General features: G+C 42.8%; 2 protein-coding genes and 1 long non-coding RNA gene across 7 annotated transcripts in view; all 3 read left to right on the forward strand.

Moving 5' to 3' along the window:
• The window catches only part of tmprss2 (transmembrane serine protease 2), a 12,796-nt gene extending 6,996 nt beyond the window's left edge, over positions 1-5,800 (forward strand). For all 3 annotated transcript variants that reach the window (XM_035780366.2, XM_035780364.2, XM_035780363.2), the window contains 6 exons: positions 1,203-1,371; positions 1,761-1,933; positions 2,361-2,456; positions 2,623-2,765; positions 5,354-5,506; positions 5,712-5,800. In XM_035780366.2, the coding sequence (XP_035636259.1) occupies positions 1,203-1,371; positions 1,761-1,933; positions 2,361-2,456; positions 2,623-2,765; positions 5,354-5,506; positions 5,712-5,720 (743 nt within the window). In that variant the 3' untranslated portion in view covers positions 5,721-5,800. The remainder of the gene's footprint in view (positions 1-1,202; positions 1,372-1,760; positions 1,934-2,360; positions 2,457-2,622; positions 2,766-5,353; positions 5,507-5,711) is intronic.
• A 22,287-nt stretch (positions 5,801-28,087) lies between these two features.
• LOC118390717 (uncharacterized) lies at positions 28,088-30,475 on the forward strand. Its single transcript, XR_004826983.2, has 3 exons — positions 28,088-28,182; positions 28,873-28,894; positions 29,666-30,475. It is a non-coding gene; the product is annotated as an uncharacterized LOC118390717 (long non-coding RNA).
• Positions 30,476-51,761: 21,286 nt separating this feature from the next.
• dscama (Down syndrome cell adhesion molecule a) lies at positions 51,762-228,394 on the forward strand. Of its 3 annotated transcripts, none has more exons than XM_035780367.2 (33): positions 51,762-52,790; positions 87,654-87,971; positions 88,737-88,886; positions 159,513-159,659; positions 159,900-160,178; positions 160,347-160,622; positions 165,372-165,668; positions 170,394-170,669; positions 172,420-172,698; positions 176,201-176,320; positions 183,188-183,367; positions 201,676-201,875; positions 202,136-202,232; positions 202,370-202,498; positions 202,770-202,937; positions 203,694-203,764; positions 203,954-204,203; positions 204,644-204,790; positions 214,483-214,638; positions 215,140-215,273; positions 215,383-215,536; positions 219,289-219,406; positions 219,740-219,903; positions 220,062-220,160; positions 220,294-220,482; positions 220,622-220,912; positions 222,357-222,533; positions 222,665-222,695; positions 222,879-222,994; positions 223,263-223,421; positions 224,048-224,245; positions 224,480-224,782; positions 226,176-228,394. In XM_035780367.2, exons 1-33 carry the CDS (start codon positions 52,748-52,750, stop codon positions 226,568-226,570), a joined length of 6,111 nt encoding a protein of 2,036 aa, XP_035636260.1. In that variant the 5' UTR covers positions 51,762-52,747; the 3' UTR covers positions 226,571-228,394. The 3 variants fall into 3 exon arrangements, with proteins under 3 accessions (XP_035636260.1, XP_035636263.1, XP_035636262.1); XM_035780369.2 differs by having other exon boundaries at positions 51,764-52,790; positions 223,263-223,412; XM_035780370.2 differs by lacking the exon at positions 224,480-224,782.
• Positions 228,395-288,358: the final 59,964 nt, after the last annotated feature.

A 288,358-nucleotide genomic window follows, 5' to 3' on the forward strand; every position in this document is an offset into this window, starting at 1 on the left:
TTTGCTTCCGTTTAAGAAACGTTTTACAACAGATTTGGCGGATTGAACACATCGCTGATCACGTGTAAACACAGTTCACTTTCATGGCAGCCATGTCCTATGCACTCTCCTTCTCTCACCACTTCCCTTTGCTTGTGGAGCGAAACACATCAGCTGTATGTGACCAGGCGAAATAACATTTCCAAGCCAAACCGCTACACACAGCCTACATCGTTGTCACCATATTAGCTAAAGTAACATCATAGTCAGCATAGCTAATAGAACTAACAAGTTAGTAAACCCGCTACAATCATGCAGTAACGTTACAGTGTAGTCAGTAAGTAGTTACTACGGCTGACCCCGGTGGCAATAAATGAGTAATACCAAAAGCTTACCTTGACTTGGAAGAGTTCCAGTTTTGTGTTGGAAAGTCATAGCCAGCTAGCTAACATAGCATACCTCTGTTTGAGCAGGGTGTTTCAGTAGGCTAAACTAGTTAGCTGCATTTGCTAGCTAAGTAAGTGAAACTGAACATCTCACTCGCTCTATTTCTCTCTTGCTTCTCCTTCATTTTGGAAGAAAATAATTTGTTCAAAACTATTAAACCATTGTCTTATCTCTCTTTGAGTCAACTACTCACTACTCACCACATGCAGTGCTAGTTATAGCTATTTATTTCAGTACTAGATTAATTCTCTGATCCTTTGATTGGTGGACAACATATCAGTTTATGCTGCAAGAGCTCTGATTGGCTGGCGGACATCCTCCAGAAGTTGTCATAATTGCTGTATAAATCTATGGAAGGGGGGTGAGAACCATGAGCCTCCTAGGTTTTGTACTGAATTCAATGTACCCAGAGGAGATGGTGCTACCCTACAGAGTGCTGTTGAGGCTACTGTAGACCTTCTTTGAGAAATAGTGTGTTTAAATCAGTTATTTGGTGACATGATTATATTTAGTGTAGTTTTATACAAAAAGGATACATTTTTAAATGTTTTACAATTAAACAATTTATGAAATTCACTGAAGAGGATGTTCCTCCTCTGAGGAGCCTCCACCAGACTTTGGGGTTGGCTATGGAAACATAGGGATGCTATATCATTTCTACATAATACATAGCCAGATGTAAACCCTGTTGTGTTCATCTTGAGCCAGACTGGTCATGCAGCTCTCTTTGCCCTATAAAGTTAGTCTTTGAAATGTGTGTGTTGGATTGCTTCCAGACTGTGGTGTCAGTATAGCAGCTCCTTGGAGCCGAATCGTAGGGGGGGATATAGCAGTGAGCGGTGCCTGGCCATGGCAGGTCAGTCTGCACGCCAGGGGCCAGCACCTGTGTGGAGGCTCCATCATCAGCCCTGAGTGGATCCTCACTGCCGCCCACTGCGTAGAAACGTGAGTTTAACTGTAACTTATTTAAAGGGAATAAAAACATGTTTAATTAGCCATTTCAATTTTAAAAGCATACGTTTCTCACCAAACATCTGTTCCTCTCAAAGAAGTCTTCGGCAATGAAGCAGAGGAGGATGGATCTCCTAAAAATTTTACAATATAATAAAAACAAACAAAAGAAAAAACATAAAACTATTCAAAGCATCCTTGTGAATAAAACAACACTACACGATAGCATGATTGTGTGGTGGCAGCATGACAACCAAGAAAAAGCCAATTTGTAAGTCGCTCTGGATAAGAGCGTCTGCTAAATGACTTAAATGTAAATGTAAAAAGCAAAGATCACCTGAGGACATACTGTTGTCTGTTTTCTCTCTCATTGTGTATGGTAGGCTATCAGGGCCCAGTCAGTGGACGGTGTATGCTGGCTATCTGGCCTTGACCCAGATGGATTTCGCCACTGGGAATTCAGTGGGACACATAATCCCTCATGAAAAGTACGACAAGCAGACTAGTGATAATGACATCGCTCTCATGAAACTCAGCACACCCCTCACTATGTCAAGTAAGTCCATGTTCCATTTCAGACATTTGAAAAAGCATGAACCAATAGAAAATCCCTTTTAGGGTTTGGAAAAAGAAGAGTATCATAAAGTGACTAGGCATAAAGTGACTAGGCAACGGGATAGATTATCAATAGTAACAGCAGTGTATGTGATGAGTCAAAAGAGTTAGTGCAAAAAGGGTCAATGCAGATAGTCTGGGTAGCTATTAGTTAAATCTTTAAATAAATATGTAGCAGTCTTATGGTTTGGGGGTAGAAGCTGTACAGGGTCCCTGGTGGTTCCAGACTTTGTGCATCGGTGCCATGAGGTAGAAGAGAGTACAGTCTATGACTTGGGTGGCTGGAGTCTTTGACAATTTTTGGGCCTTCCTATGACACCACCTGGTGTCGCAACCTTCTGATTGCCAACTATGGTGTTATGGTGTAGACACGGTGAGACCAGTCTGTCTGCCCAATGTCGGTGTGAATCTGACTCCCCAGCGAGAAGCCTGGATCTCTGGATGGGGGTCCATTAGGAGTGGTGGTAAGACAACTCTTATTACAGGACCAATGACTGTCATTATTAAACACAAGTCAAAGGTTTTATGACTAAAAGTGATTGATCTTCTAAGATTTAAAGAATAAAATGTATTTGTTGTAATGAAGCCGTATGATTGACTTATGATTGCTGATCATTTTTATGGCTCCAGGGTCGTCGTCGGGAAACCTGCGTCAGGCCCAGATCACCATGTACAGCAGAGAGACATGTAATGCATCGTTGGTGTATAATGGACTTTTAACCGCCTCTATGATCTGTGCTGGGACACTGGCAGGAGGAGTGGACTCATGCCAGGTCAGATTCACACATAGAACCAACATACATGTGCAGCACATACTGTAGGATATCTAATCCTTATTTAGGGTAAGGTTTTTGTGGGTTTTTACTTACTGCATGTATTCTTTATTATTTGATTGAATATGACAATGTTTTGTTGGATTAGTTGTTTTCTGATTGTGTTATTGTAACCGGTGTGAAATGGCTTGCTAGTTAGTGGTGTGCGTGCTAATAGCGTTTCAATCGGTGACGTCACTTGCTCTGAGACCTTGAAGTAGTATATATGAAGTATACTCATGTTTTTGAAGGTACAATGCAATCGGAAAGTATTCAGACCCCTTCACTTTTTACACATTTTGTTACGTTACAGCCTTATTCTAAAATGAATTCAATTGTTTTTTCTCTTCATCAATCTACACACAATACCCCAAAATGAGAAAGCAAAAATGAGTTTTTAGATATTTTAGCAAATTTATATAAAGAAATGATCATAATCAAATTTACATACGTTTTCAGACCGTTTACTTTGCTGAAGCACCTTTGGCAGCGATTACAGCCTCGAATCTTCTTGGGTATGACACTACAAGCTTGGCACACCTCTATTTGAGCAGTTCCTCTCAAACGCTGTCAGGTTAGATGGGGAGCGTTGCTGCACAGCTATTTTCAGGTCTCTCCAGAGTCTGGTCTCTGGCTGGGCCACTCAAGGACATCCAGATACTTGTACTGAAGCCACTCCTGCGTTGTCTTGGCTGTGTGGTTAGGGTCATTGTCCTGTTGGAAGGTGAACTGTCGCCCCAGGCTGAGGTCCTGAGCATTCTGGATCAGGTTTTCATCAAGGATCTCTCTGTACTTTGCTCCATTCATCTTTCCCTCGATCCTGACTAGTCTCCCAGTCCCTACTGCTGAAAAATATCCCCACAGCATGATGCTGCCACCACCATGCTTCACAGTACATATGATGTCAGGTTTCCTCCAGGCGTGACACTTGGCATTCAGGCCTTTAGGTCCTTTAGGTGCTTTTTTGGCAAACTCCAAGCAGGCTGTCATGTGCCTTTTCCTGAGGAGTGACTTCCGTCTGGCCACTCTACCATGAAAGCCTGATTTGGTGGAGTGCTGCAGAGATGATTGTCCTTCTGGAAGGTTTTCCAATCTCCACAGAGGTACTCTGTAGCTCTGTCAGAGTGACCATCGGGTTCTTGGTCACCGCCCTGACCAAGGCCCTTTTCCCTCGATTGCTCAGTTTGGCAGGGCGGCCAGCTCTCGGAAGAGTCTTCTTCCATTTAAGAATGATGGAGGCCACTGTGTTCTTGGGGACCTTGAATGCTGCTGAAATGTTTTGGTACCTTTCACCAGATCTGAGCCTCGACACAATCCTGTCACGGAGCTCTACGGACAATTCCTTCGACCTCATGGCTTGGTTTTTGCTCTGACATGCGCTGTCAACTGTGGGACCTTATAAAGACAGGTGTTTGCCTTTCGAAATCATGTCCAATCAATTGAATTTACCACAGACTCCAATCAAGTTGTAGAAACATCTCAAGGATGATCAATGGAAACAGGAAACAGGAGTCTCATATTAAAGGGTCATATGTAAATAATACTTATGTAAATAAGGCTTCTGTTTCTAAAAACCTGTTTTCTCTTTGCCATTATGGGGTATTGTGTGTAGATTGATGAGGATGTTTTGCATTTTTTATACATTTTAGAATAAGGTTGTAATGTAACAAAATGTGGAAAAAGTGAAGTGGTCTGAATACTTTTGTTTTATTTTGTATTTATTTATTTATTTAACCTTTTATTCAAAAAGGCAGGTCAGTTAAGAACACATTTTTATATACAATGATGGCCTACCAAAAGGCCTCCTGCGGGGACGGGGGCTAGAATTTAAAAAAAATATATAGGACATAATACACATCACGACAAGAGAGACACGACAACACTACATAAAGGGAGACCTAAGAATGGCAGCAACACATGACAACATAGTATGGTAGCAACACCACATGATAACAACATGGTAGCAACACAATATGGTAGCAGCACAAAACATGGTACAAACACTATTGGGCACAGACAACAGCACAAAGGCAGGAAGGTGGAGACAACATCACGCAAAGCAGCCACAACTGTAAGCAAGAGTGTCCATGATTGAGTCTTTGAATGAAGAGATGGAGATAAAACTGTCCAGTTTGAGTGTTTTTTTGCAGCTCGTTCCAGTCGCTAGCTGCAGTGAACTGAAAACAAGAGCGACCCAGTGATGTGTGTGCTTTGGGGACCTTTAACAGAATGTGACTGGCAGAACGGTTGTTGTATGTGGTGGATGAGGGCTGCAGTAGGATTATCAGTTAGTGAGCGCTAAGAGGGTTTTATAAATAAGCATCAACCAGTGGGTCTTGCGGGTCTATACAGAGATACCAGTGGGTCTATACAGAGATGACCAGTTTAGAGAGTAGTATGGAGTGCAGTGATGTGTCCTATAAGGTGTATTGGTGGCAAATCTGATGAAGTTGACTATACTTTCCAAATGCACAGTATTAAAGTTATGGTCCCATTTTGTAATGCTAACATAGGAGGGGGGGGGGCGGGTAACTTCTTGTGTCTTGCAGGGGGACAGTGGAGGACCAATGGTCACCAAGGAGGGTTCAGTATGGTGGCTGGTAGGGGACACTAGCTGGGGTATAGGTTGTGCCCTGAGGAACAAACCAGGAGTCTACGGCAATGTCACCCACTTCCTCCCCTGGATATATGAACAAATGCAGGTAGGTACTAACAGTAGGACAATGATAACAGAAAGTGAATTATTGTAAGAAAAGATAGGCAAAGAGGATATATACATTTCTTTATTTTTTTTACATAAAAAAAATAGAAATCATTGAGTCACCAATCAGTGCAGCATATATAGGACCAATAAAATTAAGATTATTACTTTAAAACATGTTTTATACATTTTGAATTTCCTTGCAGAAGAATTGATGGAGATGCCAAGGAAGACGCACCCTGTTGCTTATCAAATTCACCTGTCTGAAATAAAGCTTTTGAATACATTACATGTACACTGCTTTCAGATATTTTTTGTGCCTGTTGACTTCTAATATTTAAGTTTTCAGGGAATATCTAATTGACATTTTTTTATGAAGATATTTTTATCATGTTGAGGAAAGGTATGCAGGAATTGTCATTTTGAAAGGGAGTACTGTACTCTGCATACTTGCACACACATAAATCCATGTTTTGGTCATACCTTTTTTGTTTTACATGATCAGAGCCTTTTCTAATTTTTATGAACCTGTGTATGATAATATCAAGTATTAATTGACACAAAATAAAGTGTTATGTTTTTATGTACATAAAATTATTTTGCAGTGTTTATTAATTAAAACAAATGTGTTAGAGTGAGTCAGACACTGATACATGTACACTTGCACATTGAATACAGCCAGCCCAGGTGAAAACAATGAATACATACAGTACCAGTCAAAAGTTTGGACACAACTACTCATTCAAGGGTTTTTCTTTATTTTGACTATTTTCTACATTATAGAATAATAGTGAAGACATCCAAACTATAATATAACACACATGGAATCACGTAGTAACCAAACAAATGTCCACCCTTTGCCTTGATGACAGCTTTGCACACTCTTGGCATTCTCTCAACCAGCTTCATGTCACCTGGAATGCATTTAAATTAACAGGTGTGGCTTGTTAATTTGTGGAATTTATTTCCTTCTCAATGCTTTTGAGCCAGTGTTGTGACAAGGTAGGGATGGTATACAGAAGACAGCCCTATTTGGTAAAAGGCTATAATATGGCAAGAACAGCTCAAATAAGCAAAGAGATATGACAGTCCATCATTACTTTCAGACATGAAGGTCAGTCAATCTGGAACATTTCAAGAACTTTTCTTCAAGTGTAGTCACAAAAAACATAAAGCGCTATGATGAAACTGGCTCTCATGAGGCCCGCCACAGGAAAGGAAGACCCAGAGTTACCTCTGGTGCAGAGGATAAGTTCAATAGAGTTAACTGCACCTCAGATTGCAGCCCAAATAAATGCTTCATGGTTGAAGTAACAGACACATCTCAATATCAACTGTTCAGAGGAGACTGCGTGAATCAGGCCTTCGTGATCGAATTGCTGCAAAGAAACCACTACTAAAGGACACCAATAATAAGAAGAGACTTGTTTGCCAGGAAACACGAGCAATGGACATTAGACCAGTGGAAATCTGTCCTTTGGTCTGATGAGTCCAAATTTGAGATTTTTGGTTCCAACCGCCGTGTCTTTGTGAGTCGCAGAGTAGGTGAACGGATGATCTCTGCATGTGTGGTTCCCAACATGGAGCATGGAGGAGGAGGTGTGATGGTGTTGCTGGTGACACTGTCAGGGATTTATTTAGAATTCAAGTTACACTTAACCAGCATGGCTACCACAGCATTCTGCAGCGATACGCCATCCCATCTGGTTCGCGCTTAGAGGGACTATCATTTGTTTTTTCAACACGACAATGACCCAAAACACACCTGCAGCCTGTGTAAATGCAATTTGGCCAATAAGGAGATTGATTGAGTGCTGCATCAGATGAGCTGGCCTCCACAATCACCTGACCTCAACCCAGTTGAGATGGTTTAGGATGAGTTGGACCGCAGAGTGAAGGAAAAGCAGTCAACAAGGGCTAAGCATATGTGGGAACTCCTTTAAGACTGTTGAAAAAGCATTCCTCATGAAGCTGGTTGAGAGAATGCCAAGAGTGTGCAAAGCAGTCATCAAGGTAAAGGGTGGCTACTTTGAATAATCTAAAATAAACAATATATTTTGATTTGTTTAACACTTCTTTGGTTACTACATGATTTCACATGTGTTATTTCATAGTTTTGATGTCTTCACTACTATTTTACAATGTAGAAAATAGTAAAAAATAAAAACCCTTGAATGAGAAAGTTTGTCCAAACTTTTGACTGGTGCTCTGTATCATGGACATTAATTTCAAATAATCATGAAAATGCTTTCCAACACTTCTGTCTACAGTATCTGCCCCTCTTCTGGCAAGGCTCCGAATTTGTCATTATGAAATATTCTTGGGTCATCCTGCATAATCTGGAACAACCCAACAGCAAAACATCATCTTAATCTGATCACCCTGTTGTTGCAGGACCAACAATGAGTTAAATCATGGCTTTACCTTCTCCCTATTGATGTTGTCAGGAAAAGTGACACCTTTGTCACCCAAGAAATGTAGTAGGCGCTACCTCTATTTCCTTCTTTGCCTCTGGACTAAACCTATTTCAAATAGGAAAAATAAAAACCTTGTGTGAACGTCTTGGAGTTAGATACTGTAAGTATATAAGTAAATGATCTGCTGTAAACATGGTGTATATGTGGTGTCACTGTAAAGCATCAGACATAATATAAGGCACCATGTGATTTTCAAATACCTTAGATGACATACAATACCTACCTGGAGGTTGACATACTTAGTTCCATGCAACTTAAGTTCATACAGTTGTGGTCTTCATGTTCACAAAATGTTCTGTCAACATATTGTAATGCTCACGCACTTCTCATTTGTAAAATACGTCAATGAATGTTGCCATCAGCACAAAGGAGACGTTTGGAATATTGTGGATGAAGTTGACCAATGCCGCTGAGTTATCCCGGCCTATGTGTTCCAGGCAGAGGCAGGACAAGCAGTGAATACCCATGTTGACAAGTATGTTGGTTATTAATGATCAACACCCAAACACTGACCCTGCCCCCCTCATGTGTGCTACACAAGGTGTCCTCATCATAATGTGTTCCACATCCCACAAGGGGGCCGTCGTAAGCCAACAGGGCTCCGTAGTTAATGTGTGGTGAACCATAATGGAGGACGGTTCATGCTTGGTAACATACATGCTTCAGATCAGGAAGTCTGGCCTGCCCCTTTCCATTCTTAGATCTGTTGTTTTTTACATCCTTTATCCCATCTTAAGTTACAATGCAGTAGGGGCTGTATGTTTATTGTGTCACACACACTTTTTATGGCGGTTTTGGAGCAGTGGCTTCTTCCTTGCTGAGCGGCCTTTCAGGTTATGTCGATATAGGACCCATTTTACTGTGGAAATAGATACTTTTGTACCTGTTTCCTCCAGCATCTTCACAAGGTCCTTTGCTGTTGTTGTTCTGGGATTGATTTGCACTTTTCGCACCAAAGTATGTTCATCTCTAGGAGACAGAACGCGTCTCCTTCCTGAGCAGTAGGAAGGCTGCGTGGTCCCATGGTGTTTATACTTGCGTACTATTGTTTGTACAGATGAACGTGGTGCCTTGAGGCATTTGGAAATTGCTCCCAAGGATGAACCAGACTTGTGGAGGTCTGCAATTTTTTTCTGAGGTCCTGAGAGGCCCTGAGTTTGAAGGTATGCATTGAAATACATCCACAGGTGCACCTCAAATTGACTCAAATTATGTAAATGAGCCTATCAGAAGCTTCTAAAGCCAAGACATCATTTTCTGGAATTTTCCAAGCTGTTTAAATGCACAGTCAACTTAGTGTATGTAAACTTCTGACCCACTGGAATTGTGATACAGTGAATTATAAATGAAATAATCTGTCTGTAAACAATTGTTGGAAAAATTACTTAAAAGTCCTAACCAACTTGCCAAAACATTAGTTTGTTTACATCAAATTTGTGGAGTGGTTGAAAAACGAGTTTTAATCACTTCAACGTAAGTGTATGTAAACTTCCGTCTTCAGCTGTATAACTACATACACTACATTCATTTGATGTCTTCCAGGGCCGGCACTGCTTTGACCTGGCTTGTTCTGTTCTCTTTCTATTCTAGGGAAAAGGTGGCACCAAAGTACCAGGCAGGACCACAGAAGATTTGCGGACTGTACACTGACACAAACCAGGCAATTGCCATAAATGACAATCATGGTTATGCTAGAGTAGGAAAGTTCATTAAAAAACATACATTTGATGTTCAGATGGTCTTAAAAAATGTGGTCTCGTTACACTCTTCAAAAATGCAGATAAACATCAGATGAACATTCAGAAAATACAATGTCTCATAGTAATGTTGTGTGCAGATCTATGATCAGGTCCCCCCTGTCCATATAATCATTTTCATTATGATCAGCACCTACCCTGAGACGCTTTATGAGGGCCCTGGAGGATAGGATAAAATGTCAATAGATACTGTATAGACCTATTAGCCCATCTTACCTCAGGGCGGTGCTCCAACATCTATACTAAGAAACATTTGATTTTGCTGTGCATACCACCTAGTCAACCCTCAAGCCCTATATTGTGTTCTGCTGACCTAAATATTTCTAGCTCTCCCTTCTCTCTTTTCCACTCCGCTCTCTTCGTCTTCTCCTTTCTCTCCCCTTTTCCTCTCCTCTCCTCTCCCTCCTCCTCCCTCTCCTCTCTCCCCTCTCTCTGCTGATTCACAGCTCATTGAGCCTGGCTTGCTAATTGGCAGATGCTCAGTCACAGAGGCTGCATCTGCTACCTGTTTGTACCAATTAACAGGCCCATGACACAGCACTGACACCTCTTCAATGGCTTAACAGATGCTGCAATTAGGCACTAATTTGAATGGCCGCCTGTTTAGCATAAGGGCCCTCGTTGGCGCTGCATCATCCAAGCCAGGGGACCACCCGCTTGCCTTTCATCTATGTGCTGTTTTTGATGCCTCTCTCTCTCTTAAACGAGGCATGGGAAGGCATGGAAGGGAAACCCTGGTGTATTGACAAACAAACGCTAAGCGATGGGCTAGATTAGCCCTCTACATATTTCATAATCGTCAGTGGTCAGTGGTTAAGATAGATGGGTATACAGTACATTCGGATGGGTAGAGAAATGGAAAAGGTCAAAGTAGTTATGTGCCATCTGTTTTCTTTGGTCCCCATTGGCTTCGATACAGTGCATTACTGTAACATGGCCATCTATGGGAAGGTCACAGGACCAGTCTTCCATGGCCTGCATTCTCACCAGTCTTCCATGGCCATGCATTCTCACCAGTCTTCCATGGCCATGTATTCTCACCAGTCTTCCATGGCCATGTATTCTCACCAGTCTTCCATGGCCATGTATTCTCACCAGTCTTCCATGGCCATGAATTCTCACCAGTCTTCCATGGCCATGCATTCTCACCAGTCTTCCATGGCCATGCATTCTCACCAGTCTTCCATGGCCATGTATTCTCACCAGTCTTCCATGGCCATGTATTCTCACCAGTCTTCCATGGCCTGCATTCTCACCAGTCTTCCATGGCCTGCATTCTCACCAGTCTTCCATGGCCATGCATTCTCACCAGTCTTCCATGGCCATGCATTCTCACCAGTCTTCCATGGCCATGCATTCTCACCAGTCTTCCATGGCCATGCATTCTCACCAGTCTTCCATGGCCATGTATTCTCACCAGTCTTCCATGGCCATGTATTCTCACCAGTCTTCCATGGCCATGTATTCTCACCAGTCTTCCATGGCCTGCATTCTCACCAGTCTTCCATGGCCATGTATTCTCACCAGTCTTCCATGGCCATGCATTCTCACCAGTCTTCCATGGCCATGTATTCTCACCAGTCTTCCATGGCCATGTATTCTCACCAGTCTTCCATGGCCATGTATTCTCACCAGTCTTCCATGGCCATGTATTCTCACCAGTCTTCCATGGCCATGCATTCTCACCAGTCTTCCATGGCCATGCATTCTCACCAGTCTTCCATGGCCATGCATTCTCACCAGTCTTCCATGGCCATGCATTCTCACCAGTCTTCCATGGCCATGCATTCTCACCAGTCTTCCATGGCCATGTATTCTCACCAGTCTTCCATGGCCATGTATTCTCACCAGTCTTCCATGGCCATGTATTCTCACCAGTCTTCCATGGCCATGCATTCTCACCAGTCTTCCATGGCCTGCATTCTCACCAGTCTTCCATGGCCATGCATTCTCACCAGTCTGCCATGGCCTGCATTTTCACCAGTCTTCCATGGCCTGCATTCTCACCAGTCTTCCATGGCCTGTATTCTCACCAGTCTTCCATGGCCATGCATTCTCACCAGTCTTCCATGGCCTGCATTCTCACCAGTCTTCAATGGCCATGTATTCTCACCAGTCTTCCATGGCCATGTATTCTCACCAGTCTTCCATGGCCATGCATTCTCACTAGTCTTCCATGGCCATGCATTCTCACCAGTCTTCCATGGCCATGCATTCTCACCAGTCTTCCATGGCCTGCATTCTCACCAGACTTCCATGGCCATGCATTCTCACCAGTCTGCCATGGCCTGCATTCTCACCAGTCTTCCATGGCCATGTATTCTCACCAGTCTTCCATGGCCATGTATTCTCACCAGTCTTCCATGGCCATGCATTCTCACCAGTCTTCCATGGCCATGCATTCTCACCAGTCTTCCATGGCCATGCATTCTCACCAGTCTTCCATGGCCTGCATTCTCACCAGTCTTCCATGGCCATGCATTCTCACCAGTCTGCCATGGCCTGCATTCTCACCAGTCTTCCATGGCCATGTATTCTCACCAGTCTTCCATGGCCTGCATTCTCACCAGTCTTCCATGGCCATGCATTCTCACCAGTCTGCCATGGCCTGCATTCTCACCAGTCTTCCATGGCCATGTATTCTCACCAGTCTTCCATGGCCATGCATTCTCACCAGTCTTCCATGGCCATGCATTCTCACCAGTCTTCCATGGCCTGCATTCTCACCAGTCTTCCATGGCCATGTATTCTCACCAGTCTTCCATGGCCATGCATTCTCACCAGTCTTCCATGGCCATGCATTCTCACCAGTCTTCCATGGTCTGCATTCTCACCAGTCTTCCATGGCCATGCATTCTCAAAGTCTTCCATGGCCTGCATTCTCACCAGTCTTCCATGGCCATGCATTCTCACCAGTCTTCCATGGCCATGTATTCTCACCAGTCTTCCATGGCCATGTATTCTCACCAGTCTTCCATGGCCATGCATTCTCACCAGTCTTCCATGGCCATGCATTCTCACCAGTCTTCCATGGCCTGCATTCTCACCAGTCTTCCATGGCCATGCATTCTCACCAGTCTTCCATGGCCATGTATTCTCACCAGTCTTCCATGGCCATGTATTCTCACCAGTCTTCCATGGCCATGCATTCTCACCAGTCTTCCATGGCCATGTATTCTCACCAGTCTTCCATGGGCATGTATTCTCACCAGTCTTCCATGGCCATGTATTCTCACCAGTCTTCCATGGCCATGTATTCTCACCAGTCTTCCATGGCCATGCATTCTCACCAGTCTTCCATGGCCATGCATTCTCACCAGTCTTCCATGGCCATGCATTCTCACCAGTCTTCCATGGCCATGCATTCTCACCAGTCTTCCATGGCCTGCATTCTCACCAGTCTTCCATGGCCTGCATTCTCACCAGTCTTCCATGGCCTGCATTCTCACCAGTCTTCCATGGCCTGCATTCTCACCAGTCTTCCATGGCCATGCATTCTCACCAGTCTTCCATGGCCTGCATTCTCACCAGTCTTCCATGGCCTGCATTCTCACCAGTCTTCCATGGCCTGCATTCTCACCAGTCTTCCATGGCCATGCATTCTCACCAGTCTTCCATGGCCTGCATTCTCACCAGTCTTCCATGGCCTGCATTCTCACCAGTCTTCCATGGCCTGCATTCTCACCAGTCTTCCATGGCCATGCATTCTCACCAGTCTTCCATGGCCTGCATTCTCACCAGTCTTCCATGGCCTGCATTCTCACCAGTCTTCCATGGCCTGCATTCTCACCAGTCTTCCATGGCCTGCATTCTCACCAGTCTTCCATAGCTGTCAATGCAGAAAAGGGCCCTCCCCTCCTCAGTCTTCCATGGCCTGCATTCTCACCAATGCATGTATTTCAATTGACTGATTTCCTTATATGAACTTTAACTCAGTAACATCTTTGAAATTGTTGCATTTTGCATTTATATTTCTGTTCAGTATAGATGTATGCAGACTTGCAGTTCAATGAAGGTTTAAGAAAGTAATACAAATGCAAGGGAAATGTAAATAAAAGTTTGAGAAATTGTCTCATCAGTCAAACATATTATTTAAACATTATTATTCATTAAATTAACCATGTTTATTTATCCATTAAATTCAAGTTCTCAAACAATCATCTAAAACAGATTATAATTTGTGATGACAGCACATTTTCACTTTCTATCATTTATAACAAAAAGTTATATAGGATAATGGTTGCCTGTTCTGAAAATACCTCAGTAGAAAGAGAATAATGTTGACATTGAGTATGAAACACCCTGGCTGAGATGAGTACGAACAAAATTACAACACTGTACACAGGGCTATATGCTAATCTTGAGTAAATAATTCAGAGGAGATTTAAGTAGAGTGGCTCATGGGTGTGATTCTGCCCCAGTTCTCAACAGCACTTTGTGTGTGTGTGTCATTTAGTCTAGAGGGTATGGTCAAACCAACGTACATTCCTCCGCAGCCAATGAGGAGACAGCGCTTGTTACTGGGCAGTTATGGGTTTATTTTTTTCTCCTGTTCTTTTATGAGGTCGATGTCACGCGTCAAGCCTCATAGAGTCCCAGAGCAGCGTGAGTCTTTACCACACACAAGATTCCTGCAGTTGTGATGAGCATCAGCACTCACTGGTTTTGCAGGTCAACCAGTATTGAGCTATGGGTGCAGCTCAGCTACCACCACACAGCCTTGTATGCAGTAGTTTAAGACAACGTACACATCTCTAAGGTCACACTATACCTGTGTATTGGTAAGGTGGGCATCACTGGAGTTTTTATTAAAAAGGAATTATTGTTTTATTTTACACAATTGTATGGGCTATTGATATATGCTTTAGTGACTTTGTCCAATGAAAAGTGGCTGAATTTGAAAAAGAAGACAAAAAAGCAAAAAGACCATGTCTGTCTTTGCTGTCTTCACTGCAGTATATTTGGAGAAAAGAAAAGGCATCCCTGCTTCCCTCATTTGATTTAGTCTCTTCGTTTCCTTTTCTTTTGCAGTCCCACTCGTGACCAGGGGAGGGCCCTTTTCTGCATTGACATACAGTAGAAGGGCTCTACTTTACATTAGAGAGCACACGCACTGTCATGATTGGGACTTTGCTTACCGAATATTCTATGGTTCCCTTTACTGGGCCAGTGAATCTTAATCTTCAGGAGCTCCATACAGTGTTAGATGATGTGGTTACTCCGTCTAAGAACAATATCAACAATAATAACAATAAAAACAACTGTCATCGCATAAGAAAATGTAAACAACAATGGAATTAGACGTTAATGGCCCCCCACTTCCCAAGCAAATCAACACATGAAGCTTTCCCCTTTCTGAAGAAACTTCAGATTTTTTATTGAGATGAAAGAATAGTGAATTCTAAAAATAAGAATTCTAAAAACCTTGGTTAATATTTGACTAGTGGTATTTATTTCCCCAGTGCACTCTTTTAGCTGGTCAATGTGATGCTATCCACAGTTTTAATATTTAGGTCAGTGTGCCCCCCTCAGGCCCTGACAAACCACTTCCTCCTAGAGTCACAGTGATTGACACATTCTCTGATGGCAAGTGAAGTCCTTGGCTTCTCAGGCTTTGAATTCTTGATGAGTAACATGGTATAAAATGCTACACAGGAGACCGTTGTTGCTACTTTTCAATCATATTGTGTTTTACGTAAAGGGCAATTCCACCACTTTTCAACCTCATATTCATCATCTCCAGCATCAAACCAGCCTCTACATATGTGAAAACAGCGCATTTCTATGATCTATGTGTTAATAAGATAAGGTAAAGGTAAAAAAAAATAATAGAATTCTCTGTGACATCACAGGGTAGGTCTAAAAGGGAAAAAACGGTGACCTTCAAAACCTGGAACAAGTTTCTAGCCCAAGGGAGGGTCTTTTCTTGCTCCCCATGTCATGTCACCGTGAATCTCATAGCATTTGAAAATCACAATTTAAAAAAAATGTTTTAACTTTTGATGAAGTCATTGGGTAGAACTTTATATTTGTTTCTACAAAATATATAAATGCACCGTTTTCACATATGTTGCCACTGGTATTGTGCTGGAGATAATGACAATGAGGTTGAAAAGAGTTGCCCTATAAGATTTTTTAAAGATTCCATCAGTTGAAGTGTTTCAGCCCTCAACCACAAAATGGATACGCGGAACTTGACCGTGAACAGAAATTATTTTCCCTCTAATATCCTTTGAATCTTTCCTCCACAAACAGTAATCCGTCAGTTCCTCCAATCCCTCAAACACACAGATGTCCCAGTCAGGCAGTTTTGACCGTCTGCAGCATTGAGCCGTGATGTTGTCCACCTGTTGTCCCCTGCCTGCCTCGCGCCACTGCACAGCGTTTCACCATCACCACACCATGCAATGTAGTCATAATCAACAGCCTGGCAAAAACCAGCATTACCAGGACATCCACGAAGCATATAACCACCAGCTGGCTACACGAATACTTCCTGTTTCAGTTTTTTTCTGTCAAAATACCAGACTGAGTCAATATGGTTAACCACTAGATGGATCAGGGAGTATCTTCCACTTATGCAGGAGTGGAACAAGTGGAACAAAACTAAGAGAAACTTCAGTCCTGGTGACCTCGTGGTCATCGTCGATGACACCGCCCCAAGGAACTCTTGGCTAATGGGGCGTGTGGTGGAGGCTTTGCCAGGGGCCAAAGGTCTTGTCCGGAGCGTCATGGTTAAGACGAAGACCAATATCTTACAGAGACCTATCAATAAACTCTGTCTGCTCCTTGAGGCGACGGAGTGACACACACACACACACAGTGCTCCATCTTAGAATCACGTGCACCTCTGATTCGTTGATGTCGTACTCTTACATTCTTTGATGTCATACATTTTTGGACGTAAAACTCTTGACATTTTTCGAAGTTGAACACCTTTACACTTCAACTCAGACTGAGATCTATGGACTATTTTCCTATATGGTACCTTGTATATTTGTATATAGCTATGAACTGTAATAGTGCTCTGGTATAGAATGTTTTGTGTATTGGCTCTACGTTTGAATTTAAAGTAATTGTTTTGCATTCAGTGCAGTCAACAATTAGGGGCCGGTATGTTAGAGCCGATTTGGACATATTTGTATAAAAGACCGAACATATGGAGCTCCATGTATATTTGTGTAAATATATTAATGTAAATGATGAAATATTAGGTACGTACCTTTATGATTTATATTTACCTGATTGAGATATATTAATTTGTTGTTAGTGTAACTCAGCCATTTGGCCCCCCCTCTTGCCTGTTCATTGTATTGTGGTAAGTGTGTTAGGATAAAGGCAGGAAGTTGGGCCTTCGGGAGAGGGAGTCCTTGCTAGATGCGGGAGCGGTATAGTTTTTTGACCATACAGACATACAGACATGCAGACATACAGACATACAGGTCATAATATGTATTTTCCATATCAAGTATTTTGTGCTTTAAGTTGATTGGAGACTCATTTATTTGTTAGATATAAGAAGAATAAACATTTTTGTTGCACCGTATCCCTGGATGTCATTTAATGTTTGGCCGTTTGGAAACCTTGAGTGTGGACTGTATGCGTACCAAACAACCCCGCTTCAGGCTTGGGCAGTGGCTATGGTAAAGGCGAAAGGAAGCCACTACAACCTGTCTTAGACGCTGGGCATCTGTTGGCATTTCCACACGATATTGGATGCAGAGTAATTACAGGCTAGGGGAAGAGGAGGAGGAGAGGGACAGGCTGGGATTAAGGAGGAGAGGAGAGGGAGGAGGAGAGGTATGGACTGACCACACGCTCCTCCTGTCGTAAAGCTTGTGTCCTCTGGCCCTTTGCTCTGTTGGACTCTAGATGGCCATTCCAGGTCAGACCTCCCTCGGTGGTGATCCTCCGACCTCTTTGGTGCGGTCTACATGCAGTCATCATCACCATGGTCTCTCTCTCTCTCTCTCTCTCTCTCTCTCTCTCTCTCTCTCTCTCTCTCTCTCTCTCTCTCTCTCTCGCTCTCTCTCTCTCTCTCTGCGTATGAGTGGTAAGGCAAAAGCAACTGACTGCAGACGAAAGTCAAGGAGTGAAGTCGGGGAGGTGCATCTGTGACAGCCGAAAGTCGGCCATGAATGTGGTTTTGCAACAGCAAGGGTCAGATCAACATAGCAGTGTTGCCATTATAACCCATATCACACACACTCAAAAACTGAAATCAAATGTGTGTACATTGTATAGTGAGAGAGACTTAAATATCACATTCATTTGTATCCACTGTATGGTTCCTGTTTCAGTCATCTTCTTTGAATATGTGAATATGTGGACAACTATAAATACCTAGCTGTCTGGCTAGACTGTAAACTCTCCTTCCAGACTCACATTTAACATCTCCAATCCAAAATGTAAAATAGCGTCCAATCAAATCAAATCAAATGTATTTATATAGCCCTTCTTACATCAGCTGATATCTCAAAGTGCTGTACAGAAACCCAGCCTTAAACCCCGAACAGCAAGCAATGCAGGTGTAGACGCACGGTGCCTAGGAAAAACTCCCTAGAAAGTTCCTCTCTAGGAATTAAACCTCTAGGAACCAGGCTATGAGGGGTGGCCAGTCCTGTTCTGGCTGTGCCGGGTGGAGATTATAACAGAACATGGCCAGGATGTTCAAATGTTCATAAATGACCAGCATGGTCAAATAATAATAACCATAGTAGTTGTCAAGGGTGCAGCAAGTCAGCACCTCAGGAGTAAATGTCAGTTGGCTTTTCATAGCCGATCACTAAGAGTATCTCTACCGCTCCTGCTGTCTATAGAGAGTTGAAAACAGCAGGTCTGGGACAGGTAGCATGTCCGGTGAACAGGTCAGGGTTCCATAGCCGCAGGCAGAACAGTTGAAACTGGAGCAGCAGCACGGCCAGGTGGACTGGGGACAGCAAGGAGTCATCATGCCAGGTAGTCCTGAGGCATGGTCCTAGGGCTCAGGTCCTCTGAGAGAGAGAAAGAAAGAGAATATTAGAGAGAGCATACTTAAATTCAAACAGGACTCCGGATAAGACAGTAGAAGTACTCCAGATATAACAAACTGATCCTAGCCCCCCGACACATAAACTACTGCAGCATAAATACTGGAGGTTGAGACAGGAGGGGTCAGGAGACACTGTGGCCCCATCCGATGACACCCCCGTACAAGGCCAAACAGGAAGGATATAACGCCACGCACTTTGCCAAAGCACAGCCCCCACACCACTAGAGGGATATCTTCAACCACCAACTTACCATCCTGAGACAAGGTGTCTACTCAGCAAACTTGATGCAGTCTATTACAGTGCCATCCGTTTTGTCACCAAAGCCCCTTATACCACCCACCACTGCGACCTGTATGCTCTAGTCGGCTGTCCCTCGCTACATATTCGTCACCAGACCCACTGGCTCCAGGTCATCTATAAGTCTATGCTAGGTAAAGCTCCGCCTTATCTCAGCTCACTGGTCATGATAACAACACCCACTCGTAGCACTCGCTCCAGCAGGTATATCTCACTGGTCATCCCCAAAGCCAACACCTCCTTTGGCTGCCTTTCCTAACAGTTCTCTGCTGCCGATGACGTAAAAATGAATTGCAAAGATTGCTGAAGCTGGAGACGTATATTTCCCTCACTAACTTTAAACATCAGCTATCTGAGCAGCTAACCGATCGCTGTAGCTGTACATAGTCCATCTGTAAATAGCCCACCCAATCTACCTACCTCATCCCCATACTGTTTTTATTTACTTTCTGCTCTTTTGCACACAAGTATTTCTACTTGCACATCACCATCTGCTCATCTATCACTCCAGTGTTAATTGTCTAAATTGTAATTACTTCGCTACTATAGACATTTGCACACACTGTATATAGACTTTCTTTTTTATCTATTGTGTTATTGACTATAACTTTGTTTATTCCATGTGTAACTCTGTGTTGTTGTTTGTGTCACACTGCTTTGCTTTATCTTGGCCAGGTCACAGTTGTAAATGAGAACTTGTTCTTAACTAGCCTACCTGGTTAAATAAAGGTGAAATACAATTAAAATAAAAACATCTTTGGTCACGCTCGTGTTGGTCAAACAAAAACACCCTAATGATCGATTGACAATAAAGCCTCCCACAATGCAGGCAATGGCTGTAGGATGAAGTTGGTGAAGAGCAACTACAGAAAAAACTTGTAGTCGATTGCAGTCAAGTTCATGACCTTTGATCACCAGATTTTTGTCAAGTTCATGCAGTCGACATGTAGGCGCAAGTTGGACATTTTTATCCCCACAATGCAACACACCTTGAAAAGGTGGTGACCAACGATGGTCACCGACTTCAAAAAATAGATCTGCTTGAACGCTCTCCCTCTTTCGCTCTCTCTGCAGGCCTTAAAGTTATTTATAAGAGATCATACAAAATGTTTTTTTCAGGACTCTTGTTGAATTATTTTGTTCTGATGTACAGTATATACGGAGGAGAATCCAGTTGCAGTACTTGGAGTATTTGTAAAATTAGTCTAGCCAATTGTTGACAAACATTCACCTGTTAAGAAACTAACTGTGACAACTGTTAGAGCCCCCTGGATCAATGACGAATTGAACATTTGTATGGTTCAAAGAAATTATGCAAAAAAGGTGGAAACAAGTCAGGCTGCTCAGCTTATTGGTGACATACTGTCAATTGAGACATTTGGTGACTAAACTTAACAAAAAAAGTACAATTTATATTACCAATATATATTACGAAAGCAATGGAAAAAGACTTTGGAGCACCTTAAATGATATTATGGGCAGAAAACCAATTTAAATCCCATCGGAGTCATTTATAACAACACTTTGATATAGCCAATCATTTCAGTGACTATTTCACTGGTGAAGGTGACAAACTGAGAAGTGAAATGACAACATTGAACAGTGAACCATCATAATTGTTTATTGAAAATCTAAAAATGAAAGAGAAGAATTGCTGTTTTGAATTTGGTCAAGTTGGTTTTGAAGAGGTGGAAAAATTATTGTTTTCCATCAATAATGATAAGCCACCAGGTATAAACCTAGATATTAAACTTCTGAGAATGGTAGCAGACTGTATTGCCACCCCTATTTGACATGTCTTTAACCAAACCCTAAGGGAGTGTGTGTGTCCACAGGCGTGGAAGGAAGTAATTCCACTACCTAAAAATAGCAAAGTATGCTTTGCTGGCTTTAAACAGCTGACCAATCAGTTTGCTGCCAGTTGTATTGGTCGCATACTCACATTTTGCAGATGTTATCGCAGGTGCAGCGAAATGCTTATTTTTCTAGCTCCAACAGTGCCATAATACCGAACAATACACACAAATTCCCCAAAGTAAAATGAAAGAAATCAAGACATTTCAGAATGAGAAATGTCAGAGTCTGGAATATAAATATACACTGAGTGTACAAAACATAAGGAACACCTTCCTAATATTGAGTTGCACCCACTTTTCCCACAGAACAGCCTCAATTCATCTGGGCATGGACTCTACAGGGATGCTGGCCCATGTTGACTCCAATGCTTCCCACAGTTGTGTCAAGTTGGCTGGATATTCTTTGGGTGGTGGACCATTCTTGATACACAAAGGAAACTGTTGGGCATAAAAAAAATCCAGCAGCATTGCAGTTCTTAACACATTCAAATACCCCGTTCAAAGGCACTTAAACATTTTGTCTTGCCACATACCCTCTGAATGGCATACATACACAATCCACGTCTCAGTTGTCTTAAGGCTTAAAAATCTTTCTTTAACCTGTCTTCTATAATAATAATAATAATATATAATAATAATATAATATAATAATAATATAATATAATAATAATATATAATATATGCCATTTAGCTGACGCTTTTATCCAAAGCGACTTACAGTCATGTGTGCATACATTCTACGTATGGGTGGTCCCGGGAATCGAACCCACTACCCTGGCGTTACAAGCGCCATGCTCTACCAACCTTCATCTACACCAGTGGTACTCATTACGAGGCCCACAGGCCAAATTTGCTGCTCACTGTGATTTTCCTATTTTCCTTTCATAATACATAGCAATGATCCAATTTCAATTAAATGTGTTTAATGCAGGCCTGAATCACTTCATTGAATATAAATATTGTGCCCTGGACGACAGATAGATGGCAGTATACTTATTTTCCACCATTATTTGCAAATAAATTCATTAAAAACCCTACAATGTGATTTTCTGGATTTCTTTTCTCATTTTGTCTGTCATAGTTGAAGTGTACCTATGATGAAAATTACAGGCCTCTCTCATCTTTTTAAGTGGGAGAACTTGCACAATTGGTGGCTGACTAAATACTTTTTATCCCCACTGTATCTGTAGCGGTGTGTTTTAGCATCGTGCTTGACGAAAGCACTGATGTAAGTGACATTGTCTAATGATGTGTTTGGGTCCACTTCCCTCAAAACGAGTTGTTCAGAGAGGAACTTTTATGTTTACTGCCCCTTCAGAGACAAACATGAGGAGAGGATATTCTGAAAGCCATTGTTACATTTTTTGCTGATAATAATATTGACTAGTTAAATGGCATCTCTGTGAACTGACGCGACCCCGAACACGCGAGGGAAGGAGAAAGGACTTATAGGCCTGATGAGAAAGAGAGCATATTCCCGAATTTGTTACGTTTCAATTTATCATTCATCAGGAAGCACTTGTGGCTAGACTTACAGAATGTGATGCAGCAAGTCGTGTGCGTGGTGAGCATTATTATTGCGAGGGCACTGAATCACCGGCAATTCCGCAAGTTGCTGAAGGAATACCAGACAGAATACGGTGACTTGATATTTCACAATGAGGTGAGATGGCTGTCTCGTGGCAGAGATTTGTAAAAATGTCTCTCTCTCCTCCCTCAAATCTGTGAATGTGTTGCAAACAAAGGGAGAGAGGAGCCAGAGGTGGATGATCCACAGTGGATATTAAAGCTGGCATTTTTTAACTGACATCACCTGCCACCTGAACACGGTGAATCTCCAGCTCATAGGGAGAGCTACAACTCCAGGAAAAATGCTGCGTGTGGTCACAGCATTTCAAAACTAAATCACCACACTGTTCATACCTGACAGACCATTTCCCCAAACTCAGAGCAGTCACCACATCCAACCCAGACATACTGCAACATTTTAGCTATGATGCATTTGTGTGTGTGTTGGGAGAGTTGGAGTTTGAGTCAAGATTCAAGGATATCATGGAGTACAAGGAGTTTTTCAACTTCATTGAGAATCCCTTTCATGTGCCAGTGTCATCTCTGACCCCAGTCATCACAGCCCTCTGTCCTGACCGTGCTGGAACAGAGAGTGAGATAGTGTCATCTCTGACCCCAGTCATCACAGCCCTCTGTCCTGACCGTGCTGGAACAGAGAGTGAGATAGTGTCATCTCTGACCCCAGTCATCACAGCCCTCTGTCCTGACCGTGCTGGAACAGAGAGTGAGATAGTGTCATCTCTGACCCCAGTCATCACAGCCCTCTGTCCTGACCGTGCTGGAACAGAGAGTGAGATAGTGTCATCTCTGACCCCAGTCATCACAGCCCTCTGTCCTGACCGTGCTGGAACAGAGAGTGAGATAGTGTCATCTCTGACCCCAGTCATCACAGCCCTCTGTCCTGACCGTGCTGGAACAGAGAGTGAGATAGTGTCATCACAGCCCGGTGTCCTGACCGTGCTGGAACAGAGAGTGAGATAGTGTCATCTCTGACCCCAGTCATCACAGCCCTCTGTTTAAAAAAATTCAGAGTGTTTTCTATCCAATAGTAATAATAATATGCATATATTAGCAATCTAGGACAGAGTAGGATGCAGTTCACTATGGGCACGCAATTCATCCAAAGTGAAAATACTGCCCCCTATCCCCAACAAGTTAGTACTTGAAAGTATTTTTACTCAAGTACTTTACATCACTGTGTGCAAGCCAAGGAACTTGAAGCTTTTCACCCTCTACTGCGGCCCGTTGATGTAGATGGGGGCGTGCTATCTCTGCTGTCTCCTGAAGTCCATGATCAGCTCTCGTCTTTGTTGGTAATCAGGCCTACCATTGTTGTGTCGTCTGCAAACTTATTGATTGAGTTGGAGACGTGTGTGGCCGCGCAGTCATGTTGAACAGGGAGTACAGGATGGGGCTGAGCACACACACTTGTGGGGCCTTTGTTTTGAGGATCAGCATAACAGAGATGTTGTTGATACCCTCACCACCTAGCACTGACTGTAACTCATTGCTGAGAGTCTCAGTGAGCTCACAGTGTCTGATAGATAAATGTTTTAAACAAATATACAATACTATTTGTCAAAGAACTTAATGAACAACTTTACTGATTTTTAGCATGCATATTGTACTGCACAGACTGATGATTGGCTAAAATAAATTGATAATAAGTTGATAGTTTGAGCTGTTTTGTTAGATTACAGTGCAGCAATTGATGTTATTGATCATCATTTGTTATTGAAAAAACGAACTTGTGATGGCTTTACATCACCTGCCTTCAGGATAGTTGAGGATAGTGTTCTTCAATGGAAGCCTCTAACATCAGATATGTACAGTGCGGTATCCCTCAGGGCAGTTGCCTTGGACTGTTACTCTTCTCTATTTTTACAAATGATTTGCCACTTGTCCGCTGTAGGCAGATGATTGCACACGATACACATCCGCACCTACAGCCAGTGTGCTCACTGAGACTCTTAGCAAGGAGTTGCAGTCAGTGTCAGAATGGGGAACTAACAATACATTGGTCTTAAATACATCTAAAAAAAGGCATTTTATTTGGTTCAAAGCATTTTCTTAGACCTAAACCTCAACTGGAGTTGTGCATATATGTTGTGACTATTGCACAAGTTGAAGAAGCTGAACTCATAGGAGTAATATTGGATGGTCAGTTACAGTCCCTTCAGAAAGTATTCACACCCTTTGACATTTTCCTAGTTTTGATTTGTCACAGCCTGAATTAAAAATGTATTAAATTAAGATTGTGACACTGCCCTACACACAATACCCCATAATGTCATAGTGGAATTATGTTTTAGACATTTTTACAAATTAATAAAAAATGTAAAGTCAGTAAGTATTCAACCCCTTTGTAATTGCAAGCCTAAATAAGAAGTTAAGGAGTAAAAATGTGCTTAGCAAGTCATAATACGTTACATGGACTCACTCTGTGTGTAATAACAGTGTTTAACATGATTTTTGAATGACTACCTCATCTCTGTACCCGACATATACAACTATCTGTAAGGTCCCTCAGCTGAGCAGTGAGCAGGGAGATTTTCCAATGCCTCACAAAGAAACGTTTAATGTAAAAATCTTTCCAGCGTGAAATAGTGCTCAATCATTCTGATCGTGTTCTGATTGTGACGTCATGCTGTAAAATGTCTCCAAGCATGAAAATGTTCCCAGTTCAATAATTGCACTCACTCACAGTGTCTCCTGACCCCTCCTGTCTCAGCCTCCAGTATTTATGCTGCAGTAGTTTATGTGTCGGGGGCTAGGGTCAGTTTGTTATATCTGGAGTACTTCTCCTGTCCTATTCGGTGTCCTGTGTGAATCTAAGTGTGCGTTCTCTAATTCTCTCCTTCTCTCTTTCTTTCTCTCTCTCGGAGGACCTGAGCCCTAGGACCATGCCCCAGGACTACCTGACATGATGACTCCTTGCTGTCCCCAGTCCACCTGGCCATGCTGCTGCTCCAGTTTCAACTGGCCTGGGCCCTAGGACCATGTCCCAGGACTACCTGACATGAGGACTCCTTGCTGTCCCCAGTCCACCTGGCCATGCTCCTGCTCCAGTTTCAACTGTTCTGCCTTACTATTATTCAACCATGCTGGGTCATTTATGAACATTTGAACATCTTGGCCACGTTCTGTTATAATCTCCACCCGGCACAGCCAAAAGAGGACTGGCCACCCCACATATGCTCTCTAATTCTCTCTTTCTTTCTCTCTCTCTCGGAGGACCTGAGCCCTAGGACAGTGCCCCAGGACTACCTGACATGATGGCTCCTGACTGCTGCTGCTCCAGTTTCAACTGTTCTGCCTTATTATTATTCGACCATGCTGGTCATTTATGAACATTTGAACATCTTGGTCATGTTCTGTTATAATCTCTACCCGGCACAGCCAGAAGAGGACTGGCCACCCCACATAGCCCGGTTCCTCTCTAGGTTTCTTCCTAGGTTTTGGCCTTTCTAGGGAGTTTTTCCTAGCCACCGTGCTTTTACACCTGCATTGTTTGCTGTTTGGGGTTTTAGGCTGGGTTTCTGTACAGCACTTTGAGATATCAGCTGATGTACGAAGGGCTATATAAATAAATTTGATTTGATTTGATTTGATTTGATTTATGTGGATGGCTGAGCTCATGCGGATGCCTCCCTCTCACACCAGCTTAGGCAAGGCTTCCATGCCTTACCTGGCTCCCATCCCACGTCATGCCTCAGCCGGCTCGTCGGGCTCCCACGCCTCAGCCGGCTCATCAGGATCCCATCCCACGTCATGCCTCAGCCAGCTCGTCAGGCTCCCACACCTCAGCCAGCTCGTCAGGCTTCCACTCTTCAGCTGGCTCGTCGGGCTTCAGTTGGAGGTAGGAAACCGCTGAGGGATTTCACCATGAGGCCAATGGTGTCTTTAAAACAGTTACAGAGTTTAATGGCTGTGATAGGAGAAAACTGAGAATAGTTACTCCACAATACTAACCTAAATAACAGAGTGAAAAGGAAATATTCCAAAACACGTATCCTGTTTGCAATAAGGCGCTAAATTAAAACTAAAAAAGAAAAATGCTAAGAAATGTACTTTATGTCTTGCAATACAAACCATTATGTTTGGGGCAAATCCAACACAACACCTCACTGAGTACCACTCTTCATATTTTCAAGCATGGTGGTGGCTGCATCATGTGATGGGTATGCTTGGCAAGGACTAGGGAGTTTTTTGAGGATAAAAATAAACAGAAAAGAGCTAAGCACAGGCATAATCCTAGATGAAAACGTGGTTCAGTCTGCTTTCCAACAGACACTGAGAGTCAAATTCACCTTGCAGCAGGGCAATAACCTAAAACACAAGTACCAAGATGACATTGAATGTTCCTGAGTGGCCTAGTGAGAGTTCTGACCAAAATCGGCTTCAAAATCTATGGCAAGACATGAAAATGGCTGTCTAGCAATGATCAACAACCAACTTGACAGAGCTTGAAGAATGTTTAAAAGAATAATTTGCAAATATTGTATAATACAGGTGTAATAATACAGCTCTTAGAGGCGTACTCAGAAAGACTCACAGCTGTAAATGCTGCCAAAGATTCTAACATGTTTCCACTTTGTAATTATGGGGTATTGTGTGTTGATGGTGTTTTTTACATGTTTTAATCCATTTTGAATGCAGGCTGTAACACAAAAGAATGTGCAATAAGTCAAGGGTATTAATACTTTCGGAAAGCACCGTATAATGGTCAAGTCATATTGACAAAGGTTTTGTGAAGATGGGGAGAGGTACAGAATATCTGTGTATTTGACAGAAAAATCAACTGTACTAGTTGTACAGGTTCTGATTTTGTCCCGTCTGGATTACTGTCCGGTAACATAGTCCGTTGCAGCAAAGAAAGACCTAGCAAAGCTGCAGCTGCCTCAGAACAAAGTAGCACACCTTGCGCTTAAGTACACACACATAACTAACATCAACAACATGCATGATAGTCTTTCATGGTTGAGGTTTGAAGGGAACTTGACTACTTCTCTTGTATTCTTTTTAAGAAACATTTTTGTGTTGAAAATGCCTAACCACTTGTAAAATATATTTGCATACACTTCAAACACTTCAAACAGACATACATACCCCACCAGTCATGTATAGGTTTTTTCACTCTACCCAAACCAAAAACAGATTTAATGCGTCGCTCAGTTATGTATAGAGCCATGTCATCATGGAATGAGTTGCCACCAGATGCTACTTGTAATCACAGCACCTCTCCTCTTTCTAAAGATCTAATTGAAATGTACTGTTTAAGATTATTCATATGTATTGTTATAGATAAAGGGGCGGCAGGGTAGCCTAGTGGTTAGAGCATTGGACTAGTAACCCAAAGGTTGCAAGTTCGAATCCCTGAGCTGACAAGGTACAAATCTGTCGTTCTACCCCTGACCCGGCAGTTAACCCACTGTTCCTAGGCCGTCATTGAAAATAAGAATTTGTTCTTAACTGACTTGCCTAGTAAAATAAAGCTATTGTGTGTGTGTGTCAGAAGACACACCTCCTCATTTTCCCTTACCCTATCACATTTCCTTTCCCTTGGTTTAAAAACCCAATCAGTTGTTTTCTCTGTAGCTTGATCTCTTTGTGTCTCGATATCGCTCTCTGGTCCTCTGGATTGAGCTCTTGTTTGTTTGAGCACCTCCATATCACTTTGTCCCCAACTGTGAGTATTGTTTTTGTTATGGTGTTTGATGGTGGGAAAAGGGGGAACCAAGACAAGTTGCTCATGGGCATACACTACCCGTAGGACTACATTGTCTACGAACACTAGTTAGAACTGGGCGGACTACCCACTGTATTTTTAGTTAGTTAGCTGTATGGAAGTAGGCTAGTCTAGCTTAGGGGTATTTTGGGATATTTGTTTCTTTCCTTGGGTAGAGCAGAGCTCAGCCCCCCGAGTGTTTGATGGTAGATATTAGTTGTCTGTGGTTATTTCGTTCTCACCGTTACATTGTCACTATCACACTTTGCATGAGTTATGCTACTTCTTGCTAAGAGTCTCAGTCTCGATACTATCCCCCCTAGACTGCCGAGCCAAAGGGATTCGTAACATGTATACAGTATATGAAAAATGTATAAATAGTATTTTTGTTGTCTCGGTGTCTTTCCAACATATAACTCTAATTGAATTTTTCTTATGAAGTTGATGTAATATCTTATGTCCTTGTCTATAACTGTTCTCTACTTGCATTTTTTATTTTTATGTGGACCCCAGGAAGACTATCTGTGGCATGTGCAGTGGCTAATGGGGTCCTGAAACTAAATTCTCTCTCCCTCCCTCTCCCTTTCCCCCTGCTCTGACTGTCCTAAATAACCTTACCAATCTTTGTGTTTACGGACTGGTCTTGGGAAGCCTCCACCTCCTGCAGAGATGGGTAAGGGTATCTCAGCTGATTGGGTCAAAAACACACACACACACACACATACAGTTGAAGTCTGAAGTTTACATACACCTTAGGCAAATACATTTAAACTCCGTTTTTCACAATTCCTGACATTTAATCCTAGTAAAATAATCCCTGTTTTAGGTCAGTTAGGATCACCACTTTATTTGAAGAATGTGAAATGTCAGAATAATAGTAGAGAATTATTTATTTCAGCTTTTCTTTCATCACACATTGTTCCAAATCAGTTATTCATGGGCTTTTTAGTTAAGGAATTTGATTATGGTTGATTTAAAATTAAGTTTGTCAGCCAATCTGGGGAAAGTTAATCTAGTCTGTTTTGTTAACATTACAGTTAATGCAGCGATAATAAACTCAGGCTTATCTTCATCTAAGTAATTTGATTCTCGTTATTGATTTGTTTATTGACACAATTACTATTGGTACTTTTGGGGAGAACAATCTACTGGAAAGCCTCTCTGGGAGTCATTCTCATGGAGAGTGTCACCTTGCCATTGTTTCTGCCAGAATTATGAGCAGATGCTTAGTTCTTAAACTAGGGGACTAAATACTTATGTCATGCAATAAAATGCAAAGTAATTACTTAAAAATCATACAATGTAATTTTCTGGATTTTTGTTTTAGATTCTGTCTCACAGTTGAAGTGTACCTATGATAAAAATGACAGACCTCTGCATGCTTTGTAAGTAGGAAACACTGCTGATTTTGCAGGTTATCAAGTATTTTTTCTCCCCACTGTAGATAGATAGACACTATGCTTTCCCCTACTGTACCTGCCTGCTTTCACCGCCTGTCCCCAGACGCGCCTCGCACACGTCCTGAGCAATCTGCGCCCACCGACCTGGCTGACTGTCAGCCCTGAGGAGATGGAGTGCCCGGCTTCATGTGGCGGGGGGGAGGGATGAGGGATGCACGGCCATCCTAACATCTGTGTGCCCTGTGGGAACTACGAAGCAGCACTTTGCAGGGAAGTCAGACTAGTGGTGTGATACCCTGAGCCCCAGTAAGGATACACTGTATAAGACACTGACAGAAAGGGTGGAATAGCACTTAGCACAACAAATTGTTCAGGGTGCTGCTCTCTGCTCTGCAGACCTATTGTTGGATAAAATCCTATTTGTTTTCTTTCAAATGTTTAGCTGTGCTTGATTGGGTTTGTTTGGCACTGTCACACCCTGATCTGTTTCACCTGTCCTTGTGATTGTCTCCACCCCCTCCAGGCGTTGCTGATTTTCCCCAGTGTATTTATCCCTGTGTTTCCTGTCTCTCTGTGCCAGCTCGTCTTGTATGTTTCCAAGTCAACCAGCGTTTTCCCATTTCTCCTGCTTTTTGCGTTTCTCTAGACCTCCCGGTTTTGACCCTTGCCTGTTTCTGGACTATGTACCTGCCTGACTGACCATTCTGCCTGCCTCTACCACAAGCCTGTCTGCCACTCTGTACTTCCTGGACTCTGATCTGGTTTTGACCTTTTGCCTGTCCACAACCATTCTCTTGCCTACTTCTTTTGGATTAATAAAAATTGTCAGACTCCATCTGACTCCTGTGTCTGCATATGGGTCTGGCATTGTGTCATGATAGGCACAATGGAATAGTCCGAAGCGCAAAACCCTGCCTACAGTATCTGGCAAGCTCTATTATTTGAAAGGGAACAAATAGTATTTGAACCCATGTCTGGTTCTCTGAGGCTACTGTAAGACACCAGTGTAGGTCTCAGGCATAATAGTCAGATCCACAGGTAAGATATACCAGCAACAAATATGACATTTAGGCAGGTGGAAAGAGAACTAAAATATCCTAATCTAGTAGAAGTGCTGTTACTATAATTACATTTTACTCAAATAGAAGTACAACAGAATAGAAGTAAAAAAAAAAATGTTGGTACTTTCAAAATAAAAACATTGACCTTGATAATTAACTCATTTCCCTAAGGTTACCTAAACTTTGTCACAATCTTTATCATGCAATAAATAGAAAAAGGAAGAGAAGAAATATTCACTCACTCACTCAATGCCAAATGAAGAGTGCCAGGGCACACTGGACATGCCTAAAGGATTTGATGTCAAATTAGCTCTAGAGGCAACGACTTAATCTCATGTACTGTAAATGCAAAATTAATGAGCAAAGCTTTGAGACCCCCTGAAATAGAAAGGGGGATAGATTGATAAACTATAGGCTACGTGTACAGAGTACACTAGGATATGTTGTGTTCCTTCAGAAAAAAACTAAGTAATTCTGTTTTAACTCCTCTCAACTTGCCGTTTAGTTTCAGCAGGAGCAGATTTTCAAGGTGAAACAAGTCTCTCCTGGCTGGCTTTGCAGTAAAGACCAGTCCAGCACAGCTAAAAAAAAATGCGTAAAGGGCAGCAGAGTCAGGCAGGCCTGTGTTCAGTTTGAGACGGCTTCTTTATGTATGGAAAGGATTGAAGCATGTCAATCTTGTCTGATACACAGGCAAGGTACCCATCCAGCTCCCCTGTACCTTGTGACCTTTTGGGCATCAGTGATGACAAGAAATCAAATGTAATAAAAGCTGAAGAACATATGCACATCCAGGTATTTTTTGCAGGTGCTGGAGTTATAAGTGAATTCCTGAAAAATAAAAATAAACTCCCAGGTGATTTTATTATAATAACGTTTCTACCATTAGGTCTTCATCAAGCATCCATTATCCCAGATAGGGGTGGAAGGTCCTATATATAAGGGCACTTCTCAGTGACATCACTTCTTGAAACAGGGTAAGCATGAGAGTAAGCCACCTCAATATTTCTAGCCTTAGGTGATGTCTCTCTAGGTGCTGATCCGTCGTCAGTATTGTGGAATAATTCTAAATGTTAAGGTAGTATTTGAATCGGAGAACGCTGATCCGAGAGCAGCTCTCCCTTCCTTTCAATCCTGTCAGTATCAACACATGCCTCAACGACGCACTTAGCGAACATTCTCTCTGCGTGGTGTTTTGGGAAACGCAAGTTACATCTTCGGCAACTGTAGGTAAGATGCATCGCTGACCCCTGTAGGTCTTAGCTTAATAGATATTGCAATATAAGGGCTAACAATTGTTTTGGAAGATGGATATAAAATCTTATTTAGTCCTTTTGATATAGAATTGTATGACTCTTGTATGTATAAAAGCAATACTTTAAAAAATTGTATGATAAAATATTGAATTTGGCCTTTACTGCTATAGTAACGATGGAAATCAACAACTGACTTGTCTTCACCTGATTCTTTCTTGTAAGCATTTTCCCATTCTGGACTATGAGATCAAATCCAATTTTATTGGTCCCATACATATATTTAGCAGATGTTATTGGAGGTGTAGCAAAATGCTTGTTTTCCTAGCTCCAACAGTGCATTAGTATCTAACAATTCACAACAATACACACAAATCTAAAACAAAAATAATGGATAATTAATTATAATAATGAATAAATATATAAATATTAGGACGAGCAATGTTGGAGTGGCATTGACTAGAATAAAGTAGAATACTGTATATACATATGAAATGAGTAAAACAGTATGTAAACATTAAAGTGACCAGTGATTCCAGGTCTATGTACATACGGCAGCAGCCTCTAGGGTACAGTGTTGAGTAATCGGGTGGTAGCCGGTTAGTGACATTGACTAAAGTTCAGGGCAGGGTAGTGGGTGGAGGACGGCTAGTGATGGCTATTTAACAGTCTCATGGCCTTGAGATATAAGCTGTTTTTCAGTCTCTCTGTCCCAGTGTTGACCTCATCATCCTCTGGAGAGCCCTGCATTTGCAGTTGGTGCAGTTGCCGTACCAGGTGATGATACACCCTGAGAGGATGCTCTCAATGGTGCATCTGTAAAGGTTTGTGAAGGTCTTAGGGGCCAAGCTGAATTTTTCCAGGCTCCTAAGATTGAAGAGGAGCTGTTGTGCCTTTTTCATTTCAGAGTGTCAGTGATGTGTACACAGAGGAACTTGAAGCGTTTCACCTTCTCCTCTGCGGTCCAGTCGATGTGGATGGGGGCGTGCTCCCTTTGCTTTCTACTGAAGTCCACAATCAGTTCCTTCGTTTTGTTGACATTAAGGGAGAGGTTGTTTTCCTGCCACCACTCTGCCAGGCCCCTCACCTATTCCCTGTAGGCTGTCTCGACATTGTTGGTAATCAGGCCTCCTACTGTTGTGTTGTTTGCAAACTTGATGATTGAGTTGGAGGCGTGCAGGACCATGCAGTCATGGGTGAACAGGGAGTACAGGAGGTGACTGAACACATGCCCTTGTGTTGAGGATCAGCATAGTGGAGGTGTTATTTCATACATTCACCACCTGGGGGCGGCCCGTCAGGATGTCCAGGACCCAGTTGCACAGGGCGGTGTTCAGACCCAGGGCCCCGAGCTTAATGATGAGCGTGGAGGGTACTATGGTGTTGAAGGCTGAGCTATAGTCAATTAACATCATTCTTACATAGGTATTCCTCTTTTCCTGATTGGATAGGGCAGTGTGCAGTGCGTTGTTGATTGCATTGTCTGTGGATCCATTGGGGCTGTATGCAAATTGAAGGGGATCTAGGGTGTCAGGTAGGGTGGAGGTGATTTGATCCTTAACTAGCCTCTCAAAGCACTTCATGATGACAGATGTGAGTGCTACAGGGAAATAGTAATTTAGTTCAGTTACCATTTCTTTCTTGGGTCAGGAACAATGGTGGATATATTGAAGCAAGTGGGAACAGCAGACTGGGATAGGGAGAGATTGAATATGTCCGTAAACACTCCAGCCAGCTAGTCTGCGAATGCTCTGAGGACGTGGCAAGGGATGTCATCTGGGCCGGGTTAACACACTTAAATGTCTTGGTCACGTCGGCCACAGAGAACGATGTTATTTAGACTAGTGTTGGCTAACTAGCTAACTGTAGCTAGCTAGCAAACATTAGCTGACATTTTTGTTGGGCCTACCAACTAAGCTAGCTAGCTAGTTATCATCTACAGAATAGACTTTCCATGCAATCTGTTTTTTTTTTGTGGAGGGGATTAGCTAGCACTATAGCTAGCTAGTTGTATATCCTTGACTAGCTAGCTAGGTAGCTAACTAAAGCTGGTAAATATGCTATGGTCCCTACTCGCTATCTAACTAGCTAGCTATTGTTAGCTGGGCTCCATGGTCTTATCTTCCCTGAACCTTGTTTTCAGGGTATCCATGCCAAGGGTATTACGTGAGACACACCCAGTATGTTAACGTAAGCTAGCTACCTAGCTACTTCTGTACTTATTTCAACACAAGCACTATTATGGAAACACAACAACTAGCTAGGTAGCTAGCTAGGCTTAAATGATAGAAATCCCCATGAAGTAATAACACAAAAAATGTTCAGTAGAATTTATGTATCCAAAAAAGCTAATTGCATTTAAAACTTACTTTCTCTCTCACTTCGTTTCTTTTGCAGCAATCTTTCATGTCTGGATTTTGCACACTGTTTAAACTATTTATTTGACGTGAACCGTTTGTGAACCCACTCCAGATCTTTATTGCAGAGTTATGTCAATGAGGTGGTCTGGTTTCAATTGGCTAACACTTATCAACTGGTTTGTACAGGCTGAAATATGGTGCGTTGGGATGCTTTCGGAAACTTTAACAGTTGTTACAAGCATTCGTTGTTACTCCCGTGTAATAAAAAAAATGCAATTACCAACATTCCATGTTGTTATTCAAGTGTAACTATGAGTTATTACAATTAATTCCAATACTTGTTACAGTGTAATTACAGTGTATTTGGAAAGTATTCAGACCACTTCCTTTTTCCACATTTTGTTACATTACAGCCTTATTCTAAAATGGATTAAATAAAACTGCGGGGCCTGGATTAACCTCTACATCACCAGAGCAACAGAGGAGGAGTGGGATAAGGGTACGGCTAAAGGCTATCAGTACGTTCGGGAACAGGGAGTAAAAGGGACGCGATAGAACAGTTTGGCTGTGTGGCCAGCTCTAGGAAGAGACTTGGTGGTTGATGAGGGAAATAATCTATTTAATCTATTTTAGAATAAGGCTGTAACGTAACAAAATGTGGAAAAAGTCAACAGGTCTGAATTATTTCCAAATGCACTGTACATATGTAATAACATTGTAATAAGGACACTTTCAAATGAAATGTTACCAAACCTTTTCTCTATTTCATGACACGTCTCTCTAACTAAGTTATTTTTGCCTTTTTGAAAATCTTCTGATCATCATCATCTGGTTTGTGTGCTCAGCTTGATTTTATTGGCCTGTTTTGAACTTGATGCAAGATTTTCTTTTTTTGATTGGTCACTGACTAAACAACAATAACAAAAAATCTGGGTCCAAGGGGCTCCCGCCCTCAAACTTTCTGTGCCACCATGATTTAGTATCATGGATAGCCTACAAAGTTGTACTCTGTAACAGATGGTTTTAGAAAGGTAGCAAAGTAAAGCACTTAATTCAAAGTAACATTTCTGACTTAGAAAAACACTAAGTACTCGGAAAAGCTACTCAATTACAGTAATGAGACTATTTGTAATTCGTTTGTTCCACCCCTGCATTTAGGGCCACCGATAGTGTGGATTTGCAATACAATGAATTAAACCATGTCACCCCATATGAAGGGACTTTAAAAAAAATAATTTGATAGATTAATACAGTATGTCTTTAATATGACAAGCACATGACATCACACTCCACATCAGGGAATAAGTAACCAATCTAAATGTCATACTCTCTCTCAATCCCACAGCAAGGGCTTTTTTGACACGCATAATTATTTTCAGCGTATCAGATCCTTCCAAAGCTTGATGTCCAAATAGGCTGAAAATCCTACAGTGTATTCAAAGTCAGTATGGTCCTACCTCCCTTTTCTCTCACTCTGTCTCTGTCTGTCTGTCTGTCTGTCTGTCTGTCTGTCTGTGTGTGTGTGTGTGTGTGTGTGTGTGTGTGTGTGTGTGTGTGTGTGTGTGTGTGTGTGTGTGTGTGTGTGTGTGTGTGTGTGTGTGTGTGTGTGTGTGTGTGTGTGTGTGTGTGGCCTCTCATGGCTGATGTGTCCATCCCTGAATGTTGTTCCCCAACAGCCACCCTGCCGACTGCTTGTTACAGTCTGTGACTTGTGTCAGATAGCCCATCATTACCATCACTGCCCCTCACATACACTCATGCACAGACAGACACACACACACAAAATCATGTGCACACCATAGAAATAGAATGAATAGAAGTTAATGATGGCTGAATGGGTGTACTGGCATTTTGAGAGTACCCATTGGAGCAGAACAGGAAGTAAAAAACAGGAAGTGAAAGCAGGAAGTGTTCACATCAATCTCTGCTGTGTCAACTGACATAGCAAAAAAATACATTCCATTGAATGAGCCACATCAGTTATCATAATTTGAATGATCTTTGTACACAAACATGGAAATTATTGCATTACAGTACCAGGTAGCCATTTTGTGTACCCATTAGTTTACCAGTCAAATTGCCAAGGTTAGAGGTTCCAAGCCCATTCTATTCATTATATTTCTATGGTGCACACACACATGGTTGAATGTAGCCTCTGTTTGCTCTATTTGGCCAGGATCCGTGTGTGTATGTGTGTGTGAGTGAGCGTGAGTATGAGTGAGAGGGTGAGGGAGAGGGAGAGGGACAGGTGGAGAGGGGAGATGGGGAGAGAGACTACAAGGCAGAGAAGGAATTTTGTAAAATAAATAATAGGCCTTCATACATTTTTATGACCACATCGATAAGGTCAGCCATGTGCTGTAGTTACTAAGCAACGCTGCTGCCACCCAGTGTTGGACAGTTGCAAATTGGAGAAGTCAAACTCAAACATATGTGTATATACACCACGTCATTTCAACGTGGAGAATTGGGTAATATTTAGTAGATACATTGATCAATGAGATTCCAACATCTTTTCACCCACTCAAAAACACAGCAAAAACTTTGTTGAATTCCCAATATGTTATTACTATGCTTTCAACCATCTAAAAGCACAACCAAATTCCAATGGAAAATCAAAGTCAGATTTTTGGTTTAATTGTCACCTGAATGTGTTATCACTGCACTTTCAACCATTAAAACAGGGACTGGCAACTTTGACGAGGATGGGGCGATAAAAAAGATGAGCTCATCATGAGGGGCCGCAATGGTTTGCAGGTCTACATATCCACATCCATACCAACACATGCAATCAGAGCCGGCCCTAGCCTTTTGGGGGCCCTACGTAAAATTTGGTTGTGAGCAAAACATTTTAGCGGCCCTCCTCTTGACAGCGTAGAGAACATTCTTCAGTTTTAAAGCAAGTCTGCTGCAATTCTGCACATTTGCCATGGAGCAGAGAGAATATAATGCAAATGTTTAACTAATTTCATGCAGTTCTATGCATTAATTTGGCAGGTAGCCTAGCGGTTAAGATCATTGGGCCAACACCAAAAGGTCACTGGTTCAAACCCCAAGGTGGAAAAATCTGCCCTTGAACAAGGCAGTGAACCCACAGCAACTGCTCCACAGGTGCCAATGATGTGGATGTCAATGAAGGCAGCCCCCTGCACCTCTTCTGCATTAGGTTAAATGCAGAAGACACATTTCAGTTGAATGCATTCTCGGTCTCTCCTTCACTGCAGCCGAGGTGAGTAAGACATTTAAACGTGTTAACCCTCGCAAGGCTGCAGGCCCAGACGGCATCCCCAGCCGCGCCTCAGAGCATGCGCAGACCAGCTGGCCGGTGTGTTTACGGACATATTCAATCAATCCCTATACCAGTCTGCTGTTCCCACATGCTTCAAGAGGGCCACCATTGTTCCTGTTCCCAAGAAAGCTAAGGTAACTGAGCTAAACGACTACCGCCCCGTAGCACTCACTTCCGTCATCATGAAGTGCTTTGAGAGACTAGTCAAGGACCATATCACCTCCACCCTACCTGACACCCTAGACCCACTCCAATTTGCTTACCGCCCAAATAGGTCCACAGACGATGCAATCTCAACCACACTGCACACTGCCCTAACCCACCTGGACAAGAGGAATACCTATGTGAGAATGCTGTTCATCGACTACAGCTCGGCATTCAACACCATAGTACCCTCCAAGCTCGTCATCAAGCTCGAGACCCTGGGTCTCGACCCCGCCCTGTGCAACTGGGTACTGGACTTCCTGACGGGCCGCCCCCAGGTGGTGAGGGTAGGCAACAACATCTCCTCCCCGCTGATCCTCAACACGGGGCCCCACAAGGGTGCGTTCTGAGCCCTCTCCTGTACTCCCTGTTCACCCACGACTGCGTGGCCACGCACGCCTCCAACTCAATCATCAAGTTTGCGGACGACACAACAGTGGTAGGCTTGATTACCAACAACGACGAGACGGCCTACAGGGAGGAGGTGAGGGCCCTCGGAGTGTGGTGTCAGGAAAATAACCTCACACTCAACGTCAACAAAACTAAGGAGATGATTGTGGACTTCAGGAAACAGCAGAGGGAACACCCCCTATCCACATCGATGGAACAGTAGTGGAGAGGGTAGCTAGTTTTAAGTTCCTCGGCATACACATCACAGACAAACTGAATTGGTCCACTCACACTGACAGCGTCGTGAAGAAGGCGCAGCAGCGCCTATTCAACCTCAGGAGGCTGAAGAAATTCGGCTTGTCACCAAAAGCACTCACAAACTTCTACAGATGCACAATCGAGAGCATCCTGGCGGGCTGTATCACCGCCTGGTACGGCAACTGCTCCGCCCTCAACCGTAAGGCTCTCCAGAGGGTAGTGAGGACTGCACAACGCATCACCGGGGGCAAACTACCTGCCCTCCAGGACACCTACACCACCCGTTGTTACAGGAAGGCCATAAAGATCATCAAGGACATCAACCACCCGAACCACTGCCTGTTCACCCCGCTATCATCCAGAAGGCGAGGTCAGTACAGGTGCATCAAAGCTGGGACCGAGAGACTGAAAAACAGCTTCTATCTCAAGGCCATCAGACTGTTAAACAGCCACCACTAACAGTGTGAGTGGCTGCTGCCAACACACTGTCATTGACACTGACCCAACTCCAGCCATTTTAATAATGGGAATTGATGGGAATTATGTAAATATATCACTAGCCACTTTAAACAATGCTACCTTATATAATGTTACTTACCCTACATTATTCATCTCATATGCATATGTATATACTGTACTCTACATCATCGACTGCATCCTTATGTAACACATGTATCACTAGCCACTTTAACTATGCCACTTTGTTTACTTTGTCTACACACTCATCTCATATGTATATACTGTACTCGATACCATCTACTGTATGCTGCTCTGTACCATCACTCATTCATATATCCTTATGTACATATTCCTTATCCCCTTACACTGTGTATAAGACAGTAGTTTTGGAATTGTTAGCTAGATTACTTGTTGGTTATCACTGCATTGTCGGAACTAGAAGCACAAGCATTTCGCTACACTCGCATTTAACATCTGCTAACCATGTGTATGTGACAAATAAAATTTGATTTGATTTGAAATGTGCATCTGGCTATGTATCCTCCACTCCCTTACAAAAATGTACCATGGTACTTCCACTTATATAGTCCTGGGTAGCTCAGTTGGTAGAGCATAGATCAAATCAAATGTCATATATACATATTTAGCCGATGTTATTGTGGGTGTAGCGAAATGCTTGTGTTCCTAGCTCCAACAGTGCAGTAGTATCTAACAATACACAAATCTAAAAGTAAAAGAATGGAATTAAGAAATATGTAAATATTAGCACTTGCAATGTCGGAGTGGCATTGACTAAATACAGTAGAATTGAATACAGTATATACATATGAGATGAGTAAAGCAATATGTAAACATTATTAAAGTGACTAGTGTTCGATTATTAAAGTTGCCAGTGATTCCACTACTGGTCAAAAGTTTTAGAACACCTACTCATTCAAGGGTTTTTCTTTACTTTTACTATTTTCTACATTCTACAATAATTAGTGAAGACATCCAAACAATTAAATAACACATTTGGAATAATGTAGTAACCAAAAAAGAATCAAAATATATTTTAAATTTGAGATTCTTCAAATAGCCAACCTTTGCCTTGATGACAGCTTTGCACACTCTTGGCATTCTCTCAACCAGCTTCATGAGGTAGTCACCTGGAATGCATTTCAATTAACAGGTGTACCTTCCTAATATGTTTATTTCCTTCTTAATACATTTAAGCAATGGACATTAGACAGTTGAAAATCTGTCCTTAGATCTGATGAGTCCAAATTTGAGATTTTTGGTTCCAACAGCCGTGTCTTTCTGAGACGCCGAGTAGGTGAATGGATGATCTCCCCATATGTGGCTCCCCCCGTGAAGCATGGAGGAGGAGATTTGATGGTGTGGGGGTGGTTTTCTGGTGACACTGTCTGTGATTTTTGTTTTTGAATTCAAGGCACTCTTAACCAGCATTGGACCACAGAGTGAAGGAAAAGCAAAAGCAAGTGCTCAGCCTATGTGGACACTCCTTCAAGACTGTTGGAAAAACATTCCTCATGAAGCTGGTTGAGAGAATGGCAAGAGTGTGCAAAGCTGTCTTCAAGGTAAAGGGGGGCTTCTTTCAATATTAAATATATTTTGATTTGTTTAACACTTTTTTGGTTACTACATGATTCCATTTGTGTTATCCATAGTTTTGATGTATTCACTATTATTCTACAATGTAGAAAATAGTCAAACATAAAGAAAAATGTTGAATGAGTAGGTGTGTCCAAACATTTGACTGGTATTGTACATGTCGGTTATTTTGCTCTAGGAAGCCCACAGGTCTCACAAGACTCATCTGAAGGTCCCCTGGTACCAGTTGAAAAAAATGTATGTAAATATACAGTGCATTCAGAAAGTCATTCAGACCCCTTGACTTTTTCCACATCCAGAGGAAAGGGTGCCTCCTACTGGCCCTTCAACACCACTTCCAGCAGCATCTGGTCTCCCATCCAGGACCAACCCTGCTGAGCTTCAGAAGCAAGCCAGCAGTGGGATGCAGGGTGATATGCTGCTGGATGTACTATCAGATAAGAATGATCAGTCACACAACACAATCAATCACAATATAGAAATAAAAATAGAATTCCCCGGGTATAGAGTGCACTTTCAAAACTCAGTCACTGCTCTGTTCAACTTAGCAAGCTTGCAAGCAAACATTGACACGTTGGAGCTCATTGAATGTTGATAAAAGATGAATGATTCAGGAAATGAATGGAAACCAATGTTAATCACGGTACTATAGCGAAACCCTTTAAACAATAATTCCAAGGCCAATGCCTATCTGAAATCCATTGCAAAAAATGCCCTGCATGCAATAGAAAATATGTCCAGCGTCATAAAATAAGTCCTCTGCTCGTCTCGGAACAAAGCCATCCTCTACATCTCCTGATCTGACGAAGCCAGGATAGCTCCGGTTGCAACGTTGGTTAATCCTCCACACAGCAGTCAAATTCAGGTAATTTCCATAGATCGATATTTAACAAGACTTTCTCTAGACTTGTAAGAGGTAAGTATGATTTAGCAAGTCGCTTTGTTAAATGCTATTTGTATCTTCACCGATGTAAAAGTTAAATCTCAACAACAGTGTTGTCTCCCTTCTCCTGATGTCACAAGCAGCATCACCAGTTCGAGTGACAAAAAGGCACAAAATAATTAGGTGAACAATACAATTATGAACTTCTTAAAGCTGCAATATGTGACTTTTCGTGCGACCCGACCAAATTCACCATCTGTGGATCTGTTGGGGCGGTATGCAAATTGGGGTGGGTCTAGAGTTCCTGGGATAATGGTGTTGATGTGAGCCATGACCAGCCTTTTAAAGCACTTCATGGCTACAGACATGAGTGCTACAGGTTGTTAGTCATTTAGGCAGGTTACCTTAGTGCTCTTGGGCAAAGGGACTATGTTGGTCTGCTTAAAACATATTGGTATTACAGACTCGGACAGGGAGAGGTTGAAAATGTCATTGAAGACACTTGCTAGTTGGTCAGCGCATGCTCGCAGTACACGTCCTGGTAATCTGTCTGACCCTGCGGCCTTGTGAATGTTGACCTGTTTAAAGGTCTTACTCACATTGGCTGCGGAGAGTGTGATCACACAGTCTTCCAGAACAGCTGATTTTCCTAAGTTCCTCTTTGTGCACCTGCCTTGTTGATAGTGTTGTTATGAAGGCAGAGCAAAGCTTTATTATGGGCAGACTTCTCCCCATCTTAGATACTGTTGCATCAACATGTTTTGATGCAACAGTTTAGTCTCCTCAACTTGCTCAATTTCCACATTATTCAATACAAAATTGAGTTTAGGTGTAGGGTTTAGTGAATGATTTGTCCGAATTACAATGCTTAAAGTTTTAGAAATATTTAGGACAAGCTTATTTCTTTCCACCCATTCTGAAACTGACTGCAGTTCTTTGTTAAATGTTGCAGTGATTTCACTCACTGTAGTAGCTGACGTGTATAGTGTTAAGTCATCTGCATACATAGACACACAAGCTTTACTCAGAGCCAATGGCAGGTCATTAGTAATGATTTTTAAAAGTAAGGGGCCTAGACAGCTACCCTGGGGAATTCCTGATTCTGCCTGGAATATGTTGGAGAGGCTTCCATTAAAGAACACCCTCCATGTTCTGTTAGACAGGTAACTATTTATCCACAATATAGCAGGGGGTGTTTCAATGGCACGTTATCATTTTAAAAGGCTAATTGATCTTTAGAAAACCCTTTTGCAATTATGTTAGCAGAGCTGAAAACTATTTTTCTGATTAAAGAAGCAATAAAATAGGTTTTTAGACTAGTTGAGTATCTGGAGCATCAGCATTTGTGGGTTTGATTACAGGCTCAAAATGGCCAGAAACAAAGCACTTTTTTCAGAAAAAAAGTATATTCAGTCTATTCTTGTTCTGAGAAATGAAGGCTATTCTATGCGAGAAATTGTCAAGAAACTAAACATCTCGTACAACACTGTGTACTACTCCCTTCACAGAACAACGCAATCTGTCTCTAACCAGAATAGAAAGAGGAGTGGAAGGCCCCGGTGCAAAACTGAGAAAGAGGACAAGTACATTAGAGTGTCTAGTTTGAGAAACAGATGCCTTACAAGTCCTCAACTGGTGGCTTCATTAAATAGTACCTGCAAAACACCAGTCTCAACATCAACAGTGAAGAGGCGACTCTGGGATGCTGACTTTCTAGGCAGAGTTCCAAAGAAAAAGCCATATCTCAGACTGGCCAATAAAAAGAAAAGATAAAGATGGGCAAAAGACACTGGACAGAGGAATTCTACCTGGAAGGCCAGCATCCTGGAGTCGTCTCTTCACTGTTGACGTTGAGACTGGTGTTTTGCGGGTACTATTTAATGAAGCTGCCAATGATAAACTTAGATTAGCTAACACAACGTGCCATTGGAACACAGGAGTGATGGTTGCTGATATTGGGCCTCTGTAGATATTCCATAGAAAAATCATCCGTTTCCAGCTACAATAGTCATTTACAACATTAACAATGTCTTCACTGTATTTCTGATCATTTTGATGTTATTTTAATGGATAAAAAATGAGCTTTTCTAAGTGGTCCCAAACTTTAGAATGGTAGTGTATGTTTTTTTCCAACAGCAGACTATGATCAATAATGACAAAAGCAGCACTGAAGTCTAACAAAACAGCTCCCACAATCATTTTTACATCAATTTCTCTCAGCCAATCATCAGTCATTTGTGTAATTGCCGTGCATGTTGAATGTCCTTCCCTATACGCATTCTGAAAGTCTGTTGTCAATTTGTTCACTGTAAAATAGCATTGTATCTGGTCAAGCACAATTTTTTTCCAAAAGTTTACTATTCTTGGGTAGCAGAATTACTTTTGCTTCCCTCCGGGTCTGAGGGTACAAACTTTATTGTAGGCTTAGATTGAAGATATAGCAAATAAGAGTGGCAATATCGTCTACTAATTATCCTCAGTCAATTTCCGTCCAAGTTGTTGCCTTAAGTTTGCTAATCTTGCCAATTAAAAAATGATTAGTAGTTGGCAATATCAGTGGGTTTTGTGATGAGTGAGACTTCTGATTCAATGAATGATGAAGCTTTAGTTTGCCATTTGCCCAAAATTTCATTTAAGGTGCTCCAAAGCTTTTTACTATAATTCTTTACATCATTAATCTTTGTTTCATAGTACAGTTTCTTCTTCTTTTTATTCAGCTTAGTGTACGTTTGCCAATCGGTCATGCAGCCAGACTTATTTGTCATTCCTTTTGACTCCACCCTCTCAAACATACACTTTTTCAATTCCTCATCAATCCACAGGGATTTAATCATTTTTACAGTCATTTTCTTAATGGGTGCATGCTTATTCGTTACTGGAATAAGCAATTTCATAAATGTGCCAAGTGCAGCGTCTGGTTGCTCCTCATTACACACCACAGACCAGCAAATATTCTTTACATCATCAACATAGGAATCACCACAAAACATTTTGTATGACCTCTTATACACTAGATTAGGCCCAGCTTTTGGAACTTAGGTTTTCCTAGATATGGCTACTATATTGTGATCACTACATTCATTGGATTTGGACAGAGCTTTAAAGCAGATTTCTGCAGCATTAGTAAAGATGTGATCAATACATGTTGATGATTTAATTGCTGTGCTGTTTGTAAATACCCTGGTAGGTTGACTGATAACCTGAACCAGGTTGCAGGCATTGCCTTTGTTTCAGTATGGTCAGGGTGTGAGTTGGGTGGGTTGTCTATGTTCTTTTTTCTATAATTTGGGATTTCCTGTGTTCGGCCTGGTATGGTTCTCAATCAGATGCAACTGTCAATCGTTGTCCCTGATTGAGAATCATACTTAGGTAGCCTGGTTTCACTTTTGAGTTGTGGGTGTTTATTTCCTGTTTAGTGTTTTTTCATTCACCTTACAGGACTGTTCTTTTGTCGTTTGTTGTTTTGTTCAGTGTTCAGTTATTTTATTAAAAACATGAACACTTACCACGCTGCGCTTTGGTCCTCACCTTCTTCCACCACAGACGATCGTTACAGACTGCTTGTTTTGTCACAAACTGAAATTAGGTGAACTGTTCGAAATTTTGCAAGCTATTTCTGCATATTGCACCTTTAAAAGATTGACTTGTCATTTTTTTCAAAGTTAGCATATGAAAGCAAGACATTATTTGAAGCAATGCATAACAAAATAGTCTCAACAGCAAAGGTGGTAGTAAAACATAGTGTTTCTAATAGATGGTTTTAACAGGGTATTACACACATTTCAAATTGAGCTCATTCAAATGAATTCTCCATTACTGGAGAATGCCCTCCGACGAACCATCAAACAGGCAAAGCATCAATACAGGACTAAGATCGAATCGTACTACACCGGCTCCAACGCTCGTCAACTGTGTGATCATGCTCTCCGCAGCCAATGTAAGACCTTTAAAACCTCTTAAGGATCGGACCCTTATTTTGAGTAAGACCTTTAAACAGGTTAACATTCACAAGGCCGGAGGGCCAGGCGGATTACCAGGAAGTGTACTGACCATAATGTTGTCCTCCTGATTCCTGCTTACAAGCAAAAATTAAAGCAGGAAGCACCAGTGACTCGGTCTATAAAAACGTGGGCAGATGAAGTAGCTGCTAAACTACAGGACTGTTTTGCTAGCCCAGACTGCAATATGTTCCGGGATTCTTCTGATGGCATTGAGGAGTACACCACATCAGTCACTGGCTTTATCAATAAGCGCATCAAGGACGTCGTCCCCACAGTAACTGTACGTACATACCCCAACCAGAAGCCATGGATTAAAGGTAACATTCGCACTGAGCTAAAGGGTAGAGCTGCAGGCAAAGTGTCAATACAAGATTGAATATCGAATCAGACTACACCGGCTCTGACACTCGTCGGATGTGGCAGGGCTTGCAAACTATTACAGACTAGAAAAGGGAAGCACAGTCGAGAGCTGCCCAGTGACACAAGCCTACCAGACGAGCTAAATAACTTCTATGCTCGTTTCGAGGCAAATTGCACTGAAACATGCATGAGAGCATCAGCTGTTCTGGAAGACTGTGTGATCACGCTCTCTGCAGCCGATGTGAGTAAGACCTTTAAACAGGTCAACATTCAGCATGCGCTGACCAACTGCCAAGTGCCTTCACTGACATTTTCAACCTCTCCCTGTCTGAGTCTGTAATACCAACATTTTTTCAAGCAGACCACCACAGTCCCTGTGCCCAAGAACACTAAGGTAACCTACAGCTCAGCATTCAACACCATAGTGCCCTCAAAGCTCATCAATAAGCTAAGGACCCTGGGACTAAACACCTCCCTCTGCAACTGGATCCTGGACTTCCTGACGGGCCGCCCCCAGGTGGTAAGGGTAGGTGACAACATATCCACCAGGCTGATCCTCAACACGGGGGCCCCTCAGGAGTGCGTGCTCAGTCCCCTCCTGTACTCCCTGTTCACTCGTGACTGCACGGCCAGGCACGACTCCAACACCATCATTAAGTTTGCTGAAGACACAACAGTGGTAGGCCTGATCACCGACAATGACGAGCTAGCCTATAGGGAGGAAGTCAGAGACCTGACCGAGTGGTGCAAGAACAACAACCTCTCCCTCAAAGTGATCAAGACAAAGAAGATGATTGTAGACTACAGGAAAAGGAGGACTTAGTACCCCCCCATTCTCATCGATGAGGTTGGAGTGGATTAGGTTGAGAGCTTCAAGTTCCTTGGCATCCACATCACCAACAAACTAACATGTTCCAAGCACACGAAGACGGTACGACAAAACCAATTTCCAATCAGGAGACTGAAAAGATTTGGCATGGGTCCTCAGATCCTCAAAAGGTTCTACAGCTGCACAATCGAGAGCATCCTGACGGGTTACATCAATGCCTGGTATAACAACTGCTCGGCCTCCGACTGCAAGGCACTACAGAGGGTAGTGCGTACGGCCCAGTACATCACTGGGGCCAAGCTTCCTGCCATTCAGGACCTCTATACCAGGCGGTGTCTGAGGAAGGCCCTAAAAATGTTCAAAGACTCCAGCCACTCTAGTCATAGGCTGTTCTCTCTGCTACCGCACGGCAAGCGGTACTGGAGCGCCAAGTCTAGATCCAAGAGGCTTCTAAACAGCTTGTACCCCCAAGTCATAAGAATCCTGAACATCTAATCAAAAGGCTACCCAGACTATTTTCATTGCCCCTCCCCCTTTACACCACTGCTACTCTCTGTTGTTATCATCTATGCATAGTCACTTATAACCTGCCCAGGGACTGAGGTTGAAAATTAGCCGGCTGGCTAAAACCGGCACTTTTACTGAAACGTTGATTAATGTGCACTGTCCCTGTAAAAATAAAATAAACTAAACTAAACTTTAATACCTCTACCTACATGTACATATTACCTCAATTACCTCGACTAACCGGTGCCCCTGCACATTGACTTGGTACCGGTACCCCCAGTGTATGGTCCTTCTGTAGCTCAGTTGGTAGAGCATGGCGCTTGTAACGCCAGGGTAGTGGGTTCAATTCCCGGGACCACCCATACGTAGAATGTATGCACACATGACTGTAAGTCGCTTTGGATAAAAGCGTCTGCTAAATGGCATATATTAGTGTATAGCCTCGCTGTTGTTATTTTACTGCTGCTCTTGAATTATTTGTTACTTTTATTTCTTACTTTTTTTTGTTGGTATTTTTCTTAAAAGTGCATTGTTGGTTAATGGCTTATAAGTAAGCATTTCACTGTAAGGTCTACTACACCTGTTGTATTCGGCGCATGTAACAAATAACATTTTATTTGATTTGGTTGTCTTCTATCAATGACTGTAAGATGGGTTGGGGTTTAATTGTGGTTTTAATATTATCAAAATACTCAACCTTTGAGTTTTCACGCAAGGGGCAAACTCTCCATTACCATGAGGGAGGAGTATGAATTCCAAATTATTATTTTTTCAAATGGTCATTTGTTACTGTATGTTTTGATGGTGAGTTCACTGAGGCCTACACTGACTGGTCCATCAACATCACACTTCTCACATGCTTTTGGTCTATCCTAATCGCCCAGACATGAGCGAACATCTACTGCAGTGTTTTGGTAAAGCCTGTGTACTTGCGTCTTGACGAGTGCATGTCACAATGTAGGCTCTTTCGGATATCGTGTCTCCGTATTGAGTGCCTTGAACAGGCTCGCTGTTGCACTCACATTTTATTTACCATAATAGATGGATAGTGCAACTAGACTCAAATCAGCCTTCTCCCTCCCTAGCTGTCTTTCTCGCTCGCTCTCTATCTCTCTCTCTCTCGCTTTCTCTCTTCCTTTCACCATCCCCCTTTTATCTGTCTGTATCTCTTAGAGCCATTGTTTTGGACAACAAAGGGATGGTGAAACAGAGATTCTGCCATTTTCTTTCTTTCTGTGGCGCTGTGGAAGCTCAGGGAGAACAAGCCGCTCCTGCAGGGAAGTATGGTATACAGTCACCTGACACACAGTAACACCAACAACAACAACAAGACAGCTTTTGTTATTGAAATGTTATAAGAGAACATCATGGAATATTGAGAACACAATACAAATGCACATACCATAACAGTTGTGATTTGGGAGAAGCTTGGAGATTTGGTATCACAGGAAATTAAACAAACTCTGTCAAAAGCCATGTGCAATTGAATGACATGATACAGTCTGTAGTGAAAACCGCGTCCTTGTTTCAAATCATTTGTAAAAAAGCTACTTTAATCTGTTCATGTATTTTCAAATGTATACATTTTCAGCTTCTGTACTGAGACTGGCTGGATGCTGATTGTCTGTATGGATTTTGTGTTGACTAGATAGATCATTGCCACGATATAAGATAGCAAATCATGTGGCAAAACTAAGGATTAGAGACCATGGGATTATGAAAATTCAGACATTGATTTTAAAGCTGATCTCCTTATACCCAAACAAACCACTGGGATTAAAGTCACTGACTAAAATAACCTTTGCTGTTTCATTTGACTTCAGATGAATATATGATTCATGAAACATATGCACAAGATTGATGAGAAAGGTGGGTAATCAGGTCAAATCTTTAGCTAATTCACATTATCATTACAACAGAACAAGAAAGAAATTGTTATACCATTCACAACTATTTGAGAAATAATACATATTTTAAGGATGATAGGCCTATTAATGAAAAAGACAAAAATCATTATACATTTAACAATAGACTGATAAACAAAGATAAATGCTAATAATAAGTGGTCAAACATTAATCAAATTCTCTGAGAAAATTATTCATATTGTTAACAGCTTCTGCTAAATGACTAAAATGTAAATGTAAGAAAGCTGCCATATTTGGAGAGCTAAGCTGTTGAGCGATTGGTGAGAGCTTCAGAGCTACAGTATTCAATAAACTGTTTTAATAATCCAGTTGAAAAGGCTAGTGGGCGTTGAAAATGGCAGGCATGCAGACTGCAGAGAGACCAGTGTCTGTAGAGAGACAGGCAGCCCAGCCTGGTGTCATAGACTAGGCGTAACATAGAAAACATAAAATTTGGAAACTTAAATTAGTATGATATGTTACGTTTGGTATGGTTACTTAACTACTTACTATTGTTTAGTTACTTTGCAACTACATAGCATGTTAGCTAACCCTTCCCCTAGCCCTAACGTTAATGCTTTTAGCTAACCCTTCCCCTAACCCTAACCCTTTAATGTAACTCCTTAACCCTAACCCCTAACACTAATTTCTAATCTTAATCCCTAACCTAGCTAACGTTAGCCACAACAAATTAGAATTCATAACATTTCATATGTTTTGCAAATTTGTAACATATTGTACATTTAAAACATTCGTAACATATTGCATGTTTTGAATATTCGTTACATTATAATTCATAACATATCGACGAAATGAATGATGGACATTGACAAATTAATACATGTTATACCAACATAACATACTAAATGGGTGTCTCGGATTTACGTACAGAATATTAGGAAATGCTCTGAGACCAGGTTGCAGAGGCAGCCAGGAGCAGGCAGAGAGGACTGGAGCTGTGCAGATCACCAAGAACAGCGCCATAACTGGATGAACAACACACACACCCCTCACTGGAGAGAGCGAGAGAGAAAATGACAATAACCAAAATCAACACTGCTCAATCACAAATAGTTTTAAAAAGTACAATCATGTAGACTACACAGCGTATTAGTGTCCATTTGAAGACCTCCTTGCATTCCATCTTGGTTGGGAGGATTGAAGACAGGCTTAATGTTAATCATATGTCTTATTTTGGTCAAGGTGGCCACAGGCACAGCACACACTGCATGGCTAGTGACAGACAGGCCTTGTATTCCTCGTGCAGTGCATGTACAGGTCTGATGTGGATGCTAAGTATATGAGACAGAGGCTGCATTAGGCGGAGAGTGCTGCAGTTTGACTGGCCCACTAAACAGAACAAAGACACTGGCAGGCCAGTATGAGAATACATATACAGTCTCCCTGCTCTAGGGTAGACTATTGATAACGATTACATAATTAAATAGAACAGTGTATTATATATCTCTATTATGTTACTGAAATCATCATTATCATACTATATATTTTTATTTATTTAACTAGGCAAGTCAGAACAAATTCTTATTTACAATGACTGCCTACTCTGGCCAAACCAGGACAACGCTGGGCCAATTGTGTGCCGCCCTATCACGGCATTATGTGATACAACCTAGAATCTAAACAGGTACTGTAGTGACACCTCTTGCACTGAGCTGCAGTGTCTTAGACCGCTGCGCCACTCGGGAGCACAAATATATCATAACACTTGATTATAGAAAAGAATAGAATATAAAAATATCCATGTGATAAACAATGCACTACTGGCATAACTACATTGTTTCATTTTGTATAGTGTAAAATAACCCTTATTCACATCAAAGGAATATTCATGTAATGGAAAGTAATGTAATCCTGAGTGTCAGAATGATGTCTACTCTCTTAGTACTGGTCTTTCATATAATAACCTTTTGAAGCAATCCCAGAGGTTCAATTAAAAAGCATTGCTCATGGTGCTAATCTGTTGTGAGGATTGAGTGCTTGTCTCTGTGTCAGAAATACACAGAAAACATGCTCAAACTTAAAACCCTTGTAAGCCATGTATTTCAAATATGTTTTATATTACAAACAATGCAGGCCTATTTTTCCAGATCACAGTTCGTAATTGCTGTATAGGCCTAACCATGTTGTTGGCCTAAATGTATGTCTATATGTATATCTATATTAGGCTATACATCTATTTTAATTTCTGTTTGATTATCTTGACAAATCAAAATATGCCATTTCGTTTTAGTAAATTACATTCACATGGCTATTCCTATTTTAACATTACTGCATTTGCATTGTGTTCAATATGTTGGCTTGCAGCTTTGAAATGGATTTTTCACGAACCTCAAAACTTGACAGGAGGGAAACCACGGGAAGATGTGCAGCACGTGACAAAAGAAAACAGTATTTTTTTTGCTGGTGATAGTGAGGCTGAGGTGAGTCGACTGAGGCTATGGCACTTCGACAACATTAACATGCCGGAGTAGAGGCTATTCTTATCCAACCATTCACCGACCATTTTGAGCGTGTAGTTGGCTAGGCTATCGGCTGATGGATTGGATACATCTCCTGTGTGGTCTCCCTAGTCACACGAGCAGGGGTTCCTGACATGGCTGCTGTTGACGCCCCTGGTGCGAGGAAGGCCGCTGCTCATATTTGTCAAGGTCAATTAATAAATGCAGTCAAAGGCTGGCTGAATCCCAACACGCCCGCGGGGCTCATAAATTATACAGAAAACACATTAAAGGACATGACTTGATGTCTTCACATTGAGATCATTTAGATTTTTTTCGGGGCTGGAGTGGATTAGAATAATCATTGGACTAATAATCACTTGATTATTTTAACGTAGGCAATATTAATTTATTTTACCCTGAATGGACACCTTGGTATCCTGTCTCTCATAAGGAGTGGAGACAAGCCCCTGCATGAAATCTAGCGCTCAGCTGAAGGGATGGAGTGGCGAGCTGCTGCACCTTTAAGGCAATGAAGAAGAAAAGCGGCTGCGGAGGAGGCGAGGGTTATTCCATAATGCTCTGAGCCAGGGAAGGTTAGCGCAGGGACCAGTGTGATTTGTACGGCTGCGGGAAGATGCGTGTGCTTGTTGCTTGTTGGATGGAGAGAGGCGGTGAAAATGAAATGAGTTTTCATTAGAGGCTTCAGCCAACAACTATTGCCTCCTGCTTAAAAATTCATACGTTCTTTTTTTCCAAATCCAACTTTATGATTTTGGTCACTGGAAACTTTTTTTGTTTCATTATTTATTCATAGGTGTTTTCATTCTTTTGAAATTCGAATTTGTAACTTCATTCTTTATTTTCTTTGGGAATTCCACCTGTGCACATTGCGTTTAACCCTCCTCGTGTCGCGTCTTCAACCTCCAGTCTCAGCAGCACTCACCTGGACCGGAGCTCAAGAAGGCGAACCCCCCGCCCAAACGCCGGGAAGGCTGCACTAAGGCACGGCGTTGCCACTTCAAGGGAGACGTAGGCCTACAATTCGATCTCAGCTCTTACAAAAACACAATCACCAGAAGCTCATACCTCCTCTTCCCAACCTAGAGAGAGAGAGAGAGCGAGAGCGCGAGAGAGATAGAGAGAGAGAGAGAGAGAGGGAGAGAGACTGATTTGTACAGACCATCGTCCATTGCTATTGACATATTGAATAAATATAAAGAACATCTAAGGAAGAAAGTGTGTGGAGTGAAAATAAGAAAAAGCATAGCTTGGATATTGAACGGAGCGGGGCATGTGGATATTGGCTATCATCTTTTTCCAGTGCATCTTGAATGGTGAGTTGTGCTCTCTAAAATGAACTTAATTCATTTATGTTCATTTAACTCTGAACAAAACTTACCAGATATATCCTACAAGCTCTGTGTTGATTATTTTCGGAATAATATAATTGCTTTTGTGAGAAAATGAAATAGTTAAGGGCTGATGCTATGTCCTGAGAGGCCAAGGGGAGATCGATGTTGGATTGGGCAGCCGCAGAAGTACCCTACAAGCTGTGCTATGCCTGCCAGTCACATCCAGGTTAATTACCTAATGCCTATAGTTGGATACAACTATGTGAAAACACTGATTTAAAAACACGGAATAAAACATTCGAGACTCTACTTTTTTCATTGGGGAAATCAACATAATATTTTATAAGACATTTCTAGAATAGTGTAACAGTACATAGGCAGTGTATGTGGAGTGATGCCTATATTTTCTTTCCCTGGTGGCTTTATATGAAAATATTAGCTAAATGCTTGTATCATTTTGATTCTTTTCTCAGGTTAGACTTCAATAATAAGTAACCTTATTTCAGTTTGGTCTAATTGTACTTTTTTTGCATTTTGAATCTAATGAAATTTAGTGATATTGTGTATTTTGATTTATTTTAAAAACTGTTTAGAAGATTAACTTCATGTTTCATTTTTTTTTAAGTTAATTTTTCTTCATAATTACCAATTAGGGATTATTGCAGCAAATTTACATACTTACATCAATACAATTAGTAATTCCATATATTAATTCATAACAGCATAATCACATGTGAATTACACTTAAATAGTGTACCACTTAATAAAATGCAATGATTTCTCCTAGCCACATACTGTATATTGATTCATTGAAAAAAATGTATGCAATAGGCAAATGAATGTTTTATATAAAAAATCAAATGCAGTAGCATCTAGGGATGAAGTAAATTAATTTTTGCACGAGATAATTTATTTATTTATGTACAATCAGTCCGGTATCTTTTGAGATAATACTTAAAAAGGAAACAACGAGGTTGGTGCTGTCTTTTAAACATGTTTTTATGGCGTTACACCCGCCATATTACAAGTACAAACATGGAGGCATCAGGATAATAAATAAAAGACTTGAGGCAAGCCCCTCATGGCCCATTTCCCTGTGTTCCCACTCAAACAGTTTAACCCACTCCTTTTGTTTTACACAATGCAAAGGTGATTGGCCTGTAATTCCTACAAGATATGGATGGATATATAGGAGGCTAATTATATTTTGGGTTGGGGCTGCCTGAACCCTTAGCAAATACAAGAAGGGTGTGTGTGTGTGTGTGTGTGTGAGGGGGGGTAGAATGGAGCAAGAGAGAAAATTGGGGCATTTAGAGGGTCTTTTTAAAGATGGACGGATGGACGGCTGGAGGGAGGGGGCCGGGAGGGAATGAAAAGTGGACACATGCATGTAAACTGAGGGGAGAGAGGGCAATGCATCAACCAAAGATGACAGGAAAACCATTTTGTGGCAGTGCTGAAGGACTGAATGAGGCTGCCATTGTTTGCCACAGAGAATACATTAAGGCAGTGAGGGACGTGTACAAATGCATTTTAACACAACTGAGGCGTGACTGGTTCTAGAGAGAGCACCTGTTCAATAGTATGATGTCCATTACACATATAAATCCATGAGGTTCAACAATACACCCTTGTGTGAGCTGAGAGCACTATCTCTATCTAGGCTTTTGAACAGCTTCACATAGTGTGTTTTGACCAAGCAGACTACAGCGTTGTAAAATGGCTGCTCCTCAAGTGTTCAGCATAGAAACTTAGAATGAAAATACCATTGTGGATTATGATGCATGCAGCGTCTATGGTTGTTTTGATGCGCTGTGTTTTATTGACAGATGCACTTTATGCAGGGGTCACTTTGTCAGTCTTTGAAGTTATTCAAATTATTGTTTTGTGGTCAGGAATTGCATACAATAATATTATGCAGTATTCTTTCCTTTTTTATGCTTGTTTCTTTCAAAAACATGTGAAAAAATAGGTTTATACAGCAGTTTTGCTTATGATATCTGTCTACTTTGCATATTGCGCTGATTTGTATTTTTTTTTTATGTCCAAGCAACGTCCACATCACCAGCACTATCCTCTGTTTGAATAGTACAATGTGTAGCCTAGCTCTTCTGGGCAGCAAGAGAGAGAGGGGGAGGGAGAGAGATATATTGGATCGCAGAAATAAAGGCTTTTAGGGTTCTGATCTAGCAGCACATGCTCCTGAGGTGGTCTTTTGGTATTTGGTATTTTATTAGGATCCCTAGTAGCCGTTGCGAAAGCAGCAGCTACCCTTCTACTGTCTCTATGGAAACATGGCTAATGAGTGTTGGCATAGTGTGGACTGGGTCTGAGCAAGGCCGCGCTCTGTGCAGGTGACCCCGGAAGTTCTTTGCCATGGATTAGACCGATCACTCCTGCAGCCCAGTGATATTGTTGTAGATAGAGAGAGGAGATGTGAAGGTTATTATTGCATGTTTTAAAGATGTTACTCTGGTGGTGAGTTATCCATCATTCTGATGACAGAGATACATTTTTCCCAGGTTTGTGTTGTTTTTTTCAGGACTGACAACCCCAATCAGTAATAGTTAGCTCATGTCTTTTTGTTTGCTTTAGATCTTGTTTTAGAAGGTGTATTTATAGTTTGTGATTTATGTAAAGGTATGGAGCATTTTATTTAAAAGTTGTTAGATCATGTTTTCTGTTTTTAGCAACAGCCTGACATTTAAACATTTAAATCTACCGGACACTTTGTGCTGCGTATACTTAAATGCTGCTTTCCATTTTCATTTTCACGACTGAGGTGCAAACTCATCTTGTCTGTGGATACAATTCGCAATCATAAATAATTTGCAGTTGCAACAAATAAAAAGCATTGTAGAGTGGATTTCAATGACACTTTTCCAGTGCTCTTGCATCAGTATCTCTATTAAAACCCAAATGTGATGGGAACATCAATGGAGAGACAGATTGGGGAAATGGCATAATGTTGTTTTTGCTCAGCAATGCCAGGGGGCAAATTGGACACACGCTCAATTGGACACTAATAATCAGTGCGAATATACAACAATGCTCCTCAATTGGCTCACTCTGTCTGTCTGTCTGTCTGTCTGTCTGTCTGTCTGTCTGTCTGTCTGTCTGTCTGTCTGTCTGTCTGTCTGTCTGTGTGCTTCCTCTTATTTAAACACATACCTTCATCTGTGCTTGCCAGTAGGAAGACTCCTTCTTTTGAAGATTAAAGCCATCCTAGGCTTGGCATCTGAATAGCTGTCAGTATCAGTTAGACTGCTCGTTTCGAACAGGAATAGCCCAGGGAACCAGGCTACAGGATTAACCTTGATAAAGCTGTCATGACCACAGAGATTTTAATCAACCCATCTGGGAGATCTACAGAAAGAGAGACCCAGGTTTGGGATGGTCATAGCAGACATGTTGACTTAGTAATTGGACACAGTGTTTTTGTCATTGCAATCAGGGATGAGAGAGTGGAAGAAAAGGACAATTGTACATTGAGTGTAAATGTATGTGCGAATGATGGATGTCGTTTATCACAAACAGCAGGAATATCTACACACTGAAGATCAGTGTGTACACTGTATATACAAAAGTATGTGGACACCCCTTCAAATGAGTGGATTTGGCTATTTCAGCCACACCCTTTGCTGACAGGTGTATAAAATTGAGCACAAGGCCATTCAATCTCCATACACAAATATTGGCAGTAGAATGGCCTTACTGAATAGCTCAGTGACTTTCAACGTGGCACCGTTGTAGGATGCCACCTTTGCAACAAGTCAGTTCGTCAAATTTCTGCCCTGCTTGAGCTTCCCCAATCAACTGTAAGTGCTGTTATTGTGAAGTGGAAACGTCTAGGAGCAACAACGGCACAGCCGAAAAGTGCTAGGCCACAGAAGCTCACAGCACGGGACCGGCGAGTGCTGAAGAGCGTTGCGCGTAAAAATCGACTGTCCTCAGTTGCAACACTGCCTCTGGAAGCAACATCAGAACAGTAATTGTTCGTCAAGAGCTCCATGAAATGGGTTTCCATGGCCGAGCAGCCGCACACAAGTATAAGATCACCATGCGCAATGCCAAGTGTCGGCTGGAGTGGTGTAAAGCTCCGACCCCAATGGACTCTGGAGTAGTGGAAACACGTTCTCTGATGTGATGAATCAATCTTCACCATCTGGCAGTCCAACGGACAAATCTGGGTTTGGCGGATGCCAGGAGAACGCTACCTGCCCCAATGCACAGTGTCAACTGTAAAGTTTGGTGGAGGAGGAATAATGCTCTGGAGCTGTTTTTCATGATTCGGGCTAGGCCGCTTACTTCCAGTGAAGAGAAATCTTAACAATACAATGACATTCTAGATGTGCTTCCAACTTTGTGGCAACAGCTTGGGGAAGGACCTTTCCATTTTCAGCATGACAATGCCCCCATGCACAAAGCGAGGTCCATACAGAAATGGTTTGTCGAAATTGGTGTGGAAGATCTTGACTGGCCTGCACAGAGCCCTGACCTCAACCCCATCGAGCACCTTTGGGATGAATTGGAACGCTGACTGCCAGCCAGGCCTAATCGCCCAACATCAGTGCCTGACCTCACTAATGCTCTTGTGGCTGAATGAAAGCAAGCCCCCGCAACAATGTTCCATCATCTAGTGAAATGCCTTCACAGAAGAGTGGAGGCTGTTATTTTTTTGTTAAAAAAAGAAAGAGAAAGTTACCTTTATGTAACTAGGCAAGTCAGTTAAGAACAAATTCTTATTTACATTGGCGGCCTACCTGGACGACGCTGGGCTAATTGTGCGCCACCCTATGGAACTCCCAGTCACGATCCAGGGACTGCAGTGACACCTCTTGCACTGAGAGGCAGTGTCTTAGACCGCTGCGCCACTCGGTAGCAAAGAGGTGTCCATATTAAAGCCTGTGAGATGTTTGACGAGAAGGTGTCCACATACTTTTGGTCATGTAGTGTAGGTAACTTTGTCATTGTGAAGGAAAAGTCTATCTTCACTTTATATCTGAAAGTGTGAGGACAAGAAAACCGACAATGAATATTCAGAGAGATCCCCATTGTGTTGAATCACTTTGTACTAGATACGGAATCCTTAAAGAAAATCAAGATACTGTATTTCTTTCCTTTCATTGTTTAAAATATCAAAGATCAACAAACCTGCACTCCAAACCTGATATCTGCAACTCATAGATTTGGTTTGGGATCTTTTCTCTTTACCTAATGTGAATAATTTAAACTTATGAAAGACAGTGAACACTGTAAATAAAACACCCATATCCCATTATCGTTGTTATTACCAGTAAAAACACAAGACAACATTGCTTGGAGGTCATGTTTAGGCCAGTGGGAAACTGGATCTGTGTTGGCTGGTGGTATCCTTTGGTAGATAGATAAATATAAATACCAGCACTGTATAATAAAGCCTTCCAAAATACATCCTTCCCATAAAAATCTGCATGTGGCAGATATTTGCAATATCTAAAACATTGTGCAAGATGAATGTAATGTCATCTCCTAACATATCCCTGAGCTTGGAGTTAGTTGGCTGTTACATGCAGAACATACTGAACGATATGGTAATGGATGCACATTGAAATGTTAACTGTTTCATTTAACCCAGGCCAGAATGCTTAAAGGGATGATGGTGTGCAACTAAGCAGAGAGAGAGAGAGAGAGAGAGAGAGAGAGAGAGAGAGAGAGAGAGAGAGAGAGAGAGAGAGAGAGAGAGAGAGAGAGAGTAAGAGCTAGAGAGAGAGCGAGGGAGAGAGCGAGGGAGAGAGAGTAAGAGCAAGAGAGAGAGAGTGAGAGAGAGCAAGAGAGGGAGAGAGAGAGTAAGAGCTAGAGAGCAAGAGAGAGAGAGCAGGAGAGAGAGGGTAAGAGCTAGAGAGCGAGAGAGAGAGAGTAAGGGCTAGAGAGCAAGAGAGAGAGAGAGAGAGAGAGAGAGTAAGGGCTAGAGCAAGAGAGAGAGAGAGAAAGAGCAAGAGAGAGAGAGAGTAAGGGCGAGATAGCAAGAGAGAGAGAGAAAGAGCGAGAGAGAGAGAGTAAGAGCTAGAGCAAGAGATAGAGAGAGTAAGAGCTAGAGAGATAGTAAGGGCTAGAGAGCAAGAGAGAGAGAGAAAGAGCTAGAGAGCAAGAGAGAGAGAGAGAGAGTAAGGGTGAGAGAGAAAGAGAGAGAAAGAGAGAGAGAGAAAGAGCTAGAGCAACAGAGAGAGAGAGAGAGTAAGAGCTAGAGAGCAATAGAGAGAGAGAGAGTAAAAGCTAGAGCGCAAGAGAGAGAGAGAGAGAGTAAGAGCTAGAGCGCGAGAGAGAGAGAGAGCAATAGAGCGAGAGAGCGGGAGAGTCAGCATGTGTTACACACTGTAAAGAACTAAACTACTAGTCAAGGGAAAGTTCCTTCATGAACACAGGTTCGTGCTGGTAGGTGGAGTTTTATATCAGTGAATTAATAAAACAAGATCAGTAGTTAGTAGATAGCCTATATAATTTGTTTTTGCTAATTTGCTAATATTTTCACGTTAATGTGGGACAGTAGGCTAATGCCCTAACCCTTCAGAATGGCAGGAGCTGATCTAAATGTGGCACAACTATCCTACATCGGGATGCTGTGGACCAAAGGCCCTACAGTATGCACAAGACAAGTGTCCTGCTTGAACTTTTTTTCTGAAATTTGACTGTTGTACTGTGCCGTGTCTCAGAACTTCCAGTTTGTTAATTTTGTATGAGATTTTACGTAGCGAAAGGAAATGCTATCCTCGTTCAGCATAATAGACCCTCTTTTACCTTTGAGATACAGATAACCCTTCAGATACAATCACCATGGATTGAGGCCTGAAAGGTACATATTTTAGGATGAGTTGAGTATACAGGATGAGTAGTTTAAGATATGTCATGTACTATGTCAGGTCAAAGAGGAACAGGCGCTTAAGCCATTACACACACATAGCCGACAGTATACTATAGACTTGGCGTTGGACATTTAATACATACATCCAACCTGTGCAGCTCCAGGATCAGCTGAAATATAAGGTTTCCTGCTAAATTCATGGTTTGTGCTCACATCCTCACTCTTGCCCTCTTTGAAATCACCATGGCACTGTACTATTCACTTCAAATCAAATCAAATGTTATTTATCACATGCGCCGAATACAACAACAACCTTACCGTGAAATGCTTACTTACAAGCCCTTAACCAACAATGCAGTTCAAGAAAGAGTTATGCATAGATGATAATAAACAGCGAGTAGCAGCAGTGTAAAAACAAAGGGGGTGGAGAGGGAGGGTTGTCAATGTAAATAGTAAATTGATTGATTGTTCAGCAGTCTTATGGCTTGGGGGTAGAAGCTGTTAAGGAGCCTTTTGGTCCTAGACTTGGCGCTCCTGTACTGCTTGCTGTGCGATAGCAGAGAGAACAGTCAATGACTTGGGTGACTGGAGACTTGAACCATTTTTAGGGCCTTCCTCTGACACCACCTGGTATATAGGTCCTGGATGTCAGGAAACTTGGCCCCAGTGATGTACTGGGCAGTACGCACTACCCTCTGTAGTGCCTGACGGTCAGGTGCCGAGCAGTTGCCATACCAGGCGGTCAGGATGCTCTCGATTGTGCAGCTGTAAAACTTTGAGGATATGGGGACCCATGCCAAATCTTTTCAGTCTCCTGGGGGGGAAAAGGTGTTGTCATGCTCTCTTCACAACTGTCTTGGTGTGTTTGGATCATGATAGTTCGTTGGTGATGTGGACACCACTTAACTCTCGACCCGCTCCACTTCAGCCCAGTCGATGTAAATGGGGGTGTGTTTGTCTTGCTCACATTAAGGGAGAGGTTGTCGTCCTGGCACCACACAGCCAGGTCTCTGACCTCCTCCCTATAGGCTGTCTCATCGTTGTTGGTGATCAGGCCTACCACTGTTGCGTAAACGTAAATATGGTGTTGGAGTCATGCTTGGCCACGCAGTCGTGGGTGAATCTGTTGGGGCGGAATGCGAATTGGAGTGGGTCTAGGGTTTCTGGCATGATAGTGTTGATTGTGAGCCATGACCAACCTTTCAAAGCACTTCATGGCTAACAACGTGAGTGCTACGGGGCGGTCATCATTTAGGTAGGTTACCTTCGCTTTCTTGAGCACAGGGACTATGGTGGTCTGTTTGAAACATGTAAGTATTACAGACGGTAAGGGAGAGGTTGAAAATGTCAGTGAAGACACTTGCCAGTTGCTTTGAGTACATGTCCTGGTAATCTGTCTGGCCCTGCGGCTTTGTGAATGTTGACCTCTTTAATGGTCGTGCTCACATCGGCTAAGGAGTGCGTGAGTACACAGTTGTCCGGAACAGTAGGTGCTGTCATGCATGCTTCAGTGTTGCTTGCCTCGAAGCGAGCATAAAGTAGCTCATCTGGCAGGCTCGCGTCACTGGGCAGCTCGCAACTGGGTTTCCCTTTGTAGTCCGTAATAGTTTTCAAGCCCTGCCACATCCGACGAGCGTCAGAGCCAGTGTAGTAGGATTCAATCTTAGTCCGGTATTGAAGCTTTCCTCTGGTTGCCCATGTAGCATGTGATACTAGGAGCGCCGCTTCTGGATGAGCATTTTCTTGTTTGCTTATAGCCTTATACAGCTTGTTGAGTGCGGTCTTAGTGCCATCATCAATTTTTGGTGGTAAATAGACGGCTACGAATAATATAGATGAGAACTCTCTTGGTTGATAGTGTTGTCTACAGCTTTTTATGACGTATTCTACCTCGAGAGAGCGATACCTCAAGATTTCTTTAATATTAAACATTGCACACCAGCAGTTATTGACAAATAGACACACACCCCCGCCCCTCCTCTTACAAGACGTAGCTGCTCTATCCTGCCGATGCACAGAGAAGTCAGCTCTATGTTATCCGTGTCATCGTTTAGCCATGTCTCTGTGAAATGGCTCGTTGGTAGGATAGTCTTAATCATAGATTGTCCAGTTTGTTTTCCAATGATTGCATGTTGGCCAATAATACTGAGAGTAGTGATGGTTTACCTACTCGTCTGCGAATTTCTCCGTCTTTTTTTCACGCAGATGACAGGGATTTGGGCCTTGTCTCGACAAAGCAGAAAATCCTTTGTGTCAGAATCATTAGAGAAAATAATATTTGTCTAGTTTGAGGTGAGTAATTGCTGTTCTGATGTCCAGAAGCTCTTTTCGGTCATAAGAGACGGCAGCAGCAACATTATGTACAAAATTAGTTGCAAACAATGCGAAAAAGCTAACTAAATAGCACAGTTGGTTAGGAGCCCCTAAAACGGCAGCCTTCTCCCCCGGAACCATTATCTGCTATTTTGAACAAGCATTAGAACACCAGTGCCAACAGTTCTTCCTGAGATAAGGGTTGTGCCCAGGTTCCAGATCTGGAGACAGGAAATGCCAGTGGCAGAGATTGCTGGGGTCACCATATCAGGAAACAGTATTTGCCAGGCGAAGAGTTTCCTGCCTGGTGGGTTTCTGTATGTAATGTGCACATACACAGACACACTGCAGGGCTATTTTTAGGAGGCCATTTCTAAAGGCTGTCACATGGGTAATGGAAGAAGTGGCAAATGACCTCTACAGAAAGACTCTGCCTTCAGGGTTAACTCACACACACGCACACACGAACGCACGCGCACACACATACACACACACACACACCAGGTCAGGCTCATTTATAACACATGGGACAGGTACCCTGCCACGGAAAAAAGTCCAAATTGATTTATCTCCTGAGTTGACATAGGAGGCAGGTGAGGTGTCTTATGCATCAACACAGAACACACTCTCTTCTTTTTCTGTAGGGAATGACATTATAGTTGATCAAATTAATGCTATATATTACAATGCAATGCTGCCCATTATAGAGCAACTGCCCCTAAAAACCAACTTCTCCTTTAGAAAACATCGATATGAGTCCCCCAAAAATATTATTCTGTCATAATTGACTACAAAGTGTAAATAGGATCATTTAGGCCATAAAGTCAGTCTCGTTGAAAACCCAGTTTCATCAGACTTGTGTTTGTGACTGCATCACAACTTAAATGAAGGATGGGTTTGTTTTCATTCTGCCCACATGCCCACAGCTGGCAACACACAAGTAATCATCAATTCGGAGTGCAGCTGCACCCGACCCGATCGTGATGCCTGTGGTAAATTTGGGTTGACTTTGAATATCCCTATGGGGCTAGTTAGGGACCATTGGCAAATTACACAATGTACAGTGCCTTCAGAAAGCATTCACACTCCTTGTTACAGCCTGAATATGAAATGGATTAAATTGAGATGTTTTTGTCACTGGCCTACACACAATACCCCATAATGTCAAAGTGGAATTATTTTTATCTACATTTCCACTAATTAATAAAAAATAAAAAGCTGATATGTCTTGAATCAATAAGTATTCAACCCCTTTGTTATGGCAAGTCTAAATCAATTCAGGAGTAAACATTTGCTTAACAAGTCATGGACTCTATGTGCAATAATAGCGTTTAACATCATTTTTTAATGACTACCTCATCTCTGTACCCCACACATACAATTATCTGTAAGGTCCCTCAGTCGAGCATTGAATTTCAAACACAAATTCAACCACAAAGATCAGGGAGATTTTCCATTGCTCTACAAGCAGATATTCAACATCCCTTTGATCATGGGGAAATTATGAATTACACTTTGGATGGTGTGTCAATACACCCAGTCACTACAAAGATACAGGCGTCCTTCCCAACTCAGTTACCGGAGAAGAAGGAAACCGCTCAGGGATTTCACCATGAGGCCAATAGTTACAGAGTTCAATGGCTGTGATAGGAGAAAACTGAGGCTGGGTCAACAACATTGCACTTTTTCCACAATACTAACCTAATTGACAAAGTGAGAATGATTAAAATATTCCAAAAATATTGCAACAAATACAGAATAGAAATATTCCAAAACATACATCTTGTTTGCAACAAGGCACTAAAGTAATACTGCAAAATATGTTGCAAAGCAATTCACTTTTTGTCCTGAATACAAAGTGTTATGTTTAGGACAAATCCAGTTCAACACATTACTGAGTGCCACTCTCCATATTTTCAAGCATAGGGGTGGCCGCATCATGTTATGGGTATGCTTGTAATCATTAAGGACTGGGGACACATGTCACCTTTCAGCAGGACAATAACCTAAAGCACAAGGCCAAATCATCTGGCTATCCAGACTATTTGCATTGCCCCCCCCTTTTACTCCTCTGCCTAGGAGGATAACACTACCTACATGTACATATTACCTCAATTACCTCGACTACCCGGTGCCCCCACACATTGACTCTGTACCGGTACCCCCTGTATATAGCCTCGCTATTGTTATTTTACTGCTGCTCTTTAACTACTTGTTACTTTTATTTCTTATTTGTAATTTGTAATTAAGCATTTCACTGTAAGGTCTACATGGCGCATGTGACTAATAACATTTGATTTGATTTGAAATCTACACTGGAGTTGCTTAGCGAGAAGATAATGAATGTTCCTGAGTGGCCGAGTTACAGTTTTGACTTAAGTCGTCTTGAAATCTATGGCAAGACCTAAAAATGGTTGTCTAGCAATGATCAACAACCAATTTGACAGGGCAATTGTTGCATAGTCCAGGTGTGGAAAGATCTTAGAGACTTACCCAGAAAGACTCACAGCTGTAATCACTGCCAAAGGTGATACTAACATACAATAACTCAGGGGGTTGAATACTTAGTGTTTGTCATTTTTAATTTTTTTATTTTTTTTTTACAAATGTTCACATTTTTTGTCCACTTTTGACATTACAGAGTATTTTGTGACAAAAAAATGACAATTAAATCCATTGAATTACTACTTTGTAAGACAAAAAGACAAAATGTGGAAAAATTTCAAGGGATATGAAGTAACTGTACATGGGAAAATATGTTCAAATTACAATAGCTGCAAATTTCAATGAGTTAAAAACCTAAAACCAGCTATAAATTGTATAAATTCAAATACACACATTGAAAGCATTTAATGTGAAAACTAAAAGGTGTGCAACATGAAAATATTGTCTAATTTACATTGTGTACATTTATTGACGGTCCTTATAGTCCCGCAGATAGGCTACCCAAAGTCAAACCAATTTTGCCATGGTCGCACACCAGCTCGCTTGAAACTAATTGGTAAAATAATTTGACTAACTCTTCCAACCTGCTAACAGACACGTGAGACACATCAAACCATACCTAACCAACTCACATTTCAATTCAGTTACTAGCATATGTTAAAAATATCTAAAACAAGGCCAAATCAGGAAGTTCAGCCGCCCTTTAAATACAATGTTATACATTGTATCCTATTGCACCAATATTGTGTATAAAAGGTGTGTAGCCAATTTGGATGATTTTTGAGCCCTCTAAAATGGTTGTAAATGAGGGACAATTACATGACTCATATTGCTTTTAAAATGTTTCCCTTATGAGTTTAACATATTAAATTAGCATATTAAAAAATACCCCAATTATAACAAAGCTACATATAAGGTCAGTGTGTTTTATTGCGTGTCAGTGTGTGTATTGATGCGTGTTTGTATTATTAAGCCAGTGTCTTTAATTGTTAGCTGCTCGGCTGACTATTGGATGAGTTTGAGGCATATCCGACAAGCCCTGATTTGTATTCAAATAGCGGCACAATTTCTATAGCCATTTTCAAAGATTCTCTACAAATGTCTCATTAAAGTTTTGCTAGCCCCAGGTCCATTCTGTTTCAGTCTCTTCGTTATCAGGCCTTCCCCAGAAGTGATTATGCTAATTACTGTTTGATCAGATGATTAAATTATAATTTGATTAATCCTGAGCACTAAATGTTGCGAATACATTTACGTCCGCTTGGCTGCCTGGCTTTGCAGAGCTAACGTTCTCAGTCACTAGGCAAGCAGACGTGACGGAGGAAGGGAGGGATGACCAGAGAATGACTGAGACACACCATCCAGATAAAAAGAAAAGATAAACAAATGCTATTTTTAGGAAATAAAATATGATGTGGCACTTCAGATTGTGTTTCTTTATAAAAGTTAACCCACATTTCTTTGGTCTTAATGTGTATCATAATTGTAGTGTTACATTTTTTTTAGCGTAGCCTATTTGTGCAGTGAGTAGAGTACAGTATAGCCTGAATGCAGGATGGTATGATCATTGTCCTAGGGGTTTTCCTGCCTGTCTTGTGTACCCTCAGTTGGCCATGTGTCCGTCACAATGATTTATAGCAGGGATGGGCCCTTTTGTAGGCTCTCGGACCAATTATATATATTTGGGGGGGGTGGACTCAGTCGGGGTCTTAACTTACTGTTGAGAGTTAGAATAATCGAAAACACAAGGTGCAAGGTGTTTGTGCATCAGCAGTCACTAAATTAGCCCATGTCAGCTAATTGTTTTTAGATTGGTAAATTAGTCTAGCGGCCAGCTATCTAAACTTGTAGTAAGCATAGACGAATTACCCACCGTGGTGGGACCCGTTGATCATCAGTTATCATATTAAAAACTTCAAACATTTGCCTCCACCCTTAGTTATGAAATTGCAAAATCTTCTCTACACCCCATGTCCTCTACAACCCTCCTGTTGGGCAACATTTTGGGTGTTCTCTGGCTTACCTGACTCTGTCTCCCACTGCCCCACTGTGGTATTATAGGTCTCCACTGCAGTAGGCTTACCCAAGATGGAAAAGCCCTGCCTGTGAGGCAAATGGACAGGGTGGTGGGAGAGGGGGTGAAAGAGAGAATGAGGGAGGGAGGTATAGCTAGAGAGAGGGGGAGAGTGAAGGGCATGTTTTATGAAACATCAGGGAATGGCTGTGAGCGGGATGGAAGGCTGTGATGTCTAGTCATCTGACCCACAATCCCTTTTAACCCCAGCAAATATTTACATTAGTATTCAGACCCTTTACTCAGTACTTTGTTGAAGCACCTTTGGAAGAGATTACAGCCTTAAGTCTTCTTTGTTATGACGCTAGCTTGGCACACCTGTATTTGGGGAGTTTCTCCCATTTATCCCTTAAGATCCTTTCAAGCTCTGTCAGGGTATATGGGGAAAGTTGCTGCACAGCTATTTTCAGGTCTCTTTAGAGATGTTGTCCTTTTGGAAGGTGAACCTTTGTCCTAGTCTGAGGTCCAGAGCGCACTGGAGCAGGTTTTCATCAAGCATCTCTCTGTACTCCGTTCATCTTTCACTCTATCCGGATTCGTCTCCCAGTCCCTGCTCCTGAAAAACATCCCCACGGCATGATGCTAGCACCACCATGCTTCACCGTAGGGATGGTTCCAGGTTTCCTCCAGACGTGACGCTTCGCATTCAGGCCAAAGAGTTCATCAGACCAGAGAATCTTGTTTCTCATGGTAATAATAATAATAATAAATAATATATGCCATTTAGCTGACGCTTTTATCCAAAGCGACTTACAGTCATGTGTGCATACATTCTACGTATGGGTGGTCCCGGGAATCGAACCCACTACCCTGGCGTTACAAGCGCCATGCTCTACCAACTGAGCCACAGAAGGACCCCATGGTCTGAGAGTCTTTTGTTGCCTTTTGCAAACTCCAAGCGGGCTGTCATGTGCCTTTTACTGACAGGTGTGTGCCTTTCCAAATCATGTCCAATCAATTGCATTTACCACAGGTGTACTCCAATCAAGTTGTAGAAACATCTCAAGGATGATCAATGGAAACAGGATGCACCTGAGCTAATAGCAAAGGGTCGGAATAAGTATTTCTGTTTTTCATCCTTAATACATTTGCAAAAATGTCTAAAAACCTGTTTTTGCTTTGCCATTATGGGGTATTGTGTGTAGATTGCTGAGGATTTTTTTTTATTATATACATTTTAGAATAAGGCTCTTATGGAACAAAATGTGGAAAAAGTCAAGGGGTCTGAATACTTTCAGAAGGCACTGTATACAGTAACACCAAGCATTTTCTTCATGCAACCCTACAGATATGGAAAGGGCATGTGTCCTCCCGATACGAATCAACCATTAATAGTCAATGTTCAGATGTTTACTGTGATTCTCTGTCAACTGCTTGCCCTTTATCAAGCACGAGTCACACAGCAGCAGAAGTCTTGATGCCATGTGGATGTTCTTAAAGCAGTACAGAGACGCAATATTCGGAGCGTAGGACAGTGTTGCAATATCATTTTCTGTCACAAATGGGTTGGCTGCTTGTACTATGCGCCGACATTCAAAGTTCTTGGAGATGTATCATTCCTTGTGCATCCGTGGGGGCAGTGTTGTGTACAGATGTCGGATCTTCATTTTGACCCCTTTCGTCACAGGAGGAAATACCTGAAGAAATATTTAGAATTGCCGCCAGGGGGCTGCTGGAAGAGGTGTTTGTATACAATGCAGTATAAAAACATGAGCTGGCACACCCAGAAATATTAGTTTGTGTGGAGGTGCTGACTAACGGCAAATCAATTATAAACTTCAATGCAGTACCATACCTACATTGCTGTTAGTGTCTTAATTAATGACCATTCCGCGGGTGCATGCTCATTAAAAACCTCTTTGGGCTGCAATCCTGTTAACGGAATAATGCAGGGCGCCAAATTCAAAACAACAGAAATCTCATAATTAAAATTCCTTAAATATACATGTATCTTATACCGTTTCAAAGGTAGTCTTGTTGTTAATCCCACCAGAGTGCCCGATTTCAAATATGCTTTTCAGCGAAAGCACCACAAACGATTATGTTAGGTCACCACCAAACCACAATAAACACAGCCATTTTTCCAGCCAAAGAGAGGAGTCACAAAAAGCACAAATAGAGATAAAATTAATTACTAACCCTTGATGATCTTCATCAGATGACACTCATAGGACTTCATGTTACACAATACATGTATGTTTTGTTTGATACAGTTCATATTTATCTTTAAAAAATCTGAGTTTACATTGGCGCATTACATTCACTAGTTCCAAAAACATCCAATGATTTTGCATAGCCACATCGATTCAACAGAAATACTCATTAAATGTAGATGATAATACAAGTTATACACATGGAATTATAGATATACCTCTCCTTAATGCAACCACTCTGTCAGATTTTTTTTTTAATTTACGAAAAAAGCAAACCATGCAATAATCTGAGACGGTACTCAGAACAATAGTCAAATTATCTGCCATGTTGTAGTCAACATAAACCATAAATTACATGCTAAATATTCCTTACCTTTGATGATCTTCATCAGAATGCACTCCCAGGAATCCCAGGTCCACAATAAATGCTTGATTTGTTCGATAATGTCCGTTATTTATGTCCAATTAGCTACTTTTGTTTTCGTGTTTGGTACACCTATCCAAACACTGGTGCTGGTCGACCATTTTTTCAGACAAAAACTTCAAAAGGTTATATTACAGGTCGAAGAAACATTTCAAACTAAGTACAGAATCAATCATTAGGATGTTTTTATCATACATCTTCAAAGGAGAATTCCTTTGTGTCTTGAGGAGGAATGGAGCGCAGGAAGATATCATGCAGTATGCTCTCTGCCAGTAGTCTGACTCATTCCCCTCTTATTCAGTCCCACTACACAGTAGAAGCCTCATTCAAATTTCTATAGACAGTTGACATCTAGTGGAAGCCCTGGGATGTGAATCTTCATTCATATCGCAAAGGGATATCAATAGGGAATGGTTTGAAAATATACCAACCTCAGATTTCTCACTTCCTGTTTGGTTTTCTTCTCAGGTTCTTGCCTGCCATATGAGTTCTGTTATACTCACAGACATCATTCAAACAGTTTCAGAAACTTCAGAGTGTTTTCTATCCAATACTAATAATAATATGCATATATTAGCAACTGAGACTGAGGAGCAGGCCGTTTACTCTGGGCACTTCTGGACACCTTTCATCCAAGCTACTCAATAGTGCCCCTGTAACCATAAGAAGTTATTAATTGTTTATGGTTCATTGAACAAGCATGGGAAACAGTGTTTAAACCCTTTACAATGAAGATCTGTGAAGTAGATTTTTACGAGTGATCTTTGAAAGACAGGGTCCTGAAAAAGGTATCCTTATTACCGCACCCTAAAATACTAACTGTATTTCTGTATTTTGAAAGTTATATACACTATGTATACAAAAGTATGTGGACACCCCTTCAAATTTGTGGGTTTGGCTATTTCAGCCGAAGCGTTTGAGTCCAGATCAGAGGCAATAGGGATGACCAACCATTCCTGTCCTGCTTAGCTTTTGAAATGTAACGACTACCTTTAGGTTTCAGGAAAATGTACGGAGTAAAACGTACATTATTTTCTTTAGAGATGTAGTGAAGTAAAAGTAAAAGTTGTCAAAAATATAAATATTAAAGTAAAGTACAAATACCCCCCCAAAACGACTTAAGTAGTACTGTAAAGTATTTTTATTTCAGAACTTTACACCACTTGTCATTCCAAATGTTGTCAGTCAAAGCATTATAAAGGGATTATAAAGGAAATGTTATAAAGGTTTCGTCATATGAGTTTGTGTGTGTTTATGTGCTTTATAACGGCAGTAGAGGGAGCTCGTTTAGCCATTAGTAAACAGAGTTTCTCTGTTTCCTCATCATGCCAGCTCTCCCCCACTCTCTCTCTCTTCTCTCCTCCCGCTTCCTCTCTTTCCCCTCGCTCTCGCTCAATCTCTACCCCATTTCTCTCCTCTCTCTTTCCCTCTCTCTCCTCTCTGTGATTCAGACATCAGTGTCTCAGTGCTGTAAATGATTAAGATTTCCCAGGCATACTCTCAGGATCTCCTCCCTCGTCACTCCTTTTCCCTGCCCATGTAAATGAGCATTCAGATGCACCAACTAACCCAGAGAAAGTGTGAGAACGACCCTGATCTCATTGCGCATCCTCAGGAGGATCCACATCAGAGGAGGATATCATTGGTTTTACATAGCGCTTGAGCACAGTGCCACTAAGCATGCTTCTTAGTATTATTCATGAGAGCAAATTGTGAGCTGGGGAGTCAGTCTGCAGCAGCGGCAGGCAGGCGTGGGCCTTTTCGTTCCTGGGCTGTAGCAATGCGCCTCTTGTCATGTAAGCCCTGGGGGCAGGAGAGGGAAGGGGGTGTGGGAGTGTGCTTTCTCACTGTCACATGCCCCCATCCTATCCTACCCCTCCCACACACCCCTATTCCACACCCTCCCGTCCCCTCCGTTCCCACCCCACCCCCTCCTACCTCTCTTCTCCCGAGGTGCTCTGCCTTAATTACCTGCAGCTACAATCCTGAGCCCTGACATGGCCTGTCAGTGTACCACAGTCACTGTCTGCCACTGGGGAAGGCAGCCCAGCACTGGACCACACCACACCACAGACACACAGACAGAGCTTTGCCTTGCTCTGTCCTCAACAAGCATGGCCATGCTGTAATGGCTAACAGCAAACCAACAATGCTACACCCACTATCACTCCGACAGCCTAGTCATAGGAATGGAGTGGAGGACATAATATGGCCAGTTGTTAGATAACTGTATGAAGGTCAAGGGATGGTGAGATACTGTACCATTGTTGCACACACTTGTGAATATGAAGGACGCTATTAAGAATTCGGGAGGCTGAAATTAGGAACATTTAGGAGCTTGGCTGTCATCTGTTCGATGGGTGTTGTTTAGTGGAGGTAAACACATGCACAGAGCTGTAAGCTCGGTCAGTTATGTTCCTACATTTACTTAAATAAATCGCCTAGGTGGTTTTGAAAGCAGCAGTCGGTGATGGGCAGTTACACACTGTTCCTGGACACGTTTCACTGGGGCTGATTGAGCAGCCGTTGATCTTCACATGAGAGACAGAGAGAGTTTTAAGTGTTCCGTACAAAGAAAATCTCCTCTCCTAGTCAGCATGAGGAGATGGTAGATTCAACATGATTGTTTCACATTATTATCTCTATTGTTGATTAGAGCAAGAAAATGTTGATTGTAGATTTACACCACCATGTTCATTCAGCTCCACAAGCTGGATAGCCCTACAGCACACACACATTCACCTTGACTGGAGGAGTGTGTGATGGTGCGTGCCCTTGAACTGTTAGGCAGGTAGGCCTCTAGCAGTGTAACAGACAGGAAGCACTCAAAGCCAGACCTGAGTGGACAGGACAGGGAGGGAGCATTAGAGTCCTCGGCAATCCAGAATCAGAGCCTTCGCTATGGGCCTTCTCCAACAGGGAGTGTGACACAACTACAGTGTCATACATTATTTCACACCAAGAGAAATCCCTCTTCCAAACTCAACAGCCAAACCAGCCACACCCTTAGACCCCTCATCTTTGCTGATAGAGGGAAATACAAAAGCCCCATTCATTATATATGTGTTGGATTCATTATTGAACGGTATCACCTTTTTTGTTCTTTGTGGTTTGGCTCATGGAAAAATTATGTTGATTGACGGTACAGGTCACTGAGTGTGTTGGGGCTTTTAGAGAGGTGTCTGTGGGGATGACTGAGGTCAGTGGATGGTGTACAGTATGTGTGACTTTTGGTTGTGTATGTGTGTGTGTGTGTGCGTGAGTGTGTGCGTGAGTGTGTGCGTGTGTGCATGCGAGAGAGAGGGAGAGAGGGAGAGAGAGAGATAGAGCAAAGTAGAGGCCTTAAACGTTGATACAGGAGGCTCATGAAGAGAAGGTTAGTAGAGATTTGAGTTTTTCTGAATGTGTCAGGACATAAAATTGAACCATTGGTTGTGCGTGCATGCGTACATAGGTGCATGCTTGTGTGCATGTGTGTGACCTGATGCATCTCTAGTAGACATAGTAAGGTTTGGGGGATTGTGTGTGTTCAGTGGTTGTGTTGACCTAGAAGCTTTACAGTAATAAAGTGTTTTTCCTCCTCATGTCAAACCTGGCTCTTCCCTGGCTATTGCATTTATTCATTTACATCTAGAACCGGAACCAATGAAAATGTATGTAAAGATCAGATTTTTCACATGGGGATGTTTTTCAGCGGCAGGCACTGAGAGACTGGTCAGGATCAAGGCAAAGATGAACGGAGCAAAGTACAGAGAGATCCTTGATGAAAACCTGCCCAGAGCACTCAGGACCTCAAACTGGGGCAAAGGTTCACCTTCCAACAGGACAACAACCCTAAGCTAACAGCCAAGACAACACAGGAGTGACTTCGGGACAAGTCTCTGAATGTCCTTGAGTGACCCAGCCAGAGGCCAGACCTGAACCCAACCATCTCTCTGGAGAGAGACCTGAAAATAGCTGTGTAGCCATGCTACCCATACAACCTGACAGAGCTTGGGATGATCTGCTGAGAAGAATGGGAGAAACTCCCCAAATACAGGTGTGCCAAGCTTGTAGCATCATACACATGAAGACTCGATGCTGTAATCGTTGCCAAAGGTGCTTCAACAAAGTACTGGGTAAAGGGTGTTTGATTCCACATGAGTGTTTGAAGGCCTTGTTTGTTTAATTCTAACATTAGATTATTCGAATATGTATTACAAATCTCCAAACGTATTTTTATTTTATAGCGCTATATAATGCTCAAGGGCAAACGTTTGTTAGCATTTTTGCATGTTTTTCTACATTCAGAACATTAAACAACAATTATAAAGCCAAAATTATTGCTTAGATCTAGCACAGTAAATACATCAATAGTTTAAGCATGTGGGGCAGCAGGTAGCCTAGTGGTTAGAGTGGTAGACTTATAACGGAAAGGTTGCAAGATCGAATCCCTGTCACGCTCTGACCTTAGTGAGCCTGTTTGTTTCTCTATCTGGTTAGGTCAGGGTGTGGTTTGGGTGGGCATACTAGTTTTCTATTTCTTTGTTGGCCGGGTTTGGTTCCCAATCAGCTGTCTTTCATTGTCTCTGACTGGGAGTCACACTTAGGCAGCCTGTTTTCCACTGTTTGTGGGATCTTGTTTTTGCACAGTCGCTGTGGAGCAGAACTTTACGTTTGTTTGTATTTTGTTGTTTTGTCTGTGTTTCATTATTAAATTATCATGAACACTTCCCACGCTGCGCTTTGGTCTCACTCATTCAATGACGGACGTAACAATCCCTGAGATGACAAGGTAAAAATCTGTTGTTCTGCTCCTGAACAAGGCAATTAACCCACTGTTCCTAGGCCGTCATTAAAAATAAGTATTTGTTCTTAACTGACTTGCGTAGTAAAATAAAAAAATATGTTGCAGAACAGTGACTAAAATCTTATTTCAAAATATTGACAACAAAAAAAGCGATCTTGACGATCCTGTTAGCCAACAGTGCACGGTGTTGACAAGCCCCTGACCGAGTTGACAACAAATACTCTAAAAATACATGTTGAATCGAAACAATGTAAAACATTTAAATTATTCATGCAAAAAATAATGCAAAAAAACAACCATTCTATCAGATATTTCAGCATTTTACAAAAATTACATTTCTTCTTCATTCAAGTGGTATACAAAGTGGCAATTTTTTGCTTTATGACTCTCAAACCTAATGAAATCCTTATGGTGTAGCTGACTCTGCTCATTCATGATGAACTTTTAGACAAATCTGACAGAGTTGACAGAATCTTAGGAATCACAGTTTTGAGATAGATGTTCTTAAGAGTCAGGGGGCTATTGCAAGAAACTACATAATATACTTTTTCAGTTCATATTCATTATTTCCAGTGCTTAAACTTTTAAGCACTTTTTTAGGGAGTTGAAATTCATTTTGGATCCTTTGCTCTGGACATTTCTGGGATTAGCGCCGATAATATTCAGAAAATTTCAAAAGCAAATCTTAAAATTCTCAATGTGATTTTGAAGTGCAAATAATGCGCTTAACAACACATACAAATGCCATGAAAAAATATATTTTTGTCAACCATTTTATTTGGTCGAAAAACAGTAAACTTATGGCCAGTAGAAAAAACACCTGGCAAAACACCCATAAACTCACACATCTGAGTAGGCCTATTATCAGGAATCGAGACCCAAGTGCAGACCCAAGAGACTGTGTGAAGTAGCTATGTTTATTGTAACAACAAGGGCAGACAAGCGACAGGTCAAGGCAGGCAGGGGTTGATAATCCAGAGTAGAGGCCAAGGTACAGGATGGCAGGCAGGCTCAGAGTCAGGTCAGGCAGAGGTTGGTAATCCAGAGGTGGAGCAAAGGTACAGGATGGCAGGCAGGCTCAGAGTCAGGTCAGGCAGAGGTCGGTAATCCAGAGGTGGAGCAAAGGTACAGGATGGCAGGAAGGATCAGTGTCAGGGACAGGCACAGTGGCCAGGAGGACGAGAAAAAGAGAGACTCAGGAAAAACAGGAGCTGAGACAAAATGCTGGTTGGCTTGAACAAACAAGACGAACTGGCCAAGACAGACAGAAAACACAGGTATAAATACCCAGGGGATAAGTGGGGAAGATGCGTGACACCTGGAGGGGGTGGACACAAGTACAAGGACAGGTGAAACAGATCAGGGCATGACAGTACCCTCCACCTCTAGGGGCGCCACCTGGCATCCACCTACGCGGATACCTGGTTGACTAGGATGCCAGCGGCGAAAGTCGGCGATGAGGGCCAGGTCCGGATTTCTTTAGCGGGAACCCAGCACCTCTCCTCCGGGCCATAACCCTCCCAGTCAACCTGTACTGGAAACCCCTGCCCTGTGGTCAAATCCTCAGGCGGCGTCTCACTGTGTATGCTGTCTGACCATCGATGACACGGGTGAGAGAAATGGGCCTAGAAACAGAAGACAAGGGCCAGTCAGACATGGTTTTGACTCTAGACACACAAAAAGTAGGACAAATATAGAGGGTATGGGGCAAAAGAGCAGAGGGGCTAATGATCTTGGAGCTGCTTCCGGGGGTGATATGTCTCGGCTTCCGGGGGTGTAGCCGCGGCAGTATAGCGGCGTGCTAGTGCCTCAGACTTGACCTTCTTGGATACCAGTCGGTGCTGCGGAATCGAAGTGGCCCGGGCCTTACTGAACCCCTCCCGGAGGTCCTGGTTCTCTGCAGAGTTGGCAGAGAGGTACGGGGCAATTTCCAGGCAGAGTTGACTTCAGGCAATGAATGTGTCTGGACGTGCTCCAGCCCACGATGGCACCAGTAGCCCAGTCAATGGAGGGATTGTGTCTCTGGAGCCAAGAGAATCCCAATACCACGGGAACCTGCGGAGACTCCACCAGCAGGAATTGGATTGTCTCGCTGTGGTTCCCCGACCCTTGTAGGTTGACGGGGGTCATCTGGTGGGTGACCTGGTCTATAAAGCGCTCGTCCAGTGCTCTAACACCCATGGGAATGGAGAGGGGTTGAGTGGGTATGCCCAGCTCGGACGCCAGGGTAACGTCCATGATGGGGAGCATTGCTGCACAGCTATTTTCAGGTCTCTCCAGAGAGACGGTCGGTTTCAAGTCCAGGCTCGGGCTGGGCCACTCACGGACATTCAGAGATTTGTCCCGAAGCCACTCCTGAATTATCGTGGCTGTGTGCTTAGGGTTGTTGTCCCGTTGGAAGGTGAACCTTTGCCCCAGTTTGAGGTCCTAACCTGCTCCAGAGCGCTTTTCATCAAGGATCTCTCTGTGCTTTGGTGCGTTCATCTTTGCCTCGATTCTGACTAGTCTCACAATCAGATTTGTGAACATGGTCCCTAGCTTTGTGTTGCCGCTTTCCATGTCTGGTGTCTGTAGCTTGTGAGGTGTGGAAACACTTTGTTGCTTTTATGAATTTTGTCTTGCTGCTTTTTGTTCTATGTTGCTATGTCTGTATGCTACATCTTGCTTGTCCTATGTTGCTCTGTCTGTATGCTATGTCTTGCTTGTCCTATGTTGCTATTGTCTATATTGTAATTGTTTTGAATAACCTGCCCAGGGACTGCGGTTGAAAATGAGCTGTCTGGCTAAAACCGGCACTTTTACTGAAACGTTGATTAATGTGCACTGTCCCTGTAAAAATAAAATTAACTCAACTCTCAGTCCCTGCAATTGAAAAACATCCCCACAGCATGATGCTGCCACCACCATGCTTCACCGTAGAGATGGTGCCAGGTGTCTTTTTACTGAGGACTCGCTTCCGTCTGGCCAGTCTACCATAAAGGCCTGATTGGTGGAGTGCTGGTTTTCCTTCTGGAATATTTTCCAATCTCCGCAGAGGAACTCTAGAGCTCTGTCAGAGTGACCATTGGGTTCTTAGTCAACTACCTGATAAAAGCCCTTCTCCTCCGATTGCTCAGTTTGGTCGGACGGCCAGCTCTAGGAAGAGCTTTGGTGGTTCCAAACGTCTTCCATTTAAGAATGATGGAGGCCAATGTGTTCTTGGGGACCTTCAATGCAGCAGACATTGTTTTGGTACCCTTCCCCAGACCTGTGCATCAACACAATCCTGTCTCGGAGCTCTACGGATGATTCCTTCGACCTCACGGCTTGGTTTTTGCTCTGACATGCACTGTCAACTACAGTGGGCTCCAAAATTACTGGCAATGCACAAACAATCCTTAAACAAATATAAGCAATATAATTATACAGATCAACTCAAAATAACAACATGTGAGAAGTACTGTACTTGATTAATGTTTCAATGGAACCAACCAAAATAAGTTATTGATTTAATTAAAAATCAATGTCCTCCAAATCAAGGTTTCACAATTAATGGCACCCTTAAAGATTATTGTAAATAACATCTACCAAAATTAAACCACAAATTAAATTCCACTAATTTAAGTTTATCTAAGTCTTAAGGATCTATATTGAGCCATTACATCACTTCCTGTTTCACTAGGGTATTAAAATGAGGTAACACACATGCAAAATCCTGCTGTCATCAAACACCATGAAGAAAACAAAAGAACTAGCAGTTCAAAAGAGACAGATGGTCATAGACCTTCATAAATCTGGTAATGGCTACAAAAAGATACACAAACGATAGAATATACCACTGACCACTGTCAGGACAATTATTAGAAAATATGGAACAGTTGTAAACCTCACGGGTAGAGGACACAAATGCATTTTGCCCCCCAGGACAGGGAGGAGGATGGTGAGAGAAGCAACAAAATCCCCAAGAAACACTGTGAAATAATTGCAGGCCTTGGTGGTATCTTGGGGTCACCAGGTTTCAAAAAGCACCATCAGACACCACCTCCACATCCACAGGCTCTTTGGAAGGGTTGCCAGAAGAAAGCCCTTTCTGACCCAAGACACAGACGCAAGCACTTGGAGTTTGCCAAACGTCATTTAAATTATGACTGGAAGAAGGTGGTCTGGTCAGATGAGACCAAAATTGAACGTTTTGATCAGATACAGCATCGGAACATTTGGCGTTGAAACAGAGATGCATACAAGGAGAGGCACCTCATACCCACGGTGAAATATGGAGGGGGGTCAGTGATGATTTGGGGCTGTTTTAATTCCAGAGGTCCAGGGGCACCTCATACCCACGGTGAAATATGGAGGGGGGTCAGTGGTGATTTGGGGCTGTTTTAATTCCAGAGGTCCAGGGGCACCTCATACCCACGGTGAAATATGGAGGGGGGTCAGTGGTGATTTGGGGCTGTTTTAATTCCAGAGGTCCAGGGGCACCTCATACCCACGGTGAAATATGGAGGGGGGTCAGTGATGATTTGGGGCTGTTTTAATTCCAGAGGTCCAGGGGCACCTCATACCCACGGTGAAATATGGAGGGGGGTCAGTGATGATTTGGGGCTGTTTTAATTCCAGAGGTCCAGGGGCACCTCATACCCACGGTGAAATATGGAGGGGGTCAGTGATGTTTTGGGGCTGTTTTAATTCCAGAGGTCCAGGGGCACCTCATACCCACGGTGAAATATGGAGGGGGTCAGTGATGTTTTGGGGCTGTTTTAATTCCAGAGGTCCAGGGGCACTGGTTAAGATTGATGGCATAATGAATTCCACCAAGTATCAGGCAATTTTGGCTGACAATCTGGTTGCCTCTGCCAGAATGCTGGGACTTGGCCGTGGGTGGACTTTCCAACAAGACAATGACCCGAAACATACCTCAAGATCCACACAGAAATGGTCCTGTGACAACAAAATCAATGTTCTCCCATGGCCATCTCAGTCACTGGACCTCAATCCAATGGAAAACCTGTGGGCTGAATGGAAGAGGGCTGCTGATAAGTGAAAACCTGTGGGCTGAGTTGAAGAGGGCTGCTGATAAGTGAAAACCTGTGGGCTGAATGGAAGAGGGCTGCTGATAAGTGAAAACCTGTGGGCTGAGTTGAAGAGGGCTGCTGATAAGTGAAAACCTGTGGGCTGAGTGGAAGAGGGCTGCTGATAAGTGAAAACCTGTGGGCTGAGTGGAAGAGGGCTGCTGATAAGTGAAAACCTGTGGGCTGAGTTGAAGAGGGCTGCTGATAAGTGAAAACCTGTGGGCTGAGTTGAAGAGGGCTGCTGATAAGCGCAAACCCAAGAATGTGAAGGACCTTGAAAGGATCTACATAGAGGAATGGTCCAAAATCCCTCCAAATGTGTTCCTTAACCTTGCCTAACATTACAGGAAAAGACCATGCTGTTATCCTTGCCAGAGGTGGTTGCACTAAGTACTAAATGAGGAGTGCCAATAATTATGAAACATTAATTTTGTATTAAATAATCAAATGATTTTGGTTGGTTCCATTGAAACATTAATAAAGTACAGTATTTCTCACATGTTGGTATTTTGAGTATCTCTATAATTATATTGTTTATATTTTTTTAAAGTATTGTTTGCCCACCCGTGCCTTGGTTTGTGCTCTTATACAGGCCTAATACAGTAAGGCATAATGTTTGGGATTAGCTATAGCACAGGGTTAACAAGAAATGTTTGTACCTAACATTCAGTCCATTTGTTTGGGGAGAAATGGAGGAAAATGGCTGGATGTGGCAATAGGCCTAGCTCACAGGCACATCATCAAACACACCTTCATTCCCATATAATCCCATAGCCTAATTGTGGTGGATGTACAAGATCCAAAACGCCTGTATAAGATCCAAAACAGATATCAGCAGAGATTGAGTAAGTCTATAGTAGCCTTTCAGACCAAACAGACACACAGACAGAAAGACAGACAGACAGACAGACAGACATCTGTAGTCTGGCCCAGGCTGATGGATGTGTATTGATAGGATACACATGAATCTTTCATCTGTCTTTTTAAGATTCCCTTGGCCTGGTTTTGAGCTTTCCCTTGCTTTTCCCCTCTCAGTATTATCAATAGATTCTCAGAAGTATAGCTGATACTCTGTTAAGCAACTGTCTATACTTCAGTCAGGCAGCAATGTTTATTTCATGTGATCTGACTGTTTTATCATGGCTGTTAATGAGATGATTCTTCACACAGCCACCCTCCAGAAGTTCACGGCCAGCACCACCCACACACACATGGTCGTTTTTGCTCCTAACAGTCTTGTCGATTCACCTCAGTTTGACTAGGTCATTCAGTTAATAAGACAGCTGAAGACAGCTTGGTCATAAGAGACGGCTCTGCATTTTATGTTGTGTGTGGTTGTGGTAATGTTGTACACGACAGCAGAGCGTGAAGTGGTGATTAACGGAGCGCAACAGGCTCAGCTCTCGGTGACATTCCGAAAGCAAGTGGTGAGGAGAGAGAACAGTATCCTAGACTGTCCTGATCAACCCCTGCTTGACCATTTTTGCGCTTCTCTCCTCAGGTTATCGTTTGAGACTTCCCAAGCCCAATAGCAACAGATACAGGAACGCTTTTATCCCACAGACCATAAACTTTCTGAATCTGCATATGAAGTGAAATGTATTTAATGTATTGCACAATGATTGCACCTTTTATCCATCTCCTTGATTCATGTTATGTGTATATATAGGTTGTATGGTTGTCACCGTTTTTTATTGTTCAATCCTGACTGCACAACACATTTCCCAATTGGGACAATAAAGATAACTTGAACATGAGTGCATATAAGTCCCCAGACTGTATCTATCACATAGAATGTATTTAAATCAAAATCAAATCAAATTTTATTAGTCACATACACATGTTGAGCAGAGATTATGCTTGTGCTTCTTGTTCCGACAGTGCAGTAATATCTAACAAGTAATCTAACAATTCCACAACTACCTTATATAAACAAATCTAAAGGGGTGAATGAGAATATGTAGACATAAATATATGGATGAGCGATGGCCGAGCGGCATAGGCAAGGTGCAATAGATGGTATAAGATACAGTACATATGATATGAGTAATGTAAGATATTGTAACGGCGTTCGTCTGTTGAAGGAGAGTCGGACCAAAATGCAGTGTGGTGGTTACTCATGTTCTTTAATGAAGAATAGCGATACATGAAATAACTATAAATATACAAAACAACAAACGGAACGAGAAAACCTATCACAGCCTATCTGGTGAACACTACACAGAGACAGGAACAATCACCCACGAAAACACTCACAGAATATGGCTGCCTAAATATGGTTCCCAATCAGAGACAACGAGAATCACCTGACTCTGATTGAGAACCGCCTCAGGCAGCCATAGACTACGTCGACGCCCCACAACACCCCAAGACAAAAAACACACCACAATAACCCATGTCACACCCTGGCCTGACCAAATATATAAAGAAAACACAAAATACTAAGACCAAGGCGTGACAGATATGTAAACATTATTAAAGTGCCATTATTTAAAGTGACTAGTGATCCATTTGTTAAAGTAGCCAGTGATTGGGTCTCCATGTAGGCAGCAGCCTCTCTGAGTTAGTGATTGCTGTTTAGCAGTCTGATGGCCTTGAAATAGCAGCCATTCTTCAGTCTCTCAGTCCCAGCTTTGATGCACCTGTACTGACCTCGCCTCCTGGATGGTAGCGGTGTGAACAGGCAGTGGCTCGGTTGTTGTCTTTAATTATCTTTTTTGCCTTCCTGGGACATTGGGTGCTATAGGTGTCATGGAGGGCAGGTAGTTTGCCCCAAGTGATGCGTTGTGCAGACCGCACCACCCTCTGGAGAGCCTTGCGGTTGAAGGCAGAGCAGTTGCCGGACAGGATGCTCTTGATTTGTTGATCTGTGCAAGTTAGTCAGGGTTTGGGATGACAAGCCACATTTCTTCAGCCTCCTGAGGTAGAAGAGGCACTGTTGCGCCTTCTTCACCACACTGTCTGTGTGGGTTGACCTTTTCAGTCTGTCGTTGATGTGTACGCCGAGGAACTTCAAACTTTCCACTTTTTCCACTGCTGTCCCTTCGATGGGGTTAGGGGGGTGTTCCCTCTGCTGTTTCCTGAAGTCCACGTTCCTCTCCTTTGTTTTGTTGACGTTGAATGAGAGGTTGTTTTCCTGACACCACACTCCAAGTGCCCTCACCACCTCTCTGCAGTCTGTCTCGTCGTTGTTGGTAATCAAGCCCAATACTGTTGTCGTCCACAAACTTGATGATTGAGTTGTATGCTTGCATGGCCACGCAGTTGTGGGAGCAGGAGGGGGCTGAGCACGCTCCCTTGTGGGGCCCCAGTGTTGAGGGTCAGCGAGTTGGAGATGTTGTTTCCTACCTTCACCACCTGGGGGCGGTCCGTCAAAGTCCAGGACCCAATTGCACAGGGCGGGGTTGAGGCCCAGGGCCTCCAGCTTGATGATGAGCTTGGAGGGTACTATGGTGTTGAATGCTGAGCTGTATTCAATGAACAGCATTCTTACATAGTTATTCTCCTTGTCCAGATGTGATAGGGCAGTGTGCAGTGTGATTGCAATTGCAGTTTGCTAATCTTCTGTGTATTTCCATGTTATCCACTGTCTAACTCCAGTCATTTGGGCTGTGAGTCAGTGTGGGCATTCATGGAGGTCCAGGAGGAGATAATAAATGGCCATTTTGGCCAGGCCGTAATGTGTACTCTACTCTCTGTGTGAGAGAGATGCGCTGTCTTGTTATTTGTTGTTTGTTTTCCTGCACCTGCGTCCCCCTGCTCTGTACGGGCTGAGAAAGTCTGGACGTGTGAGACAGGGTCAGGTGACCATGAAGAAGCTGAATGTTAACTGAGAAACGGAGGGGAGGGGAGAAGAGGAGAGGAGAGAGTGGGATGGAGAGGAAAGAGAGAGAGTGAGAGAGAGAGAAAGGAGAGGAGAAGAGGAGAGAGTGGGATGTAGAGGAAAGGGAGCGCGAGGAGGAGAGAAGAGGAGAGGGGTGGGATGGAGAGGAAAGGAGGGGAGGAGAGAGTAGGATGGAGAGGAAAGGGAGAGAGAAAGGAGGGGAGAAGATGAGAGAGAGTGGGATGGAGAGGAAAGGGAGAGGGAAAGGAGTGGAGAGGAGAGAGCGTGGGATGGAGAGGAAAGGGAGAGGGAAAGGAGGGGAGAGGAGAGAGAGTGGGATGGAGACGAAAGCGAGAGAGAAAGGAGGGGAGGAGAGAGACAGGAGGGGAGAAGAGGAGAGTGTGGGATGGTGAGGAAAGGGAGCGAGAAAGGAGGGGAGAAGAGGAGAGGAGAGTGGGATGGTGAGGAAAGGGAGAGAAAGGAGGGGAGAGAGAAACGAGGGGAGAAGAGAGGAGAGTGGGATGGAGAGGAAAGGGAGAGAGAAAGGAGGAGAGGGGAGTGGGATGGAGAGGAAAGGGAGAGAGAAAGGAGGAGAGGGGAGTGGGATGGAGAGGAAAGGGAGAGAGAAAGGAGGGGAGGAGAGGATAGTGTGATGGAGAGGAAAGGGAGAGAGAAAGGAGGAGAGGGGAGTGGGATGGAGAGAGAAAGGAGGGGAGGAGAGGATAGTGGGATGGAGAGGAAAGGGAGAGAGAAAGGAGGGGAGAGAGTGGGATGGTGAGGAAAGGGAGAGCGAAAGGAGGGGAGAAGAGGATAGGAAAGTGGGATGGAGAGGAAAGGGAGAGAGAAAGGAGGGGAGAAGAGGAGAGAGGGATGAGAGGAAAGGGAGAGAGAAAGGGGGAGAAGAGGAGAAAGGGATGGAGAGGAAAGGGAGAGAGAAAGGAGGGGAGAAGAGGAGAGAGGGATGGAGAGGAAAGGGAGAGATAAAGGAGGGGAGAAGAGGAGAGTGGGATGGAAAGGAAAAGGAGAGCGAAATGAGGGGAGAAGAGGATAGGAAAGTGGGATGGAGAGGAAAGGGAGAGAGAAATGAGGAGAGAAGAGGAGAGAGAGATGGAGAGGAAACGGAGAGAGAAAGGGGGGGAGAAGAGGAGAGAGGGATGGAGAGGAAAGGGAGAGAGAAGGGGGGGAGAAGAGGAGAGAGGGATGGAGAGGAAAGGGAGAGAGAAAGGGGGGAGAAGAGGAGAGAGGGATGGTGAGGAAAGGGAGAGAGAAAGGGGGAAGAAGAGGAGAGAGGGATGGAGAGGAAAGGGAGAGAGAAAGGAGGAGAGAGAGTAGGATGGTGAGGAAAGGGAGAGAGAATGGAGGTGAGGAGAGAAAGTGGGATGGAGAGGAAAGGGAGAGGGAAAGGATGGGAGAAGAGGATAGTGGGATGGAGAGGAAAGGGAGAGAGAAAGGAGGGGAGAGAGAAAGGAGGGGAGGAGAGGGGAGTGGGATGGAGAGGAAAGGGAGAGGGAAAGGAGGGGAGGAGAGGATAGTGGGATGGAGAGGAAAGGGAGAGAGAAAGGAGGGGAGAGAGAGTGGGATGGAGTGGAAATGGAGAGAGAAAGAAGGGGAGGAGAGAGAGTGGGATGGAGAGGGAAGGGAGAGAGAGAGAGAAAGGAGGGGAGAAGAGAGGAGAGAGTGGGATGGAGAGGGAAGGGAAAGAGAGAGAGTGAAGAAGAAAAAGGAGGAGTGGTCATTTTCTGGAGAGAGCAGTGGAGAGCTGCAGAGACAGAGCAAGTGGAAGAATGCCGCTGACACTCCTAGTGGCTTTTCTCTCTGTCTCTCTCTTTCTCTTTGCTAGTAACTGCCTGTATTTTATTGACTGAGTGCTTTCAATCTCTCTCTCTCTCTCTCTCTCTCTCTCTCTCTCTCTCTCTCTCTCTCTCTCTCTCTCTCTCTCTCTCTCTCTCTCTCTCTCTCTCCTCCACTATACCTCACTGTTTTCCTTGACAATGCTCTCTAAAGTATATCTCTGCTCTCCTATTTCTGTTCTGGGCTCTGGCAGCGCCTGCATTCGTCCGTCACGGTTTCACTGTTTTAAGGATTCAGCCGTCCAGAAACGGGGGCTACATTTTAATGAGTATGTGAAAAGGTAGATTGAGACAAAATTAGTCATGAGGCAGCCTTTCTTCATTTTTCACCTTTCAAACAGACTCAGAGCTCAGCTTTGATGGCTCTTTGTTCGCATTTAGAACCTGCAAAGTACAACAGAGGAGGCTGGCCCTCTTCTCCAAACATGAGCTATACACCTTATGGAACCTGTATTCTGACTGTCTCTCAACCCTGTCTTTGCCTTGCTAAGCGGAATCCACTCATTGTTCATCCATTCCCTCTGTAATGGCTGACGATGGAGCTGGTTGTATTTATATTTATGAGAGCTTCAGGTTAACTCTTAGCATGTATTAATACTATGATGAGCCACCTGCAGCTGCCTAGCTGGTCTGAGAGCTATTGATCTGTGTGTTAACCACAGGGGTAAATACAGTAGGACACACACACTCACACTCACACATGCACGCAACCACACACACACATGCACATGCACAAGCACACACACACACACACACACACACACACACGTACACACACACAGTTGGAGTTACTACACCATGCTTTTCAGACCACTCATCAATCAAACATGTGAATCTTGGTTGTGTGTGTGTGCTCCCAAACAGCCAATCTATTGAACTGTTAATGTTGGGGTCTGACGATTTCCTGTTAGCCGATCCATAAGAATGGAGCAGTCATGCACTTCCCTTCGCCATTCCATGCTTATGGATGTCTCCATTTTAGAAACTAAAACAACCCTGACTGGTGACAACACATGCCATGAAATGTAGATGTCTGTAAGTTTGAGGTACAAATAGTTGTGACTCTATGTATATAAAGGAAATCCTGTGAATTTTGGTATGTGTGAAGTAAGTGTTTAAATGCAATATACATGTATATTATGGAAGTATTTGTATATGCTATACCAGACAAGGTGGAAGCAGGTTGTGGTAGATGTAGCCCTTGTTTCGTAGGTATTGATGAAGCACTAAAATGTTTGTTCCCAGAGGAGGGGGATTGGCAGCACATGCTGGCATGTAGGCAGGCTGGGTAGAGACAGAGCAGTGAATGAGGCAGGCTGGGTAGTGACAGGGCAGTGAATGAGGCAGGCTGGGTAGAGACAGGGCAGTGAATGAGGCAAGCTGGGTAAAGACAGGGCAGTGAATGAGGCAGGCTGGGTAGTGACAGGGCAGTGAATGAGGCAGGCTGGGTAGAGACAGGGCAGTGAATGAGGCAAGCTGGGTAAAGACAGGGCAGTGAATGAGGCAGGCTAGGTAGAGACAGGGCAGTGAATGAGGCAAGCTGGGTAAAGACAGGGCAGTGAATGAGGCAGGCTGGGTAGTGACAGGGCAGGGAATGAGGCAGGCTGGGTAAAAAGAGGGCAGGGAATGAGGCATGCTGGGTAGAGACAGGGCAGGGAATGAGGCAGGCAGGGTTGTGACAGGGTAGGGAATGAGGCAGGCTGGGTAAAAACAGGGCAGGGAATGAGGCATGCTGGGTAGAGACAGGGCAGGGAATGAGGCAGGCAGGGTTGTGACAGGGCAGGGAATGAGGCAGGTTGGGTAAAAACAGGGCAGGGAATGAGGCATGCTGGGTAGAGACAGGGCAGGGAATGAGGCAGGCAGGGTTGTGACAGGGCAGGGAATGAGGCAGGTTGGGTACTCTATAATAGAGAACCTTTGAGTACATCACAAAGTACATGCTTTAGTGTTAGGTTGTGACAGGACAGGGAGTGTAGGATCACACACCAACAGGTAGGCTGTTTACAGTGACAAGACAGGTTGTGGGAATAGTCTGGAAAAATACTTTTTACATAATTAAGTTGCTACAAACTGTGATGAGATGACAAACACACAACAGCAATTCCAATCTATTTGCTATTAAGAAAAAAGGACAGGGTTGGTATGATTCTCAACTGTTTTTTTTTCATATCCAATAATAATCTATATAACTAAATTACAGCCATTTTAAGAAGCAGGATTTAGGAGAACTCACCCAAAAGCCCATGTTAACAATAAGGCAGACACACTAGGTTACATGGAGTGCTTGCCTGGTATCTTTGATTTCCCAGAAGCCTTGGTGCCTGCCTACACAGTACACCTTACCAGCTCATAAAGAATTGGTTCAGTATTGGGTTGGGTGGGAGGGAGTAGCAACATCCACCTGCACACACGCCACATTTCTTAGCGGGGTCGTGGCTCAGCCCTCCACAAGCAGCCCTCCAGCCCCAGTTTCCCATTATGCACTGTGTTTGTAATCAGGTCTGGTGCTATGCTGGCCCTCCCAAGTTCCTCTCCTCTCCCTCGGCTCCTCTGAAATGCCTCTTAATACTGAACAACTCTCCTTTCTCCATTCCTCCTCACTGCAGTTGAAAATAGCACTTTGGCCATGCAGTCAGAGCACAACACCATTACAGCACCACAGACTCAAAGTGAAATACAACATAAGAAGTCTTAGAGATAAATGCATAGTGGAGCTCTGCTGACGAGGCATTCAGATGTTTTAGTTTAGAAATATTGCAAAATGGCCTCCATTGTTAAGATGGAGACTGGTTCTTCTGGCCATTCATCGGTTGATTATTTCACTCAAAATGTTACATTGTGAAACAACTCCCATAAAAATACCCCTCCAAGTAAGGGGATAGAGAATATATTTCTGAAAAAAATTCTCCAAAAACGTAAAAAGGCTCAGTGTTTTTTCTTCACATTGATCAAGATAAGGGATATACAGTATATAACAATCAAAGGTGGCAAAAGGCTGGATGTTAGATGAGAAGATGGGCAGCAAAAAACCTAAACACTACCAATGACTAACATTCCCTGCTCTGCTCTGTTTTCTTTTCAGTTTTCAGTGAAGATCTACGTTCCAGCTTATATTTTGTCAATGCATCTGTGCAAGAGGTAGTGTTTGCCAGCACCACAGGGACCTCGGTGCCCTGTCCCGCCGTGGGCGTGCCCCCCGCCTCGCTGCGCTGGTACTTGGCCACCGGAGAGGAGATCTACGATGTCCCCGGGATCCGCCACGTGCACCCCAATGGCACCCTCCAGATCTTCCACTTCAATCCCTCCAGCTTCAGCAACCTCATCCATGACAACACCTACTATTGCACAGCAGAGAACCCCTCAGGGAAAATCAGGAGCCAAGATGTCCATATTAAGGCTGGTGAGTGGTCTATCTGCTTGGTTTATGCATACTGTATAATGTACAGTAGGGTTGTTTATCTAAAGTAGTAGTGATGTGAGAATTATTATTATTATTATTTTTATTATTCCAAAAATCATTGCTAGGTAGTTAACATTATCTAGCGCTAGTCTGCTGTACCTGTTCCAAAACTCTAGTATCTCTCCTTCTATAGCTTGTTCTCCATCTTCTTTTTACATGGTGAGCCAACATGTATTCAGCGGTTTTATTTCCATTACTGATCAAAACTTGTTTTGTCAAGGCTCTCTCTTGTCTCTGTCAGGAACATCATATCACAATAAAGTCACAGTATCGAATCACAATACATATAGCATTGTGATACACCTAAGGGCACCTAAGTATCGGGATTATATTGTATCGTGAGGTCCCTGGCAAATCCCAGCCCTACAGTATAGTGGTCAGTGGCCAGTGTGGTTATGGAAATGGACAGTTGATTACAGAGGTGGGAATTAGGGCTGCAGACAGTGTGGAGATGTTGAACAGAAGCTTGTTGGTCACTAAATGGGGTATAGTATACCACTTGGGTGACTAGTGACCACCTGCTAAACATTTCAGTTGGTAATGTTCAGAGTCTAACCAGGGATGTCACATTTGTTATGCTTGTGATTAAAGCAGTGAAGAAAGCAAAGAAACAAAATATATAGACAGCAAATCATTTGCCAGAACAGAAAAATGAAAGTGAATTCATTGAGGACTCTCATTTCTTGTTTCCCCCATCTCTTCCAGTTCTACGAGAGCCCTACACGGTCCGTGTGGAGGACCAGAAAGCCATGAGAGGGAATGTGGCGGTGTTCAAGTGCATTATCCCAGCCTCGGTGGAGGCCTACATCACTGTTGTGTCCTGGGAGAAAGACACAGTGTCTATCAATGTCCAGAGTAAGTCTCTGCTCTCTAATCACTCTCTAATCACGATATAATGTACAGTTGAAGACGGAAGTTTACATACACTTAGGTTGGGGTCATTAAAACTCATTTTTCAAACACTCCACAAATTTCTTGTTAAGAAACTATAGTTTTGGCAAGTCGGTTAGGACATCTACTTTGTGTATGACACAAGTAATTTTTCCAACAATTGCTTACAGACAGATTATTTCACTTTTAATTCACTGTATCACAATTCCATTGGGTCAGAATTTTACATACACTAAGTTGACTGTGCCTTTAAACAGCTTGAAATATTCCAGAAAATGATGTCATGGTTTTAGAAGCTTCTTTATAGGCTAATTGACATCACTTGAGTCAATTGGAGGTCTACCTGTGGATGTATTTCAAGGGCTACCTTCAAACGCAGTGCCTCTTTGCTTGACATCATGGGGAAATCAAAAGAAATCAGCCAATACCTCAGAAAAATAATTATAGACCTCCACAAGTCTGGTTCATCCTTGGGAGCAATTTCCAAATGCTTGAAGGTACCACGTTCATCTGTACAAACAATAGTATGCAAGTATAAACACCATGGGACCACGCAGCTGTCATACCGCTCAGGAAGGAGACGCGTTCTGTCTCCTAGAGATTAACGTACTTTGGTGCGAAAAGTGCAAATCAATCCCAGAACAACAGCAGCAAAGGACCTTGTGAAGATGCTGGAGGAAACAGGCACAAAATGTTCTATTTTCACAGTAAAACAAGTCCTATATCGACATAACCTGAAAGGCCGGTCAGCAAGGAATCAAATCAAATCACATTTATTTGTATAGCCCTTCGTACATCAGCTGATATCTCAAAGTGCTGTACAGAAACCCAGCCTAAAACCCCAAACAGCAAGCAATGCAGGTATAGAAGCACGGCGGCTAGGAAAAACTCCCAAGAAAGGCCAAAACCTAGGAAGAAACCTAAAGAGGAACCAGGCTATGTGGGGTGGCCAGTCCTCTTCTGGCTGTGCCGGGTGGAGATTATAACAGAACATGGCCAAGATGTTCAAATGTTCATAAATGACCAGCATGGTCAAATAATAATAATCACAGGCAGAACAGTTGAAACTGGAGCAGCAGCACAGCCAGGTGGACTGGGGACAGCAAGGAATCATCATGCCCGGTCGTCCTGAGGCATGGTCCTAGGGCTCAGGTCCTCCGAGAGAGAGAAAGAAAGAGAGAATTAGAGAGAGCATACTTAAATTCACTCAGGACACTGGATAGGACAGGAGAATTACTCCAGATATAACAAACTGACCCTAGCCCCCGGACACATAAACTACTGCAGCATAAATACTGGAGGTTGAGACAGGAGGGGTCAGGAGACACTGTGGCCCCATCCGATGACACCCCCGGACAGGGCCAAACAGGAAGGATATAACCCCACCCACTTTGCCAAAGCACAGCCCCCACACCACTAGAGGGATATCTTCAACCACCAATTTACCATCCTGAGACAAGGCTGAGTATAGCCCACAAAGATCTCCACCACGGCACAACCCAAGGGGGGGCGCCAACCCAGACAGGAAGATCACATCAGTGACTCAACCCACCCAAGTGACGCACCCCTCCTAGGGATGGTACGAAAGAGCCCTAGTAAGGGTTAGAGGCAGAGAATCCCAGTGGAAAGTGGGGAACCAGTCAGGCAGAGACAGCAAGGGCGGTTTGTTGCTCCAGAGCCTTTCCGTTCACCTTCACACTCCTGGGCCAGACTACACTCAATCATATGACCCACTGAAGAGATGAGTCTTCAGTAAAGACTTAAAGTTTGAGACCGAGTTTGCGTCTCTCACATGGGTAGGCAGACCATTCCATAAAAATGGAGTTCTATAGGAGAAAGCCCTGCATCCAGCAGTTTGCTTAGAAATTCTAGGGACAATTAGGAGGCCTGCGTCTTGTGACCGTAACGTACGTGTAGGTATGTAAGGCAGGACCAAATCAGAGAGATAGGTAGGAGCAAGCCCATGTAATGCTTTGTAGGTTAGCAGTAAAACCTTGAAATCAGCACCTGCCTTGACAGGAAGCCAGTGTAGGGAAGCTAGCACTGGAGTAATATGATCACATTTTTTGGTTCTAGTCAGGATTCTAGCAGCCTTATTTAGCACTAACTGAAGTTTATTTGGTGCTTTATCCGGGTAGCCGGAAAATAGAGCATTGCAGTAGTCTAACCTAGAAGTGACAAAAGCATGGATGAATTTTTCTGCATTATTTTTGGACTGAAAGTTTCTGATTTTTGCAATGTTACGTAGATGGAAAAAAGCTGTCATTGAAACAGTCTTGATATGTTATTCAAAAGAGAGATCAGGGTCCAGAGTAACGGTGAGGTCCTTCAGTTTTATTTGAGATGACTGTACAACCATTAAGATTAATTGTCAGATTCAACAGAAGATCTCTTTGTTTCCTGGGACCTAGAACAAGCATCACTGTTTTGTCCGAGTTTAAAAGTAGAAAGTTTGCAGCCATCCACTTCTTTATGTCTGAAACACATGCTTCTAGCGAGGGCAATTTTGGGGCTTCACCATGTTTCATTGAAATGTACAGCTGTGTGTCATCCGCATAGCAGTGAAAGTTAACATTATGTTTTCGAATGACATCCCCAAGAGTTAAAATATATAGTGAAAACAATAGTGGTCCTAAAACAGAACCTTGAGAAACACCGGAATCTACAGTTGATTTGTCAGAGGACAAACCATTCACAGAGACAAACTGATATCTTTCCGACAGATAAGATCTAAACCAGGCCAGAACTTATCCGTGTAGACCAATTTGGGATTCCAATCTCTCCAAAAGAATGTGGTGATCGATGGTATCAAAAGCAACACTAAGGTCTAGGAGCACAAGGACAGATGCAGAGCCTCAGTCTGATGCCATTAAAAGGTCATTTACCACCTTCACAAGTACAGTCTTGGTGCTATGATGGGGTCTAAAACCATACTGAAGCATTTTGTATACATTATTTGTCTTCAGGAAGGCAGTGAGTTGCTGCGCAACAGCCTTTTCTAAACATTTTGAGAGGAATGGAAGATTCGATATGGGCTGATAGTTTTTATATTTTCTGGGTCAAGGTTTGGCTTTTTCAAGAGAGGCTTTATTACTGCATTTTTAGTGAGTTTGGTACACATCCGGTGGATAGAGAGATGTTTATTATGTTCAACATAGGAGGGCCAAGCACAGGAAGCAGCTCTTTCAGTAGTTTAGTTGTAATAGGGTTCAGTATGCAGCTTGAAGTTTTAGAGGCCATGATTATTTTCATCATTGTGTCAAGAGATTTAGTACTAAAACACTTGAGTGTCTCTCTTGATCCTAGGTCCTGGCAGAGTTGTGCAGCCTCAGGACAACTGATCTTTGAAGGAATACGCAGATTTAAAGAGGAGTCCGTAATTTGCTTTCTAATAATCAGAATCTTTTCCTCAAATAAGTTCATGAATTTATTACTGCTGAAGTGAAAGCCATCCTCTCTTGGGGAATGCTGCTTTTTAGTTAGCTTTGTGACCGTATCAAAAGGGAATTTCGGATTGTTCTTATTTTCCTCAATTAAGTTGGAAAAATTGGATGATCGAGCAGCAGGCAGGGCTCTTCGATATTGCACGGTACTGTCTTTCCAAGCTAGTTGGAAGACTTCCAGTTTGGTGTGGCGCCATTTCCGTTCCAATTTTCTGGAAGCTTGCTTCAGAGCTCGGGTATTTTCTGTATACAGGGAGGCTAGTTTCTTATGAGAAATGTTTTTAGTTTTTAGGGGTGCAACTGCATCTAGGGTATTGCGCAAGGTTAAATTGAGTTCCTCAATTAGGTGGATAACTGATTTTTGTCCTCTGGCGTGCTTGGGTAGACAGAGGGAGTCTGGAAGGACATCAAGGAATCTTTGTGTTGTCTGTGAATTTATTGCATGACTTTTGATGTTCCTTGGTTGGGGTCTGAGCAGATTATTTGTTGCAATTGCAAACATAATAAAATGGTGGTCCGATAGTCCAGGATTATGTGGAAAAGCATTAAGATCCACAACATTTATTCCATGGGACAAAACTAGGTCCAGAGTATGACTGTGACAGTGAGTAGGTTCAGAGACATGTTGAACAAAACCCACTGAGTCGATGATGGCTCCGAAAGCCTTTTGGAGTGGGTCTGTGGACTTTTCCATGTGAATCTTAAAGTCACCAAAAATTATAATATTATCGGCTATGACTACAAGGTCCGATAGGAATTCAGGGAACTCAATGAGGATCACTGTATGTAGCCCAGGAGGCCTGTAAACAGTAGCTATAAAAAGTGATTGAGTAGGCTGCATAGATTTCATGACTAGAAGCTCAAAAGATGAAAACGTCATTTTTTTTTGGTAAATTGAAATTTGCTATCGTAAATGTTAGCAACACCTCCGCCTTTGTGGGATGCACGGGGGATATGGTCACTAGTGTAGCCAGGAGGTGAGGCCTCATTTAACACAGTAAATTCATCAGGCTTAAGCCATGTTTCAGTCAGGCCAATTACATCAAGATTATGATCAGTGATTAGTTCATTGACTATAATTGCCTTTGAAGTAAGGGATATAACATTAAGTAGCCCTATTTTGAGATGTGAGGTATCATGATCTCTTTCAATAATGACAGGAATGGAGGAGGTCTTTATCCTAGTGAGATGGCTAAGGCGAACACCGCCATGTTTAGTTTTGCCCAACCTAGGTCGAGGCACAGACACGGTCTCAATGGGAATAGCTGAGCTGACTGCTGAGCTGACTTTGGAAGAAGCCACTGCTCCAAAGCCGGCATAAAAAAGCCAGACTATGGTTGCAACTGCACATGGGGACAAAGATCGTAGTTTTTGGAGAAATGGGTCTTCCAAATGGACAATGACCCCAAGCATACTTCCAAAGTTGTGGCAAAATGGCTTTTAAGAACAACAAAGTCAAGGTATTGGAGTGGCCATCACAAAGCCCTAACCTCAACCCTTTCGAAAATTTGTGAGCAGAACTGAAAAGGCATGTGCGAGAAAGGAGGCCTACAAACCTGATTCAGTTACACCAGCTGTCAGGAGGAATGGGCCAAAATTCACCCACCATATTGTGGGAAGCTTGTGGAAGGCTACCTGAAATGTTTGACCCAAGTTAAACAATTTTAAGGCAATGCTACCAAATACTAATTGAGTGTATGTAATCTTCTGACCCACTGGGAATGTGATGAATGAAATAAAAGCTGAAATAAATCCTTCTCTCTACTATTATTCTGACATTTAACATTCTTAAAGTAAAGTGGTGATCCTAACTGACCTAAGACAGGGAATTGTAACTAGAATTAAATGTAAAAAATGTATTTGGCTAAAGGTGTATGTAAACTTCCAACTTGAACTGTATATAGAGAACATGTTATGTAAAAATCTTCACAAAACCAGTCTGGTAAGGGATTATCTCACTGCAAGAAAAGAAGGCCATAGTTCTGAGATAGCTAAGAGTTTTGACCCAAGGGATGTGTGGATGTGCTTTGCCCTGTCTGTCTGCAAGGCCTTTTGAGGTCAGACTAGACTAGTAGATTAGCGCCCATGCCCCTATTCCAGCCATGCAACCAGCACATTACGTTTTGTTGTGTGTTCACGTCCGTCGGACCCCATGACAGAGTGTCCCTATTTCCCTGTTGACCCAGGCTGGGCGAGAGTCTTCCACGAGAGCAGGGAGGAAGGCATGGCAACCCTGTGGTGTCACTTAGCCTCAGTGCTATTGACCCAGTTCTCTGGTGATGGGAGCCATTGCCTTGTTCGTCTACTCGGTCTGCGTTGGTTGTCTACTCGATTGTTTCCTAGCCCCCGGGGGCAAATTCACTTTATGTCGGGCATTTAACAAACTCAATAGACAAAGCTAATGTTGTTTTGGCTTTTGAACGGAGGGCAAATGCAGTGATTTCTTTTTTGTTGACGTTTTTCAATTTGTCCACTGAGGTGAAAGCAACAATCTCTTAATTGTCCATAAATGGATTTGCCGCAAGGATCTTTTGGAGCTGTGTGGATACAGGGTTATGGTTTATGGAATACATATTTTTCATAATGTTGAGTTACATTTTTTCCCTAGAATTAAAACTTGACTGTTTGAATGATTGATTGATTGTTCAAATGAATGAATTACAAGTATGCACTGTATGGATGCAATGCCATCATTTTCTAATGCAAGACTAAATGCGCCTTTTTCCTAGCTGTCCTTCTAGGATGAACTTCACTGACAACAGTGTTTATTTTCCACTGTTAAAATCCATATGTGACCACGGTCAGAAAAATGTTGCCGCCACCAATCCAGCGCTCTTCTCCATGCTTAATAATAAATGACGGAAGTCTACGAATCCATGAGCAAATCATCTTTATCCACGTCTCAACGCACAAACCCACCATCCGTTCTCCCCATTCTTCATGGCTCATGCATATGAAGTGCAATTTAAAGAGTCTGTGTGTGTGAAATAATATGTGTGTGTGTGTTTGTGTGTATGTGGTATCCATGTTGACTGGTGGCTCTAGACAGATCACCAAGCCCTACTCTTATTTTCCATGGGCTGCCAAAGCCCACCTTTTAAATGTTTAATGAGTTAAAAATGAGAATATCAACACTTAGACATGAAAAACTTCAAATGTAGCTTTTCTGTATCTGGTAGTATGAATTATAGATGGTAGTATTTCTGTTTGGAGAGGTGTACCATGAAGCGCAGGCAGCAGGCCCCCTTTAACCATTCCCCTGTAAGTCTCACTGGGGTTAGGCCCACTTTAGGCTAGGTTGCTGTGCAGAACCTAACGATACACCACTCAAAGAGCTTCAGTGTCTGCACGCGTGGAAAGATGTGCTAATGACCATGGAAAATACAAACATTTTAAGAAGACAGTGGGTAGGAGTTGCATTGCATTAAAGTGCATTGTTTATGTCAGTAGTTGTAGGTCAACCCTGGCTGCTCTGTTCTTTATTTTACTCATATTATTATCTATCCTGATGCCTAGTCACTTTACCCTGCCTTCATGTACATATATATCTCAAATACCTTATTATTATCTATCCTGATGCCTAGTCACTTTACCCTGCCTTCATGTACATATATATCTCAAATACCTTATTATTATCTATCCTGATGCCTAGTCACTTTACCCTGCCTTCATGTACATATATATCTCAGATACCTTATTATTATCTATCCTAATGCCTAGTCACTTTACCCTGCCTTCATGTACATATATATCTCAGATACCTTATTATTATCTATCCTGATGCCTAGTCACTTTACCCTGCCTTCATGTACATATATATCTCAGATACCTTGTTATTATCTATCCTGATGCCTAGTCACTTTACCCTGCCTTCATGTACATATATATCTCAGATACCTTGTTATTATCTATCCTGATGCCTAGTCACTTTACCCTGCCTTCATGTACATATATATCTCAGATACCTTATTATTATCTATCCTGATGCCTAGTCACTTTACCCTGCCTTCATGTACATATATATCTCAGATACCTTATTATTATCTATCCTGATGCCTAGTCACTTTACCCTGCCTTCATGTACATATATATCTCAGATACCTTGTTATTATCTATCCTGATGCCTAGTCACTTTACCCTGCCTTCATGTACATATATATCTCAGATACCTTGTTATTATCTATCCTGATGCCTAGTCACTTTACCCTGCCTTCATGTACATATATATCTCAGATACCTTATTATTATCTATCCTGATGCCTAGTCACTTTACCCTGCCTTCATGTACATATATATCTCAGATACCTTATTATTATCTATCCTGATGCCTAGTCACTTTACCCTGCCTTCATGTACATATCTACCCCAAATACCTCTGTACATTGATCTGGTACTGGTACTCCCTGTATATATCTCCACATTGATCTGGTATTGGTACTCCCTGTATATACCTCCACATTGATCTGGTACTGGTACTCCCTGTATATATCTCCACATTGATCTGGTACTGGTACTCCCTGTATATACAGTGGGGCAAAAAAGTATTTAGTCAGCCACCAATTGTGCAAGTTCTCCCACTTAAAAAGATGAGAGAGGCCTGTAATTTTCATCATAGGTATACTTCAACTATGACAGACAAAATGAGGGACAAAAATCCAGAAAATCACATTGTAGGATTTTTAATGAATTTATTTGCAAATTATGGTGGAAAATAAGTATTTGGTCACCTACAAACAAGCAAGATTTCTGGCTCTCACAGACCTGTAACTTCTTCTTTAAGAGGCTCCTCTGTCCTCCACTCGTTACCTGTATTAATGGCACCTGTTTGAACTTGTTATCAGTATAAAAGACACATGTCCACAACCTCAAACAGTCACACTCCAAACTCCACTATGGCCAAGAACAAAGAGCTGTCAAAGGACACCAGAAACAAAATTGTAGACCTGCACCAGGCTGGGAAGACTGAATCTGCAATAGGTAAGAAGCTTAACCACACGGGGGGACCTAGTGAATGACCTGCAGAGAGCTGGGACCAAAGTAACAAAGCCTACCATCAGTAACACACTACGCCGCCAGGGACTCAAATCCTGCAGTGCCAGACGTGTCCCCCTGCTTAAGCCAGTACATGTCCAGGCCCGTCTGAAGTTTGCTAGATAGCATTTGGATGATGCAGAAGAAGATTGGGAGAATGTCATATGGTGAGATGAAACCAAAATAGACCTTTTTGGTCAAAACTCAACTCGTCCTGTTTGTAGGACAAAGAATGCTGAGTTGCATCCAAAGAACACCATACCTACTGTGAAGCATGGGGGTGGAAACATCATGCTTTGGGGCTGTTTTTCTGCAAAGGGACCAGGACGACTGATCCGTGTAAAGGAAAGAATGAATGGGGCCATGTATCGTGAGATTTTGAGTGAAAACCTCCTTCCATCAGCAAGGGCATTGAAGATGAAACGTGGCTGGGTCTTTCAGCATGACAATGATCCCAAACACACCGCCCGGGCAACGAAGGAGTGGCTTCGTAAGAAGCATTTCAAGGTCCTGGTGTGGCCTAGCCAGTCTCCAGATCTCAACCCTATAGAAAATCTTTGGAGGGAGTTGAAAGTCCGTGTTTCCCAGCAACAGCCCCAAAACATCACTGCTCTAGAGGAGATCTGCATGGAGGAATGGGCCAAAATACCAGCAACAGTGTGTGAAAACCTCGTGAAGACTTACAGAAAACGTTTGACCTCTGTCATTGCCAACAAAGGGTATATAACAAAGTATTGAGATACACTTTTGTTATTGACCAAATACTTATTTTCCACCAAAATTTGCAAATAAATTCGTTAGAAATCCCACAATGTGATTTTCTGAATTTTTTTTCTTCTCATTTTGTCTGTCATAGTTGAAGTGTACCTATGATGAAAATGACAGGCCTCATCTTTTTAAGTGGGAGAACTTGCACAATTGGTGGCTGACTAAATACTTTTTTGCCCCACTCTATCTCCACATTGATCTGGTACTGGTACTCCCTGTATATAGCTCCACATTGATCTGGTACTGGTACTCCCTGTATATAGCTCCACATTGATCTGGTACTGGTACTCCCTGTATATATCTCCACATTGATCTGGTACTGGTACTCCCTGTATATATCTCCACATTGATCTGGTACTGGTACTCCCTGTATATAGCTCCATTCTTGTGTATTTTATTTTATTCCTCTTGTGTTACTATTTTTATTTTTAAACTCTGCATTGTTGGGAATTGCTCAAGCATTTCACGGTAAAGTTCTCTTCAGCGCATGTGACAAATACAATTTGATTTGATTTGATTTTTGGTACTGGTAAACTACCTGGCGTGCAGGCTTTTGTTGCAGCCCAGCACTGTCTTACAGTACACAACTGATTGAAACAATTTACTGCTTATCAGGACCTTGACTAGTTAAACCAGATGGTTAATGCAGGGCTGGAACAAAAAGCTGCACACCATATACTGTAGCTCTCCATGCTCAGAGTTGAGGACCGCTGGTGAATCTAATTGATGATGGATTATTACACTTAACCTTTTTTCATGACATGGTTCAAAACACAAACAATATGGTAACATTATTTTAGATGGAAAGAAGTGATGATCGTGTGGCAGGAATTATGGCAATGATTTGAAGAGAGAAAAGTAAGGCCCATATCCCATTAAATTGTGTCTATAGCTACATGCTCCCCTCTGATAATCAGCTGATTCTCACTAAGATATGGATGAAGATATAGGTGCGGATAAAGCAATGACACCCACACATTTATATTTTCTCTGCTCTGCAGTGTGGCTGGCTGCAATAGCAGAATGCAGGATCAATCCTGTTATGTATTGTTCTTGGTTCTAAGCTCTGGAATGTTTTCATTCCAATAGTGAAGGGTACCTTGCATCCGCAACTGTCTTATAGATTTGGTCCTTCTGAGATGCATTTTATGAATCTCATCATGGATTCAGTCTTCTTACCTTTACTGTTGGTGAGTCAGACTTAGACAAGGGATGTTATGAGATATGTCTAATAGTACCAAATCGAACCAGAGTTTATTTGTCACAGGCACTGCAGGTATAATCAGTACAGTGAAATGCTCAACAATGCAGTCATATAAAAGAAATCCACACAATAATGAATTAAATACACCTTCTGTAGAGTACACACAATAATAAAATAAATACACCCTCTGTAGAGTACACATGAGAATTAAAGAAATACACTCGATAATATACACTATATACAAGGTCAGTATCAGCACCAATTAATGAAATGGATATTGGTTGGGAGTCCTTCCTGTATCTACTATGCTGATACTGAGGGTCGAATTCAACTGAAACCTCAAAAGAGCTTCTCATATTGCAAGAATGCATATTTGTTGCATAGATAGGTTCTGACAAAACTGTTTTTGTTTCATGCAAAAGTAAACTCTAAATTATATTGATATTTTATTGATTGACATTCTATTTGTAAAACCAACCCCAACACTTATTCTCCATCAATACCAAAATGAGTGTTCTTATTGGATGTGTTTTTGTCGGGTTGGGTTTCTGATTCTGCTGCTGTTGCCTCAGAGGGAGAGACACAGCCCTAGCAGTGTTGCCCCATTCCCCAGGTGCAGGCTGAGGGCTGTGCTGTGCTGCAGTCACTGAGGAAGGCCTTGTATGGATTTGCCATGGCCTGATCTGGCCTCCTCTGCATTCAGCACGAGTGGGGCCGGACCCCAGCACTGCAGAGAGGCACACGCACACACACGCTCTATACACTCTTTCTCATTCCACACACGAGCCACACACCAGGGCCATCGGCCATCATAGTACATAGCCCTTTTCTGCTCCCCCCTCCCATCTCTCTCTCTCTCTCTTTACCTCTCACTCCACAGTCACTCTCTGTCCTTGTACTTAGGAGCAAAGTGATAAGATACATAATGAGATGGGAAGTCATCCAACCAATATTGAAAATCTACCATCAGTTGTCTTAGTAGCGTCCTGATACTATCAGTATATATAGGGTGTCTGACTGTATGTATTAACCCTGAACGTGTTGTATTTCTTGTTGAGTCATCTACCCAAAATATATGTGATATAATGGTGTTCAGAAACAACACAATAGTCATGTTGTTCTTATTCCTGTTTTATTGGTATTCATACAAGCTGATTTATTCTTCTGGTTGGGAGTTGCCTATCTATCTGTTGTATTTCAGTTGATCGCTCATGCTTCGTTGACATTTCCAAGTCGTTTAGTGGCCAGCTTGTCAGTCGTGTGTCACCTGTCTGGTGTTTGCTGTGAGGGAGACAAGCCAACCACACCATGGTGCTTAATTGGCTGTGTGTAATGTGGCTTTGAAGTAAATATCAAGAGTTTTGTCAAAGCCAGGCCGTTATCATCATGTGTTCAAGGGCTGGTGTTCACTCACTCACTCACTCACTCACTCACTCACTCACTCACTCACTCACTCACTCACTCACTCAGTGGAGTCATGTTGTAGCATTAGTTTGAGGCCCAGCCAGAGCCAGTTTCCCTCTGGTGTATTGTTACTGGTCTGTCTGTCACCATGGACACAGTGAAGACACCACAGGGAACATGGCAGCCAGTGTGTAAACAGTCCGCTCTGTCACTGGGGCCATGAAGTCACCACACAATATATACAATATAAATATATTTAATATCATTATTACATTTTGTAATGCGTTGGAGCAACACCATTTAATATTATATGTCATACATAGTACCAGTCTAAAGTTTGGACTCACTCAAAAGTGAAAAAAATAATTTATATATCAAAGTAGACACCCTTTGCCTTGATGACAGTTTTGCACACTCTTGGCATTTTCTTAACCAGCTTCATGAGGTAGTCACATGGAATGCATTTCAATTAACAGGTGTGCCTTGTTAGAAGTTAATTTGTGGAATGCTTACTTACAAGCCCTTAACCAACAATGCAGTTAAAAGAAATATGAGTAAGAATAAGAGTAAAAGTAACAAGTAATTAAAGAGCAGCAGTAAAATAACAATAGCGAGACTATGCACAGGGGGGTATCGGTACAGAGTCAATGTGTGGGGGCACAGGTTAGTTGAGGTAATATGTACATACGTGTAGGTAGAGTTATTAAAGTGACTATGCATAGATGATAACAACAGAGAGTAGCAGCGGTGGAAAAGAGAGAGGGGGGCAATGCAAATAGTCTGGGTAGCCTTTTGATTAGATGCTCAGGAGTCTTATGGCTTGGGGGTAGAAGCTGTTTAGAAGACTCTTGGACCTAGACTTGGTGCTCCGGTACTAGCCGTGCGGTAGCTGAGGGAACGGTCTATGACTAGGGTGGCTGGAGTATTTGACCATTTTTAGAGCCTTCCTCTGACACCGCCTGGTATAGAGGCCCTGGATGGCAGGAAGCTTGGCCCCAGTGATGTACTAGGCCGTTCGCACTACCCTCTAGTGCTTTGCGGTCGGAGGCCGAGTGCCATAGCAGGCAGTGATGCATCCAGTCAGGATGCTCTCGATGGTGCAGCTGTAGAACCTTTTGAGGATCTGAGGATCCATGCCAAATCTTTTCAGTCTCCTGAGGGGGAATAGGTTTTGTCGTGACTTCTTCAGGAATGTCTTGGTGTGCTTGGACCAGTTAGTTTGTTGGTGATGTGGACATTAAGGAACTTGAAGCTCTCAACCTGCTCCACTACAGCTCCGTCGATGAGAATGGGGGTGTGCTCGGTCCTCTTTTTCCTGTAGTCCACAATCATCTCCTTTGTCTTGATCACGTTGAGGTAGAGGTTGTTGTCCTGGCACCACACGGCCAGGTCTCTGTCCTCCTCCCTATAGGCTGTCTCGTCATTGGCGGTGATCAGGCCTACCACTGTTCTGTCATCGGCAAAATGAATGATGGTGTTGGAGTCGTGCCTGGCCGTGCAGTCATGAGTGAACAGGGAGTACAGGAGATGTGTTGTTACCTACCCTTACCACCTGGGGTCGGCCCGTCAGGAAGTCCAGGATCCAGTTGCAGAGGGAGGTGTTTAGTCCCAGGATCCTTAGCTCAGCTGTGTTCAACACCATATTCCTTTCCTTTTTAATGTGTTTGAGCTAATCAGTTGTTGTGACAAGGTAGTGGTGGTATAAAGAAGATAGCCCTATTTGGTAAAAAGACTGTGTCCATATTATAGCAAGAACAACTCAAAAAAGCAAAGAGAAACGACAGTCCATCGTTACTTTAAGAATTTCAAGAACTTCAAGTTTCTTCAAGTGTAGTCGCAAAAACCATCAAGCGCCTTGAAGAAACTGGCTCTCATGAGGACCGCCACAGGAGAGGAAGACCCAGAGTTACCTCTCCTGCAGAAGATAAGTTCATTAGAGTTAACTGCACCTCAGATTGCAGCACAAATAAATGCTAACAGACACATCTCAAAATCAACTGTTCAGAGGAGACTACGTGAATCAGGCTTTCATGGTTGAATTACTGCAAAAAAACACTACTAAAGGACACCAATAAGAAGAGACTTGCTTGGGCCAAGGAACACGAGCAATGGACATTAGACTGGTGAAAATCTGTCCTTTGGCATGGTGAGTCCACATTTGAGATTTTTGGTTCCACCCACCGTGACTTTGTGAGACGCAGAATAGGTGAACTGATGAACTCTGCATGTGTGGTTCCCACTGTGAAGCATGGAGGGGAGGTGTGACAGTGTGGGGGTGCTTTGCTTGTGACACTGTCTGTGATTTATTTAGAATTCAAGGAACACTTAACCAGCATGGCTACCACAGCATTCTGCAGCGATAAGCCATCTCATCTGGTTTGTGCTTAGTGGGACTATCATTTGTTTTTCAACAGGACAATGACCCAACACACCTCCAGGATGTGTATGGGCTATTTGACCAAGAAGGAGCATGATGGAGTGTTGCGTCAGATGACCTGGCCTCCACAATCACCCGACCTCAACCCATTTGAGATGGTTTGGGAAGATTTGGACCGCAGAGTGAAGGAAAAGCAGCCAACAGGTGCTCAGCATATGTGGGACTCCTTCAAGACTGTTTGAAAAGCATTCCTCATGAAGCTGGTTGAGAGAATTCCAAGAGTGTGCAAAGCTGTCATCAAGGCAAAGGGTGGCTACTTTGAAGAATCTAAAATCTAAAATATATTTTAATTTGTTTAACACTTTTTTTGGTTACTACATTATTCTATGTGTTATTTCATAGTTTTGATGCCTTCACTGTTATTTGACAATGTAGAAAATAATAAAACTAAACAAAAACCCTTGAATGAGTAGGTGTGTCCAAACTCTTGACTGGTACTGTATGTAAATTAGTATAAAACTCAGGTTTGTAGCCTTTGTAGCTATTCATCAGTTAAGTATAAGATCAGCATTTTTTGAAGGCAAAAAGTCCATAGTAATTCAGTTGTATTGATGTAGACCCTGGTTGAGTAGAAGATAAAATGGGAGTGAGTCATTTCTCATAATTGAACTGTAGCCCAGAGGTATCAGGTGTCATGGTGTGTTGAATGTATAGGGTAGCGTTCATACAGTATAGCACGCTCGCTGTCGGTTTTGCCCTTTGGTAAGACAGTATGGAAGCAGTGTAGGCTTTTGTGAATGCAGCACAGCCTTGAGAAGGAGGCTGGGGCGGAGGAGGGATAATGGTTTTACTGGTCCCTGTGTGCTGAAGACAGAGAGAAAGAAGGGAGGGAAGGAAGGAAGGGGAAAGAAGAGAGGGAGAATGACTAACATGGCTGTGTTTCTGGGAGCCGTAGCCATGTTGGAGGAGGAAGGTGGTGTGAGGTTTCTCTCTCTCTTCCTCTCTCTACCTCTGCCTCCCTATTTTTCTTTCTCTCTCTCTCTGTCGACAGGCAGGGTTTGGACTCTGACGTGTGACAGGCTGGATGAAGAGTATTTTTCGAGTGCTCGTCATTCCTTCTCTCAATGATTGGCTGGAGTATTGTTATACACACAGAAAATGGGTCAGGCGGCCTGTGGAGGATCGAGTGATTGTACAGATGTACAGACCGCAGACACAGACACACACAGCTCGAACTAAGGTTGAATGTACTCTGCAGCCGATCGTTCCTTTCAAGAATAAAGGAGATAAATCAAAATAAATGGTGTGCTGTATAGCGAGTGAGGGAGCCAGTGTTTCTAGTGTAGCCAGTGTTCTCATCCTCCTCTCACAGGCTCACGGCTGGTTCTCCCCCCACGCCCAGTGGCAGGGGGCTTAGCACGAGAAATAAATGGAGAAATAAAGGGATACACAGAAGAAAAGAGAAGGAGGAAAATCAATACCTGTGCACATGAATCAGACTGCGGCTGCCACAAAGCATTATGAGAACATGACGGGAGAGATGCATTTGTGTGCAAGGCAGTGTGCACACAGCATGATAAGCATGGGGGTAAGGGGTAAGGGAGGAGAGAGGAGGGGAAGCCAAAATGTCCCTCATATTTTATCATCCATGCACTTCTATTAGATTGTGACATTTTTTAAAGATCCTATGAAGATCCTGATACTGTCGTAGACACTCAGTGAGCATTTGTGAGTGTTGATAAATAATGTAATTAGATTCTAACAGTCTAGATTCTATCATCCTTCCCCTGCTCCACTCCCAGACCCAGGAAGTCAGAGATATTAATTCCCTTCTCTCCCCCACCAACACCACCACCACCTTCCCTGCACTGATCAAACTCCCACCTCCGTACTGTGGCTGTTTGCTCACGAATAACCACAATTTGTTCTTTATTAAACTCTAGGGGCCGGGAACGATTAGAGCTGCGAGCCGTTGTGTGGGAGGGGGACTAAGCACAGCTTAATATTTACACTGAGCAAGGGCTCCTAGGTGCTGCTGCAGTTTGGCACATGTATCTTGGTGTTAGTAGTTATGGAAGAGCCAGACCCTGCCTGACCCACCCAATCAGATTGAGCAAAAACAAAAATACTGTGGAGTATTAAAAAAATACTCCTCAGCAACCCCCCTGCCAGGTCCCACGTGGCCCCGGTCCAAGATATAGATTAGCGATAAACGCAACATGAGCTAATCATGGAAGGAACCACACATGAATTAGCATTTCTTTCTGTGGACTGGATGTTTCGGAGGCACTGATTTATCATTTGGTCAAAGGGAAGAGAGTGGAGAATGTGTGTTTTTGTGACATTATGATGGTGGCGTTTCCGATGGCTTGAACTACACTAGTGTTTCTCTGGGTACCTCTTGTTTTGCGGCGAGCCACACACGTGACAAGACAAGGTACATATGAACCCTGTTCATCCCACAAGGCCTTTTCCTTGCCTATACATCAGAGTGAGGCTGCAGAGACAGAGACAGACAGTAATGTTGCTCAGTGTATCTGTCATGATAAGCCTCATTAGCTCAGGAACGAGATGGAGACTTATGACTCTTTCGTCTGTACAGGTGTTGCTAACCAGCATCAGGGTGCCAGAGAACAAATGTCAAGACAAACAACATTTTCTCAAAACAAAGCACCTTTTTTAATAAGTGTGTATCTAGAACCAAAAAGGGTTCTTCGGCTGTCCCCATAGGAGAACCCTTTGAAGAACCCCCTTTGATTCTAGGTAGAACCTGTTTGTTTCCAGGTTGAACCCTTTAAGGTTCCATGTAAAACCCTTTCCACAGAGGGTTCTACATGGAACACAAAAGAGTTCTACCTAGAACCAAAAAAGGTTCTACCTGGAACCAAAAGGGTTCTCCTATGGGGACAGCCTGAGAACCCTTTTGGAACCCTTTTTTTAAGTGTAGATGTATTTAGGCCTTTCTATAAATAGTCATTTTCTAGTCATGATTTCTGTCTGGTTGGTCTTTTGAGGCTTTACTGTTTTTTTTGTGTTGTACTCCCAGCATATAAGCAGTCTTGAACCATAATATAAGAGCAGCAGCAGCAAGACTAGACAAGGAGAAGTAAGGCAGAAAAAATGGCATTGTACTGGAGCTAGAGATGATGGTGACAAACACACAACTAGGCGAGCGTCAGTCTCAGCCAGAGAGAAACAAATGTCTGTGCTTCTGTCTCCGCAATATTACTCTCTGTCAGCGAGAAAAGAGGGGAAGGCTATTCCTCCATCCTCTTCATCTCCACCTCTATCCCTCCATTTTGCCCATGTTTAACCTTACAGTTGATGATGCTGACGTCACCATTAGGTGATCCATAAGACAGACCTTTGACTGGCGATAATGGCGTACCGCAATCTCGACATCTGCATGGAAACTGCAGCAGGCTGATGGCGGAGAGAGGTGTGTGTGTGTTTGCGGGGAGGTGGGGGGGGGCGTAGGCTGTGAATGGCTGCTCTTATCTTATGTGTGCAGCTGCTGCAGCGTCTTTGAGAGACAGAGGGGCTGTCCGTGCATGCCACTCACTTTCCCTATTCACAGCAAAGACCCAAACACTCTCTCTTCCTCTCTCTCTCTCTCTCTCTCTCTCTCTCTCTCTCTCTCTCTCTCTCTCTCTCTCTCTCTCTTCCTCTCTCTCTCTCTCTCTCTCTCTCTCTCTCTCTCTCTCTCTCTCTCTCTCTCTCTCTCTCTCTCTCTCTCTCTCTCTCTCTCTCTCTCTCTCTCTCTCTCTCTCTCTCTCTCTCTCTCTCTCTCTCTCTGTGTCTCTCTCTCTCTCTCTCTCTCTGTGTCTCTCTCTCTGTCTGCGCTGCATTTACTGTCAAGTGAGTGAGAAGAAAATAAGAAAAACATGACTTGAGCTTTGATGGAGACACGACAAATGGGTCCATGTTTTCACATTTTCAGGGGTAGGCGAGAAGTGAAACGTCATTTGACATCAAAGCATTGCTCTTCTGATGTTTGTGTGTGCGTGTGTGCGCATGGTAGGATGTGTGTGTTTCTTTACACAAGGATTTAACTTTTCAATAGACCTTTACATTTTTAACTATATATGAAGAGTTTCATTCCAAAATACTGCATATCCATTTTCAGAAATGTTGGTAAATTAGTTATTCCTCTTAGATGTTAAGTCTACTGTATGAGGTGCTTTGAGTGGTTCTGGACCGGTTCCGACTGACATTTTGGTGTACACAGCACTCTGTGAACGTCATAGGGTCCCGTGCCTTATAGTGCCAGAAATACCCATTTGTCTGCTCTCTGCTTCCACTCCCTCAACGGAGCTGACTTGAAGTGTCAGGTTTCAGACCCCACATTTACATTAGGGTGACGCGTCATGTTTTCTGTCCTATCCGGACAAATAATAGATTTTCTCTTCCTCTGAACGACTAGCCTGGCATTTGAAAGGTGACAGTCTAGCAAATCCAACAGTTGTGGTTTCATGATATTCTCAGCAGGATTTAGAATTCTCAGCATGAAACAATAGTAAATCATTTCATAGAATTGAAACAAAACTCATTTTTCTTAGTCACAAATGGACAAAATGACTTTGTGCTTAAAGCTGTCTGCACACATTTGAATGGTGTGTCTGTGCCACTCAGTGGGTGTTTAGGAGAAAATTCAGTTATATGAAATAGTGCCAATATTTTTATTTAACTAAGCATGATCATATTTATTTTACCGTTATAATAAAGGTGAATTCTTATAGTAAGTAATTTATAATTCTATTGTTACTATATTTAGAAAGCATTTGTCATTTCAAGCCCTATTGCCCCACTTTTCATAATGTTGTATTATGTACTTGAACTTGTGTCATCAAAGGTAAGTACATCTCAGCAATGTATAATTATTCTTAGCAGAAAGGTGAGTTCCAGACCTTTCTAAAACTATACAACCAGTCATCTCATGTTAAATATACAGGATACGAACAATCCATTCCATAATATATAGTGTTTTGTGACAAAAAACATTTGAATAGGCATTTAAAATCTATTAATTAAAAATCTGAGAACAGTCATATTTTACACACACGTAATTCAGAAAAATTGGTGGATATAGTGTTTTGGAAATAAACTCTTCATATATATTCCATACATTTATTGAGATATAAAAATGTATATAATATATTACAAAAACTCATTATTTTTCACCACTTCTGCAGATATATAATTTGTACCGTTTTGATACAGAAATCAACCCATCTGTATGAATTGTTGGAATCATGTTTAATGCACAGTCGAGTGAACCAATGTTTACAGTGCTCTTAGAAAACAAAATCACCTTGGTTACAAGCCCCATGGCCCTGAGATCCCCCTCAGCTGCACAACAAATCCTCTTTCAAAAACATGCCTGATTTGCTCGTCCAAACTGTCTGTAGACTAAGTATTATTTATTGACAACATACTTTCAATTATTGAATATAAAAATCTAGGAATCTTGATCAACTTAATCAGAGGAAGAGTTCAGTCATCCCCCTTCCGTCTCTCCCTTCCAAGTTAGTCAAAAGCAGATAGTGTATAGTGATGATGAAACCCCCCGAAGGTCATGATGCTAATCAGAACAGAGAATAATACAGTTAATTAATTCAGCAGGGAGGGAAGTGCTCTGTCAGGATAAGGATGACCTGCGTCAGGTGACCTGCCCAAAGGTGTTTCCAAGGTTACAGTACCTCCCCACCAGGGGAAATCACCTTGATAGATAGGTAGACATGTTGGGCAGCTGGGATAGTGACATCCCTGGGCACATCACTGTGCCGAATACCAGAGTGGGTTCTGGGAATTCTACTTCCCACCCCAGCCCCCATCTCACCCAACCCCCATCTCGCCCCATGCAGTCCCAGTCTCCCCTATCCAGATGCACTGTCACGTCATGTCTTACTCTTAGAAGTGTATTTATGAAGTGGTGTAATAAAGGACCTTGAGTTTGATGTGGTATTGAAGAACAGATGGGGAACGATGACTGGAAGATGTATGCTAAGTAGTGTGTCCACACTGTAAGGCCCTTAATGGTTTGTTTGTGGGTGTTTGTATTAGGCGATTTTCTTATCATGAGTAGTAATTAATCTATTTTCGAATAACAGAAATAGGTGGATTTTAGTAGATAGATGGATGAAAGATGTATTTATGATCACAATGTTGTTAAGTTGTGTAATACAAACAAATGATGGTGGTTGTAGTGTTTTTAATTATATTCTACATATTTGAAGTAATAAAATTAAACTAAATATGACACATTTATATTTTGATGTTGCATTTTCTAAGCTAAATTTGTAATGCAATTTTGTATAGATAATATAATTGGTCTTTAATGTTATTTTCATTAAAAGACTGCATTTATATTTTTTCATGCTCATATATTTCTTATTGATATGTTAAAGATATTTATCAAATCTGTTTGTTTTTGTTTTTCAATTCAGTCAACAAATGATGTTTCCGCTGTAGATATTTATTACAAAATATATTTACAATAATGTAAATATATGTATATATTGTAATTTAGGTAAATATAGGAGTGTCATTCTTGAAAAACAAAACTGTGGCCCATCACAGGTGAGCTCTTATTTGAAAAAGATATACAGTGTTCCCATGTCAAGGTCATTTTCACCCTGGACCCCAACCCCCTAACATGCACCCTGAAAGACTAGTCATACAACTCAAGTGCACATTGTGTATGTATGGTGGACAGTGGTACAGTGCACATTGTGTATGTATGGTGGGCAGTGGTACAGTGCACATTGTGTATGTATGGTGGACAGTGGTACAGTGCACATTGTGTATGTATGGTGGACAGTGGTACAGTGCACATTGTGTATGTATGGTGGACAGTGGTACAGTGCACATTGTGTATGTATGGTGGACAGTGGTACAGTGCACATTGTGTATGTATGGTGGACAGTGGTACAGTGCACAATGTGTATGTATGGTGGACAGTGGTACAGTGCACATTGTGTATGTATGGTGGACAGTGGTACAGTGCACATTGTGTATGTATGGTGGACAGTGGTACAGTGCACATTGTGTATGTATGGTGGACAGTGGTACAGTGCACATTGTGTATGTATGGTGGACAGTGGTACAGTGCACATTGTGTATGTATGGTGGGCAGTGGTACAGTGCACATTGTGTATGTATGGTGGACAGTGGTACAGTGCACATTGTGTATGTATGGTGGACAGTGGTACAGTGCACATTGTGTATGTATGGTGGACAGTGGTACAGTGCACATTGTGTATGTATGGTGGACAGTGGTACAGTGCACAATGTGTATGTATGGTGGACAGTGGTACAGTGCACATTGTGTATGTATGGTGGACAGTGGTACAGTGCACATTGTGTATGTATGGTGGACAGTGGTACAGTGCACATTGTGTATGTATGGTGGACAGTGGTACAGTGCACATTGTGTATGTATGGTGGACAGTGGTACAGTGCACATTGTGTATGTATGGTGGACAGTGGTACAGTGCACATTGTGTATGTATGGTGGACAGTGGTACAGTGCACATTGTGTATGTATGGTGGACAGTGGTACAGTGCACATCCAGCATTTTCTCTCTCTGAGGTGTAGAAATCTATTTGCTTTCTGAAGCTGCTTGCATAATCCTTTAGTTACACTCTCAGCTGCAGAGAGAGATACAATACTAGGAGAGTCAGTTGTTAAAATTATTCTGGGCACAAAGGAATTGAATTGATAAATCTGTGTGTAGGGTCCTTTGCATAATCCAGGCTAATCTATAACACAGAATACAGAATGAAGTGTGTTAAATAAAATACCAGTGACAGCGTTCAAATGCGGAGGAACCCTTTTAAATGGCATGATGAAACATGATCTGGTGCGTCACCGCTCTTGTCCATGCCTTTGATTAGAATTTTTCGATCACGCAATAGAATATGCAAAATAATTTCAGGAGTCTACCAGTGTGTACATTTAGGCTATATGTATGAAATATTTGAAAATTATAGAACAAGTATATAACAACATTTCTGTCAATTAATATTGAATAATGAAATTCTATTTAATGTGATGTCTTTTATGTTTGAAGTATTACTATTTGTCTGTCAGGATTTCCATAAGATCCCTGAACCTACAGTAAATAGCCATGTTGTTGCTGAGGTTCTCAGTTGATGTTACCTTAGGCACCGGATTGGTGCATTGGGTAGATGACTTGTCGAATGCTTAGCCAATAGCGTTTGCAGCGCGTACACTGTTTTTTTTCTCTCCAAATAAATTGCCTGGAGAAATTGAACTAAAAATGTAAGAAAGGGAGCGAGGCTTTCATCTCATTGAGAAGCTCATATTAGCTGTGGTGGGAAGATAAGCTCCTCTCTCTCAACAGCTATTAAGTTCACTGTATGTTAGACAGACAGTTTCTTCTTTTTAATTCTGTTTTTTAAAAGCTTTCGCCTGTGTGCACTCACGGCACTGTGGTGTGTGTGTGTGTGTGGTGTTTTTCACATGACAAGCAGCAGTTGAACCTGCAGAAACATTATTCAAACTTCAAAATGGAGGCCAGACCATGTGACCTTGTGCAGCCATTTTCTCTCTGTCTCACTGAGATAGAGAGACACACACACACACACACACACACACACACACACACACACACACACACACCACACACACACACACACACACACACACACACACACACACACAGAACAATCACTGTGGGGTCTCTCACATCCCTAGGATTGTAGTGGGAGAACCCCCCTCTGTGGAAGGCACCATGCACTCCTCTTCACCACATAATTTCCTGCCATTTTAATGCCATTTAATAATATGTTTTTCTGCCATTTATGAACTGATATTGAATATTATATTATTTTAATATTTTATTTGAATAAATGCGTATTTTGCGTATTTTAAATATTTACAAATGCCGAAATTAGTGTTCATGCAGGTGTATAATAGATTATGGACAGGCTACAGATTCTCTCTATTATTTATATCTCTTATGAACTCTCAGAAATATCTGAATGGAACTGTAGAATTTGGTAGCACTGTAAATTTATTTTGTTTGTTTTGCAACGATGTGGTCTGACACAGGCTCCTCGAATCCTTGAATGGCACATTTAATACTCTCCAATTAATACGCTATAACATGTGTTTTAGTTGACATTGTAGGTAAACATCTGTGTGGATTTATCCTAGTGTCTGATTCATTGGGTGTGATGTGTCACTGATTACATTGTGTGTTTCTGGTTCCTTGATCCTAGTTTAGCCCCAAACCAGGATTACTTTTCCACAAAGCCTTGTTCAATGAGTGCAACGCAACCCAAGATTTCTTGGCATCCATGGCAATACTCTTGAAGAAAAAGCAATCTGCTATCTCATACAACAGATAGTTCTGAATCTGCTTCCAATCAGGGTGAATAGACAGACAGAGAAGGAAGGCCGCTGGTAATGAGTTTATTATTTCCAGGGAGCACTGCTGGGAGCCATGGGGCTGTTGTGAACCAACGGCAGCCATTTTGTGAGCAGGCCTCTGATACTGCATCGAAAACAGTGCTGCCTGGGACTCACTGAGTATTCAAAAGATGAATTGATCAATATAGAAAAAATATAATCGGCACAGTCTTTCTTTTCTATCTCCCCTAGGCTGTTAATGAAATTCTTTGAAGAGCTGAAATGAGTTCTAAATCAAATATCTAGTCAATAACCAGGTTTCAATCCAACCATTTCAAGCGGATGAATTACCTCACTAAAGGTCATGACAGGCCTGATGGAAACAGCAAATTTGTCTATAAAATTTCCCAATGTCAACAAAACATAATACGTTAGACAAGGGTGGATAATTTTTCTGTTGGTGAAACTAAACAATTGCAGTGGAAATGCATTTATGTGCAAATACTGATATAATAGCCATCATGTCGAAGTTAACTTGGAGTCACGCGATGATATGCTATGTTGTAGGATACCACTATGATGTTGATTGGCATGAAGAGTTTGTTTGCAGATTAAATCAGTTATTGTGAACTTGTGTGCATATCGGTGGTATTATTTGAATGCTGGTGACATGATGATCGGTGCTTGGCTGCCAATCATCAAATAAAAATAATCTTGCTCTTATATGTATCTCATATAACCTACCCTGTCCACTTCATCAGTGAACTGCTGTCTAAAGAGCATGCGCCAAAACCAGATTGGGCAAGTTTGCTATTTATCACAACAGTGTTTGTGACAATACCATCGGTAGAGTTGAATATGCGATGGAAACACATTGAACTTCTGGTACATGGAACCTTAAGTGTTTTTATGTCCCCTACGTTATCACACACAGCTTTTTATCCGCAGCAAGTCAGTTTGATGGAAACACATTCTTTTATGCGTATTTTAGAATATTCACATGAAAATCTGTTGCCAATTAGATGGAAACCTAGATATAGTCTTGTGGGTGAAGAGATATGAAGTGATAATACCATAGTTGGTTGATTATCTATTCTCATTGTCTGTGTGACGAAACGTAGAGTTCAGTAACATAAGGAAAAATATTACATTTTACCCTTGTTCTACCAAACATTCTGACTTGGGTTTTTTTCATTTATCTCTTATAAAAGTTCAAACGACTCCAGCATGGTTGCATTGGTGTCAGATACTGCATCAGAGATATGATTCTGTATTCTACTGATAGAAACAGAGACAGAGACGGAGGGACGGGAGACTCATACCATAACAGAAACCCAGCAACAGGTGTGCTTGTTCATCCGCCACAATCATTTTCCTGCAACTCAAACAGTTCCTTATCTTGTGTGAAAGAGAGACACTATAATGGCACTATTGTCTGCATCTGTACAGGCAGAGCAGACAGTCAGGTGAGGTAAGTGATCAGCTAGCCAATTCAAATAGCCCACAATGGCTGTTCTAATTGTCGTTTCTCTAAGGCTTGTTTGCTTGCTGCTCTGTGGCCGTGTGTCTGGCAGATGGGTCTACAGGGATTATACCTGCTAATGAGTGGAGGAGGAGGTGGAGGAGGGGTGAGGGGGTTGTGGGAACGCGTGGGACAGGGGGGTGGGCAGCAGGGTGGGTAGGTTGTTACAGTTATGAAGTCACCTTGCCAAAGAACTTGTCTGACCCTGTGTCCCCTGTGAGCTTATCTGTGGCAAGCTGACCCCTGTCCTCTCCTCTCTACTCCTGACAACACAACAGTAGCCTGTTGAGCCAGGTTCTAAGCCCTTTATGGAGGGATGGAGAGGGGGGAGGAGGGACATCTAGGGGGAGGGCAGGTTGTTGTCATGACAATATTTTTTACCTACACCCTCCACATTGTGTTTATTTTGGAGGAAATGCATTGTTGCATAATATACAACAAAGTGGAACACAGAAAAATAGCTGCATTCTGAAGTTGTGTGACTGTATAATGATCACAATAGTTTTCCAGGCTAATGTCCCCTCCCACCCTTATGTCACAAGAATGCTCTGAGGACTTGCCCAAGGTTGGTGTAACTATTATCTCCTTGTTAAGTGCCCACAGAGACTGATACCTCTACTTCTACGTAGATATCTCTATGGGAGAGACCTCTTCCTGGGATTCCAACATCCTTCCTTCCCTTAGTCTTTGAGATCTAGCGGTCAAGTTGTTTTTCTAACCTCTAACCCCAGCAGCAACAGCTGTGGTGGCCAATGGCAGGCCTGAGGTCAGAGAGTAGGGTCAGTATACCAGCCCAGACTAGCTCTAGCTTGGCCGTTACCCAGGGGGGCCTCACTCTGCCTGCATCCACCTGGTCGGTCAGTCGGGCGTTCTTCTCACAGAATTAAAGCCAGCCTCCCCAGCCTCCCCCTGCCTCTCCCGTTCCCAGTGATTACGGAGGGAGGAAGGGCCTGGTCTGGTCCAGACAGTATGGTTCTAATATGTCTCTAATCCCCCCAACATATGGAGATGGCTGGAATTAACGCAGCGGAAGAAAATAAATGAGTTAAAGCGGCCAGCAGCTCAGGGCCCCAATATTTTGTCTTGGCTAACCCGTCTGCCTTGCCGCCGAGTTTCTTGGAACAGATTGGGACACTTCTGGAAAGCCTTGATTGATGGCATGGCTTGGCTCTTTGTGTGTTATCTCAGATGCATTTCAGTAACATACTGTATGACTAAAGGACACCTTATTCTTCTCTTGAATGTTATCTAATGCATGCTCCAAATGGTGCCTATTCAGATGATTTGGAGGTAGAGGGTGCAGGTAGGAGGTTGGTGGGTGGTGTGAAGGTTTGAATGAGGTGCTTCAAGGTGAGTTAAGGGCTAATGACATAAGTCTATGCCTAGTTTGGGCAAACACATCATAGGCTAATACATCACCATCCCTGACTCCACTTGCACTCCTGGTATTGCCCCAGCCCAGCCACCCTCGTGCATCACAGCCAGATCCTGTTAAATAGGATTAGACTGGCTACCTGCCTAGCTGTCGCTAGGTGCTTAGAATAGTACTCTTACGCATCTCTTGGTTTGCAAATGGCTGCCAACAACAACATGGGACTATTTATATTGAATAATAATACCAATATTATGTTACCTGTCCTGCCCCTCTCCAGTGGTTAGCTTTTATACTACTCGTGGTATCCCTTCAGTACTGATTTCCATAGCTAAGCATTGTTAGCTAAGCACCGTTTGCGTGGCATTTCATGCCTAATTGGGATCTAATGGGTGGCCTCACACTGAAGGGCACTCAGGCTCAAGGCAATTAGCTGCTTTGATGCCTACTGACTGCTCTAGGTGTTTTTCTACCTCGTCACATTTCTACGTCCATGCTGCACTAAACTGTAAGTAACAGTGATATAGGCCTTTTGATTTGAAAGTATAGTACACACACTAGACAAAATCACCTCATTTGGACATGGAGACAAAAAGGGGGTGTTTGTAGGACAGACAGAGCAGTCTGATTAGTGACATCTGTTTTCTTAAATCACATGATGTGATGAGTCCAAAGCAACCTCCCTTTCTCTTTAGGACCAGTGGACACCAATTCCACAGGATAAGAGGCTTTGTGGCCAAATCTCCTGTTGATCTTTGTAAAGTTTGTGTCTTACAATTAAGTACAGATGGTTTGCAGCTGTAAGGCTAGTAAATAACTAGGGCCTCTATTTTTGCCAGGGATTTCTACTGGTAATCCCACTATATAAAAGTTTTCCAAGATGTAAATCTGCCAGTGCTTTACCTCACCCACTTCTCACTGTCCCACTGCTCCTTATCCTCATTAGAATATGCTATCGTTTAACAGGAGCACAAACTGAGCACATGGACAGGGATGACCCCAGTATTCTCTCTTATTCATCCTCTCAGTTTAGAGATCCACATCTATAGACACAGAGACATTGTCTAGCTGCAAATCTCACTGTTTTATCGTAGAACTTGGGGTATAGATGTGTGACTAACAGTGCAGCCTGGCACACATACGCACGCACACACACACACACGCACACACACACGCACACGAGCACGCACACACGCACACACCTTTAAAAAACAGCAAGCAGATTAATAGAGGAACAGATAGATACATGAATAAAATACAACTTGATACGTATGAGCTAGTAAATGGTTTTGTGGATTTTAAGTCAAGGAAGAAGTTGCTATATCATGCCTTAAACTGGTTAGCTGGAATGGTTTTAGGAAGTCATTACTGGATCAGTATGTTAGATAAAAGGAAACGGGATTATGTACTGTAACATATCATTCATAGGTCAGGTTACAGGTCTTCAGTCACTTTCAGTAGGCCTGTCAATAGGCCTGTAGAGTAACAGCAGTAGTTATCACAGATACATCCACAGTACCATAAGCATGATGCTATTTGCTTACTGTTGGTCTGAGGCTCTGTAGATAATGTATGATTTGAGATACAGTCCATAGAAGAGCCCCGTTAAGCCTATCTCTCCTGGGACGGTGCTCGGGCACAGAGCAAAGCAGGCCTTAATGAGGAGAGCACCATTGGCAGGAGTTACTGCCAACATCCTGAAATAGTGATAATCAGAAAAATAAGCAACACTTCCAGGCAACAGTTGATCCCTCATCATTTTCATTATTCAAATATATTTATACATGGTCTGTAAGTGAAGAGCTCCGCTCCGGATTCATCTACATAAGACTGCAGGTACTCTAGAGCTGGAGTGCCTTGGGATAGGAACAGATGGGAGCGTTTAGCAACCTTACTGCTACCCCCCCACCCTCTACTTCTCTCCTCCTATTCTCTACCCTTCTCCCTCTGCACCCTACCACGCGCTACCCCCGCCAACTTTTCAGTTAACCTGTCACTTGTCATTGCCCAAAAATTCAAGGTACCATATGCCTGGCTGTGACTCCCCCCCGCCCTCCCCGTTCTCCTTCACAATGACTTGAATGTCCCCTGTCGTCTATGAAACATAAGGATGTGTCTTTTCCTCTCTGGCATCGTGTAGTGCGTGGCGCTGGCTGTTACCTTTTGATACAGAGTGTGTTGCTGAGATCACAGGCCCCATGTGTAGCTCCTCTTGCATAATGAGGGGAGTCTGTTAACCTTACACAGTCACAGGTAGTGCAGCAGGCATGATACACTGGAGCAAAGAGACTTCTGATAACCATTAGCTAACTCTGGAGTGTTTGAAGTAGATAGTGTGTCATGAAGTACACACCTTCATATTAGTGGATACAGCTGTTTCAGCCAAACCAGTTGCTGACAGGTGTAAAAATTGAGCATACAGCCATGCAATCTCCACAGACAAACATTGGCAGTATGTTCAGCCTTGCTGAAGAGCTTAGTGACTTAAAACATGGCACCGTCATAGGATGCCACCTTTACAACAAGTTAGTTCATAAGATTTTTGCCCTGCTAGAGTGCTAGATTGCGAGTGCTGAAGCATGTAGCACGTAAAAAATGTCTGTCCAACACTCACTACCGAGTTCCACACTGCCTCTGGAAGCAACGTCAGAACAATAACTGTTAGTCGGGAGCCTCAAGAAAAGGGTTTCCATGGACGAGCAGCCTCACACAAGCCTAAGTTTACCATGCTCAATGCCAAGGGTCGGCTGGAGAAGTGTAAAGCTCGATGCCATTGGACTCTGGAGCAATGGAAACTTGCTCTCTGGAGTGATGAATCACGCTTCACCAATTGGAAATCCGACAGACAAACCTGTGTTTGGCGGCTGCCAGGAGAACGCTACCTGCCCAAATGCATAGTGCCATCTGTAAAGTTTGGTGGAGGAGGAATAATGTTCTGGGGCTGTTTTTCATTGTTCGCACTAGGCCCCTTAACGCCACAGCATACAATGACATTCTAGACGATTATGTGCTTCCAACTTTGTGGAAACAGTTTGGGGAAGGACCTTTCCTGTTTCAGCATGACAAGATCAGTGTGGAAGAACTTGAATGGCCTGCACAGAGCCCAGACCTCAACCCCATCGAACACCTTTGGGATGATTTGGAACGCAGACAACGAGCCAGTCCTAATTGCCCAAAATCAGTGCCCGACCTCACTAATACTCTTGTGGCTGAATGGAAGCCAATCTCAGCAGCAACGTTCCAACATCTAGTAGAAAGCCTTCCCAGAAGAGTGGAGGCTGTTATAGCAGCAAATGGGGAACCAACTCCATAATGATGGCCATGATTTTAGAATGAGATGTTTGACGAACATACTTTTAGTCATGTAGTGTACCTCTTTATTACCGTGACATCATCAGATCTGATCATGCCCAGTCTGATAGGGACATCCACTTCTCTGCAATGGGACTGGATGTGTGGCCTCACTGATTGGCTGTTGGATAAACAGGACTGCAGTATTCCTGGCTATGATTGGTTGTTTTGTCCAAAGTATGATATAGTGCATGTAGAACAGTGCATGTACATAATTTTTTACATCATTCATAAAGGATCATCATTTATAATGGCTTATTCGTGAGTTATTGTAACTTAATAGTGTGTAACCAGATAGTCATAGTGGATGAGACCTCTTTCCAATTGGTATTTCAGACCGTTATCCTTCCACATAGGCGGCTCCCAGCAGGCATTGCAATGTCCACAGTTTGTTGTTGTTGTTTATGTTGCTTTCATAAGGTCATCCCCACCATATGGGGCAGCATATTTACTACAGCCAACACATAGCTCAGTTTGTCCCAGACAGTCTGTTTCTCTGTGGGCTCCCATCACCTCGTTCTAAAGGTCAAAGAGCTACAGTATCACACTCATCCTCACAGCACTCCAAGACTGTCACAGTAGTTCCATCTCTAGCCGTTAGCTACTGGTCTACTGGTCTACCTCATTCAATCGTGGCAAGGCTAAAGGACGCTTTGTTTGAGTCAGAGTATAGTCAATAGCAACAGAACTGGTCTGACCTGGTTTGGAGGAAATTAAAACCTAATTAAATTAAAACCTAAATGTTCTAATCCAATGCATTTAGTGTATGTAATTGAGAGTAAATTGCTACAGATGATGCATCTATCTGTATGGACTGAGATTATATTGCTTTCACAGAGGGAAATGCAGACCCAATCCTCTGCAATTCCAGTTTGCACTGTGTGTCTCTAGGAACAGGAACAGCTAGGTCAGGTTGTTAACAGCAGAGCTCTGACAGTCCAATCCAGCACTCATTCACCAGACAGCCTCTTTTGTTTTTACTTTCCTTTTTTCTGCCAGAAAAAAAAGAGGGTGCATTGCTTCTCAGAGTAACCCACTGACACCTCCCTCTGATCTGCCTCCTGCTTTCTTCCAAACCCCCCTCTCATATTCCCCCATCCCTCTCTCCCTAACTCCACACCCTCTCTCTCTCTCTCCCCATGCTCATGTCATCGCCTGAGAGTCACTCTCCTGGTTGCCACAGTAACCAGTTCACCTCTCTCTCCAGTCACAGTGCACCTAAAGAGAAGAATATGTCTGCTGGCGAGGAGAGAGAGAAAGAGGGAGGGAGAGAGAGAGAGGGAAGTAGGGAGTGAGGGGGTCTTGAAGTGAGTGAAAGCGTAGACACCCCCCATCCCACCCAAAAAGGGCGAGACATGTTTCAGAAACGGCAAATTGTTGTTTCACATTTCTGTTTTTCTTCTGTTTTTACCCAGTGCCATGCAGACCTCCCCCAGAAAAGATACAGCTGTCAGTAGGAGAAGAAATAATAGGAGAGAGATGGAGGGGAGATGGAGAAGGAGGTGTATGTGTGGAGGGGGGAGCGAGAGATGGAGAAGGAGGTGTATGTGTGGAGGGGAGAGGGAGAGATGGAGAAGGAGGTGTATGTGTGGAGGGGAGAGGGAGGTGTATGTATGGAGGGGAGAGGGAGAGATGGAGAAGGAGGTGTATGTGTGGAGGGGAGAGGGAGGTGTATGTATGGAGGGGAGAGGGAGAGATGGAGAAGGAGGTGTATGTGTGGAGGGGGGAGCGAGAGATGGAGAAGGAGGTGTATGTGTGGAGGGGAGAGGGAGAGATGGAGAAGGAGGTGTATGTGTGGAGGGGAGAGGGAGGTGTATGTATGGAGGGGAGAGGGAGAGATGGAGAAGGAGGTGTATGTGTGGAGGGGAGAGGGAGGTGTATGTATGGAGGGGAGAGGGAGAGATGGAGAAGGAGGTGTATGTGTGGAGGGGGGAGGGAGAGATGGAGAAGGAGGTGTATGTGTGGAGGGGAGAGGGAGAGATGGAGAAGGAGGTGTATGTGTGGAGGGGGGAGGGAGAGATGGAGAGATGGAGAAGGAGGTGTATGTGTGGAGGGGAGAGGGGGAGATGGAGAAGGAGGTGTATGTGTGGAGGGGGAGGGAGAGATGGAGAAGGAGGTGTATGTGTGGAGGGGGAGGGAGAGATGGAGAAGGAGGTGTATGTGTGGAGGGGGAGGGAGAGATGGAGAAGGAGGTGTATGTGTGGATGGGAGAGGGAGAGATGGAGAAGGAGGTGTATGTGTGGAGGGGGGAGGGAGAGATGGAGAAGGAGGTGTATGTGTGGAGGGGAGAGGGAGAGGGAGAGATGGAGAAGGAGGTGTATGTGTGGATGGGAGAGGGAGAGGGAGAGATGGAGAAGGAGGTGTATGTGTGGATGGGAGAGGGACAGATGGAGAAGGAGGTGTATGTGTGGAGGGGGGAGGGAGAGGGAGAGATGGAGAAGGAGGTGTATGTGTGGATGGGAGAGAGAGAGATGGAGAAGGAGGTGTATGTGTGGATGGGAGAGGGAGAGGGAGAGATGGAGAAGGAGGTGTATGTGTGGATGGGAGAGGGAGAGGGAGAGATGGAGAAGGAGGTGTATGTGTGGAGGGGGGAGGGAGAGGGAGAGATGGAGAAGGAGGTGTATGTGTGGAGGGGAGAGGGAGAGATGGAGAAGGAGGTGTATGTGTGGATGGGAGAGGGAGAGATGGAGAAGGAGGTGTATGTGTGGAGGGGGGAGGGAGAGATGGAGAAGGAGGTGTATGTGTGGATGGGAGAGGGAGAGATGGAGAAGGAGGTGTATGTGTGGAGGGGGGAGGGATAGATGGAGAAGGAGGTGTATGTGTTGAGGGGGGAGGGAGAGATGGAGAAGGAGGTGCATGTGTGGAGGGGAGAGGGAGAAGGGGAGATATACCTCCTTCTCCCTCTCTATTTTTCATATGTGTGGAGGGGGAGGGCATGGGGCGTTTCTGACATGACAACCTTGCTTTTGTACATTTGCAGGCTTCACAGGACAGTCATATTTTTTCAAGATTCCCCATCACAAACCACCACCCACCTCCTTCCTGCCTTTCCCTTTCCCCATCCCTCTCCTGGTGGAGGGGGAGCTGTCTCTGTCTGCCCAGCCCCAGTGTGTAGAGTAGCCCTGCAGGCAGTCTTGTTCCAGAGACAAGGCTAGTCCTTGGTTTGCCACCTGAGCACTAGCACACTTTGCTCTGAGCCCTACTGCACACGCTCAGACGCCGCCAATTACACCCTCATTACCACCTAATTATCCTGGACACAACAGCCACTGTTACCGCGGCAATCACAGCTAAAACGCAATATAAATCAATTACATTCATTTTGACATTATTTGCAAGAGGGATTTTTCAATGGATGGGGGGGTGGGGGCTGTCATATGTTAAAGGCTCCCCTGGTGATTGTGGTAATTTAGAACAGTATGGAAATGAGGGTGTTGATGGCTATTTCCCTAAGCAGTTTATATTATTTTATTCATCTTGTGGAATTCACTTTCAGTGTCACGCCTTGGTCATAGTGTTTTGTGTTTCGTTATATATTTGGTCAGGCCAGGGTGTGACATGGGTTTATTTTGTGGTATTTCGTATTGGGGTTTTGTAGTTATTGGGATTGCGGCTGAGTAGGGGTGTAGCATAGGTTGGCTGCCTGAGGCGGTTCTCAATCAGAGTCAGGTGATTCTCGTTGTCTCTGATTGGGAACCGTATTTAGGTAGCCAGGGTTTCACTGTGTATTTCGTGGGTGATTGTTCCTGTCTCTGTGTAGTTTCACCAGATACGCTGTAATTAGGTTTCACGTTCCGTTTGTTGTTTTTGTATTTGTATAGTTATTTCATGTATCGCTTTTTTTCATTAAAGTCATGAGTAACCACTTTCGGTCCGGCATTTCGGTCCGACTTTCTTTACACAAACGAAGAACGCTGTTACATTCAGATCATTTTAGATGATGGCTACTGAGTAGTGGACTAATTATTTACATTTTTCCGATACTGTTATTAAAGTATCACTCTCATCAACATCATCCTCATCCTCATAGTGGGACGTTGATTACATTGAAGGTGCATTGATTTGTAATGGAGGTACCTAAGCCTGTCTATCTGTACAGTATGGTGTATGTATCCTCCCTGCAGGCTCCAGCCCAGTCAACCCATCTAGAGTGTCTCCAGACTAGAGGCGTGTCTCCAGCCACCGTGGAGCATGATGTAAATGGGGTTCCCTCCTGCTGGTTAACGAGGGCAAGGGGACATGCTGCACTAATTGCTCTTTGTGATTTATACTGGCGAGCTAGCCAGCCTGGGTCTTGGACAGAGAGAGCAGGAACACAATAAGACTGAGACAGCAGCTGCTTGCCTTCCTCTTAGCCCAATATTAGCTTGCTCTGGCTCTGGCTCTGGCTCTGGCTCTGGCTCTGGCTCTGGCTCTGGCTCTGGCTCTGGCTCTGGGTCTATGGGGAGACTGATGTTGTATATCAACAGCAGAGGGGCTGTGCTGTGGCATGCATGGTGCCTGGGCTGCTGGTTTTTGACTCATTTAGATTTTTTAATCCAACACTATTTTTAGTCTTATTATCTCCATAAGAGGACTGCAGTGTTTGATTGACGTGTCAGTGACTGTGTTAGTGGTGGCAGACATCTCCATCTCTTTGCCTGTCTATCTGTCTGGTTGTGTTGTTTAGAGTGATAGCTGGAGACATCTCAGAGTTTGCATCCTAAACCTAATTAGTCACACCTCAAAGTAATTAGCTATACAAGACGTAAAAAATAATCCTACTCACATTTATCTGTCTCTGAGTGCTTATGTGAGTCAGCAGCATATCCATCCGCCTTGCCTCTCTGACCCCGAGGAGGGATGCCATCCTAACCAAGGTCTTGAGAAAAACAACAGTGATTTAAAAACTTTTTTTTGTGTGATAGATATATAGAAATGACTGGCCAACTACCCCGCACAGCAGACAAGACTTGTGAGACTGTGTTGTAATAGTTTGAGAATACAGTAGAGTAGATGACATGGACAGAGCCTACTGCAATGGCACCCCATTGAATATATATGGACAATTATTTTCTCAGTGAATGACTCTGGTTAGCACTGAACTGTACAGTATTTTTACAATGTACACAGAGAGAAAGAGAGGGAAGAGAACCCAGAGTGGAGAGAAGCTCTGTTCTTTTCTGTCTTCACAGTAACATTGATTGATATTCTTCAGGTGGAGTGGCAGGGCTGACCAATGCAGGCTAACACTCTCCTCCTCTCATCCGCCAGAGGGATGGAGGTCAGGGAGAGGAATAGGAGTGATGGGGGCTGGGAGACAGGAAGTGAAGTAGAAAGAGAGGGGAGCTGTAGAGGTAAGGGAAAGGTCCAGGGAGCTAGAGAGAGGGGGAAGGGAGGTTGATGACAGAGAGAGGGGGAGGGGAGGTTCATTTAACAGTGCAGCATGTGGTGAAAATGGTGGTGTTGAAGAAAGGAATCATGAGAATACGTGTTGATCAACCCCCAAGTCCTGTATCAACACTGTTGAAATGAGGCACAATATATACAGTACTTTGCGTGTGTGTGTGTGTGTGTGTGTGTGTGCGTGTGTGTGTGTGTGTGTGTGTGTGTGTGTGTGTGTGTGTGTGTGTGTGTGTGTGTGTGTGTGTGTGTGTGTGTGTGTGTGTGTGTGTGTGTGTGTGTGTGTGTGTGTGTGTGTGTGTGTGTAAACCTGTGCGGTTTGGCCATAAAGATGAGGTTGGACTAATGAAGGAGTCTAGGCCTCAGTGAACAAGCAGCCTGACCTTGTGTCCTAACTGTTACCATGGCAACACAGGGCCACCTTTGCATGAGAGTGGCCTGCCTTGCCACTCCCCCTGCCTTCCCCTCCCTAAGAGAGAGCGAGACATAGAGAGTGAGAGAATAAACTATCAAAGACTACCAGAACCCACTGGATTCTCGAATTACATTGAATGAACTACAGGACAAAATACAAACCCTCCAACCCCAAAAGGCCTGTGGTGATGATGGTATCCTCAATGAAATGATAAAATATACAGAAACAAATTCCAATTGGCTATACTTAAACTCTTTAACATCATCCTTGGCTCTGGCATCTTCCCCAATATTTGGAACCAAGGACTATACCCCAATCCACAAAAGTGGAGACAAATTTGACCCCAATAACTACAGTGGGATATGCGTCAACAGCAACCTTGGGAAAATACTCTGCATTATCATTAACAGCAGACTCATACATGTCCTCAATGAAACAATGTACTGAGCAAATGTAAAATTGGCTTTTTACCAAATTACCATACGACAGACCACGTATTCACCCTAATTGACAAACAAACAAACCAAAACAAAGGCCAAGTCTTCTCATGCGTTGTTGATTTAAAAAAAGCCTTTGACTCAATTTGGCATTAGGGTCTGCTACACAAATTGATGGAAAGTGGTGTTTGGGGAAAAACATACAACATTATAAAAGCCATGTACACAAACAACAAAAAACACACATTTCTTTCCACAGGGCTGTGGGATGAGACAGGGTTGCAGCTTAATTTATATTTTATTTATTTAACTAGGCAAATAGTTACCGTCTTACCCCTGTCACGCCTTGGTCTTAGTATTTTGTGTTTTTGTTAATTATTTGGTCAGGCCAGGGTGTGACATGGGTTTATTTTGTTGTATTTCGTATTGGGGTTTTGTAGTTATTGGGATTGCGGCTGAGTAGGGGTGTTGCATAGGCTTGGCTGCCAGAGGCGGTTCTCAACCAGAGTCAGGTGATTCTCGTTGTCTCTGATTGGAAACCGTATTTAGGTAGCCAGGGTTTCACTGTGTATTTCGTGGGTGATTGTTCCTGTCTCTGTGTAGTTTCACCAGATACGCTGTAATTAGGTTTTCACGTTCCGTTTGTTGTTTTGCTTTTGTATTAAGTTATTTCATATATCGCTCTTCATTTATTAAAGACATGAGTAACCACCACGCTGCATTTCGGTCCGACTCTCTTTCTACAAACGAAGAACGCCGTTACACCCCCCTACTTTTTTCAATTTTGTGTAAATGAATGTAGGAAAATATAACACAATAGATCTGGTTTAGATAATACAGTGACAAAAACATATGTTTTTTCATTTTTATTGTTGTATCATCATCTTTCAAATTTACAAGACAAAACAAACATTCAGATAGGATGATGGGGACAATTTCAATTAAAAACACAAGAGGGCAACAGTACCTTCCAAAACGAGTGTGCTATATGACATTTATCATGAAGTCACCCAGGTGTCCCACACAAGTAGCCCAAATGTACCCAAGTGGCCAAATTGGTGAATTTATACATTTTGAATGGAATAACTATATACAAAATACCAAAATGGTATTCTAACACCCCCAAAAAAAAAAAAAAAATGGAGAAAAAACATATATACATTTACAAAATAACACTTTCAATATTTGGAAGACCCTCAGTCCTCTACACAATATTGTGCTGCTGATGCCATGTGCCATAGCATTCTCTTTCTGCTGTAAAGCAGAGGGTCACCAAGCATGTGGTACAGATGATGGGGGACTTCATTTTGCAAAGAACACAGCGACGCCTTTTGGCCTTGAGACACATCCATGCCTGCAGAAATACATTTGGGCAGATGAACACCACTTGTGGCAGGAGCTGGATGAACCATCTTCAGTGGGGGATGGACACCTTGGCACTGGGGGCTCCCATTCGGAGTCAGTGTCACTGTGAAAGAAAATATTCAGTTTGAATAGTTTCACATATGAGCCCTGTATCAACAGGTATAAAACACAGATATATATAGAGTACAGGGAACATAAGGTTGAATATATTATTACAGACCTGCTAGATCTACTGTCTCATGTATATTATGAAAGACCAGCTAGATCTACTGTCTTTATTATATTACAACAGACCAGCTGTATCTACTGTCTCCATTTCACTTTGGCCATTGTTGTGGGCCTGCCCTCCCCTCAACAGCCTCAAATAGGCTATTTCATTTCACAAATAATATTTTATATTATTAATTTCAAACAATGGCATTAGCATGAGAAGAACTTACCTCTCCAAAACGATGTCCTCTCTGTTAAAAAAAATATTCCTCCATTTGGGAATCACTAAATGAATCGTCCTCCAACAATCTCTGTCTCACTTTCCCTATCAATTTCTTCTAAAATTGTGCGTACATCTGTATATCTGGTCTTAGATTTAGCTTTCCCTGACTTACTTGCCATACTGATTGATATATAAACAGCTGAAGATGCGCTTTACCAAAACAATTCAGTGTGTAACATGGCTCCTTCCGGTATGAATCTTTAATGGCGAATGAACCTCTTTACGCTGGAGTTTACTACATGGGTTCGTCTTCCAATACAGAAACTATACTAATAGCTGTTTACCTCCGCTCATTGGCTATCTACCCAGCTAGAGTTTAAGACGATCAGTGGTCATTGGGTTAAAATACAGTCAATCAACGAAACAGTGGTCATATCATTGGTGATGTCATTACTTGTTGTCTTCAAATCGGTTTCTTTCAGTCAATACGTCCCGCGAAATGACCCATCAGGTTTGGTTGTGTTACTAACAAACCAGTTGATTGCAATGAAACCAAACATGACTGGAAAAATCACGTTTAGTGTGTGTATTTACATCGAATGTGTCGTCGGAAATGGAATGAGACGGAATTCACGACACAAAATGTTTCGTGTTAGGCTATAAAAATTGATTTTATCAAACAAAAGACCATTCATTGTGTAACAATGAGCATTGGGATTGCAAACAGAGGAAGATCGTCAAAGGTAAACTATTTACTTTATTGCAGTTTGTGACTTTGTTACACCTGTGCTGGTTGAAATAGTTGTTTTTTTATGGGGCTCTATCCTCAGATAATCGCATTCTTTTGCACTAAATCATTTTTTAATCTGACAACGCAGTTGGATTAGGCTTTTGAAACATGTGAGACACTTGTATTTTCATGAATGTTTGATAGGACTATTTATTTAGCGATCACCGTACGTTGTTCAAATTCATCGTGCTAACAGGTTCAGTGCACAGAGAGGTTAACAACAAATTCTTATTTTCAATGAAGGCCTAGGAACAGTGGGTTAACTGGCGTATTCAGGAGCAGAATGATAACTTTTTACCTTGTCAGCTCGGGGATTTGATCTTGCAACCTTCTGGTTACAAGTCCAACACTCTAACCACTAGGCTACCTGTTGCCCTTAAGCCCCACCCTCTTCAACATATATATCAACAAATTGGCGAGGGCACTAGAACAGTCCGCAGCACCCGGCCTCACCCTACCAGAATCTGAAGTGAAATGTCTACTGTTTGCTGATGATCTGATGCTTCTGTCACCAACCAAGGAGGGCCAATAGCAACACCTAGATCTTCTGCACAGATTCAGCCAGACCTGGGCCCTGACAGTAAATCTCATGCTGAATTCTGCAAAAATATCCTCTGTGTACAACGTAAAACACCAAATAATGCATGCTGAGCAGAATTAGGCCAATACCCGCAAATGATCAAAATCCAGAAAAGAGCCGTTCTACAACCTTCTACAACCCACCTAAAAGGAAGAGATTCCCAAACCTTCCATAACAAAGCCATCACCTACAGAGAGATGAACCTGGAGAAGAGTCCCCTAAGCAAGCTGGTCCTGGGGCTCTGTTCAAAATCACAAACAGACTCCACAGAGCTCCAGGATAGCAACACAATTAGACCCAACCAAATCATTAGAAAACAAAAGGATAATTACTTGACACATTGGAATGAATTAACAAAACAACTGAACAAACTAGAATGCTATTTGGCCTTAAACAGAGAGTACTCAGATGCAGAATACCTGACCACTGTGACTGACCCAAAAGCTTGGACTATGTACAGACTCAGTGAGGCACACCTGGCTCTCAAGAGAAGAGTGGAAACTGAGCTGCACTTCCTGACCTCCTGCCAAATGTATGACCATATTAGAGACACATATCTTCCTCAGATTACACAGGCCCACAAAGAATTAGAAAACAAATCCAAGTTTGATAAACTCCCATATCTATTGGGTGAAATACCAGTGTTCAATCACAGCAGCAAGATTTGTGACCTGTTGCCACAAGATAAGGGCAACCAGTGAAGAACAAACACCATTGTAAATACAACCCATATTTATTTATTTTCCTTTGGAACCTTTGGTTATTATCTATGAGTGAGTGAGTGAGGTGAGGTGAGGTGAGGTGAGGTGAGTGAGTGACTGAGACTGTGTTCACTTCACACGTCCTGCTTTATTGAGAGGTGGTCAGGCTGAACACTATAATTACACACACTTGCTCTTTTTTGGTTTGTTTCACTCCTTTTTATTTGAAACCATTTCAGGGCAGCTGTTTCAGGGCAGCTGTTTCAGGGCAGCTGTTTCAGCAGCTGTTCATATAAAAGATCAGCAGCTGTTCATATAAAAGATCAGCAGCTGTTCATATAAAAGATCATCAGCTGTTCATATAAAAGATCAGCAGCTGTTCATATAAAAGATTCCCAGCTTTAATATGCCTGCTGTTAAGAGCTAGAGCGAGTGAGGTAGAACACGGAGGGATGTCTTCACACAGTGTGTCTTCTCTCTGCCTCTCCTACTCTCTCACTTTCCCTTCCTCCGCTCGCTCGCCCCCCCCCTCTCTCTCTTTCTGTCTGGCTCCTGAATGTTTAATGGTAGCTGAATTACGGAGGCCCTTAACCATAATGAAGGGAGAATCAGACAATTAAAGCAGAATGGCCTGGGCTTTGAGTCTCACCTCTCCCAAAGGAGCCAGAGATTATTTAAAGTGGCACACTGTTTGATTATCTAATCCTTCCCTTGTCCTTCTGTTTTACTTACCGTGCTGCCCACTGCCTGCTCCCTCCGCTTGCCTCCACAAATTACCATGAAATGCCAATGAACACTAGATTTACCTAAGACCAGTCTATACTGGGAGGAGGCCAACGGGAAGTCAAAGGCAACTACATTATAGGAGTATAGACATCTTTTGAAATGTTTTCTGGAACCTTTATTTTGACAGGGAAGACCTTGGTCTCTTTTACAACATAAATATGCATATTATACCCAAACTACACTGAACAAAAATAAACACTGTCACTCTCCGGCCTCTAGGTCATCAGGCTGCTGATTATCCCACACACCTGTTACCATCGTCAAGCACACCAGCGCCTCTTGTTTTATTTTTGGTGGGAATGACGTTGTGTCCGGGTGCGGCTACAGGCTCCCCTGCCTCGGCCGGCGTGACAGGTTCCCACTCTTCAGCAGGTGTGACCGGTCCACTCCTGATCCCCGGGTTCGTCCCCTTTGTCGGCGTCCTGCGGCTGGAGCCGGGGTACTGTCACGTATACTCCCTCTCCGGCCTCTAGGTCATCAGGCTTTTGATTATCCCGCACACCTGTCACCATCGTCAAGCACACCCGCGCCTCATGACACTCACCTGGACTCCATCACCTCCTTGATTATCTTCCCTTGGTTCTTGTTTCTTTCCTCAGGTGTTATTGACTCTGTTTCATGTAGGAGCATTATTTGTTTTGTTTATTTACTAAAACACTGTTGTGTTACGAGAGACGTCATCACAGCGCACGACAGGACACTCACTGTACTGTCTACACTGGGTTTGTTGTTTAAATTGAAACTTTTTCATTAAATCGATTTTAATCCGAACTAAAGTTTTGTTATTAAGGATTCCACAACGCGGTTAGCCTTTACGGCTGGGACTGCAAGTTTGTGTTGCTTTTTTTTTGCGTGGATTCCGCGAGTGCTAGCTGGCTGTTCTACAGACACCTGTCGTTGTGGAAAAGACTCATTGTTATCTTTTCGTAAAACAACTGGTAGCAGTATAGAGCCAATCTGGATACCAAGCAGATCCTGAGGGAAATCGACGAGTACCAACAGCTTTACAAAATAACTTTAACCCGACAAAAAAAAGAAAAACACATTAATTTACAGACACGGATGATTTACTTACCATTGATGTAGAGGCTAGTGGTCTGGCTGGAATCCATGCAACAATGGAAAAGTTGTGTGAGGAGGTAGCAGGGCTGGAATCCATGCAACAATGGAAAAGTTGTGTGAGGAGGAAGCAGGGCTGGAATCCATGCAACAATGGAAAAGTTGTGTGAGGAGGAAGCAGGGCTGGAATCCATGCAACAATGGAAAAGTTGTGTGAGGAGGAAGCAGGGCTGGAATCCATGCAACAATGGAAAAGTTGTGTGAGGAGGAAGCAGGGCTGGAATCCATGCAACAATGGAAAAGTTGTGTGAGGAGGAAGCAGGGCTGGAATCCATGCAACAATGGAAAAGTTGTGTGAGGAGGTAGCAGGGCTGGAATCCATGCAACAATGGAAAAGTTGTGTGAGGAGGTAGCAGGGCTGGAATCCATGCAACAATGGAAAAGTTGTGTGAGGAGGTAGCAGGGCTGGAATCCATGCAACAATGGAAAAGTTGTGTGAGGAGGTAGCAGGGCTGGAATCCATGCAACAATGGAAAAGTTGTGTGAGGAGGTAGCAGGGCTGGAATCCATGCAACAATGGAAAGGTGGTGTGAGGAGGTAGCAGGGCTGGAATCCATGCAACAATGGAAAAGTTGTGTGAGGAGGTAGCAGGGCTGGAATCCATGCAACAATGGAAAGGTTGTGTGAGGAGGTAGCAGGGCTGGAATCCATGCAACAATGGAAAAGTTGTGTGAGGAGGTAGCAGGGCTGGAATCCATGCAACAATGGAAAAGTTGTGTGAGGAGGTAGCAGGGCTGGAATCCATGCAACAATGGAAAAGTTGTGTGAGGAGGAAGCAGGGCTGGAATCCATGCAACAATGGAAAGGTTGTGTGAGGAGGAAGCAGGGCTGGAATCCATGCAACAATGGAAAAGTTGTGTGAGGAGGAAGCAGGGCTGGAATCCATGCAACAATGGAAAGGTTGTGTGAGGAGGTAGCAGGGCTGGAATCCATGCAACAATGGAAAAGTTGTGTGAGGAGGTAGCAGGGCTGGAATCCATGCAACAATGGAAAGGTTGTGTGAGGAGGTAGCAGGGCTGGAATCCATGCAACAATGGAAAAGTTGTGTGAGGAGGAAGCAGGGCTGGAATCCATGCAACAATGGAAAGGTTGTGTGAGGAGGAAGCAGGGCTGGAATCCATGCAACAATGGAAAATTTGTGTGAGGAGGAAGCAGGGCTGGAATCCATGCAACAATGGAAAGGTTGTGTGTGGAGGAAGCACGGCTGGAATCCATGCAACAATGGAAAGGTTGTGTGAGGAGGTAGCAGGGCTGAGGGGGAGTTTGGAGTTCAGCCAGAGTGACATTCTCAAGCTCCAACCAGAAAACAAGACACTCACAGTCAAGGTAAATATACACGATTCCAACATGGATTGTCTACTCAGGGAAAACAGGGTGATGAAGGAGACGCTACTAGACATACAAATGCGTGCGTGAAAATCATGTTTTTTCTTGTATACCTGAGGACGCATCCAATAATCCAGAGGGCGCAATCAGAGAATTCATGAAATCCCCATTTGAAACTTCCTATAGAGACTGTAAACAAGGTGGCTTTCCACCGAGTACACAGACTTGGAGCGACAAGACCCAAGGGTCCCCGACCGATCAAAGTTTGAACACTACCAACAAAAGGAGCTGATCAAAAGCAGAGGAAGGGAGCTTAAAGGGACCAAATTCGGTCTCAATTACCAATTTCCAAAGGAGATAAACAAACGTCGTAAGAGACTGTATCCGGTACAAAGACAACAAAGAGAGAACGGTAAGCGTGCCTTTATCATTGTGGACAAACTCTTTATAGATGGACAGCTATTCCGAGACAGCTCCATAACACAGTGGCTGTACTAAATTCTACAGGGACTTCAGGTTATGAAAAAAAAGAAGGTATGGGAACTGTTTAAAATATCTGAACATTATGAAGTGGATATGAACACACACATACTCAACTACATGCTTGCTTACATATACGTACGCACACACACCTGATCTCGCTCTCTTCTCTCACTCTCTCTTTTCTCTTCTCTTCTCTCTCTCTATTGTCATTAACTGTTTTATCATTTAATGTGTTTATTGTTTGTCTATCTTTTTATGCATTTGTCTACAAGGTTATGCATTGGGACAAAAAAAGTATTTAGTCAGCCACCAATTGTGCAAATTCTCCCACTTAAAAAGATGAGAGGCCTGTCATTTTCATCATAGGTACACTTCAACTATTACAGACAAAATGAGAAGAAAACAATCCAAAAAATCACATTGTAGGATTTTTTATGAATTTATTTGCAAATTATGGTGGAAAATAAGTATTTGGTCACCTACAAACAAGCAAGATTTCTGGCTCTCACAGACCTCTAACTTCTTCTTTAAGAGGCTCCTCTGTCCTCCACTCGTTGCCTGTATTAATGGCACCTGTTTGAACTTGTTATCAGTATAAAAGACACCTGTCCACAACCTCAAACAGTCACACTCCAAACTCCACTATGGCCAAGACCAAAGAGCTGTCAAAGGACACCAGAAACAACATTGTAGATCTGCACCAGGCTGGGAAGACTGAATCTGCAATAGGTAAGCAGCTTGGTTCGAAGAAATCAACTGTGGGAGCAATTATTAGGAAATGGAAGACATACAAGACCACTGATAATCTCCCTCGATCTGGGGCTCCACGCAAGATCTCACCCCGTTGGGTCAAAATGATCACAAGAACGGTGAGCAAAAATCCCAGAACCACACGGGGGGACCTAGGGAATGACCTGCAGAGAGCTGGGACCAAAGTAACAAAGCCTACCATCAGTAACACACTACGCCGCCAGGGACTCTACACCGCCAAATCCTGCAGTGCCAGACGTGTCCCCTTGCTTAAGCCAGTACATGTCCAGGCCCGTCTGAAGTTTGCTAGAGAGCATTTGGATGATCCAGAAGAAGATTGGGAGAATGTCATATGGTCAGATGAAACCAAAATATAACTTTTTGGTAAAAACTCAACTCGTCGTGTTTGGAGGACAAAGAATGCTGAGTTGCATCCAAAGAACACCATACCTACTATGAAGCATGTGGGTGGAAACATCATGCTTTGGGGCTGTATTTCTGCAAAGGGACCGTGTAAAGGAAAGAATGAATGGGGCCATGTATCATGAGATTTTGAGTGAAAACCTCCTTCAATCAGCAAGGGCATTGAAGATGAAACGTGCCTGGGTCTTACAGCATGACAATGATCCCAAACACACCGCCCGGGCAACAAAGGAGTGGCTTCGTAAGAAGCATTTCAAGGTCCTGGAGTGGCCTAGCCAGTCTCCAGATCTCAACCCTATAGAAAATCTTTGGAGGGAGTTGAAAGTCCGTGTTGCCCAGCAACAGCCCCAAAACATCACTGCTCTAGAGGAGATCTGCATGGAGGAATGGGCCAAAATACCAGCTACAGAAAACATTTGACTTCTGTCATTGCCAACAATGGGTATATAACAAAGTATTGATACACTTTTTTTATTGACCAAATACTTATTTTCCACCATAATTTGCAAATAAATTCGTTAAAAATCCTATAATGTGATTTTCTGGAGGAAAAAAAAATCAAATTTTGTCTGTCATAGTTGAAGTGTACCTATGATGAAAATTACAGGCCTCTCTCATCTTTTTAAGTGGGAGAACTTGAACAATTGGTGGTTTAGTAAATACTTTTTTGCTCCACTGTATATGCTTACAACAAGCAAGGGGACGATATCAAAATAGGGGCATTGGGGAATAATAACATATTGTACGGAATACATTTGTACTGTAGTGAAGCTGTCGCTAGTGTAATGCAAGGTCTCTTTCATGATCATGTGGAACGTCAATTGCTATGGAAATGCTGGGATGTGTTTGTCAAATATGTTCAAGGTAATTATGATGCAACTATGATGGTGATACGATACGGATTACAAGGTTATATGCACTACATGTTACACACAGACACTCAAACATGCAAATTGGCAGAGTTATTATTTATTTGGACATCACACATTATAGTCTTACTCTTATACAGACATCACACACACTCTCATTATATCATATCCAATATCATACACATCAAAATACTCAGATTTGTTACACACATAATTTGTCTCAATTTTCTAACATCTGTGGCGTTGGCTCACAGGGAAGCAGGCAAGGAAATAAAAAAAAATATTGCTATAACCTATTTCTTGAATTCTAAATATCAGACATTTGAAAGATCTAGTTTTTACCTTCATAATACTTCTGGTGGCAGTAACTTCACAAGCACTAATTATGGTCAATTTAGCCTGAGAATAGTATCTAGTTATGGTAAGGGGTGAAATACGTATAGCTAGTTATAATTGTAACGGTTTGGCAGATTATAAAAAAAGAAGATCAGTCTTTACATGGCTAAAAGAAAAGGAATATAACATATACGGCTTACAGGAAACTCACATCCTTAGATGAAGTTGCGTGGAAAAAGGAATGGGGTGGTGAAATAATTTTCTGTCATGGACAAAGGAATTCAAAGGGCGTGATGATATTAACAAAAATGTCGATCTGAATGTGCAAATAATCAGGAATGATTCGCAAGGAAGGTGGATCCTTTTGAATATGAAAGTGGACAAAAAGAGATTTGGCTCATTAATCTCTGGTCCAAATCAGGATGATTTACACTTCTTCGAAAACATTTATACCAATTTATTGAACTTACATGCAACAAACTATCTAATCATTATGGTAGGAGACAGTGTTAAGTACCTCAATGGACCGTAAAGGTAATCACTCTACAAACTATCATCACCATGCCCTTAAGGAAATCACAGATATTATGGACACATTAGAAATAGTGGATATTTGGAGACTAAAAAAAACACGACCTAGTGAGATATACATGGAGGAGACTTAATTAAGCTAGTCGTCTTGACTACTTTGTCTTTTTCTCTCTTGCATCAAAGATTAAAACAGTTTTAATATGAGACAGATCATCTAATTGGCATTCACATAACTCATAGATTTTCCACGTGGACGGGGATATTGGAAATTTAATTAAAGTTTACTGGAGGACAACTTATTTTTAACGAAGACAAAGAATTTATAACTGAAGTTTCAGTATAATATAGGTTCAGAAAATCCCCTTATTGTTTGGGATACCTTTAAAATGTACTTTCAATTCAAAATGCATCAATAATAAAAAAGCAGTTTCTGGCTAAAGAAACAAGACTAACAAGGGAAATCCATGAACTAATAATACAGGTAGATAGCAATAAAAACGATACTACAGAGATACAAAATAAGTTAGAGGAAAAAGAAAAAGACCTGGAGGAACTTATTCAAGAACGAATATTTTAGGCAGAGTTTCTCTTTTCCGTCTCATCCTCTCCCACTGAATGAAGATTACGGTAAGGAATAATTTCCAAATAATATAAAAAATGGAAAACTAACAAATGTACAGAAAGATCCGTGCGAAGAACTTATAAGGCTATTAAATCCTTTCAGTCTGGAAAAACCCCAGGTCTTGATGGCATACCGGTAGAGGTGTATCAAGTATTTTTTGATATACTAAAAGCTCCATTGTTAGATTGTTTTAACTACCCCTATAGAAATGGTAGTCTGTCAGGTACTCAGCAAGAAGGTTTGATTTCTCTATTATCAAAACAAGACCCAGATGGCAAATATAAAGACCCGGTCTATCTAAAAAACTGGAGGCCCCTTACACTTCAATGTTGTGATGCAAAAATACTAGCAAAATGCGAGGGTTTTACCAGGTATTGTTCATCCTGATCAGACAGGTTTTTTACATGAACGATACATTGGAGATAATATGACAACTACTAGAAATAATAGAACATCATGAAACATAAGCCAGGAATGGTATTTATAGCGGATTTTGAAAAGGAATTTGATAAAGTAAGACTGGATTTTATGTATAATCAATCAATCAAATTTTATTTATATAGCCCTTCGTACATCAGTTGATATCTCAAAGTGCTGTACAGAAACCCAGCCTAAAACCCCAAACAGCAAGCAATGCAGGTGTAGAAGCACGGTGGCTCGGAAAAACTCCCTAGAAAGGCCAAAACCTAGGAAGAAACCTAGAGAGGAACCAGGCAATATGGGGTGGCCAGTCCTCTTCTGGCTGTGCCGGGTGGAGATTATAACAGAACATGGCCAAGATGTTCAAATGTTCATAAATGACCAGCATGGTCAAATAATAACAAGGCAGAACAGTTGAAACTGGAGCAGCAGCACAGTCAGGTGGACTGGGGACAGCAAGGAGTCATCATGTCAGGTCGTCCTGGGGCACGGTCCTTCGGCTCAGGTCCTCCGAGAGAGAGAAAGAAAGAGAGAATTAGAGAGCATATGTGGGGTGGCCAGTCCTCTTCTGGCTGTGCCGGGTGGAGAATGCCTGGATTTTTTCTATTTCGGTAATTCTCTTAAACAATGGGTAAAAATAATGTATAGCAAACCCAGGTGTAAAATAGTAAATACCGGCTACTTCTCAGAGTTTTGAATTGTCAAGAGGAGTTAAAGGGTGTCCGCTGTTACCATATCTATTCGTTAAGGCCATCAAAATGCTAGCTATTAAAATCAGATCCAATAACATCATTAGAGGATTAGAAATCTAAGGCTTAAAACAAAGGTGTCCATGTATGCCGATGACTCAAGTTTTATGTTAAGTCCGCAAGCTACATCCCTGCAATGTCTCATTAAAGATCTAGATAATTTTTCTGTTCTCTCTGGGCTAAAGTGTACAATATTACGTATTGGATCCTTAAAAAATACAATTTTACATTACTTTGCAGCTTACCTATAAAATGGGCTGATGGTGAAGTAGACATACTTGGTATTCATATCACAAAAGATATAAATAAGCTCTCCACAATGAATTTCAATAGAAAACTTGTAAAAATGGTCAAGATCCTGCAACCACGGAGAGGTAAATACCTGTCTATTTATGGAAATTTTGCCCTGATTAACTCCTTCGTCATATCTCAGTTTACTTACGGCGCTGCCTACTCCTGATGATTTGTTTTTCAAATCATATGAGCAAAAAATATTTCACTTTATCTGGGATGCTAAACCAGACAAGATAAAGCGTGCCTGTCTATATAATGAATAGGGTGGATTGAGATGATTAAATATAAAAGCACTAAACCTCTCTAAAAGCTTCACTTATTCAAAAGTTTTACATGTACCCTAAATGGTTCTCAAGTAGATTGCTAAGAAAAGCTCATCTATTGTTTAAAAATTGCATTTTTGCATTTGTGCAGATTGCCATGTCTCATTTCGATTAATTGATTACATTTGAAGACCAGGATGTTGACAACTGTGCCATACAGATTGCAAAATCGTTGGGAAGAGATGTTTGATGTACCGATTCCATGGTACAGGATGTATGAGTTGATATATAAAACAACGCAAGATTCAAGACTTCGTGCTTTTCAGCTAAAAATATTATATAGAATTCTTGCCACCAACAAAATTTTGAATATTTGGGGCATAAAATCATCAAAGCTCTGCAGATTTTGTTGTGAGGATACAGAATCAATAGACCATTTATTTTGGTATTGCCCTCAGGTAGCCTGTTTCTGGCCTCAGGTTCAGGAATGGCTGAAAATGCATAGCATTGATCTAAAATTGACCCTAAAAAAGTACTGTTAGGAGATCTGGAGAGACCGGGTCAGTCAATTACTAACTCTTAGTAAAATAATTTATCTTCAACGCGCAATCTGTAGATTCTATTCGATTAGATAGAATGAAATTGTACGTTAAACATCATACCATAGTTGAAACATATATGTTGCGTAGAAACTCGAAGTGGGTGGCCAGCAGAGATAGATGGGATGTGGAATTGGAGACAAGTGGGAGTGGAGTTGCTGTGTGAGAGAGAGAATGATGGTCAAAAGATAAAGGAAAATAAGTCTAAATAAAACATAATAAAAGTACATTTGAATGACACTAAGTGGCAGTGTTTACAACTAATGCCGGTTTGCCTGAGGCTGATGCCGTACAGATGTTTGTACACATGCATATACACACTCATTCAAATAAACACATACAAGAACACACAAACTGCCCATTGATGTTAAACCATTCCCTTACCTGAGCAGCTCTGTGGAAACTGACATTGTCCCACACTATCACATAGGTGGGAATGGGATTCTCATTTAGCTCTTGAACCAGCTGCTCAAATAAAATATATCTTAGATTGGCAATAAATCTTAGAAGGTGCTGGGTGTTATATGGCCCGAGTGCAACATGGTGATGTAGAACACCATGGTTACTGATAGCAGCACTGATTGTGACATTGCCACCTCTTTGACCAGGGACTTCAACAATGGCCGCTGTCCAATCGTGTTCCGGCCTCTCCTTCTCCTCTTTGTTAGATTGAAGCCCGCTTCATCGACAAAGATGAACTCATGGGGTCTGTCCAAGGATTCCAAGTCAAATATTGTCTTTGTAGAGATACAATATACTGTATGTAGGATTTTGTAAGTCGTATAGAAACAGTGCTATACTGTAGAGTACAATTAGGCTTCTGATTCACATACATTGTATGTACTGAAGAGTAATGTCGTTCACATAGTATGTGTTAGTACTGTAGACAATCTGGATTACAGTAAATGTTTCTGAATGTACACTTACTTGCACATACTGAGCTCACAGTTCTTTCAACCTTGGTGAGTTGCGCTCAAAAGGTACTCTGTATACTTGTTTCATTCGCATCCTGTTACGATGGAGGACACGGTCAATTGTGGAAATGCTCACACTGTCGATTCCCTGGAAGTGTGTGTTGTCTTGTATCACTCGTTCTTGGATTTCTCTGAGTCGTATTGCATTATCTTGAAGGACCATGCCAACTATAACGGCCTCTTGCTCCCGAGTGAATATAGCCGTCCTTCCACCTGCATGTGGCAGCCTTGCAATTCTACAAAAAGTAGTTGTGCAGTTACAAAACATATTCATGCAGTACAATACATACAGTGATTAACTTTACAAATGTCTATTGAAACAGCTGCATAGTGTAGTACAGTAAATTTGCAATTACAAAATACAGTAGTACACTGTACCTGTTCTCTTCTCTGACTGGCCTTACTATGGTGGACTTGGCTCAAATTGGGTTGCACTCTAAGTCCTGCTTTCCTCATTGTCGGTCCATGGACAAGAACATGGTCTTTAACTGTTGCTTGAATTTCATCAGATATTTCCACTCTTTGTCTTCCTCTTTGTCCTCCTCTTCCTCGTCGCCCACCTCGCATACGCACTCGTCCTCTCACATTGGATAGAAGAAACATTCTCAGACGTTCTCCTTCCCACCTTCAACAACCTGTTTGCTCTCTGAACTGGCTTATATTGGTTGTGTCACGTCATTTGAAACAGGTTAAATCAATTTTGAGTGGTTGTGTTCAATCAATGACATGTGTTCTCTATTTGTATTTGATTGTTGCCATTTGTGTTTACCAGTATGGATGACATGTGCATTAGAGTCACAGAATGTGTTTTGAGAATGAGAATGTGTTTAGAGCTTTGCTGAAAAGTCTAAGTGAGATCTGCAAATTGTGTTTTACTAAGTGAAATGGTTTAAGGTATTGACAACAGACTGAATAATTAGCTAAATGAGTCCAGGCAACTGAGAACTTTGTTCAGCCAATGGGTTTTAGTGTTTTAGCAATTGAGAAAAACTGTAATTAGTTATGCTCAGTTATTACGTTGTGCTGTGTCGTTGTGATCTCTGTTGGAATCGTCCGTCTTTCTGTTGGAAAGTTCATCCAAGCGTCTCTCTGCTTCCCTGAAGTATTTCGTGGTTAGAATGTATACTTCAGAGTACCATTCAGAAATGTTCTTATAGAATAGATGTTTTGGCGGTTGTCGTTCTTCGCATTCCAGGTCGACACAATTTCTAGCTGCAGACTAGTAATTAGTATCAAAGATTTGCTCTTATTCTGTCGGGATCGATAGTCTCAGAGTTGAACCATTTCCACCCTTGTAGCCGATGCTCGACGTGGTATGGTTAGGAATTCAACAACCATTACAACCTCAGCTTATACTGGTCTTTACTCCAACCTTTTCCCCCTTGGTGATTGAGGTACGCATGGTCTCGAGGATTTCTTCAGGTGGGGGTTTTATTCGGAACAGTAGAAAACGGCTATCCCATGACGCCAGATCAATGTCTGTGCTCATGGGGACGGGCCAATGACTTAGTTCAACTTTAAATTGAATACAATTCTCTCACATTAACATCATTACATAATTTCACAGTTTCATCTTTACTCATTCATTTTACACAATAATTAGACGCAAACCTCATAACGGAGGCTCCTGTATAAACAGAGTTATGGTAATGTGGCTGTATTGCATTTCATGAGGTCACAAACATGAAACAAAACGGACCGGGTCGTAGCTGGCTTCTCCACCGACCATTTACACATTCTCCAAAACATGGATATTGTTCAGTTCTCAAGTTCTGTGATGTAGAATAAGTTCCTTTATTCTCTCTATATGTCTCTTGTGCATGGCCAGGAGGAGAGAGTCTCCTCTAGGAATTTACGACCTGAGATAACAGAACTTGGGTGTAGGAGGGCAGGAGGGGGAAGCCACTCACTATACCCAAAGAGGGCCACGTCATGACAACACTCACTCCTTGTACTTGCTTCCCGACTCTCAGCGCACTCGTTACAAACACAACATGTAAAGTGTTTCATGAGCTGCAATAGAAGAGCCCAGAAATGTTCCATATGCACAATAAGCTTATGTCTCTCAAATTTTATGCACATGTTTTTGAACATCCCTGTTAGTGAGCATTTCTCCTTTGCCAAGATAATCCATCCACCTGACAGGTGTGGCATGTCAAGAAGCTGATTAAACAGCATGATCATAACACAGGTGAAACTTAACAATAAAAGGCCACTCTAAAATGTGCAGTTTTGTCACACAACAAAATGCCACAGATGTCTCAAGTTTTGAGGAATTTGAAAGAATTTGGCAGTACGTCCAACCGGCCTCACAACCGTAGACCATGTGGAACCACGCTAGCTCAGGACCTCCACATCCGGCTTCTTCATCTGAGGGATCGTATGAGGCCAGCCACCCGGACAGCTGATGAAACCTTGATTTGCACAACCAAATCATTTCTTCAGAAACTGTCAGAAAATGTCTCAGGGAAGCTCATCTGCGTCGTCCTCACTAGGGTCTTGACCTGACTGCAGTTCGGCGTCGTAACCGATTTCAGTGGGTAAGTGCTCACCTTTGATGGCCACTGGCACGCTGGAGGAGTGTGCTGTTCATGGATGAATCCAGCTTTCAGCTGTACCGGGCAGATGGCAGACAGTGTGTATGGCGTAGTTTGGGCAAGTGGTTTGCTGATGTAAACGTTGTGTTTACAAGTAACCCATGGTGGCAGTGGGGTTATGATTTGGGCAGTCATAATCTACGGACAGTGAACACAGTTGCATTTTATCAATTGCAATTTGAATTTACAGAGATACCATGATGAGATCCTGATGCCCATTGTCATGTCATTAATCTGCTGCCATCACCTCAGGATCCACACAATTCCTGGAAGCTGAAAATGTCCCAGTTCTTCCATGGTCTCAATGCAAAGGAGATGTGTCGTAATGCATGAGGCAAATGGTGGTCACGCCAGATACTGACTAGTTTTCTGATCCATGCCCCTACCCTTTTTCTACTCTGCTACAGCTGCCACAGTCAACTTTAAGTGCTGTTATTGTAAAGCGGAAACGTCTAGGAGAAACAACGGCTCAGCTTTGAAGTCGTAGGCCACACAATCTCACAGAACGGGACTGCGTAGCACGTAAAAATGGTCTGTTCTCGGTTGCAACACTCACTCCCGAGTTCCAAACTGCCTCTGGAAGCAATGTCAGCACAAGAACTGTTAGTCAAATCAAATCAAACTTTATTGGTCACATACACGTACACATGGTTAGCAGATGTTAATGCGAGTGTAGCAAAATGCTTGTGCTTCTAGTTCCGACCATTCAGTAATATCTAACAAATAATCTAACAATTTCACAACTACCTTATACACACAAGTGTGAAGGAATGAATAAGAATATGTACATATAAATATATGGATGAGTAATGGCCGAACGGCATAGGCAAGATGCAGTAGATGGTATAGAGTACAGTATAAACATATGAGTAATGTAGGGTATGTAAACATTATATAAAGTGGCATTGTTTAAAATGACTAGTGATATGTTTATTACATCCAATTTTTAATTATTAAAGTGGCTAGAGATTTGAGTCAGTATGTTAGCAGCAGCCACTCAATGTTAGTGATGGCTGTTTATCAGTCTGATGGGCTTGAGATAGAAGCTGTTTTCAGTCTCTCGGTCCCAGCTTTGATGCACCTGCACTGACCTCGCCTTCTGGATGATAGCGGGGTGAACAGGCAGAGGCTTGGGTGGCTGTTGTCCTTGATGATCTTTTTGGCCTTCCTGTGACATCGGGTGGTGTATGTGTCCTGGAGGGCAGGTAGTTTGCCCCTCTGTGATATATTGTGCAGACCTCACTACCCTCTGGAGAGCCTTACGGTTGTTATACAGCCCCACAGGATGCTCTCAATTGTGCATTTGTAAAAGTTTGTTTTTGCTGGCGCCTTCATCACCACGCTGTCTGTGTGGGTGGACCATTTCAGTTTGTCCATGATGTGTATGCCAAGAAACTTAAAACATTCCATCATCTCCAATAGTCCCCTCGATGTGGATAGGGGGGTGCTCCCTCTGCTGTTTGCTGAAGTCCACGATCATCTCCTTTGTTTTGTTGACGTTGAGTGTGAGGTTATTTCCTGACACCACACTCCGAGGGCCCTCACCTCCTCCCTGTAGTCGGGAGCTTCATGAAATGGGTTTCCATGGCCGAGCAGCTGCACCCAAGCCTGAGATCACCATGCGCAATATCAAGCGTCGGCTGGAGTGGTGTAAAGCTCGCTGCCATTGGACTCTGGAGCAGTGGAAACACTTCACCATCTGGCAGTCATACGGACGAATCTGGGCTTGGCGGATTCCAGGAGAACACTATCTGCCCGAATGCATCGTGCCAGCTATAACATTTGGTGGAGGAGGAATAATGGTAAGGGGCTATTTTTCATGGTTTAGGCTAGGCCTCTTAGTTCCAGTGAAGGGAAATCTTAACGCTACAGCATACAATGACATTCTAGATGATTCTGTGCTTCCAACTTTGTGGCAACAATTTGGGGAAGGCCCTTTCAGCATGATAATTCCCCCGTGCACAAAGCGAGGTCCATACAGAAATGGTTTGTCGAGATTGGTGTGCAAGAACTTGACTGGCCTGCACAGAGCCCTGACCTCAACTCCATTGAACACCTTGGAATGAATTGGAACGCCGACAACGAGCCAGTCTTGATAATGCTCTTGTGGCTGAATGGAAGCAAGTCCTCGCAGCAATGTTCCAACATCTAGTGAAAGCCTTCCCAGAAGAGTGGAGGCTGTTATAGCAGCAAAGGGGGACCAACTCAATATTAAGCCCATGATTTTGGAATGAGATGGTCGTCGAGCAGTTGTCCACGTACTTTTGGCCATGTAGTGTGTATATACACACATTAAAATACAATAACCCGGTCATGGGAAGCACAAATAAAACATCGCAAGGAATAAAAGATTCTCCACTGAATATTTATATCTTATCTCACTTAGCTGAGTTTGATTTTCATAGGTGTGTTAAGAGGTTTAGCTAGAGGCGGCTTCACTGGTTATCAGAGGTTGCATTGACATCACATTTTACAATACAGAATTTGTAAAAACAATGACAAAAAAACAGTTTGGACATGAAAGTGGACAGGTGTTTGTGTGTGTGTGCATGTGGAATCCCCCCTCTCTCTCTCTCTCTCTCTCTCTCTGGAGAGAGGCCCACTTGTTTGTCATGTGCATAGAAAGCTCATTTGTTTCCAAATGTGGCATCATTTTGGGTGTTCAGATCATAGATAGTAATTGAATAGATAATGATAGCTTCCTTAATGCTTGCCAGTGTGGTGCGGTAGCCCTATGCACAAAGGTTTCACATCAGTGCAGCTGAGAGGGGAATACTATACATATTCATGAGGTATACAGCTGAGGCCCAACACTGGGGCCATTTAGCATTGGCCAGGGAGAAGCCAATGATAGCATTGTAAATGCACAGCCATCAGTGGTTTAATGACTTGAGTCTAACACTGGCCAATTAGGACGCACAGTCACTCACCATGGCCCAATGGCCCCTGTTCATTTCTGAAGAAAAGAGGCTGAAACGAGCCTGTAGTCACATCCAGACACGTGGCGCTTTTGTATGTTTGCATGCGTGTGAGTTGGCCATGAAAGAGCAAAAGAACCAAAGAACCTCAGCTCCAAAACATAGAAACCTTAGCTTCAATACAAACTGCTTCAGTACAGTAGGACTGTGTGTAGCAGACAGCACAGAGCTGATTTAAGTGAGTCCTAATGAGCAGTGTGGGCATTGAGACAGTTGTGCTCATCACAACATCATCATGCCCTTAAGCCACTACTGTGTGTGTCTGTGTACGTGTGTATGCCCCTATTTTAGCAATTCTTGTATCTAGGGAACATCGTCTCGGCCTGCTCTTGTCATGGGGTTGTACTGTAGATGATAATTGATTTGTTTTTAAAATCATTTTGAATGCCTTGATCCTCGTTAGATATATCAATATATGAATGTTACATATGAATTTAAAACATGCCGTGCAATGACCAACAACAGACAGTAGTGAGTGATTGATACAGTCTCTTGCTCCAGGACATCGTTAGTTAAACTATTATTGTCTTGTCACTGGGACAATGTTAAACGTCAATCCAAAGTTAATAGCAGTAGTGTGTGTTCAGTCAGGCAGAATATGACATCTTTATCCTCCACGCAGGCGTACATACATACGGAGTCAAAGAGTGAGTCATTAGCCCCAGGCTACTGTGACTAGTTAATGAAGAGAGGGATGTTGCTCCTGATTATCACCATGTAGAGAAACTGTTACTCACTCAACTCTGCATACATAATGTACATCTACACTACATGGCTGGGTTCAATGTTAGATCGTCTAACTTGCCTTCCACTGTTCCCAAAATGTAAGCTCAACCAGGTAAGAGAGAGGAACATATACTGTAGCTAGAGAAAATGTGATGTGCCTGTGTATGCCTGTATGTGTGTGCACTAACTTATCGTCCGTGTATGTGTTTCTACTGTGTGCTTAGTACAGTATGCAGACAATTGTTTGGTGGGAAGGTTCTGGGAGAGGGATAGCGTTGCCCTGACAACCCCAGCAGCTGTCAACAGCTTCCTGTAATGGTGACAAATGGTGGTTATTACAGGAGGGGTAATGTGGCGGGATCCCCCTCTACTGTTCTGTACAGTACATTGCTGCGATATAGATACACAGCTACTTCTGAGGCCTGCTAATCACAGTACAGTCAGTCCCTCTTCTACTCTTCTACTCTTACATATAGTGCATTCGGAAAGCATTCAGACCCCTTCAGTTTTCCAAAATGTTGTTACATTAAAGCCTTATTCTAAAATGTGTTTTTCCCCTCATCAATCTACACACAATACCCCATAATGTTAAAGCATAAACAGTTTCATTTGTATTTTTAGCTAATTCAATAAAAATAAACAACTGAAATATTACATTTACATAAGTATTCAGACCCTTTACTCACTACTTTGTTGAAGCACCTTTGGCAGCAATTACAGCTTAGAATCTTCTTGAGTATGACGCTACAAGCTTGTATTATGCCAACATTCAAGGTAGCCTAGTGGTTAAGAGTGTTGGGCCAGTAACCGAAAGCCGACAAGGTGAAAAATCTGTTGATGTGCAAGGCACTTAACCCTAATTGATCCTGTAAGTCACTCTTGATATGAGTGTCTGCTAAATGACTAAAATGTAAATGTATTTTGGGAATTTATCCCATTCGTCAATGCAGATCCTCTCAAGCTCTGTTAGGTTGGATGGGGAGTGTTGTGCACAGCCAAGGTTGTTGTCCTGTTGGAAGGGGAACCTTCACCCCAGTCTGAAGTCCTGAGTACTCTGAAGCAGGTTTTCATCAAGGATCTCGCTGTACTTTGCTCCATTCATCTTTCCATCAATCCTGACTAGTCTCCCAGTCCCTGCTGCTGAAAAACATCCCCACAGTATGTTGCTTCCACCACCATGCTTCACCGTAGGGATGGTATTGGCCAGGTGATGAGCAGTGCCTGGTTTCCTCCAGATGTGACGCTTTGGCATTCAGGCCAAAGAGATAAATATTGGTTTCATCATTCCAGAGAATCTTGTTTCTCATGGTCAGAGTCCTTTAGGTGCCTTTTGGCAAACTCCAAGCTGGCTGTCATGTGCCTTTTACTGAGGAGTGGCTTCCGTCTGGCCACTCTACCATAAAGGCCTGATTGGTGGCGCGCTGCAGAGATGGTTGTCCTTCTGGAAGATTCTCCCATCTCCACAGAGGAATTCTGGAGCTCTGACAAAGTGACCATCGGGTTCTTGGTCACCTCCCTGACCAAGGCCTTTCTCCCCTGATTGCTCAGTTTGGCTGGGCGGCCAGCTCTAGGAAGAGTCTTGGTGGTTCCAAACCTCTTCCATTTAATAATGATGTAGACCGCTTTGGTCTTGGGGACCTTCAATACCGCAGAAATGTTTTGCTACCCTTCCCCAGATCTGTGCCTCAACACAATCCTGTCTCGGAGCTCTACAATTCCTTTGACCTCATGGCTTGGTTTTTGCTCTGACATGCACTGTCAACTGTGGGACCTTAAATATACAGGTGTGTGCCTTTCCAAATCATGTCCAATCAATTGAATTTACCACAGGTAGACTCCAATCAAGTTGTAGAAGCATCTCAAGGATGATCAATGGGAACAGGATGCACCTGAGCTTAATTTCGAGTCTCATGGTAAAGGGTCTGAATACTTATGTAAATAAGCTATTTCTGTTTTCGCTTTGTCATTATGGGGTATTGTGTGTAGATTGATGAGGGAAGAAATTATGTAATCAATTTTAGAATAAGGCTGTAACGTAACAAAATGTGGAAAAAGTGAAGGGGTCTGAATACTTTCCGAATGCACTGTATACAGGACAGGACTTACTGTACACAGCAGTCCTAGGTTGAAAATAATTATAGTATGTAGAATCTTGCGAATACTTAAAAGAGTCTTTCAGAAGTGGAGAGAACATGATAATTATGCAGTTCATGTCTTTTCAACAGCAGGTTCAAGTCTCAGCGCAGCAGGGAACACGCACGCACGCATGCACGCGCGCATACACACAGAGGGAGTGAAGACAGAGAGAGCTTGTAGAGGATATATTATAGATGCGGATAGCTGCAGGAGGGCCAGCATACTGCTGTTAATGTTAGGTAGTGTGACTGACTGGCCAAGGTTACAGTGACAGTAATAACCCCTGTCTCAGGGCGTGAACCAACCTCCACTCCCCAACACGGCACAGACAGCCTGGCAGAGACAGCCTGGCAGAGAGCACCAGCTACAGTTAACAGGCTGGCTCTAGAGGGAAAGGGCTTCTGCCCTCCTTGGAGGAGAATCAGAATGATGATGAAACATATTTCTATTTTTGTTGTTGAAAGATAGCCGGGCTGTAGTTTTTATTTATGCGAGCGTGCTGATCAGCTGCCATGGTTCAGTTCAAAAGTGATATGAAAAGTCTTTATGCTCCTAAAAGACAGTTTGCATTGTGACATTATACCATTAACTCAGCGAAGGGATGAGAAAAATGTTTGTGAAAGAAGCATTTAAATGCCCAACTATGTCTCTCCTCCCATTTAGACAGAGACAGAGAGCGAGTCTGTGAGGTCAGATTCTTCAGGCGCCTAATGAGATCTGTCAAACAGATATGGCGGACATTTTTTTGATAATTGCTCTGCCTGGCCATGATCTGTATTAGCATATGAAAGTTGTCTTCTCTTTTTTCTTCTCTTTCTTGCACAGGGAGTACATTGGTGCATGCTAATTTGTAAGTAATTTCAGATGACAGAGTGGTTGTATTCCAGAGGCTCTCTCTCTCTCTCTCTCTCTCTCTCTCTCTCTCTCTCTCTCTCTCTCTCTCTCTCTCTCTCTCTCTCTCTCTCTCTCTCTCTCTCTCCTTGTGTCTGTATTAGTTTACAATCAGCAGAAGCCTCAGAGCTGAGCTGCAGGTCCTATGCGGCGGTGTTGTTGACAGGCATGGAGAAAGCCACCTTTTAGGCAGATGGCATTTGTCACCCAGCAAGTATAGGTCAGCCTGCAGAAAGAGCTCAACAATGTCATCACATGATTTGTTATTGTTATTCATTTTTCAAATCAAATCAAATTGTATTTGTTACATACACATGGTTAGCAGATGTTAGTGCGAGTGTAGCGAAATGCTTGTGCATCTAGTTCCGACAATGCAGTAATAACCAACAAGTAATCTAGCTAACAATTCCAAAACTACTACCTTATAGACACAAGTATAAGGTGATAAAGAATATGTACATAAAGATATATGAATGAGTGATGGTACAGAGCGGCATAGGCAAGATACAGTAGATGGTATTGAGTGCAGTATACACATATATATACATATGAGATGAGTATGTAAACAAAGTGGCATAGTTAAAGTGGCTAGTGATACATGTATTACATAAGGATGCAGTAGATGATACAGTATATAAACTTATACATATGAGATAATGTAAGTTATGTAAACATTATATTAAGTAGCATTGTTTAAAGTGGCTAGTGATATATTTTACATCATTTCCCATCAATTCCCATTATTAAAGTGGCTGGAGTTGAGTCAGTGTGTTGGCAGCAGCCACTCAATGTTAGTGGTGGCTGTTTAACAGTCTGATGGCCTTGAGATAGAAGCTGTTTTTCAGTCTCTCGGTCCCAGCTTTGATGCACCTGTACTGACCTCGCCTTCTGGATGATAGCGGGGTGAACAGGCAGTGGCTCGGGTGGTTGTTGTCCTTGATGATCTTTATGGCCTTCCTGTGACATCGGGTGGTGTAGGTGTCCTGGAGGGCAGGTAGTTTGCCCCCGGTGATGCGTTGTGCAGACCTCACTACCCTCTGGAGAGCCTTACGGTTGTGGGCGGAGCAGTTGCCGTACCAGGCGGTGATACAGCCCAACAGGATGCTCTCGATTGTGCATCTGTAGAAGTTTGTGAGTGCTTTTGCTGACAAGCCAAATTTCTTCAGCCTCCTGAGGTTGAAGAGGCGCTGCTGCACCTTCTTCACGATGCTGTCTGTGTGGGTGGACCAATTCAGTTTGTCTGTGATGTGCACGCCGAGGAACTTAAAACTTACTACCCTCTCCACTACTGTTCCATCGATGTGGATAGGGGGGTGTTCCCTCTGCTGTTTCCTGAAGTCCACAATCATCTCCTTAGTTTTGTTGACAGTGAGTGTGAGGTTATTTTCCTGACACCACACTCCGAGGGCCCTCACCTCCTCCCTGTAGGCCGTCTCGTCGTTGTTGGTAATCAAGCCTACCACTGTTGTGTCGTCCGCAAACTTGATGATTGAGTTGGAGGCGTGCGTGGCCACGCAGTCGTGGGTGAACAGGGAGTACAGGAGAGGGCTCAGAACGCACCCTTGTGGGGCCCCAGTGTTGAGGATCAGCGGGGTGGAGATGTTGTTGCCTACCCTCACCACCTGGGGGCGGCCCGTCAGGAAGTCCAGTACCCAGTTGCACAGGGTGGGGTCGAGACCCAGGGTCTCGAGCTTGATGACGAGCTTGGAGGGCACTATGGTGTTAAATGCCGAGCTGTAGTCGATGAACAGCATTCTCAGATAGGTATTCCTCTTGTCCAGATGGGTTAGGGCAGTGTGCAGTGTGGTTGTGTGTAATATTGTTGATTTTGTTGAATTTGTTGAATTTCTATCCATGGATGTGATTTCGTAAAGTTTCAGCAAAATCCTCCACTGTAGAGAATACAGAGTCTATGTGAAAGCTCTGCAGCTTGTATGAGGAACAATTGAATATATTGTGGAAACTCACAGAAGGGGGACTTGTGTCCCTGACTATGGCCATGCCAAGCACCTGGCTCGAGGAAGGAGAGGGGAAGGAAGGGGCTTGGTGCCACCTGGGGTTGGTGATGCCATTTGCCATACTCTGACACACACACAGATACTTTCACACACACACACACACACACACACACACACACACACACACACACACACACACACACACACACACACACACACACACACACACACACACACACACACACACACACACACACACACACACACACACTACTTTGCGTTATCACAGAGCTTTGCGTTATCACAGAGGGCTCTCTCTCTCTTTCTCAGACCTTATTTGTGTTAGTATGCAGCAGGCGGACTGGGGGAGCAGGGGAGGGCACAGTCGAGTGCTGTGGATTGTTATAATTGACCAAGCATCTGTGTAGGCCTGTGTTGCAGAGACACGTTCACACACACACACTAACAGGGCCATTTCTTTCTCAGACACACAATGCTCCTTGATAGTGAACGTGGTGTTAGAGAGGGGGAGTTGGGAGAGAGAGTGGAAAAAGAGAGAGAAAGAGAGAGAGTGGGATGAGGTGAGGGAGGGTCTTCTCCTTTAAAGCGTGGTCCCATCTAGGATCCATCTCTCAGTAGAGCAGAGACACGGTGTGAGAAAGGGAGGGACACAGACAGAGAGGACTGGGGAATGAGGTCAGATGTATGGACACATGTTTTGTCTCTATGGTTACTGTAGTAGGGGACAGTAGAACATTCCAAATGCTAAATTATCACCAAATAATTGTTTAAAAAATGTATTGATTAATTGGGCTTGAAAAAATAAATCTGATCATGGATGGTTGTAGAGAGAAACCCCTAAGTTTGCACCAGGAATCTGATTTCAGCCCTGCACTGAAAGGAGGAGAGGGATTCAATATACAACAATCTAGAGGCTCTGTGTGTGTGTAATTGTGTGTGTCACAGACCCCCAGTGCTGGTGCTGTTTTAACAGGCTTTTGAAGCGCATGCACACACCCCTCACATGAATCAGAAATCTGATTACAGCCCTGCACTGAGAGCAGGAGAGGGATTCAACAATATAGCTGCTCTCTGAGTGAGCACGACAGTGTGTGTGTGTGTGTGTGTGTGTGTGTGTGTGTGTGTGTGTGTGTGTGTGTGTGTGTGTGTGTGTGTGTGTGTGTGTGTGTGTGTGTGTGTGTGTGTGTGTGTGTGTGTGTGTGTGTGTGTGTGTGTGTGTTTGTCACTAACCCATGCATTGGAAGTGTGCATACACACACACACACACACACACACACACACACACACACACACACACACACACACACACACATTACCCATGGATGAAGGGCAGTCTGTTTTAATGAAAGCGCCTCTCATTCATAAACCCATAGAACCAAATCTTGTCAACTTTCGACATCTAGCAGCTTGTCAGGCAAGGTTCAGGAGAAGGTGAGAAGAGAAGAAGGAGGAGAAAGAAAGACAGGAGAGACTGACTGCTTCCCCCTCTGATAACACACACACACAGATGTATGCACACTCTCCTTTCCCCCTTATTTTACCAGTGGTTGCTTGTCACACACAACTGCAGCTAGACCACAAGCTGAAAAGCCCTTCAGGATATCAAATCCATGCTCTAACTAGGTCAACGCTCACTCCTCACAATACACTGCTGCTTCATCCTCCTCGTCTCCCTCTCTCTCCTTCTCTAGCTATCTTTCTCTCTTTCTCCCTCTCTCTCCTTCTATAGCTATCTTTCTCTCTTTCTCTCTCTCTCTCCTTCTCTAGCTATCTTTCTCTCTTTCTCTCTCTCTCCTTCTCTAGCTATCTTTCTCTCTTTCTCTCACTCTCTCCTTCTCTAGCTATCTTTCTCTCTTTCTCTCACTCTCCTTCTCTAGCTATCTTTCTCTTTCTCTCGCTCTCTTCTCTAGCTCTTTCTCTTTCTCTCGCTCTCTCCTCTAGCTATCTTTCTCTCTTTCTCTCGCTCTCTCCTTCTCTAGCTGTCTTTCTCTCACTCTCTCCTTCTCTAGCTGTCTTTCTCTCGCTCTCTCCTTCTCTAGCTGTCTTTCTCTCGCTCTCCCCTTCTCTAGCTGTCTTTCTCTCGCTCTCTCCTTCTCTAGCTGTCTTTCTCTCGCTCTCTCTCTCTCTCCTTCTCTAGCTATCTTTCTCTCTTTCTCTCGCTCTCTCCTTCTCTAGCTGTCTTTCTCTCGCTCTCTCCTTCTCAAGCTGTCTTTCTCTCGCTCTCTCTCTCTCCTTCTCTAGCTATCTTTCTCTCTTTCTCTCTCTCCTTCTCTAGCTATCTTTCTCTCTCTCTCTCTCTCTCTCTCTCTCTCTCTCTCTCTCTCTCTCTCTCTCTCTCTCTCTCTCTCTCTCTCCTTCTCTAGCTATCTTTCTCTCTTTCTCTCGCTCTCTTCTCTAGCTATCTTTCTCTCGCTCTCTCCTCTAGCTATCTTTCTCTCTTTCTCTCTTTCTCTCTCCTTCTCTAGCTGTCTTTCTCTCGCTCTCTCCTTCTCTAGCTGTCTTTCTCTCGCTCTCCCATTCTCTAGCTGTCTTTCTCTCGCTCTCTCCTTCTCTAGCTGTCTTTCTCTCGCTCTCTCCTTCTCTAGCTGTCTTTCTCTCGCTCTCCCCTTCTCTAGCTGTCTTTCTCTCGCTCTCTCCTTCTCTAGCTGTCTTTCTCTCTTTCTCTCTCTCTATTTCAGTTTTTCACCATGTGTATGTTTTTTCTCCTTCTTTTTTTAAACTCTCTTCTTTCTATTAAATGTAAACCACCACAAGGTTGAATCAATATTCTTTAGTTAAACATCAATTACATGAACAGAGGTTAATTTGACTGCTTTCTTTGGATTATTGTAGCATTCTATACAAAGGCCTATTCCACTGGGCACGAACTGGTAGAATAAATGTTGTTTCAACATAATGTGTCAGCGTATTGTGACGTGGAATCTAAAAACACTAGATTTGAAAATAGTAATAAACTGTTGTTTTGAGAATGAAATTTCAACCATCATCATCATGGTAATCATCATGGTTAACAAATTTCACCAAATTTCAACCTTGAATTTGTACCTGGTATTTTGTTACGTTGTGAACCAAACACAATTCAATATTACTTTTGTAATGCAGTAAAGAGTCTAAAGTTAAGGTTATTGCAGGTCTGTGGAGATCTTCACAATTGCTGTAATAATCTGTGCAGAATCTCGAACGGAATTGATCACTTGAACCATGTACAGTTGAAGTCAGAAGTTTACATACACCTTAGCCAAATACATTTAAACTCAGTTTTTCTCAATTCCTGACATTTAATCCTAGTAAAAATTCCCTGTCTTAGGTCAGTTAGGATCACCACTTTATTTTAAAAATGTGAGATGTCAGAATAATAGTATAGAGAATGAAATAAATCAGCTTTTATTTCTTTCATCACATTCCCAGTGGGTCAGAAGTTTACATACACTCAATTAGTATTTGGTAGCACTGCCTTTAAATTGTTTAACATGGGTCAAACGTTTCTGGTAGCCTTCCACAAGCTTCCCACAATAAGTTGGGTGAATTTTGGCCCATTCCTCCTGACAGAGCTGGTGTAACTGAGTCAGGTTTGTAGGCCTCCTTGCTCGCACATGCTTTTTCAGTTCTTTCCACACATTTTCTATGTGAATGAGGTCAGGGCTTTGTGATGGCCACTCCAATACCTTGACATGTTTGTCCTTAAGCCATTTTGCCACAACTTTGGAAGTATGGTTATGGTCATTGTCCATTTGGAAGACCCATTTGTGACCAAGCTTTAACTTCCTGACTGATGTCTTGAGATTTTGCTTCAATATATCCACATAATTTTCCTCACTCATGATGCCATCTAGTTTGTGAAGTGCACCAGTCCCTCTTGCAGCAAAGCACCCCCACAACATGATGCTGCCACCCCTGTGTTTCACGGTTGGGATGGTGTTCTTCTGCTTGCAAGCCAACCCCTTTTCCCTCCAAACATAATGATGGTCATTATGGACAAACAGTTCTATTTTTGGACATGTCTCCAAAAAGTATGATATTTTTCCCCATGTGCAGCTGCAAACAGTTGAACAGTCTGGCAAACAGTCTGGCTACCAGACTTGTGGAGGTCTACAATTATTTTTCTGAGGTCTTGGCTGATTTCCTTTGATTTGCCCATGATGTCAAGCAAAGAGGCACTGCATTTGAAGGTAGGCCTTAAAATACATCCACATTTACACTTCCAATTGACTCAAATTATGTAATTTAGCCTATCAGAAGCTTTTAAAGCCATGACATCATTTTCAGGAATTTTCCAAGCTGTTTAAAGGCACAGTCAACTTAGTGTATGTAAACCTCTGACCGACTGGAATTGTGATACAGTGAAATAATATGTCTGTAAACAATTGTTGGAAAAAATACTTGTGTCATGCACCGACTTGCCAAAACTATAGTTTGTTAACAAGAACTTAGTGGAGTGGTTGAGAATGGAGTTTTAATGACTCCAAGCTAAGTATATGTAAACTTCCGATTTCAACTGTACTTTTAATGTCATCTCAACTGCAATCCATGCCATAAAAAGGAATTCCCCTCGACCACGGCCACAAATTGGGGAAAACAAACATAATTTTCAATTGACCCGCATTGTAAAAGAGACTACTTCATAGTCAATTTTTAGTCTTACAGAAATAACAAAACATGCTGAAAAGCTGTTGTGTTGTTCTATGTACATGTTAACAGGTCAAGAATCCCGACCTACGCTTCACAATGCTTCCGGGTAGGTAAATGAGGTCTGCGAGAAGAGCCCTGTGGCTTCAGGCTATTTGGTGTGGGAGATTTGTGACTAAAATTACTATTTGTAGCCAAAGATTTTTATAGCTAACCCAAGATAGACCAGAGTCTGTCATTTCCAATGGGAGCAAATGAATCATAGTGGGCAGAACAAGCAAGAAGGAGGGCAGAGCCAAGCACGAGCTAGTGAGATCCTATTGGCATGTTCTAGGATGTATTTGCATATTTCCATTAGGGAACGCCTACTCTGTGAAGTGCGAGTGTGCAATAACTCAATTCGACCTTACACTCCTTCTCAACAACAAGATTTTTGGAAAGCTTTAGCAAGGGGTAAAGTCTACAAAATGCAGTACATTATGTTACAGATTCTAGTTTTGGAAACAGAAAGCTGTATGAAGATCAAATATTTAATCATTTACAAAATAAGCATAATGTCGATTGGAAATTCAGTGACGCAGATGGAACTATCCAAACAGATTTAAATCTCCCCGAAATGTTTATATTTGGTTGCTTTGACAACCAAAAACAATTCAATATCACTTTTCAAATACAATAAAAAGCATATAAACTTTTTGACAAGTTAACAAATGATATGATAGATTCATGTCTCCAACTCAACCATCATTTTAAGTTAAAGAATGTGATTAAGCCAGTAGCTCAAATGTAACTGTCCAAGCAGTAGATACATCTTCTTTAAGTGCTGATATTTGGTTGAGTTGTCTTACTTATTGTATTACTTGTTGTATTACTTATATAATAGTACTTTTAATACAGTAAATAGTACTTTTAATACAGTAAATAGCCTTTCTTACAACATTCAACCCTAAAATGAGTAACTTTTAATGTAATGTCAATGGCAACCCACTTGATTTGGTTCCGCTATTAGATGAAGCAAAGTGATAACACATTCATTTGATGTATACATTAATTTTTTAAAATGAAATTGTATTCCTGAACTTTGCTGTGCTTTTAAATAGTTGAAAGCGCAGTTATAGACATTTGGGTGACAACTAAAACAACAATCAGAAATGTTTTTTTCATTGGAATTTTATTGTGCTTTTAGATGGTTGAAATAATTTTGGCTGATTTTTGAGTGGGTGAATATAGATTGTAATAAGGAATGTGCATTTTTGCCCGTTCAAGACGATTCAATGCATATTTATAGTATATACATGTTTTCCAATACGATACAGGAACTAAACGTTTTAGATTTAAACGATTCGGTTTGATTAGAGGAATGAATCGATGCGGTGTGTGTGTGTGTGTGTGTGTGTGTGTGTGTGTGTGTGTGTGTGTGTGTGTGTGTGTGTGTGTGTGTGTGTGTGTGTGTGTGTGTGTGTGTGTGTGTGTGTGTGTGTGTGTGTAAACATTAAGAACACCTGCTTTTTTCATGACATGGACTGACCAGGTGAAAGCTATGATCCCTTATTGGTGTCACCTGTTAAATCTACTTGTATCCATGTAGATAAGGGGAGGAGACAGGTTAAAGTAGGACTTTAAAGCCTTGAGACATGTATTGTGTATGTGTGCCATTCAGAGGGTGAATGGGCAAGACAAAACATTTAAGTGCTTTAGAACGGTATGGTAGTAGGTGCCAGGTTTGAGTGGGTCAAGAACTGCAGTGTTGCTGGGTTTTTCACGCTCAACCATTTCCCGTGTGTATCAAGAATGGTCCACCACCCAATGGACATCCAGCCAATTTGACATCACTGTGGGAAGCATTGGAGTCACCATGGGCCAGCATCCCGTAGAATGCTTTCGACACCTTGTAGAGTCCGTCCATGTCTTGACAAATTGAGACTGTTCTGAGGGCAACTCAATATTAGGAAGATTTTATTTTCTTCTTTCTTTTGAAATCATCATCACCCACTAATTAATTTCACATTTCTGCAGATTAAAAGCGTTAGCTTCTCTTTGTCTCCCTCTTGGACCATGCAGTGCGGGTAGCAGAAGAGATTGCTGTCCTCGTTATGAAATGATCAACTTTACTCTGTATATCTAAAAATATAAATTCTGATTGTTTCAAACCAAATTTCCCAAACTTTTGCTGATGGTGAACCTGAACAATCCATATATTATATTATTATAAAATGTCATGCAAGCGCCGATCAGCATGTAGCCTACTTATAGCCAGATGAGAGTTGTTTCCAGCAGTAGTTTAGGCTACTGTAAAACACATTTATTATTTGATAAAAATAAATGATATTGTTTGTCACTCAACTAATGAAGCCTAATAATATGCAAGCCATGTAATACATATTTGAATGTTGAAGGTGACACAAACATGTGCCACATCAGGAATAGGTCAACCTCTCATTGGTCAACTTGCGAAGCTGCACACAGTGTGCAGTTTGGTTGCTGATATTGCCTGGGGTTGTTCAGCATGCAAAATGACTTGTAGATTAACGACTGTCAACATCATGTGCAGCTTAGTTTGACGCTGAAGGAGAGGATGCATTTGTCACAGAAGATTAAAGGTATTTTTGGAAGCTAGAAAGAAAGTAATATGAGCAAAATATTTTAGTGAACCAGTGATTGGTAATGTTTGAATCGATTTTCTGATCGATGCATGCTACATTTGGATCGGTTTGGAGTTTGTTAGACTGCCACAACATGCACTCGTATCTTAAACATTTGAACCGGGGTCCTATGCTTATCGTGAATCAATTCCTAGTTGTAATCTCATTGGTCACCATCTCAACAAAATATTACCCAATTATCCACATTGAAATGACGTGGCCCAGTGGAAAAACAATACAGCATGTCGCAATACAAATGTTTCCCTTTCTGTGTAAAAATAACATTTGGGAAAAATATGTGTAGATTGAAGCAGTGCTGTAATGGGTTTTGTGTTTTTGAGACAATATTCTATAAGAGGTGTCGGTCACTGAACTGATTCTCATAGCTTCAATACTGACTGGCATAGGCTAGATGGGAAGGAAATGGGAGGTACTCTACACATGCCATCCCCAACACCAACCGAAACATTATCCTCTATCATCTGTGACTGAGGAATATCCTCCCAGCCTGCTTTGACAGCTCCGGCACGCATCAGGCATTAGCCCTCCTTCACGTTGACGACCCCCCACCCCCCATTCCCAGCTTTCCCACAAATTAGCATGATGTTAGCACAACCGACCTGAGCTGCGCCATGCCACGATGCCATAACAAAGCTCTGTGCGATCTCTATCCCTGGGTCCCTCTGCTTTAGTCTGAGAAAGAGAGAGAGAGAGTGCTACATGATAAAGAGCTGTGTTAGACTGACACAACACAACACACAGCCCTGTCATATTTCCTCTCAGATGTGTTCATCTAAATGGGCTGGAACTGGTGTTCAGTGTTTGTGGTCGCATGGCTAGGCAAATATTTACAAAGCCACTTTGATATTCTATATCAACTGTTAGTAGTGCTTTGAGTGTTTTTATAATGTCTACACAGGGTGGTGTTGTCAGACTTCAGCCACCCTAGTCAAAGACTGTTCTCTCTGCTACCGCACGGCAAGCGGTACCGGAGCGCCAAGTCTAGGTCCAAGATGCTTCTAAACAGCTTCTACCCCCAAGCCATAGGACTACTGAACATCTATTCAAATGGCTACCCAGACTACTTGCATTGCCCCCTTCTTTTACGCTGCTGCTACTCTCTGTTATTATCTATGCCTAAGTCACTTTAATAACTCTACCCACATGTATATATTACCTCAATTACCTCGACTAACCGGTGCCCCCGCACATTGACTCTGTACCGGTACCCCCTGTATATAGCCTCGCTATTGTTATTTTACTGCTGCTCTTTAATTATTTGTTACTTTATTTATTTTGTGTGTGTTATATTCTTAACTGCATTGTTGGTTAAGGGCTTGTAAGTAAGCATTTCACTGTAAGGTCTACAATTGTTGTATTCGGCGCATGTGAGAAATACAATTTGAATTGATCCCATTCTGGTGTGAATTTCAATTCAAAAGCAAAGCTATAGATGGTTGTACAGCATGTTTCTGTATGTACAGTATGTCTAACGATGTGATGTATGTTTTGCCTTGCAGCGCCTCGGTTCCTCAGCACCTCCACAGGAGCCCTGTACATCCTGGACGTGCAGAATGAGGATGGATTGTATAACTATAGGTGTATGACCCGCCATCGCTACACGGGAGAGACCAGGCAGAGCAACAGTGCACGTCTCTTTTTGTCAGGTAAGCAGAGGGACATTACAGCTTGGATGCCTTTCTGTTGTGCAAGTCTGGGTGCCAATGTTTGCATGGAATACACTCTGAATATTGCTAGGTTTGACTATTGTTTCCCTTCACTCATTTAATCTGAACCTGCTCCAAGCTAGTTAAAAGAGTATGGCTAACAATGCATACATTTGACCATGCTACAGTATGCATTAAATATTGAATCCATCTCACCTTTGGCCATTGCTCCTCCCTCAGACCCCACTAATTCGGCACCGGCCATCCTGGATGGCTTTGAGCGTCGTGAGGTGATGACATCACACCGGGTGGAGCTCCCATGCAAGGCATCTGGTCACCCGGCCCCCAAATTCCGCTGGCTGAAGGACAACCGACCGCTGGAACCGGACAGCCGCTTCAGGCAGAGTGTGACGGGCCTGCTGATCGAGAGGGCCCAGCCCAGTGACACGGGAAGCTACGTGTGTGAGGTGTGGAACAGCTATGGCAACGCAGAGGTGGTGGGGAGGCTGCAGGTCAAAGGTCAGTAATAGACTGTGTGCAGCATGTTGTGCTAAATGTACAGTATTATTTGTTGTTAATGTGTATCTAAGATAATGTTTGTCTTTGGAGTTTAAAATCCATTTCAGAGTTGATATGTATTTATCTGACATAGAGAATGTCACATTGACATACGTGTATCTCTTCCAGAGCCGCTGAAGGCGGTGGTCAGCCCGAGGAAGGTGAAAGGCAGCGTGGGTAGCCAGGTGTCTCTGTCGTGCAGCGTGAGTGGCTCGGAGGAGTACGAGCTGTCCTGGTACCGGAATGGAGAGATCATCTACCCTGGAAACAGTGTTCGCATGACTGGAAACAACCGGGAGAACCTGGTCATGGCTGGGATGGCTAAGAGTGATGGAGGAGCCTACCAGTGCTTCGCCAGGAACGGCAAGATGTCCGCCCAGGACTTTGTCCAGGTCATCCTGGAAGGTCAGTACAATCAGTGGATGTCTGTGTGGTCAGGGAGTTATTTGATTATATATGAGTGATGTTACTGTGAATAACAGTAGGGAACGTCTCTGAATGTGGGTTTTTGTGTTTGGGTATTTGGGTGTTTTTAGTGTATATGTGCGCGTGAGCGTTATGTGACCATGCATAGTGTGTCCATATGTGAGTGTGTGCTTGCCTGCATGTGTTTGTGTATGTTTGTGTGACTATGCAGAATGGGGGAACACCAACCATTGATCAGGTGGTGTGTGTGTGTGTGTGTGTGTGTGTGTGTGTGTGTGTGTGTGTGTGTGTGTGTGTGTGTGTGTGTGTGTGTGTGTGTGTGTGTGTGTGTGTGTGTGTGTGTGTGTGTGTGTGTGTGTGTGTGTGTGTTAATGAGAGCTGCAGTAAAGCTCTGCCACAGCCCCTGTTATTAGATTATCAGAACAAGCCTCACATTGCTCACATCGCCTGTGCTCCGTTGCTGGGGAAACTGTCTCCCATTGCCATGGACCAGTATAAAGACGGTATTGATCATCTATAATAGGGAGGAGGAGGAACAATTTCAAAACCTCTCTCCACTCAGTTCTCTCGCTGGCCCACGTGTGAAATCCATACAGTATGGAAATATACAGTATTAGCTTGAATGGGCACTATGTGCTCATCATGATCCCCATAAGGACATTTCAATATATTTAACTTCATGTAAAATATATTTCAAATACATGTACATTTGCATTTTTGCTCAAGTGCATGTAATGCCTGACAATTCCAGACATGCCTGGCTCTGACATCGAGGGCTCTATTTTAACAAACCTAATGCAATGGTAAATCTAAGCACAGGTGGAAGCACAATAGGTTCAGGGGAGTGTAAAAAATATTTTTGCTATTTTCACTATCCCAATTATCGGCACACTTGCTGGCGTTGGTGCAGAAGGGCTGGGTTTTGATGAATAAACAAGTTGTGGGTGTGTCTCAGAACATGCTTCATGGCAAAATATGTGCTTGCTTTAAGTTGTGCATTTATGGTATTTTATGTATTTCCTTGGAATCAACTCCAATGTTAAATTATTTTCATTTTTAACTAGGTAAGCCAGTTAAGAACACATTTGTATTTACGATGGCTGCCTACTCCGGCCAAACCTGGACGACACTGGGCCAATTGTTTCGCCACCCTACAGAACTCCTAATCATTGCCAGTTGTGATACAGCCTGGATTTGAACCAGGGTGTCTGTAGTGACGCTAGCACTGAAATGCAGTGCCTTAGACCGTTGTGCCACTCAGGAGCCCAGAGTGAATGGAAACGGCTTACAGACACTAAATAACAAAATGAAGACCTATCTTTGCTAAATACGTTCACTTGAACCCATTTTCAATTCATATTGTTCTAAGTAATTGCATAGCCTCAATAGCATTCACACTGATATAGGGGCTAGGCCTACAGTAAATTACATTATGGCTCAGCATGGGCATGCCAAACATTTTCAATAAGCAAGATTAAATTCATTATTGATAAGGCCTAAAGCGGGAACTGTAAGAACTGACGCTGGAGTTGAGAAGCAGGTACAGAGAGTGAACATTTAATTTTGCACAGACGTGGAACAGGACAGGAACAAGGTCAGAACCAGGTAACACAATGACATATGACAATTAATGCAGAAGCGGGGAACAGAGCTGGGGAACAGACAGATATAGGGGAGGTAATAACACAGGTGATTGAGTCCAGGTGAGTCCAAATAATCGCTGATGCGCATGACGAGGGAAGCAGGTGTGCGTAATGATGGTGGCAGGAGTGCGTAATGCTGGGGAGCCTGGGGCCCTCGAACGCCAGAGGGGTATAGCGGGAGCAGGTGGGCATAATGATGGTGGCAGGAGTGCGTAATGCTGGGGAGCCTGGGGCCGTCGAACGCCAGAGGGGTATAGCGGGAGCAGGCGTGACAGGAACAAATATTAATAACTTATTAACAAAACATCAACTTATTTGAAATAGGCTATGTCACACTTACAGGCACCATCATTTCTCCCTGTGGCCATATAATATTAAAACAATGAAGAGGATGGAGGGTTTTACACCTGCACCGTGCTTCTACACCTGCATTGCTTGCTGTTTGGGGTTTTAGGCTGTGTTTCTGTACAGCACTTTGAGATATCATCTGATGTACGAAGGGCTATATAAATACATTTGATTTGATTTGATTTTACGGCTCATCCAAACTTTTCATTGTTGCTGGACAAAGATCCAATATACAGTGCATATGGAAAATATTCAGACCCCTTGACCTTTTAAATATTTTTTTTATGTTACAGCCTTATTCTAAAATTGATTAAAAAAAACGTATTTATGTAAGTATTCAGACCCTTTGCTACGTGACTCGAAAATGAGCTCAGGTGCATCCTGTTCCCGTTGATCATCCTTGAGATGTTTCTACAACTTGATTGGAGTCCACCTGTGGTAAATTCAATTGGTTGGACATGATTTGGAAAGGCACATACCTGTCTATATAAGGTCCCATAGTTGACAGTGCATGTCTGAGCAAAAACCAAGCCATGAGGTTGAAGGAATTGCCCATAGCAGACAGGATTGTGTCGAGGCACAGATCTGGTGAAGGGTAGCAAAACATTTCTGCAGCATTGAAGGTCCCCAAGAACACAGTTGCCTCCATCATACTTAAATGGAAGAGGTTTGGAACCACCAAGACTCTTCCTAGAGCTGGCTGGCCGGCCAGCCAAACTGACCAATCAGTGGAGAAAGCCCTTGGTCAGGGAGGTGACCAAGAATCTGATGGTCACTCTGACCAAGCTCCAGAGAACTTTCCTGAAGGACAACCATCTCTACAGCACTGCACCAATCAGGCTTTTATGTTGGAGTGGCCAGACGGAAGCCACTCCTCAGTAAAAAAGTACTTGATAGCCCACTTGGAGTTTGTCAAAAAGCACCTAAAGGACTCTCAGACCATGAGATTCTCTGGTCTGATGAAACTGAGATTGAACTATTTGGCCTGAATAACAAGTGTCACGTCTGGAGGAAACCTGGCACCATCCCTACGGTGAAGTATGATGATGGCAGCATCAGGCTGTGGGGATGTTTTTCAGCGGCAGAGACTGGGAGACTAGTCAGGAATGAGGGAAAGATGAACAGAGCAAATTACAGCGATACTTGATGAAAACCTGCTCCAGAACGCTCAGGACCTTGGACTAGTTCACCTTCCAACAGGACAAAGACCCTAAGTACACAGCCAAGACAACTCAGGAGTGGCTTCGGGACTGAATGTCTTTCAGTGACACAGCCAGACCCGGACTTGAATCTGATCTAACATCTCTGGAGAGACCTGCAAATAGTTGTGCAGCAACGCTCCGCTTCCAACCTGACAGCGCTTGAGAGGATCTGCAGAGGATGGGAGAAACTCCCCAAATACAGGTGTGCCAAGCTTCATACCCAAGACTTGAGGCTGTAATCGCTGCCAAAGTTGTTTCAACAAAGTACTGAGTAAAGGGTCTGAATACTTATGTAAATGTTACATTTCAGTTTTTTATGTTTTATAAATGTGCAAAAAAAAATCTAAAAACCTGTTTTTGCTTTGTCATTATGGGATATAGTGTGTAGATTGAGGAAAACAAACAATTTAAGTCATTTTAGAATAAGGCTGTAACGTAACAAAATGTGGGAAAAGTGAAGGGGTCTGAATACTTTCTGAATGCACTGTAAATGCATGTGTTAAGTACAATAAAATCAATTTGGACAAAATGTATTTTAGCTGCGGCCACCTGTGGATCTGGAGGTGTGGCTTGTTGGAGGCGTGGCCTTGAGTGAGTTTTCGTTAGGCCACCCATCTGAGAAAGTGTCATGTCAGTTCATGTCTTATCTTGTACCTTGTTATTAAAGGTTTAGCTTGTACACTACCAGTTCTGTAGTCTTAATGAGACTGACATACACAAAGTGTACAAAATATTGGGGATACCTTCCTAATATTGAGTTGCACCCCCTTTTGCCCTCAGAACAGCCTCAATTACTTGGGGCATGGACTCTACGAGGTGTCGAAAGCGTTCCAAAGGGATGCTGGCCCATGTTGACTCCAATGCACAATCCAACAGTACTGTCAAGTTGGCTGGATGTCCTTTATGTGGTAGACCGTTCTTGATACACACAGTACCAAGTCCAGGTACCCCTGGTTGGGAACCACTGTACTAGAAGAAAAACCTTTAGCTCTAATCCACCTCCCATCTACTAGAACATACACCTTTAGCTCTTACCCAACTCCCATCTACCAGAAGAAAAACCTTTGGCTCTAATCCACCTCCCATCTACTAGAACATACACCTTTAGCTCTAACCCACCTCCCATCTACTAGACCACCTTGAGCTCTATCCCACCTCCATCTACTATAACACATTGAGCTCTAACCCACCTCCCATCTACTAGACCACCTTTAGCTCTATCCCACCTCCATCTACTATAACACCTTGAGCTCTAACCCACCTCCCATCTACTAGAAGAAACACCTTTAGCTCTAACCCACCTCCCATCTACCAGAAGAAACACCTTTAGCTCTAACCCACCTCCCATCTACTAGAAGAAACACCTTTAGCTCTAACCCACCTCTCATCTACTAGAAGAAACACCTTTAGCTCTAACCCACCTCCCATCTACTAGAAGAAACACCTTTAGCTCTAACCCACCTCCCATCTACTAGAAGAAACACCTTTAGCTCTAACCCACCTCCAATCTTGTCTCCCTCTCCCCTTCTCTCCAGATGGCACACCCAAGATCATCTCCTCCTTCAGTGAGAAAGTGTTTGGAACCAACGAGTTTGTTTCACTGTTCTGCATGGTGAAAGGCACACCAGAGCCCAGGGTGATGTGGACGCTGGACGACGAGCCGGTGATCAGGGACTCCCGCCACCGCATCGGCCACTACACCAGCCAGGAGGGCCATGTGGTCAGCCACCTGAACATCAGCCAGACCACGGGGCCGGACGGGGGTGTCTACCGGTGCATCTGCAACAATTCGGCCGGGGCGGTCTCCTACCAGGCGCGAATAAACGTAAGAGGTGCTTGTCAGATCAGCTCCTCCAAAACAATTACATTTTACACATGTTTCTGAATTAATTTGTTGTTGTTTTTCCTGATCCATGTTTTTTTTTGCTAAGCTCCTTTGAGTGTGCCAGAATAACCTATTTTGAGCTCTTTCCAGGGTCTCTATGTTGGTTGTGTGTGTGTTTTCTGTGTGTGCTGTGTTAGTTGTGCACCATTTGCTTATTTCTTTCCTTCTTGTATTGTCATCACAAAGAGGTTTACATGTGCCTGCGTTTGTGTACTTGTGTGTCTTTGTCTGGGTGTGTGTTGATGTGTTCTATGTGGTCTGTTTTCCCCATCTGTCGTCCTGTCTGTGTCGATGTGGGTCTCTTTGTGTCAACTAGTTCCTCTGTCTTTTCCCCTTTTGCTTTCATTTCCTATTCAGAACATGGCAAATTATCCTAGGGGCTCGTATAGTGCTGCGATCATCACTCTCTGCTGTCAGGGCATTAGAGACGTTACCGCTATCTAACACCCGCTGATGGCTTGATATTGGGACACCATTAAGTTGATTTACACTTGCACTAGCATATGACTGAGGAGCAATCTACACTCAGCAGGGAGGTGCCATGCAGCTTTAAAGCCAGCTACTGTAGGACTGACTGTCACCATGGTTTCTGGGGGTCTATCTAGAGACTCCAGGCCCTCCATCCTCTACTTAATGCTAATTCCTAACAGAGAAGGATAGGCCTATGGCCTGTGTTACGGATTGAATAACTCCTTTTGATGGTTTGCCCCATGGAAAGTAGAGTTGTCACGGTACCAGTATCGCGATATTCAGAGGCATTGTGGCAAGGAAACAAAACATGAAGGAAAACAGTCTTAATGTTGGAAACAAGGAACCTTATGTTGTCAACTAGAATCACGTTTCGTTTCCAGGCTATAGCACACACTATTGTACATAGAGTAGGTTTTTTAAAGGACCAAAGAGTTTAGTCTGCTTTGTGTTTTACTTTTTGCCATGGAAAATCCGTTTTTAATTTGTTTAATTGTACCTTTATTTAACTAGGCAAGTCAGTTTAGAACAAATTCTTATAATTATTAGGTATCCTAGGAACTCAATACTGGTATCATGACAACCCTACTGGAAATCACCATGTTGCAGCTTTAGCTTGGGCTTAGTGAAGGGATGTTAAAGTCTCCAGGTCAGTAGGCTAGCTAGCCTAGCGCAGAGCACAGCACTGAATGCAGCCAAGCATAGAAGATACATCTCCACAGGTGCCATTGTGGAGATAGTGTAATGACTGTTTCTCGCATCGTTGGCTCCTTAATCGTGTTAAAGAGAGTAGCAGCGTGGATGCCTGTGCAATGCACTAGAGGTGCACACCACCACATAGTTAAACTGTCTTCTATTCGACAGTGCCTTCAAAGTATTCACACCACTTGACATTTACCACATTTTGTTGTGTTACAGCCTTAATTTAAAATGGATTACATTGTTGTTGTTTTTGCCTACCCACAATACCCCATAATGTCAAAGTGGAATTATGTTTTAAAAATGTATACAAATTGATAAAAAATGAAGAGCTGAAATGTCTTGAGTCAATAAGTATTCAATCCATTTGTTACGGCAAGCCTAAACAAGTTCAGGAGTAATAATTTGCTAAACAAGTCACATAACAAGTTGCATGGACTCACTCTGTGTACAATAATAGTGTTTAACATGATTTTTGAATGACGACCTCATCTCTATACCCCACACATACAATAAAGACCAGGGAGGATTTATAATGCTTCATAAAGAAGGGCGGGCACCTATTGGCAAAAACAAAACAAAACAGACATTGAATATCCATTTGAGCATGTGGAAGTTATGAATTACTCTTTTGATGGTGTACCAATACACCCAATCACTACACAGATGCAGGTGTCCTTCCTAACTCATTTGCTGGCAGTAGCAGTGCATGGGGAAAATAACTGGGAAAACCAAGCCGAAAAACAATGGCCATATTACAACCAGTCTTGTGATAATTGTGTTTTTTGCACTATGAACCTGTTAGTTCAAATGCCTTGCCAGAATAAATTCAATCACACCTTTGTTTCATCACAAAACCGGAGAGCAACATCTGTCCGGTGGAGTCAGCAAAGGATATTGCATGTAACAAACAGTTACATTAACTACAGCATGGTCAATCAATTTAATGTTTCCGAACTTTTCGGATTACTAACCCGCTATTGATTTAGAACACTGGAGAGTTTCCGCAAGTCGCAAGAAAACAGGAGCTGCCTCCACTATTCCAGCACCATTTCAACTTCAACATTTCAACATCATCAAATCACCTCTGCTTAGTCTAATACAGTGACAACTAAAATATTCCAAAAACAATTTAGTCCAATCAATGTAAGCTAAATATCATGCGGCTGTCCATGGTTCTGATTTATGTTTGTTTGTGTGTGTGTCTGCGTGTAGAAGAAACTTGTTGACTCACCCTACTTGTAGAGAAACACCAATGTCATCCTCTTCTCTTTCATGTTGCAGTAAAGGTGGACTCTGTCGTACAGTACACACTTTTAGTTTTTGTTGTCTTAGGCTACCTGGTTAAAATGCTTGCTCGCTAGCAAAACTTCCTGTCATGGGCAACAATTATCCAGTTAGTTAACATTAGCCTACTACATCTAGCTACATATTGAACTTCCATCCTCTCAGGCCAGAGGCACCATGTATGAATTTACAGTTGGAACAGAATCATCGTTATAATACTTGGCCAGTACAGAGAATTAAGTAAAACCACAAGTCCAAATCCCTATCCCCATCCATGGCTAATTTAGGAACAAGGGACAATTTTAGCTAGCTGGCTAACTAGCCACCGGAGGACAACAACACAATGAGATGCAACAATTCAAGTTTATTTCTGTCAAATTACTTTTGGCTTGATGTGATGTGATTGTTGTGAAGCCAAATCCAAGCTGGTTTCTATTGACACTTTCTTTTTTGCTGCGCCAGGACCATTCAGTTGAGCTCAATCAGTTTAGTGCTACGCTGATTGGCTGTTATTGTATTTTTTTTATGATGGGAGGCCAAATGGTTGATGGCTTCCCTTGCATTCAATACTACAGGTGGCAACAATATCATATTATTTTTGACCATACAGCATCAGAAGGATGGGCTATGCCTCCTGAGTAGCACACATCCTGGTGTTTGATCCCAGGCTGTGTCACATCCGGTCTTGACCGGGACTCCCATAGGGCAGTTCACAATTGGCCCAGCCTCATCCAGGTTAGGCGAAGGTTCGGCTGGGGGGGCTTTACTTAGCTCATCGCGCTCTAGCGACTCCTTGTGGCGGGCTGGGCGCCTGCAGGCTGACTACGGTTTTAACTGTGTTTCCTCCGACATGTTGGTGCAGCAGGCGCCCAGGTTAAGCGAGCAGGTGTTAAGAAGCATGGCTTAGCAAGTCATGTTTAAGAAGACACATGACTTGACCTTTGCCTCTCCTGAGCGCATTGGGGAGTTGCAAGGATGAGACAAGATTGTAATTGGATATCACGAAATTGGGGAGAATTTATTTATTTATTTCAAAAGCTTGAAGACTTTTGAAAATAATAATGGGCAAATGTTGCACAATCCAGGTGTGGAAAGCTCTTTGAGACTTAGCCAAAAATACTCACAGCTGTAATCATTTGCGAAGGTGACTCTAACATGTATTGACTCTTGAATACTTATCTAATCAAGATATATAAGTGTTTTACAAATGTTAGAATTTCTAGATCGGTTAGAAACAATTACAATTAAATCCATTTTAATCCCACTTTGTAACAACAACATGTGGAAAAAGTCAAGGGGTGTAAATACTTTCTGAAGGCACTGTATCGAGCTACAGTATCCAACTGTAGATCAGTACAGTGTTTCCCCACCCTGGTCCTCGAGTACCCCCAACAGTACACATTTTTATTGAAATGCTGGACAACTTGTCAACTAATCATCAGGTCCTCATTGAGCTGAATGAAGTGTGTTTGTCCAGGGCTACAACAAAAATGTGTGCTGTTGCGGGTACTGGAAGACCAGGGTTGGGAAACAATGATCTACAGTATGTCAAATATACTTATAGTCAGTCAATATCCCTGATAGGGGCTGTATTATGGAGTCATATTTGTTATATATGCTGTGAGTTTTCCAGCAGTGTGAAAGAGAGAGCAGGGGGAACATGAGTAATAGTTTTGATAATAGGTTCATGAGTGGGAACATTGTCTAATGCTTGTCAAACGCAATCATGGCTGGCGTCTAGCAGGTACTAGAACAGTATAATAATATTCACTTTACCTCAGAGAGATTCAAATTGGAAGGTAGGTAAACCCCCCCTGGAACACTCAGCTATGGATAGGTCCCAGGACGAGGTGATTTTATATTGCTATTATTCCATAAGACTATTATAGGAAATAAATGGTAATAATTTACATAAATGAGCACTGCTTTATAATAAAGAAGTATTTATTTTTGTAAATGTTTTTTTAACGTACATTCTTGCCCTGTATTTACTAATTACAGGGAAAAGAGGTGTTGATATTATACTAATCTATTATCCACAGTAAGATATTGTTTTAATATGTTACAATCCCCAGTAAATGTTTCCTTTGTCTTTCAGAATGAATCACTGTCTGTATCCATGGTTTTTGACACATCAACATCTCACACTTATAAATTTTCACATTTCTTAGCCTCAAAATCATTTTAAGAGAGGTATTTCTCTTCTGTCTCCTTTAAGGGCCTGCCAGCATACGACCAATGAAAAACCTCACTGCCATTGCTGGGCGGGACATGTATATCCACTGCCGCGTCATTGGCTACCCGTACTACTCCATCAAGTGGCACAAGGATGCCAACCTGCTCCCCTATAACCACCGGCAGCGGGCGTTTGAGAACAATGGCACGCTAAAGCTGTATGATGTACAGAAAGATGTGGATGAGGGCGAGTACACGTGTAGCGTGCTGGTCTCACCTTCTCTCTCCACCAGCCAAAGTGTGCACATCAGTGTGAAAGGTACAGTACGCACTCAGACCTGGTCTCACTCTGCCAGACTCAGTTAATAAACATATAACGTAGGGCTCCACGACCTAGAGCTACAGTACCAGTTAAAAGTTTGGACACACCTACTCATTCCATTGTTTTAATAAATGTATACTATTTACTACATCGTAGAAAAATAGTGAAGACATCAAACTATGAAATTACACTGTATATTTTATATTTGAGATTCTTCAAAGTAGCCACTCTTTGCCTTGATGTCAGCTTTGCACACTCATGGCATTCTCTCAACCAACTTCATGAGGTAGTCACCTGGAATGCATTTCAATTAACAGGTGTGACTTGCGTTTCAGTTGTGTTGTGACAAGGTAGGGGTGGTATACAGAAGATAGCCCTATTTGGAAGAAGACGAAGTTCATATTATGGCTAGAACAGCTCAAATAAGCAAAGAGAAATGACAGTCCGTCATTTCTTTAAGACATGAATGTCAGACAATCCGGAAAATTTACAGTGCAGTTGCAAAAACCATCAAGCGCTATGATGAAACTGGCTCTCATGAGGACCGCCACAGGAAAGGAAGACCCAGAGTTACCTCTGCTGCAGAGGATAAGTTCATTAGAGTTAACTGCACCTCAGATTGCAGGCCAAATAAATGCTTCACCGAGTTCAAGTAACAGACACATCTCAACATCTACTGTTCAGAAGAGACTGCGTGAATCAGGCCTTCATGGTCAAATTGCTGCAAGGAAAGCGCTACTAAAGGATACCAATAAGAAGAAGAGACTCGCATGGGCCAAGCTCCCTAGTGGCGCAGCGGTCTAAGGCACTGCTTTTCAGTGCTAGAGGCGTCACTACAGACCCTGGTTTGATCCTGGACTGTGTCACATCTGGCTGTGATCGGGAGTCCCATAGGGTGGTGCACTATTGGCCCAGCGCCGTCTGGGTTAGGGGAGGGTTTGGCCGGGGTAAGCTTTCATTGTAAAATAAGAATCTGTTCTTTAAAAAAAAAAGGAAATCTGTCCTTTGGTCGGATGAGTACAAATTTGAGAGTTGTCGTGTTTTTGTGAGACACAGAGTAAGTGAACGGATGATGGCCATATGTGTGGTTCCCACTGTGAAGCATGGAGGAAAAGGTATGATGGTGTCACAGTGCTGGTGACACTGTTGGTGATTTACACGTTAACGAGTGTGCAAGGCGGGGGGAATCACACTGGCTACGGCCCTAGACAAAGCTGGGAACACTGTCATTCCCACTCTGCCTAATTTGCCTCTTGGCTGCTTAGCATTCCGAGCCTGAGGAGAGGAGAGGGAATCCCCAGGAGCCCATTATGCCTACTTTGTTGTGAATTAAATAAGCGCTGAAGTGCTGCTTATTCCAATGTTATTTTAAATCATTAATTCTCCAAAGCATCTGTTTCTCACGATGTCTACAGTGTCCCCAGAGAGGGAGAGGGAGAGCACATCCATGCTCATGCAGTCAGGCATATTCGTGTTATTTCAGTGAGAATTCTGCCTCCCCACAATGGGAAATAAAATCAGTTTCTCTCTCTCTCACTTGCATCTCCACTGTGTTAAAACATGCTATTAATAAGGTGATGGACTGAATGTGATGATGGTTGATTAGGGACATCTTTTCACAGGGGTTTCACAGGATGGTACCTGCTAAACTTACAGTGGTGCATAAATAGAACTGAGTTGAATCCTTGCTTTTAGAGACATAAATAAATATGCTTGCCTTAACTCAACCCCTCTCTTTCTCCCGTAGTTCCTCCCACCATCCATCCCTTCGAGTTCCCTCGTTTCTCCATCGGCCAGCGTGTGTTCATTCCGTGTGTGGTGATGTCAGGTGACCAGCCTGTCTTCATCACATGGCAGAAGGACGGTCAGCCAATCCCGGCCAGCCTGAGTGTAACCATTGACAACATAGACTTCACCAGCTCCCTGCGTATCTCCAACCTGTCTCTCCTGCACAATGGCAACTACACCTGCATTGCACGCAACCAGGCCGCCATCGTGGAACACCAGAGTCAGCTAATTGTCAGGGGTGAGTGAGGAGGGGAGGGAGAAAGGGGGAGGTGGGATGGGCGGGGTGGAGAAGGGTGAATAGGGGAGAGAGGAAGGGTGGGGATGGGGAAAAGGGGCAAGAGGGCTTGACCCTACTCAAAGATATGAGTCTAGAAGGTATTTGGCAGTTTTGCAAGTATTTAGCTAGATACAGCTCTCTTCATATGTTCCCCTACAGTTGGAGTGAATGCAAATCAACCTACCACTAGACCTATACAGTATGTTGGGTATAGCACAGGAAAACCTGGCAAAACTATATGCTTAAACAAAATATAACCCTAACATGCTGACCAGACCACACAAATGTGTGCGAACAAGTGCGTCCACGTGCGCTATCTCACGCAAGTTGATTTTGTCCACCCACACCAGTAGCGATCAGGACACGCAGGTTGAAATATCAAAACAAGCTCTGAACCAATTATTATTTAATTTGCTGTTGCTAGCTAATTTGTCCTGGGATATAAACATTGGGTTGTTATTTTACCTGAAATTCACAAGGTCCTCTACTCAGACAATTAATCCACAGATAACAGTAAAACCACATTTTTTTCTAGTCATCTCTCCTCCTTCCTTCAAGCTGCTTCTTCTTCTTTGGACTTCATATGGCGGTTGGCAAACTACTTTAAGGTGCGTTACCACAACTGACTGGAGGGTGGACCTCAGTTAATCTTTTAATCACCCATGTGGGTATATGCTCCTAAAAATCTACGAGGAGATGGCATTGGGTGTATGCTCCTAAAAAACAATGAGGATATTGAATAGAATGTAATAGAATAGAATAAAACTTTATTGTCCATCCAGGATGGACATTTTTCTTCGACATCACCTTCATTATTAAAATAATCACATACATTCTCACATCATACACATTTAAACCAGTCAGTCCATGTTGCATACACTAAAAACATAGAAGACAGTAATAAATTCATGCACTAGATACAGTCGAAGTCGGAGGTTTACATCAACTTAGGTTGGAGTCATTAAACTTGTTTTTCAACCACTCCAAACATTTCTTGTTAACAAACTATAGTTTTGGCAAGTCAGTTAGGACATTTACTTTAAGCATGATATATTTTCAACAATTGTTTACAGACAGATTATTTCACTTCACACTTCATTCACGGTATCACAAAATTCCAGTGGGTCAGAAGTTTACATACACTAAGTTGACTGTGCCTTTAAACAGCTTGGAAAATTCCAGAAAATGATGTCATGGCTTTAGAAGCTTCTGATAGGCTAATTGGCATCATTTGAGTCAATTGGAGGTGTACCTGTGGATGTATTTCAAGGCCTACCTTCAAACTCAGTGCCTCTTTGCTTGACATCATGGGAAAATCAAAAGAAATCAGCCATGACCTCAAAAAACTAAAACGGTATACCTCCACAAGTCTGGTTCATCCTTGGGAGCAATTTCCAAACGCCTGAAGGTACCACGTTCATCTGTACAAACAATAGTACACAAGTATAAACACCATGGGACCACGCAGCCATCATATCGCTCAGGAAGGAGACGCGTTCTGTCTCCTTGAGATGAACACACTTTGGTGCGAAAAGTGCAAATCAATCCCAGAACAACCGCAAAGGACCTCATGAAGATGCTGGAGGAAACCGGTACAAAAGTATATATATCCACAGTACAAACAAGTCCTATATCGACATAACCTGAAAGTCCGCTCAGCAATGAAGAAGCCACTGCTCCAAAACCGACATAAAAAAGCCAGACTACGGTTTGCAACTGCACATGGGGACAAAGATCATACTTTCTGGAGAAATGTCCTCTGGTCTGATTAAACATAAATGGAACTGTTTGGCCATAATGACCATTATGTTTGGATGAAAAAGGGGGAGGCTTGCAAGCCGAAGAACACCATCCCAACCGTAAAACACGGGGTGGCAGCATCATGTTGTGGGGGTGCTTTGCTGCAGGAGGGACTGGTGCACTTCACTAACTAAATGGCTTCATGAGGAAAGAAAAGTATGTAGATATATTGAAGCAACATCTCAAGACATCAGTCAGGAAGTTAAAGCTTGGTTGCAAATGGATCTTGCAAATGGACAATGACCCCTAGCATACTTCCAAAGTTGTGGCAAAATGGCTTAAGGACAACAAAGTCAAGATATTGGAGTGGCTGTCCCAAAGCCCTGACCTCAATCCTATAGAAAATGTGTGGGCAGAACTGAAAAAGCATGTGTGAGCAAGGAGGCCTACAAACCTGACTCAGTTACACCAGCTGTCAGGAGGAATAGGCCAAAATTCACCCAACTTATTGTGGGAAGCTTGTGGAAGGCTATCCAAAACGTTTGACCCAAGTTAAACAATATAAAGTCAATGCTACCAAATACTAATTGAGTGTATGTAAACTTCTGACCCACTGGGAATGTGATGAAAGACATAAAAGCTGAAATAAATAATTTTTTCTACTACGATTCTGACATTTCACATTCTTAAAATAAAGTGGGGATCCTAACTGACCTAAAACAGGGAATTTTTACTAGGATTACGTTTGAGGGTCTGAGGGTGCAGAGGGTCGGAGGGGTCGCCAATGACAGCCAGTGCCTTCTTTTTGGTTGCCTTGTGGAACAGAATGTTCAAATGTGCCTGTGGTCGACCAATTACTATGCTGGCTGTGTTTACTATTCTGGTCAGTTTGTTTTTGCTCCTCATGCTCAGATTACCAGACTGTCATATTGAACGTGAGGATGCTCTCCACCAAGCTGCTGTACACCCTCTCCAGAACATCCTGGCTGACCCCAAACACCTTTAAGGCAGGACTTGCAGCGCGTTAGGCATCAGAAATAGAACCAAATTCTATTTTAGCACCAGGCTACGCTGACGAGCATGAGCAGTGTGGGTGCAATGATTGAATAACATGTATGTGATAATTTTGCAACACTCGAGCACGCGCCGCTTTTGCTCTGGTCAGCATGTAATCCCAATAGCAGTGATTACCGTAATTGCATTTTAATGTTGTGATGTGAGATGCCACTTATTCCACTACTGAAGGCTAAAATGCATGGTTGGTGTTAATTCCATTTCAATTCCAGTCAATTCACAAAGGAAACTGAAATTCCAATTATCTTTGATGCTTTTCAATGTGGAACAAATTTGAATTTGAATATTGTTTACTTTATGAATTGACTGGAATTGAAATGGAATGGACCCCAACCCTGCTAATATGCTAATCTATGTTAGCATTGGCTCCTTTTGTTTTTCTTACACTTAGTGGGAAAATATATCATTTCTAATTTCCACTATTTAAGCCACAAGGTATTACAAACTCAAACTAAAACACCATAACAGTATAACCAGTGTTAATCCAGGCTGCATCACATCCGGCCGTGATTGAGAGTCCCATAGGGAGGTAGACAATTGGCCCAGCGTCATCCGGGTTTGCCCGGTGTAGGCCGTCATTGTAAATAAGAATAGTTCAATAAAGGTATACAATAATCAATTACCTTTTTTCTGTTCCTCTCCTAACCAGTCCCTCCCAAATTTGTGGTGCAGCCCAAGGACCAGGATGGCATCTATGGGAAAGCTGTGATCCTCAACTGCTCTGCAGAGGGATACCCCGTCCCTACCATAGTGTGGAAGTATTCCAAAGGTAAATAGCACCACAATATACACTGAGTGTACAAAACTTTAGTAACACCTTCCTAATATTGAGTTGCTCCCCCTTTTGCCCTCAAAACAGCCTCAATTTGTCAGGGCATGGACTCTATAAGGTGTCAATGTGTACCATAGAGGCACATAAGTTAGTTAAAATAAAAAATAAATGGAGGAACTTATTCCAGAAAAATCTAATTTATATATATTATACAAGTAAAGCGAACTGGATGGAATATCGGAAAAAATGCACCAAATAATTTTTTAATCTTCAACAAAGAAATTCTACCAAAAATTATTGACTGGAACTTGTTACAAATGACGGAGTCACCCATGATTCATCAAACCATATTTTGAAAAAGGAGGCAAAGTACTTAAAGCATATGTTTTAGTTTCAATCTCCTCCATCTCCACTAACCGAAGTTAATTGTATGGATTATTTTTCTATTAATAATGTACAATTAACAGCTGTGCAGAAAGACTCATGTGAAGGCCAAATTACAGAGGAGGAACGTCTTGATGCAATTAAAGCCTTTAAGTCTGGAAAATTCCAGGGCTGGATGGCATATCAGTGGAGGTATACAAAACATTTTTTGAAATACTCAGAGGACCGTTATTAGCATGTAGCACACCTATAAAAATGGTAGATTATCAGATACTCGACAAGAAGGCCTGATTTCATTATATATATATATATTTTTTTTTTTTACCTTTATTTAACTAGGCAAGTCAGTTTACAAATTCTTATTTTCAATGACAGCCTAGGAACAGTGGGTTAACTGCCTTGTTCAGAGGCAGAACAACAGATTTTTACCTTATCAGCTCAGGGATTCAATCTCACATCCTTTCAGTTACTAGTCTAACGCTCTAACCACTAGGCTACCTGCCACTATTACTGAAACAGTATCCAAGTGGTAAATATGAAGACCCAGTCCATTGAAAAAAGTGGAGTCCCCTTCCACTTCAGTGTTGTGATGCAAAACTTCAAACAAAATGCATAGAATTAAAAAGGTATTGTCGAATATTATTCATCCTAATCAGACAGGTTTTTTACATGGATGATATATTGGAGATAATAGCTGACTTTGAAAAGGCTTTTGATTAAGTACGACTGGAGTTTATATATATATAAATGCCTGGTATATTTCAATTTTGGAGAATCTCTTATAAAATGGGTTAAAGTTATGTATAGTAACCCTATGTGTAAAATAATAAATAATGGCTACTTCTCATAAAGTTTTAAACTGTTAAGAGGAGTAAAAGAAGGTTGTCCACTATCTGTGTATCTATTTATTATGGCCATGAAATGTTAGCTATTAAATCAGATCCAACAATAATAACAAGGGGCTAGAAATCCAGGGTTTAAAAACAAAGAAGTCATTGTACGCTGATAATTCATGTTTTCTTTTAAATCCACAACTTGGATCCCTCCACAGCCTCATAGAGGATCTAGATACTTTCTCTAACCTCTCTGGATTACAACCAAATTGTGTTCTATATTACATATGGGATCACAAAGAAATACAACTTTTACATTACCGTGTAGTTTACCAATAGAATGGTCTGACGGTGATGTGGACATACTCTGTATTCATATCCCGAAAGAAAGAAATGATCTCACTTCAATACATTTTAATAGAAAGTTAACAAAAGTAGATAAGATCTTGCTACCATGGAAAGGTAAATATATATTTGTGGGAAAATCACTCTGATTAACTCTTTAGTCATATCCCAGTTTACATATTTGCTTATGGTCTTGCCTGTTTTTTTCAATTATATGAGCAAAACATATTCAATTGTATTTAGAACAGCAAGCCAGACATAATTAAACGGGCCTATTTAAATAATGAATATGTATTCCGAGGGCAGAAATCATTAAATATTAAAGCATTAAACCTCTCACTAAAGGCGTCAGTCATACAGAAGGTATACTTAAAACTGGTTCTATAGCAGATTAGTAAAACTGTCTCACCCCAAGTTCAAGAATGGCCCTTTCCCTTTATTCAGATTACAACCTCTCACTTTCGGTTATTTGAAAATGAAATAATTTCCAAAATATTAATATTTTTAAACAAGCCATAGAAAGGTTGCAATTTCAGTTGAATCCACCATAAGAGAAAGAACAAATAATACAACATAAATTGTGGTTAACGTCACTAGGGTAGGGGGAGCAGCATTCAGAATTTTGGATGAAAAGCGTGCCCACATTAAACTGCCTGATACTCAGACCCAGAAGATAGGATATGCATATAATTAGTAGATTTGGATAGAAAACACTCTAAAGTTTCCAAAACTGTTAAAATAATGTCTGTGAGTATAACAGAACTGATATGGCAGGCGAAAACCCGGGGAAAATCCAACCAGGAAGTACTATTATTTTGAAAGGCTGTTCTTCCATTGAAAGCCTATCCATCATACAACGACTTAGGACCCAGTTCACAAGTTCTATGGCTTCTTCTACATGTGGCCAGTCTTTAGGCATTGTTTCAGGCTTTACTCTGAAAAATGAGGGAAATACAGCACTTTCAATCAGTGGCCAGTGGAAATTTCCATTCGTCGGCCATGCGCCTGATCGGGAACGCGCCTTTCTTGATTGTCCTTTCCTATTGACAAAGCTTTTGTCCGGTTTAAATTTTTGACAAAAACAACCGGAGGATTGATTTTAAACATCGCGTGGCATGTTTCTACTAACTTTTATTGTACTTTAAAAAAACTTTTTGCCTGGACGTATTCGTGCACGCGCCTTTAAGCATTCGGATTACTGGACAAAACGCACAAACAAAACGGAGGTATTTGGTCATAAAGAGGGGCATTATCGAACAAAACAAACATTTATTGTCTAACATGGAGACCTGGGAGTGCCACCAGATGAAGATCATCAAAGGTAGGTGATTAATTTGAATGCTATTTCTGACTTTTGTGACACTCTCCTTGGCTGGAAAATGGCTGTATGGGTTTCTGTGGCTAGGTGCAGACCTAACATAATTGCAGTTTTTGGAAATCTGACACAGCGGTTGCATTAAGGAGAAGTTTATCTTTATTCGTATGTTTAACACTTGTATCATTTATCAATGTTTATGATGAGTATTTCTGTAATTTGATGTGGCTCTCTGCACTTTCACTGGATGTTTGTTTGAGGCAATGCATTTCTGACCATAACGCGCCAATGTAAACTGGATATAAATATGAACTTTATCGAACAAAACATACATGTATTGTGTAACATGAAGTCCTATGAGTGCAATCTGATGAAGATCATCAAAGGTTAGTGATACATTTTTATCTCTATTTCTGCTTTTTGTGACTCCTCTCTTTGGCTGGAAAAATGGCTGTATGGTTTTCTGTGACTAGGTGCTGACCTAACATAATCGCATGGTGTGCTTTCGCAGTAAAGCCGTTTTGAAATCGGACACTGTGGTTGGATTTACAAGAAGTCTATCTTTAAAATGGTGGATAATACTTGTATGTTTGAGGAATTTTAATTATGGGATTTCTGTTGTTTTGAATTTGGCGCCCTGCAATTTCACTGGCTGTTGTCGAGGTGGGACGCTAGCGTCTTGTACCAGAGAGGTTAAACTCAAATATAGTAATTGATTAAAAGAACATTATTTTTTAGAAATGTTATAGAATTTTATAGAGTCTTTGCAAATTATATCTTAAGTAAACTCAGCAAAAAAAGAAACATCCTCTCACTGTTAACTGCGTTTATTTTCATAAAAAACTTAACATGTTGTGGTATCCCAGGAGGTCTATCCCAGGCGATGGTAATAGAGGGGAGGTACGTGAGGCGATGTTGGCTCCCTCTGCTGGGAATACGGCAGCTGGGCACCCCAACATGGACAGCTCTAAGTGGAGGTAATTAGAGGAAAGTGCCAACCAGCCGTGGAGGCCAAATAAAAGAAGTACAGTGGCACACCGAGAGAGAGAACTGGGAGAGACCGACACCAAGCCACAGTAGAGAAGAAGGACCAAGCCAAACCTAAGTGAATTTCTTTATGTTTATTTTCTGTCTTAGTAAAGTTGTTTGTACAGAATAAAACCTCCCTGTCTCTGTGTCAATCTCTGCACAGTCAACCCAACACCCCACGGTTTACACAATGTGTAAATATTTGTGTGAACATAACAAGATTCAACAACTGAGACATAAGCTGAACAAGTTCCATAGGCATGTGGCTAACATAAATTGAATAATGTGTCCCTGATCAAAGGGGGGTTCATAATCAAAGTAACAGTCAGTATCTGGTGTGGCCATCAGTTGCATTAAGTACTGCAGTGCATCTCCTCCTCATGGACTGCACCAGATTTGCCAGTTCTTGCTGTGAGATGTGTCCCCACTCTTCCTCCAAGGCACCTGCAAGTTCCCGGACATTTTGGGGCGAATGGCCCTAGCCCTCACCCTCCAATCCAACAGATCCCAGACGTGCTCAATGGGATTGAATTTCGGCTCTTCGCTGGCCATGGCAGAATACTGACATTCCTGTCTTGAAGGAAATCACGCACAGAACGAGCAGTATGGCTGGTGGCATTGTCATGCTGAAGGGTCATGTCAGGATGAACCTGCAGGAAGGGTACCACATGAGGGAGGAGGATGTCTTCCTTGTAACACACAGCGTTGAGAGTGCCTTCAATGACAACAAGCTCAGTCCGTTCATGCTGTGACACACCGTCACAGACGATGACGGACCGTCCACCTCGTCCCGCTTAAGATTACAGGCCGCGGTGAAACACTGATTCCTTCGACGATAAACGCGAATCCGACCATCACCTCCGGTGAGACAAAACTGCGACTCGTCAGTGAAGAGCACTTTTTGCCAGTCCTGTCTGGTCCAGCAGCGGTGGGTTTGTGCCCATAGGCAACGTTGTTGCCGGTGATGTCTGTTGAGAACCTACATGCCCTCAGTCCACACTCTCTCAGTCTATTGCGGACAGTCTGAGCACTGATGGAGGGATTGTGCGTTCCTGGCGTAACTCGGGCAGTTGTTGTTTCCATCCTGTACCTGTCCCGCAGGTGTGATGTTCGGATGTACCAATCCTGTGCAGGTGTTGTTACACGTGGTCTGGCACTGCGAGGACGATCAGCTGTCCGTCCTGTCTCCCTGTAGCGCTGTCTTAGGCGTCTCACAGTACGGACATTGCAATTTATTGCCCTGGCCACATCTGCAGTCCTCATGCCTCCTTGCAGCATGCCTAAGGCATGTTCATGCAGATGAGCAGGGACCCTGGGCATCTTTCTTTTGTTTGTCAGTAGAAAGGCCTCTTTCTGCAATTTTCATAACTGTGACCTTAATTGCCTACTGTAAGTTGTCTGTAAGTTGTTAGTGTCGACCGTTCCACAGGTGCATGTTCATTAATTGTTTATGGATCAATGAACAAGCATGGGAAACAGTGTTTAAACCCTTTACAATGAAGATCTGTGAAGTTATTTGGATTTTTACGAATTATCTTTGAAAGACAGGGTCCTGAAAAAGGGACGTTTCTTTTTTGTTGTTGCTGAGTTTAGCATTAGTGGAGTTATGTCACACATGCAGCTAACAAAAATACAGTTCATTCCAAAAGTTTTCAAACCCCTTGACGTTTTCCACATTTTGTTACGTTACAGCCTTATTATAAAATAGATTAAATTGGGTTTTTTTCTCTCCTTAATCTACACACAATACCCCGTAATGACAAAGCACAAACAGGTTTTTAGAAATTCTTGCAAATGTATCATAAAAAATTGGAAATATCACATTTACATAAGAATACCTAGACCCTTTACTCAGTACTTTGTTGAAGCACCTTTGGCAGTCGAGTCTCCTTGGGTTTGACGCTACAAGCTTGGCGCACCTGTATTTGGGGAGTTTCTCCCATTCTTCTTTGCAGATCCTCTTAATCTCTGTCAGTTTAGATGGGGAGCGTCGCTGTACAGCTATTTTCAGGTCTCTCCAGAGATGTTCGATTGATGAAAGCTACAATCTATCTGCAATATTAAAGCTGATCTACCCCCTAAAAAAGGGTCAATATGTGCCATTCACTCTCTGACCGGCACACAGACACAATCCATGTTTCAATTGTCTCCAGGCTTAAAAGTCCTTCTTTAACCTGTCTCCTCCCCTTCACCTACACTGATTGAAGTGGATTGAACAAGTGACATCAATAAGGGGTCATAGTTTTCACCTGGATTCACCTGGCCAGTCTGCCATGGAAAGAGCAGGTGTTCCTAATGTTTTTGTACTCTCAGTGTACAAGGGTGGTGTTTAGTAGAGAGTAAATGTCTTGACATGGAGTGAAATGGTGTGGTACTGCCTGAACCTGTCCAATTAGAACACACATGTTTCTTTTCAATTGCAAAACATTTTTCTACAGTACAGTGTACCCTGCTGAACACATCCCAGCATTATTTAGAAGCTACTCTTCTTGCTTCTGACCACTATGTTGATCTGTTTACACACTGGGTTCATGATTGAGGAGAACAGTTATTTTGTAACTGTGCATCTCACATTTCTACTCCTCTGACTATCTTGCTGAATTGCGTAAACACAGCATTGCGTGTTCTACGGAAAGCTTTTTTTATTATAGATCATTCGTTTAGCCAACACAGCAAACACAGTGTCCACAGCCTTGAGGTTGAATGGTGAAAGTGCAGCACTGTACTGTAAGTCTAAACCAACAGTAAGAGAAAGGAAAGCAACAGCTTCTCACATTACGATAACAGAGTAAAAGGAAATGTACTCTACTGTTTGTTGATGCAAAACATCCATCCATTATGTAGTAATTTCTCTTAATTTGATCATAAACAATGCAAAGGGTGTTATTAAAACATCTTACACCTCCCCTTCCTCCTCTCCCTCCATCCACCCCTCCCTTTCTCTCTCTCTGTCCCCAGGTGCGGGAGTTCCCCAGTTCCAGCCTATAGCCCTGAACTCAGGCTTCCGTATCCAGGTGCTGGTCAACGGCTCTCTGCTAATCAAACATGTGCTGGAGGAGGACAGCGGCTACTACTTGTGTAAGGTCAGCAATGACGTGGGAGCTGACGTCAGCAAGTCCATGTACCTCAACGTCAAAAGTAAGTCACTGAAGACCCCCATGTTTCATGGCTTTATACATATGGATCTCAATGTCAAATGGAAGACTCCCTCTTTATCCTGGAATGTCTGTCTTCTCCAATGTACATTTTTTTAAAGCTCAGTGTTAAAAGTAAGACCTCTCTTCTTGAAAGGATCATGTACTGGAACTTCAACAGAGAGACCCATGGGGAAGCAGTAGGCTACATGTTGGCCCCCATTAGAGACATTCATAGCAGTCATTTTGTGAAGTCTATTTGTTGTTGAGTAATGTTACTGTTCTGTGCTGGAGTGAGTGTCTCTGTGTTGGAATAAAGTGTTATAGGTGTCATGACGTTGGCCTGGGGGGTAGGTTTATGACAGTCATAAATACCTCTTTCCACCTTTTTCCTCTCTCTACACTACTGAGGTTACATTTGCAAAACCCTTGGTTAACATAGAGATTCTGGGAACATCAGAAGGTGGGGGGAAATTAACTATATTCTGGAAATGCGACCAATTGAACAAATGCGGTGGTACTTAATGAATATGATGTCAGTTCGGTTGTCATCTGAGACATTCTCATCAATGATAAGATGACATAAACTCTACAGTGGAAAGTCTACACATCAGAGTTATCGGATTCACATGGAATTGTTGTTCAATTTAAATGTTTGAATATTGAATTATTTGTGATGGGATGAAATGTGATTTTAGCTTCTAAAATGTGAGATTTGGGTTTTCATAAGACAGGGCTCTGCTCAATCAGTGGCCCGCCCCTGTGAAGGGACATGGGCTATAGAACTTTTCAAACACGCCCTCCTCTCCCTTTCCTATATAAGCCCTTGACGACAATATAGCCTACTGTTCTGAGGATGTAGGACGACGGTCCTATGTCAGAATGGTTCAGATGATAACTACAGAACGAAGCCAACATCAGCGTGAGCTTTGGTTGCGAATGGTATGAACTTTGAACTCTTATTCACTACAGAAGTGATACCTCCTAGCCGTTGAGTTAGCAACAGCAGATGCGACGAGGGTTAGGAAGGAACAGACAGAGTATCCCGTCTATCACCCAATGACGTTACTACAACATATCCAATTGACAACCAGAGACATTCTTCAAAGGACTCGGTTTGGCAACACGGCCTTTCATCTGCCACCAACCTACCGAAGCGCAGCTCAGAGTAAATATTTATTGCATTTTCCTTTTCCAAATTGGCGGTAATTTAGAATGCATTAGATACTGTATTTACGATAGCACAGCTTCTCCCTGTGTCCCTCAGTCTTCCCGCTCTTTCACTCAAACCCAGCCCTTTTCCTTTGTGTAACAAGCTGTCATATCTGTTCCGCCCGCTAGGGACGTTTTCCTTTATGACGTAATTTGTAATCAAGTTATGATTTAATTATGTGTATGTGTGATTAGTTAGGTATTTAGTAAATAAATAGTTAAACCCAATTTTGTATTGCTGATTCAAATTGTTAGCCAGGGTTCGTGCACATAACCAAGAATTTACAACTTTCAGATGAGACTGAATTAAGATGATGATTGATATTGACTGCTATTGATGTAAAATATTACTAGGTCTTTAAGAGTTTATCCGGAAGATAACAACTCTATAAATATTATTTTGTGGTGCCCAACTCTCTAGTTAATTACATTTACATCATTAGCTCAATCAGGTGAAATTAATTACGGAGAAATTAGTTTATAGAATAGCATGTCATATCACTTAATCTGGCATAGCCAAAGACACGACATAGGGATGTCTAAGATCCACATTTCAGCCCTGTATGGATGGACAGTGATTATTAGCGGGTCATCTTTCCCTGTATTTACAGTGAGGTGATCCAGTAAAGTGCTGCGTGGTGGTGGTGGCGTTAACCTCTCTGAACTACCCATCTCGGATCCGATATAATTGTCATCAGCAACGCTGAATAGCATAGCGCCACAGTCAAATAATATTACTAGAAAATATTCATATTCATGAAATCACAAGTGCAATATTGCAAAACACAGCATAGCCTTTTGTTAATCCACCTGTCATCTCAGATTTTGAAATGAGGCTTTACAGCGAAAGCAATACAAGCGTTTGTGTAAGTTTATCGATCGCTAGACAAAACAATAAGTACACTTAGCATCAGGTAACTTGGTCACGAAAATCAGAAAAGCAATCAAATTAATTGTTTACCTTTGATCTTCGGATGTTTTCACTCACGAGACTCCCAGTTGGACAACAAATGTTTTATATCCAAATACCTCCATTAGTTTGGTGCGTTATGCCCAGGAATCCACCGGAAAGAGCGGACACAACAACGCAGACAAAAATTCCAAATTATATCCAAAATGTCAACGTTTTTTATAATCAATCCTCAGGGTGTTTTTCAAATATCTATTTGATAATATATCAACCGGGACAGTTGGCTTTTCACTAGGACCGGGAGTAACAATGACCGCCTTTCTCTTTTGCGCACAACTCACTCTGAGAGCCCCCACCTATCCACTTACACAATGTGGTCGTTCATGCTCATTCTTCAAAATAAAAGCCTGAAACTATGTCTAGAGACACCTTAGGGCCATAGAAAAAGGAATCTGGTTGATATCCCTTTAAATGGGCAATAGGGATGCATAACAACAGAGAGGTTTCAAAAACAGGGGCACTTCCTGATTGGATTTTCCTCGGGTTTTAGCCTGCAATATCAGTTCTGTTTAACTCACAGACAAAATTTTGACTGTTTTGGAAACTTTAGAGTGTTTTCTATCCTAATCTGTCAATAATATGCATATTCTAGCATCTGGTCCTGAGAAATAGGCCGTTTACTTTGGGACTTTATTTCTCCAAACATAAAAATAGTGCCCCCTATCTTCAAGAGGTTAAATGGCTGAAGGTTAAGTTGATTGAAGTCACTGTGCTCTGTGACAGAGAGGCCACCAGTGTGGTGCCACCACCACCACGGCCCTGTGTCATTCTGCCTGAACGCATCCCACAAAAGCATCCATGCAGTGTCGCCGGTCTCCATCGCTCTATTTCTCTCTGAGAAACACAGACGTTTATCCGCTGAGTGGCCATGGACTTAGCTCCCCTCCATTAGGCTCTGAACTCTATAAGCAGGCAGAGGCTGCCATGTGGAAAAGAGGGCTGGGGGAGGGATGGGCTACCAGTCTATCTCTCTCTCTTTTTTTCCCTTCTCTCTCTTCTCCCCCTCCCTAGGCTGCTTTTCTGTATGTCTGGCTTCCTCTCCTCCTTTTCCTCCTCCTCCTCCTCCTCTGCTTCCTATTTTGCTCAGTCTTCCCTTTCTGTATTTCTCTCTCTGTCTTTATGTGTGTGTAATAATTAACTATTTAATTTCTGATGCAATATGATTTCCCCTCCCCTGTCTGTCTGTATCTATCTCTCCTCCCTCCTTCCCTCCATCTCCCATCATTGTATGTCTCCCAGTCTAACCACTGGGATTTGATTGGTAGTGACACGGTGGGGAGTTGTGCCCATCACCCCCCTCTAGAGCCAGTTCCATCCCCCTCATCACACACACACACACACACACACACACACACACACACACACACACACACACACACACACACACACACACACACACACACACACACACACACACACACGTCTATTGATTTGATGTTTTCAGCCTCTTCAGACATGGTTCCCAATCTTACGTTATCTCTACAATTAGATGTGACATTATTTCTTACGATGCAATGTAGTTATCCAACCTATGACATACGCTCTACCATATTCTTGTGCTTCAAGTGAAATGAAAGCAGTTTTATTTGACAACTAATAAAAAGCGGGATCCCTCCAAGCGTTCCTCACTTTCAGTCTGCTGCTTCCACATGCATGCCGCATTATACTGTACTATACGTTCTCACTGTAGATTTTCCCAATAGAAACACTGCCCTCTTCAGGCAAAAAAAAGTAAACTGTAGAAAATTGAGGCGATACTTGTTTTCATCTTGCCGTTGAAGGATTTCCACGTATGATGTTGATGGTGAATAGACTGTGTAAACTGCATAGATTTTCTGTATGAAAGAGGAACTGTTGATTCTCCTTAGCCATGGTATATTGGCCATAAACCACACACCACCTGGCCTTATTGCTTAAATGTATAATGCCACCATACAACAATATTACAATGTGCATGTTTCTAGAGTGCATGTGCTAACTCTAGTGTGTGAATGTGTTTGTCTGTACCATTGTGAGTGTTTGTTCACAGTTCCCGCTGTTCCATAATGTATATTTTGACCTGTTTTTTTCATCTGATTCTACTGTTTGCATCAGTTACCTGATGTGGAATAGAGTTGGCCATGGCTCTATGTAGTACTGTGCGCCTCCCACGGTCTGTTCTGGACTTGGGGACTGTGAAGAGACCTCTGGTGTCATGTCTTGTGGGGTATGCATGGGTGTCTGAGCTGTGTGCTAGTAAGTTAAATAGACAGCTTGGTACATTCAGCTTGTCAACACTTCTTACAAAAACAAGTAGTGATGAAGTCAATCTCTCTTCCACTTTGAGCCATTAGAGATTGACATGCATATCATGGTCATCTCTGTATACCCGTCGCAAGACCCACTGGTTGATGCTTATTTATAAAACCCTCTTAGGCCTCACTCCCCCCTATCTGAGATATCTACTGCAGCCCTGATCCTCCACATACAACACCCATTCTGCCAGTCACATTCTGTTAATGGTCCCCAAAGCACACACATCCCTGGGTCTCTTGTCTTTTCAGTTCGCTGCAGCTAGCGACTGGAACGAGCTGCAACAAACACTCAAACTGGACAGTTATCTCAATCTCTTCATTCAAAGACTCAATCACGGACACTCTTACTGACAGTTGTGGCTGCTTCGTGTGATGTATTGTTGTCTCAACCTTCTTGCCCTTTGTGCTGTTGTCTGAGCCCAATAATGTTTGTACCCTGTGCTGCTGCCATGTTGTGTTGTCATGTGTTGCTCCCATGCTATGTTGTTGTCTTAGGACTCTCTTTATGTAGTGTTGTCGCTCTTGTCGTGATGTGTGTTTTGTCCAATATTTTTATTTTATTTATTTTAAATTTTTAATCCCAGCCCCCGTCCCTGCAGGAGGACTTTTGCCTTTTGGTAGGCCGTCATTGTAAATAAGAATTTGTTCTTAACTGGCTTGCCTAGTTAAATAAAGGTTCTATAAAAATATCATTAATGTTAGCTCCCTGTGTACTTTTAAGGGCCAGCCATGCTGCCATGTTCTGAGCCAATTGTAATTTTCCTAAATCCCTCTTTATGGTACATGACCACACCACTAGGGCAGAAGGCACCGGAACCTCTGGATCCAGGGCAGCAAAGCCGTTTCTGGTCTGTGTCCGGTCCGGACTTAACATCTCCAAGGAGGCCCTCTCTGCCAGAGGACGTTTTTTTCGACTTCCATGGCGAGTGACATACAGTATCTCCATGATACATGATGAGTGACATATTTCCATGGCTGGTTGGTTGGGTCGAGAACAGGAACATCCCCCATCATCCAGGAGCATCCTGCTAGCTCCATTCTTCAGGGAAGGGAGAGGCCCCTCCGGGGAGGGATACATGCACAGTACCGACCAGTTGGCTGTGGAGAGCCGACACTGGGGCGACACTTCCACCAGACCAGAACAGCGTCCTGCTACTGGGGTAGAAGAAAAATAATAAGTAGACAGGCGTGGATTCCCAAATAGCTTGTGTTGGTTCGCTACTTGTTTTCTAAGAGAAGCCACCTCGACCCTGTATTCCTCTGCAAGCAAACAGTTGCTGCGTTGAAAGTCAAGGCGGTCCACATTGTTCCGGAATAAAGCAAAATAAACACAGCTCCTGCAGCGTTGAAAATGTTCCATAGCAACCTCCATTTGAGACTGCCGAACCAGTCTCTCTGACTCAGTCAGTCATACAATACTCTCACACACTTACTCAAACACACACACACAATACATATACCAGGACACGTTCACTTACAAACACACACACACAATACATATACCAGGACACGTTCACTTACAAACACACACACAATACATGTACCAGGACACGTACACTTACCAACACACAGACACACAGACACACACAATACATATACCAGAACACGTACACTTACCAACACACACACACACACACACACACACACACACACACACACACACACACACACACACACACACACACACACACACACACACACACACACACACACACAATACCTATACCAGGACACATACACTTACCAACACACACAATACATATACCAGGACACATACACTTACAAACACAGAACACACACACTCATATGGATGCACACCCCATTAAACACAATTATATGTACTTACAGTAGCTAAAACCTTATGTCTAGACACACACAGCAGAGTACCCACAGCAGTGGCTGATTTTCATCCCCGTGTAAATTGTTTGGACATAGGCTGCTTCGAGTGTTTTGTGTGTACACACACACACACACACACACCCTGTTATTAATGTCCTTCTGTAGTGTTTGTGTGTCTGTTTGTGAGCCTGTGTGTCAGTGTTCTTCCTCAGCTGAGCTCAGCTCCCGGAGTGTCAGGTTCAGGTTGTTGTTTTGATCGTTGTGCGGGTGGTTGTGTGATCAGGGTGTTGGTTGTGTCTGGCCCTCCTGCTCTCTGGAACCTGAGCCTCCCTGGGAGCCTTGTCCACTGGTCTCCTGTGGATCAGTGCATTTGTGCCAGACGAGACCCTCATTAACCTGTCCTCTTCTGAGCAGGTGTAATGTTACATACTGTACACACACCAGACTGTGCCCTCCTCTTCATAGACAGTAAACATGTAGCATGCAGTACACTCTGCACTGTGCTGGTGTGTGTTGTTTATCCAGGCTATACGACACCACTGCTGCTGGAGAAGCTGCTGCCACTTAAGTGGCTTAGGAGACGATTACAGCAACACTGGAACTGACTGGCTGTAAAGTGGTCAGGTGATATACAGTACTGGATGAGCTCTTGGCTGGGTTACCCCGCTCACAAGTTTACCTGGTTGTATTTCTGGAAAAGACACTAATAGGCACACACATGCATGTGCACACACACACACACACACACACACACACACACACACACACACACACACACACACACACACACACACACACACACACACACACACATACACACACACACACACACACACACACACACACACACACACACACACACACACACACACACACACACACACACACACACACACGCACACACACACACACACAGACACACACAATACCTATACCAGGACACATACACTTACCAACACACACAATACATATACCAGGACACATACACTTACAAACACAGAACACACACACTCATATGGATGCACACCCCATTAAACACAATTATATGTACTTACAGTAGCTAAAACCTTATGTCTAGACACACACAGCAGAGTACCCACAGCAGTGGCTGATTTTCATCCCCGTGTAAATTGTTTGGACATAGGCTGCTTCGAGTGTTTTGTGTGTACACACACACACACACACCCTGTTATTAATGTCCTTCTGTAGTGTTTGTGTGTCTGTTTGTGAGCCTGTGTGTCAGTGTTCTTCCTCAGCTGAGCTCAGCTCCCGGAGTGTCAGGTTCAGGTTGTTGTTTTGATCGTTGTGCGGGTGGTTGTGTGATCAGGGTGTTGGTTGTGTCTGGCCCTCCTGCTCTCTGGAACCTGAGCCTCCCTGGGAGCCTTGTCCACTGGTCTCCTGTGGATCAGTGCATTTGTGCCAGACGAGACCCTCATTAACCTGTCCTCTTCTGAGCAGGTGTAATGTTACATACTGTACACACACCGGACTGTGCCCTCTTCTTCATAGACAGTAAACATGTAGCATGCAGTACACTCTGCACTGTGCTGGTGTGTGTTGTTTATCCAGGCTATACGACACCACTGCTGCTGGAGAAGCTGCTGCCACTTAAGTGGCTTAGGAGACGATTACAGCAACACTGGAACTGACTGGCTGTAAAGTGGTCAGGTGATATACAGTACTGGATGAGCTCTTGGCTGGGTTACCCCGCTCACAAGTTTACCTGGTTGTATTTCTGGAAAAGACACTAATAGGCACACACATGCATGTGCACACACACACACACACACACACACACACACACACACACACACACACACACACACACACACACACACACACACACACACACACACACACACACACACACACACACACACACACACACACACAACACACACACAATACCTATACCAGGACACATACACTTACCAACACACACAATACATATACCAGGACACATACACTTACAAACACAGAACACACACACTCATATGGATGCACACCCCATTAAACACAATTATATGTACTTACAGTAGCTAAAACCTTATGTCTAGACACACACAGCAGAGTACCCACAGCAGTGGCTGATTTTCATCCCCGTGTAAATTGTTTGGACATAGGCTGCTTCGAATGTTTTGTGTGTACACACACACACACACACCCTGTTATTAATGTCCTTCTGTAGTGTTTGTGTGTCTGTTTGTGAGCCTGTGTGTCAGTGTTCTTCCTCAGCTGAGCTCAGCTCCCGGAGTGTCAGGTTCAGGTTGTTGTTTTGATCGTTGTGCGGGTGGTTGTGTGATCAGGGTGTTGGTTGTGTCTGGCCCTCCTGCTCTCTGGAACCTGAGCCTCCCTGGGAGCCTTGTCCACTGGTCTCCTGTGGATCAGTGCATTTGTGCCAGACGAGACCCTCATTAACCTGTCCTCTTCTGAGCAGGTGTAATGTTACATACTGTACACACACCGGACTGTGCCCTCTTCTTCATAGACAGTAAACATGTAGCATGCAGTACACTCTGCACTGTGCTGGTGTGTGTTGTTTATCCAGGCTATACGACACCACTGCTGCTGGAGAAGCTGCTGCCACTTAAGTGGCTTAGGAGACGATTACAGCAACACTGGAACTGACTGGCTGTAAAGTGGTCAGGTGATATACAGTACTGGATGAGCTCTTGGCTGGGTTACCCCGCTCACAAGTTTACCTGGTTGTATTTCTGGAAAAGACACTAATAGGCACACACATGCATGTGCACACACACACACACACACACACACACACACACACACACACACACACACACACACACACACACACACACACACACACACACACACACACACACACACACACACACAGGCCATTACTGAAAAATCATGGTCATTACTGAAGAATCATGACCCTCGCAGGCTGCTACTGTAATTCAGTGGTTTCGACAGATTCCATTCAGCCAGGCTATTGTGGCGGACCCACAGGGAAATGAATTGCCGCTATTGTGATGTCGTAGTGAAACACTTTTATTGTGATTAGTGTCTGTGCATAGGCTAATGCCTAACCATAATACACCATGCATCCTCGTATGTGAACGATGTCACAGACACCCACAGTCAGCAGAAATTGCTTGTGTCGCAATAGCAGTATTTTCACAGCTCTGTGTGTGTGCGGGCGTGTGTGTGTGTGTGAGAGTGCGAGAGTGTGCGAGTGTGTGTGTGAGAGTGCGAGAGTGTGAGTGTGTGAGTGTGTGTGAGTGTGTGTGTGTGTGTGTGTGTGTGTGTGTGTGTGTGTGTGTGTGTGTGAGTGTGAGTGTGTGTGTGTGTGTGTGTGTGTGTGTGTGTGTGTGTGTGTGTGTGTGTGTGTGTGTGTGTGTGAGTGCGAGAGTGTGTGTGAGAGTGCGAGAGTGTGTGTGTGTGTGTGTGAGAGTGCGAGAGTGCATGCTCACATTATTCACTCTTTATTCATGATAGATTCACAATATTTGGCATATTGCCTAGACACCTTAATACTTAAGTCTACCTTATTTAAAACTATCCATGTCTTTATATATATTTTGTGCAGCTGAGGGCAACAACAGGATTTGAACCCATTCCCATGTCTAAATGACTAGTCTCCTCTACCGTATACCTACCTCCACTGATGCAATTGACTGGATGCATCACTAATCCAGAGTAGGTTTATTCTATTAGTGGGTCAACAACCACTCAATGTTTATCAGTGCCAATTAGGATCAATTAAGAGCATCACACTCGTAACGCACCGAGACACAATGATGAGAGCACGCTCATAATGAGACTTAACTTTAGAAAAACAGTGTTGTCGCCTGGTCGCCAACCTCCCAATCACCCAATCAGACCGCTTCCCTCAGACTGGAGTAAGAATTATTTTCTCTTTCACTCTCGCTTTCTCTCTCTCATTCCTTCCCTTGTTTCAGCCCTCCAACTACCCACACAAAGCAGCCTGTCTGCAGACATATACTCAGCATCATGCTCAATGTCCAACCCAATTGTGCAGCTAAGGGAATTATTTTGGTGCAGTGAGTGGAGCTAGCACCCAGTGAACCAGTCAAATCTGTGCCATCACCGCCCTTCCCCCTACCTGTCCACTCTACACACACACACACACACACACACACACACACACACACACACACACACACACACACACACACACACACACACACACACACACACACACACACACACAACACACAATGCCCCAGGGGCAGTGGGCTCCTGTTGGGAGTGATCTTGTCTTGTTCTCGTCTCACACCCATGGCCCAGTCATCCAACCAGGGCACCCTGTGGCCTACATTCCACAGCCAGACACTCACTCTGGTGGGGTAAACGGAGCCGGATGCCTGCGGCTATCTATTCGACCTGGAATCTACAATCATAAGTTAATGTTACTGTTAGATGTCCATGCTGGGTAGATATGGATATGATTAAATGTACTGCATGTGGATGATGGTACAACGGTGTCATAAAAAACTAAAAGGACAGTAGGAGACGGGAAGTTTTGTCTGTTTCAACTGACTGAATAAGATGGTGGACATGTAGGCCTACTGACAGTTGTGGCTGCTTCGCGTGATGTATTGTTGTCTCTACCTTCTTGCCCTTTGTGCTGTTGTCTGTGCCCAATAATGTTTGTACCATGTTTTGTTCTGCTACCATGTTGTGCTGCTACCATGTTGTTGGCATGCTGTGTTTAAATGTGTTGCTGCCATGTTATGTTGTTGTCTTAGGTCTCTCTTTATGTAGTGTTGTGGTGTCTTACTTGTCGTGATGTGTGTTTTGTCCTATATTTGCATTTGATTTTTCATTTTTAATCCCAGACCCGGTCCCCACAAGAGGCCTTTTGGCTTTTGGAAGCCGCCATCGTAAATAAGAATTTGTTCTTTAACTGACTTGCCTAGTTAAATAAAGGTTAAATAATTAAAAATAAATAAAAAGGTTGGTAGGAGACAGGAAGTTTTGTTGTCTGTTTCAACTGACTGCATAAGATGGTGGACATGTAGGCCTGCTGTATATTTCACATCTGGCATATGTATGGTAGATTTAGAGTCAGGTCCATAATTATTGTCACCCTTGATAATGATAAGAAAAAAAGACAATCAAATAAATAATAATACAAATACTGTGCTTATATTATTTCATACTAATACAATTTCTCAGAGAAAGAGATTTTGCTTAACAAGTGACAAAAAAGATAGAGGTCAAAATTATTAGCCAAAAACAAGGTTACCTCTACCAAGAGGTTGACACTTGGCCACAAGTAGATATTCCAGCAAGACAATAACCCCAAGCACTAATCAAATTCCACAAAGAAATTGTAAATTAACCACAAAATCAAAAAAATGTAATGGCCATCTCAGTCTCCAGACTTGAACCCCAATGAAAACATGTGGTGTGAATCGAAGAGGGCAGTCCATAAGAGCAGACAAAGGATATCAAGGATGTGGAAAGATTCTGTATGGAGGAATAGTCTAAGATACTGTAGCTCTCAACGTTTTTTCCAATCTCATAAAACATTTTAGAAAAATAAGTCTCAGTGTCGTTATCCTTGCAAAGGGAGAGTGCTGGAGTATTGAAAACAAGTGTGCTAATACTTTTGACTCCTATCTTTATTTAGATGTTTTTTATGAAATTGATAATAACAAATAAAAAAATCGACTTTCTTTATCTGAGCAATTGTTTTCGTAAAAAATAGTATATTTTCCCTTTTTTAGCATACAATATAGCTCAATATTTGTATTATTTTGTTTATACAGTCTTTTTTTTGCTCATCTTTATCAAGGGTGCCAATATTTATGGACCTGAATGTATATAAGCCTGGCTGGTAAGACAACCTGAAGCAATATTATTCATGTCTTTGTCTGGAATCATGTAGTAACCAAAAAAGTGTTAAACAAATCAAAATATATTTTATATTTTAGGCTCTTCAAAGTAGCCAATCTAAGCCTTTGTAATGAACATGATGGGAGACATAGAGCTGGTTTCAAGCGCAGGGCGCAGCAGGTGTTTATTTGTAAAGGACCACCCAGGTAGCTGGGTCCAAGGGCAGGCAGAAGGTCATACACAGGAGGAGGCAGGTAGCTGGGTCCAAGGGCAGGCAGAAGGTCATACACAGGGGGGCCAGAAAGGCAACAGTACAGGCAGAAAAATAATGTCGTCCGGGAGATCAGGCAATAGGTTGACAACAGGAAATCCGAGGGGAATAGGGAATAGGCAAAAGGCATCGCTAGCGAGGCAGGCAAAAACTATGATACACGGGAGGATTAAATTACGGGAAAAACAGAGCTTCGAATATACAGTCATTAAAACTCGTTTTTCAACAACTCCACAAATGTCTTTGTAACAGACTATAGTTTTGGCAAGTCGGTTAGGACATCTAATTTTTGCATGACATTAGTAATTTTTCCAACAATTGTTTACAGACAGATTATTTCACTTATAATTCACTGTATATTTACATACACTAAGTTTTTTACATTTATTTTTAAATTGTTGGTAGTTACTGTGTTGTCTCATCGCTGCAACTCCCGTACGGACTCGGGAGATGCGGAGGTCTAGAGCCATGCGTCTTCCGAAACATAACCCAACCAAGCCGCACTGCTTCTTAGCACAGCGCGCATCCAACCTGGAAGCCAGCCGCACCAATTTGTCGGAGGAAACACTGTACACCTAGCGACCTGGTCAGCGTACATTGCGCCCGGCCCGCCACAGGAGTCGCTAGTGCGCGATGAGACAAGACCTGCTGGCCGAACCCTCCCTAACCCGGACGCTGGGCCAATTGTGCACCGCCCCATGGGCCTCCCGGTCGCGGCCGGCTGCGACAGAGCCTGGGCTCGAACCGAGAGTCTCTGGTGGCACAGCTAGCACTGCAGACCACGGCGTCACCCGGGAGGCCCCTACATACACAAAGTTGACTGTGCCTTTAACCTCTTTGGGCTAGGGGGCAGTATTCGGAAGTTCGGATGACTGATATGCCCAAAGTAAACTGGATATGGATATGCATATAATTGGTAGCATTGAATAGAAACCCTCTGAAGTTTCTTAAACTGTTCAAATAATGTCTGTGAGTATAACAGAACTGACTGATATGGCAGGCGAAAACCTGAGGAGAATCCATCCAGTATGTCTTTTATTTAGGTCAGAGGCCATTTCAATGCCAGCCTATGGGATATTCCAAATAATTCCTCCCAGATTGCAGTTCCTATGGCTTCCACTAGATATCAACAGTCTTTAGAAAGGGTTTCAGGCTTGTTTTTTGAAAAATGATCAAGTAGTTGTAGTTTTTCAAGGTGTCCCTCAGGAGGACTCTAGTCTTGTGAATGAGGGCACGCACTTCGTCATCTATCTCCGGTATTGAACATACTACTTACTACATTCCGTCTTAAATTCTATTGTTTATTTACATATCAGGGTACCTGAGGATTGATTAGAAATGTTGTTTGACTTGTTTGGACGAAGTTTACCGGTAGCTTTTGGGATTCCTTTGTCTGCATGTTGAATGAGTGGATTACTGAATCAAACGCGCCAATTAAATAATTTTTTGTGATATAAAGAAGGACTTTAGCGAACAAAACAACCATTTGTTGTGTAGCTGGGACCCTTGGGATTGCAAACAGAGGAAGATCTTCAAAGGTAAGTCATTTATTTTATCGATATTTCTGATTTTTGTGATGCCTCTGCTGGTTTGGAAAATGTTTTTAATGCTGGTGTATGCGCGCGCTGTTCTCAGATAATCACATGGTATGCTTTCGCCGTAAAGCCTTTTTGAAATCTGACAACATGTTTGGTTAAGCTTTTAAATGATGTAAGACACTTGTATTTTCATGTTTAATATTACAATTTTTGTAGTTTGAATTTCGAGCTCTGCAATTTCATCGGATGTTGTCGTGGTGGGACGCTAGTCCAAACAGCTTGGAAAATTCCAGAAAATTAAGTCATCGCTTTAGAAACTTCTGATAGGCTAATTGACATCATTTGAGTCAATTGGAGGTGTACTTGTGGATGTCTTTCAAGGCCTACCTTCAAACTCAATGCCTCTTTGCTTGACATCATGGGAAAATCATTAGAAATCAGCCAAGACCTCAGAAAAATCATTGTAGACCTCCACAAGTCTGATTCATCCTTGGGAGCAATTTCCCAATGCCTGAAGGTACCACGTTCATCTGTACAAACAATAGTACAAGTATAAACACCATGGGACCACGCAGCCATCATACGGCTCAGGAAAGAGACACACGCTTTCTGTCTCCTAGAGATGAACGTACTTTGGTGCGAAAAGTGCAAATCAATCCCAGAACAACAGCAAAGGACCTTGTGAAGATGCTGGAGGAAACAGGTACAAAAGTATCTATATCCACAGTAAAAACGAGTCCTATATCGACATAACTTGAAAGGCCGCTCAGCAAGGAAGAAGCCACTGCTCCAAAACTGGCATAAAAAAGCCAGACTAGTTTGCAACTGCACATGGGGACAAAGATGGAACTTTTTGGAGAAATGTCCTCTGGTTTGATGAAACAAAAATAGAACTGTTTGGCCATAATGACCATCGTTATGTTTGGAGGAAAAAGGGGGAGGCTTGCAAGCTGAAGAACACCATCCCAACCTTGAAGCATGGGGGTGGCAGCATCATGTTGTGGGGGTGTTTTTCTGCAGGAGGGACTGGTACACTTCACAAACTAGATGGCATCATGAGGAAAGAAAATTACGTGGATATATTTAAGCAACATCTCAATACATCAGTCAGGAAGTTAAAGCTTGGTTGAAAATGGGTCTTCCAAATGGACAATGACCCCTAGCATAATTCCAAAGTTGGGGAAAAATGGCTTAAGGACAACAAAGTCAAGGTATTGGTGTGGCCATCACAAAGCCCTGACCTCAATCCTATAGAACATTTGTGGGCATAACTGAAAAAGCGTGTGCGAGCAAGGAGGCCTAGAAACCTGACTCAGTTACATCAGCTCTGTCAGGAGGAATGGGCCAACATTCACCCAATTTATTGTGGGAAGCTTGTGGAAGGCTACTTGAAACATTTGACCCAAATTAAACAATTGAAAGGCAATGCTACCAAATACTAATTGAGCGTATGTTGAAGGCCTAGGAAGCTGAGCAAGGGTCCTCCCCCAGGGACGTGGAGCTAGACGCTCAGGACGGTTACGGTGGAAAGCCAGGATCATGGCTGGTTCGAGGATGTCCTGGGCAGGGACCCAGGACCTTTCTTCGGGTCCGTACCCCTCCCAATCCACCAGGTAGTGGATGCGACCTCCCAGGCGCTTGGAGTCAAGGAGGGCCTGGACGGAATAAGCCGGTGCACCGCCGACATCAAGCAGAGGGGGTGTGCCAAGGTGCACTAATGGAGGATGGAGAGGGCTGTACATCACAGGCTTGAGAAGGGACACATGGAAGGGTGAGGAGATCAGGTAATGGCAGGGCAACTGGAGATGGTAGGTGACAGGATTGATGCTGTGTGTTATTTTGAAGGGACAAATGAACCGGGGACTGAACTTTTTGCAGGGGTCACGAAGCCAGATATCCCGGGTTCAGAGCCACAAATGTTGCCCAGGGTGGAAGAGTGGAGTAGGTTGGCGACACCGGTTAGCGAACCGTTTCTGGGAGAGGGAGGCTTGATCTATGTGCCGATGTGCGGTCTCCCAAACCTGCTCACTCCGTCGAAACCACTCATCGACGGCAGGCACAGTTCCGGGCTCTGTCTCCCATGGGAACACGGGGGGTTGGTATCTGAGGACACACTGAAAAGGAGTGAGATGGAGTGAGGAATGCACCAGGGAGTTCTGTGCGTATTCGGCCCAGGCTAGATAGCAACCTCACTCATGTGGTTGGTGGGTGCAGTGTTGGCACTTCCATATTACTTCCAAGGTACTTCCATATTTCTTGATTCAGGCATTCCGTCTGCCCGTTGGTTTGAGGATGGTATCCGGAGGATAGGCTGATGGAGACCCCCTTACTACATGATTCCATATGTGTTATTTAATAGTTTTGCTGTCTTCACTATTATTCTACAATGTAGAAAATAATAAAAGAAGAAAAGAAGAAAAACCCTTGAATGAGTAGGTTTGTCCAAACTTTTGACTGGTACTGTATATTCCTGTTTTTATTCTGGGTCTGCATTGCGACATTCTGGGCTGGGATAATGTAATCACGGTCCTGTAGAAAATCAATGGCTGCTCCATGTTCTATTCCTGGATACTATAAATGGCCTCCTTTGAGGACAGGGATGGAGGGAAAGAGGGAGAGGGAGATATAGATTGTCCGATGCTAGTTGGCATGGTAACCTGGTCAGGTGAAAGGGAGCCTGGGAGGGGGAGCTGCAGCTTTTGTCTAGCGGGAGCAGAACATCCCAGAATTCCCTGCAGGCAGTTAGTGAGGCAGGCTGACATGCATCATGTTTGTTGCCCTTTGGGCTTCAGGCTTAGAAACGGGGCTCTCCTAACCTCTACTCTGTCAGCTAGAGACACACATATCAGTCAGTAATGCTAATTAAACCGTGTGCATGTGTGTTTATGTAGTGCACTGTGTGAAATAAAAAAATGAGTGGCTGTCCAATGTTTGAGTCTCCCAGTGGAGGAGTCACCTCGCCCCCCTGCCCCCAGAGCCATGTTCCTCTACCCATAATTCTGCCGGATATTTAAAAAATACATTGACACAGCAATTACAGGCCCATGAAACAGCCTGGCACCATGGCATGTGCCTCGGGGCAGACAGACACAGCTGTGCTACTCTCTCACTCACACAATGATTACATTGGTCCTGTCTGTGTGATCTCCCGCTGAGTGATGGCCACCTCACCTCATGTAGTCCTTCTGTACAATAGGCGTTTCATTGACTACGCATCAACACTGTCGTGTCCCATTGGAGGGCTCTCACCTGATCTCATCATGATGTTAGTCTTAGCTAGGCTAGTTTGAGCTTACCTTTGTCATAATCATGGTAATACTACACTCTTAGAAAAACCCTTTTGGGTTCTCTACATGGAATCCAAAAGGGTTCTACCTGCAACCAAAATATGTTCTTCAAAGGGTTCTCCTATGGGGACAGCTGAAGAACACGTTAAGGTTCTAGATAGCACCTTTTTTTCTAAGAGTTTAGTGGTTGAGGTCTTGACCATTCATTATAGTTTATGATTAACCCATTAGTGTAGTGTCAGTCTCTGTCTGGGGTAAGCTTTGCACCTCGGAGCCACTTTAAATGGCACAATGAGACTACCGTTGCTCAAAACGCTAACATTTACCGAAAGGGTGTGGAGTTATTTTTTCCCTCACTACTTCAAGTGCATCTCACTAAAAATTCATAGTTTTCATGCAAAATAAATCAACCTTATTTTTCTGCAGCATGGCTCAAAATGGCTAGGGAATGAATAAGAGATGAAGCTTAAACATCTGCGACCCCTCGCCTGACACTTTCCATCATATCACAGGAGCCGTGTGTGTATGTGTCATTACACACACAGTTGTGGGGGTAATGAGCTGTGTGTGTGAGTCGTTAGTGTGTGTAGTGTGCTGTCAGGGACCAGCCAATAGGGATTGTCTCAGATCCAAGCCTTGGCTGCTTGTTGTCATAAGATGTTTGTTGTCACAGTTCAACAAGAAGCATGGCGTTCACTGTCTCTTATGTTAGAAATTGGAGCAATGTCTGCAGAATGTAAACCAAAATACTTAGCAACCACTGAAGTCAGCCATACTATGACTCAATTAAGTGTCAATTGAACAGAGAGATTTGATTCGTTGCACTGTTCCTGTCTTTTAACGACCCTCCATGTGACAGGTATCACTATGATGTCCAACTGGAATTGGATTATGGCTAAACTTGTTTATGTTCAGCCTGTCTTACTTCATAACTAATGTAACATCGCTCTCTCTCTCTCTCTCTCTCTCTCTCTCTCTCTCTCTCTCTCTGTCTCTCTCTCTGTCTCTCTCTCTGTCTGTGTCTCGCTCGCTCTCTCTCTCTTTTCCTCCCCTTTTTCTCTCTCCCTTCCAGTCCCAGCCATGATCACGTCATACCCCAACACCACGCTGGCCACGCAGGGCAGTGAGAAGAGGATGAGCTGCACGGCCCACGGGGAGAAACCCATCATGGTGCGCTGGGAGAAGGAAGAGCGCATCATCAACCCGGAGAGCAGCCACCGCTACGTCGTCACCGTCAAAGAGGTGGCAGACGAGGTCATCTCCACCCTGCAGGTATACAGACACGCCAGTGGAATGGTGCTGCCCTATTCCCAGTTACCTCTGCTGAGGCCAGGTGGAGAACTACTGGGTATGCAGGGCATTTGCTTGGAGCAAAGCGTTGTAGCAAAAGCCTGCACTAAGTTTGTCAGTTTGTAGACAGGTTTGATGATGGCTCATCATGAGCCCTGTCTGTGAATGATATAGCCCAGAATGTGTATTTTCCATGTATTTCCTCATCTATGTAGCTGACTCTCTTTTTCCCCTTCCCATAGATCCGGCCTACAGTGAGGGAAGACTCTGGCTTCTTCTCCTGCCATGCCATCAACTCCTATGGTGAAGACAGAGGGATCATTCAGCTAACAGTGCAAGGTACAGCTGCCTACCACTGACAATTGTCATGAAAACATAATGAAATACAAAAATATAACCCCACAATTAGGGTAATGATGCATAAACAACACCCTAGCGTTGTATAACCTTGTTTGTGACTTTGTGGTGTCCCTCAGAGCCCCCGGACCCTCCTGAGGTGGAGATCAGAGAGGTGAAGGACAGGACCATCGCCCTCCGCTGGACCATGGGCTTCGATGGAAACAGCCCAATCACAGGCTTCGACATTGAGTGCAAGAACAAATCAGGTACAAGACAAACAATAGTTATCTTTTCTGTATGGCACAGAATACAAATATTTTCACTATTTTTAAGGTCTCTCCTGATTAAATTCTTCTCTGGATCCTCATGTTAAGCTGAATGTGCACCTCTTGTCTTCCAGATAAAGAATTGAATGATATTTTATATTTTTCTCAGTATAATTCAATACAGCAGACTAATGCACTTAGCAGGCTTTGACCTACAGCCCCACTTAGTGGTCCTCACTAACCCCTATAAACCTTGACCCCGGCCCCACAGGCTCCTGGGAAATGGCCCAAAGGACCAAAGACGTGTCTCCCCAGCTCAACCAGGCCACCATCATAGACCTGCACCCCTCCTCCACATATAGCATCCGCATGTTCGCCAAGAACCACATCGGCAAGAGTGAGGCCAGCAACGAACTCACGATCACCACAGACGAAGCAGGTATTAAACCAGCACTGGTCATATGTATACACACACAGCATGCAGACACAGACATACAACAACAACAAGGCAAGCACACACAGACATGTGTAGCTATACTGTACATACACATTTAGACTGCTGCACTACATAAATATATAAGGCAAAGCAGGCAAACAGGCAGGATGATGAACTGCAAAAGGAAAGACCTACATAAGTGACGAGGATGAAAGAGGTAGAAAAGAGGGTAATGGGGATGAGGAAGTCAATTCATTAACATCAGAGTGACATCAGCTCCATTGTCTCCGTTGCATTATTGAACACACGCTGACCCTGCACTAAAAGCGGGACTTTTCAATTAGCAGACCATGTTGTAAATGTCACACTGCGGTCAATAGATCACTGGCCAGCCCCTCTGTAAATTGCTCCCATTCCCTTTGGTGGTTCCTCCCAATCCCCATACAGCACTTCTCTCTCTCACTTCTCTTCTGACTCTGTCCCCCATGACCTCTCATAAACATGACCTCCCATAAACATGACCTCCATCTTTATTACTGTTCAAGTGAGCTGGGCCATCTGAGACCAAATACTCTGGTCTACCCAAAGATACTGTCAAACCTTAGCCTTCCATGTCTCAGGATCTTTGACCCTGGAATAATCTTCATAATACACTCAGACTGGATAGTTTGCTGACTAATTTCTGCCTTCCTGCACCTCCTCTACTCAACTGACAGTAGCTCACATCTGAATGACCTTGATGTATGTTCTTCCTTCTAGCTCCTGATGGTCCCCCACAAGATGTGCAGCTTGAAGCCTTCTCCTCTCAGAGCATCAGAGTCTCCTGGAGGGTAAAATATGTTCAATCAATTCCATCAGGACCGAGAAGAACTTACTGTATCTCAGTGGTCTACTAGCTACATGGTCTGTTACATATCAGGTCATCGAGGGCCACAACCATTATTCTGTCCTCAAGAAGATGTCCCCCAATATCTAAATGTACTTTCCCCTCTTCCCTCCCTCTCTCCGTCCTTCACCAGGCCCCTAAGAAGCACCTCCAGAACGGGGCGATCCGTGGCTACCAGGTGGGCTACAGGGAGTTCAGCACCGGGGGGAACTACCAGTTCAACGTCATCAGCATGGAGACGACGGGGGACAACGACCACAGTGAGAGCGTCACCCTGGACAACCTGAAGAAGTTCACCCAGTATGGGGTGGTGGTGCAGGCCAGCAACAGCGCTGGGACAGGACCCTCCTCCCAGGAGGTCATCTCTACCACGTTGGAGGACGGTGAGGAGGACAAACACACAGTCTGCCTTTAGCTATCAGTAATAATATCGTGGACAGTGAAAATCTTACTGATTTCAAACATTAGGGTATTCTAAAGTATTGTGGTGCATCAAGGGTCAAACAGCTAATGTTTTGTCTCTGAAGAAAGTGAACTCCCAAGATGGAATTTTATGGACATCTTGTGGATGATGTTGGTACTGCTGGTGTAGTGAGACTGTCTATCACATGTTCAGTATTGTCATGCATGGCTGGTTATTTTTGTCATGGCTAAAAACATACCCGATGAAGGCTTGGTCCCAAAACACTAATTTTAAGCATTATGAGGTTCACTTCCAAGAGTATCTCAATATTCTCATCTCTTCAGTAAACTCTTCTGTTCATTCTACTTGTTTGGAGACTGAGGAAATAATGTTGTTTTTCCTCCTCCCTGGTTGTGACAGTTCCCAGCCGGCCTCCAGAGAACGTCCAGGCGACAGCAGCGTCTCCAGAGATTATCTCTCTATCCTGGCTGACCCCTCCTAAAGACGCTCTCAACGGCATCCTGCTCGGCTTCAGAGTCATCTACTGGGCTAACCTGCCCGACGGAGGTACAGTACACACACACACACACAGATGCATGTGTAACAGTATAACTTTAAACCATCCCCTCGCCCATACCCGGGTGCGAACCAGGGACCCTCTGCACACATCAACAACAGGCACCCACGAAGCATCATTACCCATCGCTCCACAAAAGCTGCGGCCCTTGCAGAGCAAGGGGAACCACTACTTCAAGGTCTCAGAGCAAGTGACGTCACCAATTGAAACGCTATTTAGCGCTCACCACCGCTAACTAGCTAGCCGTTTCACATCCGTTACACTCACCCCCCTTTTGACCTCCTCCTTTTCCACAGCAACCAGTGATCCGGGTCAACAGCATTTTATTTTATTTTATTTCACCACTATTTAACCAGGTAGGCTAGTTGAGAACAAGTTCTCATTTACAACTGCGACCTGGCCAAGATAAAGCATAGCAGTGTGAACAGACAGCAACACAGAGTTACACATGGAGTAAACAATAAACAAGTCAATAACACAGTAGAATAAAAAATAAAAAAATAAAGTCAATTAACATTGTGTGAAAAAAGGCATGAGGAGGTAGGAGAATAATTACCATTTAGCAGATTAACACTGGAGTGATAAATGATCAGATGGTCATGTGCAGGTAGAGATACTGGTGTGGAAAAGAGCAGAAAAGTAAATCAATAAAAACAGTATGGGGATGAGGTAGGTATATTGGGTGGGCTATTTACCGATGGACTATGGACAGCTGCAGCGTTCGGTTAGCTGCTCAGATAGCAGATTTTTAAAGTTGGTGAGGGAGATAAGTCTCCAACTTCAACGATTTTTGCAATTCGTTCCAGTCACAGGCAGCAGAGAACTGGAAGAAAGGGCGGCCAAATGAGGTGTTGGCTTTAGGGATGATCAGTGAGATACACCTGCTGGAGTGCGTGCTACGGGTGGGTGTTGCCATCATGACCAGTGCTAGCTGGTGCTAGCTTTACCTAGCATGGACTTGTAGATGACTTGGAGCCAGTGGGTCTGGCGACGAATTTGTAGCGAGGGCCAGCCGACTAGGGCATACAGGTTGCAGTGGTGGGTGGTATAAGGTGCTTTAGTAACAAAGCGGATGGCACTGTGATAAACTGCATCCAGTTTGCTGAGTAGAGTATTGGAAGCCATTTTGTAGATGACATCGCCGAAGTTGAGGATCGGTAGGATAGTCAGTTTTACTAGGGTAAGTTTGGCGGCGTGAGTGAAGGAGGCTTTGTTGCGAAATAGAAAGCCGATTCTAGATTTGATTTTGGATTGGAGATGTTTACAGTCTAGCCAGACACCTAGGTACTTATAGATGTCCACATATTCTAGGTCGGAACCAACCAGGGTGGTGATGCTAGTCGGGCGTGCGGGTGCAGGCAGCGAACGGTTGAAAAGCATGCATTTGGTTTTACTAGCGTTTAAGAGCAGTTGGAGGCGACGGAAGGAGTGTTGTATGGCATTAAAGCTCGTTTGGAGGTTAGATAGCAAAGTGTCCAAGGAAGGGCCGGAAGTATACAGAATGGTGTCATCTGCGTAGAGGTGGATCACGGAATCGCCCGCAGCAAGAGCAACATCATTGATATACAGTGTGGCAAGAAAGTATTTAGTCAACCACCAATTGTGCAAGTTCTCCCACTTAAACAGATGAGAGAGGCCTGTAATTTTCATCATAGGTACACTTCAACTATGACAGACAAAATCAGAAAAAAAATCCTGAAAATCACATTGTAGGATTTTTTATGAATTTATTTGCAAATTATGGTGGAAAATAAGTATTTGGTCACCTATAAACAAGCAAGATTTCTGGCTCTCACAGACCTGGAACTTCTTCTTTAAGAGGGGCTCCTCTGTCCTCCACTTGTTACCTGTATCAATGGCACCTGTTTGAACTTGTTATCAGTATAAAAGACACCTGTCCACAACCTCAAACAGTCACACTCCAAACTCCACTATGGCAAAAACCAAAGAGCTGTCAAAGGACACCAGAAACAAAAGTGTAGACCTGCACCAGGCTGGGAAGACTGAATCTGCAATAGGTAAGCAGCTTGGTTTGAAGAAATCAACTGTGGGAGCAATCATTAGGAAATGGAAGACATACAAGACCACTAATAATCTCAATCGATCTGGGGCTCCATGCAAGATCTCACCCCGTGGGGTCAAAATGATCACAAAAATCGGTGAGCAAAAATCCCAGAACCACACGGGGGGACCTAGTGAATGACCTGCAGAGAGCTGGGACCAAAGTAACAAAGCCTACAATCAGTAACACACTACGCCGCCAGGGACTCAAATCCTGCAGTGCCAGACGTGTCCCCTGCTTAAGCCAGTCCATGCCCAGGCCAGTCTGAAGTTTGCTAGAGAGCATTTGGATGATCCAGAAGAAGATTGGGAGAATGTCATATGGTCAGATGAAACCAAAATATAACTTTTTGGTAAAAACTCAACTCATCGTGTTTGGAGGACAAAGAATGCTGAGTTCCATCCAAAGAACACCATACCTAATGTGAAGCATGGGGTTGGAAACATCATGCTTTGGGGCTGTTTTTCTGCAAAGGGACCAGGACGACTGATCCGTGTAAAGGAAAGAGTGAATGGGGCCATGTGTCGTGAGAGTGAAAAGTGAGTGAAAACCTCCTTCCATCAGCAAGGGCATTGAAGATGAAACGTGGCTGGGTCTTTCAGCATGACAATGATCCCAAACACACCGCCTGGGCAACAAAGGAGTGGCTTCGTAAGAAGCATTTCAAGGTCATGGAGTGGCCTAGCCAGTCTCCAGATCTCAACCCCATAGAAAATCTTTGGAGGGAGTTGAAAGTCCGTGTTGCCCAGCAACAGCCCCAAAACACCACTGCTCTAGAGGAGATCTGCATGGAGGAATGGGCCAAAATATCAGCAACAGTGTGTGAAAACCTTGTGAAGACTTACAGAAAACGTTTGACCTCTGTCATTGTCAAGAAAGGGTATATGACAAAGTATTGAGAAACTTTTGTTATTGACCAAATACTTATTTTCCACCATAATTTGCCAATAAATTCATAAAAAATCCTATAATGTGATTTTCTGGATTTTTTTCTCATTTTGTCTGTCATAGTTTAAGTGTACCTATGATGAAAATTACAGGCCTCTGTCATATTTTTAAGTGGGAGAACTTGCACAATTGGTGGCTGACTAAATACTTTTTTTGCCCCACTGTATACAGAGAAAAGAGTCAGCCCGAGAATTGAACACTGTGGCACCCCCATAGAGACTGCCAGAGGACCGGACAACATGCCCTCCGATTTGACACACTGAACTCTGTCTGCCAAAGTAGTTGGAGAACCAGGCAAGGCAGTCATTAGAAAAACCGAGGCTACTGAGTCTGCCGATAAGAATATGGTGATTGACAGAGTCGAAAGCCTTGGCCAGGTCGATGAAGACGGCTGCACAGTACTGTCTTTTATCGATGGCGGTTATGATATCGTTTAGTACCTTGAGCGTGGCTGAGGTGCACCCGTGACCGGCTCGGAAACCAGATTGCACAGCGGAGAAGGTACGGCGATGGTCAGTGATCTGTTTGTTGACTTGGCTTTCGAGACCTTAGATAGGCAGGGCAGGATGGTAACAGTTTGGGTCCAGAGTGTCTCCCCCTTTGAAGAGGGGGATGACTGCGGCAGCTTTCCAATCCTTGGGGATCTCAGACGATATGAAAGAGAGGTTGAACAGGCTGGTAATAGGGGTTGCGACAATGGCGGCGATAGTTTCAGAAATAGAGGGTCCAGATTGTCAAGCCCAGCCTATTTGTACGGGTCCGGGTTTTGCAGCTCTTCCAGAAAATCTGCTATCTGGATTTGGGGAAAGGAGAAGCTGGGGAGGCTTGGGTGAGTAGCTGCAGGGAGGGGTTGGAGCTGTTGGACGAGGTTGGAGTAGCCAGGAGGAAGGCATGGCCAGCCGTTGAGAAATGCTTGTTGAAGTTTTCGATTATCATGGATTTATCGGTGGTGACGTGTTACCTAGCCTCAGTGCAGTGGGCAGCTGGGAGGAGGTGCTCTTGTTCTCCATGGACTTTACAGTGTCCCAGAACTTTTTGGAGTTAGAGCTACAGGATGCAAATTTCTGCTTGAAAAAGCTGGCCTTTGCTTTCCTGACTGACTGCGTGTATTGGTTCCTGACTTCCCTGAACAGTTGCATATCGCGGGGACTATTCGATGCTATTGCAGTCCGCCTCATCAATGTAAGAGTATAAACTTTACACCCGTCCCCTCGCCCGGACCTGGGCGTGAACCAGGGACGCTCTGCACACGTCAACAGTCACCCTCGAAGCATCGTTACCCATCGCTCCACAAAAGCCGCGGCCCTTGCAGAGCAAGGGGAACCACTACTTCAAGGTCTCAGAGCAAGTGACGTCACCGATTGAAACGCTATTTAGCGCACACCACCGCTAACTAGCTAGCCGTTTCACATCCGTTACACAAAGAGAGAGAAGGATGTAGATGTTAGACTGTATCTGCCCTAGTCCGTAACCTCCAAGACACATAGTATGTATACAGTATCAACATGATTACCTATGCATGATAATTCAAGTGGGTGAATGAGACATATTAGCAGTGACCTAGGCTTTCTAGTCCAAGTCAGACAGCCTGACATGGCATGCAGTCGCCACATGCTGGAGAGACGTCAGAGTGATGGCTTCTGACTCCTCTCATATCACATCCCCTCTGATGGCCCCTGGATGCACCAATTGAAAAGCAACACTCAATCTAGTTTGCATAGTAACAGTGCATGTCATATTGGGACACACTCCCAACAATACTACAGTCATTTTTTTAAAAATGTATTATTATTTAACTAGGCAAGTCAGTTAAGAACAAATTCTTATTTTCAATGACGGCCTAGGAACAGTGAGTTAACTGCCTGTTCAGGGGCAGAACGACAGATTTGTACCTTGTCAGCTCAGGGATTTGAACTTGTAACCTTTCAGTTACTAATCCAACACTAACCACTAGGCTACCCTATTGCCATGTATTACATCTATTATGTATATATTGATATCTTATGTAACATTGACAACAATTCATATGAATACATATCTTATTCCTTTAAATGAAAGATGTCACTCATTATGTCAAATCAAATCAAAGTGTATTGGTCGCGTTGACAGTTTTTAGCAGATGTAATAGTGGGTGCAGCAAAATGCTTGTGTTACTAGCTCCTAATAGTGCAGTAAAATGTATAGCTAGTATACAAATAATCTAACATCTAAAATTAAGAAATTAAGAAATGTCAGAAGGAATGAAATGAACAACCAAAATATCACTGTATCAGTAATCCAAATGCAATCCATATATACACTGAAAATATACTAAGAATGTGTGATATGTGTGATAGAAATCATATTGTTGTATTTATTGTCAAAGACATTTGTCTAAACCCTCAGCCAGGGCCTGTTGTGTTCTTCATATATTTTAAGTGTGAGCAATATAATTGTTTTTGTTGGGAAAGTATCATGGGTTGTTTACCTCATGCACCAGCAGAGGGGGCTATAGGCCCCTTTTCTAAGATGGTGGAGCAACTGTGTCTTATCCATCAACACTGCTCTAAACATTTGGCACCAGCCTGTCACTGCAGTAATCAAACTCAGCACCCATCAATGGTGTATATTCATCAGCCATTTTATGGATTTCATATACTGTGCATTCGGAAAGTATTGAGACCCCTTGACTTTTTTCCAGATTTTGTTACATTACAACCTTATTCTAAAATTGATTAAATAGTTTTTTCACCTCATCAATCTATACACAATACCCCATAATGACAAAGCAAAAACAGGTTTTTACAAATGTTTTCAAATGTAAAAAAAAAAAACGAATAATGGAAATATCACATTTACATAAGTATTCAGACCCTTTACTCAATACTTTGTTGTATTTGGGGAGTTCCTCCCATTCTTCCCTGCAGATCCTCTCAAGCTGTCAGGTTGGATGGGGAGTGTCGCTGCACAGCTATTTTCAGGTCTCTCCAGAGATGTTCGATTGAGTGTCCCAAAGCCTCTCCTGCGTAGTCTTGGCTGTGTGTTTAGGGTCATTGTCCTGTTGGAAGGTGAACCTTACACCAGTCTGAGGTCCTGAGCGCACTAGAGCAGGTTTTCATCAAGGATCTCTCTGTACTTTGTTCTGTTCATCTTTCATCCGGACTAGTCTCCCAGTCCCTGCCACTGAAAAACATCCCCACACAATGATGCTGGCACCACCATGCTTCACCGTAGGGATGGTGACAGGTTTCCTCCAGATGTGACGCTTGTCATTCAGGCAGAGTTCAATCTTGGTTTCATCAGACCAGAGAATTTTATTTCTCATGGTCTGAGAGTCCTTTAGTTGCCTTTTGACAAACTTCAAGTGGTGTTGTCATGTGCCTTTTACTGAGGAGTGGCTTCTGTCTGGCAGGTATGGTTGTTTTTCTGGTTCTCCCATCTCTACAGAGGAACTCTGGAGCTCTGTCAGAGTGAACATCAGGTTCTTGGTCACCTCCCTGACCAAGGCCCTTCTCACCAGATTTCTCAGGGTTGGTGGTTTCAAATGTCTTCCATTTAAGAATGATGGAGGCCACTGTGTCCTTGGCGACATTCAATGCAGCTGAAATATTTGTGCCTCGACGCAATCCTGTCTTAGAGTTCTACGGACAATTCCTTCGACCTCATAGCTTGGTTTTTGACCTTATATAGACAAGTGTGTGCCTTTCCAAATCATGTCTAATCCATTGAATTTACCACAGGTGGACTCCAATCAAGTGGTAGAAACATCTCAAGGATGATCAATGGAAACAGGATGCACCTGAGCTCAATTTCGAATCTCATAGCAAATGTAGCTCAATTTCGAGTCTCATAGCAAATTAATACATTTGTAAATAAGGTATTTCTGATTTTTATTTGTAATACATTTGCAAAAATGTCTAAAAACCTGTTTTTGCTTTGTCATTATGAGGTATTGTGTGTAGATTGGTGAGGAAAGTGTTTTATTTAATCCATTTTAGAATAAGTGTGTAATCTAAAAAATGTGGAAAAGGGGAAATTGTCAGAATACTTACCGAATGCACAGTACCTACAGTACAGTGAGTCAGAATTCATTGATCACAGCTATTGTAGTATACAGCATACATTTTACTGCACGTTTCCAAATCACACTATTATGACTCATAAATCTATGAGTTTTATATCTCAGAGAACTGTTCCGATTAGCCCACAACACAACTATAGATGGAGTTATAGATCCATATATTAGTAGATTCCAGAGCTCTTCATATGCTATGGCTGCTTTGGGACAGTTTGTGTTTGAAAGAAAGGGATAAGAAGGAAGTGTACTAACAGGGAGGATGGAGCATTAACAGACTGTGGCTCTAATCCAGACTGCAGTAGAGGAGGGGAAGATAGAGAAATAGAGAGAGGGAGAGACATCCATTATTCAACACTTAGAGAAGCATCATCAGCGTCAAGGTCAGACACACCAGAACAGGGCTTTTTAATCCTGTGTTTGTGTCCATGTTTTGATTCAAGGTTGTGCTATCACTGCTATGACAACCTTGGACATATTATTTTATGTACAGTACCAGTCAAAAGTTTGGACACACCTACTCATCCCAGGGTTTGTCTTCTTTTACTATTTTCTACATTGTAGAATAATAGTGACATTGCCTTGATGACAGCTTTGCACACTCTTGGCATTCTCTCAACCATCTTCATGTGGTAGTCACCTGGAATGCATTTCAATTAACAATGGCCTTGTTAAAAGTTAATTTGTGAAATTTCTTTCCATCTTAATGCGTTTGAGCCAATCAGTTGTGTTGTGACAAGGTAGGGGTGGTATACAGAAGTTAACCCTATTTGGTAAAAGACCAAGTCCATATTATTGCAAGAACATCTCAAATAAACAAAGAGAATTTACAGTACATCATTACTGTAAGACATGAAGATCAGTCAATCTGGAAAATTTCAAAAACCATCAAGCACTATGATGAAACTGGCTCTCGGGAAGACACACCTCTGCTGCAGAGGATAAGTTTATTAGAGTTACCAGCCTCAGAAATTGCAGCACAAATAAATAAAAGTAACAGACACATCTCAACATCAACTGTTCAGAGGAGACTGCGTGAATCAGGCCTTCATGGTTGAATTGCTGTAAAGAAACCACTACTAAAGGACACCAATATGAAGAAGAAAGCTGCTTGGGCCAAGAAACACGAGCATTGGACATTAGATGAGTCCAAATTTTAGACTTTTGGTTCCAATCGCCGTGTCTTTGTGAGGCGCAGAGTAAGTGAACGGAGGATCTCTGCATGTGTGGTTCCCACCGTGAAGCATGAAGGAGGAGGTGTGAGGGTGTGGGGGTGATTTGTTGGTGACACTGTCTGTGATTTATTTAGAATTCAAGGCACACTTAACCAGCATGGCTACCATAGCATTCTGCAGTGATGCGCCATCCCATCTGGTTTGCGCTTAGTGGGACTATCATTTGTTTTTCAACAGGACAATGACCCAAAACACACCTACAGGCTGTGTAAGGGCTATTTGACGAAGAAGAGAGTGATGGAGTGCTGCATCAGATGACCAAGCATCCACAATCACCCGACCTCAACCCAATTGAGATTGTTTGGAATGAGTTGGACCGCAGAGTGAAAGAAAAGCAGCCAACAAGTGCTCGGCATATGTTGAAACTCCTTCAAGACTGTTGGAAAAGCATTCCAGGTGAAGCTGTTTGAGAGTAATGCCAAGAGTGTGCAAAGCTGTCATCAAGGCAAAGGGTGGCTACTTTGAAGAATCTAAAATATATATTGCTCATTTTAACACTTTTTTGCTTACTACATGATTCCATATGTGTTATTTCATAGTTCTGATGTCTTCACTATTATTCTACAATGTAGAAAATAGTAAAAAAATAAATACAAACCCTGCAATGAGTAGGTGTGTCCAAACATCTGACTGGTACTGTATGTGTTATACTATACAAGCGTTCACTGAGTGTACAAAACATTAGGAACACCTTCCTAATATTTAGTTGTACCCTCTTTTGCCCTCAGAACAGCCTCAATTCCTCAGGGCATGGACTCAACAAGGTGTCGAAAGCATTCCACCTGGATGCTGGCACATGTTGAACCCAATGCTTCCCATATTTGTGTCGAGTTGGCTGTATGTCCTTTAGAAGGTGGACCATTACTGTTACTACACACAGGAAACTGTTGAGTGTGAAAAACCCAGCAGCGTTACAGTTCTTGACACAAACCAGTGTGCCTGACACCCCATTCAAAGGCACTTGGATATTTTGTCTTGCCCATTCACCCTCTGAATGGCACACATACCCAATCAATGTCTCAATTGTCTCAATGCTTAAAAATCATTCTTTAACCGGTCTACTCCCCTTCATCTACACTGATTGAAATGGATTTAACAAGTGACATCAATAAGGGATCATAGCTTTCACCTGGATTCACCTGGTCAGTAGTTTCACCTGGATTCAGCAGTTGTTCTTAATGTTTTGTATTTACCTGTATTTACCAAGCAACTTTTCATCTAAGTTAGTTGACATTTACAGTAATTCTGCATTTGACATCATTGTTTTTCTCCCTCCCTTCTTCCCTGTCTCTTTTCCTTGCTCCCTACATCTCTTTCTGCCTTATTCCGACCCTTATTTCCTCTCATTGCCCTCTATCCCTTCCTCTCCTTCTCCTATCTCAGAGCTGGGGGAGATCCGTAACGTGACCACCTCTAAGCCGTCTCTGGAGCTGGATGGTCTGGAGAAGTACACCAACTACAGCATCCAGGTGCTGACCTTCACCCGGGCCGGGGACGGAGTGCGCAGCGAGCAGATCTTCACCCGCACCAAGGAGGACGGTACGCACACCAGTAGACAAGAAGTCTTCAGGCACTGTTCTAGGATCAGCTTGCGCTCTCTAAATTCTAACCTTAACTATTAGGGGGAAGATGCTAAACTGACCTTAGATCACTGTGTAGGGGGAACTGCATCATACTAATCATACTAGAGGTCAGGGGTCAACTGTGGTAGGTAAACCGTGCCTAGATTTGCATATGCCCTCTTGCATTATGTAAGAGCGTTTTGAAAAGTAGAAATAATTATGACAGAACTTCTGTTTGAATTTGGTGTGAAATTATATCAATGTTTGTTGAGTTGGAGCAGAAGACTCACATAAGTAGCTGAAAAATTGCAGCTCCTGCATATTGCAGATCGCCCTGTAGCATCAGACGTTCAGGCACGGTTACTGGAATGACTGATTTTGACAAAACTAAATACAGATTGGTTTCCTTAGATGATACACAAAACGAGGATAAGGGTAATAATATATATTTCCCTATTTCACTGTTTTCCCTCACCAGTTCCTGGTCCTCCGGCTGGGGTGAAGGCAGCGGCGGCGTCTAACTCGGTGGTGTTTGTGTCGTGGCTCCCTCCTCTCAAACTCAACGGCATCATCAGGAAATACACAGTCTTCTGCTCTAACCCACACCCCACGGTAAGGAGGGCACAGAGTACTGGGTTTCAGAGTACAGGGATAAAGGCATGTCCTTGGAGTAAGTCCTGTATCTCTCTGCTAACTTCATGTCGGTGTAACCCTCCTACAGGTGAGCAGTGAGTTTGAAGCAGCGCCAGACGTCTTCTTCTACCGTATCCCCAACCTGAGCAGGAGCCGCCAGTACAGCATCTGGGTGGTGGCCGTCACCGCAGCAGGCCGTGGCAATGCCAGCGACATCATCACCGTCAAGCCCCAGGCCGAGGGTAGGTGGAGCTTATGGTTTCCCTTCTCATTATCCTGAAACAGATGGTAAGATGAGGTGTCTCAGTCTCTGAATGTTTTTAGAAGACACAGAAGACATCAGCTCATTTTCACTGTGTCAAAGCCTTGATCAGAACATTTAAAGGGGCACAACCCTGAGAAACTCTGCCTATGAGTTGCCTAACTTAGAGCTTATTCAGATTGACGAAAGTTGGAAGAGTTTCATCAGGACGAATTTAGATAATATAAGTAAAAAGAGGAGACCACACTATCCCCACCCCCATCTCAGGATGTGAATGTAGTTGAAACGAGCTCATCAAACTGAATTAAATAAGTCTGATATTTCACCCGGTCAGCACTGTGCTGCGTAATGAGAACTGATAAGCTGGCAGCACTGTGCTGCTTAATGAGAACTGATAAGCTGTCAGCACTGTGCTGCTTAATGAGAACTGATAAACTGTCAGCACTGTGCTGCTTAATGAGAACTGATAAACTGTCAGCACTGTGCTGCTTGGTGAGAACTGATAAACTGACAGCACTGTGCTGCTTAATGAGAACGGATAAACTGACAGCACTGTACTGCTTAATGAAAACTGATAAGCTGTCAGCACTGTGCTGCTTAATGAGAACTGATAAACTGACAGCACTGTACTGCCTAACGAGAACTGATAAGCTGTCAGCACTGTGCTGCTTGGTGAGAACTGTTAAGCTGTCAGCACTGTGCTGCTTGGTGAGAACTGTTAAGCTGTCAGCACTGTGCTGCTTGGTGAGAACTGTTTAGTTGTCAGCACTGTGCTGCTTGGTGAGAACTGATAAGCTGTCAGCACTGTGCTGCTTAATGAGAACTGATAAACTGTCAGCACTGTGCTGCTTAATGAGAACTGATAAACTGTCAGCACTGTGCTGCTTAATGAGAACTGATAAACTGTCAGCACTGTGCTGCTTAATGAGAACTGATAAACTGTCAGCACTGTGCTGCTTAATGAGAACTGATAAGCTGTCAGCACTGTGCTGCTTAATGAGAACTGATAAGCTGTCAGCACTGTGCTGCTTGAGTGAGAACTGTTTCCTAGTGATGCTCAGCATGTGCTGCTTGGTGAGAACTGATAAGCTGTCAGCACTGTGCTGCTTAATGAGAACTGATAAACTGTCAGCACTGTGCTGCTTAATGAGAACTGATAAACTGTCAGCACTGTGCTGCTTGGTGAGAACTGATAAACTGACAGCACTGTGCTGCTTAATGAGAACTGATAAGCTGTCAGCACTGTACTGCTTAATGAGAACTGATAAGCTGTCAGCACTGTGCTGCTTAATGAGAACTGATAAACTGACAGCACTGTACTTCCTAACGAGAACTGATAAGCTGTCAGCATGGTGTTGCTTGGTGAGAACTGATAAGCTGTCAGCACTGTGCTGCTTAGAAACTGATAAGCTGTCAGCACTGTGCTGCTTAATGAGAACTGATAAGCTGTCAGCACTGTGCTGCTTAATGAGAACTGATAAGCTGTCAGCACTGTGCTGCTTGGTGAGAACTGATAAGCTGTCAGCACTGTGCTGCTTAATGAGAACTGATAAACTGTCAGCACTGTGCTGCTTGGTGAGAACTGATAAACTGTCAGCACTGTGCTGCTTAATGAGAACTAAGCTGTCAGCACTGTGAGAAACTGATAAGCTGTCAGCATGGTGTTGAGAAATGATTAACTGGTGAGAACTGAACTGATAAGCTGTCAGCATGGTGTTGCTTGGTGAGAACTGATAAGCTGTCAGCACTGTGCTGCTTGGTGAGAACTGTTAAGCTGTCAGCACTGTGCTGCTTGGTGAGAACTGTTAAGCTGTCAGCACTGTGCTGCTTGGTGAGAACTGATAAGCTGTCAGCACGGTGCTGCTTGGTGAGAACTGATAAGCTGTCAGCATGGTGCTGCTTGGATGAGAACTGATACGCTGTCAGCACTGTGCTGCTTGGTGAGAACTGAACAGCTGTCAGCACTGTGCTGCTTGGTGAGAACTGAACAGCTGCCAGCACTGTGCTGCTTGGTGAGAACTGAACAGCTGCCAGCACTGTGCTGCTTGGTGAGAACTGAAAAGCTGTCAGCACTGTGCTTCTTGTTGAGAACAGATAAGCTGTCAGCACTGTGCTGCTTGGTGAGAACTGATAAGCTGTCAGCACTGTGCTGCTTGGTGAGAACTGAACAGCTGCCAGCACTGTGCTGCTTGGTGAGAACTGAACAGCTGTCAGCACTGTGCTGCTTGGTGAGAACTGAACAGCTGTCAGCACTGTGCTGCTTGGTGAGAACTGAAAAGCTGTCAGCACTGTGCTGCTTGGTGAGAACAGATAAGCTGTCAGCACTGTGCTGCTTGGTGAGAACAGATAAGCTGTCAGCACTGTGCTGCTTGGTGAGAACAGATAAGCTGTCAGCACTGTGCTTCTTGTTGAGAACAGATAAGCTGTCAGCACTGTGCTGCTTGGTGAGAACTGAAAAGCTGTCAGCACTGTGCTTCTTGTTGAGAACAGATAAGCTGTCAGCACTGTGCTGCTTGGTGAGAACTAATAAGCTGTCAGCACTGTGCTGCTTGGTGAGAACTAATAAGCTGTCTGCACGGTGCTGCTTGGTGAGAACTGATAAGCTGTCTGCACGGTGCTGCTTGGTGAGAACTGATAAGCTGTCAGCACTGTGCTGCTTGGTGAGAACTAATAAGCTGTCTGCACGGTGCTGCTTGGTGAGAACTGATAAGCTGTCTGCACGGTGCTGCTTGGTGAGAACTGATAAGCTGATGGTGATCAGTGGTAGGCAGTGTAGTGGTCCATTATCTGGACATTCTCATCCTGTTACAGGCAAGGTGATTACATGTGGTTTCCAACCTGATGCGTTTTAGAATTCAATCTGCTGCCTGACCATCCTCGTCCCAAACAGACAGTGGTGTAAAGTACTTGTGTAAAAATATTTTAAAATACTACTTAAGTCGTTTTCTGGGGGTATCTGTACTTTACTTTAATATTTATATTTTTGACTAGTTTTACTTTTACTTCACTCCATTCCTAAAGAAAATGATGTACTTTTTACTCCATACATTTTCCCTGACACCCAAAAGTACTAGTTACAATTTGAATGCTTACAGGAAAAGGGTCAAATTCACACATGTCTCTGGTCTGCCCTACTGCCTCTGATCTGGTGGACTCACTAAACATAAATTCTTCCTTTGTAAATTGTGTTGGAGTTGCCCCTGGCTGTCAAAAAAAGTTCTAAAAAAGGAAATTGTGCCGTCTGGTTTGCTAAATATAAGGAATTTGAGGTATAGCATTTACTTTTACTTTATACTTTTACTCAAGTATGACAATTGAGTACTTTTTCCACCACTTTACTTAAATCCATTTAAAATCTGATACTTTTAGACTTTTCCTCAAGTAGGATTTTACTGGGTTACTTTTACTTGAGTCATGTTACATGAAAGTATCTTTAATTTCACTCAAGTATGACATTTGAATACTTTTTCCACCTCTGCAAACAGACCACTTTATATCTGTATAAGCACAGAGATGGGCTGTCTTAAGGGGTGCAGGTGTAGACGAAGAGGTGGGGAATTCAATAAAGTTGGATAAAGAATTAACAGTTTACACTGCTTTTATAGAGCTTCCCTTGAAAGTATTTGGGATCGATTTCCACCTTTGGGTCTATTCCATTACTTCTTTTGTACCAGGAAAACTAAATCAAGTCAGCCAAAGTATTTGACCCGGTTGTGGTGTGTTTGTGTGCAGCTCCAGCTCAGATCCTGACATTCAACGGCACAGTGACCACCCCCTGGATGAGGGACATCGTGTTGCCCTGTAAGGCGGTGGGCGACCCAGCCCCCACGGTCAAGTGGCTCAAGGAGACGTGAGTACAGAGTACAACACATCATGCTGCATGTAGGACAGACAGTAGAACTTAGTACAGACCATGTTTTGAGTCACTTTTAACGCACACTAAATACCAGTGAAAAAACAGTGGCTCTTTGGAATGCCAATTTTCAATGAAGACCTTGTGTGTTTGCAGTATCCTTTCACACTTATCAGCAGAATGTCAAAAATCATGGTTGTTGACATGTGCCGCATATTCCTATGCACATAAAAGTATTGTAACATTATCCAATACTTTTCAAATATTTTCTCTGTGGAGTATCTCACTGTAGTTCATTGTCTGACTGTCTTTCGTACATTTGTGATTCAGCAATGGAAGCCCCGCCCCTGCTGTGATTGACAGTAGACGCATTGTTCAGGGCAACGGCAGCCTGGTCATCCGCACAGTGAAAGCTGAGGATTCTGGGAACTACACCTGTGTGGCTAGCAACAGTTTTGGGCCAGATAAAATCATCCTCAACCTGCAGGTTCAAGGTAAGTCAGTTAGTGTGTGGTGGAACAATCCAGTTCACCAGTCTTCAGGTCAGTTCATAACAATACTAAATAGACATGTATTCATCATAGGTAGTGAACTGAAAGGATATCATCATGAGTTAGAAGGACTTAAATAAAATCCATATTTTTACTTCTAGTTCCCCCGGACCAGCCTCGTCTCACCGTTACCAAGACGACCACCACTTCCATCACTCTGTCCTGGATACCAGGAGACAACGGAGGCAGCTCCATACGAGGTCAGACACCAACGCAGCTAGCAGCAACACTAACTATTAATGGAGATTTTTGTTTTCCCTTGGACAACAGCGTACTGACTTTATTAAATAGCAGGCAACACTGTAACACCCTAACCTCTCTCTCACACATCAGGCTACATCCTGCAATACTCAGAGGACAACAGTGAGAAGTGGGGCAACTTTGCCATCAGCCCTAGTGAGCGTTCCTATCGACTGGAGAACCTGAAGTGTGGCACCTGGTACAAGTTCACCCTGACTGCCCAGAATGCTGTGGGGCCAGGGCGCATCAGTGAGATCATCGAGGCTAAGACTCATGGGAAAGGTAGGGAGATGGTGACATCCTTTTACATATGTGACCCCATTGCTTTTACTCAGTTAATAATGGAAAACTCATTCTTATGGAAAGACCTCTCATTGAAGTGTTTGTGTGGTCTCACTCCTCTCTCCTCACTCCCCAACAGAACCCCAGTACTCTAAAGAACAGGAGCTCTTCACCAGTATCAATGCCACGCGTGTCAGGCTCAACCTGATTGGCTGGAACAACGGCGGCTGTCCAATCACGTCCTTCACGTTAGAGTACCGTTCAGTGGAGTCTCCCACGTGGACCACGGCCCAGCGCACGTCTCTGACCAAGAGCTACATCCTGTATGACCTGGCCGAGGCCACCTGGTACGAACTGCAGATGAAGGTGTTCAACAGCGCCGGGTCAGCAGAGAAGAGGGTCAAGTTTTCCACTCTGAGCTACGATGGCAGTGAGTTCACTTGTCTATACACGCTTATAGTGACTTATTCAGGATATCCGAATAAAGAATGAAGAACTGTAGTTTAAAAGTAATTTACCTAACCATTCCTTGAAAATTGTGTCACAACCGCCTGAGTTTCCATCAAAAACATTAATTTACAGTATGTCCTATACCTGCCTTAAAGGAGAAGGAAATTACCTCATATTTAGCTATTTACTGGTCCTTGGAGCTCTTCTCTCCTCCCTGCAATTAAAGTGGCTGTCTCATGTTAGTCTTCCCTGGTCCGGGCTTTAAAAGGCTCTAGGCCTAACTGATGAATGGGGCAGTAAAGTACCTCGAGTAGATGTTCTGCTGACTCTAGTGGCCGTGGCGATTTCACACACACACACACACACACACACACACACACACACACACACACACACACACACACACACACACACACACACACACACACACACACACACACACACACACACACACACAGACACACTATTTGTCACATCCAGACTCTTCTAGTCCTCAGGAGGAGGAGGAGGGAACAGAGACTTTGAGAGGTCCCCCCACATCCATCTAACCCTCCAGCCATCCATGAAGTGTAAAAGGGGAAAAAATAGCTTTGTTTTCAGCTAAGAAGGTTGAGTTGATCTTCTGTCAAGTGGGCATTACTGCCAGTTTGGCAGAAGGTCAGGTGCTGATTGCAGCTAGCGCAGTGCTGCAGCAGCTTGTTGGAGCAGATTGGGTGGGTTTGATGGAAAATACATTAAGATTGGGATGCAAGATGTAGAGGCACTGTTACCTTGTGCCAGGTGCTTGATCCATGTTTTAAACATTAACACAAAGCTCATTTAGTATTTACTATTCAACGACAGACACTGCATAGCAGAGGAGGCTCGTGGGAGGAGCTATAGGAGGACTGGCTCATTGTAATGGCTGGAATGGAATTATGGGAATGGTATTAAATACATCAAACATATGGAAACTACTACCAGCCATTAAAAGGATCTTGTCCTCCTATAGTTCCTCACACCAGCCTCCACTGCTGAATAGGCTTAATATGTGTTCTTGTTTGGATTATTTTTTGCAGTCATTCTCTCGTCTACCAGGTCTGGTTGCGACACTTGACAACCTTCTAGTTATTGTACAAGTAACCTAACGCAGCAGGCGTAAAAGAAACGCCTGAGCGGGATGCCCCACATTCTGGTCCTGACAAGAAAGAAAACTGTCAGGGAGTTTCTCTTCTGGACTATTCAACCAATCCACTAAATATAGAGGAGGAATTAAGATGAAATGTCACCAAAGCGGAAGTCTCATTACAGGCTCTCTTCCAATTCCCCTGAAAACCTCATTTACCCAGCCCCGCTGAGGGTGTTGTGCCTCAACCTACATAATGCTGTCATAACACATGTCATAGTTTATGTCAGCTAATGACATCTCTATGACCTGTCTCAAGGTACCATTGCTCCACTGGTGAAGGCTCCAACGGTGAGTGTGGACAGTACATCCAGTAACGAGGGTCTGAAGATGGTGACCATCATCTCCTGTGTGCTGGTGGGAATCGTGCTGGTCTTCGCCCTGCTTCTAGTCCTCAGGAGGAGGAGGAGGGAACAGAGACTGAAGAGGCTCAGAGGTGAGAGGTCACAGCAGCAACAGGGCAACGCCTGATTGTTTAGATTTCTGTCAAATTTCGGTAACTATTGTCAAGTATAGTGTGAGTATCATCTGTATGTAATGTGATTTTTGTTCTTGTTTGCTCTGTAGATGCGAAAAGTTTGGCAGAGATGCTGATGAGGTAAGCATGAGCAGTTTGACATATAACTTTATAGACAGTTACTATTGTCTAATGCATTAATGGGGAAAAAAACATTCAATACAGTATCTACAGAATCATGTTAGAATCACCCGTTTCTGAATATCTGATGCAGTGTGATGAGGTCCTTATTGACCAGTGTATGTTGTTTCCTGTGTTCCCCAGTAAAAACACACGACCTGCAGACACCATCAACAAGCAGCAGCAGACCCTTAGAATGCACATCGACATCCCCCGAGCCCAGCTGCTCATAGAGGAGAGAGACACCATGGAGACAGTCGGTGAGCGGACACTGATACATTATGCTGCTTTCATGTGTTCTCTGAATTATCTGAAACTTTGGACTGAAACTCCCAGAAAGCTCCCGGACATGTCAAAACTCATAATGAGCTCCCAAGTAGGAAATACGAGTGGGAAACTTGTGTAACATTGGATAAAAATATGTGAGTATCACATATCTGTGGCCTTCTATGTGGTAGTAGTACCTACTGTGGCGATTCTCATCGTACTGTGGTGACCATGTTTGTGAAATGATTCTCTCTATTTCAGACGACAGGTCCACAGTGCTGCTGACTGACAATGACTTTGGGGAGACTCAGAAACAGAAGTCATCTACGGTTACCCACACCGTCCACTACCAGTCCTTGTCCCAGGCCACCGGACCTCTAGTGGATGTATCTGATGCTAGGCCAGGAACCAGTAAGTCCAGTACGGACATCCTCTTTACTTTACTAGCGGTGGAGCTAGAATTAATAAGTAAAATCAGGATTGCATTCATACAGCTGGAATTTATTCAGCTGGACTTGATTCCAGACAACAGACTGGTTTGATTCAGTCCTCAGGAGAGTCATCAGAAGCATTAGGAGCACAGCCCCTACCATCTCCACTGATGTTGTTCACACTGATAAGCATTTACTTTCAACACAGTGATTATTGCTGTTATATATTTTTTTCAATTCTAAACATGAATGATTATGTACAGTATGTGCATTGCATCCAATCAAAAATGTACGTATTTGTGGAGGACTGCAGTCAACCCAATCAAACGTTTTTCTCACTGTTATTGTAAGCTATATGTATTTGTGTGGACATCCTGAGATGAACTCCAGGTGAGATATTGTGATGGTGGGCGTTTTCTTTTTGTTGGGTTATGTGAGGATTGGGTGTCCATCCGTCATTGCTATTGCCAGATACACACTTACTGCCACCCTTAAAAACACTCACAGTCAGCTTCAAAAAACAGAGCATTGCAGTACTCGAGGTGACCCCTTGCTATGTGACATAACACCCTGGTGTGTGACTGTGATGTCATTTTCTGTATCTTTCCTTGTCAGATCCCACAGCCCGCCGCACAGCCAAAGCAGGCCCTGCCGCACGCAACCGCTACGCTAGCCAGTGGACCCTGAACCGACCACACCCGCCAGTCTCAGCCCACACCCTGAGCACTGACTGGAGATTGCCCACGCCACGGGTGGCCGGCTCTGTGGACAAGGAGAGTGACAGCTACAGCGTCAGCCCATCTCAGGACACAGGTAACAACACACCTGAAGATGAGACAAGTCTGCAACAACTGCTATAACAGTCCCCATATAAGAATGTCTGTAACATCACCCTTAACCATAACAACACCTCTCACCTCTTTAATAAAAACAAATCGGCCTACTATAGAACTTTCAACAATGCCAACCGTTTATAACAATGCCAATGCTAGCGTTAGCCCCTAACTGCTCTACTAACATGGCATCTAACCCTAACCCCTGGTATAGACCGGGCACGGAGCAGCATGGTGTCCACAGAGAGCGCCTCGTCCACCTACGAGGAGCTGGCGCGGGCCTACGAGCACGCCAAGATGGAGGAGCAGCTGCGGCACGCCAAGTTTACCATCACAGAGTGCTTCATCTCGGATACGTCATCGGAGCAGATGACAGCAGGCACCAATGACTACACAGACAGCCTGACGTCCAGCACACCCTCCGAGTCAGGCATCTGCAGGTTCACTGCCTCCCCGCCCAAGCCTCAGGATGTCAGCCGAGTCATGAACATGGCCGCACCCAAAGCTCACAGACCGGGTGAGGCCACATAGACACATAGCTAACTCTGAGCTCTGTTGCTAATATTAGTTAGCCTTCACCATGCCTGTAATGCTTTGGTTTGAGGGCCCCCCCAAGCACTAACGCTAATCCTAACCCTAACGTTCACTTTAAGATCTGATACATACTTTCTTCATATATAGACTGTGGGGTTAGTCTATGATCTGTTACCTGTATGCGGAACTGTAGCTGAATTGAATAACTCTGTGTCTTAACATTTCAAGCTATTATGTTCTTCATATGCCAATACAAATGAACAAACTCTGTAATATGCATTTAAAACACAACGCTGGTCAGTCAGACCAAACGTATCAATTCAGGAGCCATTTCCCTCTCCCTCGTAAATGTTAGGCAAACCAGATCATATCCCAGGGTTAGGGGTTCGTAAATATTTACTGCTGATATATCAATTTAATTGTTCTGAAGATAATGGTCTAGTAATGCTTAGGGTTGCACAATTCTGTGAACTTTCAATAAATTCCCTGGTTTTCCCGAAATCCTGGATGGAGGATTCCTAGAATCAGCAGGGAATAAAACCTGGAATCTTCCATCAAGGATTTCTGGAAAACCAGGGGTTTTATTGAAAGTTCCCAGAATTTTGCAACCCTAGTAATGCTACTTGCAGCAACAAATGTGGAGTTTTGCAGACAGTGATTTCAATAGATTCATGTATTAATTAAGGTAATGTATTAATGAAGCTTATTCTATTGACAAAACACCATTGCAGGATGACCAAGCTTGAACATTGAACCACCTAAATCTGTTTGAGGCAACTTCACCTCATGAAATCAGTCTTTTTGTTGAAGTCTTCATCTTATTCATTCTATATAGTTTTGGTTCATTATAGTTATATTTGATTAAACTCTGTAGACTTTACTCAGATACATTTGTAATGAGCAGCGCTGGAGTCTTAAATCTATAATATTACTTATTCATGTTATAGGAAAGCAAGTCTCCTTCTCCCTCCATTAACCTAATAAGTATAATGGAATCTGGGGGGGGGGGTTAATGACATTGTAAAATATTGCCATTTCATTTCATGTTGGTCAAGGCCAAATTCAGATGAAGAACATTCTTTGGCATATTACCTCAATAACCAGACAAAGCAGTATACTTTAATAGTCTGTCAGAATCTATGGATGACTTTGGCATATAAACTACCCTAGTTTTGTGGGTTGTTGTGGAATATGTGATGAGCTTGTATCTCACCTAACCTTTCCCCCAGGGGTAGTCATTTTTCTTTACTGAAGTGTTTTGAACTGAGATTTTTCCATATTTCCACTGGCCATATGTGTATTCTATGGGGTTGTTGTCCATAAAACACAATGCATCATAACTAACTCCCCTCTCTTTCCTTCCTTTGTCCTTTAAGGGGGCGAGCTAGTGCACCTGCCTCCTTACCTGCGCATGGACTTCCTGCTGAACCGCGGCATGTCGTGCTCGGGCACTGGAGGGAGGGGTGGCGCCGGGGGAGAGGGGGCCATGGGCCAGGCCTGCTTGGAGCCCCAGAAGAGTCGCTCCCTGAAACGGCCATCACGCATGGCTCCCCCAACTCCCACGGAGGCCCCCCAAGCCAGCAACAGGGCCAGCAGCAGGGACCCAGTGGCCCAGTGGCAACCCGGCTCAGCAGCCACCCTGCCTCACAGAGAGGGCTCAGAGCTGGCCCAGGCCGCCAAGCTTAGCACCTCCCAAGAGTCCCTGCTGGACTCACGAGGACACCTCAAACAGACCAACAACCCCTACGCAAAGTCCTACACGCTGGTATAACATCAGTGGCATGGGGCCAGACTAAAATTCACACTAACACTGGACTTATTACACTTACAAGTGCAGTAAACTGACTCTCACCACACAGTCCTGTATATAATGTCCCCTTTCTTCTTAAAGGAGGGGTACCTTTTACTAATCTTCTTTTATTTATTTTTGGAGCTTTCTTTCTTTGTTTTTTTTAAAACTTGTGAGTAAATTCATTCATCTGAAATGACTCCACGCGGAGCTTGCCAAAATAATTTTGTTATGAGGGAACATTATTTATTCTTGATTATTATTGTTAATCATTAATTATTAATCAGTGATTATTTGTTGTTAGTTCTCAACTATTAATGATTATTAATTATTGATTACAATTGATCAATTATTACCATTACTACACTATTTGAATTAGAACCTGGACACATTTTTCCCAGAGTATGAGATGATAATTTGGAGCTTGTCATTTTTTTCTATGGAAACTTCCTCTAAAACACTGAATGAAACTCTGGAGAAATCTAGGATGGAAGCAATCGACACCAGTCCAAACTTGTCAGCTGCTCTCAAATTATTACTTTTTTGAAGAAAAAAATCTATTTCCTATGGATGCATGGGTACTGACCAATTAAAGACGATTAAGAGGATTATGATCACGACTGGACAGCCCAGTTGACCATTTTTGTCACACTATGAAATGATCAAATGTGAAGATTTATTATTCTTATTACTATAAATATATATATATAAAAAGAGAAATCACTTTTATTTGTGGATATTACAGGGAAGAATTGATTTGGTTAATAAAGTCCGTAGTCATGTTTGCACATATCTCGTTTTGATTAGGAAATGGAGTCTCTGTTGATCTTTCTCTGTGTCGCATACTCTGATGGTGCAATATGAAAAAAGATTATGAAAATTATATTGATACTATTTGCTCTATACTGTACTGTAATGAAAAATAACTATGTTAGTATACTTACAGGGCGGGACAAACCCCAGCTATGTATTCAGGTGTAGTTTACCACTGCTAATTTGCCAGGGTGGTAAATGAAGTTAGTTAGAACAGGGAGGGTCAGAGATATAATGGTTTGCACTTCACGACACCCCCAAAAAATGTCCAGACAGAGCCCCTATTCTCAGTGCACTAGGTAGAGTCTTCAAGGCTCTCACTCTCCTCCTCAATAGATTTATTGTCGCTGCATTGCCGTGATGCTCCTCTACAGGGAAAAACTTGAGACAATCCCCCCTTCAAACCAAATCAAAATCTATGGGAAGTGTCTATCTAAAGTGTGGATATAACTACACAGTTTTAGTTGTTGTTTACCCTGGCCCATTTTTCTTTGTATTTTAGTCCTGGAGGGAGAGTTTGATAAGAATGCTGTGAGGTCATTAATGGCAGTTTATATTATTTGTTTTAATTGTCTTCATTATGATATTCCTTTTAACAAAATGTCGCTTTTTATTTTCAACATGGTGTTCACCTTGGTGACACTGAAATAAAGAGAAACTAACCCACAGTTCAAATTTTATTAATAAAAAGGCTGTTCCCCAAATGATCCTTCACAGTTTGACATGAATGACTGGCGATGGGTTGTTTAGAGGCACGGATAGAGGAGGACGCCCGCACAGGTTGTGGGTGGGGTGTGTCACTGGGTGAGTGAGTGAATAAGTGAGTGAGGAACTGAGTCAGTGAGTGAGTGGTGATAGGGGTGGATTGTTGGGTAATTCATCTGAAATGAATTTGAACGACAGTCATTGATTATCACTAATTCCTTTTTATGTAAAAGCACTCATGAGTCTCATAAAACTCAAACTCTCCAAATAAAAATATTGTTGTATCAATGACATTTCATGTTTTTTCAGTACTAAACCCGGGGTTGGGTTTCTACTAAGCTAACGTGTGTCATTGTTTTAAGATCATCATGCCAAGGTTCATTTATACCCCTTTAAGCATCCTCCCAAAATATGTAAAAAATTATTTGATGAAAAATTGAATTTGGCCTTACTGCTATTAGCCCATAGAAACACATTGAATAACATATTCAAACATGGCAAAATAGTCCCAAAAAATAAAAAAAGAAGTATGTTTTGAAGTGTCTTTCCTATATCTGAGAGATTTAAGATCATAAAATAATTTAAAAAAATAATTACACATATTTAACTATTTTTTTGTCACTGAAGTAATTCCATACACAGCATACTTCCATATACAGCATACTTCCATATACAGTATACTTCCATGTACAGTATACTTCCATGTACAGTAATTTTTTTAAATGGTCCCTGGCTACCTTCAGACAAGTCTTGTGGGGTTTGTGGGCGTCCTAGAGCAAAACAACCGTCTTGTACTTGTTCGTGAGAGTCCCATCGTTCAATGGTGGGCTCATATTAAGGCGTCCGCATGCTTCCCGTCCGAAACAGTTTGTGTATATTATATTATATATTGTTTTGTGATGTTTTTGTTCGTTTTGGTCTTCAGTAAGGGTGTTTTTGGCTGTTTGTGCACAATATTTCTTTTCCTGAGGCAACCCGAAGTTCAGTAGCTAAAGTATACGCCCCTTTTGTCAGTGATTGGTCAACAGTAGTGATTCTTCAATTAAGTTTTTGTCATTCAAATCAAATTAAATTGTATTAGTCACATATGCCGCATACAACAGGTGTAGTAGACCTTAAAGTGAAATGCTTACTTACGAGCCACTAACCAACAATGCAGTTTAAAAAAAAAATACAGATAAGAATAAAAGATAAAAGTAACAAGTAGTTAAAGAGCAGCAGTAAAACAACAATAGCGAAACTATATTCAGGAGGGTACCAGTACAGAATCAATGTGCGGGGGGCACCGGTTAGTTGAGGTAGTATGTAGATGTAGGTAGAGTTATTAAAGTGACTATGCATAGATGACAACAGAGAGTAGCAGTGGTGTAAAGGGAGGGAGGGGGGGGCAGTGCAAATCGTCTGGGAATCTATTTGACTAGATGTTCAGGAGTCTTATGGCTTGGGGGTAGAAGCTGTTTAGAAGCCTCTTGGAGAGAGGGAACACTCGATGACTAGTGTGGCTGGAGTCTTTAACCATTTTTAGGTCCTTCCTCTGACACTGCCTGGTATAGAGGTCCTGGATGACAGGAAGCTTGGCCCCAGTGATGTACTGGGCCATTTGCACTACCCTCTGTAGTGCCTTGAGGTCGGAGGATGAGCAGTTGCCATACCAGGCAGTGATGCAACCAGCGAGGATGCTCTTGATGGCACAACTGTAGAACCTTTAAAGGATCTGAGGACCTATGCCAAATATCCCTGTCATGAGTGAACAGGGAGTACAGGAGGGGGCTGAGCACACACCCCTGAGGGGCCCCTGTGTTGAGGATCAGCATGGTGGATGTGTTGCTGCCTACCCTTACCACCTGGGGGTGGCCCGTCAGGAAGTCCAGGATACAGTTGCAGAGGGAGGTGCGTAGTCCCAGGATCCTTAGCTTATGGATGAGCTTTCAGGGCACTATGGTGTTGAACGCTGAGCTGTAGTCAATGAATAGCATTCTCACATACGTAGGTGTTCCTTTTGTCCCGGTGGGAAAGGGCAGTGTGTAGTGCAATAGAGATTGCATCATCTGTGGATCTGTTGGGGCGGCATGCAAATTAAAGTGAGTCTAGGGTTTCTGGAATGATGGTGTTAATGTGAACAATGACCAGCCTATCAAAGCACTTCATGGCTACAGCCATGAGTGCTATGGGTCGGTAGTCATTTAGACAGGTTACCTTAGTGTTCTTGGGCACAGGGACTATACTGGTCTGCTTAAAACATGACTCAGACTCGGACAGGGAGACGTTGAAAATGTCAGTGAAGACCTTGCCAGTTGGTCAGAGCATGCTCGCAGTACACGTCCTGGTAATTCATCTGGCCCTGCGGCCTTGTGAATGTTGACCTGTTCAAAGGTCTTACTCACATCAGCTGCGGAGAGCGTGATCACACAGTCTTCTGGAACAACTGGTGCTCTCATGCATGTTTCAGTGGGTTTTGCCTCGAAGCGAGCATGGAAGTAGGTTAGCTCGTCTGGTAGGCTCGTGTCACTGGGCAGCTCTCGGCTGTGCTTCCCTTTGTAGTCTGTAATGGTTTGCAAGCCCTGCCACATCTGATGACCGTCAGAGCAGGTGTAGTACGATTCGATCTTAGTCCTGTATTGACGCTTTGCCTGTTTGATGGTTCGTCAGAGGGCATAGCGGAATTTCTTATAAGCTTCTGGGTTAGAGTCCCGCTCCTTGAAAGCGGCAGCTCTAGCCTTTAGCTCAGTGTGGATGCTGCCTGTAATCCATGGCTTCTGGTTGGGGTATGTACGTACTGTATGGTCACTGTGGGGACGACATCATCAATGCACTTATTGATTAAGCCAATGACCTGATGTGGTGTACTCCTCAATGCCATCGGAGCAAAACAGTCCTGTAGCTTATATCTGCTTCATCTGATCACTTTTTTATTGATCTAGTCGCTGGTGTTTCCTGCTTCCCCTGCGCTGATGCCCAGTCTAAGCACTTCGTCTAGTCCAGCTTCAAGGCCAGAGTCTTCTTCTGCGTTGGTGCCCAGTCCAGGCACAGCGTCCAGTCCCGCTCCATGGCGGGAGCCTTCCCCTGTGCCAATGCCCAGTCCAGGCACGGCGTCCGGTCCAGCTTCATGGCCGGAGCCTTCTCCTGCGCCAGTGCTCAGTCCAGATACAGCGTCAAGACAGGAGCCTTCCTTGATACCGAGGTCCAGTCCAGGCACTGTGTTCAGCCCGGGTCCATGGCTGGATCCACGGGATGAGCGGGTTCTTCGTCCCGCACCAGAGCCGCCACCAAATATGGTGGATCCGCAAGCTGAGCGGGTTCTTCGTCCCGCACCAGAGCCGCCACCGACACTAGACACCCCCCTAACCCTCCTTTTGGTTTCATGTTTTGCGGCCGGAGTCCGCACCTTTAGAGGGGGGGGGGGGGGTACTGTCACGTCCTGACCATAGAGAACCCTTATTTTCTATAGTAGAGTAGATCAGGGCGTGACTGGGGGGTTTTCTAGTTATTATTTTCTATGTGGGGTTCTAGTTGAGTTTTTCTATGTTGGTGTTTGGTATGACTCCCAGTTAGAGGCAGCTGGCTATCGTTGTCTATAATTGGGGATCATATTTAAGTAGCATTTTTTCCACCTGTGTTTTATGGGATATTGTTTTGAGTTAGTGTATGTTACACCTCTTAGTTATGGTTCATTGTTTGTTTTGTTCTTTCTTTGTTGTTTTGTGCGTTTTCAAATAAATATTATGTGCAAACCATATCGCGCTGCAGTTTGGTCCGATAATTATTCCAGCGAACGTGACAGTAAATGAAATGTAATTCCCCGTTTATGCACTTTTCCTTCTATGTGTATTCTGACGTGAATTTATGTAGCGTGATATTCACCCACTACTCGTTTGCAGTGGAGATTAACAAAATGAAGATGTGGCGGAGGTGTTTTTACAGATATGGCATATCCTGACCTTGATTTAATTCCCTCATAATTCCTCCACGTTTACAAGCGAGGAATCCATTAATAAGTGTGGAAGGACCACTAGAGGGCAGGCTGGGCTCATGGATAGTAGCCCAACAAAGCATGGGAGACAAGGTAACCAGAGTCAATTAAGCACAGCTGATTAGGGATAACAGGATATTATCGCCGTTTTATCCCGGGATATGCAACCATTGCCAACCCCCTCACAAACCTCATCAGGAAAAACCTGCCAAACCAGGTAGAGTGGAAAGACGAGACGGAAGAGGCCTTTCAATTGCTAAAAGATGGCCTGTGTTCTGATCCCGTTCTACAGGCTCCGGACTTCTCACAAGAGTTCATTGTGCAGGTCGACGCCTCGGATACAGGGCTCGGGGCCGTACTAGCTCAGGGTAAAGGTGAAGCAGAGAAGCCGATTCTCTTCATTAGTAGGAAACTCAGCGATCGGGAACAGAGGTATGCGACCGTAGAGAAAGAGGCCTTAGCCATCAAGTGGGCCCTCGATTATCTCCGGTACTACCTACTGGGTCGGAGGTTTGCATTAGTTACTGACCATGCGCCCCTCACGTGGATGGCTGGTAAGAGAAACAATAACAACAGAATAGTCAGATGGTTTTTGTCTTTACAACCGTTCTCTTTCCATGTCATCCACAGGGCCGGATCGAGGAACGGGAATGCAGACGCGCTGTCCCGACGCGACCAAGACGGTGCGTCTGGCGCCCGACCCTCCGGTTCGGTCCTGGGGGGGAAGGTATGTGGAAGGACCACTAGAGGGCAGGCTGGGCTCATGGATAGTAGCCCAACAAAGCATGGGAGACAAGGTAACCAGAGTCAATTAAGCACAGCTGACGGTACTAATGACATACTCTCCTTCCCCTATAAAAGAGAGAATGGAACCAGCAGAGAAGGGGGAAACTATCTCTGGAAGATGGCCACCGAGAGAGAGAAGCTGTGCTGAAAGAACCACTAAGACGGTGACAAACCCGTGATTTATGTTTGTTGTAGTTTAAAGATAATCCTATTGTGTTCTTGTTTCATCTGGAGAAGAAGATGTGTGTTTTTCCTTGGAAGATTTTTCATTGATTATGTTAGAATGTTTTTGTTGACAAAATACCCTCAATAGAGAACCGTGTTCAATCAAGAAAACCTACTCCTGACTCGTTTATTCCACCTTCCCGCTTTAGAGTGACGCCTAATTACTTGGTACGCTCACATAAGGTTGAGTGAACCTGCCAGTTATAAATGGGAAAAGTATTGACCTTCTTTATTCTAATTGAAATAACAGCATTCTCCATTCACTGTCATTGATAAGAGCTATTGTTAAGAGCTCGTTAATACACATAGCAATTGTTTTAGATAAAAAGGTTCCTTATGTTCCTTCTGATCCATGGAGATGAATGTTAAACCAGTCATATGGAAGCAAACTGAAAATCCTATCACTGTCAATAATACCCACACATATTTAGAACTGTCACTTTACTTTCCTTCAATTTGTTGCTTACAATTTGCATCATTACATTCCAACCGGTTTACCTTTCTTTCCTCTTTCATGTCCGTGTAGTTGTTCCTGAGGGTTGCTAGCATTAGTGGATCATATTAGGCTAACGTTGTGCAGTAATTTGGGACATGTAGTCTATTTGAATCATTATGGAACTCAGACCAGGTAGCAGTTTAAACCTGGAGCCTGGCTCATGGTTCACACCGACTGGACTGTTGTCATACAGTTCCATGAATAGTGAGGATTAAGGGTATATTTATAGGACTATTGTTCAACCCCTATTGTACACTTTTTTTCACCTTGCTGATTTTAATGGGTGTACTTGAATATGGCAACTTTCAGGATGAATCAAACTAATGTATTAATGATACATAAATATTTTTAGTGTGTAAAGTTAATCCAAACCTGTTTTTTATGATTCAAACATACTTTCCTAACCCTAAATTTTGCCAAAATAATCTACAAAATCTGAGTATTTCTAAATCTACCAATTGTTGAAACGGAGACAAATATGCATATATTCTGTCACACCCTGATCCGTTTCACTTGTCTTGTGATTGTCTCCACCCCCTCCAGGTGTCGCTTATTATCCCCTGGTGTACACATCCCTGTTTTTCCTGTCTCTCTGTGCCAGTTCGTCTTGTATGTTTTCAAGTCAACCAGTGTTTTTCATGTACTCCTGATTCTATTCTCTTTTGCTAGTCCTCCTGGTTTTTGACCCTTGCCTGTTTTCTGGACACCGTACCTGCCTGCCTGACCATTCTGCCTGCCCTGACCTCGAGCCTTCCTGCCACTTTGTACCTCCTGGACCCTGAACTGGTTTTGACCTTTTGCCTGTCCACGACCATTCTCTTGCCTTCCCCTTTTGGATTGTTTAATAAATATCAAGACTCAAACCATCTGCCTCCCGTGTCTGCATCTGGGTCTCACCTTGTGCCCTTGTACTTTCTTTCATTGAACCCTATATTCTGAATCCACTCTCTCGATGTATTCTAGTCTGTCCATAAAATTGTAATTAAAAGGTACACCGTATTTAAAGGGATGGCTTAAGATAAATATACTGAAAATCCTATTGAATGTTTAATTCAATAGGGTTTTCAGTACATGTATCTTATGCCATCCCTTTAAATACGTTGAAAATTACTCTGAATTGACAGACCTATTTCCTAAAAATTATAGTAAGGTATGGAACATTCATTGTGTGACAAGAAATAACAAGCAGGTCTTTTACGCTCCAGCAGCTATAATTTGTCCGTCCACAATTCAACTGTGGGAACATGGCAACTCTCAACACCAGACAACAGAAGGAGCTGGCCGCTGCTGTACAAGAGATTGTTTGTGAGGAGATTCTCTCCCCTTGGTTTAGAATTAAAACCGGTAAATTAATCATTGGCAGTGTTCACTGCTAAAGTGGATACCTATTCTACTAAAGTGGAAAGTCTGGTGAGGATAGCCATCGCGACAGAGGTGCGACTCCATGACCTGGAAACAGCACAAGCTAAGTCGGAAGGGATAATCAAACTCGTAAGAGAGAAATTAGAATCACTCAAATCATTCCCGTCAATTCAATGTGCGGATCACAGGACCTTGCAACACTTGCACAGGAGGTTGGTGGCACCTTATTTGGGGAGAATTGGCCCTGTGGTAATGGATGGAACGGAATGAGTGGAATGGTATCAAATACCTCAAACACATGGTTTCTTCAAGAAGGACATCAAATCCAAGGGGACAAGACGACAGATGGAACCCCAAGGTTGGCTCATTATTCAGGTGGCTATCCATGCACAATCAGACAATGTTGAGGACACCCCTCATGTTTAGGTACAAGGAACAATATTACTATAATTACTGAGCATTGAACTCATTATAATTATATTATAGTCCAGGACATTTACACAGTAATAATGACATAATTAATAAAAACATTTTTTTTAAATAATTATTTTGTTAAATTTCTGTGATGTATATAAAGTATGATATTGGGTTACAAACTCACATTTGAATACATTTCAAATCTATATCTGACACGGTACAGGTTTCTTCTTTTTTTAAGCCCCTAACCATGTGTGTGAGTTGCACCACCAAGTAACTGACACCATGATGACCAAGGAGCTCTCCAAACTTATCAGGGACAAAGTTGTGGTGAGAAGTAGATCAGGGTTGGGTTCTAAAAAAAAATCGGAAACTTTTAACATCCCACGGAGCACCGTTAAATCCATTATTAAAAAATTGAAAGAATATGGCACCACAACAAACCTGCCAAGAGACGGCCGCCCAACAAAACTCACGGACCAGGCAAGGTTGGCATTAATCAGAGAGGCAACAAAGAGACCAAAGATAACCCTGAAGGAGCTTCAAAGCTCCACAGCGGAGATTTGAGTATCTGTCCATAGGACCACTTTAAGCCGTACACTCCACAGAGCTGGGCTTCACGGAAGAGTGGCCAGAAAAAAAGCAATAAGGAAACACGTTTGGTGTTCGCTAAAAGGCATGTGGGAGACTCCCCAAACATATGGAAGAAGTCACTCTAGTCAGATGAGACTAAAATTGAGCTTTCTGGCCATCATGAAAAACTATATGTCTGGCGCAAACCCAACACCTCTCATCACTCCGAGAACAACTTCCCCAGAGTGACGCATGGTGGTGGCATGGTGGTGGCAACATCATCATTTTTCATTGGCAGGGACTGGGAAACTGGTCAAAATTTAAGAAATGATGGATGGCGCTAAATACAGGGAAATTCTTGAGGGAAACCTGTTTCAGTCTTCCGGAGATTTGAAACTGGGATGGAGGTTCACCTTCCAGCAGAACAATGACCTTAAGCATACTGCTAAAGTAACACTTCTGGTGGTTTAAGGGGAAACATTTAAATGTCTTAGAATGCCAAGTCATTTTTCCAACAATTGTTTACAGACAGATTATTTCACTTACAATTCACTGTATCACGATTTCAGTGGGTCAGAAGTTTACATACACTAAGTTAACTGTGCCTTGAAACAGCTTGGAACATTCCAGAAAATGATGTCATGGCTTTAGATGCTTCTGATAGGCAAATTGATGTCATTTGAAACAATTGGAGGTGTACCTGTGGATGTATTACAAGGCCTACCTTCAAACTCAGTGCATCTTTGCTTGACATCATGGGAAAATCAAAAGAAATCAGACAAGACCTCAGAAAAACAATTGTAGTTCACCACAAGTCTAGTCCATCCTTGGGAGCAATCTCCAAATGCCTGAAGGTACCATATTCATCTGTACAAACAATAATACGCAAATATAAACACCATGGGACCACGCAGCCGTCATACCGCTCAAGAAGGAGACGCGTTCTGTCTCCTAGAGATGAACGTACTTTGGTGAGAAAAGTGTAAATCAATCCCAGAACAACAGCAAAGGGCCTTGTGAAGATGCTGGAGGAAACAGGTACAAAAGTATCTGTATCCAAAGTAAAACGAGTCCTATATCGACATAACCTGAAAGTCCGCTCAGCAAGGAAGAAGCCACTGCTCCAAAACCGTCATAAAAAGCCAGACTACGGTTTGCAAATGCACATGGGGACAAAGATCGTACTTTTTGGAAAAATGTCCTCTGGTCTGATGAAACTAAAATAGAACTGTTTGGCCATAATGACAATTGTTATGTTTGGAGGAAAAAGGGGGCGGCTTGCAAGCCCGAAGAACACCATCCCAACCGTGAAGCACGGGGGTGGCAGCATCATGTTGTGGGGGTGCTTTGCTGCAGGAGGGACTGGTGTACTTCACAAAATAGATGTCATCATGAGAGAGGAACATTAAGTGGATGTATAGAAGCAACATCTTAAGACATCAGTCAGGAAGTTTGGTCGCAAATGGGTCTTCCAAATGGACAATGACCCCAAGCATACTTCCAAAGTTGTGGCAAAATGGCTTAAGGACAACAAAGTCAAGGTATTGGAGTGGCCATCACAACGCCCTGACCTCAGTCCTATAGAACATTTGTGGGCAGAACTGAAAAAGCATGTGCGAGCAAGGAGGCCTAGAAACCTGACTCAGTTACACCAGCTCTGTCAGGAGGAATGGGCCAAAATTCACCCAACTTACTGTGGGAAGCTTGTGGAAGGCTACCCTAAACGTTTGACCCAAGTTAAACAATTTAAAGGCAATGCTACCAAATACTAATTGAGTATATGTAATCTACTTCACAGGGAATGTGAGGGAAAGAAATAAAAGCTGAAATAAATCATTCTCTCTACTATTATTCTGACATTTCACATTCTTAAAATAAAGTGGTGATCCTAACTGACCTAAGACAGGAAATTTTATCCGGACCCATTTTACTGCCGATGCAATCGGCTGCTATCTGAATAGGTCTATCGGACAATTTTTCTTGAGTCACTATAACTATATCTATTTTGCCAATTGGATTGATCCCCTCTACCACAAGGAACCCTACTAATCTATCGACGGAAATGCACAAGGTGGGAAAAACAGACCTCCATCCTATGCTAGCTTGCTACCGATGGCCCGGCTAGCTGTCTGAATCGCCGTTACCCCAACCAGCCTCACTACTCACTGGACCCTTTTGATCACTCGACTAAGCATGTCTCTCCTTAATGTCAATATGCCTTGTCCATTGCTGTTCTGGTTAGTGTTTATTGGCTTATTTCACTGTAGAGCCTCTAGCCCTGCTCATTATATATCCAACCTTTCATTATATATCCAACCTTTCAGTTCCACCACCCATGACATGACATGACATTTACCAAGTCTGTGAGAACCAAAATATCTGGGCTCGTGTCATCCACCCAGATATTAAGAAGGTCCATGTTTGACATCAAACTTTGTCTGTTGATATGTAACAGCCCAAGCCCTCTACGTGATTATAAATCACAGGGGTTATTCATATTTATGGTATTTGAAATAATAGCACTGGACAAGTTTACCACAGTGGGCTTCCCAAATGGGCTAACAGTAAAAGAGTTAACAGCTGAATTCAACTTTATGATCACAAGATTATAACTGACAATACCCCTGTGAATATGATTATCTGTAGAACTATGATGATAACTCTGTGAAATATTGGAAATGGGCTGTTTTTGAGTCAACGTTTTAGAAGAGCTTCTTTGATGTTGGTCGAGATAACTTTTGCCCCTTTCATTTTTGGATGCAAGTTATCCCAAAAGGGGCCTCTCCCAAAAGCAGTCAAATTTGTCAACATACTCCAAATCCATCGAGGAGCAATAGAATTTAAGCCAGTTGTGTACACTCTTAGAAAAAACGGTTTCAAAAGGGTTCCCTTTTTGGTTCCAGATAGAACATTTTGGGGTTCCATGTAGAACCCTTTCAACAGAGGGTTCTACATGGAACCCCAAAATGTTCTAGCTGGAGCCAAAAAGGGTTCTTCAAAGGCTTCTCCTTTGGGGACAGGTAAAGAACCCTTTTAGGTTCTAGATGGCACCTTTGTTTCTAAGAGTGTAGCCAGGAGATGATTTCCATTCCATGACATATTGTTGGTAGAGGCCTGGAAACGAGAATCTGCTTGTTTGGTGTTCTCAAGAAGAATGAGAATGAGAGGGGGGAATGAGACCTGACAGGATCGATAGCCTTACGCACCTTCTGCAAATAAGTGTGTGCCAATTACAGTCAGAATTTGCCTACATTCAACTCTCATGGGACTGCTTCGCATGAGTGAAACCTAAACAAACACACTCAGTTGCTACTGGAATGCAAAGGCTATGTTTCAGGGCCTAACAATTAAATCCCTTCAAACAAAATCTCTCTGAGGTGCCAGTTGAGGTCTCAGTTGCTGGCAGAACTTGTAATTTTAACCCATTAGGTGGGTTCAATCCCCCAGTGAGCTGTGACTTGAGTAGAGGAGCTCCTTTCTGCTAAATTGGTCTATTGATTGAGAGCCTTCCAGACTGTCACTCTGGATATTCAGCCTGAGCTCCCCAAACAACACCTCGGCCCGAAAATTGCTTCTACAGTCCTATATCACAGACTAATGGGAAGGCGTATTACTCAGCATGACAACTATATTCGCCATCCGCTTCTGAAGTATACAACAAATTAAGCGTGGTGACAGAGATTTACTCGGCCCGCCACACTTGGCCGTTATAAACTGCTGTCATAAATGAAAGACAGGGCCAGATTGAATTCTTCGCTTTGATCTGAAGGAGAAATATGGAGCTTTCTGTCACCGGGTCAGGTGGGATGTTGATTGCATCTGGTGAAGGACGTAGAGTGCAGCTTGATTTGCTTTAATTAGGATGTGTTAAACGCAATCGCACAGTCGGCCAAGGGATTAAGGGAGTGTGTGCGTGTGAGTGCGAATGTGTGTTTAGAGAGAGGGGTGGGGGTATGGAGTTGGTTTAGCATCTGGTGTGGCAAACGGAACATTCCATTTTCTTTATGAGATAGTGGGACATGGGTATATAATGCATTATTGAACTGGGTATGTGTTACAGTAACCTACAGTTGCCGTACCACACATCCCTCTGGGGATCAATAATCTCCTGCATTGGTTTTTAACTTCCATTGCACCACCATCCTACTCTAAAGTCAGTGTATTTATCCAATCTAGCACCATTCTACTCGGTATATTGGTCTACTTCGAACCTGGCATCCTGAGTGCTTTGACATCAAACAGTATTTTTGTCTCAGAACTTACTTTGATCATAGAACTTTATATAGGTGATTGAGTGATATAAATTCAAAAATAGCTTTTGCAACATACATGTAGTGAGTATCCAGAGCTCAATTCATTACCAGAGGGAGAATTCGGGGGTGTCCTGAGTGGGACTTGAACCAAAAATCTTGCAGCTTTTTCCAGGAATAGAAACCACCTCACATATCTGCATGATGGTCCCTCGTGCCTCAGTCCCAAACATACATGCATTAACCCCTTGGCAAATCGCTACTGAGTGTCATTGGTCGCGTGCAATGTATTTAGAGTAGAGTGTTGATTGTCTCTGTCACCTCTGACGCAGACCCTCCTCCATTGACCACCAGCACTAAGTCATAAGGCTGTATCTCTTGGTACGTGAAAGCATAAGTGTGCAGCAGCTGTCAGTGGAAAGGATAAATACGACACTCCTGGGTTAGGGTCAGCCCTAGAAACATTCTACACAGACTGAAGAGGATTGGCTAGCTCCACCACAGTATACCTTATGGTGCTGTAAATCAATATTCTCTCCATACAACATATTCATGATCCTATCCTGTACATTGAGTAGGTGCTGATTGTATGGGATTAGAGTAGCTTAAAGGGACAAAAAAAACATGGGTCCTTTTCTTTCACCAGACTGCTCTTTGTCATGGATCTTCAAGCCAGATAGGTACAATTGTCCTGGACTATGACCAGTAATGACGGGATGCAGATCATGCCGCAAGCCATGCCCCAGACAAGGCACACACGCTGGCAAAAAAATGAGGACTGGGAAGTTCAGCAGACCTCCTGAGTCGGGTTCCTGTCCCCCTACAGGAAGTAACGAGCCAGATGGCAGTTGGAGGCCTACCAAAACTATTTTAGAAAGAACATGAAACTACCCAGGCTTAGAAGACCTGCAGCGCCAGTCCTGAGTCCTGTTGCTGCCCAGCTGCCAGAACCAACCCAGCCTCCACGGATCTAGTTGCCAGAGCTTGAGCCAGCCAAGCAGTTGTCAGAGTTGCATCCAGCTACTTCCAACACGCTCCAGGTAGTCACCCCGACAACAGTGGTGCAGCCAGACCGACAACAGCCGGTGCTCGAGCCTCCAACACAACAGCCCTATCCATTTCAGCAGCCGTCCAAGCACCATCCTGCAACATAGCCGGTGCTACCACGAGCAGCACCTAAGCCAGACAAGCTGTTGCCAGTGCTGCAGCCTGCCCTGCAACCAACAGAGCTCCAGCCTGTTCCACCTCCGCCTGCAGACTGCCACCCCAATCTGCAGCCAACGGTACCTGAGCTGGCACCCCAACCAACATAACCCATGTCTCTCCTGGTTGACCTGCTGTCACCAGACCTGACCACCGTCCTGGACCCAGTGTTCACTGCGTCCTTGAGGATCAGTTCAGCACTGACCTGGGCCCATCTCCAGACCCAGCAGCAACTCTGAGCCGAATACCCAGCCCTGGTCCCACGGCCAACTCAGTTCCAGTCTTGGGCCCTCCATCCACTGTCAAAGGCCCAATGGTATCAGCTACAGCCCTAATCCATAACCTTCACCATCCCCCAAGAACACAGCACAGCCAGACCCACAACCAGCACTGGTTCTGAGCACTTGGTCACTTCCTGCAGCCATGGCCTTGCTATTGTTAATATGCTAGCTCAGCATCAGTAGCGTAGCATGCTACTGCTACCTGCTATTTTCTATACAGGAATACTGTGTGCTATAGCAACCCCACTAGCCAACACTGTTAGCCTAGCCCTGCTAAAAGTCTCAGTGTGTATACCGTTCATATTTTTTGCTATGCCAGTCAATAGACTAAGGCCTATCAGCAAATAAATATGCTATAGCCAATATATGCTAGCCTATAGCTCTGCTATTTCTTTACTGCCATTACTGCTAGCCTATATTACAATCCTGCTATTTGTTTGGGATTGCACTATGTACTACTGTTGTGAAATACTGCTTGCATAGCACCGTTAGCATTGCTATTATATACTCATTAGTGTCATTATTGTCACAGTTTTCATGTGGCGAAGGAGAGTCGGACCAAACTGCAGCGTGTTGCGATCCATGTTTAATCACACAACGTAACACGAATCCAAAACACAAACTCTACAAAACAATAAACGTAGTGAAAACCGAAACAGCCTTAACTGGTGCTCAATAACACATACTAAGGCCATCAAGACACTCAGGACAATCACCCACAATACAACCAAAGAATATGGCTGCCTAAATATGGTTCCCAATCAGAGACAACGATAAACACCTGCCTCTGATTGAGAACCACTTCAGACAGCCATAGACTCTCCTAGAACACCCCACTAAGCTACAATCCCACTAAGCTACACACCACATACAAAAACCCATGTCAAAAACCCTGGCCTGACCAAATACATGAAGAAAAACACAAAATACTTCGACCAGGGCGTGACAGTTATATAGTACATGCTCTATATTCTCTTCTGTCCTACAGAACATCACTAATCACCATCATTATCACTTTCATTATGTCATGACATTGGCATGGGGGTTAGGTTTATGACAGTCATAAATACCTCTTCCCCCCTTTTTCCTCTCTCTACCCTACTGAGGTTACATTTGCAAAACCCTTGGTTAACATAGAGATTCTGGGAACATCAGTAGGTGGGGGAAATTAACTATATTCTGGTAATCCGAACAATTGAACATATGCGGTGGTACTTAATGAATATGATGTCAGTTCGATTGTCATCTGAGACATTCTCATCAATGATAAGATGACATAAACTCTACAGTGGAAAGTCTACACATCAGAGTTATCGGATTCACATGGAATTGTTGTTCAATTTAAATGTTTGAATATAAAATTATTCGTGAGGGGATGAAATGTGATTTTAGCTTCTAAAATGTGAGAATTTGGTTTTCATAAGACAGGGCTCTGCTCAATCAGTGGCCCACCCCTGTGAAGGGACATGGCCTATAAAACTTTCCAAACACGCCCTCCTCTTCCTTCCTATATAAGCCCTTGACAGCAATATAACCTCCTGTTCCGAGGACGTGAGGACGATGGTCCTATGTCAGAATGGTTCAGATAATAACTACAGAACGAAGTCAACATAAGCGTGAGCTTTGGTTGCGAATGGTATGAACTTTGAACTCTTATTCACTACAGAAGTGATACCTCCTAGCTGTTGAGTTAGCAACAGCAGATGCAAATGAGGGTTAGGAAGGAACCGACAGAGTATCCCGTCCACCACACAACGACGTTACGACAACGTATCCAATTGACAACCAGAGACATTCTTCAAAGTACTCCGTTGGGCAACACGGCCTTCCATCTACCACCAACCTACCGAAGCGCAGCTCAGAGTAAATATTTATTGCATTTTCCTTTTCCAAATGGGCGGTAATTTAGAATGCATAGGATACTGTATTTACGATAGCACAGCTTCGGCCTTTGTTCCTCAGTCTTCCCGCTCCTTCACTCAAACCCAGCCCCTTTTCTTTTGTGTAACAAGCTGTCATATCTGTTCCGCCCGCTAGGGACGTTTTCCTTTATGATGCAATTTGTAATCAAGTTATGATTTAATTATGTGTATGTCTAATTAGTTAGGTATTTAGTAAATAAATGATTGCTGATTCAAATTGTTGGCCAGGGTCCGTGCAGATAACCAAGAATTTACAACTTTCAGATGAGACTGAATTAAGATTACGATTAATATTGACTACTATTGATGTAAAATATTACTAGGTCTTTAAGAGTTTATTCAGGAGAAAACAGCTCTATAAATATTATTTTGTGGTGCCCGACTCTCTAGTTAATTACATTTACATGATTAGCTCAATCAGGTAATATTAATTAATTATTTTATAGAATAGCATGTCATATCACTTAATCCGGCATAGCCAAAGACACAACAGTTATTATCCTCTTCCAGTTTTCTGTCTATGTGGGAATGTTTGTCTGTTAATAAATGTGTGGACTGTGTACCTGTCTCCTACTGATCATTTATGTCCTCAAACCTGGACTCTGGGACAGTTGTACCTATTATCCGTGCTTTTACACCTGCATTGTTTGCTGTTTGGGGTTTTAGGCTGGGTTTCTGTACAGCACTTTGAGATATCAGCTGATGTACGAAGGGCTATATAAATAAATTTGATTTGATTTGATTTGATTCTTTGATTCTTTCTTCTTTGATCTAAACCGGCACCTCTTTAAGCTCTTTTTCAATGAGGATACCTGGACCACTTATTGAGATGTGCCTTTTCAAATCAAATCAAATCAAACTTTATGTTTAGACCTTACTGTGAAATGCTTACTTGCAAGCCTTTAACCAACAGTGCAGTTCAAAAAATAATTAGGAAAATATTTACCAAATAAACTGAAGTAAAAAAATATATAAAAATTAACACAATAAAACAACAATAACGGGGCTATATACAGGGGGTACCGGTACCGAGTCAATGTGCAGGGGTACAGGTTAGTCAAGGTAATTCGTACATGTACAGTGTTTCCTCCTTTAAAAGTTGCGTCATACTGCACCACAACTTGCGGGTTGCTGCAAGTTGCTTCATGGTTACCGTGACGTGGTGTGGCCACAACAACATACAGGAACTCAAGTCCTTCTGTTCACCTGATTTAGAATTCCTCACAATCAAATGTCGACCGCATTATCTACCAAGGGAATTCTCTTCGATTATAATCACAGCCATATATATTCCCCCCCAAGCAGACACATCGATGGCTCTGAACGAACTTTATTTGACTCTTTGCAAACTGGAATCCATATATCCGGAGTCTGCGTTCATTGTAGCTGGGGATTTTAACAAGGCTAATCTGAAAACAAGACTCCCTAAATTTTATCAGCATATCGGTTGCGCAACCAGGGCTGCAAAAACCTTGGATCATTGCTATTCTAACTTCCGCGACGCATATAAGGCCCTGCCCCGCTCTCCTTTAAGAAAAGCTGACCACGACTCCATTTTGTTGATCCCTGCCTACAGACAGAAACTAAAACAAGAAGCTCCCGAGGTCTGTTCAATGCTGGTCCGACCAATCTGATTCCACACTCCAAGACTGCTTCTATCACGTGGACTGGGATATGTTTCGTATTGCGTCAGTCAACAACATTGACGAATACGCTGATTCGGTGAGCGAGTTCATTAGAACGTGCGTTGAAGATGTCGTTCCCATAGCAACGATTAAAACATTCCCAAACCAGAAACCGTGGATTGATGGCAGCATTCGCGTGAAACTGAAAGCGGGAACCACTGCTTTTAATCAGGGCAAGGTGACCGGAAACATGACCGAATACAAACAGTGTAACTATTCCCTCCGCAAGGCAATCAAACAAGCTAAGCGTCAGTATAGAAAGTAGAATCTCAATTCAACGGCTCAGACACAAGAGGTATGTGGCAGGGTCTACAGTCAATCACGGATTACAAAAAGAGAACCAGCCTAAATAGCTTTTTTGCCCGCTTTGAGGACAACACAGTGCCACTGACACGGCCCGCAACTAAAACATGCGGACTCTCCTTCACTGCAGCCGACGTGAGGAAAACATTTAAACGTGTCAACCCTCGCAAGGCTGCAGGCCCAGACGGCATCCCCAGCCGCGCCCTCAGTGCATGCGCAGACCAGCTGGCTGGTGTGTTTATGTATATATTAAATTAATCCCTATCCCAGTCTGTTGTTCCCACATGCTTCAAGAGGGCCACCATTGTTCCTATTCCCAAGAAAGCTAAGGTAACTGAGCTAAACGACTACCGCCCCGTAGCACTCACTTCCGTCATCATGAAGTGCTTTGAGAGACGAGTCAAGGACCATATCACCTCCACCATACCTGACACCCTAGACCCACTACAATTTGCTTACCGCCCAAATAGGTCCACAGACGATGCAATCTCAACCACACTGCACACTGCCCTAACCCATCTGGACAAGAGGAATACCTATGTGAGAATGCTGTTCATCGACTACAGCTCGGCATTTAACACCATAGTGCCCTCCAAGCTCGTCATCAAGCTCGAGACCCTGGGTCTCGACCCCGCCCTGTGCAACTGGGTACTGGACTACCTGACGGGCCGTCCCCAGGTGGTGAGGGTAGGCAACAACATCTCCACCCCGCTGATCCTCAACACTGGGGCCCCACAAGGGTGCGTTCTGAGCCCTCTCCTGTACTCCCTGTTCACCCACGACTGCGTGGCCACGCACGCCTCCAACTCAATCATCAAGTTTGCGGACGACACAACAGTGGTAGGCTTGATTACCAACAACAACGAGACGGCCTACAGGGAGGAGGTGAGGGCCCTCGGAGTGTGGTGTCAAGAAAATAACCTCACACTCAACTTCAACAAAACTAAGGAGATGATTGTGGACTTCAGGAAACAGCAGAGGGCACACCCCCCTATCCACATCGATGGAACAGTAGTGGAGAGGGTAGTAAGTTTTAAGTTCCTCGGCGTACACATCACAGACAAACTGAATTGGTCCACCCACACAGACAGCATCGTGAAGAAGGCGCAGCAGCGCCTCTTCAACCACAGGAGGCTGAAGAAATTCGGCTTGTCACCAAAAGCACTCACAAACTTCTAAGGATGCACAATCGAGAGCATCCTGTCGGGCTGTATCACCGCCTGGTACGGCAACTGCTCCGCCCACAACCTCCAGAGGGTAGTGAGGTCTGCACAACGCATCACCGGGGGCAAACTACCTGCCATCCAGGACACCTACACCACCCAATGTCACAGGAAGGCCATAAAGATCATCAAGGACAACAACCACCCAAGCCACTGCCTGTTCACCCCGCTATCATCCAGAAGGCGAGGTCAGTACAGGTGCATCAAAGCTGGGACCGAGAGACTGAAAAACAGTTTCTATCTCAAGGCCATCAGACTGTTAAACAGCCACCACTAACATTGAGTGGCTGCTGCCAACACACTGACACTGACTCAACTCCAGCCACTTTCATAATGGGAATTGATGGGAAATGATGTAAAATATATCACTAGCCACTTTAAACAATGCTACCTAATATAGTGTTTACATACCCTACATTATTCATCTCATATGCATACGTATATACTGTACTCTATATCATCTACTGCATCCTTATGTAATACATGTATCACTAGCCACTTTAACTATGCCACTTTGTTTACATACTCATCTCATATGTATATACTGTACTCGATACCATCTACTGTATCTTGCCTATGCTGCTCTGTACCATCACTCATTCATATATCTTTATGTACATATTCTTTATCCCCTTACACTGTGAATAAAACAGTAGTTTTGGAATTGTTAGTTAGATTACTTGTTGGTTATTACTGTATTGTCAGAACTAGCAGCACAAGCATTTCGCTACACTCGCATGAACATCTGCTAACCATGTGTATGTGTCAAATACATTTTATTTTATTTGATTTGAAATATATATATATTTATCAATTAGGATATTTGAGTTTAACTACAATATTTGTTGGATTCTTTTTGTTCTGTCTTTTCTGGTGGGTTAAACTGAAAGTGCATACAATAGGCCATAAGTATACAGCAGATCGCCGATTGTCCTCAATTTGATTATGCTGTAACAACATACTGCAGCACCACGACCAGGATCTCTATTAATTTAAGTGAGAAGATTAGGGCTTTCAGGAGGAACAGAAAATCTACTGGAGACATTTCAAAAATACTTGTAGACTTGGGGATTTTGGCCACGGACAGTGCTATTCGCAAACACAATCATCAAATGCCTGTGCTACGCCGAACGCGAAAGCCCAGGAAAATGAACAGGCACAGTAGGCGACAATACTATAGAGTAGGCCTAATAATGCTAAAAAAAAGAATGCTTAAATAAATCACTGTTCCCTCCTTTTTTAGGTATCGTGGCTCGTGAATTCTTTGAGGAAGAAATCATCAAGAGATATGCTGGACCCTATGTCAGAGAGGTGTTTTTAGGACAAGTTTGTTTCTTTCAAGGTAGGATTATACAGTGGCTTGCGAAAGTATTCACCCCCTTAGCATTTTTCCTATTTTGTTGCCTTACACCTTGGAATTACACAACATGGCTACCATTTTGAAGATGCAAAAAACACAAAACTTGAGCGTGCATAACTATTCAACCCCCCAAAGTCAATACTTTGTAGAGCCACCTTTTGCAGCAACGACAGCTGCAAGTCTCTTGGGATATGTCTCTATAAGCTTGGCACATCTAGCCACTGGGTTTTTGGCCCGTTCTTCAAGGCAAAACTGCTCCAGCTCCTTCAACTTGGATGGGTTTCGCTGGTGTCCACTGGTGTCTTTAAGTCATACCACAGATTCTCAATTGGATTGAGGTCTGGGCTTTGACCATTCCAAGACATTTAAATATTTCCCTTTAAACCACTCAAGTGTTGCTTTAGCAGTATGCTTAGGGTCATTGACTTGCTGGAAGGTGACCCTCTAGTCTCAAATCTAAAGAAGACTGAAACAGGTTTCCCTCAAGAATTTCCCTGTATTTAGTGCCATCCATCATTCCTTCAATTTTGACCAGTTTCCCAGTCCCAAACATCCCCACAGCATGATGCTTCACTATGGGGATGGTATTCTTGGGGTGATGAGAGGTGTTGGGTTTACGCCAGACGTAGCGTTTTCGTTGATGTCCAAAAAGTTCAATATTAGTCTCATCTGACCAGAGTACCTTCTTCCATGTTTGGGGAGTCTCAACCATGCCTTTTGGCGAACACCAAACATGTTTGCCTATTTTTTCTGGCCATTCTTCCGTAAAGCCCAGCTCTGTAGAGTGTACGGCTTAAAGTGGTCCTATGGACAGATACTCCAATCTCCGCTGTGGAGCTTTGCAGCTCCTTCAGGGTTATCTTTGGTCTATTTGTTGTCTCTCTGATTAATGCCCTCCTTGCCTGGTTCGTGAGTTTTGGTGGGCGGCCCTCTCTAGGCAGGTTTGTTATGGTGCCATATTCTTTCCATTTTTAATAATGGATTTAATGGTGCTCCGTGGGATGTTCAAAGTTACAGATATTTTTTTATAACCCAACCCTGATTGGGTTGGACTATTTTGTGTATGTCCATTACATTAAATCTAAATAAAATCTATTTAAATTGCAGGTTGTCATGAAACTAAATTGGAAATACGCCAAGGAGGGCGAATACTTTTGGAAGGCACTCTAGCAAAATGTTGTTATGTTTAGGCCTATTTACATGTATATTTCTAGTATTGTACGTAATGTTGGCTGTTAGGCAAAAAAATAAAAATAATTCTCCAGATGCAGACAATGACCCAAAGCACATTGCCCCCCGGGTTTGAATTGCAAATGAGGGCATAAACTGGGCCAAGACACCAGCAGAGTAAGTAGACCTTTATGTAGTAAAATAAAGGTTCAATAAAAATAAATAAATACCTAGAACACCTACGGTAGGCCAATCTCTACATGTAGGTCTCCTGATTTAAACCTGATTGAACTTGTGTGGCATCAACTGAAAATATTAATCTGTAACTCTGCCAAGCCTACTAGAAAAGATGAACTGGTGAAGGCCATCAATACGTTTTGGCTAGAGAAATTGACGATACAACAATGCAACAAATACAGCAAGGTTTTACCCGTGGCCGTGGAGCTGGGTGGAAGTGCAACTAAAATGTTCTTTAAATAACATCTGCAAATTTAATGTCTTTTTACTCAATATTTTATTAACAAAAGCATAAAGATGTTGATGAAGAAATACTGTTCTGCTGTTTTGAGTTAGAAGTGTAACACTTTAGCTTACTTAAGCATCGAATACATTGCAAGTATGAGGATGTTCACACCTACAATAGTCGGGCTATAAAGAGTCTAATACTGTAGGGCTACACCTGCAACAGTACTACAGTACGCTTGTGTTTGAAAACCTGTTTTCAAAATGCCTCCAGCTGTCCATTACTACTGTAAATAAAAACACAGCATAATGTTTACATCCTGTTTACATTCTTTATTGTAACCCCAATGTCACAAATAATTTGTATCTACCTTTCCAATTACTTTTAGAGTTTGGGACTTACAAATGTACGCTTTTCATGTCATTCTCCGTTAAATCCAGTTCAGATTTAAGAATAACTTTTGACTGACGCCTTTAGTGTGTCACGTTCTGACCTTAGTTCCTTTTTTATGTCTCTATTTTTGGTTTGGTCAGGGTGTGAGTTGGGGTGGGCATTCTATGTTTTTGTTCTATGTTTTGTATTTCTGTGTTTGGCCTGGTATGGTTCCCAATCAGAGGCAGCTGTCTATTGTTGTCTCTGATTGAGAACCATACTTAGGTAGCCTGTTCCCACCTGTGTTTGTGGGTAGTTATTTCCTGTTTTGTCACATGATAGGATTGTTTCGTTTTTTTCGTTGTTTCACCTTTGTGATTTTGTGTTCAGATTAATAAAGTTAACATGGACACGTACCATGCTGAATTTTGGTCTGATCCTTCATATTCCTCATCGGACGAGAATCGTTACATAGTGAGAGGTCTAACGCTTTAATATTTAAAAATATCTTTCCCCCCCGAATTCATATCTAAGGGGCATTTTTCATGCCATTATATTAGTTACATTGTTTTAGATTGAACGTGAAGACAGGCACTAAGAACAGCGGGAACGTTTCCCTAGTCAGTACCATTATTAATGCAATGCCCCTTAAAGTGTTGCTCTGTGCTACCCAGTGGGGTAGGTCCCCTTCCTCCTCTTCCCATCTCCATGTAGCTCTGCAAGGTAATCCCATTGAGCTCCACTCGGGAGCCAAGACCAATATGACCAATATATATTGTTCTGTTAGAAATGTTGTTTGCAGAATTCACAGCCAGCTACACTTGTGAAAAACAGAGTTAATAATATATCTGTGAGAGTATCTAAGGGGCTTGTATATGATTCTAAATGAATTAATAATAATAATAATAATAATTGCTTTGTGTTAAAAAATAATAATATTTTGGAGATTATTTAGTTTTCAAATAATGTAAAGTGAGCGGGAAAAAGGCCATTCTTGAACATGGGATGAGACATTGTTACTAATATGTAAGAGAAGAGAGAAGAGGGAGAGAAATCAAAAGCCTACCATCACCTCATGGGTCTCCTGGTCGCAGCCAGCACGGGTATTAAATCAGCATCTGTAGCAACACAGTTTGCACTGCAATGCAGTGTCTCAGACCGCTGGGCCTCTCTGGCACTGTACAATGTGAATAGTTGGGAGCAGGCTACAGTACAACAGTAAGAGCAAAATAATCCTAACATTTCCACACCCAAATTGTAGTCTAAGTTTCTCTTAGACTAAAAACCTTAGTGTAACAACAGTTTTAGTAAGTAATACTGACGAGTAGTAAAAAAAAAAAATAAGTGTCAGTTAGAGACACAGTAGCGCTTGGGACCCAAAAGCATAATCAGTGCTCTTATTCCCCCTTGCTCTGGTCTGGAGCAATGAAGTAGTGACACAGGGTACTGTACTAAACCACAAATTACCTCATAAATTACCACATAATCGCACAACTTTTAGTTGAGCAAACAGTTGCAGCGGGAGGTGGTTAGTCCCAGGGTCCTTAGCTTCGTGATGAGCTTTGTGGTGTTGAACGTTGAGCTGAAGTCAATGAACAGCATTCTCACGTAGGTGTTCCTTTTGTCCAGGTGGGAAAGGGTAGTGTGGAGTGAAATTGAGATTGCGTCATCTGTGGATCTGTTGGGGCGGTATGCGAAACGGAGTGGGTCTAGAGTATCCGGGAGGATGTGAGCCTTCACCAGCCTTTCAAAGCACTTCATGGCTACCAACGTGAGGGCTACGGGGTGGTAATCATTTAGGCAGGTTACCTTCACTTCCTTGGGCACAGGGACTATGGTGGTCTGCTTGAAACATATAAGTATTACAGACTCGGTCAGGGAGTGTCAGTGAAGACACTTGCCAGTTGGTCCGCGCATGCTTTGCATACACGTCCTGGTAGTCTTGCTTACATCGGCTTCCGAGAGCGTAATCACACTGTCGCCCAGAACAGCTTGTGCTCTCACGCATGCTTCAGTGTTTCTTGCCTCGAAGCGAGCATAAAAAGCATTTTCGCTCGTCTGGTAGGGTCGCGTCACTGGACAACTCGCGTCTGGGTTTCCCTTTGCAGTCTGTAATAGTTTTCAAGTCCTGCCACACCCGACAAGCGTCAGAGCTGGTGTAGTAGGATTCAATCTTAATCCTGTATTGACGCTTTGCTTGTTTGATGGTTCACCTGAGGACATATCTGGATTTCTTATAAGAGCTGGATTAGTGTCCTGCTCCTTGAAAGTGGCAGCTCTCGCCTTTTGCTCGATGAGGACGTTGCCTGTAAACCAATGGCTTCTGGTTGGGATATGTACGTATGGTCACTGTGGGGACGACGTCATCGGTGCACTTATTGATGAAGCTGATGACTGAGGTGGTATACTCCTCAATGCCATTGGATGAATCCTGGAACATATTCCAGTCTGTGCTAGCAAAACAGTCCTGTAGCATCTGACCACTTCCGTATTGAGCGAGTCACTGGTACTTCATGCTTTAGTTTTTGCTTGTAAGCAGGAATCAGAGGATAGAATTATGGTCAGATTTGCCAAATGGAGGGCGGGGAGAGCTTTGTATGCATCTCTGTGTGGAGTAAAGTTGGTCTAGAGCTTTTTCCCTCTGGTTGCACATGTGACATGATGGTAGAAATGAGGTAAAACAGATTTAAGTTAGCCTGCTTTAAAGTTCCCGGCCACTCGGAGCGTCGCTTCTGGATGAGCATTTTCTTGTTTGCTTATGGCCTTATACAGTTGGTTGAGTGCGGTCTTAGTGCCAGCATCGGTTTGGGGTGGTAAATAGACGGCTACGAATAATATAGATGAGAACTCTCTTGGTAGATAGTGTGGTCTACAGCTTATCATAAGGTACTCTACCTTAGTCGAGTGATACCTCAAGACTTCTTTAATATTAGACATTACGCACCAGCTGTTATTGACAAATAGACACACACACCCGTCCCTCGTCTTACCAGACGTAGCTTCATTGTCCTGCCGGTGCATGGAAAGTCCCGCCAGCTCTATGTTATCTGTGTTGTCGACTCAGTGAATTTTACAGTTTTTAATGTCCTGGTGGTAGGATAATCTTGATCGTAGGTCATCGATTTTATTTTCCTATGATTGAATGTTGGCCAATAGAACGAATGGCAGTGGGGGTTTACTCGCTCGCCTACGAATTCTCAGAAGGAAGCCAGACCTCCGCCTCCTTTTTCTCAGTCTTTTCTTCACGCAAATGACAAGGATTTGTGCTGGTTCCCGAGAAAGCAGTATATCCTTCACGTCGGACTCGTTAAACGAAAAAAGCTTCTTCTAGTTCGAGGTGAGTAATCGCTGTTCTGATGCCCAGAAGTTATTTTCGGTCATAAGAGACTAGCAGCAACATGTACAAAATAGGTTACAAAATAAGTTGCAAAAAAACGAACAAAACAGCACAGTTGGTTAAGAGCACGTAAGACGTCAGCCTTCTCCTCCGGCGTGGATATTGTTACTTTTGTTAAGTAAATCAGATGATAAATGAGGTGATAACTGAGACACAAGCATTTCATAGATAAGACATGATTTGGTTTTCATGGAAAGTTGTTTCTTTTCCTTTTTTTTCCAGCCAGAATGGCAACTTCCTCCCCTTAGCGTCAGCTCTCACAGAAGTTGTCTTGTCCTAGGATGGAAGTGTTATGTGTATTGCTGCTGATGGCCTCGATGTTACTGACTAAACCACATTTTTTACAGTTCTATAAACTATTTTCTCTAATTAGGGAATAGGGTCAATGCGTACATTCTTGTTACTATTCTATCAATCCATGGATATAATAGGAACATATCACACAGATCGCAAAACCAAATCCACTGTTATTGATAACAGGTTATTGGTGTGAGTTTGCCATACTGTGTAAGGGATATTGAGGTGTATGGGAAAAGTTTGAGAATCCCATTACGTAGGCATATCCATTGTATGTTTAAAGGCATTTGATCAGCAAGTTTTCAGTGCAGGGAGGGATTAAATGGTCTCAATTGACTACTGCATCATTATTGGCTTTAAAGCCATCTAGTAAATCCCCTAGATCGATCAATGCAGTCAAGTTCAGACTCTGAATTTATTGCAAGCTCAGAAAGAAATATCAATCTAAGTAATCCTAGAAGCCTTCAGTGTAATGACATTTAGCATCAAAAACTTAACTGTCCATGCACACACCTTACCTATCAAGCTGACTTCATCTCTCAACACTTTCTGCCCATCCCAAGTCCAATATGATATAGTTTTGTTTTTAAGATACACTACACGACCAAAAATATGCTGACACCTTCTCGTTCAACATCTCATTACAAAATCATTGGCACTTGCTACTATAACAACCTTCACTGTTCTGGGAAGGATTTCCACTAGATGTTGGAACATTGCTGCGGGGTATTGCTTTAATTCAGCCACAAGAGCATTAGTGAGGTCGGGCACTGATGTTGGGCAATTAGGCCTGGCTCGCAGTCGGTGTTCAAATTCATCCTAAAGGTGTTCGATTGGGTTGAGGTCAGGGCTCTGTGCCGGCCAGTCAAGATATTCCACACCAATCTCAACAAACAATTTATGTATGGACCTCGCTTTGTGCAAGGGGGCATTATCATGCTGAAACAGGAAAGGGCTTTCCCCAAACTGTTGCCACAAAGTGGGAAGCACAGAATTGTCTAGAATGTCATTGTATGCTGTAGCATTAAGAATTCCCTTTACTGGAACTAAGGGGCCTCTACCGAACCATGAAAAACAGCCCCAGACCATTATTAATCCTCCACCAAACTTTACAGTCGCAACTATGCTTTCAGCAGTTAGCGTTCTCCTGCCATCCGCCAAACCCAGATTGTCCGTCGGACTGCCAGATGGTGAAGCGTGATTCATCACTCCAGAGTACGAGTTTCCACTGCTCCAGAGTCCAATGGCGGTGAGCTTTCCACCACTCCAACCGACGCATGGCATTGCGCATGGTGATCTTATACTTGTGTACGGCTGCTTGGCCATGGAAACCCATTTCATGAAGCTCCTGATGAACAGTTCTTGTGCTGATGTTGCTTCCAGAGGTAGTTTGGAACTCAGTGTTGCAACCATGGAGAGGCGATTTTTACAAGCTACACGCATCAGCACTCGGCAGCCCCATTCTAAGAGCTTCATGGCTAAGCCATTGTTGTTCCTAGACGTTTCAACTTCACAACAGCACTTACAGTTGACTGGGGCAGCTTTAGCAGGGCAGACATTTGACGAACTGACTTGTTGGAATGTTGGCATCCTATGACTGCGCTACGTTGAAAGTCTATGAAGATGTCATGGCTGTGTGCTTTATTTTATAAACCTGCCAGCAATGGGTGTGGTAGAAACAGCTGAACCAGCTAATTTGAAGAGGTGTCCACATACGTCAGAAAATATTCAGACCCCTTCACTTTTTCCACATTTTGTTACGTTACACCCTTATTCTAAAATTGATTAAATAAAAAAAGGTTTGAAAGGTTTGCAAATTTATTACAAATAAATAACTGAAATAACTGAATTATTGACATAAGTATTCAGACCCTTTGCTATGAGATTCGGAATTGAGCTCAGGTGCATCCTGTTCCAATTGTTCATCCTTGAGATGTTTATTCAACTTCCTTGGAGTCCACCTGTGATAAATTCAATTGATTGGACGTGAGTTGGAAAGGCACACACCTGTTAATATTAGGTCCAACAGTTGACAATGCATGTCCGAGCAAAAATCAAACCATGATGTTGAAATAATTGTCCATAGAGCTCTGAGACAGTATTTTGTCGAGGCACAGATCTGGGGAAGGGTGCCAAAACATTTCTGCAGCATTGAAGGTCCCCAAGAACCCAGTGGCCTCCATCATTCTTAAATGGAAGAAGTTTGGAACTATCGAGACTGTTCTTAGAGCTGGCTGCCTAGCTAAACTGAGCAATCAGGGGAGAAGGGCCTTGGTCAGGGAGGTGACCAAGAACCCGATGATCACTCTAACAGAGCTCCAGAGTTCCTCTGTGGAAATGGGAGAACCTTCCAGAAGGACAACCAGCTCTGCAGCACTCCACCAATCAGGCCAATATGGTAGAGAGACCAGACGGAAGCCAGTCCTCAGTAAAAGGCACATGACAGCCCGTTTGGAGTTTACCAAAAGGATCAGGATCGAGGGAAGATGAACGGCGCAAAGTACAGAGAGATCTTTGATGAAAACCTGCTCCAGAGCACGCAGGACCTCAAACTGGGGTGAAGGTTCACCTTCCAACAGGACAACAACCCTAAGCACACAGTGAAGACAACGCAGGAATGGCTTTGGGACAAGTCTCTGAATGTCCTTGAGTGACCCAGCCAGAGCCCAGACTTGAAGCCGATCGAACATCTCTGGAGAGACCTGAAAATGGCTGTGCAGCGACGCTCCCCATCCAACCTGACAGAGATTGAGAGGATCTGCAGAGAATGGGAGAAACTCCCCAAATACAGGTGTGCCAACTTGTAGAGTTATACCAAAGAACACTCTTGGCTGTAATCGCTGCCAAATGTGCTTCAACAAAGTACTGAGTAAAGGGTCTGAATACTTACATAAATGTGATATTTAAGTTTATATTATATTATTTATTTTCTTTGCAATAATTTCTAAAAATCTGTTTTTGTTTTGATGGGGTATTGTGTCTGGATAGGAAAAAAAATGTTTAATCAATTTTAGACTAAGGCTGTAACGTAACAAAATGCGGAACAAGTGATGGGGTGTGAATACTTTCCAAATGCTCTGTATATAGTGTACTTTAAAAGTAATTTGAATTTATGTAGGGTCCTAAATAATTTAAAACATGCATCTCATCTTATATTCTCTTATCTTACCATAAGGACATATTGAAAATCCTTTATTCTACAACCGAGTGATCCCAAAAACTGCCAGACACCACATAATCAAACATAAAAATAATTAATAACATGTCAATATGGGACCATAAACAAAACACAATATTAAGAAATAACTTCTGACACAATTTTTACCTCTTTGGGATATTTATTAAGTATATATTATTTGAAGGTGTCTACTGAAGGATGATGGTATTGTACAGTATATTCTACTCATTTGGTTTTGAGCAATGACTTCGAAGGAAACAATGAGGATTTAAATCACAAGATCAATAGAAACACAATCAAAACCAACAAATGTAAAAAATAAAAGTCAAAACCAGAATATGTTTTTTTCTTCTATTGACGTTGATGTTAAAGGGAAGCAAGGAAGAAAGAAAAGATCCAATTTTCACATGAATAATGAAATAAGCCCTAGATTTAGTTGCCAAGTTGCAGAGAGATATCAGAGACATTGGAAATAAAATTAGACCCATTGATTCAATTCTAAATGCTTCAGTCATAAGGTATGAAAGACAATTGGCACGACGCTAGCTGGGAGGGACAAACAAAACAAGCTGTATTGCCTGGAAACACTCCACAGTGAGAGGTAAACACCATTAACAGACCTCCTAGGATTATAAAATCTTTCGATTTATGATGCCATAGCTGAAAAGAATACCAATGCAATCATGACTGGAATCTGACGATCAATCATCACGAATACATGTTCCTCCTGAGGGTGATAAAACCCTAGTTCCAGTTCCTTAATTGCTTTACGAGCGAACCTACTTATTAAGCAGCTTTTTACTGTTCAAATGTGTATATTATATCATACATGACATGCGACATGAGAGTACTACTAAGGGTTTGGACTGATACAGCAACTGGACAATATAGAGAGTACAACATTATCAATAAAACACAAAAAAGCTAAATCATAGGAAAGATCAAGATATATCCAGAACTTAATCATAATTTATGGACACAGCAATTAATAATAAGTTACACATAATAAATTCACAAAGATATCAGTGATCCCTTGATTCTTTAACCCCCCCCGCCGTTGAGTCCATAACAGTGTGGTTTGATTGACATGCAAGACCAAGCCCCCAATTGGTGCAGTCCCAGCTTATAGGAGACAGAGCTGCCTGGCCCTGTCCTGCCCACTCTAGGACTTCACTTCCTGCTTCTTCTTGCTCTGGAACTTCCTGAACTGTGATTGGATCGCCACAGCAGCCTTCTCCGTCTCAGGGGCCTTCATGTCGATGTCCGCAAAGTCCTCCTCGGGAGCATCCTTCTTGGAGTCATCTGTAGGAAGTGAGGAGAGATGGTGAGAGACTACAACAGAAAATCAATTAAAATAAAATTGTATTGTCACATGCTCCGAATACAACAGGTGTAAACCTTACCATGAAATGCTTACTTACAAGCTACAAGCCCTTAAATCAACAATAATCAAGAAATAGAGTTAAGAAAATATTTACTAGATAAACTAAAGTTTTTTTTTAAATGAACACAAGAAAATTACATAACAATAATGAAGCTATCTATATATAGTGGGTACCGGTACTGAGTCAAGGTCATTTGTATAGTGACAATGTATAGATAATGAACAGCAGTGTAAAAACAAGGAGGGAGGGTCAATGTAAATAGTCTGGGTAGCCATTTGATTAATTGTTCAGCAGTCTTATCGCTTGGGGTTAGAAGCTGTTAAGGAGCCTTTTGGTACTAGACTTGGTGCTCTGGTACTGCTTGCCGTGCGGTAGCAGAGAGAACAGTCAATGACTTGGGTGACTGGAGTCTTTGACAATTTTTTGGGCCTTCCTCTGACACCGCCTAGTATATAGGTCCTGGATGTCAGGAAGCTTGGCAGCAGTGATGTACTGGGCCGTACGAGCTACCCTCTGTCAGATGCCGAGCAGTTAACATACCAGGCAGTGTTGAACCGGCCAGGATGCTTTAGATGGTGCAGCTGTAGAACTTTGAGGATATGGGGACCCATGCCAAATCTTGCGGGGGAAAATGTGTTGTTGTGCCCTCTTTACAACTGTCTTGCAGTATTTGGACCATGACAGTTTGTTGGTGATGTGGACATCAAGAATCTTGAAACTCTCGACCCGCTCCACTTCAGCCCCGTCAATGTTAACGGGGGCCTGTTTGGCCCTCCTTTTCCAATTGTCCATGATCAGCTCCTTTGGCTTGCACACATTGAAGGAGAGGTTGTTGTCCTGGCACCACACTGCCAGGTCACTGACCTCCTCCCTATAGGCTGTCTCATCATTGCCGTTGGTCAGGCCTACCACTGTTGTGTCATCAGCAAACGTAATTATGGTGTTGGAGTCGTGCTTGGCCACGCAGTCGTGGGTGAACAGGGAGAACAGGAGGGTATTTTTAATTATTTCACCTTTATTTAACCAGGTAGGCCAGTTGAGAACAAGTTCTCATTTACAACTGCGACCTGGCCAAGATAAAGCAAAGCAGTGCAACACGGACAACAAAACAGAATTACACATGAAATAAACAAACGTACAGTCAATACACAATAGAAAAGTCTATATTGAGATTAGGGAGGTAGTGAGATTAGGGAGGTAAAGCGCCGTACTCAGATTATTACATGGTTTGCTTTTTCCGTAAAGTTTTTTTGAAATCTGACACAGCGGTTGCATTAAGGAGAAGTATATCTTTAATTCTGTGAAGAACAGTTGTATCTTTTATCAATGTTTATTTTGAGTATTTCTGTCAATTGATGTGGCTCTCTGCAAAATCACCGGATGTTTTGGAAGCAAAGCATTACTGAACGTAACGCGCCAATGTAAACTGAGATTTTTGGATATAAATATGCACTTTATCGAACAAAACATACATGTATTGTGTAACATGATGTCCTATGAGTGTCATCTGATGAAGATCAAAGGTTAGTGATTAATTTGATCTATATTTCTGCTTTTTGTGACTCCTCTCTTTGGCTGGAAAAATGGCTGTGTGTGTTTATGTTAGGTCAGAGCCATGTCACAAAATCATATGTTGTGCTTTCGCTGTAAAGCCTTTTTGAAATCGGACACGATGGGTAGATTAACAAGACGTTTTTCATTTGGTGTATTGCAAATATTGTTCATGTATGACAGTTACATATTTCAAAAAAATATTTTTGAATTTTGCGCACTGCCTTTTCAGCGGAATGTTGTCGAGGGGTGCTGCTAGCCATAAGAAGTTAACACAGTGTCCAAAGAAGGGCCAGAAGTATACAGAATGGTGTTGTCTGTGTAGAGGTGGATCAGAGAATCACCAGCAGCAAGAGCGACATCATTGATGTATACAGAGAAAAAGTGTCGGCCAGAGAATTGAACCCTGTGGCACCCCCATAGACTGCCAGAGGTCTGGACAACAGGCCCTCTGATTTGACACACTGAACTCGAGTGTGAGGCAGTCATTTGACAAACCAAGGCTGTTGAGTCTGCCGATAAGAATGCGGTGATTGTCTGAGTCGAAAGCCTTGGCCAGGTCAATGAATACGGCTGCACAGTATTGTCGATGGCGGTTATGATATCGTTTAGGAATAAGCACCCCTGAGGGGCCCCAGTGTTGAAGATCAGCGTGGCAGATGTGTTGTTGCCTACCCTTACCACCTGTGGACGGCCCATCAGAAAGTCCAGGATCCAGATGCAGAGGGAGGTGTTTAGTCCCAGGGTCCCACATCTGACGAGCGTCAGAGCCAGTGTTGTAGGATTCAATCTTAGTCTAGTATTGATGATTTGCCTGTTTGATGGTTTTTCTGAAGGCATAGTGGGATTTCTTATAAGCTCCTTGAAAGTGGCAGCTCTCGCCTTGAGCTCGGTGTGGATGTTGCCTGTAATCCATGGCTTCTGGTTGGGAAATGAACATTACGGTCACTGTGGGGATGACGTCGTCGATGCACTTGATGAAGCCAGTGACTGAGGTGGTATACTCCTCAATGACATTGGATGAATCACGGAACATATTCCAGTCTGTGCTAGCAAAACAACCCTGTAGGGTAGCATCCGCGTCATCTGACCACTTCCGTAATGAGCGAGTCACTGGTACTTCCTGCTTTTGTTTTTGCTTGTAAGCAAGAATCGGAAGAATAGAATAGAAGGTTAGAATTGTCTCATTTAGGGCGAGGGAGAGCTTTGTATGCGTCTCTGTGTGTGGAGTAAAGGTGGTCTAGAGTTTTTTTTTTACTCTGACATGCTGGTAGAAATGAGGTAAAATGAATTTAAGTTTGCCTGCATTAAAGTCCCCAGCCACTAGGAGCGCCACTTTTGGTCTTAGTGCCAGTATTTGTTTGTGGTGGTAAATAGACTGCTATGAATAATATACAGTAGATGAGAACTGTCTTGGTAGATAGTGTGGTCTACAGCTTATCATGAGGTATTCTACCTCAGGCGAGCAATACCTCAAGACTTCTTTAATATTAGACATCGCACACCAGCAGTTATTGACAAATAGACACACACCCCCGTCCCTCGTCTTACCAGACGTAGCTGATCTGTCCAGCCAATGCACTGAGAAGTCAGCCAGCTCTATATTGTCCATGTCGTATCCTTCTCGTTTTACTCATTAAAGAAAAAAACTTTGTCCAGTTCGACTTGAGTAATCCCTGTTCTAATGTCCAGAAGCGCTTTTTGGTCAAAAGAGACAGTAGCAGCAACATTATGTACAAAATTAGTTTTCAAACAATGCGAAAAAACAAACACAATAGGACAGTTGGTAAGGAGCCCGTAAAACGGCAGCCTCCCCCTCCGGCACCATTATAGCGTAGAGCATTTGGGGAGTCAAACTGAATGGGTGTGTCTACCACAATTGGGGTCACTCCATTTCATCCTTGCATAATTTTTTTTTTTACAGTTTTCAATTCATGAATTGACTGAAATGTTTTTATAAATGGAATTAACCTCACCTCTGGCGTGCATTATTAGTCTTCCTAGGAAAGAAACTGAAGACCTGTATCACCAACACTAAGAATCAGTATCACCAACAGTATTCTGCTGCCTCCCTTAGAACAATGTGGATTATCCCAAGATGTCTGCCTGCTTTTTCTTCAGATTGACTCTTTTATTTCAGCAGGGTTTAACCTTGGTATTTTGTTAACAGCTTTAGAACGTGCCTTACTCTATAGAAATTAGTGATTTGAATTCAATTCAATAGATTATGTTTAAGAAGCAACCTTTTACGAACGTATACACAGGGCAGGGGGCATTACAACAACAAAGACTTTAAATCAGGGGATAAACTGTCAAATATGAGGCAAGGCAAGCCATTCTAATCTCCCATACATATACTGTACATGCTGTCAAGTCCTCTATTTATCCAGGAGGATTTAATTGTCTAACTCCCCTTTCATTATTCATGCATTGCCCCTTTTAAATCAGGAGACAAAATACATTTACGGCAATGATGTCATGTCCTGAGATCCTTTTTATTCTCTATTTTGTTTAGGTCAGGGTGTGACTAGGGTGGGTAGTCTAGTTTTTAAATTTCTATGTTGGCCTGGTATGGTTCCCAATCAGAGGCAGCTGTCTATCATTGTCTCTGATTGGGGATCATATTTAGGCAGCCTTTTCCCACTGATTTTTTGTGGTATCTTGTTTTTGTGTAGTGCCTGTGAATACTGCATTTACTTCACATTAATTTGTTCTGTATTGTTTTTGGTGAGTTTCCTTTAATAAAACATGTGGAACTCTACGCATGCTGCGCCTTGGTCCATTTATTCCAACGATCGTGACAAATGAGTATACATCAGAATATAAAATTGTTAATTTACTTACAAAGGTAATGATGAACGTTTCTTTAATAAACAGATAATCGTACCCAAAATGCCAGCAAAGACGAAGTGGGTTCAGGTCAGTCCCCATGCTAGATACAGAATTGGATTTGTGATGTGACTGTGTGACCTAACAAGCAATAGTGGGTCCAATTTCAGTGATATGGGTTCAATTACCAGGTCTGATTCCAACATCAGAAGGATGCAATAGTTTACAGGTATTTTTTTTATTTAAATAATAGTAATGCAAGAAAAATAGTATACAGGTATAGGATCTTAATTTAATCAGTATTGTAGCAGCAAAATAATCTGCAGCAACAGGATTTGAAAATTTAGTCCATAATATTGCTTGATCGGTGGATAAGCTAATAGCTGGCCAAAATTAGGCTACATGACAAATGCAAAACTGTTACTATAACCGTGTGGTTTTCAGTGAATCTATGGATATCATGAAGCTCATCTGTATTTCCTGCGGCACAGGAAAATACTCAGCAACAAAAGTGTGATCGAATTAAGAGCCCACATCTGTATGTCATTCTCCATTCACGCATCTACTATGTGTTTTTTATATACGAAAGATCCGTACCTTTACAAGACGTCACACATGACATATTCATTTTACATTGAACATAGTTGTGAATGTACCAACATACAAAATGTGAACGCATACAAAATGGACAACATACATTTAGGTTTAGATGGAATTTCTTGATGACCTTCGAAGACAGAAATAATGTAATGGAAATAAATGTATCCTTGTCTGGCTCCTGACCTATTTAGTGTGTTTATATGCTGTTTAAAATGTCATGCCTATTTGAAAAGATGTGTGCTTCTTACATTCACCTTTGCATGTTTATTCAAATACTTTTTTTTTTGGTTTCAATACTTCAAAAGCAAATGGGAGGTCCAGGCAGTCACAAAAATATATGGGTGTTGGTTAAATTGTGATTTTAATGAATGGAGCGAATTTGGAGAGGCAGTTTTTTCCCCAGTGAGCAAGGAAAATCGCCTACCAAATTGCAGATTGTTGAGTTGCAGCGGTCAGTGAAAAGCAGTTAAATATGCCTATCCAATATTTCAACATACAATTGGAAAAGCATAGTTTAGAAAGCAAATGGCTTTTGCTGAATAGAGAAGACAAATGACTCTAATCTGTCTCTAGTTATCAAAATTCTCAACTCCCAATTGAGCGAACAGTAGCCTATCTTATAGAGTGTTGAGGAGGAGGCGTCTTCGTGTCTGAAATAGACTTCACCATTCATTTTAGGGATTCAGGTTCACTCAAACATTGTTTTAAGCGTTGTTTTACTATTGACAGTTACAGCTGATTTCAGGATTGTATATCGATTCGCTCTCCTTAAATATTTATCTTTGTTTCATATAGTTATACAATCATGTAACTAAGAAATTCACTGGAAAGAAACCAGAACCCTTGTACCCTTAACCTTTTTAAATTGACTATCATATTTGTTTATTAAATCTGACTTTATTAGTACAATTAGTAGTTCAAGAATGTCACAAGTTAATTGACACGAGAAAGCAGCAACTCTACAGAGCGCCAATGGCTACAATGAATGGCAGCGTTCCTCCTCGTCACCAGTGGAGCGCATCGGCCATATCCCCAGTGAGTGCGCGTCCTTGGATCAGTACCACTGTAAAGTTTTTTGGGGTGACAATAATTTCCTCCTCCAGGCTAGATGGGCTCCCGAGTGGTGCAGTGGTCTAAGGCATTGCATATCAGTGCAACAGTCATCACTGCAGTCTCTGGTTCACATCCGGCAGAGTAGGTTTCTAATTTGTGTCATATTAAAAAAAGATGTTGCTTATGTCTCCAGTCATATAGCCTAAAATGGATGTCGGTATTTGAAGTCGTCCCTGTTGTGACTTGATAGCGTGTATTATGCATCTATTTCACGCTGCACTGTATGCACCATTCCACAAGTAAATGAGTCAATTTATGATGAGGATAAGTAGTGGTTGACATTGTATATGCTGTTCCACACACTTCTAAACCTAATATTGCTGTGAAAATTAATGGCTGGAGTCATTATTGGTATTTTATTTTCTTGTTTGTTTTCGCTGTTTTGTTTGACTTGTGTAGAAATGCAGTAAATGAGCTTCAATCCTTGGAATTCACACCCCACTTTGCCATACCCTAGGTTTAGCTGAACTGGTGCCACTGGTTGGAGCTGGTGACTGAGATTTATGCTGCTCAGGGACACTGGGACAATGATTGATGAAGGTCTAGTCTCAGAACACCTCGGGGAGATCATTCAGTATAGAGGGGTATAGCTGCAATCCAGACTACATGAAATCCTCACTACCACGTATATAATCCACCAAGTTTGATTTAACTTGTATTGGACTACAATAAAACATAGTCAATGTAATTCCCTATGGTAAATGTGTTCTCTCAACTTAAATGTAGGCATTTAAATATGACCATAGTGGGACAATTCTAGTTGCTCAGGTTACTAAAATGTTTAAACAGTTACAAATGCCAAATAAATGTACTCAATCAAAGTCACACATTCAATCGACTACAACTATGGTAACTGGATAGATTATTCAATCATTAAAGACACTTTTGGCACAGCTGATGGATAGTATGTATGGGACTTCACATACAGTTTATACATTTCTTTGGAGTTTTTCAACCCTATACTCCTATCAGAAAGTTATATATAATATATATGACTAAAATAATCACATTTATCTAATCTACATTATTGTAAACTTAAACTTCAAAGGTAATGAGAAAAATGTAAGTTATTTGGTCCAAAATCTATTTGAAGTGTGACTTTCAAATCCATTTCTCATCTAGTCACATTTGCTTTACCCGGATAGCTGAATTCTACATTTAATGTCATTTCTGGATATCAGAATATCCTACCAAGTATCCTGCAAGCCTAATTTTGCTGTCTCAAACTCCAGGGATTTGAATGACATTATCATGACAACAATACCATGCCCTAGTTTTGAAAGTAATTATTTCTGTGAATCCCAGGCTTGAATGTGCCCAAGGTAGATCAAAAGACAAATGTATTATTTAATCATGGCGTCTTTTCTTTCATTAAAAAACACAAAAGAGATCTAGTCAAGACATTATCTGTCAAGTTCTGAGACATCTCTGCTTCTCAGTTTTTGGACATTAAGTTCTCCATGAGTAGAAGTGGAGACGGTGGACTCTCACTCAATGTGTTCTATGACTCTCACTCTATGTGTTCATATGTACCAACATGGATGGAGTTTTCAGTCATGAATTTCACAAGACAATTTTTGAAAGCAGGACAGTAGGTCTACGTGATGTATGGTTGTACAGTATGTTGTGTATTTTGTAATATTTGTCCTATATAAATCCTTTACCCACCTTGTCCAGAAGGTTTGCTGTTTCCACTCATGGCTCCAGATCCTGGTCTCTGCAAAGAAAGATAAAGAAAGTGATCAATATTCCTCCTTCAATATTTTACATAAAGGGCAAAACTTTGAAGTAGACCAGTAGCCAGAAGGTAGCTGGTTCAAAAGTGGGAATTAAACACATACATGCATACATGTGTGAGCTTCAACTACCGTATATGAGAAAGAGTGTGTTCTACAGTAGCAGCTGAGCAGCAGATACTTCTGCTCTGTGGAGGAACACCCTCCCCATCCTGCACATCACTACCTGAATTATTAATCCATGGCTTTCAATGAATTTCAAACACAGCAGCTCAGCTTTGATGTTAGGCAGGCTGCTGAGAAGAGAAAACAACTAAAATTTCCTCAGTTCTCATATAGAAGCCAGAGGAAGGAAAACTAATTTCGAGGCTTTGCCATCTGTCTCACTGTTAGTGTGGGGAAAAAATCACAAAGATTCACTGGGGTGTTGAGATAGCTTCCTTGTTGGGTCTCATCTGTCTGTGTTATATTCTGTCACATGGTCTGAGATTGATACTGTGGCTCACCATTGGCTACTACCACCCTATGGTGATGCTACTAACACCCCCCTACTCTCTCAATCTCTTGTCCTTTCCCCCTCAGTCCATTTCTACCTCTGTTTTCCTCTCCCCCTCTTTCTCTTTCCACTTTTCTAATTTCGAGTCTCTTCCTGTCTGTAACATGAGCTGCTCAGTTTTGAAAGATATCACGAATAACTGCAAAAATGTTGCTCAGACTCTCCACTTTTTGGAGGACCGAGTTTTGAAATCAGTGGAATGCCCAGTGGAAGCAGAGTATGATAGCTACGGAGAAAATTCAGACATTTGATTGCAAATGCTAAGGGAGTCAAAAAGAGAACACAGGCTGTTGTATAAAACACCTGTCTCCGGATTACATCTTCAAACTATGGACAACCATGGCATCCATGACAGAGAGGGAGAAGGGTTCATCCATGTATATGGGTAAAAGAGCCTAGCTAAGAGAGTCTAAGTACATTTTCAGATGTTATACATTTCCAATTTAGTCAGAAAGTCATTATCATTGCAAGTTAAGGCGTACTGTTAGCTAGCTAACGTTACGTCTATGATATGTAGTAATATTATTCATATAATATTGTTGCTAAGGCTCTGCACTTTCTGGAGGACCGAGTTTTGAAATCAGTGGAATGCCCAGTGCATTTGCATTCCTATGTATAGCCTAAAGTTAGCTAGCTAGCTAACATTGAACCTAGTTGGTTAGTTTTAACTACATGTAGATTCATGCAGGGTAGTAACGTTATGAGTTGAGATTATGGTTCATTGTTTAGCTAACTACATGTCTAAACAAAAGACTCCACTATGCAAGTAATCATTTCACTGTACCGTTTACACCTTCTGTATCCCGTGACAAATAAACGTTGATTTTATTTAATATAGTGTGTGTTTACCAGAGACGGTAATGTGAAGAACAACACCAAAGTCAAATTAGGATATGACGTTAGGCCAACGAGACACTGTCCAAGTTCTCCAGTAGAATGCCCTGCCTTTATTTAGTCACACGCAGAACCAATTAGCTCGCCAATCACTTGTAAATAAGGTTCTTGTTGTGAGTTTATTTTCCGGTAATAATGAATATAAATTAGTTGAAGTTCAGACGTTGTCAGCTATATGATATGGTAATTATTTGAACTGGCTAGCCAACTAACTTAACGTTAGCTAGCTAGATAAAAAGCTAGCATTTACCCAAAACATTGTTTAGAAACTTGTTTTGCTAGATTGAAAAATGTATAAATTCGTTTTTAAACGGATGGGTTTATTGGTGTTAAAATAGACTATGCTACTTTGGACCAACAAGCTGCTGATTTTTGTATGACAATGACAAGTTTGCTGTCGGACGACAATAGAATGTTCATGATGTCACTGCAACAACTGTCTACAGACATGTCGATAGACGTAGTATAAACCAGCCTTTAGTCTTAATCTTTGGTTGTTTAGTACACTACAGTACTCACTGTTTAGCACATGACCTCACAGGTGAATCCTTAAAGAGATGGGTGGGGCTATGGCTTAAGAGGATATGAACCATGATGAATGGGTGTAGCCAGAGAAGAGCTCTCCAGTAGGTGAACCAAATCATTCAAGGGCCATATTCTCAAAAGCGGGGTAGCAAATTTATCAACATTCAAAGCGGAATTACTTTCCCATTGTCTCCTCAACTGTAGTGTATGATACAGTTGAAGGTGGAAGTTTACATACACTTGTTTTTCAACCACTCCACAAATGTCTTGTTAACAAACTATACTTTTGGCAAGTCAGTTAGGACATCTACTTTGTGCATTACACAAGTAATTTTTCCAACAATTGTTAACAACAGAAAGATTTCACTTAATCACAATTCCAGTGGGTCAGAAGTTTACATACACCAAGTTGAATGTGCCTCTAAACAGCTTGGAAAATTCCAGAAAATTATGCCATGGCTTTAGAAGCTTCTGATAGGCTAATTGACATTATTTGAGTCAATTGGAGGTGTACCTGTGGATGTATTTCAAGGCCTACCTTCAAACTCAGTGCCTCTTTGCTTGACATCATGGGAAAATCAAAAGAAAATCAGCCAAGGCCCAGAAACAAAATTGTAGAGATCCACAAGTCTGGTTCATCCTTGGGAGCAATTTCCAAATGCCTGAAGGTACCAGGTTCATCTGTACAAACAATAGTATGCAAGTGTAAACACCATGGGACCACGCAGCTGTCATACCGCTCAAGAAGGAGACGCGTTCAGTCTCCTAGAGATGAACATACTTTGGTGCGAAAAGTGCAAATCAATCCCAGAACAACAGCAAAGGACCTTGTGAAGATGCTGGAGGAAACAGGTACAAAAGTATCTATATTAACAGTAAAACGAGTCCTATATCGACATAACCTGAAAGGCTGCTCAGCAAGAAAGAAGCCACTACTCCAAAACTGCCATAAAAAAAGCCAGACTACGTTTTGCAACCGCACATGGGGACAAAAATGGTACATTTTGGAGAAATGCCCTCTGGTCTGATGAAACAAAAATATAACTTTTTGGCCATAATGATCATCGTTATGTTTGGAGGAAAAAGGGGGAGGCTTGCAAGCCGAAGAACACCATCCCAACCGTGAAGCGGCAGCGTAGCCTAGTGGTTAGAGCGTTGGACTAGTAACCGGAAGGTTGTGAGTTCAAACCCCCGAGCTGACAAGGTACAAATCTGTCGTTCTGCCCCTGAACAGGCAGTTAACCCACTGCTTCCAGGCCGTCATTGAAAATAAGTCTTAACTGACTTGCCTGGTTAAATAAAGGTAAAAAAAATAAATAACAAAAAAAGCACGGGGGTGGCAGCATCATGTTGTGGGGGTGCTTTGCCGTAGGAGGGACTGGTGCACTTCACAAAATACATGGCATCATGAGGGGAAAATATGTGGATGTATTGAGGCAACATCTCAAGACATCAGTCAGGAAGTTAAAGCTTGGTTGCAAATGGGTCTTCCAAATGGACAATGACCCCAAGCATACCTCCAAAGTTAAGGCAAAAAGCATAACAAAGTCAAGTTATTGGAGTGGCATTCACAATGCCCTGACCTCAATCATATAAAAAATGTGTGGGTATAACTAAAAAAGGGTGTGTGAGCAATGAGGACTTCAAACCTGACTCAGTTACACCAGCTCAGTCAGGAGGAACGGGCCAAAATTCACCCAACTTATTGTGGGAAGCTTGTGGAAGGCTACCTGAAACCTTTGAGCCAAGTTAAACCTTTTAAACTTCTGACCCACTGGGAATGTGATGAAAGAAAGAAATGCTGAAATAAATAATTCTCTCTTCAAATATTCTTGACATTTCACATTCATAAAATAAAGTGGTGATCCTAACTGATTTTTACTAGGATTAAATGTCAGGAATTATGAAAAACTGAGTTTAAATGTAGTTGGCTAAAGTGTATGTAAACTTCTGACTTCAACTGTATATAATATTCTAGCTCTGAGCCTATACTTTTATCCAATGTAAAAAACACAATTTCAAGTTTTGCTACACAAGACCGAATCGAGCCGGTCAGTCACATTTCACAACTGGAGAGGGGAGGATGCTTTCATTGCTTTTTCCACTGTGCTGTTGTGATTTCCAGTAGAGCTGCTCAACACATATAGAGTGGTTACAGAGGTTAATGAAGAAACAGTCATCGTTATCTAATCTGCTCTAATCCTGTTGTTGCTCATTGTCATTGCTGACCCTGTAATAGTTTGTTTGTTTTCTCTTTAATCACACGCAACCAGCAGCCAACAGATGTTATAGGGAGCGGCTGTGATGAAAACAATAAAGGATGGTTTCTCTTACTCTACATCAGTTTGAGGTGAATCCCGGATTCAGGATTGCATCAGCTCTTTGAGCATGCCCCAATCTCTACTCCCTCCCTCCCTCCCATCCTTCCTCCTCCCCCTCTATCTGCCTGGATACGGTTAGAACTTACATAACCAGGCTAGTCATAATGTTCAGGAGGATTACTCTGAACAGACGGGCACATTTTCCCCACATTATTCCTCTTTCTTCTATATTTATTTATCTCCTTATCTCTCTCTCTTTCAGCTCTATTTTTGTTAAACAGCGCCTAATAAATGTAAAAAAAAAACATTTTTCAAATGTGCATTTAGACGCCATGACTGAATTTCAAATGAAACATTTGTCACGGCCCCTTGATTTTCACATTCTCTTCTTTCACTTCGGCTTAGCTCCTTGATGATTATTGTTCCCTCGCTCGTGCCAGCTTTTGTCAAAGTCCTGCCAGCAACATCATCAACAAACCATTCAAATCCTCATTATGTATTCTATGTAGTACATAATTATGGATCACATACTCATTGTGTTGTGGCGGCTTTCCACACATTACCATTTCATTATACCAAACACAGGCGCAACGAAGTGTGGGCCGCTGTCAGATGAAGTGATGAGTGTCACTCTGTTGTCCAGAATAAATAGGGTTCCATGTGGGGGCGCAGTCCCTATCTGAGCCACTCTACTACTGTAGGGGTAAATACTGGATTCTGTACCAGGAACCACTACAATCCCTTTAAGTGGGCACACAACAAATTACATCCTCAGACACCCTCTGACTTCTTTTCCCTGTTTTTGTACCCTCGCAGGTCTTGTCCTGGAGGCAGAACTGAGTGTTTTCCCCTTTAATCTCACAAAATGTTAGGCATGATGCAAGATAGCTAGCTAAGTTAACTAGCGAACAGTAAGGATAAACAATAATATAACCATTTACTGTTGTAAATCTCTGAAACTGGTTTTACAATAAAAAATATTTGCCTAAGCATGCCTGATAGACATGGCTGCAGGTCAATATTGTCTGCCTACCTACCATTTGTACAGTCTGGTCACTATGCAAAGTTTGAATGTCATATTTCATTCTTTCAGGCTAGATACTGTGAATGTAATCTCTGTGCCTGTGCATATGCATGCATGTTCATCTAGTCTACCCTAATGTTGATGTTATGCTCGCACAGTTCAACTGTTTTTCAAAGTGTACAATAGAGTATCATTGTTTATTGTCTTACAGAAAATACAAAGTGCCTGGGCTTCTTCCTGGAGTGAATTCCATTGCTTGCGTGTGTCATTGTAGCAGAACTGTATCCCTCTCGAAGGATTATACATTATGCTCGATTTCAAGCAGATCACTCATGAGGAGCTGAATGGCAGTTTGATCATGACAACACTCCCCCCACAGATATACAAATATTCCTTGAATTTACTGTATGTTTCTTTGGAATGGCCATTTCATAATGACCACCTCTCCCATCATCTGTGGATCACCAGTTATTTTAGCAACAGATTGTTACACCAGATAATGTCATTGAACCATATTTAACGTATCCATTACTGGCAGTTACAGGATAGGTACTGTTTGGTGTAACACAGAGAATTTGACCAACCTTAGTGATGCCTTCTTCGTCCTCGATTCAGGGAAACAGGAGTCTCATAAAATGTCTGTGTCCAGTTGCAGGGGGTCCGTTTGAATTTAGAAAAAGCTCCATTATTAAAATAAAACCTTTTTTGGTTCATAAAGTTATCCAACAATATGTGTGCTGCCATTGTGTCTATTTGAAGTCTTCTCACTCATTGATCGAGACAGGTATCTGTCATCATGACATGCAGCACATTGGGTTGGTCACCCACCTGTCTCAATCAATGAGAGAAGACTTGAAATAGACAAGATGTCGGCAAAAATCTTTGGGTAAATCACATTATCTGGTGTAACAATATGTAGCTTCAGTTCTCAGCACTTGTGTGTCTCTACACCAGAGACACACTCAGACACTGAACTACACTGTTCATCCCAAAAAAATGGTATGCTACTTTTACCATATAACTTTTTTAATGCTAACTCAAGTTCTCTTGTTTATGATAAAAATATCATGTTAATATAGTATTGACTATATGCCTGTGAATTGGCATCATTAGTCCACCAATAAAGGAGGCATGAGAAAAGAGACTGGCAGCCTGAACTTGTAAGCAGGAAAACGTTTTGTGACATGTTCCATTAAAGTGGAGAGAAAGCAGGGGATCCTGAATGTTTGGTTCTTCAGGGTTTGGTAAGACAAACTGCCTTTTCTTTTTGTCTGAAAATCGTGCAAAATAGCAGCTTTGGCATTTTCTAGCCAAGAATCAAATAACCACACAAATGAATTTGTGACTGGCAAGAGTCTCACCACAATACAAGAGGAGACATTGACACGATCCTTACAAACATTTGAGTGCTATTAGCATTTTGTCTCATGGGGGAGGGCTTAAATTAAAATGCATGCACTGGCAGTTTGGTACTGAGGAGAGACTAGCACCTGAAACCCTGTCCCTGGTAGACCCAGCATCCACACACACACACCCTCCACTGCTCTCTTCCTCTCCTATCTGCTCTCCTCTCCTCTTTTGTCCCTCTACTCCTCCACCCTCCCTCCTCTCACCTCCACTGTGTTTAACTGCATTAACCAACATATCTATCATAAAGAATGACCTTGTCTCCACCTCATCTCATCTTCACTGATAGAGATGTTCATGACATGAAAGCCTAGGACACAGAGAGTCATGACTGGAGGACCCCCCCATCAGAGTAATGAATGAAAGGTGCTATGGTGAAACACTTAGGAATACAGCACCAAGAGCCAGTCTAACAAAGCTTTTACACTGCGACACCTTTTTGCACATTAAAATGAGAGTACAAATAAAGGTTAAAAGGGGAAGGGGTAGAAGGGGTAGAAAAAGATAAATAGTTAGAGCATGTTTTACTGTATCTACTCTATACTTTTCCCTGTCGCATAAGCTTGGTATATGAATACATTCAGTTGTAAGCACACAGCCCTTTTCTTTCCCTATGTGATCCTAAAAATATTAAATATCAACACTCAGCATCCCTGAAAGGTAGCGGAGCAGAGTAGGGGTGAGAGGGCAGATTCAAAATATAAAACAACCAAAACAACAGATTCTCCTTCTGGGCCACCAAGCAGCACAGCACAGCCATTTCCAGAAATGCCACTCATTAGGAGTAGGAGATAGAAGAAAGAGGAACAACAACAGCAGCCATGGTCCACTGAGTCCAACGCATAGAGTCTTTCACTGAGACTCAGGCTGTAACATGGCCAGTTAAACTGTGAGTGGGCACAGTAACTGCAGGAAGTGAAAAGATAATGAGTCCATGGCATTCATTCAGTTCAGTCAATTCCCAGCTGACAGGCATCATGGGCACAGCTTGGACTGAGGGGCTAAGGCGCTGCTTGTCACATCACGCTCCCCACAGAGAAGACAAGATGTTTGCCTGCTCCCAGCCCCATATGTTGGAGCTGGAGAGGGAGATTAACTACTGGGACGACGGTGATGATGGTGATAGTAGTAATGATGTTTTCAGCACATAAGGCTTGTTTTTCCATACATGGTTGAGTCATAGGCTATAGTAAGCACACAGCTCTCACAGCTGGTAGATAACACAGCATAAAGAGCTGTGGTTCTGGTGTGTCAGTAATCCCCCTGGGCAAGCCCAGCCCAGTCTGGTCCTATATCCCCATGTAGAGCTTGGCACACACAACAGCGCAGTGCGTTTAACCTGGTGCCATCCAGAGGTCTGCACTCAGCACTCCACCGCCCTTCAGCCTGACTCTTCAGCCTGTATGACTGCCTGGCATTGCCACCCAAAGTCACGCCAACCTGTGTCCTCTACTCATTGCATTTTAGTTTGAGAGTTTATTTAAAAAATTGCTTTGTTGATTTTTAAACCACTACATGGCCTGGTACCCGAATACATGTCTGATAGGCTTTTAAGGTATGTGCCCAGTCATTCCCTCAGATCTTCTGGCACTGATCTTTAAGTCGTTCTAAATGTCAGAACTAGTCAGAATCAAAACTTTTGGTGAGGCTGCCTTAAAATCCCGGACTGCATCTTTAGTTAATGTATTCATCTCATCTCTCATGACTAAACTGAGTCAGATCTCTGCTATAGTCTAAACATAGATCAGATCATCACTTACTCTTCGATGATAAAGACATGTACTGTATGTTCAAGCATTAATATAATTTATATAAAGCACGCTCTCACATCCCACAGTGATGTGATCAAAGGATGCCGTGGTAGTATTGGGGGGTTGAATTAGCCAAATAAATAAATGATATATCCTTGTAGCCGTTTCTAGGGCTATTTTGGGTGTTTCTGTGAGCTTGGTCTCTCCAGAGGGGCTCCACACTGCACTGAGTGTCTATTAACTATTCAACAAGGAGGAGAGGAGGCGACGCTAGGCGAACTAGGCCACAGACGACAATGTCGGCAACTCAGCCCCAACCAACACGTTACAAAGCCTCAGCAACCCCAGTGTGGTGGGAAGTGCAGGGGAAGGGACTCAAAGCTCAAAGGGATAGGAAAGAGGTAGGAGAAGAAGGGAACCATGGTGCTGGAAGGGTGGAGCCAGCTGCTGAGACAGTGTCACTGGGTGACTCAGACACTGGACCATAACAGCTATAGTTCGGTTGTGTAGCCAGACACATTCACTCAAGCTAAGTGGGTTTTCTGCTGTCTAGCCCCCATTGTGATTTGGTACTATACATGGACACTGAAATAGTATCTACCTAAGTGTTTTTTTTACTGGCCACTCTACCATAAAGGCCTGATGGAGTGCTGCGGAGATGGTTGTCCTTCTGGAAAGTTCTCTCATCTCCACAGAGGAAACTCTGGAGCTCTGTCAGAGTGACCAACAGGTTCTTGGTCACCTCCCTGACAAATGACCTTCTCCCCTGATTTCTCAGTTTGGCCGAGTCTTGGTGGTTCCAAACTTATTCCATTTAAGAATGATGAAGGCCACTGTGTTCTTGAGGACCTTCAATGCTGCAGAAATGTTTTGGTACCCTTCCCCAAATCTGTGCATTGACATAATCCTGTCTCAGAGCTCTAAAGACAATTCCTGGCCCCATTGTGATTTGAATTGTTGCATGGTAAATGAAAACAAGCTATAAACCGACGGATCAGGGGAAACGTAGATGATTCAAATGAACTATTTTAACCAGTGACCAATGGAACCCTCAAATTCTTCTTGGTCACCCTCAAATTAACCTATGAAGAACTCCTCCCTCACTACATTACCACGTGTCGAAAGCAATTAGCATACATCAACGTACTAGACGAGACACAAGAAGAAAGTGTGCTTTGAAATAATGCTTTCAAGTAACAGCTTTGAGCTGAGATGGACTTTATTGTCACTATTTCAAGCTCCATGGGAGGAAAGGGAGCCAAGGTTGTATGCGGCTCAGCTGCCAACACATTAGATAACTCTGACTTGCAGCACCATATCCACCTGTTTACAGCACGATATCCACCTTTAAAGGTTCAGGCTTGGCAAAGTTGGATGGAGCATTGCTAACGTTCCTTACATGCGCATCCAGAAAGTATCACTCAGCCTACTAGTCTCTGGAATCCTGTCAAGTATCCATCTAACTTGACGAGTAGTGCTACAAAACCTGCTCACTCAACAGACACACAGCAGCCAAGTTTAGAGGATAGAGGAAGTCCATGTTGGAATGGGATGGGGTAAAGGAAAATGTCATCCTTTCAAGGCTCTGGTGTTGGACGGCACAGTTAGGGCGTTCAACTTAGGTCTGACTTGTCCATCCAGAAGCTGAACCTGACACAGTCATTATTAAATACAGCCTAGGTCAGTGATGCCCCTGAGAGAAGGAAAGTTAGGGCATGGCCTTGGTGGTAGGAGTGACCATGAAGAAAAACAGTTCTGAGATGGCCTCATCTTCGTGACAGTGTTTTATCGAGTTGTTTTTGCTAGCTAACTTTAGTTATCCGGCATTGCATTTAACTGTTTGTTAGCATCAGTGTAGAAGTCAACAGTAGAAGTCAACTGAGGAGATTCTTCACTTTAGACATTGCGACGACAGATATGGCAGTTCCTAAGCAACTTTGCAGTATTTCGTTTTTTTGTGTGTTGTTTCTTACATTATTAGCCCAGAGATTTTTTGTGTTATTACATACAGACAGAAATAACTTTTGGATATCAGAGCGTCGGTAACTCACCAGCATTACGACCAGGCATACAACTTTCCCGAATTGGATCCTTTATTCGTGCCCCCCAGGGCAATCAAAACACTGCCGGCGGAGAAGATGTATTCGGAGTGGACTTCTAGTCTGACTCAGGAGGCGTGCACACCATCCACCGCTTCTGAGTATATTACTCACTAATGTACAGTATCTGTATAATAAAGTAGACAAGCTCAGGGCGAGGATCTCCTTCCAGAGAAACATCTTGGATTGTAACATATTCTGTTTCACAGAAACATGGCTCTCTTGGGATATACTGTCCCCGTCCATACAGCCATCTGGGTTCTCAGTACATCGCTCAGACAGGAATAAAGAACTCTCTGGGAAGAATAAAGGTGGGGGTGTATGTTTCATTATTAACTACTCATGGTGTGATTGTGAACGCATACATAAACTGAAGTCCTTTTGTTCACCGGACCTAAAATACCTCAAATGCTAACCGTATTACCTCCCAAGAGAATTCTCTTCGGTTATAGTTACAGCTGTATATATTCTCCCTCAAGCCGATACCATGATGGCCCTCAAAGAACTACACTGGACAATTTGTTTTTAAGATACTACTGCACTGTGGGAGCTAGGAACACAATCATTTCGCTACACCCACAATAACATCTGCTAAATATATGTATGTGACCAATACAATTTGATTTGATTATGTGAGCAGAGTTTTCCTCTGTTCATTCAGTCTGCACACTGATGGAAAATTCCAATGACAATAACAAGGCTTCAGACTGAGGTAATTGTGCATCATACTTCAAGATACTGTCAAACTATAATGTCAGTTCTTTATATTTGTCTTTCCATACTTGCTGAAAAGGTAATCTCCTGTATTACTGTCTTTGTATAAAGATCATTATCATTTTATGCATTTAGTCAGGTACTTCCATTGACATCCAATCTGCCCTGGATGCCCCGACAAGACATGGTAACAGAACCATCATTCCCTCACTGACGTCTATGTGGTGTTCTAACTACAGTATTCATTATCAGACAGGCAGGCAGGCAATAAGTAACAGTTTTTCTCCCTGCTGGAATAATCTGAGCAAAACTAATGATACAACACCATGGTTTCCTCATAAAACATTAACACGCATTAGCCAGACCCCAGGGCTCTCAACACATCCAACTACACTGCATCCTTCAGCAGCACATTTCTGCTCGACATCAGGGCCTGTATTCACAAAGCATCTCAGAGTGCTGTTTTAGGATCAGCTTAGCTTTTTAAATTATATTGAATGGACAGGCGGGACCTGATCCTGGATCCACACGCCTACTCTGAGACGCTTAATGAAAACAGGCCCAGAACACATGAAGGATGTTGCCTACACTGTCATTCTATGAGGATGAGTAATCAACATGAGCGGTAAATCCATACAGTAAATCCTGTCTCTCAGTCCTAGCTCGAGGACAATGTGTAGCTAAATGGTTATATTACAGTAAGTGAAATCATTCGGCATCACAAGGACTGTGTTATGAAAGCATCACAAAAACAACGGGATATTAGATGTTTAGGCTTTGTTATACCTAAACATCTAGCCTTATGTTGTGGACCAGGTTAAAGGGAGTGCACAGCATACAGGCATCAGACAATTTAGATGGATTATATATTATTGTTGCGTAATCTCTGCTCATTGTGAGGGATGATTAGGGTCATTCTGAACCAGGGCCATGTATCACCAGTGTGATGTTGGTAAAAATGCAAGCGGACATCATGTTTCAGACACCGTGGAGTATTCTATAAGGACAACATATTGGAGCTGAAGACTGTGAACACATCACATCACTGAGGACCTGAAATAGTCCCACCACACCGACACTATGGTGAAGAAGGCACAACAGCGCTTCTTCAACCTCAGGCGGCTGAAGAAATTTGGCATAAACCTCAAACTTTGACAGATGCACCATTGAGAGCATTCTGTCAAGCAACTCCATGGCTCTCCAGAGGGTGGTGCAGTCAGCCCAATTTATCACCGGGGGCACGCTGCTTACCCTCCAGGACATTTACAGCACCCGTTGTCAAAGGAAGGCCACCCGAGCCCCAGTTGTTGTCATCTAACAGACAAGGATGGTACAGGTGCATCAGAACCGGGACCGAGAGAGTGAGAAACAGCTTCTATCATCAGGACCCAGTTTTTTTTTTAAGTTATCTGGATTTCGCCTATCGGTTAGGAATAAATGCATAGAAATAGAATGAATAGTACTGACAAATCACTTCCGTTCTACTAATTTTATTTCTATGCATTTAATCCTATCCAATAGGCAAAATCCAGATACAGTTGAAGTCGGAGGTTTACAAACAGCTTAGCCAAATACATTTAAACTCAGTTTCACAATTCCTGACATTTAATTCCAGAAAAAATTCCCTGCCTTAGGTCAGTTAGGATCACCAGTTTATTTTAAGAATGTGAAATGTCAGAATAATAGGAGAGAGAATGATTTATTTCAGCTTTTATTTATTTCATCACCCTCAGAAGATTACATACACTCAATTAGTACTTGGTAGCATTACCTTTAAATTGTTTAACTTGTGTCAAACGACTCAGATAGCCTTCCACCAGCTTCCCACAATAAGTTGGGTGAATTTTGGCACATTCCTCCTGACAGAGCTGGTGTAACAGTCAGGTTTGTCGGTCTCTTTGCTCGCACACTCGTTTTCAGTTCTGCCCACACATTTTTTTCACACAATATTTATGCTGCAGTAGTTTGTGTCGGGGGGCTAGGGTCAGTCTGTTATATCTGGAGTATTTCTCCTGTCTTATCCGGTGTCCTGTGTGAATTTAAGTATGCTCTCTCTAATTCTCTTTCTTTCATTCTCTCTCTCTGAGGACCTGAGCCCTAGGACCATGCCTCAGGACTACCTGGCATGACTTCTTGTTGTCCCCAGTTCACCTGGCCGTGCTGCCGCTCCAGGTTCAACTGTTCTGCCCATGCGGCTATGGAACCCTGACTTGTTCACCGGACGTGCTACCTGTCCCAGACCTACTGTTTTCAACTCTCTAGAGACAGCAGGAGCGGTAGAGAAACTCTCAATGATCAGCTATGAAAACTCAACTGATTTACTCCTGAGGTGCTGACCTGTTGCACCCTCGACAACTACTGTGATTATTATTATTTGACCATGCTGGTCATTTATGAACATTTGAACATCTTGGCCATGTTCTGCTATAATCTCCACCCGGCACAGCCAGAAGAGGACTGGCCACCCCTCATAGACTGGTTCCTCTCTAGGTTTCTTCCTAGGCCTTTCTAGGGAGTTTTTCCTAGCCACCGTGCTTCTACACCTGCATTGCTTGCTGTTTGGGGTTTTAGGATGGGTTTCTGTACAGCACTTTGAGATATCAGCTGATGTAAAAAGGGCTATATAAATACATTTCATTATATTTTCAATAGGATTGAGGTCAGGGCTTTGTGATGGCCACACCAATACTTTGACTTTGTTGTCCTTAAGCCATTTTGCCACAACTTTGGAAGTATGCTTGGGGTCATTGTCCATTTGGAAGATCCATTTGCGATCAAGCTTTAACTTCCTGACTGATGTCTTGAGAAGTTGCTTAAATATATCCACATAATTGTCCTTCCTCATGATCCCATCAATTTTGTGAAGTGCACCAGTCCCTCCTGCGGCAAAGCACCCCCACAACATGATGCTGCCACCCCCGTGCTTCACGGTTGGGATGATGTTATTTGGCTTGCAAGCCTCCCCCTTTTTCCTCCAAACATGACAATGGTCATCATGGCCAAACAGTTATATTTTTGTTTCATCAGACCAGAGGACATTTCTCCAAAAAGTATCATTTTTGTCCCCATGTGTAGTTGCAAACAGTAGTCTGGCTTTTTTATAGCGGTTTAGGAGCAGTGGCTTCTTCCTTGCTGAGCAGCCTTTCAGGTTACATCGATATAGGACTCGTTTTACTGTTGATATAGATACTTTTGTACCTGTTTCCTCCAGCATCTTCACAAGGTCCTTTGCTGTTGTTCTGGGATTGATTTTCAGTTCTCGCACCAAAGTACATTCATCTCTAAGAGACAGAACGCGTCTCCTTCCTGAGCGGTATGACGGCTGTGTGGTCCCATGGTGTTTATACTTGCATACTATTGTTTGTACAGATGAACGTGGTACCTTCAGGCATTTAAAAATTGCTCCCAAGGATGAACCAGACTTGTGGAGGTCTATCAGAAGCTTCTGAAGCCATGACATAATTTTCTGGAATTTTTCAAACTGTTTAAAGCCACAGTCAATGTAGTGTATGTAAACTTCTGAGCCACTGGAATTGTGATACAGTGAATTTTAAGTGAAATAATCTGTCTGTAAACAATTGTTGGGAAAATGATTTGTGTCATGCACAAAGTAGATGTCCTAACCGACTTGCCAACACTATAGTTTATTAACAATACATTTGTGGGGTGGTTGAAAAACTAGTTTTAATGACTCCAACTTAAGTGTTTGTAAACTTCCACCTTCAACTGTAGATAACTTTTGAAAAACGGGTCCCAAGCCATCAGACTGTTAAACAGCCATCACTAGCCAGCTACCTGCCTGGTGCTCTGCCCTGCACCTTGAGAATACAGCCCCATGTATATAAAGACATTGAACACTGGTCACATCATATACTAAAAATCATTCTTTAACCTGTCTCCTCCCCTTCATCTACACTGATTGAAGTGGATTTAACAAGTGACATCAATAAGGGATCATAGCTTTCACCTGGATTCACTTGGCCAGTCTGTCATGGAAAGAGCAGGTGTTCCTAATGTTTTGTACACTCAGTGTAGCTCAGTACTTGAATAATGTATTTTATACAGTCATTATTGCTTATCTTTATCAAGGGTGTTAATAATTTTGGACCCAACTGTATACTTTATTCTCAACATAGCCCATCCTAACTCAGAGAGCTCCCGAATGGCACTGCGGTCAAATTCACTGCATCACAGTGCTAGAGGCATCACTACAGACCCTGGTTCGATCCTGGGCTGTATCACAACTGGCCGTGGTCTGGAGTCCCATAAGGCGGTGCACAATTGGTTAGGTGGGTTTGGCCGGGATAGGCCGCCATTTTAAATAAGAATTTGTTCGTAACTGATTTGCCTAGTTAAATAAATAAAATATACCTTCGCTGTACATACCATTTCCTTTGAAAAAATACAGTATACTGTCTACACACACACCACATATTTATGTTCAGGAATATGAAACTACTCATTCTAATATACAGTGGGGCAAAAAAGTATTTAGTCAGCCACCAATTGTGCAAGTTCTCCCACTTAAAAAGATGACAGAGGCCTGTAATTGTCATCATAGGTACACTTCAACTATGACAGACAAAATGAGAAAAAAAATCCAGAAAAACATATTGTAGGATTTTTAATTAATTTATTTGCAAATTATGGTGGAAAATAAGTATTTGGTCAATAACAAAAGTTTATCTCAATACTTTGTTATATACCCATTGTTGTAAATGACAGAGGTCAAACATTTTCTGTAAGTCTTCACAAGGTTTTCACACACTGTTGCTGGTATTTTGGCTCATTCCTCCATGCAGATCTCCTCTAGAGCAGTGATGTTTTGGGGCTGTTGCTGGGCAACACGGACTTTCAACTCCCTCCAAAGATTTTCTATGGGGTTGAGATCTGGAGACTGGCGAGGCCACTCCAGGACCTTGAAATGCTTCTTACAAAGCCACTCCTTCGTTGCCCGGGCAGTGTGTTTGGGATCATTGTCATGCTGAAAGACCCAGCAACGTTTCACCTTCAATGCCCTTGCTGATGGAAGGAGGCTTTGTTACTTTGGTCCAGGCTCTCTGCAGGTCATTCACTAGGTCCCCCCGTGTGGTTCTGGGATTTTTGCTCACCGTTCTTGTGATCATTTTGACCCCACGGGGTAAGATCTTGCGTGGAGCTCCAGATCGGGAGAGATTATCAGGGGTCTTGTATGTCTTCCATTTCCTAATAATTGCTCCCACAGTTGATTTCTTCAAACCAAGCTGCTTACCTATTGCAGATTCAGTCTTCCCAGCCTGGTGCAGGTCAACAATTTTGTTTCTGGTGTCCTTTGACAGCTCTTTGGTCTGGGTTATAGTGGAGTTTGGAGTGTGACTGTTTGAGGTTGTGGACAGGTGTCTTTTATACTGATAACAAGTTCAAACAGGTGCCATTAATACAGGTAACGAGTGGAGGACAGAGGAGACTCTTAAAGAAGTTACAGGTCTGTGAGAGCCAGAAATCTGTCTTGTTTGTAGGTGACCAAATACTTATTTTCCACCATAATTTGCAAATAAATTCATAAAAAATCCTACAATGTGATTTTCTCTCATTTTGTCTGTCATAGTTGAAGTGTACCTATGATGAAAATTACAGGACTCTCATCTTTTTAAGTGGGAGAACTTGCACAATTGGTGACTGACTAAATACTTTTTTGCCCCACTGTATCTACTTCATATCTACTTTGGATTGTGGACTCGTTCTGACATTTCTTGATTTTTAAAAATTTTGTTATTATTATTTGTATTTTTGTATATTGCATTTGCTAGACATTCTACTGCACTATTGGAGATACTAACATAATAATTTTGCTGCACCTGCTATAACACCTGCAAATATGTGTATGCAACCAATAAACTTTTACTTGATTTTGAGAGGATTTTAAGCAAATTCAAAGATTTAAAAATATATATATATATTTATGCACTGTCAGTTGCCAGTTGGTCACTCAGAAGAGATTACCCCAATTAATATGACATTTCCACTAACAGATTAACTGTGAAAGATTCTTTGTACAGGTCAGTGACGAGGCAAAACAACTCAAAATAAAAACGCTAAAACATCTAAAAAGTTACTTTAGCTAATTTCCTCAGACTTCCATTGACTGAGTTCATCTCCAAATCTGTCCAACAGGCACCTCTGAGCTGAATATAATTTACTCTCGCTGACTTTAATAGGTAGATACAGAGGGTAAAAAGGACACAGAGACACTGCTCATCCTTCTACCACTCTGACCTTTTTACACTAATTGGTAGCAGCCCTCTAGTTCTCCTTGTCCATTTGATGTATACTAGAGAGAAACGCTGGAGTGAAACAGCTCCACTAAGTAGACACCAAAGCCACCGTGAAGTCCCATGATAAGTTAGTGGTGGCAACACCATATTGGACTCTTCGTCTGATGCATTGCTTTTACTTAAACAGAGCATCAATATGTTAAGATTTTAAAAATACTAATTTCAAAAAAAGGATGGAATGGAATGGATTAAGTTTCTATATCATAGCAATGTAAGAAAATGTGAAAATATCAAGTCACAGCAATACACCACTGTTAGTTGAGCAAAGCATGCATGATTGGTGCTTTTTGAAACATTGAACCATTTCCTTATTCTTCTGCATTTACTGTAAACACATCCATATGAATGGCACACTACCATACTTGTCATCTTAACCTGACATTCCAGCTCATCACCACAACGTTCACACAATGTGGACATGGTTGTGATTTGTTTATTCACACCTTGATGATGTTCTTCTATGTCATATATGTTCCCTGTTTTGAAAGGCATTTCTGTTTCCATCTCTATCCACATGGAAAACAACAAACCACTGGACCGTGCTCTCAATGCTAATCAGACAGGGCTGACTGCACCCTGTTTTAAAGCCTGGAGGCGACACTGACTGTACTGCTGTCTGTCTATATATCTATCTATCTGCCTGCTTCCCTTACATTCCCATGTATCTACATCTACTTTGTCTATATGCCTGCCTGATCACAATCGACAACTAACTCAGACATTGGTAAGGTTCATTTACAGCACGTTAGGGTTAAGCGTCTGGTGGTTGGGTCCCTCAAGGCTCTACAGAACAGGGATATAACATTCTGCATCTTCTACCCATCATCTTAACCACACTGCACCATCACTGTGGCGGCAGTGCCGTATCACAGCATGTTTCATACTGACATAACATCACGCTTCAGGTACTAAAATGCTTACCCCCCAAGATAAACTTGAAGGCAAGAGAACATACAGTGAGTGTTGTGTTGCAGCCATTGTGAAGTGGACAAATTCAATTGAACCCAAGTGTCTCATCAAGAAGATGGATGTCATGGCTGTTGAATGTGCCTGACCTATCTCAATCTGTAAGTGATAGCAGGAGATAGATACATCGCACTACAGACAGATCCAAATATCCACCCGAGCAGTTACATAATCCTGCCTAGCAACAAAAGTATTGAACAAATCTGCTAAATATCTGCGTGTTTGACGGGAGCATTCTAATCTAGCCTGCCGACAGAGGGTGGCTGTCTCTAAATGTGGAGATATGTGGATTTAGTGCCCTGGTTCTAATGCTGTCACTGCGGCCTGACACAGATGTGTTTACCAATAATACACTGGCATATACTTAAGATATTACTGAGCTTCTTTTCAAGACCACATACTCTGTAACTGTTTAACGTTTACCTATCTACCAATAGGTGCCCTTCTTTGCGAGGCATTGGAAAACCTCCTTGGTCTTTGTGGTTGAATCTGTGTTTGAAATTCACTGCTTGACTGAGGGACCTTACAGATAATTGCATGTGTGGGGTACAGAGATAAGGTAGTCATTGAAAAATTATGTTTAAAAACTATTATTGCGCAAAACTTACGCAACTTATTTTGTGAGTTGTTAAGCACATTTTTTTTGTCCTGAATTTATATTTATTAGACATGCCATAAGAAAGGGGTTGAATACTTATAAACATTTCAGCTTTTTATTTTTGATTAAGTTGTACAAATTTCTAAAAACATATTTCCACTTTAACATTATAGGTCAGTGAAAAATATGTTTTTTATTCATTTTTAAATTCAGGATGTAACAACAAAATGTGGAAAAAGTCCAGGGGTGTGAATACTTTCTGAAGGCACTGTAAGAGCATCATGGAGATGGGAAGCTAATTAATGTCCTATGTGCTGTAAGATACCACTTTGTACCCTAGAGCACACAGGACATTTGTCTTATTCATAAAATTCAGTTTATGCAGTACCGTAGAATCCTATATAAACCACGAACAGAGAAAATCATTGTCAGATGTGTGCGCTGTGATATACAGTATGATCTCAAACCTCTGTCACCACAAGTACATTTTGGTTGATGTTGGAAAATGTTGCACTAACTAAATACAGGTAACACTTAACTACACAGCCAATCCAAAATAGAGTGTCTTGTGTTTTCTATTCAATGTGTTTTAGTGGGTAGGGTTGGCTGGGCAGGTTTCCCTCAGCCATACACCGAGGTAACCACTGACCAAGCCTCTCTATTGGACCACCTATCCAGGCAGAGCGAGGTGCTAGGAGAGAGAGGGGGCAGCTGTGAAGAAGGGAGGGGGCACTGCTGTAGAGCTAAGAGGACTGGCCCCATCTGTCACTACCACAGTCAGCTCTGTCTGTCTGTCTGTCTGTCTGTCTGTCTGTCTGTCTGTCTGTCTGTCTGTCTGTCTGTCTGTCTGTCTGTCTGTCTGTCTGTCTGTCTGTCTGTCTGTCTGTCTGTCTGTCTGTCTGTCTGTCTGTCTGTCTGTCTGTCTGTCTGTCTGTCTGTCTGTCTGTCTCTGTCTAACATACTGCAACTGCTGCTGGAATCCATTGACTATGATGGAAAGGCCAACTGTACTAGCCTATACATCAGGCAAGCGACCAGAAAAGAATGCAGCTCAATTGTTTCCAAAATTGGCCCATTGTTTTGAGGGAAAGAGACAGTGATAAGGTCTCCGATTGGGGGCCTCATTTATTTTGATTCCCACCTGCGCTATGCATGCAGTGACAGAACAGAATGTGTTATTTCAGTGGGTCAGCCTTGAATTATTCAGTGACAGCCAACACTCAGTGCAGTGTTTGCATATAACGAATTCTGGGATGCTGGTGCTGTTTTTCTCTAGCAGTGTAATAAGCACAGAAACCCCTTGCATTCAGCTAAGACATGATGATTATAAACATGGCTATTATGGCTTAACTGAATTGACTGGTGCATTCAGTTGATTGGCAGACTGTCTCTAGGTCAATATCACCAATGCTTCAGCTAACACAAACTGTTTATGCTGGAATAAACATTAACTTACAAATGTCATGGCTCAACAATCTTGCTTATCAAACGATTCACACACATAGACTACTCCTGTATGTAGGCCTTTTCTCACACACACACACACACACACACACACACACACACACACACACACACACACACACACACACACACACACACACACACACACACACACACACACACACACACACACACACACACACACACACACACTTAATTGATACATGAAAACAAGTAGGCCACTGCAGTATGACAACAACCGTTAAATAAAGACTGCATAAAACATGTATGTACCGCCATTAGTCCACTTGTTTCCAATCCCGGAGTATTTGTATTTTGTGCACTGGTTTGTTCTCCTGTGCAGTAGCGGATTTAGGTATAGACGACATGGGGAGCCTCCCAGGGCAACATCTTGCCGGGGGCGGCACATGGCGCCCACACAACATTTTTTGGTATGGTGACATTTGCACAATGGATTTTCTATCGCTCATTTACACGTCACGTCAATGATATCATGTCACCATGTGGGACTGTGGGTCAATTAACCTTGTCGGAGTGGGTGCCCTGATTCTGGTTTGTGAGGTAGGCAGGCTACTGCCTGGAAAGTTCTCCCACTCAGAAGTACGGGATGGGGAGAGGGGCGGGGTTAAGTTGACCTCAAGTCTCCCCACTGGAAGTGGGGGAATCTATCAAATAGCGCACCTCTAACTTTGTACAGTACTAATGCAATTAGTAAAATCAGTCAAACTACGAAATGTTACCAAATAAACCACAATTCATTCATAATACTGTGAATATATAGTTTCACAGACATGTTGTTTCATTTTTTTCTGGTTTGTGCGAAATCTTTAAGAATAATATAAAACTTGTCTGCACACCACCAAGGTGAATTGGTTTAGTCTTGACTCTTGGTTGACAGTATTGGGGGACGGGTAATGTATTGATGCTTGAGTGGCAAATCAACACAAATTTGTTTCTATTTGTCTTTGTTACTTCTTTTTGATATTTGAGTCTTATTTTTTCTATTTATATAGTTTGAAATGTTATGATAATTTATTTGTGTTCCAAATGTCTGAATAAAAATTACAGTTAGTGCAGAAAGGTGCTTTTTGTTGTTGTTGGCAGGGGCGCTGAAGGGGGGGGGGTGTCGCCCAGGGAGCCATACAAGCTTGAACCGCCACTGCCCCTGTGATTACTGCCCGATTTAACCGAAGATTAGAGGCCATACAAAACTGTATCCATTCAACAGAAGTCTTCGGTTATTATGTAACCACGTACATTAATGTATTCACCTTCAAGTGTAAAGTTAGACAGATGATTTATGGTTTTTCTAGCGTGTTGCAATACGTTAAAATCATAACGCAAAAGAAAACTATGTGGAATTGTGTTTATTTTAACATAACTTTACCCACTGGGCAAAACTTGGTTGAATCAACGTTGTTTCCACGTAATTTCAACCAAATAAATCAGTGATCACGTTGAATCAACTTGGA

Source organism: Oncorhynchus keta, chromosome 11, assembly GCF_023373465.1.
Source record: "Oncorhynchus keta strain PuntledgeMale-10-30-2019 chromosome 11, Oket_V2, whole genome shotgun sequence".
NCBI lineage: Eukaryota > Metazoa > Chordata > Actinopteri > Salmoniformes > Salmonidae > Oncorhynchus > Oncorhynchus keta.

What these genes read in the sequence shown, in the direction of transcription:
- dscama (XM_035780367.2), top strand. Translation starts at nt 52,748, where the DNA reads ATGTGGATATTGGCTATCATCTTTTTCCAGTGCATCTTGAATG. An exon ending in CACTCTGAGCTACGATGGCA is followed by an intron (nt 220,913 to 222,356) that starts GTGAGTTCACTT and finishes ACCTGTCTCAAG; the next exon opens with GTACCATTGCTCCACTGGTG. An exon ending in TTGGCAGAGATGCTGATGAG is followed by an intron (nt 222,696 to 222,878) that starts GTAAGCATGAGC and finishes TGTGTTCCCCAG; the next exon opens with TAAAAACACACGACCTGCAG.